The following is a 205351-nucleotide window of genomic DNA, read 5'->3' on the forward strand; positions in this document are numbered from 1 at the left end:
GTGATCCACCTTTCTTGGGTTTGCTATATGTTTTCACATATTACATATAATTTGTAGAATAATATATCATAATATACATTATGCTATAATAACATAAGTGTTTTCAAATGGCCTTATTTGTGCTTGTCAACTTTCAGATTCTGTCAATGTAGTTAATAATATACTACACATGAATTTTATTTTTGCTTAATCTTGCTACGTAGCCCTGGCTAGCCTCAAACTCACAATCCCCCCTGCCTCTGGAGTGCTGGGATTACAGGTGTGCACTATTACACTGAGCTACACATGAAACTTCAAGTTGTTGCCATTTTACAGTGATGCTACCATTGAGTTGTCTTTGCACAGACCTATTGAATAGCAAATTATGGTCATATCTGCATATGCCTGTTATTAACCTATGAAACCACAGTCACCCAGGCCATGAGTGAAGGAGAAGCCTGGGGAGAGGAGGGAGGGGAGGACGCCCTCATTCATGCTGTGCTGCTGCTCGTCACCCCGCACCAGCTCATCATTCTTCAGGGCATGGAGCAAGGCCTGGTCTGTCAGCGATGAAGGCTTTGCCCTATCTGGGTGGAAAGCCTCACCTGTGAGGAAGCATGTTGCACCCCACCACACTTGTGTCACTGGAAACGCAGGCCTGGGTGGGACCTGGGTGGAACGCAGGTTGGTATGTAAATCTACTGTGAGGGTTGGTGAGCAGAGGTCCTGTTCATGTATAATACGTGTGAGGCCCTGGGGTTGGTCTCCACCTCTACAAAGATAAAATCTGGTTTGCTATTTACATGAGTTCATCTAAACGTTTTAGAAAACACTCCTTTTCTACAAGAGTCGAAGCCAGGCACAGAGGCATACACCTGTATTCCAGCTACTTAAGAAGTCAAAAGATCACCTGACCCAGGTTGGACAACATAATGGTCCATGTTTTTTATTTTATTTTATTTTTTTTGCGGTCCGGTTGTGGGGCCTGAACTCTGGGCCTGGGTGCTGTCCCTCAGCTCTTCAGTTCAAGGCTAGAGCTCTACTACTTGAGCCACAGAGCCACTTCCGGCTTTTTTCTTTTTGTTTATATGGTGCTGAGGAAACGAACCCAGGGCCTCAGGCTTGCAAGGCAAGCGCTCTACCACTGAGTCACCTTCCCAGCCCTGATCCATGATATCAAGGTGTCCCAGAAGGACTCAAGTGGGGTGAAGAGTCAGGCCCCCCACCACTCGGAGGGGCCTGGTGCATCCTGAGGCCCTCACTGGTCCCACAGCTCTGGGAAAGTGGAAGACGCAGGAAAGAAGACTCAGTTACTAAGTTGTGCACAAATGCAAAGGGGCTTTGCTCTGTGAGCTCAAGGAGTCATTTGCTGCTTCAGATTCATTATCTGGAGGTGATCAGTCATCGTGGAAGGGCAGGGGGAAAGAATATTTACACAATCCTCAGTGGGGTAGAATTTTTGTCCTTAAAACCATATTGTCTGTTGGCTCATGCCTGGAATCTTTGCTATTCAGCCGCTGAGAACTGAGGATCATGGTTCTAAACTAGTGTGAGCAGGAAAGTCTTATCTCCAATTAACCACCAAAATGCTGGAAATGGAGCTATAGCTCAAGTGGTAGAGTGCCAGCCTTGAGCACAAAAGTTTAGGATAGCACCCAAGCCCTGATTTCAAGCCCCAAGACCAGAGCAAAACAAAACAAAACAACAACAAAACACCAAAAAACCAAAACCATATTGTTGTGCTGGGCATTGGTAGCTCCTGACATATCTGAGGATCATGGTTCAAAGCCAGCCTGGGCAAGAAAATCCAGGAGACTCTTCTCTAGTTAACTACACACACACACACACACACACACACACACACACACACACACACACACACGCCAGGAGACTCTTCTCTAGTTAACTACACACACACACACACACACACACACACACACACACACACACACACACACACACACACACACACACGCACGCACGCACGCCAGCCTGGGCAAGAAAATCCAGGAGACTCTTCTCTAGTTAACTACACACACACACACACACAGTGGTACAGCACCATCTTTAAAAAAAAAAAAAAAAAAAGCTAAGGGACAGCTCCCAGACCCCTGAAGCCAAGCCCCGGTGCTGGTACAAAAATGTTTTTATAATCCTAGCTACTCAGGAAGCAAACTCAGTTTGAAGCCAACCAAGGTAGAAAAGTCCTTGAGACTCTAACTCCAAATAAACCAGCAAAAAGCTGGGTTGGAGGTAGTTGGAGGTATATGTAGCTCAAGTGGTAGAATGCCAGCTGAGTAAACCAAGCAAGCAAGCACAAGCAGGCTCTGAGATCAAACCCTGGTATTGCAAAACAAAAACAAAACCTCAAATCCCTATGACACAGTAATAGCGGTCTGTCTCCTTTGGGGAATAAGTATCCCTTTGAGAAGTGATAGATTCATTAAGCATCAGGAAGTGAGTGAGGGTCTGAATACAAAATCAGAGCCAAAAGTTAGGAGGATGGCTGCAGTCACCTGTAGTGCCTCCTATGACAGGGTCCCAGCAGTTCCCTAGTGTCCCTTCTGAACGCCTAGATAAAACATCTAATGAAAAGATGCTAAGAATCCTTTATTGCTTGTTTACACACAGTGGAACATTCTTATGGTTCTAGCATGGCACGGAGCCACCAGGTTCTGTTGCGTTTGTGTGCAAACGTTCTATGCCATCTGAATGACTCCCAGAATCAGCAAATCTCCCTGCCCACAGGAAAAAGTGTCCCTAATGGTGCTTCTCCCTTTGGCCTCCCCGTCTCTGTTTCCGCCCATCTCTGTTGTTGAGCGGCGGCTGGAGCTGGAGCTTGTTGGTGAGGTATATATGTCTCCAGCCCTGGTCCTTGGCCAGGGCTCTCATGTCAGGCGTGATGGGGAAAGAGGCCGACTGGACTATCTGCTCCCATAACTTGTCCGACATGCACAGCTGTGGGCAGAAAGAGCCAGATGTGATTAGAGCACATGGTGCTTCAGATGTTTTCACTTAACATAGTAGCTAGCAAGTTCCTGCTGCCTACAGGACAGACACTGAAAGATCCCATGTGAAAGACAAAAGTGCCAGACACAGGAGTTTTTTTCTGACTCTTCGTTTAGGAAAGACACAAATACATAAACATCTATAGTCGATCTCATTCAGGATAGGAGAGACCAGCAGGCACAGAAAGTATGGCCACACAGCATGCATTTATCACCCACACAACAGAAGCTGACAACAATCTGTCTCCCCACCACCACCACCCCAGTGCTGGTGGGGACATTGGTAAGTTGTGCCATTTTATTAATCATGAGTTTTGTTTGGTTGATATCTGCAGTGCTGTGGATCAAAGCTAGGATCCTGCATGTGTGGGGTGAATGCTCTACCACTGAGTCACCCCAAGTATCCCTGGTGGAGACTTTCTTCCTGAATCCTGGGCTTGCAAAGTTGACAGCTTCGTTCACTAGGAGCTACTAGGGTAAACTACAGCAAAGGAAGAAAGTAGCCCTGGATTGTACCACTACCACCACCACCACCCAGGTCTAGAATATTCCATCCACAAGTTTTGCCCCAAGTTCTCTACATGTGGGACATGGCAACAAGCACCAGAGAAGAACAAAGGATTCTGTCTTGTCTAGGAACAGGGAAAGGCATGCTTGTGCAAGACGACTTCAGGGAGGTGCTTTCTGGGACTGGGGCCTCTATCAAGGATCACAAAGTTAGAGTTTGCCAAGACCTCTCTAGCCCTAGGCGATTTTGCAGGACAAGATTGGGTCCTCCTGCCATGTTCTAAGCTACAAAAATTCAGCTTCCACTTATCCAGGGTTTCAACTTTTCAGCCAACAACATTAATTATGTCAGCTATTCTTGTTAACCTTCTGCTAGTAAATGCTAGCAAATGGAGAAAGCTGGGGCTGGGGCTGTAGCTCCAGTGGTCAATCTCTTGCCTTAAGTATTGATTACATTTATTTGTTACCTCCAACGTTCGTAAGGTAAGTGGAGGCAAGAATGTGAATATCCACAGGTGCTAGGGTATTTGGTGTCACATGGTGGCAACCCCAGGTAATACAGACAGGTGCTTTTAGAAGGATTCCACATGGGTCAAGGAGGTACAATGTCCTGGCTCCAATTACCTGTGCCAATGGAGGAAGTTAATCACCAGCCTCATTTCCCTTGCATCTCTTCTATTCTGTGGTTGTCACATGTGAAAATCCAGAAGTGGAGAGAGAGTGAAGCACAGTTGGGGACATTAGGTAGCTCACAGTTCTTTTGTACTCGTGGTATCAGGGCCCATTCTGGATCCTTCCTCTGTAGGGACATGCCTAAGTCACCCAGGTAGCTGGCATCTTTTACACGCAGACATAAATAGATCAATAAGCAAGAAGCTCAGAGGCCCCTCCGAGAGTATGAATCGAGATCAGCTAGTTATGGATTAGGGCAGATATCCCTGTTTAGGGGAACAGAGAGAGCCTACTGTACAGACAGAAAGAAAATCAGGTTGACCTATTTTTATCCCTTAAAATTCCTTTTTAGGGGCAATGCTACTACGTGAATATTAGAAGTAAATAGGCCTGATTAAAAAGAAAAACTCCGATTCCACAATGCTGAATCCAATTGCACTCTATTCAGAGAGAGAGATAGAGAGAGATGAGAGAGAGAGAGACAGAGAGACAGAGAGAGACAGAGAGAAGAGGCTGGGAACGTGACTTGGTGGAATGCCACATATACAATATCACATACACAGAAAAAAGCTGAAAGTGGCACTGTAACTCAAGTGGTAGAGTGTTAGCCTTGAGCAAAAGAAGCTCAGGGACAGTGCCCAGAACCTGAGTTCAAGCTCCAGAACTGGCAAGAAAGAAAGGAAAGAAGAAAGAAAGAAAGGAAAGAAGAAAGAAAGAAAGAAGAAGGAAAGAAAGAAAGAAGGAAAGAAAGGAGGGAGGGAGGGAGGGAGGAAAGAAAGGAAAAACAAGAAAGAAGGTAGGGAGGGAGAGTGGAGAGATGGGGGGAAGGGGAGGGGAGGGGTGTTAGGGATTTTAGCCCTGAACCTCTAAAGAAACATGAATTGTGACAAAGAGAGAGAAAGGCCCTGGCTTTTTCTAAAGCCAGGCTAAAACTGCTGTCAAGAAGCAGTATAGGCTGGGTGTTAAGGTGTATGCCTGTCATCCTGGCCCCTGGGAGTCTGAGGAGGAAGAATCATAAATTCAAAGCCAGTTCAGGAAGCATAGGAAGACCTTGTCTCAAAATATTGGGCAAAGGGGAGCTGGGGTTGTGGCTTGAGTGGTATGAGTGTGCAAGGCCCAGAGTTCAAATCCCAATATTGCTGGATCAAAAAGCACCACTATGAGTAGAAGGACTGTGTGGGGCATGTGCAGATGGGGGAAGTAGACAGATTGTAGACATTGAAGGATCCATGTGGTTAATGAGTTACATCAGGAGAATTAGGGAACAAGAATTAAGGATGAGCTTTTTGGCCTGAGCAATATTACTTATGCTGATGATGGGAAATAATGAGACTTGGAGAAGAAAGCATGTGAGTAGCCCATGTATGGGAGAAAATCGAGGTCTGATTTTGATGTGTTAGAAGCTGAGATAGCTGTAATACAGCTAAGTGAACCTATTGGCCACACAATGAGATAAAAAGGAAGGGCAGCAAGGGAGCAATCTGGGCCTAGAAACAGTTAGAAAAGCTTAAACCATGTGGGCCAGATGTAGTAGGAGATGCCTTTAAACAAGCTATCAGAAGGCAAAGGTTAGGAGGATAGCAGTCCCAGGACAGCCTGTGTAAAATACATAAGATTCTATCTCAAAACCCAAGAGAGGCAAATGGACTGAGGTTGTGCTCAAGTATTTGCCAAGCAAGGATGAAGCCCTAAATTAAATTCCTGGTACTGAAGCTAGGTGCCAGTGGTTATGATCCTAACTACTCAGGCTAAGCTCTGAGGATCAAGGTTCAATGACAGCCAGAGCAGACAAATCCAACTAACAAGCAAAGATCTGGAATAAAGGTGTGGCTCATGTGCAGGCTAAAAGCACCAACCTTGAATGAAAAAGCCAAGCAAGAACCCCCAGTTTCAAAAAAATTCCCTGTAAGGAGTAGAGAGGAAATAAAGACCAGTAAGTGCCTCATGCTTGTAATCAAAAGGCTGAAATTGGAGGATTGCAGTTTTTACTAGCCTGGGCAAGGAAGTCCATGAGACTCTTAGCTCCAATTAACCACCAAAAAGCTGAAAGTAGAGATGTGATTCAAGTGGTAGAGTAATAACCTTGAACAAAAAGCTCAGTAACGGGCTCAGGCCGTGAGTTCAAGCCCAGGACCAGTATGTGTGCATGCATGCGTGCGTTCGCGCGCACACATAGAGTCCCTGGAATATATGTACTTAATAAACAGGAAATGGTCATTGAACAGCCTGTTCCTATACTTATTCTATTACAGGACTAGAAAACAAGGCCCTGTAAGCAGTTAGCCCCCACATGGACATTCTGCTGCTATGATCAGGAATCTGGAGAGGTCCGAACAGCCAATAATAGTTCACAGGATGGAAAATTAGAAGTCTATTACACATACAATTACATCATTGAGCCATATATTTGTAGACAAAGACTAATATGACTGATTAATTCATGTTCCCTGAATTAACACCAGAGGAAGTACTTCTCTTTTCCAGTTTGTCATTTAGATGAATTTAAGAACCCAATTGTCTATCCTTAATCTATTCAAGCAGACATTTCTTTAGAACCTAAATTTGCCACACAAGATAATACTGAAAAAGGCAGATTCAGAGAGCCAAGTGGCTCACACCTGTAATCATAGCTCAGATCTCAGGAGGCTCAGATCTGAGGATTATAGTTTGAAGCCTGCCTGGCAGGAAAGCACCTGAGAGACTCATCTCCAATTAACTACCAAAAAAAAAGCCAGAAGTGGAGCTGTGGCTCAAATGGTAGAACGCTAGCCTTAAGCACAAAAAAGCTCAAGGACAATGCCCAGATCCTGAATTCAAACCCAAGATCAACATGGGAAAAAAAAAAAAAAAGAGGAAGATTCAGTTAAAGAATTACAACATCTGCTATAAGGATAGAATGAAATGTGAATGAAACAGCCTACATGTCAGCTGCATTTAAAGCCTTGTAGCAATTGTAATGCTGATCCTCCTTTCAGAGAAGTTTCTAGATCGTAGGCAGCAGACTGAAGACAACTGGACTCACCAGTACAGTCCATTCCAGATGTTTTAGTGAGACCAGCTCTGGCCAGTGCATGCCCTATGGGCTGCAACAGCACTGTCCTTAAGGGGTGAAGCTAAGCTTTCAGAGACCAAGCTGGGTGGCTGGCCTGGTGCCCCATGAAAGCCTGACTGTCCTGCACTCTGGGACCCTGGCTGTCCTTCCACGCTATAACCCCTCCTGTGCACAAGGAATCAAATGTCCTCCTCCAGCTGTCTGAGGGAGAACTGAATGTGTCCACAGCTACCCCTGATGATAGCCATCACAGTACTTCTTCTGGCCAGCCCCAGCCTCTCAGAACCTAAGCGACCCCCATCCCAAAGAGCCAAATGTCCCACTCACCCAACCCCTGCCAGGCCTTTGCTCTGTCCTGCACTGTTCTCACAAGTCTTCACTTCTTCCTGGGGCAGGGGAAGAAAGCCACAAGCCTCAGCTCTACTTCCCCAAGACCCACCCTGGCTTTTGAACAGGAAGGGATTGGCACACTACTTTGCTACCATTAAATTCTGTAGTTCTTGAATAGGAAAAACAAATGAACTACAAAGAGACATGAATAGTGTCATAAAGCAAAGCTGCTTATGATCCTTTCCACATAAACATCAAGGCAACAACCATTACAGATCTGGACCTCCTTCAATATAGCTGCACTCTAACATGAATGTGAATGACCATCTCATTATTAGCACAATATACTTCAGGATATCTATGTGTCTTGTATAACAGAGATGATGGGAGAAAACAAGGTTTGAGGGTCAAGGAAAGAACTTCAAAACAGCTAAAGTCTCAACTAGCATTATGTCCATTTATGACAACACAATTTAGTCTGAAATTGTCTTGTTTCATAAATTGGTCTATAAATTACTCCCATCTAAGATTCCCAAGCCCTGAGGTTCTTTGGCCTGGCAGTTGCAGATTGAAATCACAAGGCATCCATCCAAGTGGGCTCTACCCATTTTGATTCAAATGGCTCATCATGGACCCAGCACCCCCTGGTAGTAGGGTACAAAGTTAACATACAGGAACCATGAGAGGTCCAAAGAACTAGTAGGTGAAACTTCTCCTTTTACAAATGGCGAAACAAGACTCAGAGAAGATAAGTGTTTCATAAGGCTTGTGGTGAGGAGCAACTAGGACTGCAGCTTTCTGGTCATCACTGCTGTGCAAGTGAAGATGAAAACTCAGCCTGGGGGATGGGGACATGGCAGTGGTACTAGTCCAGCAAATAACTGAGTTCAAACCTAGTACTACAGAGGGAGGGAAGGCAAGGAAGGAAAGAAGGAGAAAGGGGTGGGAAGGAGAGAGAAGGAAGGAGGGAAGGAAAGAAGGAGGGAGGAAGGGAAGAAAGGAAAAATGAAAGAAGGAAGGAGGGGAGGAAGGAAGAGGGAAAGAAGAGAGGGAGAGAGAAAGGAAAGAAAAAAGAGAGGGAGGGAGGGTTTGCCATTCAGATTAGCCAAACTCTGAGAGACATTTCCTTGTTTATGCAAAAACTATAACCATCAAGCCTTTCAAATCTTCATTTCCTCATCCCTGGTACCATCCACAGGACTGGGTCAACATGGAGTTAGAGAAAGAAAAGGTGGCCTGGTGACCCTGATTGCTGGTGGCATTGTGCTAAATGGATATCTGTCCTCTACTGAGAGCTAACACTACATGCACTCCAAGGCCAGTCCTGTTCATCCCAGAGACCCACCGAATCAGTGTCTTATATTACCCTATGTGTCCAAGGTACAGAGATTATATGACCAAGGGTGATATGTCTGCCAGCAACTAGAAAATACAATTTTTAAACATTTCTAATCTCATCATTATGAAGGAAATCAATATCCTTTTTCAAAAATACAAACAAAATAGTGCTTTGCCACTTGTGCTATGCCCCAGCCCTAGACTTAGTAAAGTTATTGCAACATACAACCACAATATACTGGGAGCTGACTCTGTGCCAGACATGCTGTTAAACAGTCAGCCTTGAGAGAAAAAGCTAAGTGTAACCTCGAGATCCTGGGGTTAAGTCTCAGTACTGGTAGGCACGTGCACATGTGCATACATGCACTTGTGCACACATATACACAAGAAAAATTCTTTATATCATCCTTACTTTTCCTATTTTATCTAGGATTATAAATCAGAAAGATAAAGCTGATCTGCTGAGAACGAAACTCTGTATAAACCATTTTCAGAAAAGATATTGGAAAAGTGTAAAGTCAAAAAAGTTTTTGTTCAGGGCTGTATTTTGCAGGCTCAGGAGCTCTGGTTTCTAACCACACAAGAGATCTGAGCATTGCAGTTTGAAGCCAGGCTGGCCAGGAAAGTCCATGTTACTCTTCTCTCCAATTAACCACCAAAAAAAAAAAAAAAAGCCAGAAATGGAGCTGTGGTGGAGTGCTAGCCTTGAGCATAAAAGTGTAGGGACAGTGTCGGGTCTTGAATTCAATTCCCAGGGCGCACACACATGCACATATACACACACAAACGCAAGTATAAAAAATGGGCTTGGTTTGAAGAAACTAATGTATAGAAAGTGGGTATAAGGCTGGGAAGGTGGCTTAGTGGTAGAGCGCTTGCTTTGCATGCTTGAGGCCCTGGGTTCAATTCCTCAGTACCACATAAGCAGAAAAAGAAAAAAAAAGCCAGAAGTGGCACTGTGGCTCAAGTGGTAGAGTGCTAGCTAGCCTTGAGCTGAAGAGCTGAGGGACAGCACCCAGGCCCAGAGTTCAGGCCCCACGACCGGGAAGGAAGGAAGGAAGGAAGGAAGGAAGGAAGGAAGGAAGGAAGGAAGGAAGGAAGGAAGGAAGGAAGGAAGGAAGGAAGGAAGGAAGGAAGGAAGGAAGGAAGGAAGGAAGGAAGGAAGGAAGGAAGGAAGGAAGGAAGGAAGGAAGGAAGGAAGGAAGGAAGGAAGGAAAAAAAGAAAGAGAAAGAAAGAGAGAGAGAGTATAGGGGGGAATTAAAGAGTTAAAAATCTGAACTACATGCTCCCTTAATCTAGGAGGATCCAGGAAACAGGCTGTCCTTGATGAAGAAAAAACTCCCTCAGATCAGAAAGAGTTGCCCATGGACATAAATAATCTGGCAATAAACTTGTCCTCAGATTGAAATATAAGCAGTTAAATGAAAGTAATTTGCAGAGGGACATCACAGGTAAATGGAGCTCAGATATAACTTGGCTTGATAATAGGAATGAATGGAAAAACCCATCAACCTGGAGCCGTGTTCCATCTTCTAATAATTCTGTTCCTCAAAGGCACTGAGGGCAGAAATCAGCCACCTAGAGAAACCTGACTTTATTTTATTGACTGATTGGTTATTTATTTTTGCAATGTGTATAGTAGCCATTTTGTTCTCTATAATCAGGAGCACAGAACTTTTTTTCTGCCAAGGGCCATTTGAATAGTTAAAATACACCATTCAAAGGCCACACAAAATTATCAGTACAGGCAGAAGAGGCCAGGCCAGTAAGAAGTTGTAAGAGAGTTTTGAAGGCCCTGTATGGTCCACAGGCTAGACATTCCCCACTGGTGAATGTAAACACATCATCTTGAAAACTTCAACTATACACAATAAAGTTTCCTTTACTTTCTCCTTTCTTTCTTTTCCTTTTTGTTTTAGCCATCACTCTCCATCACTGTCTTCCCTCTCCCCCTGGTCCTTTCAAAGTCCCACAGTTATAATCAACTTCTATATACATGTGTATGCATACATGTGTGTATATTTTTTATATTCATTAAAGAGTTTGATCTAACTTCTGAGATCTGGAGGATCATAGTTCAAACCCAGCCTGGTTAGAAAAGTTTGAAAAACTCTGTCTCCAAAATAACTAGCAAGAAAACAGGGCTGGAAGCAAGGCTCAAGTGGAACTGTACCAGCCAAGCAATCAGGCTGAGTGTATAGAAGGCCCTGAGTAGAGAACTCTGAAGCTGAGCTGTATGACCAGGAAAAGGTTAAGAGGTTGACAGGCCGCCTCATCAGTATTCATAAGGCTGAGAACTGGATCTTGGAAAGGCTGAAACAGATAAAGCAGAATGGATATCTAAGTTATATCTAAGTTGGAGCCAGTTATTAGGGAGCCAGTTATTCAATATGTGCACAGACTCTGTTTCACGTCAATGATTGTTATAACAAAATAGATTGATGTCTTGTTTTCTGCATGTACCTATCTATGGTAACCTTCCCTGTACTAAACTAAATAAATAGGTTTGCTTATGGGAATCCAGTGTTCAAGAGCTGGTTAGCCTTGTCTCTGCTGGTCCCCACATGCTTAACTCTTTCTCTCTGTTCTTTGGCTCCAGTATCCTGTCGTGCTGTGCCGGATTGGGGAGAGCAACACCCCTGAGTTCAAGCTCCAGTACTGTAATTGGCCTACAATTATTTTTGTCTCTAGTTCACTTTTGCTTGCATCTTTGTCTGGTTTAGGGATGAATGGAACACTGGGAGAAGTCTGATTTTAGGAGGAAGTTGTGGAATAGTTTCACATCTGTTCTAAATTCAAGGCAGGATGTTGTGAGCAGATGTAAAACATGGAGGATAGGTAACTATTCAGTGTAAGAAGTGAATATCGCCAGGCGCCAGTGACTTATGCCTGTAATCCTAGCTACTCGGGAGGCTGAGATCTGAGGGTCATGGTTCAAAGCCAACCCAGGCAGGAAAATTTCCATGAGACACTTATCTCCAATTAACCGCCAAAAAGAAGAGGAGGAGGAGGAGGGCTGGGAATGTGACTTAATGGCAGAGGGCTTGCCTAGCATGCATGAAGCCCTGGGTTCTACTCCTCAGTACCACATACAAAGGAAAAGCTGTAAGTGGTGCTGTGGCTCAAGTGGTAGAGTGCTAGCCTTAAGCAAAAGAAGCTCAGGGACAGTGCCTAGGCCCCGAGTTCAAGGCCCAGAATTGGCAAAGAAAGAAAAAAAAAAAAGAAGAGGAAGAGGAGAAAAGGGATGAGGAGGAAGAGGAGAACTAGTAGAAGTGAACATTGCTAGACTGCAGTAATTGCTGGTACTTGTTGAAACCTCCCACTTCCTTTCAGGAGCAAAACCAAGACCTGCCAGCAATTTCTCTTTCTGGTCTATTGTGGAGTTTGAACACAGGGCCTGGGTGCTGTCCCTGAGCTCTTTTGCTCAAGGATAGCAATCTATTACTTTGAGCCACAGTGCCACTTCTGGTTTTTGAGTGGTTAATTGGAAATAAGAGACTCACAGACTTTCCTGCCCAGTTTGGCTTTGAACTTCAATCCTTAGATCTCAGTCTCCTGAGTAGCTAAAATTACAGGTGTGAGCCACCCATACGTATCTATATCTTTTTTATTATTCTGAGAATACACAGGGCAGATTCCATAGACTTAAAAGAACAGACTGTTACCTTTGCAAACCTGTGTGATGTCTGAGAAAGCCTGCCAACATCTTCTAGGTCCAGGTAAGAAATGATACTCAGGAGCAATTTGTCTGAGAGCCGCTCAAGGAAGTCGAATTTACCTCCACACAAATTGGAGACATAGTCCAATATTTTTCCACCAAATATTAAGGCGATTTGGACTGTAAGTCAAAGAAACCAACAAACCAACATGGTTGTTTATCATGCACAGTAACAATGATACTATAATAACCAGTGGGAAGGAAGCTTCAATGCACTTGGTTCCAAGAGTGCTGTGAACTTGCAGTCACTCGTATTGTCACCTAGCTGGTTCTGGAACCAAGGACCGGAAGAGTGTTGCTGCTGCTGTTGTTTTGGTGATGGTAGTGGCACTTGAACTCAGGACCTCCAGCTGTCCCTTGTTTGCGGCTGGTGCTCTACACTTGAGCCACACATCCACTAAAAGCTTTTTGCAGATTATTGGGAGATTGGTCCCTCAGATTTGTTGGCTGTGGCTGGCTTTGAACTAAGACCCTTAGGTCTCAGCCTCCTAAGTAGCTAGGAATACAGATGTGGTCACTGGAGCCTGGCAGGTGTGATGTTTTAGAGATATCTGTCTTCAACTGATGTTGGATACAACTTCAATTACTTGCTTTTTGGTTGCCAATCACTTGAGAGAAAAAGTGTTGACACCAGGCTTTACTGGAAAGCTGAAGGACCAAGAGATGGAGAAGTGGCCTGACAAAACCCATCTGTTCCCACCCCATCCTGGGGGGAGCAGAAAGTTGTTTTTGGAAGGTTGAGGACAGTGATCATCTATAGATAGGTCTGTCCTGGCATAGGCAGCTGGAAGGAAGTTAAAACCTCTGGGTGGAGAATGGCATGCAAATGAGCAGAGGTTGCTGGATGTTGGTGGCTTATGCCTGTAATCCTAGCTACTCAAGAGGCTTAGATCTGAGGATCTCAGTTCAAAGCCAGCCTGAGTAGGAAAGATAATGAGACTCTTATCTCCAATTAACCACCAAAAAGCCAGAAGTAGAGCTGTGACTCAGGTGGTAAAGCACTAGCCTTGAGCACAAAGATCAGGGACAGCACCTAAGGCCTTCCCTGAGTTCAAGTCCCAGGACCAGCACCAAAAAAAAATGGGAGGGAGCATAGTTACTCTGGGTCAAGAAAGCAGAGTACTAACTCACATAGCAAGATTCTTGAATTCCTACATCTGAAACAACAAAGGTTTATATATACTTTGATAGATACCTAGTTATATGCATGCAAGAGTAAAGGCAAGCAAGATGCCAATATCTCAGGCCTGTAATCCTAGCTACTCAAGAGGAAGAGATCTGAGGATTGTGGTTCAAAGACAGCCCAGGAAGGCAAGTCCATGAAATGCTTATCTCCAATTAATCCCAGAAAAAGCTGTAATTGGTGCTGTAGCTCAAGTAATAGAGTGCTAATCTTGAGCAAAAAAAAAAAAAAAGGAGCTCAGAGATAGCCCCTAAGCCCAGAGTTCAAGGCCCAGGACCAGCAAAAACAAAACAAAACAACAACAACAAAAAATCCTTATGCTGATAGAAACGGTACATCAAAGCACAACTGACACACACACACACAGAAATTTTCCATTACAAATCCCCACTGCTAATTTGTTCTATCACATAATCCTAGGTGATAAGAGTGAACACAGGTGTCTGGCTACTTCCTGCTGAATGGCAGGAGGTGGGTGGTACAGAAGGAGACAACAAGGTATAGTAGAAATTAATTTGTTGATTACAAGTTCTCTATCTAGTTTGCCTCCCTGGGCTCTGATTGGAGTGGAATTTTCCCTTTTTTTGTTCCATATCCTTTTCTATGTTCTCTCATATCCTAGCATTGGCTTTCAGCCTGTCTCTCTTCATGAGTCCTATGCAAATAGTTCCTGCTAGGACATAAGGAGCTTTTGCAGTTGGGGCTTAGCAACTGGATGGGAGTCAGTATGATTGAAGAGGAAAAGTGCCTCAAGTCCTGACAAATGTGTCAGTAGCCCAGAAGCACCAGACTCAAGGACATGGAAACCTACACTAACCAGTTTCCCTGGCCCTGCTGCATGTTCCAGCAGCAAAAAAGCCCAAATACAGCTAGGCATATGGGTTCCAGCTACACCAAAGCTGTGGCAGGAAGTTCCTGTGGACTCACAAGTTCCGGGACCAGCCTGGACAACTTAGTGAGACCCTGATAAAGAAAAGAAAGCAGAACCCAAACCGCCAGGGTTTCACCTACTGGACAGGGGATACTGACTCAAGAGGCAGGAAGTAAGTCCCCAGTAGATCCAAGTGCTCACTGCTGTGGTTAACAACAGTATTTGTGGCAAGTACTTTCACATAAATGTACTCATTTGTTTCAATATCCTTGTGAAATAGAGGGGAGGAGTCTACCCTGCCTTCCCAGGGCAGACCTTACAATTGTCCTAATTTCACAAATGAGATTCAGAAACAATGTGACCTAGTGATTCACAGGGAAATACTGACATTGTCAGGAGTAAGTCAAAAAGTTCAACAATTGGGCTGCAATGGCTCATACCTGTAATCCTAGCTACTGTGGAGGCTGAGATCTGAGGATCAAGTTTGAAGCCAGTCAGGGCAGGGAAGTCTGTGAGACCCTTACCTCCAATTAACCGCCAAAAAGCCAGAAGTAGAGCTGTGGCTCAAATGGATCACTAGCCTTGAGCACAAAAGCTCAGGGACAGCACCAGTCCCTGAGTTCAACCCCCCCCTTACGACTCCCCCAACACCTCAACAGCATTCTATTATGTAATGTTATAGGGAACAGCTCTGCTTGTCTGTTTGGTTTTATAGTCTGTGGAGTGATCCCAGGGCCTCACATGCTAGGCAAGTGCTATATCACTGAGCTACATTCCTCTGTCAGATATTAAAAGAAATGAGGCAGCCGGGCACTGGTAGCTCATGCCTATAATCCTAGCTACTCAAGAAGCTGAGATCTGAGGATTGCGGTTCGAAGCCAGCCCAGGCAGGAAAGTCCATGAGACTCTAATCTCCAATAAACCACCAGAAAACCAGAAGTGGTGCTGTGACTCAAGTGGTAGAGTGCTAGCCTTGAGCTGAAGAGCTGAGGGACAGTGCTCAGGCCCAGAGTTCAAGCCCCATGACCAATAAAAATAACAACAAAAAGAAATGAAGCAGGTGAGATGACCCTCCTGTGTCAGCCCCCTGAGTGCACCAGCATGCCTACCACCATGCCCAGCTCAAGGAAACATTTCAAAAATTACATTTACAAGCCAGGTGCTGGTGACTCACACCTATAATCCTAGTTACTCCGGCAGAAAAACATGGAAATGGACTTGTGGCTCAAGTGATTGAGCACCAGCCTTGAGCAAATATACTCAGGGATAGTACACAGGCTCTGGCATACACATGCACATGCACACACACGCGTGCGAGCGCACACACACACACACAATTTACATGTATATGTTGTAACTTCATTATAGAATTCACATGTTGCCAAGCGCTAGTGGCTCACAAATGTAATCCTAGCAAGTACTCAGGAGGCTGAGATCTGAGGATAGAGGTTCAAAGCTAGTCTGGGCAGGAAAGCCCTTGAGACTCTTATCTCCAATTACACACAGAAAAATCCAGAAGTGGTACTGTGGCTCAAGTGGTAGAGTGCTAGAGTTGAGCAAAAGAGCTCAGGGGCAGTGCCAAGGCCCAGAGTTCAAGCCCCAGGGCTGGCAAAGAAGAGAAAAGAAAAGAAAAGAAAAGAAAGAAAGGAAGGAAGGAAGGAAGAAAGAAAGAGAGAAAGAAAAGAAAGAAAGAAGAGAAAGAAAAAAGAAAGAAAGAAAGAAAAGAATTCACATATTAACCTAGAATCTTTAAGATTTTTTTTCCAAAAGAAATTTCAGGATATGTTAACAATGTTTTGTTTTTAAGAATCCAACAATCTGTTATATTTAAGAAACAGAATTATATATCAGTACCTCCAATGATTCCTTTTTCTGATACTTTCTGTCAAAGAAATCTGTCACTGGAGCTCGGGATAACTTGGTAGAGTATTTGGCTAGCATGTAACAAGACCCTAGCTTTCATACAGAGCATCACAAATAAGCCAACAAAAACTATCCTACTTATGAAGGTTTGTTTGTTTTTTGTTTTTGTTTTTTTTTTTTTGCCAGTTCTTGGGGCTCAAACTCAGGGCCTGGGCACTGTCCCTGAGCTTCTTTTGCTCAAGGCTAGCACTCTACCACTTGAGCTACAACATCACTTCTGGCTTTTTCTGTTCATGTAGTACTGAAGAATGGAAGGTCTGCCCTGGGAAGGTGGGGCAGACTCCATCCTCCTCTGGCTAGGTCTCTACCCAGTATCCAGGTAACTGGCACACCTGGAGACAGTCACTCCTTACAGTTCCCTTCTCACCTTGCAGATGGGAATTCTCTAGAAAGTCTTCGTGGGTTTCTTTTGTTTCTCCAGGTTTGGCTGACCGAAACTCACTCCTTAGAGAGATCTTCCACCATCTAAAGATTAACTGGAATTGAAGAGAAGGTGCTAGAAGTTAAAACTGATTCCAATCCTGATGGCTGTGTTGTTTTTTGGTTGTTTTGGGGCAGTGTACTGAGGTTTGAACTCAGGGCTTCATGCTTGCTAGGCAAGCACTTTACTACTAAGTCATACCTCCAGCCCTTTTATGAACTGGTTATTTTGAAATAAGGTCTCATTTTTTGCCCTGAGCTGGTACCTGGACTGTGATCTGCCTATTTTAGGCTTCCTTTCATAGCTGGGATTACAAGTATACATCACCACTCCTAGATTTTTTTCCACTAAAATAGAATCAGACTTTTCTGCCCAGGTTGTGGATCTCAGCCTCCCACATAGCTGTGATGACAGGCATGTGAAAACATGCCCCAGCCACTGGTTGAAAGGAGTCTTGCATGTATGCCTAGGCTGACCTCAAACCAAGATCCTCCTGGTTTCGGCTTCTCAAAAAGTTAATATTATAAACATGAGCCCCCAGGACCTGGCTGCTTTGGGGATTTTGAAAGATGATTGTTGTACACTGTTAGGTTCCCAACATCAGCGATAACTTTGCAATTAGAACTAACATTTGGACATCAATGAACATTTTTCTTAGAGATTGTGTTAAAAAAAATCATACCGTTGCTGGTTGCTGGTGGCTCATACCTGTAATTCTAGCTAGTTGAGGAGACTGAAATCTGAGGATCACCATTTGAAGCGAGCCCATGCAGGAAAGTCTGCGAGACTCTTATCTCCAATAAACTACTCAGAAAAAGCCTAAGTGGCACTGTGGCTCAAATTGTAGAGTGCTAGGCTTAAGCACAGAGAAGCTTGGGTACAGAGCCCAGGCCCTTGAATTTAAGCCCTAGGACTGGCAAAAAAAAATCATAATTTTAAGCTAGGCACTGGTGGCTCACATCTATAATCCTAGCTACTTAGGAGGCTGAGATCTGAGGATCACGGTAAAGCCAGTTCAGGCATGAATCTATGAGATTTGTCTCCACTTCTAGTGGAGTACTAGTCTTGAGCCTAAAAGCTCAGGGACAGCACCAAGGCCCTGAGTTCAAGCCCCAGTACTGGCACAATAATAATAGTAATAATAATAATAATAATAATAATAATTGAAAGAACCTGAAAAAATCTAACAGGTTACCAAGTGGAGTGGCACATGCCTGTAGCACTAGGTGTTTGAAAGGCTGATGCAGGAAGAACTTTGAATCCAGGAGTTCAAAGTCAGGCTAGGCAACATAGCAAGACTCCCAGATAGCTAGCTAGCTAGCTAACTAGCTAGATCAGGTCATTTGATAATATTATATAGTGCCAAATGTTTATCTGTTTTCTTGAAAAATCTCTAAGAATAGAGACACCATCACTTGGGGAGCCAATTCCAAAGTAACTGGTTGGCTCCTGTCCATCCTTTCTGGTCAACAGGCCAGACAAGATGATGGATAACTTTCCCACAGGAAGTGTCAGTTACAGCCACAGAGTCAGGAAAAGGACCATTATGCTTAATTTGATGTATGAAAATGTGTCATACACGGGACATTTCTCAGCAATGGGTCTGCAGAGAATGTGTTTGCCTACTCAGTGAGCTTTCTTTCTTTTTTTAATGAGAGTCACTGCACTAATTTCCTAACATTAATCTGTTCATGAGACCATAGCCCTTGTGACCTAATCTCATCAAAGCCCTCACTCCTCCCACGGCTGCACGGAGGAGTGCCAGGTGACATGCTCACACTGCAGCACCCTTCTCACCTGCAATGCTACCTGGGAACAACATGACAAATAATAACTAAAATGTTGCAGTGATTTTGGGAACCAAAAGACAGGTTCAGATACACAATCAGTGACTACATTTTACAGTATTCTTTCATTTTTAGATAGGATTACAGTGAGATGTAGACACATTCCCAAGCTGGGTGGTGATAGAGTGCTTGCCTAGCATGCATGAAGCCCTGGGTTCGATTCCTCAGTAACACATAAACAGAAAAAGCTGGAAGTGGCTCTGTAGCTCAAGTGGTAGAGTGCTAACCTTGAACCAAAAAAGCTCAGGGACAGTTCCCAGGCCCTGAGTTCAAGCCCCAGGATTGGCAGAAAAAAAAAGACCCAGCCATTACACTCTTCATCTAAAGAGGGTTCTCTTTTTGGTAGAACTTACTTTTTCTCTTTTCTTCCTAACAGACAAAACCTCATATCCATTTGATTCCTGATAAGATTTCCTAAGGGCTTATTTTTTTTTCCTGGTTGTGGGGCCTGAACTCTAGGCCTGGGCACTGTCCCTCAGCACTTCAGCTCAGGGCTAGTGCTCTACCACTTGAGCCACAGCACCACTTCTGGCTTTTTCTGCTTATGTAGTGCTGAGGAATTGAACCCAAGGCCTCATGCAGGCAAGGCAAGCACTCTACCACTGAGCCACCTTCCCAACCCCTCAATTTTTTTTATTGTGAAAATGCCATACAGAGGGGTTACAATTACATGGGCAATCAATTATATATATATATATAACCATGACCTATTTTAATTCTCTTACATGGGTATAAGCTTTCTGCAACAAGGTTGTACCTCTACCTTGTGGCTCCAAGGTGGTGACAGTGCCTCAGTACAGGTGGTCCTAGCATATCAAGATAAGCCCCTATTAGGATTCTGCACTAAGAATCCTGGGTATGTGGAAATAAGAGCCACTGTCATCTCTTCAACCTACCCGAAGCTTAAAATACATTTGTCCTGCTATAAAAGCCACCAATCATGAGTCTTATCCCAAGACCAGATTTTTATAAAACATATATACTGTTGTGCTCATTATGCAACCTAACATAGAGCCCAGGAATGCACACACTATGGTGTGCACCTCCTTGCCTCATTCCCATGGGAGCAGGTGTGGTTTAAACAGATGCACTTGGTGTGACAAAGGCAGGAAGGTAAAGAGTGCACCACACTCCAGGCTTTTGAATAGGATTCATTCAACACTTAGGGACTGTTCTCTTCATTTAGTTGGTGGCAGGAGCCATCCCAGAAACAAGGCCATTTCCTAAAAGCATAGGATCTCAATCCAGAATGGAGTGATATCAAAGTGGCTCTCCATTGGTTGAGACTGGCTTTGGGGGTTGAGGACTGAAGTGAAACATCAACACACACCCCTAGGGCTCATGGGAGTTTTGTTTCTTTAAGGCAAACCTCATCCCCATGGTATATGCTTAAGCTCTGTGCCGACTTCATAGTGATGTCAACTAGCAAGCCTCATGGCCTCCTACTGAAATATATCTAGAAGCCAGGTGGCTCATGCTTGTAATTCTAGCTGCTCAGGAGGCTGAGATCTGAGGAATGCAGTTCAAAGCCAGCCCAGTCAGGAAAGTCCATGAGACTCTTCTCTCCAATTAACCATCAAATAGCCAGAAGTGGAGCTATGGCTTAAATGGTAGAGTTCAAGCCCCAGGACCAGCTTAAAAAATCCAAAATAAAACAAACAAACCCATTTGTGGTCATAGGGCTTGAACTCAGGGCCCGGGGTACTATCCCTGAGCTCTTTTACTCAAGGTTAGTGCTCTACCACTTTGAGCCACAGCACCAGTTCCAATTTTCTGGTGGTTAATTGGAGATCAGGTTCTCATGGACTTTCTGGCCTGGACTGGCTATGAACCATGACCCTCAAATCTCAACCTCCTGAGTAGCTAGGATTTTAGGCGTGAGCCACTGACACATGGTTCATAGTTTTATTTCTGTTCCTTTGAGGTTATTTTTGTTAGTTCTTGTTTTTGCTTGTTATCTGAGATAGTCTCACTGTGTAGATCAGGCTGGCCTTGGATGCATGACCTTCCTGCTTCAGTCCCCTCACCCAATAGTGTGGTTTCTTTCATGCTCACTCCACATGTAATGTTTCTGCTTTCCTATCTTCCTAGCTACAAAATGAACACCTACTTCTGAATGCCAACATTGGCGCCTATCTCACAGTTAAAATAACCATTAAAAGCTTTACTATGTTTATGGAAATTGGGTTTGAACCTATTCATGCCCTAAACAGTTCATTACTCAGCAAGATTTACTTTCTGTGTGTACTGTGTGCCAGTACTAGGGCTTGAAATCCAGGTCTCAAACTCTCTACTTTTTCTGCTCATGGTTGGCACACTATCACTTGAACTGCAGTTCTGCTTCCTGCCTTTTGGTGGTTAACTGGAGACAGAGTTTCTCAGTCTTTGCTATCCTTTGTTGGTTTTGAACCTCAATGATCAGATTTTAGCCTCCTGAGTAGCTAAGATTACAGACATAAGCCACTAGCACCTAGCACTCAGTGTCTGTGATCCTACATCCTCTAAATGGATTAAATGTGTCATCCTCATCAAAATGACAAGAAACTCTAATATTCATTGTTCATAATAAGAGAAGGAATGATGCCAACCCACAAATCATCTGTATTTGGCATGTTAAGTCACTGGGTTTTGTACTGATCACATGATAGAAGTGATTCAGCTGCTTGAAAGGTCACAGTATTTCATTCATCCCACATTTCACAACCAGGTACAAGCAGACAAAAAGCTCCGCCCCTACAGGAGGAGGTTAAAGGGAGATGGACAGTATACAAAACAAGTAAATAGGGTGGGAAGGTGGCTCAGTGGTAGAGCACTTGCCTTGCATGCCTGAGGCCCTGGGTTCGATTCCTCAGCACCATATAAGCAAAAGAAAAAAGCTGGAAGTGGTGCTGTGGCTCAAGTGGTAGAGCACTAGCCTTGAGCTGAAGAACCGAGGGACAGTGCCCAGGCCCAGAGTTCAGGCCCCACAACCGGACCCAAAAAAAAAACAAAAAACAAGTAAATATATTTAACAGTATGACAGATGGTGGCAAATGCTGTGAAGAAAAATAAAGTAGATGTGATAGCACATGCATTTAGGAGGTTAAGGCAGAAAGGTTTTTTGACTTGGAGGCCAGCCTGAGTTACATAATGAGATCCCTATTCAAAACAAAACAAAAATTAGAATAAAACAAAAATGAAGATAAGAAGTGCTGTGCAGGGCTGGGAAGGTGGCTCAGTGGTAGAGTGCTTGCCTTGCATGCATGAAGCCCTGGGTTTGATTCCTCAGCACCACATAAGCAGAAAAAGCCGGAAGTGGCACTGTGGCTCAAGTGGTAGAGCACTAGCCTTGAGCTGAAGAGCTGAGGGACAGTGCCCAGGCCCAGAGTTCAAGTCCCAGGACCAACCAACCAAAAAAAAAAAAAGTACTGTGTAGAAATGAGAATCTTTCCCTTGCTCCCTCCCTCCCACTCTCTCCCTCTCTTTTTTTCTTCCTTCTCTCTCTCTCTCTCTCTCTCTCTCTCTCTCTCTCTCTCTCTCTCTCTCTCTCTCTCTTTCTCTCTCTCTCTGTGTCTCTGTCGTCTCTCTCTCTCTCTCTCTCTCTCTCTCTCTCTCTCTCTCTCTCTCTCTCTTTTGCTGGTCCTCCTGGAGCTTGAACTCAGGGCCTGGGTACTGTCCATGTGCTTTTTTTGCTTAAGATTAGCACTCTACCACTTGACCTGAAACTCTATTTCTGGCTTTTTTGGTAGATAATTGGAGATAAGAGTCTCATAGGCTTTCCTGTTTTGGCTGGCTTTGAACCTCAATCCTCAGATTTCAGCCTCCTGAGTAGCTAGGATTTACAGCTATGAGCTACTAGTGCTTGGCTGAAATTTTCATTTTTAATAGGATTGCAAAGCCAACAAAGTTAAGCAGTTCTATTTTATATATGGACTTCTTTATGTAAACTTCCATCTAATTTTGCTCATTTTTTTTCAGACCCAGTCAGCACCTTCTCTATTCTTTTCTAAAAAAGCACAGTACCCAAAGACCTTGTCTTGGACTACACCATACCTGTTGTCCAACAGGCAATGATTCTTCCTGATCAAACATTTCTTTCTCCCACAATGCGCTGGGTTCTGGTTCAACCAATAAAAAGAGGGCAAAGTCCAGGGATATGAGAGGATCACTGTATTATAAAATCTCCCTTGGAGAAGACTCCCTTGGATTCCTCTTCTAATGAAGAGCTTGCTATTTTCATGGCTTCCTATCATTTTCAAATAAACTTACTCTGTTTTTCTTAAATATCTTCCTGTCTTTTTATTCTTTAAATGAATCAGTACTCCTAGACAGTATCAACATCCTACTATCTGCTGAAAGGACCAAAAATCACGTGTTTTCCACTACCACCTCAGTTCCTGTAATCCCTCCCCAGCCCCCCCACCTCCCCCCCACACTTTCCCCACCCCTGCAAACAGCCCTTAAAAATCCTTGCTTGTCTTGGATACTCTACCACAGATCCATGCCTCCATCCTAGCTTTTTGCTGTCTTTTTTTTTTTTTTGTCACAGTCATGGGGCTTAAACTCTGGGCCTGGGTGCTGTCCCTCAGCTCTTCAACTCAAGGTGAGTGTTCTACCACTTGAGCCACAGCACCATTTCCAGTTTTCTGGTGGTTAACTGGAGATAAGAGTCTCATGGACTTTCCTACCCAAGCTGGCTTTGAACTGTGATCCTCAGATCTCAGCCTCCTGAGTAGTAGGATTATGGGGGTGAGCCACCTGGTGCCCGGCTTTGCTGGTTATTTGGTGTATAAAAAGTCTCAAGACTTTCTGTCTTGGCTAGTTTACAGTGGTGATCTCTTAATTATCTAGGACTGCAGTCATAGGCCTCTGGCATCCAGCCTTCTTTGGAGAATTCTTTTGCCTGTTTGAGAAATGGAAGAAGCCCCCCAGACCTAACAAGAGTGGTCTGGGCTCTTTAGAAGCCAAGTGGTGCTGAAGCAGGATAGATCGGGAAAATGAAGCATGGGACACAGCAGCCAGAAGCTCAGAGACAAACACTGTATTGTGAGCGGTTTTGTTAAAAACACAGAAGCATTATCTCCTTTGCTTTAAGCCTTTCACTCCCTCTGAAGGTGCAATAGTTTAAAAGAAAGAACAAAAAAAAAAGAAGAGAAACTCTCTCCCTCTGACCTTGTTTGCTTGCCCAAAATAATGTACTCTGCACACTAACCAAGGATATCTGAAAGAATGACACTTATCCTGAAAAAGAAAACACACATTTGGGAAAATGACTCCTCCTGGCACAAAACATGTTTAAAGTACTTATCTCAAAGACAGACACCTGTTTGGAAGGGAGCATGTGGCAGAATCCAGCCTTTTTTTGAAAGGATGCCCCAATTTCAATAACCCAAGTTTACTGAGCAGGCCAACCCCCAAATCTCTCCTCCAGTTGATAAACAGTTTAATAGCAAGAATGCCCAAATGTACCAGATGTCAAATCAAAAAAGAGCCCTTGCCAGGTGCCGGTGGCTCACACCTGTAATCCTAGCTACTTAGGAGGCTGAGTTGAGGATCACAGTTCAAAGCCAACCCAGATAAGGAAAGTCTGTGAGACTCTTATCTCCAATAAACCACTAGAAAACCAGAAGTGGCACTGTGGCTCAAGTGGTAGAGCGCTCGCCTTGAGCCGAAGAGCTGAGGGATAGCGCCCAAACCCAGAGTTCAAGCTCCACGACCAACCAAAAAAAAAAAGAAAAAGAGCCCTTATCCCAAGGTGAATTCGAGTGAACCCTAACCTATGTCTTTCATCATAAATACCCATGATATTAAATCACTTGTATGTACGTGTTATCAGATGCGCCCGCATCCCTGTCTGGATTGTATACTATTTCTCTATCTTTGTTTTGTTTTACTAATAAACTTTTTTTTTTGGTCAGTCATGGGACTTGAACTCTGGGCCTGGGCGCTGTCCCTCAGCTCTTCAGCTCAAGGCTAGCACTCTACCCCTTGAGCCACAGTGCCACTTCCAATTCTTTTTTGTTTATGTGTTACTGAGGAATCGAACCCAGGGCCTCATGCATGCAAGGCAAGCACTCTACCACTGAGTTACCTTCCCAGCACCTACTAATAAACTGTTTTGGTCTCTACCTCAATGTGTCCTCAAATTCTTTTTCATGACAACATCAAAACCTTGGTGCTGAAGATCACCTGTCAACCATCTGATCACAGTGAGACACAGGAGCTAATAAAGTTTTTGCTTGTTCCCTAAACATGTCCAATGTAGCTCTGGCAAGAACACAGGTGATATAGCAAAGCCTAAGGCTAGCTTGCTTATGGGGAAAATAATGGGGTTTACAGCATTGGTACCCTAACCCCTGGGATTAGCTAGGCATTGGTGGCTATAGTCCTTAGTTACTCAGGAGGCTGAGAGTTGACGATCTTGGCAAAAAGCCATCCAGGGCAGAAAAGAGACTCTAATCTCCAATTAACCAACAAAACACCAAAAGTGGAAGTGTGGTTCAAGTGGTAGAGTACTACCCCTTAGAGACAGACAAAGCACACAACCTCTGAACTCATGCCCTGGTTCAGGCACCAAAACAACAGCAGCAACAACAAAAACCCTGGGATTGCTTCTTGCTAAGCTGCAGATTATAAAAGAGAAGAGCAAAGAAACCAGTATGAATCCTCTTCAAATACTCTATATTCAATGCACTTTTTCTATAGCTAGCCCGTTGGACTCCCTGGTCTGGTGCCTCTAGGACAAGCAGCCAGGGTATCTTCCAGGTAGAAACTGTCCATATGTTCAATAAAGGGTTGAAGGAAGATCCACAGCCTTTGTCTTGGCTGAATTTTGTCCTCTGATCACTATTTGAATCACTTTCTCCTTCCCAGAAAGCCCTGCAGGCTTACACCCTAAGACAGAAGCTAAGTTGCTCAGCAACCCCCAAAGCAGGGACAATCATCTGACAAGGCCCTAATTACTCCCTCAAACATTCCCTGATCCCCTGGCGCCAGAAGAGCCTGGAAGAAGCAGATCTGTGGTAATGATCAACCAGACCAGTTTGACCAAGACTGTTTGACCAGGCAGAGGGCCCCAACTCACCCGCCACCCCCAACACATACCTCTCTTGGCAAAATCCTGCTTCTCTTGAGCAACGTTTATCATAATAATCAGTAAAACTCTTACCACTCAGATATTCTGCTGGGTTAAAAAATGTTTCCTAGTCTTTCAGTAAAAAACACTTATTAACCTTCAATATAAGGTCAGATGTCCAAAACAATTTGTATCAAACCTTCAAAGGGCCTGTAGTGATGGTCACATCTTCCATTTACTGAATCAGTCAACACATTTATCAAGCAACCAAGTATTGGGTTCCTATGATTTGCAAAGCAATGAACCGCGGAGGGGGTGCGGTGGGTTGTATAAAAAAATGAACAGTTGTTAGCCAGGTACAGGTGCCTCATGACTGTAATCCTTGCTTTTCAAGAGGCTAAGATCTGAGGATCATAGTTTGAAGCCAGCCCTGGTAGCAAAGTCCATGAAACTCTTATTTCTAACTAATCACCAAAAAGCGAGAAGTGGAGGTAGAACCCAAGAAGCAGTGCATTACTTGAACAAAACAGATCAGGAACAGCACCTAAGCCCTGAGCTGGAGCCCCAGAACAGGAACAATAACAAAATGAACAGTTGGAACAGGGAGAGGGAGTATGACGTGGTGTGGGTAAGTGCAACCAAGGCACAGTGTATGTATATATGGACATGTCAAAATGAAAATTATCATGTACAATGAATAGATGCTAATAAAAATGTAAGGAGGGAAAATGAGCAACCAGGCTGGGATATGGCTCAAGTGCCTGCCTAGCAAGCACAAAGTCTAGTTCAAACTCCAGTCTCAAAGGAAAGAGTCCTCTTGTTACCCATTTTCTGCTGAGGTGTATGGGAATCTCAGTTCTTGAGCCCTTTTGAGTAGAGTTAAGAACTGGAATACAGCTCTTAAGTCCATCAGTCCCACTTCCAGGCAAGGTTATGTTTTCTTAGGATAAGGAGGGCCAGGTAGCTTAATAAGTGGTGAGAGACTATTTATGACTTTGGGAGAAAGACACCACTATGTCTCCAAAAAATTGTCTCCCTCCTCCTGCCAGGCTCTTTAGGTCATTCCAATATTGGGCTAATCCTGGAAATTATAAATTGTGAAGGTGGGAGATTTACTGTGAGATGTATTACAAAAAAAAAGGTAAAGAAACTCAGAGTCAGCAGTCAAGAGATGGCTAAGTCTGTCCCAGCCAGCCCAGCTGGTCTAACACCTTGTCCATCGCATAAGCTCACCACCATGATAGAATAATTGGGCATTCTCAGTGCGTGCATGCTGGTGGTTCAGGGGTGCCCGCTCAGGGTTCAGAAAGGGAAGCAAGGAACAACAGTAGGAAATGGCGAAAAGAAAACTTCCTTGGCATAAGGAGTGAGTCATTATTTAACTTTTTTTGCTGGTACTAGGGCTTGAACTCAGGGTCTGGGCACTGTCCCTTAGCTTTTTTTGCTCTACAACTTGAGCCACAGCTCCATTTCCAGCTTTTTGCTGGTTCAGTGGTGACAAGAATCTCACAAACTTTGCTGCCCACACTAGCATCAAACTACGATCCTCAGAGATCTCAAGCCGTTTGAGTAGCTAGGTTTATAGGCATGAGCCACCAGTGCCCCACAGGAGAGGTTAGACTGCTCCAAAAGATCAGTTTGCATTTGTGGAGTAAGAATGTAAATTCACAGAAAACAAATCATGAATTCATAGGGTAACAGGAAAAAGCATCCTTCTGAATCCCAACCTGTATCTCCAAACCTGAACCTGAGCTGGTCCAAGTTCCTGAGGAGGAGAGATGGCAACAAGAAGTGAGATGCCCTTCTGTTCTTTGGATATAGTCACCAAGGTCATAGCTACAGTATCTCCTCCCGGTCCTCTCTGAGCCACATGTCCCCATAGAAGGTACTCTCAGGGGCTGTCTATCCACAGTCTCCTGTAGCACCAGGCTGGCAGCAGGAGGCATCCAGAGTCTCCCAAATCTCCTATTCACCTGACCAGTTGGGGAAGGTATGGGTAACCTCTGGTCAGCTCCTGGACTTTTAACCTATTAGGGAGTCTGCTGATTTAACTTCATGCCCAAACTAACGTGGAAGGAAATGACCCAGTCAGTCACTCCCCAGATTTTAGATGCCAGAGACATCTAAATTTCTCCTCCTTTGCTCTCTGAATCTCTGCCCCTTCTACCAATCTCAAGGTTTGCTTAGTTAGAATATGGAGGTTCCTGGCATAGTCTAGCCAATCTAGTCTGAGCCAAAAAGTCTAAGGTCCTGGGTGCCATTGGCTCACATCTATAATCCTAACTACTCAGGAGGCTGAGATTTGAGGATAGCGGTTCAAAGCTAGCCCGAGCAGAAAAGTCCATGAGACTCTTATCTCCAATTAACCACCAGAGAACTGGAAGTGGTGCTGTGGCTCAAGTGGTAGAGTGTTCACCTTGAGCTGAAGAGCTCAGGGACAACTCTCAGGCCCAGAGTTCAAGCCCCATGACTGACCAAAAAAAAAAAAAAAAGTCTAAGACATCACCCCCTACTCAAGTTTAAGTTTTAAAACTTTATTTACCTGATAAAAATAAGTAATTTTACAAAGAAGTTTAAATTCAACATGTCAGTTTTTGAGCGCAATACATCTTGAAAGTTTGAGCTTTAAAAATTTTAAATTCCTCAATCTCTGTATATCAAAGGTTGTCTGGAAAAACTCCCCTAAGGCTATGCCAGGAATGGAGTGAATTTAAGGAGAAGAAGTAGATAATGGAAAAGAAAGTAAGAAAATTCAAAAATCAAGGACAGGTTCCAAACTAAAGTTTGTCTGTCCTGCAATCTAGCTGTGATAACATGAAACCAAATTTACAATTTTAAATGAAGAAATGACTAACTGGAAGTGGCACTGAAGTGATAGTGCACTAGGTCAAGAGTTAAAGCCCCAGTACTAGCACACACACACACACACACACACACACAAAGCCTAAAATGTTTGTATATTAGATATAATCATTAATTTATGAAATATTCGCTTAAGGAGAAAAAAATGTCTTTCTTGAAGGAAAAAAACTTAAGTGAAGCTTTTATTAAAAACAAGATACAGGCCAGTTGCTGATGACTCATGTCTGCAATACTAGCTATTCAGGAAGCTGAGATCCAAGGATTGTAGTTTGAAGCCAGCCTGGGCAGGAAAGTCAGGGAGACTCTTATCTCCAATTAACCACCAAAAAAAAAGAAAAGAAAGAAAGAAAAACTACCAGGATACATCAGTGACTACAAAGGTAGTGCTTGCTGTAGGCATTATAATAATTTTTACAAGGTTCCATTTTCAGACATAAGTAGTTCAAATATCCCATAGTCCTTTCTGTTTAGGCTAATTTGTAATCGAGTAAAATCATTTATAAGCATTTGACAAGTCATGAAACCGAGATCTTTCCTGATTTCCACTTCTGACTTCTACAGAATTTGGTTCATTTCCACAACTCATATCCCTTCCTCTTTCTCCTGTGATTTTAACTTCTGTGATTTTACTTGTCCCTTTGCTCATCAGCTCCCTCAAGTGGCTAATGGTACCACTGAAACTACATGTGGATATAAAATTTCCTCCAGTTAGTTGCTATCCAGTGTGTCTCTAGGTTTTTTGAGTTTTTGTTATTTGTTTTTACATGTTGTTCAGTGTAACCCATGAAAGTGTAATCTCAAGTTTCTCATCTCTGACAATTTTTCCCCCGATACTGGGGACTGAAGTCATTGAACTCAGGGCCCCCCTCTTTGCTACTGCCTAGCTCCTAATCACTTCTCAACCCAGAACAGCTGGCTCCACACAGCTTCCTGAAAACTGCTTGGCTTGTTAGCAATGATTAAAATTGGAGTTTTAATCTCATGCTCAAACTCCAAGAATTTCATTTGTCAGGTCTGGCTACTTTCCCTCTTGTGAAAAATAAATGTAGGGGCTGGGAATGCGGCTTGCCTAGCATGCATGAAGCCCTGGGTTCGATTCCTTAATACATAAACAGAAAAAGTAGGAAGTGGTGCTGTGGCTCAAATGGTAGAGCACTAGATTTGAGCACAAAGAGGCTCAGGGATGGTGCCCAGGCCCCAAGTTCAAACCCCACAACTGACCAAAAAAAGAAAAAGAAAAGAAAAGAAAAGAAACACAAGGAAGGGCATTGAAAGTAGTTTATTACCAGCAAGCCATGGGAAAACAGCACTTCAGATAACCTTGACAGGTCTTCAGGGTGCAGACATGAGCTTCAGGTTTATAGACAACGAGCTGGGGGCAGTAGGAAAGATGTATGCATGATTGTTAAACAGTCCATGTCAGAGTATGGCTCCTTGATCTTTATTTCAGAGAGTTTGGGGAAGGCCTAGTATCTGTCTTCACAGCTCAAGATAAACAAGTCTACATTGCCTGCTGGGTGGTCTTGTCCTGAGGAGGTTCTTTTGTTCCTTAGGGGAGTTCTGGTTCCTAGTAATAAAAATGTTGTGGATTAGTCCAAATGTTCCCAGATTCCAAGGTGCTGGCAAAGTTACTGCAGAGGGATTGGCTTAGAACAGAGGCAAATACAAGCTTTTCTTCTGCTTTTAGTTATTCTTAGGCCCAAGTAAGTAGCACTTTCTTTTATGGAAAACAGCTTTTAAGCACCTCTTACATAATCTCTTCAACAGTGTGTTGCAGGGGTGTGTGTGTGTGTGTTTGTGTGCATGCACATGTGCATGCCCTAATTGGAGCTTGAACTGGAACTTGAGCGCTCACTTGGCTTTTCTGCTCACAGCTGGCACACACTACCACTTGAGCCATGCCTCCATTTCTGGATCTTTTCTGGTTAACTTGAGATAAGTCTGTCCATCCTCTTTAAAATTTTTCAAAGAGTCTCTTAGATTTTTCTGCTTATATTGGCTCCCAATCTGGATCCTCAGATCTCAGCCTCTTGAGTAGCTAGGATTATAGGTGTGAGCTACCAAGGCCCAGAATGATCTCTTCAATAGTTTTATGGAGAAATAATCATTCTTCAGTAAATATTTAGAAGCTGCACATGATAGTACATTGAGTTCCAGACCAACCTGGGCCATACAGTGAGACCCTGTCTCAAAAAACAAACAAATACAACAAGAATAACATTACCTACCAAATGCCAACCATGTGCCATACACTATTATAGTGACCAAATGTGGTACACAAAATGATTAAAAGCCATTGCCCCAATGGAGCTTACCTTCCACTTAGGAGAAAGACTATATATTTGCTTATTTCTCATTTTTATTTAAGACCTTGCACTTTATTCCTTGTTCAATCAGTCACAAAGACACACTCCAATTTCTAAATACTTCTCTAGTCAACTCCAGTACTTGCCTTAGGTAGGCCAGGACAGAAACACTTACATCACAGGAACTGGTAATGGCAATATATCAGGAGCTTTCCCTTGGAAAGCCAGAGCTAAAGCAATTCCCAGCATAACACTGATTAAGAACCTTAAGTGTCTTCCGTTAGACAACTACAAAGATTTTATGTTCTCTTTACTCCTCTTTTTACATTCCTGGAAGTCTTCCTTCATACAGCTGCTAGTAGATAACTCCTAAATCATCACACAGTGGCTGAGTTCCATACCCAGCACTCAAAGGAAAAAGAAAATCAACATGTGTTTGTCAGTCCGCTGCCTATAAATTAAGAGCCCCCATCCCTCTCAAAGCATTGCCTATACAATGCTCTTGGAGTCTGCCCTTCTTATCAGTCCAGTGGAGTCTTATTGTACCTCCTATTCTGTGTATGTACACTTGGATCTGTCTACCTCTCCTCTGCATCTGCTCAAAGTCTGCCCCTTTTACAGGGACTGCTTGGCTACTTCTCAACCCATTCTTGAGATGGTTAATTGATGGCATTTTGAGCTCTCTTTTCAAGCTGGAGCTGGAGATGTGCCTTTACCATGGGCTTTCTGGACACAAATCTGTCATAGAGTGAGCTATGTACCAAAACTGGTTTACTTCTGGTCACATTCCCAGCTCTTCTGCCTGGGGCTGTGACCTTTACTGCAATCTTGAACTCAGGCACTGTCTCAAGCTTATTTTTGCTCAAGGCTAGCACTCTATCACTTGAGCCACATTCCTACTTCTGACTTTTTCTGTGTATGTGGTACTGAGGAATGGAACCCAGTGCTTCATGCATGCTAGGCAAGTACTCTACCACTAAGCCACATTCCCAGCCCATCCTCCAAATTTCTTCTTCAGAAGTTTGGATGCCAGGGGCCATGAACTTCATCTAATAGACCATAAATGTCCATGGCTTGACTAAGGTTGTTCCTACAATTTTATTTATTTATTTATTTATTTATTTATTTATTTATTTATTTATTTATTTATTTATTTATTTATATTTTTCGTGAACTCAGGGCCTGGACACTGTCCTTGAGCTCTTTTGCTCAAGGCTAGTAGCACTCTACCTCTTTGAGCCACAGCTTTACTTCCATTTTTCTGGTGGTTAACTGGAGATAAGAGTCTCAGAGATTTTCCTGCCCAGGCTAGCAATGAATGAACCATGACCTTCGAATCTCAGCCTCTTGAGTAGCTAGGATTACAGTGTGAGCCACCAACTGGTCCTTAGGATTGAATTTAGGACCTGGGTGCTGCCTCAAAGCTTTTTTGCTTAAGTCTAGTACATTACCACTTGAGCCACAGCTCCACTTTCCAGATTTTTTTTTGGTGGTGGGGGGGTTAGTTTACTAAAAATTTGAGTCTCATGGAGGGTCTGGGAATGTGGCTTAGTGGCAGAGTGCTTGCCTAGCATGTATGAAGCCCTGGGTTCAATTCCTCAGTGCCACATAAACAGAAAAAGCTGGAAGTGGTGCTGTGGCTAAAGTGGTAGAGAGCTACCCTTGAGCATAGAGAGGCTCAAGGACAGTGCCCAGGCCCTGAATTCAGGCTCCAGGATCGGCAAGAGGGGAGGTGGGGGGAGAGAGAGAAAATGAGAAGAAGGAAGGAAGGAGGAAGGAAGAAAGAAAGAAGGAAGAAAGCAAGAAAAAAAAAGAAAAGTCTTATGGATTTTCCTGCATGGCCTGGTTTCAAATCGCAATCTTCAGATTCTAGCCTCCTGAATAGTTAGGATTACAAGTGTGAGCTATCGGCACCCAACCTGCACTCTACCACTTGCGCCACTGAGCCACAGTGGCACTTCTGGCTTTTTCTTTTTATGTGATACTGAGGAATCGAACCCAGGGCTTCATGAATGCTAAGCAAGCACTCTACCACTAAAGCACATTTCCAGCCCTCCTACAATTTTTTTTAAAGAGGAAACATACAAAATCAATCAGAGGAGAATTTGTCATAGAGACTATCTGACACCTGCAAAGCCTAAAATATTTCTTCTCTGGTCCATTAGAGAAAAAGTTCAAACCTCTAGACATTGCTGTTTCTAGAAGAATCTAGGAATTGGTGATAGTATTTTATTACTTAATAACAAACACTGAATTGACCCTACCCAGACACTGGATGCTTCACAGATTTACCACATTTTACTTTCATATCAACCTATAACTGTGAGCATGCTTTTGACTACACTTAACAGAAAGCACTGTCTAACTGGCTGCCAGAAGCTGTCTTCAGGGTCTTTGGTTTTTCTGCTGTCTGCCTTCCCTGATTCTGGCAGTAAGTATAGGTTTCAAGTAAAGAATGATTTCCTACATGGTAACAAGTTGGTTGGCAGTGGTGATTGTGGTTAGCTCAGTTCCCATTAACACAAAAGAAAGAAAACCTCTCCCCACATTTAGAACAGAATAAGGAATTCCTGTCCTATATGACTACTAACTCATTAGACCCGCTCTGCTTTGTGGCTAACTCTTGTCTATTAGGACTCAGCTTGACCTTCCCAAGCTCTTTCCAAACCTAGTCTTAGCAAAAAGGCATTTATGGTGTAACAGGATCTCAGCACTGAAAGGCAAATGAACTGAATTTCTAACAAGTGGATCCTCAGGACATCTGATCTTTGAATTCGATTTTAGTACACAAGATCCTGGAAGTGTTTTCAAGTCCAGCAAATGGCATGCAAGTTAACTATGTGAGTGAATGAGTGATATGATCATTCATATACTATGTACTTATTTCATAGCTGAGAAAACACACACATCTATTTTCTTTGTTGGTTTTCATCATTTTTATTCACTCCATTTTTACGGACACTATCTTGCAAACATTATCAGGGTCTTCCACTTTCCATGAGCAAGGCCATATCCACCTTTTTTTACTTCTGTGTAGTGCACTTAATACCCTACCAGGGCTCTTTCTCTTTTCTGGGAACAGACAATTCAAAGCATTGAATAAAATATCCAGTAGGACTACTAAGGCCTCTACCAAGCTCCAATCTCTCTGGTATATCTACTAGATTTTGTTTTGCTTTTGGCAATACTGAGATTTGAAACTTTGGGCTTCATGCTTGCTAAGCAGATACTCTACAGCTAAGCCACACCATCAGCCCTCTACTAGAGTTTTTTTCAGTGGCCATGTAACCTACTGAACCATAAATAATTACCTTTTTGTGACCATCATAACCTCCAAAACCATCCGTAAGTGTTAGAGGCTCTATTCTTTACTTGCTAAGCCTATATGGAAAACAGCATAGCAAATAAGTGCTTGTAAAATGAATTATTGAATAAATTAATTTGCTGACTTACCTAACACACATAATCAGTAAATGGAAAAAAATCAGATCAAGAAAGGTCAGGAGCTGGGCACTGGTGGCTCACGCCTAGCTACTTAGGAGGCTGAGATCTGAGGATTATGGTTCAAAGCCAGACCAGGCAGGAAACTCTGTCAGACTCTTATCTCCAATAAACCACCAGAAAACTGGAAGTGGCACTGTGGCTCAAGTGGTAGAGTGTTAGCCTTGAGCTGAAGAGGGACAACACTCAGGCCCAGAGTTTAAGCCCCACAACCACAACCCCACCCCCCAAAAAAAGACTTCAAAAGCTCCATATAAACACATATGTATATTTACATTCATTATGTATTTATTTACCTTAAATTTCAAAAAGAAGAAACTAGAGATACTGAGAAATCTTGAGTTGAAGAAAATCTGGACGCTGGTGGCTTAGGCCTATAATCCTAGCTACTCAGAAGGCTGAGATCTGAGGATCATGGTTCAAAGCCAGCTGGGCAGGAAAGTCCATGAGACTCTTTTTTTTTTTTAAGTATTTTTTTTTTTTTTGGGGGGGGGGTCCGGTTGTGGCCTGAACTCTGGGCCTGGGCGCCGTCTCTCAGCTCTTCAGCTCAAGGCTAGCGCTCTACCACTTGAGCCACAGCGTCACTTCTGGCTTTTTTCTTTTTGCTTATGTGGTACTGAGGAATCGAACCCAGGGCCTCAGGCATGCAAGGCAAGCGCTCTACCACTGAGCCACCTTCCCAGCCCCCTCCATGAGACTCTTATCTTCAATAAACCACCAACCACCAGAAAACTGGAAATGGCACTGTGACTCAGAGAGGTAGATCACTATCCTTGAGCAAAAGACAGTGCCCAGGCCCTGAGTTCAAGCCCCATGGCCAACTAAAAAAAAAGAAAAAAGAAAAAGTTGGGTATGGTGTTGCATGTACACCTGTAATCCAGCACTCAGGAGACTAAGTCTGGGCCTCCAAGACTCTATCTTAAAAAATAAAAATAAACAGAGGCTGGGAATGTGGCTTAGTGGTAGAGTGCTTGCCTACCATGCATGAAGCCCTGGGTTCCATTCCTCAGAACTACATAAACAGAAAAAGCTGGAAGTGGCTCTGTGGCTGAAGTGATAGAGTGCTAGCCTTGAACAAAAAGAAGCTCAGGGACAGTGCCGAGGCCCTGAGTTCAAGCCCCAGGACTGCCAAACGTAAATAAATAAATAAATAAAAATTAAAAATGTACAAAGAAATGAGAAATATTTGTTATGAGATTACAACATCCCTTTTCTTTGGGTAAAGACTACTTTCAAAGTGAAATTTTAGAATTTTAATCACATTATGGCAATAAATACACTTAAAATTAAAATTATAATAACTCAGCCACATCTTTGTTTTACAGCAGGCCAGGGCTCAAATGAAGAGCCCAGTAATCACTGCCCGCTGCTTTTCTTCCTTTCTGAAATGCTAAGTGAGAGCAAGTGGTAGGAAAGCCAGTGTGATAAGGAATCCTCCTGCAGTGTGGCCTAAGTGGTCATCAGAGAAAGAGATTAAAATCCACAAAAGGGCTAAGAAACGTTGCAGGCAGGGCTTTGGATTATTGCTGATCAAACTGGAAGGTAATCCTTCAAATGAAAAAGGAATATGACTTATTGTTACAGAATTTTGTTTGTATGTTTGCAATGCTGAGGAATAAACGCATACTGTTACAGAATTTTAAAACTGTTAAATTCTAGAGCAAACAAGTACCCTTGCCTAGTTAAGGTGTCCTACAATTTGACTTCCATTTAATTAATATGGATTGTATAAACACATCTTATTTTTTAATAAAGGTTTTTTTTGCCAGTCCCTGGAGCCACTGTGCTACTTCCAGCTTTTTCACTCTACCACTAAGCCACATTCCCAGTCCCCATAAAGTTATTTTTAATAAAAAGAAATGCATCCGGGCTGGGAAGATGGCTCAGTGGTAGAGCGCTTGCCTTGCATGCTCGAGGCCCTGGGTTCGATTCCTCAGCACCACATAAGCAAAAAGAAAAAAAAAAGCCGGAAGTGGCGCTGTGGCTCAAGAGGTAGAGCGCTAGCCTTGAGCTGAAGAGCTGAGGGACAGCGCCCAGGCCCGGAGTTCAGGCCCCACGACCGGACCCCCCCCCCCAAAAAAAAGAAATGCATCCACTGGGTGTTGGTTGTTCAAGCCTGTCATCCTAGGTACTCAGGAGGCTGAGATCTGAGGATCATGGTTTGAAGTCAGCCCCTGCAAGAAAGTCCATGAAACTGTAATCTCCAATTAACCACTCAAAAACTGGAAGTGGAGATGTGGATCAAAGTGGTAGAGCACTAGCCATGAGCGAAAGAGCTCATGAACACTGCCCAGGCCCTGAGTTCAAGCCCCACAACTGACCAAAAAAAGTGGGGGGAACTGGGAGCTGGGGTTGTATATCTAAAGTGGTACAGTGCTTGCCTGGGAAGCTGGAGGCTTCCTGGAAAAAAGAACAAATATTGACCATAGAATGAGATGGGGAGACAAAGGGCATAGTTTCTTTAGGTGAGGACCTGTGAGATGATAACCATTTTGGTAGTTACACAGATTTCAGGAGCTCTACTTCTTCTTACTCCAGGCAGATCCTAGATACTTGAATTTTTATTCCCTAAGGCTAATAATCATAGAAACTCTAATCTTGGCCACCTTTCTGAATTGGGAGAGTTGCCTCAATGAAATTCTCTGAACTTGAGACTAAAAATATTGCTCAGTGACAGGCTTCTGCTTAGCATAAGCAAAGCTGTGGGTTAGACTTTGTACCAAACCCAAAAACAACCTCCACAAAAACCTCTGACCTACCTAGTCTGATAGTAAACCCTAAGGTTCCTATCCTATACCCTCAAGGAAGGAATGCCATACAGAGAAGCCAAGAATCTGAACTGACAGGCCTTGCTACTGTTAGAATTAGATCATACCCTTTTCATCCAATTATATTTCCACATAGTTTTCCATGTTTCAGTCATGCTTAGGACAGGAAGGACAGGCAGTAGAAAGCCTCTGGATAGGTCCTTGCAGACAGAATGTCCAAAAAGAGAGGCAGGCAAGTACCATACCCCTTTCTCCTAGTTCGACCCCATACATCTCATCAACTGTAGCTTTTGTACAGCCTCATAATAAACTGGTAAGTCCTATGAGCCACTCTAGAAAATCAGTGGAATCGGAGGAATTGGTCATGGGGCCTCTGATTTAAATTGGTGGGGTCAGAAGCATAGATAAGACAACCTAGAGCTTGCAACTTACATGGGTAAGGTGAGAGGCAATCCTAGGAAGCAAACTCTCCACCTCCACATTACCTGTGAGAAAACCCCCCGCATAATGTGTGTCAAGAGTACAAAAAAGTGAATCTGAGCTTGAATTGTTTTTATCTATATCTTCAGAGCCTATCTTTAAAACACCAAAATTTCAATGATGTGAATTTTAATTCTTCTATGTGTATAAATAACTAGCTTGTAGGTTTACTAATGATAGTAATGGATACCAGTGTAATGAAGAAATAAATACTAAGAATCTGAAATGAAAATTATTTTGAAACAGGCTGACTTCAAACCATGATCCTCAGATCTCAGCCTCCTTTATAGCTACATTATAGACAGTAGGCACTGGTGCCCAGCTTGAATCTGTAAATATGCTTAACTGTTTCTTTATCTCAGCCTCCCCGATTTGTAAAAAGTAAAATGAAGGAACTGAAAATGAAAAAACTGAACATGAGACCTTTTAAGGTTAACTGAGTTTTAATTGCTTTATCAATGAAAAGTGGTACAGAATGCTGGCTAGGATATCTCTACCTTGTATGGACAATATAAACAAGGTGAGTCATTTTTCCTGAAGTATAGTATTTTTATTTACTTGACTTTTAGCAGCAATGGCTACATTCTTCCTGAACAGTTTGCTAGCAAAACTTCCCATATTACCATATTTTCTTAGTAATATTAGCTCTTTACAGGGGAATATTTTTAAAAATTAAAAGACTTTAGAGTTTTATAAGAATGATAAAGCTATTTATAAATAGTTCAGATTATTTTAATACAGATAACTTTTTTTAAAAATGGGGAAAAGAGCTAAGTGCTAATATCTCACACCTATAATCCTAGCTACTCAGGGGGCTCAGATCTGAGGATTGCAGTTCAAAGGGAGCCAGGGCAGGAAGCCCATAAGACACTTATCTCCAACTAATCACAGAAAAAGCCAGAAGTAGTGCTGTGACTCAGGTGGTAGAGTGTTATCCTTGAGCTCAGGGACCATGCCCAGGCTCAGAGTTCAAGCCCCAGGATTGGGGAAAAAAAAAAAAACTCACTGGAGATATACTTTAGGAGTATAGATTTTGTATGGTATTCTGAGGCCTGGACTTAAATCCTAAAAATCCTATTTCTAAGCATTAAACTATATTCTTACAGACATTTCCCAAAAATACACACACTTACAGACTGATGGTACATATGCACTATATGTGAGTATATATGCATATATATATATGTTAAACATGAATGGGATAACTCATTTATAGTGTCTTCTTTCATTCTATGTCATAGATATCTACTTATATAATGTTTAAATATAGCATCATGGGCTGGAGGGATACAGTGCTTGCCTAGCAGGCACAAGGCCCTAAGTTCAAATTCCAGTACTACCAAAAATAAAACAACAAAAAACTAGGATGGAGGTATGGCCTAGCAACAGAGCTCCTGCCTAACAAGTATAAGTAACACATATAATTTAACAATTTTCTTTCTTTCTTTCTTTCTTTCTTTCTTTCTTTCTTTCTTTCTTTCTTTCTTTCTTTCTCTCTCTCTCTCTCTCTCTCTCTCTCTCTCTCTCTCTCTTTCTTTGTGTGTGTGTGCATGCATGTGTGCATGCATGCCAGTACTTGGGTTTGAACTCAGGGATATATACTCTTCCTTGGTTTTTCTGCTGAATCTGGTACTCTACCACTTGAGCCACACCTCCACTTATGACTTTTGCTTGTTAACTGGGGATAAGAATCTCACAGATTGGTCTGCTCAGGCTGACTCTGAACCTCTATCCTCAGCCTCCTGAGTAGCTAGGATTAAAGTTGTGATCTACCAAGTTCTCAACTTAATTAGCCAAATTTCTATTGGTGGATATTTAGTTAATTCCCCCCCCCCCCATGGCCAGCTAATATAATGATCTCCTTATTGTAAATACTCTAAAATGAGATGTCAAGATAAATGTGTACATAGTCTACTTTGACAATACTGCCTTTGAGAAGCCTATCAGTCAGGTATTGAACACCACAAAATACCCAACTTCTGTCTTGTGTAAAGCACAGAAGTCCCAACTTCTGTCTTGTGCTTTATACAAGACAGAAGTTTAAGTCTGGTGTCAGTGGCTCATAACTAAAATCCTAGGTACTCAAGAGGCTGAGATCTGAAGATCTCAGATTTGAAGCCAGCCTGGCAGGAAAATCTGCAAGATTTTTCTTTATAATTAACTGGCAAAAAGCTGGAAGTAGAGCTATGCCTCAAGTGGTAGAGCATAGCTTTCAGGCCCTGAGTTCAAGCCCCAGGGCTGCACAAAAAGACAAACAAACAAAAAGCAACAATAGAAACAGCCAAAATCTTAGGAGATCACTGGCCAGGAAACTTGTTCCTCTTCTGTTCCAGTGGTAAAGCAGTTACACAACTTCTCCAGAACTCCTTCAAGTACAGACTGAGCCAATGGTCAACCAGGCCACACATGAGACTTTGAACTGTTTTAACTGTGCAGTCCTTTCGAAGTTGTTGTTCTATTTAACCTGGATCCAGGGTTTGTGCCCTTGGAGACTGCTGAAGATGTGTGCCATGTCATGGAATAAATCTTCTTTCTCTGCTCTTTATCATGTCTATTTATGAGAGTGAGTGGCCTGACCTAACTTCAGACTCCTGGACTTTAATCCTGGGGTCAAAACTCAGTTTCACCATCCTTCCACTGATACCCATTGGCCATAATTGAGTCATGTGACTACACTGAGCTGACAAATATAGTCTTCCTTTTCTTTCTTTCTTCCTTTTTTAATAAATGAAGCCTGTATGTTCAGATCAGAGTTGGTAATCTTTACTGGGAAAATAGATATTGGGGACAATGAATGGTTTCTGCCATAAGACTGTGTCAGAGGCTGGGAATGTGGCTTAGTGGTAGAGTGCTTGCCTAGCATGCAGAAGCCCTGGGTTCGATTCTTCAGTACCACATAAACAGAAAAAGCCAGAAGTGGGGGTGTAGCTCAAGTGGTAGAGTTCTAGCATTGAGCAAAAGCAGCTCAGAGAGTGCACAAGCCTCAGGAAATGCATAACAAAGAATGTGTCAGAGAAGGGTGCTGGTGTCTCATATCTGTAATCCCAGCTAAGAGACTGAGATATAAGGATCTAAGTTCAAAGCCAGCCTTGGCAGGAAGGCCCATGAGACTCTTATCCCCAATTAACCACTACAAAGCCAGAAATGGAGCTATGGCTCAAGAGGTAGAGTGCTAGCCTTGAGCAAAAAAGCTCAGATATAGCACCTAGGCTCCGAGTTCAATCCCCTGGACTGGCAAAAAAAAGAATTTCAGGATTAGAGATTTAGCTCAATTGAAGAGCATTTGCCTGGCAAGTACAAAGCCTGAGTTTGGTTAATTCTCACAGACTCAGGACTAGCTTTGAGTGGTGATCCTCAGATCTCAGCCTCTTGAGAAGCTGGAATTATAGGCATGAGCCATTAGTGCCCAGCATCTATCTGTGTGTGTGTGTGTGTGTGTGTGTGTGTGTGTGTGTGTGTGTGTGTGTGTGTGTGTGTGTGTGTGTGTGTGTGTGTGTGTGTGTAATGGGGTTTCAACTTAGGGCCTGGGTGTTGTCCTTTAGCTTTTTTACTCAAAGCCAATACTCCACCACTTGAGCCACAGCTGCAGTTCTGAATTTTTTCATGATTAACTAGAGATAAAAGTCTCATGGACTTTCCTGCCTGGGCTGGGTTTCAACCAGGAAACTAAGATCTCTGCTTCCTAAGTAGCTAAGATTACAGGTGTGAGCCGCTGGCATCTGGCATTCCTGTGGGCTTCTTGAGTTTAATATCTCGAATATACAAAGAGCTCAAGAAACTAGCTGTCCCCCTCCACTCCCATATCAATAACTCAATAAATGGGCAAAGAAGCTAAATAGAGACTTCCCAGAAGAACCAAGAGTAGCCAATAAACATGAGGAAATGTTCAGCATCCCTACCATAAAGGAAATGCAAACGAACACAACATTGAGATTGCATCTCACTACAGTAAGAGGGACCAGTATCAAGAATACAAACAACAAGAAAAGCAGGCTGACAGTGATGCTGTGAAAGGGGAACTCTGTTACACTGTTTGTGGGGAATGCAAACTAGTGCAATCACTCTGGAAGGTGGTTTGGAGAATCCTCTGAAAACTAAATATGTAAAACTAAATATCCAGCAATACCACTCAAGTATCTACCCAGAATACTACAAGTCAGGATATAGTGAAGATATGTTCACATTCATGTTAATTGCTGCACTATTCGTGATAGCCAGTTTATGGAAAGAACTCGGATGCCCTACAATGGATGAGTGGATCAAGAAAATGTAGTACAGGGCTGGGAATGTGGCCTAGTGGTAGAGTGGTTGCCTAGCATGCATGAAACTCTGGGTTCGATTCCTCAGTACCACATACACAGAAAAAGCCAGAAGTGGTGCTGTGGCTCAAGCAAGCAAAAAAGCAGCTCAGGGACAGTGCCCAGGCCCTGAGTTCAAGCCCCAAGACTGGCAAAAAAAAAAAAAAAGGAGAAGGAGGAAGAGGAGGAGGAGGAAGAAAAGCAAGAGGAGGAGGAAGATGATGAGAGGTGGGGGAAGAAGAGGAGGAGGAGGAAGAGGAGGTGGTACATATACATAATGGATTTTACTCATCTATCAGAAAGAATGATATAAACTGGGCGCTGGTGGTTCATGCCTGTAATCTTAGCTACTCAGGAGGCTGAGATCTGAGGATCATGGTTCAAAGCCAGCCCAAGCAGGAACGTCCATGAGACTCTTATCTCCAATAAATCACCAGAAAACCAGAAGTGGTGCTGTGGCTCAAGTGGTAGAGCTCTAGGCTTGAGCTGAAGAGCTGAGGGATGGCACCCAGGCCCCGAGTTCAAGCCCCATGACCGACCAAAAAAAAAAAAAAAAGAAGAAGAAGAAGAAAAAAGAAAGAAAGAAATAATAATATGTCATTTGCAGGGTAATGGATGGGCATAGAAAGGATTATGTTAAATGAAGTTAACTCAGGTTCAGAAACACAAATGGTGCATGTTTTCTCTCATATTGGAAGTTAGAACTAAAACACAAACAGGATAACATATTCTGAGTCAAATACATATTTACACAAATTGACTAAAGAATGGTTTTCTTAAAGGAGTAGTCTAACACTGTAACAACTAGCCAACAGTCATGGCACCAGCTGGCAGCAGCAGCTGAGTCATTCTTGACTCTCATTACTTGGTCATCACAAAACACTGACTCTCCATGACCAAATTCTGTCAATTTCACTTCCTTCACACCATTTGGCAATCCCTTTATCTTCATCTCCATGGTACCCTCCAGGATCAGGGCAAGATTTCCCAAGAGGCTCTTTGCCTCATGCTTGCACAGAGATAGCTTAGCCTCAACACAACAGCCTACAGCTTCTTTCTGAGAGATGAATGGCAGAGAGATCTTTCTTTTCTCCTCCCATGGCTACAACTTTGGGATGCAGTGGGAGGCCCAGGCAGTGACCCTGGTTTATCTCTTCTCTGCCCCACATTTCAACACATCACCTGCTCTGCCACAACTGCAGTATCACAATTCAGTAACTGCCAAAATGGATCCTTCCTGCCTGGAACTGCTTCTGTTCACAGGCTCTTTCCCTGGGAAACAGCTAGCAATTTTACTTTTGAAAGATTCAGACCCTGCAATAATCTTGAATCTTTCCTGACCCACTTCTTGCTTTGTGCCATTTCTCTTAAAACAGTAGAGCAGAGAGAGAGAGAGGGGGGGGGAAAAACCAAATGATACTATAGAAAACAAGACTAGTATTTGTTAACCTAACAACTACTTAGTGAATTCACACTCTGCTCAGCATTGTGCTATAGCTACATTCACAACCTTATGCCAGCTGAAGAGACCTTAGTATAGGCTCTTACAGCCCTTAGTCTATACAGCTTAACAACAACAAAAAAAAGGCATTCATCATCTCCTTTGCTATAAAATAGATTCTAAGCTACCAGTCTCATTGAGGTGCTAAGAAACAGGGACTGCCTGTGGCTGATATGTGAAAGACATTTTCCTCTGGGCCTTGTCAGCTATTCATATGTTCATTTATTTTTTGCTTTTAGGGCTCCCTGTTGATGATGGCTAGGCTTGAGACTCACTGGGTATTTAAGAAGGAAGTATTTGGGATAATCTTTACTGGTCCCATTATTTTTTAAGCTTTCTCTTCAAACAAAGGTCAGAATCAGGGGCTTTCTGGCAGAGATGAAGGCAGATGTATGAATGGAATGAATAACTAAGAAAAGCTTACAAAGGGGTTTCCCAGTAGTGGAGATGACATTCACAAGAGAAAGAACCTTCTTTCTTTTTTTCAATTTTTATTTTAACAATTATGTTTTACTTTCATTTTATTAATTTTATTTATTTTTTGCTTGTGTAGTACTGAGGAATCAAATCCAGAGCTTCATTCACACTAGGCAAGCACTCTACCACTAAGCCTAAGCCACATTCCATGTGCCACTCCCCCTCCCATCTCTCCTCCCCCCACCCCAAACCTGGGGCTTGGAATTCAGGGCCTGGATATTGTCCCTAAACCTCTTTCTTCTCAAGGCTAGCACTCTGCCACTTGAGCCACTTCTGCCTTTTTCTATTTATATGGTGCTGAGGAATTGAACCCAGGGCTTCATGCATGCTAGGCAAGCACTCTACCACTAAGCCACATTCCTAGCCCAACCTTTTTTTTTTTTTTTTTGAGGTTGTAGACCTTGAATTCAGGGCCTGGGCACTGTCCCTAAGCTTTTTTGCTCAAGGCTAATGTTCTGCCACTTTGTGCCACAGTACTACCGGTTTTCCTTCCCTGACTGCTTCAAACTATGATCCTCAGATCTCAGCTTCCTCAGTAGCTAGGATTACAAGCCACTGGCACTCAGCTTTCCCAGCTTCTTTTATAAGTATACCCAACTGAAAAATGTTCAGGAGAAAGTATGTAGAAAAAAATCTAAGAACACCAAATTTTGCACAGAATAAAAAGAGAGAAACCTAGCATTTAGAGGAGTAATAGTGCATTCCAGGCAAGTCATAAAGGTCTGGGTGTATTTTTCAGGATTACTGGCCCCAAGAAACAGAAGCTCAATTACACATAGTTTAAGAAAGCAATCTTTGGGGTTTTGTAGCTTGGCAAGTCTTTGGTATGGCTGGCCTCAGGCAGGACAGGATCCAGAGGTACAAAATGACAGTATCAGATTATCAGCTCTTTCTCTTTTCCTCCCCTCTGCTGGACTCTTTACTGTAGATTGTAGTAGTGTTTTCCTCATTCAATGGGGAGGGAGTCTGGCAAGATGGAAGCGTGGAGGATGCCCATAGAAAATTCAACTAGCGGGGCTCGGGATAGAGCTCAGTGGCAGAGTGCTTGCCTAGGTATCATCCCTAGTACCATAAAATAACGAAGTAAATATATAAAAATAACAAATAAATTTAAATTGAGGTTGAAAAGTTGCAACAAGCTGAGTGCTGGTAGCTCATGCCTGTAATCCTAGCTACTCAGGAGGCTGAGATCTGAGGAATGTGGTTCAAAGCCAAGTCGGGCAGAAAAGTCCCTGTGAGACTCTGATCTCCAATTAACCATTCAAAAACTGGAAGTGGAGCTATGGCTCAAAGTGATAGAGTACTAGCCTTGAGCAAAAGAGTTCAGGATAGCACCCAGGCCCTGAGTTCAAGCCCTACAACCAACTAAAAATAAAGAAAAAAATCAGTTTGCTTTCAAATATAATCTGTAGCAGAGTATTGAGAAGTTCCCAGTGGAGAGTGAATATGCACACATATATATATGTATGTATATATATATGTGTATATATATATATATATGCGCACACAGATGGTATACCCCATGAGTAAAATGAAATACTAATTATATGCTAAAAAGTCTGAATATATATGTGTTCACCTGATTCTCACTATTCATATTACTTAAGCTCTAGGAAATCTTGTAAATACTTGAATTAGCAAATTGTGCACCACTGTCCTAGGGGAAACAGTTAGATTCCTGAAAGCCTCAGGTTACATTTTCCATTTACAAGTCAGCTTGTTTTATTTGTTTCAATACTGAATATGTATTGTTGAATCACTTACACAGTCAGCATACCTATATCTGAGGTCTGAAGGAAGCTTTATCTAACACATGTATTTTCCCTGAGGCATATCACCACCTGGTTTTACTTAGGAAATATAGTAGTTTAGGACTACCCTGGGGGCCTTGTTAAACAAAATTACCAGCAATAAACACACTGATGTGGCACCAAAAGGACAACTTGTTTTAGAAGCCATGTGGCTCCTAGTTGTGCCTCAGTGAGGAAACATGGACCTTTTCCAGTCTAAAAATAACTAGGAAGCCCTAGATTACGGGTTACCAATACTTTCGGGGAGTAGGTAAGGCTCTGTAATTACAGTTGACTGGATTTCCCCCTCAGGGCACAATGGAGGAGGGCACTAGATGAGGGGACCAGGTGGGAAAAACCACAAGACCTGGGCTTGGTGGGGGAGGGGGTGGACACAAGATAGTGCAGAGGGGAGGAAATGGCACAATCTGTTTCCTGTGCCTGGAACAAGGAAGAGCCAATTCTGATTTGAGGGACAAGATGAATTCCAAAATGAGACTTTGGCACAGTCAAACTACATGTGTTCTCCATACCAAGTTTTCCTCTCTCTTTTTTCCCCTATGTATACAGTTATTAATCTAAATAAGTAATGGATACCATCCACAAAAATCTTTTTCCTTCCAATCAAAACCTCAGTAGAGCCAGGCCTTGGGTGTTATCCTAGGTACTCAGAACACTGAGATATTAGGATCAAGGTTCAAAGTCAGCCAGGCAGGAAAGTTTGTGAGACTTAACTCTATCAAAAAGCTGGAAGTAAAGCTAGGGCTTGCTAGCTTTGAGTGGAAAAAGCTCAGGGACAGTGCCTGGGCCCTGAGTTCAAGCTCCAGTACCAGCACAAAACAAAACAAAGTCCTCATTAGTAGTAGTAATAATACGAAACACAAACAGCATTTACTATACACATCATATTGTTTGAAGTTCTTCATATTTGTGAACGTATTTCTTTCTCAAAGCCTATTTTTCAAAGGGAAGAAGTAGAAGGGGAGGGCAGCCTCTGGCTCAACAACTAGTAAATGCCCATGTTTCACTACTGTGCCATATGGGAGGTGTTGGTTATAGCTGACTTGCAAGCTCTCCTTTATGGCATTTCTGTGGCCCTGCCCTCCCCACCCACACCCGCTTTGTAGCCTTGCCAACATGGGTTGCTATTTTTCAACAAAAAGTAGAAATAATAAACCACATTCAGGGCTGGAGGTGTGGCCAAATGGTAGAACGCCAGGCCTTGAATTCAAACCCCAAATATTGTCAAAAATCCCAAACCAAATCAAAGCCAAAAACTTCACATTCACCTTAATTTTTCTTGATTTTTTTCCAAAAAAGAGAAACATACAACTATTTTAGCTGTCTAAACCAATTTCAAACTGTAGCTTACAACTCCCTACACCATTAAAACTCTCCCCCCACCCCTTGAAAAAAACTGAAGTCTTCATCTTGATTATTTATTTATTTTCAGTACTGGAGCCTCACACATGCCTGGCAAGCACTCTGCCACTGAGTTCCACTCCCAACACACTATGTTCTTCATTATTTTATAGAAAAAAATGTCTTTTGGGGGGGGTTTGAACGATTAGAAATTTATTTTCCTACATTTAAAATAGTAATGTAGGGTTTTTTGCCTTAAGCTACCCACCTGATCTCCTGTTTAAAATGGTAATATCATCTATTGAGTTGGAATGCCTCAGCAACATTTAGAAAACAACTATAAAATTAAAATGGGACTTAAATAGGTGCAAGAGTTTTAATGCAGAATGCAATCTTGTCTGAGCCATCTATACAAATATGTCTTTTGTCCAATATCTTAGTTCCAATTTCATTTTACTTCAATTCTCAAACAATGTTGATTCCTCACTAAATGGACAGATGATCTCTGAGCAAAAGGAGAAGAATTTCACTCAGCAAACACATCCTACTCAGTAGCAGGACTCTAATGTAATAAACATGATCTCATCTAGTTTTTTTGTTTATGTTTCTTTTTGGTGCCAGTACTAGGGCTTGTACTCGGAGCTTTAAGCTGGCTCAGTTTGCTTGCTTAGCTGGTGCTCTACCACTTGCACCATGCTTCTAGCCCTGCCTTTTGGCTGGTAAATCGGGGATAGAGTTTTGTGTACTTGTCTATCTGAATTGGCTTCAAACCTTGATCCTCTAGGTCTCATCCTCCTGAGTAGCTATAGGATTACAGGACTGAGCCACCAGTTCACTGGTTTTATAAGTGGATCTTGGCAGTGGCCCACAGCGGTTAAGTCCTCTACATTCAAGTATCAGTGTGGGCATAGCACTTGGCAAGGCTGCCAGTGTGCTGAGGTTTCAGAATGCCATACATTTCTTTTTCTGTTTTTTAACTTTTTATTTGTAAAATTCACTGTTGTTTTGGAGGTGATATGAAGTGGGGTTACATTTACATGCATCAGGTAATAGGTACATTTCCTTTCACGCAGCGTCATCTGTTCTCTCATGCCACACACTTCTTGGCATCCTTTTTCAAGGCTACTTTGAAGGTTTGATTTTTGGGGGGAGGAGGTAGATAGAGTGGGTCTTGAAATCATGGCCATAGTGACTTATGAACCCTAAACTTTTAACAGCCTTGCCTTGTATACCTTATTTATATTGGAAAAGCAGGACTTTGAGCAGCTTATCCCAAAGCCTCCATTGCTAGGGCTGATTTTCCTAGTGCCCACAAGGCTTAACGGAATAGGACCTAGACCAGTGTTACTAGGTAACAGAAAACCCCCTCAATTTAGTTTGAGGGGGAAAAAAGAAGATCCTACTGGTTTACATAGTAAAGCCCTGCTGGTTGCAAAGCCTCCAATGATGACACAGACCCCTGTTGGCTACTTTCCTGGTTGCATCTGTCAGACAGGTTGTTTCACTTTTTTGTTTGTTTTTGGCACTTGCGGGGCTTCAACTTGGCCTGAGTGCTGTCCCTCAGCTCTTCAGCTCAAGACAAGTGCTCTACCACTTCCAGTGCCGCTTCCAGCTTTCTGGTGGTTTATTGGAGATAAGAGTCTCATGGACTTTCCTGCCCAGGCTGGCTTTGAACCATGATCCTCAGATCTCAGCCTCTTGAGTAGCTAGGATTACAGGCGTGAGTCTCCGTGCCCGGCCGCAGGTTGTTTCTGATGGTGACAAGACAACTACAAGCAGATTCTGATTAACCATTACACCAGTCCAGGGAAAGAGGAAGGGCACCATTCTCAAGAGTTGCATGATGAGCTAGGAGTGGCGATGCACACCTGTAATCACAGTACTTGAGGGGTCAAAGAAGGAGAATCACTAGCTTGAGGATGGCCTGGTGAACTTAGGGAGTTCAAGACAAGCTTGAGCTACTTAGCAAGCTCTTATTTCCAACAACAACAACAACAACAACAAAAACCAAGCACCCCCCAACATACACACATCTATCTATCTATCTATCTATCTATCTATCTCTCTATCTATCTATCTATCTATCTATCTATCTATCTATCTATCTATCTATCTATCTATCTATCTACCTACCTACCTATTTACCTATCTATCTATCTACGGATAGATAGGTATGGCTGGGGAGGGCTTAGCTTGAGTGATAGAGCTATGAAAAAAAGAAAAAGACAAAGGAAATATGCTGAGCATGGTGGCACATACCTCTAATGCTTGTACTAGTGAGGCTGAAACTGGAGGATTTAACTTTCAAAGCCACCTTAGAGGGGGGCCGGGGGGGGAGGCTGGGAAGGGATGGGAAGGGGAAACGAAGGAGGAGGCTACAATGCTTGATAAGAAATGTACTCATTATCTTGCCCATCTAATTGTAACCCCTCTGTACAGTATTTTCACAATAAAAAATAAATAAAAATTTTAAAAAAGCCACTTTAGATTACAAGAAACAAAACAAAGAAACAAAAAGCTTCACCCAAAAACAACAAAAAAGGGAGCCTGGTACATAATTAGCTTGAGTTGGCAGTGGATTCATCTCTGAATGACTAGAGTACTGAGAATGTTGGGTGTGGCGACTTGGACCACGTGGAATGAGGTTTTGGAAGGCCTGATTTTCCTCTGGAAAATCAGGGCACTGTCACCAGAGACAGAAGCTGGGGCAGAAATATCAGCTCCTAACATATGAAATAGACCACAGACTTGACTGTGGCTCAGGATGTTTGGTGGGGAAAAACTCCTTCTGCAGGACCTTGTGGCTGAATACAAACCTTAGTTCCTCTCTCCAGAGGAAACCAAACTTGAGGCCCAGAACTGAGCTTCTGGAAGGGGCCATAAAAGCAAGACACCAAGTTCTTAAGGAGAGGAGGGAGATGGAATTGGCCATTCCTGAGGAGGAATGGCAAGCAGGGCCCAACAAACTTCTGCTGCTCAGGAAAGTAAGATCCTCTAAGTCCTCCCCACATGGCTAGTCCAGGGGCCCCTGAGAGGGGCCACTCTTTATTTCTCATGAAAAAGACCCACCACCAAGGCACCAGGTACCTGAGAGGTAGAACTCAAAGGTCCAAGCCAACATATTTTTGCAAGAAAAGCACAGACAAAACAGAAATGAAAACAGAACAGAAAGACTGAAAGAGAAAAGCCAAAAACCAAAACAAAAAAGCCAGAAAGTGGTAGAGTGGTTTGACCATTAAGTGCTACCGCTGCAGATGCATGGAGAGATTGGGGCTGGACCAGAGTCGCTGGGGTGAAGCTGCTCTCATTGCCTACTCCTCTGATCCTCACTCCTGATTCTATTTCTATGCAGCTTGAAGGGACCTATTTGTCTCTTTTTTTGTGTGTGTGCTCAGGCTTGAACTCAGGGCCTGGCACATGGCAAGTAGAAGCTTTACCAGAATAGCCCAACTTCTGTGCCCGGCCCCTCCCCATCCCTTTTATCCTCTTGAAATAAGATTTTGTTAAGTTGCCTGGCTGGTCTTAAAACTCTTGATTTTCCTGCCTCAGTCTCCTGAGTGCTGGAATTACAGGAATGTATTGCCATACCCTACAAAACTAGGTTGTTTAAAATATATTCAGGGCTGGGAAGATGGCTCGGTGGTAGAGCGCTTGCCTTGCATGCATGAGGCCCTGGGTTCAATTCCTCAAAACCACATAAGCAGAAAAAGCTGGAAGTGGTGCTGTGGCTCAAGTGGTAGAGCACTAGCTTTGAGCTGAAGAGCTGGGAAAGTGCCCAGGCCCAGAGTTCAGGCTCCACAATGGACAAAAACAAAAACAAACAAACAAACAAACAAATGAAAACAACCATTTAGCCAGGTACCTGCGGTTCATGCCTGTAAATCCTAGCTTCTCAGGAGGCTGAGACTTAAGGATCATGATTCTAAACCAGCCCAGGCAGAAAAGTCCAGGAGATTCTTATATCCATTTAAACACCAAACAATCTGGAAGTAGAACTGTGACTCAAGTGGCAGAGCACTAGTCTTGAGCAAAGAAGCTCAGAGACAGTGCTTAGTCCCTGAGTTCAAGCCCCATCATAGGCACACATACACACACAAATCCATTTGCAAGGACCCTACTCAAGATCTCAATCTGAGGATCACAGTTCAAAACCAGCCCAAGCAAGACAGTATGTGAGGTCTTATCATCAATTAATCACCTAAAAGCCAGGAGTGTAGCTGTGGCTCAAGTGGTAGAGTGCAATCTTGAGCCAAAAACTAACGAATAGTACCCAGGCTCTGAGTTCAAGCCCAGGCACTGGGACACACACACACACACACACACACACACACACACACACACACACACACACACACACACACACACACACACACACACACACACACACACACACACACACACACACACACACACACAATGAGAAGAAAATTGTTGAATAAATGAATTGGAATCAAGTTTTTTCGTTTTTAGCAACTTTTTATTTTCTGAACTTCAACAGGTTGTACATGACAATTACAATTTAACATGTCCATCTAAGTGTCCAGTGCTTCAAAATCAGAATGACACCTTCCATCATGAAATCAATCTTTTTTTCAAAAATGATTCTTACTGGATCTGAAGCTACAGCTCTGTGGTAGAGCAATTGTCTAGGAATTCTGAGGCCCTGGGTTGAAGCTCCAGTGCTAGGGTGGGGATGTAGGGAAAGGAAATTCTTATCAATTCCAAAGATTCATAAATGTCAGAAATAAGACTTTTTAGATTGAATTATTTTTCCAAAATATAGCTTGTCTCCTTTTACAAGTACCAAATTTATGACCAAGTCTGTAAACCCTGCATTGGGAGGATGAGGCAAGAAGAAGTTCGAGGACAACCTGAGCATCACAGGGAGACAGATCCTACCTCTCCATTAAAATCTCCAAGCCTACCTCCAAACTTAGATCAGAAGTATTGAAAATTCCTTACAAGTTGACAGTCTAGTTTGATTTTCTTGTCACAAGGTAGTCGATATGTTCTTGTGAACTGTCAGTGTTTTAAGATTTTGTGCTAAACTAGTATGTCTGAGACCTGCGTGATTTTAAGCCTTATTCTCTTCTCCAATTATCTGTAATGTGTATAGACATGCATCCACCAGGGCTGGTTAGAGCTCAGCTTTCCCAAACAATGAGACACTTGTAAGAAACTGCTGTATCCAATAGTGGTGACAGATGCTTTCTTCTGTTGCTTGCTCCTAACACACGCTCATCTATAACTTGGAAAAACAAGTATGTTAAAATGTGGTATTTATACTGGAGGTTGTGTGTACGATGTTTATGTCAGTTAAAAATATTTCCAAAGAGAAAGTTTGAATAAAATCATGGGATGTGCTGAAGGTGTAGCTTAATCATAGAACCCTTGCCTAGCAAGTCCAAGGCCAGACTTCATTCTCCAGCAAAAAGGCTCTGGGAACCTTAAAAGCACATTTAGTTGTAAAACCAAGGAATGATTTGCAAAGTGCTGACTTATCTATTCACATCTAAGTTCTGAGCTTGATCTGCAACATGGCTGCTCCTCTGTGGCTCCCGTATTCAATGGCATGTGCTGCAATAACACAACTTATGGACAGTTAGCTTAGCTTATCAGAATCCTCTGTCCAGACTATTGTTCCCATCTCTCTGTCTTCTTAGCTCACATCTCCTTCTGCTCAGAGATACTGAGGTTTGAACTCAGGGCTTTGCATGTACTAGGCAGGTGCCCTACTCCTTAAGTCATATTCCCAGCCCTTAAAAATTATTGTTCAAATATGTTCTCCCATTTATGCTTTATCTGCAATTTTCTTATTTATGTTTCTCACATAGCAGGAGTGTCTAGCATTAGCCAATGAGCTCAGATTTTTATTGGTTGAAACGAGGGAGTAACTTACTTTTTTTTTTTTTTTTTTTTTGTCTAGGCTGGCCTAGAACCATGATCTTCCAATCTAAATCTGTGCCCCCTGAGGAAAGGAATTTAGGTGTGGGCCACTGTCAGGCTGCAAGATTCTTTTTTTTTTTTTTTGCCAGTCCTGGGGCTTGAACTCTAGGCCTGGGCACTGTTCCTGAGCCTCTTTTGCTCAAAGCTAGCACTCTACCACTTGAGCCACAGCACCATTTCTGACTTTTTACTGTTTTTGTGGGCTTCCATCGGGCTTCATGCATGCTAGGCAAGCACTCTACCACTAAGCCACATTCCCAGCCCCTGGCTGCAAGATTCTTGAAGAAAGCAGCTTTACTTTTGTTCTGTGGTCTGGAACTTGGTAAGAAGCAGACATGTCAGGAAGTTATCTTTTATAGTCTTGCCAAATTTGTAGTCTCAATTTCAAATGTTTTTCTTCCTTCCTTCCTCCTTGTCTCTTTTTTCTTTCCTTTTCTTTTTTGAGATGCAGTCTCTACTTCAAGATCTCAAGTCTGTTCTTGAATTCCTGGACTCGTGATTTTTTTTAAACTTAAAAGCACTATACATATTAGAAATTATTATTATTTTTTGACTTGTGATCTTGTTTCAGCGTCCTGAGTAGCTGGGACTACATACTTGTGCCACTAGGCCCAGCTCAGCCTCAATTTTTTTTTTTTTTGTCAGTCATGGGGCTTGCACTCTGGGCCTGGGCACTGTCCCTCAGCTCTTCAGTTGAAGGCTAGTGTTCTACCACTTGAGCCACAGCGCCACTTCCGGTTTTCTGAGTAGTTTATTGGAGATAAGAGCTCATGGACTTTCCTGCCTGGGTTGGTTTTGAACCACAATCCTCAGATCTCAGCCTCCTGAGTAGCTAGGATTACAGGCATGAGCCACCAGCATCCTGGCTCAGTCTCAATTTTTTTCTTGTCAGTTGAAAGACACTTTTGTGCAATTTTGTGCTTTTATTTTTATGTCCTTTTTTGAAACAGGGTTTGTTGTACAGCCCCAAACTAGTCTCAAATTCACTGTGGTCTCAAACTTGCTGTGTAGCTTAACTCTGGCCTTGAACTCAGTCATATTTTGTTGTTGGTCCTGGTGCTTGAGCTTAGAGCCTGGGAGCTGTTACTGAGCTTTTTCTGCTTAAGGCTAGTGCTCTACTACTTTGAGCCACACCTCCACTTTCCAGTTTTCCGGTGGCTAATTAGAGATAAGAGTATAATGGGCTTTCCCACTCATGCTGGCTTTGAACCCTGATCCTTAGATCTCAGCCTCCTGAACAGCTGGGATTACAGGTGTGAGCCACTGGCATCTGGCTCTTATTTTTAAGTTTTAAATGATTACATAAATCTCACAGTATTGTGGGATGATGCTTAAAAGTCACAAACACATTCTAGCCTTTATGAGGAAACTGTCATTATCATGGTCTATAAAGTTTGTGAATTCTATGAGCTTTGACAATACACCTATTCCACATTAGGTAGTATGTACATTTCTTTCCTTTTGTTTAGTATTATCTGTTCCCTCTTTCCCTCCCTCCCATCGCTGCTCTTGAGTTGCTTAGTTTGTTTTCATCAATGTCCAGTGCAGCTGATTAGCCCCTCTGTTGTATGTTTTCCTGTTTCCCTCTGATTTGGTGTCCTCCTCCAAGCTTCTCTCAGATGTGTGCATATATATACCATATACGTGATCAACACATGGGGGCATTTAGTAATGATATGACAAGATGAGTAGAGGACCTTCATTTTTCGAGTCCTGTTTACTTTGTCTTATCTCCTTGCATTTTAGATTTAACATCCACATATCAGGGAGACCATTTTTGGCTCTCTTATTTTAATACGGGGTTACAGGGATGCTTAGCATACTTGGCTGATATAAATTTTTTAAATGACAAGGCTAGTCTGAGCTATATAGGGAGACTCTGTCTTAAACCCAAACAAAACAACTCCTTTTCCCAAATCCTCAAACAAAACATACACCAAATATGTTTTATGGTAAAATATCAAAAGTCTTCTTCATAAGCCCATGAATAAAACAGAATGTGTAGTACCATCATTCCTTTTTGACATTTTAGTGGATATCTTTGCCACTGTCATATGGCAAGGATTATAAAGACATGATGATTATAAAGCAGTAAGTCTTTATTCATAGACATGAATGTGTCATGAAAAATCTAAAGGAATCCACAGGTAAACTTTTATGACTTTATAAATGACTTAGCAAGATCATAAAGGAAATTTACTAAAAATAAAAATCAGTTGAGGGGTGTGGGGTATAACTCAGTGGTAGAGTGCTGGGTTTTATCCCTAGCACCCCCCACCCCCCATTTGCTCCGCCCAAAATGTGCTTTTCTTTTTTCCTAGCTACAAAGAGACAGAGGACACAATTTTGAGAGACAATAAGTAAAAATTTATAAGTAGAATAAAAATCCTAGAAGTCTAACAAAATGTCAGGTGTCTATAAGAGAATACTAAAGCTGGCTGCCGGTGGCTCACGCCTGTAATCCTAGCTACTCAGGAGGCTGAGATCTGAGGATCACGGTTCAAAGCCAATGCGGGCAGGAAAGTCTGTGAGACTTATCTCCAATAAACCACTAGAAAACCGGAAATGACGTTGGGGCTCAAGCGGTAGAGCGCTCACCTTGAGCTGAAGAGCACAGGGACAGCGCCCAAGCCCAGAGTACAAGCCCCACAACTGACCAAAAAAAAACCCCAAAAAACAAAAACAAACTATAAGAGAATACTGAGGGCTGGGAATGTGGCTTAGTAGTAGAGTGCTTGCTTAGCATGCATGAAGCTCTGGATTTGATTCCTCAGTACCACATTTACTGTTTAGTAAAAGCCGGAAGTGGTATTGTGGCTCAAGTGGTAGAGTGCTAGCCTTGAGCAAAAGCAGCTCAGGGACAGTGCACAGGCCCTGAGTTCAAGCCCCAGGTCTGGCAACAACAACCAAGAAAAGAGGAGGAAAAATGAATATTGAGTATATTAAAGCTACAAGAAAGCATTAAAAAACTATATATCTAAAATTAATTTTTGGGGGGGTAGTACTGAGGTTTGAACTCAGGGCCTTGTGCTTGCTTGGTGCTCTATCACTTGTACCTCCAGTCCTGCTTTTTGCTGGTTATTTTTTTTTTTTGGTTGGTCGTGGGGCTTGAACTCTGGGCCTGGGCACTGTCCCTCAGCTCTTCAGCTCAAAGCGAGCGCTCTACCACTTGAGCTACAGCGCCACTTCCGGTTTTCTGGTGGTTTATTGGAGATAGGAGTCTCACGGTCTCTCTTGCCCAGGCTGGCTTTGAACCATGATCCTCAGATCTCAGCCTCCTGAGTAGCTAGGATTACAGGCGTGAGCCACCAGTGCCCGGCTTTGCTGGTTATTTTGAAGATGGAGTCTAATGGACTTTTCTGCCTGGGCTGGGGTTGAACCATGATCCTCTAGACCTCAGCCTCTGAGTATCTAGGATTATAAGTGTAAGCCACTGGTATCTGGCAAATACCTGAAAATTTCTAAAGGAAGGTTTTGTGTTTTAATATTGGGAACCTAGTATTAATTTTAAATTAGCAAAGGCTAGTGGCTCATGCCTATAATCCTAGCTGTGTAAGAGACTGAGATTCAGAGAATCATGGTTTGAGGTTAGCCTGGGTAGAAAAGTAAAATTCACCACAATTCAAAATTCACTATACATTCATTGTAATCACAGTCACAGGTATAAAAAAATAAAAATAAAATGTGATAAAGTTATTACATAATTGTTTTTTAAACGATGCGAGATTTGATTGGCTTCGTGCTGGTATTTCTTTGTTATTCATTGCTATATGTGAGGCGTACTCTTGTTTTCCACAAAAGTGATTCAGATTCTCAGGTTGCTAAAGAGCCTCAGAATAGAGGCTTCCACAGTCAAGTGTGGAGGACAAGCTCTCTGTTGCAGTCTCTTCTTAGAGATCCATGCACATATTTATTAGCATATATTACCTGTATAATGTATTAAGTTTCACGGCGACATCTTCAGACATGTGTTTGAATTATATTCCCTCCATTACTCTTTCTTATCCTCCTCTTCCCTTTCCATATCCTTAATAGTTCTTTCACAGTAAGATTTAATATCTCCATGAAATTCCAGAGTAAAGAGAAGCAAAAAGTATTGCTTCACCCAAGATTTTTCCAATCTTACTTGGTCATGTCTTGCTGGGAAACACTGACCTGAAGTGCTTTTCACATGTGCTTGGTTCTGGCTCTGTGAGTATCCAGGGTAGAACTGTTCATTTTACAGAGGAAGAAATGGAACATCAGGCAAGTAAAGTCTTACACCAAGGTGGAGTCTTTGATTTAAACTCAATTATTCTACTTGCTTTATTATTTACAGAACTGAGGACTGAATTAAGGGCCTTGCTCTTCCACTGAGCTGAACCCTCAATTCTTCAAACTCAATTATTCTAAAGAAAAAAAAAATCAAGTACTTTTTCCTATATAAAAAACCATTTTATGAAGTGGCACTGTGGCTCAAGTGGTAGAGTGCTCCTGAGCTAAAGAGCTCAGGAACAGCCCCCAGGCTCAGAGTTCAAGTCCTACAATGACCAAACAAACAAACAAAACACAACAAAACCATTTTATGTGAAAGTGTATTTTTGGAGATGGGATAAGTCTTACTGATCTCTTAGACTAGTAACCTTATTTTGTTGATGAGGCACCTGGGGCTCCAGACAAATTAAGTGCTTTGCCGCAGGTCAAGAAGCTTGAACAGCAGCAGGAGGAATGAAAGGACCCATGACTCAGTGACTCCCAATTAAGTGCTCTACTGCCCCACATAATTATGCAGCAAATTTGTGGCAACGTAGAATGAGACCAAATTAACTACCCAGATTGAGTAGGTGCTCACATGCCTGTGCTAAACAGAAGGAAGGGTGGTGGGGGAAGGGCCACCTTTTGTGGATTGGGTTATTATAATATGGCAAACACTGACTGTTGTTGTTTTCAAGAGCTAAACTGCCTTACTTGGATCATGTTATAGTTTTCCTCCTAAGTGCCACATGTCGCTGAAGAGGTAGTTAAGACTTCTGATTAAAAGCGATTTCATAACTCTAATTAGGTACATCCTGGAGTGTCATAAGGGCTGGGAATCATTTTTCTAAAGTGTGTCAGACATAAGGAATAGAATACAGCATTTTGTTATGCTAAGTACCTGGCCAAACCTGTGGAGTAGGGAAGGGCATGTTTACTGCACTTGTTGCTGTCAGGAAGAGCAGGTAAAGATGTGACCTACAGGAAGAAAAAATGGAAACACACCTGCTATGGGATGGAGCAGCACAGAGCACAAGGTTCCTAGGTGCAGCTAAGAAGGTGAAAACTGTGTCTTTTACAAGGGCGGAGGAGAATAAAGATAGCAGAGAGGAGAGAAAGTCAAGAGATAAACAATGAGAGAGGAAAAGAAGTGAACACTATTCTGACTTTTGGACATACAAAGAAGTAGCAGCAGATGTTTCTGTGTGTAAACAACTGGGCTGGGATCAGTGGGCAGAGTGGACCACTTAGGTTAGAAGGCTGCAGACTCCATCAGTGGGGATTGGGGACTGTTCCCTGAGGGAAAAGGAGCCAATAGGCAGAAGTAAAACAGGAATTTACATATCCTTCCTCTCCTTTCCCTTCCCTTATATGTGGCTCTTGGGGCTTTGAACTTCCATGTGAGGTAAGGGTGGGGTGTGTGTTTGTGGGGGGGAAGTAGAGCATAATTTAGGGATTTTAGGGTCCCCTTGGAAAATACACTAGTGTCAAGTGAACTGTACCCCCATAGCTCCCAATATGAGCAATCTAGCATTTACTTAATATGATTTCAATTTCCTTGAGAAATTCTTTTAAGCTTTATTTGTGGCCACATCAAGCTATTAAATGGACCACCTTTGTCTTATTTTTACTCTCCATTTTTTTTGAAAGTGGTAGGAAAAGTTTATTAAGAAACATATACAGTTTCAGTGGGATGAAAGCAGGTCATCTCTGGAGTAAGAATGACTCCACATTTTTTTTCTCACTGAAACTATCTCACATACAATCTGGCAAGAAAGAGCAATCTTCTATTTCCTAAAAATAATTATTACCTATATTAAAAATTATAGACAAGTGTGGTCTCTAGTGCCAGCACTTAAAAGAGTTTGAGGCCAGCCTGTGCTGCATACATTCAGAGACCTTGTCACTTACAACTTTCTCCAAAAGGGAAAAGTACACTTTCTAGACATTACAACTTCCTTAAAAATTTACAAATGATGTTCAGGGACAGTGGTTCATGCCTGTAATCCTAGCTATTTAGGAAGTAGAACTCGAGGATTAGGATTTGAAGCCAGCCTGGGCAGAAAAATCTGTGAAACGCTTGTCTCCAATTAACCCCCCAAAAGCAGAAGTAGGACTATAGCTCAAGTGGTACATAAATTCATGGACAGTCCACAATCTGCACCAAAAAAAAAAAAAATTACAAATGGGATTGGGGAGAATGATGGGAAGAATGACTCTGATAAACATGCATTATACACAGTAATGGACATGTTAAATTGGATTTATTTTGTATAATTATTTGAAGTTAACAAAAAGGAAAAAATACAAGTAATCAGTAATCCATTTGCTCTAAATTTCCAGAATTGAATTGTTTCCCTCCCATAAAACTTACAGTGTTGGTGACCCAGCTATCAATGCTGCCCAGTATTTAATTAGAGGCAGCTTCCAGGAAGCTGAAGTATACACAGTCTGGAAATTTACACTTTTATTTGACAACTTTGCTGCTTTTCTCTGACTATCAAAATAAATGCCTCTTGGGGAGAATTTAGATCCTTCAGAAACATGAATGCAGAAAGGGAAAGCAATTCCAAATTTTGTTGTAAGGGCTAATCTCTGCTTTTTTTTTTTGGGGGGGGGGTCTGGTTGTGGGGCCTGAACTCTGGGCCTGGGCGCTGTCCCTCAGCTCTTCAGCTCAAGGCTAGCGCTCTACCACTTGAGCCACAGCGTCACTTCCAGCTTTTTTCAAACCCAGGGCCTCAGGCATGCAAGGCAAGCGCTCTACCACTGAGCTACCTTCCCAGTCCACTAATCTCTGCTTTTCTAACACTGACTTGAAACAATTTTTACTTTTACTTAAAACAATTTTTCAAAACAATTTATTTAAAACAAGTTTTGTCTTTCTTATTTGGAACTACACTATGTTTAACCCAACAACTTCCTATATTATATCTATCGCATAAACAGACATCCACAATGTTTTTTAATAGATTGCATAATATTCTATGGTATGCATAAAGAGTTTAGCCACTTAATGGAAAAACATTTTTACATTTATTTCTTTAGTGAATACTTTTGCTCAAATATTCTTATGCACATTGGAAAGCATTTCTTGGATATAAAATCCTACAAGTGTATTTGCTGGGTCTAAGGGTGCATACATTAACATTTTTATGAGACTGCATTTAAATTTTAAATCTTCCAAATTGGTCTGCAGTTTGCAATGGCAGAAGTACAATTCTTTGTTGTCTCCCAAGCAGCCTTCCCCAAGCCTAGTTTTCTTTTCTTTGTCAGAAGTCATTGAGATGACAGCTTTCTATCACAGACTGGCATAAGGCTTTAGGGGTTTTCAATTAATACTTTAAAAATACCTGAATCCTTTTTTTGGGGGGGTAGGGGTGGGAGGAATGGGGTAAGCTTTTGACATTTTTTTTCTCCTAAATGAGATTAGCTTCATGGATAGTTTTCTGGAGTTTCTAGTATGATTTAGTAACAAGAGTTGAAAGAAGACTTGTTTCCAATCTTCTTTCATCTTTCATTGGATGGAGCGACAATTATACATTGATGCTCTTGTGATGATCATCTGTGTTATTAGCTGCCAGAAGCCTTATCTGCCAATTCTCATTTCCTCAGCATATGGTTACTGTGTCTAACAGTATTTTTCATGTTAAACCGAAGTTTGCAGCTTTGGTTACCTGAAGCAACACTTCCACTTGGAGATGGCAAAAACCATAATTTCATTTCACTTCTTCTTTCTTCTCTTTTTCTCTCTCCTTCTTTTTTCCTTGGTCCTGGGGATCACACCCACAGGCTCCAGGTGGTAAATATGCTACCACAGTTACTTACTGAGACTAAGAAAATGGAACTTTAAAAGTGAAGTAGTGACAAGTGCCTACTTATAGTATATAATGTAAAAAAAAAGGCTTCTGCCTGACTCAGATTTTAAAGTGTTTATACTATTCATTAACTTGGTAATTGCTTATGAACATCTGAAGAACATCATACAAACCAGGAATTGATAGTGTACCCCATTCAATCCCAGAACCTCCAGAGATTGAGGCAGGAGGATTGTGAGTTCAAGGCCAGCCTGGACTACATAGCAAGACCCTGTCTTAAAAGAAAAAGAAAACAATAAACAAAAGTTAAATCATGTAAAGTTTTATATAAACCAAATCCTAATGATATTCTTCCTACTAGATTATATACTTGACAAGAGGGACTAGGTTTGGGTCACTGATATCAGTTTCTAGAATAGTGCTTAGCATATAAAAAAAGGTGTTCATATATATATATATATATAAATATATATATATATATAAGATAAATGTTATATTCTTCAAAGGCAGGAATCTTCTGTTCGCATATATCAAATTGAGGATTAAAATTAAGATATGAGGGCTGGGAAGGTGGCTCAGTGGTAGAGTACTTGCCTTGCATGTATGAGGCCCTGGATTAGATTCCTCAGCACCACCGGAAGTGGTGCTGTGGCTCAAGTGGTAGAGTGCTAGCCCTGAGCTGAAGAGCGAAGGGACAGCGCCCAGGCCCAGAGTTCAGGCCCCATGACCGGACCCCCCCCCCAAAAAAAAAAATTTAGATATGAGCCAGGTGCCTGTAGCTCACACCTGTAATTGACTCTAGTTACTCAAAGAGGCTGAGATCTGAGGATCATCAAGTGGAAATGTGCCAGTCTTGAGCAAAAAAGCTAAGGGATAGGGCCCAGGAACTGAGTTTAAAAAAAAAATTAAGATAAAATCTTCATTCAGGAAAATCTAAGATTTCATAAGATGTGAAATACCCCTGGTTTATGTAATACTCAAGATTCTTTCTAGCTCTAACATACTATGGAATCTATTAGTTAAAAAAATTAGGGGCTGGGAAGGTGGCTCAGTGGGAGAGTGCTCGCCTTTCATGCATGAGGCCCTGGGAAATTCCTCAGTACCACATAAGCAGAAAAAGCCAGAGCCGGGGCTGGGAAGGTGGCTCAGTGGTAGAGTGCTTGCCTTGCATGCCTGAGGCCCTGGGTTCGATTCCTCAGCACCACATTAAGCAAAAAGAAAAAAGCTGGAAGTGGCGCTGTGGCTCAAGTGGTAGAGCGCTAGCCTTGAGCTGAAGAGCTGAGGGACAGCGCCCAGGCCCAGAGTTCAGGCCCCACGACCGGACCCAAAAAAAAAAAAAAAAAGAAAAAGCCAGAGCCCTAGCTTTAAGCCTTGAGCTGAGGGACAGTGCCTAGGCCCAGAGTTCAGGCCCCAGGACTGACCGGAAAAAAAAAAAAATTAGTATCCATTTTAAGACCCTAATATATGCACTATTAGGGAAGCCAGGTGCTGGTAGTAGTTCATGCCAGAAACCTTACTTATTTAGGAGGTTGAGATCAGAGGACGGTGGTTTGAAGGTAGGCCAAGCAGAAAAAAATTTCAGGGGGTTGGAGGTACTGAGTTTAAGTCCTGGTCTCAGACCAAATTAAAGAACAGAAAAAAAAATATCAAAAGATTCCATCTCCAGATTAAAGCTAAAAGTTGGGCTTGAGGCTTGGTTCAAGTTGTAGTGTCACAAGCTAAGTGAGAGGGAGAGTTCAAGCCCCAGTACTGGCACACAAAAGACAACAACAAAACCCCACAGTGAGAATAAGTGGGTGGATCTTTGATTTACAAAGCAGTGTGCATGTGTTTCTAAGCCTTGGGATCATTACTATGATCAGATTTGAGGGGCTGGGAAGGTAGCTCAGTGGTAGAGCGCTTGCCTTGCATGCATGAGGCCCTGGGTTCGATTCCTCAGCACCACATAAGAAAAAAGAAAAAAGCCAGAAGTGGTGCTGTGGCTCAAGTGGTAGAGCGCTAGCCTTGAGCTGAAGAGCTGAGGGACAGAGCCCAGGCCCAGAGTTCAGGCCCCATGACCCACCCCAAAAAAAAAAAAAAAAAAAGATCAGATTTGAAAATTTAGTAATATTGGTCCAAGCTATATTCTGGAAAGATTAACTTTTATGAAAAACAAACAAGAAAAACAAAATTCCCAACCAATGTGGCATCATCTTGTTAATGGCAAATGTATCTAAAAATGTAAAGAATATTTTAAATGTTATCTGCATAAATAAAAAGGCAAAAGAAATATTTGTGCATAATATTTACATTCTGGACTATGTCAATGGTGGTATTACATGGCTTGCTTTCAAATTCATGTCAAATATATACTTATTTGAATTTAAAGCTAATAACACCAAAAATTCAGTGAAAGACTAAAATTCAGAATCTTTATGAAGAAAGAAGCTGTTTAAATTTGGGGCCTATGTTGGGCAGTATACAATATTTTCTTTGGAACAAAGACAGAAGGGAGAAGAGAGAAATTTACAAGCAACAATTTTCCAGAAAAAAAAAAGATTCTAGTTTTTTAGTACTTATTTATGTCAAGCCATCTCTTACTAGAAGTTTGGTTTCCTATACTGAGACTTAACAGAATTATCTCAAGATAGTTTACTGGAAAGTATATTTTTTAAAAAAAATAAATTTTACTTTAAAATGAGGGAGAATTAATCAGATTTGAGATTAACTCTTGCTGTGGTCCAGGTCTTGGAAAAGATTTTACACAGTCATTGATCTGTTAATAAAAAGAAATTTAAAAAAATTAAATGTACTGGGATAATAAATGTGAAGATTTCCTAAAACAGAGCAGGATAAGGAAAGCACGAGCATAACATGGACTGGAGAATGAAGTCTGAAGAACACCAACAACAGAAGCAGTGTGGAGGTAAAGTAATGCCAGGAGCACTGTTAAGATTAATTTGCTGAGATAAAAATGCACGCAGAGTCAACTTGTTGAGGCTTACATCAGAGGGAGTGTAGCACACTTGTGCTACCAGAAAGAAGGAAAGAAAAGAAAATGTGCAAAAGGACAATTGTAAAGATATATGGAAAGAGTATGGATGGAAAGAGTAAGGAAAAAGGTATAAGGTAAAAATGAGAGAGTATTTTCACAGCCGATGAAAATAGGAAATGACATAGAATTGGAAGAAGCTTTAGTTTATTCATGTCAGAAACTGAGAAATTACTAGTCTCACTGATCTCCAAGCCAATTGAAAAAGCCAATTAATTCTTCTTAAAATGTTAAAAATAGCAACAACAGTAAACAACACATTTGATAATTTAAGAAATCCCAAAGGTCATGATTGAGCTCTTGGCTCACCCTGCCCCAGCCCTGGATTCTATTCCCAATATGGCAAAAATAATAAAACAAAACAACTCCCCCCAAACCCAAACAACCAACCAATCAGCTAAACAATCCTCCCAGTTAAATCTATAAAAATTCCTAAAAACAGAGTTAAAAAAAACTTAAAAGAAAGTGACAGGTTGAAACGCTAGTAGTATTCCTAAAGTTGAGATTTTTAAATAAAGTATAATGTATACATACGACTTCTATATTAAAAGATGCTTGTAGACGTATTGGGGGGAAAATTACCCTTTTGTTGGAAGGTTCTGGAAAAAACTGGTGGGATAAACGATATTCATTCACACACACACACACACACACACACACACACACACACACGCACGCACGGTTGTAAATTTCATTTTACATCCGACCTACGAGAGGAAAAGATGCATGAACAACAGCCTGCACACGGCCAGGAAATCAGAGACCTGGTCCCGGTGGAGGCCCAGCTCGAGGCGATCATTTCACGGGCACAATAAGTCATCCCAAAGCCCACCCTTAATAAGGAAAATAATCCTAAAAATAGGCCAATAGTTACTTTACTCCGGCGATAACCTAATCCTCGGGCTTATTGTTGAGGAGCAGATGTCATTATGGGTGGGGCTGCCGCGCCGAGCAGCTGAAACATTTCGGTACCACCCCTTCCCGCCCCCCCCACCCCTCCCCGCACACTTTCCATGGGGACGCCAAGGCTCCGAAAAGGTAAGGAGAAAGCGCTGCCTCCGTCGGCTCCCGCGGGCGAGCGAGGGTCTGGGGTGTGTCCGCCGCGCCTCCGCCGAGGCCGCCCTTCGGGCCGCTCAGGATCTCCTCAGGATTAAGTTGTGCCCCGGGAAGAGCCCGTCCCCTCTCTCCCCTCCCCTGCGGGGCTCCTCCTCGGGACGCTCGGCCCGAGTCTTTCTTTCCCTCCTTCCGACGCCGAGGGGAGGCGACGCGCCGGCGGGGACGCCCGTTTTTCCGTACGCGCGGAGGGAACGCAGCGGGTAGGAGGCCCGGGAGGCCCGACGGCCTTGTGGGGAGGAGGAGCAGGTTCGCCGGGGGAGGGGGGCTGAGCGGCCCTGGGGAGGGAACGGACCCGGGGCGGGGGGGCGCCGGGCCGAGGTGACCGGGGACCCAAATCTCTCGCTCGGAGCCCGGACGGAGAGCTTCCGGCGGGCCACGGTCGCTTTCGGCCTAGCGCGGCCCGCATCACCGGGCCCGATTGGACGGGAAAGGGAGTTAGGAAATAGGATTAACCGCGGCTCGTACTTGCCTGTGAGCGGGTGACCAACAACTGGTAATAGTCTTTGCTTGGAGCCTGGCCCTGTCCTACAATTTCGAACAGAGTCTCCGGCAGCCAGGACGCCATCTTGGGACGCCACCGCCGTCGCTAAGACAACCAGGAAGGGGCGGGGCTTGGTTGGGGTCAGGGGGCCAAAACCTTAGTTTTTAAGCCGAACCCCGCTTTTGAGATGGCAGATGGTTTCTAACTCGGGATGACCGTTCCCTCCTCAAGGGTCATAAGGGACCCGGGTCCTTGAAATTTCCACATCCAGGCCCCGGGTGACCCGAGGGGGAACTAGTTCCTGCTATCACGGAGGGGAGGGGGTGACCCCGGCGGAGGGATACCAAGCGAAGTCTCACAGTCTCCTTCCTGGTCCCTCGAAGGGATCGGGGAGGAGCTTGGAGGCCGCTGGGAGACTCGAGCCGTGCGCTTGGAAGGGACGGTCGATGTTCCGAGCCTCGCGTAGGCAGGGGGGCCGGCCCCGCGGACGATCCGGGTAGCCGAGTCCGGGGTGGGGGGGGGGAAGTAGTTCCCGGAGGGTGTTGCACGGCGAGAAGGAGGCGGCGCGGGCGGAGGCGCACGCCGGCGCGGTGCTGCGGCTCAGCTGATAATTGAAGGGACCTGAGGAGCCGCCGCCGCCGCCGCCGCTGGGGGGGGTGGGGGGAGCGACTGGAAGTTGCCGCCGCGCCACCGAGTCCGGACCGGAGACTTTGGGGCACAACTAGGTAATTGGGGCGCAATTCCGAACGGCGGGGGCCGGCCGGGGGGGGGGGGAGGGGGCCGTTCGGTGGGATGGGGGGAGGGAGGGGGAGGAGCTGGAACAGAAAGTCCCAGGAAGCCCGCTTGTGTCATCGCCGCGGTTCGGCTCCCGCTCGGCCTGCTCCCGGCGGCGGCGGCGGCGACGCTGGCGGCGTCGCGGAAGGAGCGGCCGGGGGTTGACGGGCGAGGCGCTCGAGGGAGACCGCCGCCTGAGGGACCGGCCGGCGGGAGTGGGGGTCGCCAGGTGCCCCGTCGGACCCCCGCGATGAGGAAGGCCCTTCACGGAATCCGGGTAGGACGGGCGGGTCGGGGGGGGGGAGGCTGACGGGGGCCCGGAAGTGGGCTTTTGAAGCTTGGAGGGCGTCTAGGAAGAGAGAAAGTGGGGGGCCGGAAGTGCAGGTGGGGGAGTGTGAAGACGGCCTGGGTTCCCCGGAAATGGGACTGGGGGGGCCCGGAAACCGGCCGAGAGAGGCTGGGAGCCGGGAACGGCCCGGAAATGGGGACTAGGGAGCCGCTCGAGTGAGCACCGTGGAGGGAGCGAGGGGCTGAGGGAGCGGCCGCCGTAAGGGGCTTGCCCGCCCGCGGGGACGGTTGGGGGCGGCCGGCCCGGGGCGCGGCGCGGGCCCGCGGTGGGAAGTTGAGGCTGAGGGCGGACGAGGCCGGAGGGCGGCCGCGGGCAGAGGCCGGGAAACTTGTCTGGGGGCGGGGAGGAGGTGGAGGAGGAGGAGGGCCCTCTGGAGCCCGAAGGGGGTGGGTGCGCGTTCACCAGGACTTGGGCCAGCGGTCGCCCCAATCGTATTAACATTCAAGGCGACTCCGGCGGTTTATTTATGCGTGGATTATATAAAGCCCCTGAGGACGTTGGGCCGTCAGTTCAAAGCCTTCCTTTCCTGCTCCGTCGTAGCGAGTGGGCCTTTCACGTGAGGAAACAAGTTGGGGGTGGGAGGTGTTCCCAGAAGGAAGGTTGGGAACCCCTCCCCGTCCCCAACTGCCTTCTCGCAAAGAGGGAAGACCCAGAAGGGAGAAAAATTTTAAAAATTAAAAAGACCCGCGGGCCTCGCGCGCGCGTGTGTGCGTGTGTGTGTGCGTGTGTTGGGGATGACTTACAGGTTTGAACTACCGATGGGGGTGACGGAGAACTGCCTCCCCCGGGGTGGCGTGGATAGAACGCGTGGGGGGGGGCTGCTAACTGAGCCCCGAGACCGGCTGGCTTGCGGGGCAGTGCCCCGTACGTTGGGGGAGGGTGGGTGGGCGGGCGGGCTGGGGGGAGGGAATGTTTCCGTGTGGACGCGTGTGCGTGGGGGTGGGGGTTGGTCGGTTGGTAGCGCAGTGACTCTGTTCTGAGTGGCCTTCTAACTGCTGTCCTGCTGTCTCCCTCCCTAGTCGGCGCTCCCGATCCTGCCCGGGCTGCCCATCCACCCGATCTCCAGGCTTTCCTCCGTCTGTAGGCCCTTTAGTGGTGTGCTTAACTTTCTATTCCTCTCCACAGCCTTACTCGTTCGTGTTTTTGTTTTTTTGGTTTTTTTAATAGGTCTGACGAGCTGAGAATGGCTTGTCTAAAAACAAAGCAAAAAATAGGTGGTAGAAAGTTGAAAAGAGCTATTGAGTGGAGTAAGAAACCGAGTAAAGGAACAAAGGTCCTGGTTGTTTAGAAAAAAGGCAAGAGGCCTGTATTTGAGGCCTGGTGTGTGATCTCGTGGAGGGGGGATTTGTTTGAGGAGAGGAGTTATCAGAGGTATAGGAAGTACATTGTAGAGGGCTTTATTAAGACCTATTTTCACATATTTAGCATTCAAATAGGTCTTAACATGGTTAAGTTTTAGAGCAAAGTTTTTTAACTTGTACCTTGCTCTCCATGTTTAGCTTGGGGAAATCTTGAACTGGTGTGGTTTTCTTTCACCTTTGCAAAATTGGGAAGTTTCATTTTACTTCAACTTAAACTTGGAGTTTGTGGGGTTTGTATTTGCTTACCTTTTAAATGTAAACTCATAAGAATTACAGAATCGTAATTAAGATTATCTTAAGTTTCCATCTGCTCCTCAGTTTTACTCAGCTTGAATAGTTTTTAAGCCTGCTCAGCTGACTTCTATTACTTCGCTCAGGCGTTTTGTCCTCATTTTTAAAATTTACTTTGAAATAGTTTGTATACTTGACATTCAGACTTCTAGAAGGTGCTGGAATAAGATTAGCATATTAGAAAAATGGGTGGCAAATAGGTTAGAGTAAAATCAATGCTTTCATCCAGCTATGTAAATTTGAGTAATGGTTACATTGCCATTTTAGCTTTTAAGGTTATTGTAATATCTAGGTAAGATTTTATGATCCTACACAATCCTAACAAAGACAAATCACTGGCTTGAAAATTCATACATTGACAACTAGTAGCTGTGTCACCTTGACTTGAGCACTTAACCTAGCAGGTCTCCATTTTATTCTTAAAATGGATGTGGGTAACTTTTTTTTTTTTTTACCTGTTTTTGAAGCCCAGCAAAAGAATGGCTGTTAAAAAATCAAAGTGCTAGTATAAGATGGTGCTAATTTTAGAAAACTGTATTAGCTATTTTGGGACAGCTTCTCATCAGTAATGGTGGTCTTTATAAAGGGGGTTGACGATTAGATGCATAGCATTTTACAATAGAAATTGTAGGGGAGCTTACTTGGTACTAAATTTTATTAAATTGAAAAAAATTGCATCAAGTGTCAGATACATTTTCACATAATGTCCAACTAGCCAGACTTTGTAACCCTACTTAGAAAAATTTCATACATGCTTTACAATTTTAGTGATTGGTTTTTCTGGCTCTCCTGAAATTGATCACTAGTATTGATTACAATTGAAGAAAGGTTTGATTCTTGGTCTCTACTTTCTTTACAGACTCAAAGGAACTTTTTTTCTTCCCCTTGTAGTTGAATAATTGGGAATGTTTTTGAGCAAATGTGACGCCAGTTGTTCCTTTGTTCCTTGTTTGTAGAGGTAATTTGATGGACCCAAAAACAGGAACTTACTTGTTGCTTCTTATCTTCACTCAAGTTGTTGATTGCCTTTGCAACAACCTGAATTATATGCTTTATACTCTTATAATCACAAGCCCCTACTATGTTCAGAGTTACCTAGTAGATAGGATGTAAAGAACAATTTTCTTCACCTTTCCGCTCATTTCCTTAATCTGCTTTCTACCTTATGATTTTTTTTTCCTCCTTGAATTTCTTAATTACCTGCATATGCTTCATTTTTGGGTTATAGGGCTGTACTTATTGATACTTTGTTTTTGTTTCTCTAGCTGGTGTGTAGGCTTCCTGAGGGCAAGGATTATGTCAAATGGTGGTGTATGTGAAGATGTTTGTCTGGTCTTGTCAAATATTCAACCAGTTTTCTGCTTGGAAGGGTTCAGAAACCTGTGTATTGATTCAGTTTTTATCCCTTTACATCTGTGCCATCAGCATGCCTGGGTAGATACAAATTGTCACCTGTCTTGCAGAATGGGCCATATTTGGGATCCTACTGTCTTCACTTCCTTAGGGCTGGGATTATAGACACATGCCGCTGAACCCAGTTCTGTGCCAAAATATAAATCAAGCTACAGTTTACAGCTCTGACCAAGACTGAAGGGAGTCCAGGCCAGATTGTATAATATCTAGCTGTAGATTGTTCTATGATTTTAGTGCTTGCAGTTCTTGAAATGTGATGCAAGCTTCACATTTTTGTACCAACAGTTCTTTACATTATCTCCTTGTCTGCTAGGTTACGCTTACTGTTAATTGGTGGCAAGTAGATGAATAGTGTCCTGATGCTGGACCAGTCTCTTGATAGTATTTATCTATTTAATTTTATTTATTTTGTGCTAATCATGGGGCTTGGACTTAGCCTGGGTGCTGCCCTCTGAGCTTTTATTCCCTCAAGGCTAGCACCTCCATTTGAGCCACAAGTGCCCCTTCTGCCTTTTTTTTTGGTGGGTCCTGGGGCTTGTAGGGCCTGGGTACTGTCCCTGAGCTTCTTTGTGCTCAAGGCTAGCACTCTACCACTTAAGCCACAGTGCTACTTCCAGTTTTTCTGAGTAGTTTTTATTGGGAGATAAAGTCATGTGCTACTGGTGATGCCTGTGTTTTGAGAACTTAATTTGGCTAATTATGTTTTAAAAAAGAATATAGCTCATTTAAGTCTAGGATCTTTATTGATAATTCAGAATATTGGCAAAAAAAGTTTGCTTTCTAGACTGAAATAAGTCTTTTCAGTAGTTTTTCTCTTAAGACTTAGATTTTAGTTGTTTCTTTGTTTTCTTTCAGTTACATTAGCCAGAAGAAAAAAGAATTTATTGTACAAGCTTATTTAGTTTCTTGTTTATACTTTATTTTAAAAGTGACCTAGAGCAAAGCTTCCTGTGACTTAAACTTCAACAGTACTTTTCTTTTCTTTTTTGGTCAGTTGTAGGGCTTGAACTCTGGGCTTGGGTGTTATCCCTCAGCTCTTCAGCTCAAGGCGAGTGCTCTTTTGCTTGAGCCACAGCTCCATTTCTGGTTTTCTAGAGGTTTATTGGAGATAAGAGTCTCTCGGACTTGTCCGGGCTTGCTTTGAACCCAGGTCCTCAGATCTCAGCCTCCTGGTTAGCTAGGATTACAGGCATGAGCCACCAGCGCCCAGGTCAACAGTGCTTTTCACTAATGAAAACTTACATAATTTAAAGGAAAAAGGCTGGGATTCCAGTCTTAGCTATGCCCTTTCTATTTTTGACCTTGGGCAAATAATTTGGGTGTGGGTGTGGGGGAGGTATTTGGTGGGTCTTGGGGCTTGAACTCAGGGCCTGGGTACTGTCCCTGAGCTATTTTGCTCAAGGCTAGCACTCTATCACTTTGTGCCATAGCTCTACTTCATGCTTTCTGGTGGTTAATTGGAGATGAGTTTTATGGACTTTACTGCCTGGGCTGGCTTTGAATTGTTGTGATCCTTAGATCTCAGCCTCCTGAGCAGCTAGGATTACAGGCATGAGCCACAGGAGCCGGCTCATGTGTGTTTTAAATGAAAAACGTGGACCTAATTTCCATTTATGTAGTATATACTAGGATATTGACCTAGGCAGATGAATTAGAACAGAAGGCCCTTCATCCACTTTACTGTAGCATTGGCTGTTGACTCTTTCAACACCCTCTATTCCATACAAAAGTGTTCTACTTGAAAATAGAGTGTAGTGTTTGTTAGTTGATTTAAGAATCCTTTGGAGAAGGCCACCTCAGCCTCTGGTGAGATGGGATTTAAGGTGTATGTCCCCTGTTTAACTTAATTAAAGCTCTATTGGAAATGCAAATGTGTTTGGTATGATGTGAACTGATTGGTGTTTCCAATTGATTTTATAATATTGTTCATTATTTCAGTTGATAGTTTATTTTTAGACAGGAATGTATTTCTGTAAGTATAGTGTTTATTACCCATGCATTTTGTGTGTTTGCTGATCCTGTGTTCTGGCTAAAGACTAGTTCTATCACTTTGAGCCACAGCTCACTTTTGGCTTTTTTGGGGGGGTGGAGATGGGAGAGGGTTTTGTTAATTGGATATAAGAGTTTAAACTGACTTTCCTGCCTGGTGGGCTTTAAATTTCCGTCCTCAGGTTTCAGCCTCCTAACTAGGATTACTGATGTGAGCCACCAATTAATACCTGGCTCCATCCATCTATTAATTTTTTTTGGGGGGGGTCCGGTCATGGGGCCTGAATTCTAGGCCTGGGCACTGTCCCTCAGCTCTTCAGCTCAAGGCTAGCCCTCTACCACTTGAGTCACAGCACCACTTCCGGCTTTTTTCTTTTTGCTTATATGGTGCTGAGGAATCGAACCCAGGGCCTCAGGCATGCAAGGTAAGTGCTCTGCCACTGAGCCAACTTCCCAGCCCCCCCCATGGATTGATTTTTGAAAACTTGAGGATCTATTAGCCAGTTTTCAAGACTTCAAGTTACAAAATTTCAGTGTGTATTTTAATCAACTTGTTGCTTTTCATAACCAGTTCTATCCTGATTTTAAAACTATCTATTCTACCCATTGGCACCACTCCCAAGTACATAGATGCACTTTGTGCTACCTTCTAAAGATCAGATTAAACCAGGCACCAGTGGCTCACACCTATAATCCTAGTTACTCTGGAGGCTGAGGTCTGAGCATCGAGGTTCAAAGCCATTCGGGGCAGGAAAGCCCATAAGGCTTTTTATTTTTAATAAACTACTCAGAAAAAGCTGAAGTGGTACTGTGGCTTAAGTTGTAAAGCACTAGTCTTGAGCAAAAGAAGTTCAGGGATGGGGCCCAGACCCTGAGTTCAAAAGCCCCAAGACTGGCTAAATAAATAAATAAATAAAAATTAAAAAATCAGATTAGGTAAAAAGTACTCAGGTTGGTAAACTTAACCTGCCCTGGAAACTGAAGTGAATTTTTACTGAGAACCTATCTGAAGTTCACTGTTGGGTTGTAATTTAACCTGGTTTGTGTCCTGAGAGAGCAGGTTCAGAGAGATAGTATGGAGGATATCCCTCTCATAATTCTCAAAAACCAAGCGCTTATAGTTGGCTTGTAAAGAGATAGTATAGGAAAATGCTGTTTTTTATGGCCTCAGTGTTTTGTAGTTGTTTTTTGTGGTTTTTGTATCCTTGTTTTAGTCAGATTGAATTGCTCTGTGTGAAAACACAAAGGAACTTCTCAGCGTTCTTACTCTTGCTTTTTTGTCTACCTGTCTGTATTTCTTAAGAGTTTTAGACTGTTTTGTATAATTAATTGATACCTTAATTAGGGCGTTAGTTTTTAAGAGCTTTTTTAAAAGGGGAGTATAGTCTTATTATGTATCCTAGGCCAATCTCAAACTCTTGTCTCTTACTTTAGCAGCCCCAGTGCTGAATTACAGTTGTAAGCTACTATACCCAACTAGATCTTTTGTCTGTTTACTTGGGTCTGTGTTTCTGTCTGTTTCTGTCTGTTGGTTGTGGGGCTTGGACTCTGGGTCTCAGTGCTCTCCCTCAGCTCTTCAGCTCAAGGCTAGCGCTCTACCACTTGAGCCACAGCACCACTTCTGGTTTTCTGGTGGTTAATTGGAGATAAGAATCTCATAGACTTTCCTGCCTGGGGTGGCTTTTGCACCATGATCCTCAGATCTCAGACTCCTGAGTGGCTAGGATTACAGGCCTGGCTATTATTTTTGGTACTGGTCTTGGGTCTTGAACTCAGAGCCTGGGTAAGATAACTGAGCTGTTTTGTTCAAGGATAGTACTCTACTACTTGAACCACATTTTCACTTCCCCTGTTTTGATTGTCAGTTGGAGATAAGAACCTCACAGACTTTCCTGCCTAGGCTAGCTTTGAACTGTGTGATCCTCAGATCTCAGCCTCCTGAGTAGCCAGGATTACAGGCTTGAGCCTTCCTCTGGTGGTGACAGGTTAATTTTTTTTTTCCATCTAGGTGGCTTTTGCCTGTATCCCAGCTTTTTAGGAGGCTAAGATCTGGATGATTATGATTTGAGGTTAGTGCAAGCAACAGTTCTAGACTCCCTTCTCCAAAATAACCAGCAAAATAGTAAGTAGAGCTGGAGACTTGGCTCCACTGGTAGAGGCTAGACTAGCAAACTCAAGGCCCAGAGTTAAAATTTCAGTTATTGCCCCCACTCACCCCCACCCCCTAGTAAAAGGTGAATTTTGACTGGCATTGAATTCAATTTTTATATTTATTTGGTATAGTATTGTTTTTCTTTTAATGAAATAGAAATTTCCAGTTTGGGGATATAAAAAAAATCTCAGTTTTTTCAGGTGTTGGCTTTAGGGCAATTAATAAAATTGAATAAAGTGATTGAGTATTATTATTATTATTACTATTATTATTTTTGGTCTCAGGGCCCTCATGCTTTCTGCCTCAGCATTTCACTCATAGCTGATGCTCTCATTTGCCTACAATGTTAGCCTTTTGCTGGTTAATTGGAGATGAGAGTCTATTGGATTTGTCTGCCTGATCTGGCTTTGAACTGTGATTCTCAGAACTCAGCCTCCTTAGTTGCTAAAGATTATAGGCATGAGTCATTTGGTATCCAGCAAATTGAGTATTTGGTGAATTGTTTTGTAACTTTTATGTTGCTTTTAGAATTTTATAGTTTTGAGCTATTGTATATATAGTGAGTTTTATTTCTTTTTTGGGGGGGGGGTCCGGTCGTGGGGCCTGAACTCTGGGCCTGGGCGCTGTCCCTCAGCTCTTCAGCTCAAGGCTAGTGCTCTACCACTTGAGCCACAGCACCACTCCAGCTTTTTTCTTTTTGCTTATGTGGTGCTGAGGAATCGAACCCAGGGCCTCAGGCATGCAAGGCAAGCACTCTACCACTGAGCCATCTTCCCAGCCCCAATGAGTTTTATTTCTAAGTGCAGTTACAAAAGTTTAAAAATAAAATAAGCCTTCCATCACGCCCACATTATCACTTTTTTTTGTTGCTCTGGTTCTGGGCCTTGAACTCTGGGCTTGGGTGCTGTCTTGAGCTTTTACGCTCAAGGCTAGCCCTCTACCATTTGAGCCTCAGCTCCACTTCCAGCTTTTTGTAGTTAATTGGAGATAAGAGTCTCTTGGACTACTCTGCCTGGGTTGGCCTTGACTTATGATCCTTAGATCTCAGCCTCCTGAGTAACTTAATTATCAGAATGAACCACCAGTGCTCGGCATTGGCACTTGTTTTAAATCATTGTATGATCTGCTATTTCTCAGTCCTTAATTTTGTGGAAGTATATATCCAAAGCAAATGGTCTCTAAAGAACAAGGTGAAAGAAAACATGTTTAATTGCAGTGACAAGTAAAAGTTTGACACTTGTTGAAAAGCCTGTGTTTTAGCAGAAATTGGGTGGTGGTACGGAAAAATTAATCAGGTATCTCCAATGTAATACTGATCTCTAATGTATCCTGAGCATTTGTATTTTTTCTCAGTATCATTCTCCTTTGGAACCATATGTGGATATGAAGTGTTTATGGTATTTATGTGAGTTTAATCAAGTTAAAATTTTAATAGAATATTTGCTTAATCCTCTAGTTCATGTCATAGTAAACTGGGTCCATTTATTTTGTTTACTCACTTTACCTTCTGTGCTGAGCATTAAGACTTAGAGGGCCTTGGGCATGCTAGGCAAGCAGCGTCTTCCTTTTTACTTCTTGACAGTATTATGGTTTGAATTCAAGACTGCATCCCATGCAAGTGCTCTGTCACTTGGCTCATACTTTTTTGCTTTTGTTACTGAATAGGATTTTGGACTGTCTTGGACTGTTCTTATAGTAAAACTTTATTGTATCACTTTTAGGATTTGAACTTAGCCCCTCCTGAGCCTTTTTGCTCAAGGTTGGCATTGTACCACTTGAGCCACAACTCCACTTCCAGCTTTTTTGTTTTTAATTGGAGATAAGTCTCATGGATTTTTCTCCCTGGGTTTGCTTCAGGTAGTGATTCTCAGATCTCGAGCCTCCTGAGTAGCTAGGATTAGAAGTGTGAGCCACTGGGCTTGACAGTACACCTTTTTGTATGTGTGTTCAAGGCTAGTGCTCTACCACTTGAACCACAGCTCCTCCACTTAAGATTTTTTTTAGGAGTTTTTTTAATTGAAAGTAATATAAAAAAGAGTCTCATGGACTTTTGTATTGGCTGGCTTCAAACCAAGATCTTAGCCTGGAGTAGTTAGGATTACAGGTTTGTAATCACTGATGCCCAGTGGCAACACATTGATTTAATGTTCCCTGGATAGTTGAGTGTGTGTCCCCATGCCCAGCTGTGTATGTGTAGGTTTCAAGGTTTGAACTCAGTGTCATGATCTTGCTCAACTTTCCTGCTTAGCTGGTTCTCAACTATTTAAGCCTGAGTGCCCAAGTTTGTTTTTGCTTTTTTGTTTTTGTTTTTTTTTGGCCGGTCATGAGGCCTGAATTCTGGGCCTGGGCGCTGTCTCTCAGCTCTTCTACTCAAGGATACTGCTCTACCACTTGAGCCACAGCAGCACTTCCAGCTTTTTCTGCCTCATGCATGCAAGGCAAGCACTCTGACACTGCGTCACCTTCCCAGCCCAATGTGCCCACGTTTTTTGGTGAAGGATGGAGGTGGGCAGTCTTGTGAACTCTGCCTGGCAGGTCTCAACCATTCAAATTTTCATCTATCTCCTGAATATCTAGATTTACAGGCTGAGTCACTGTGTCTTTTTTTTTTTTTTTTTTTGAAGGCAGTAGGATTGTGAATTTGCAGGCTGCCCTTGAACTCCTGGACCTTCTTTGTCTCCTGAGTACTGGCAGTCAAATGAGCAAACATGTATAGTTTAAGCAAAAAGTGTCATGTCCATCCCAACAACAACTGAGATCAGGAGGATCACAGTTCAGGGCAAAAAATTCACAAGACTCCATCTCAAGAGAATTTCACTAACATTTTAACAATGCTGAAGAAAATATTCTATAGTCTTAAGGTTTCCATTGTTTGTTCAATTTAAGATTGTGTCCATTTGAAGAAGGCTAGTAGCTGTAGTCCTGTTGACGTGGATATGAGCATCTCTCCAGTTCCTTTCACTGGTACTAGGGATTGAGCCTAGGACTTAAGTTTAAGCCTAGGCTTAAGTACACTGTCAGTGAATTACTCCCTTAATGTTTTAAATGTAATAACTATTTAACTGAGACATTTTTGTATAAGGGTAAAAAGCTTGAGAACCATTAGTTCTTACCTACTTAGGGTGTCAAAGATCCTTTATAATGTATCATTATTGCCATATATATATTTAAGGAAGAGATCCAGTGTTTGATTTATGAAAAGATATTTGTTACTGCAATTTATCTATGGGTAGTTTGTTTTCAGTAAAGTGTTTAAGACACGGCTAGTTCGTACTTCAAATTTAGAAAGTGACAAGTATATGTGGGAAAATTTTGTGTTCCCTAGGATGGAGTAGTATAATAGATAGCATCTCCCCTGTACAGGTGAAAGATGCATCTACATCTATTAGGTGATTTTCATGTCAACTTACCAGAAAATTTGTGCCTAGCCTGTTAAAACATATATGAGGATGAATTTCTTTCATACTGGGGGCTCTGAGAAAAGAACTATGGAAAGCTATATAGTGTCACTGTGGTCACTTCTCAAATGGTAGAGGATAGGATTTGTTTTCTTTTGTATTTTACCTTTAAAGGACATGTTTTCTTTGATCTCACACTGTTAGAATTGAGAGACACAATTTAAATTACAAAGTAACAAAGTATAGTTTGACACATTTAGGTCAGGGGTGATTTGCTTTATATTCATAAACTTGTTCTCATCTGATAAAAATAAATAATCTCCATGGACAAAATAAAACAAATGGCTTAAGAGTGACTTTGAGTCAGGAATCATAGTAACTCAGGAGGCTGAGACAGAAAAGGCAGAAAAGTCTGCAATACTCCATCTCTGATTACATGATAAACTGTTATAGGGGGGCATTACTCAGGTGATAGAGAGCCAGCCATGAGCAGGAAATCCAAGTGAGAGCAATGTCTTACTTCAAGCCCTGCTACTGGGGCCTACACACACCTAAATAATGATTCTTTGCAAATAAAGCATGTTTTCTTTGGTAATAACATTTTAATGTTGCTGGTTCTTTTGTTTGGATCTATAGGGTCTTGTCCTTGTTTTTGGTACAGGCAGGCCTTAAACTCTCAATTCTCATGCCTTGGCACTGAGAGGTATGTGCCATTAGTTCTCTCTCTCTCCTTCCCTCCCTTCCTCCTTTTCTCTTACAAAAGATTTCAAATATAAAAGTGTAATTGTATAATAAGCTTTAGCTTAATGTTAGGCCCAACTAAGCACTATCAACTCATGCCCACACTTTTTCGTTTTCACTCTAGGCTAGTCACAGCTGTACTTCTGGCCTTTTTCTAGTTAATTGGGGCTAAGAATTTCATGGGCTTTCCTGCCTAGGTTGCCTTCGAATCATGATTCTTAGATCTCTGCTTCCTGAGTAGCTTGGATTACATTCCTGAAGCACCAGCACCCAGCCTTTATAAAAAAAATAAATAATGGGGCTGGGAAGGTGGCTCGGTGGTAGAGTGCTTGCCTTGCATGCATGAGGCCCTGGGTTCGATTCCTCAGCACCACATAAGCAAAAAAAGAAAAAAGCCAGAAGTGTCACTGTGGCTCAAGCGGTAGCCTTGTGCTGAAGAGCTGAGGAACAGCGCCCAGGCCCAGAGTTCAGGCCCCACGACTGGACCCCCCCCCAAAATAAATAAGTATATATATATGTATGTAGTTATTTTCAAATAGTTGTACAAAGGGGTTGCAATTTAATATGTACATTTATATTTAGAGCAATACTCAGAGCTGCCCCTTCCATAGTTTTCCTCTTACCTACCCCTTTCCTAGCAGTTTAGTTTCCTGCCTACTGGTTTCCTAGTTCCATTTCATCTATGTACATTTGGGTCTTAACTTTTTAATGTATGACTAGTAACAGTGGAAAAGTCCACATGGACTTTCAGTCTGCCACATAGCCATACTTTTCCCCCCACTTACACATTCTTTGTCATCCCCCATACCAGTTACTTTGAAGCAAGTTTCAGTTGTTAGTACATTCGACTGCTTCAAAAAATGAGCACTCTTTAAAATAGAAGCTAATAATATGGTCACAAAAAATAAATAACCCCTTTTTCATATCTAGGGCTATCTGCCAGATGCTGGTGGTTTACACTTGTTTGTCTACTCAGAAGGTTGAGATCTAAGGATAGTAGATCAAGGCTAACTAGCCCAAGCTGAAAATTCCAAGAGACTCTTCAAATAATCAGCACAAAGTTGGATATGAAAGTGTGGTTCATATGATAGAACATTGTTGTGGGAGGAAGCTGAGAGAATACATCTCTGAGTTCAAGTCCCAGTATCAGTATACACGAACCCACAAATTAAGAAGTATCTACTTAGTATTTCCATTCTCTCAGTGTCTGTGCTTTCCTTATGTTAATTTCTTTTCTTTCCTTTTTTTTTTTTTTTTGCCAGTCCTGGGGCTTGAAATCAGGGCCTGGGCACTGTCCCAGAGCCTCTGCTCAAGGTTAGTACTCTACCACTTGAACCACAGTGCCACTTTTGGCCTTTTCTGTTTGTATGATACGGAGGAATCGAACCCAGGGCTTCTAAGCCTCCTTCATTTCTCCCCTCCCCTCCCCTCCCCTCTTCTCTGTGCTTGATGGTCCCGAGACTTGATTTCAGAGCTAGTATACTACCACTTGAATTACAGTTCACACACACAAAATGGTGGAGTGTTGTTGACCTAAGGTGTTTTTCCAGACTTAAAAAGTTCATATGCAAACACAAATATATCTACCTTCTTACCCTTTTAAGACTCAGCTTAAAATAACCTCTTCAGAATCTGAACCCAAAGTAGCTCTTCCTTTCCTCTTCCCTTTTTCTTACTCCCATCCTGTTTTTCTCCTGTTGGATTCATCATGGTACTTGGCACAATGTGTGAAGTTAAGATTATTTCTCTATCATGGTGGAGGTTGTTGACACCTGTCAAGAAATCTTGAAAAGAAAGGAGTTAGTTCTGCTGTTTATGTCCTTGGATATCACTGCTGTATATTATAGAGCTCTATCACTTTGTTTTTAAGCCCTCCTTAATTAATATGCTATAGAATTGATACAGTGTACTTTATTAACTATTCCCTGACAGAGATGATTTATTTGGACCATCTCCATTTTTGTTATGATACACTGCAGGGAACATTTTAAATACATAATCATGCATGTGTGTAAATATTTACTAGAAAATTCTTAGAAGCAGAGCACTGGTGGCTCACGCCTGTAATCCTCAGGAGGCTGAGATTGTAGTTCAGAGCCAGCCTGGGCAGGAAACTCCATGGGAGTTTTGTCTCCAATTACAGAAAAAGCTGGAAGTGGTTCTGTGGCTCAAGTGGTAGAGCACTAGTCTTTAGCAAAAGGAGCTCAAGGACAGTGCTCAAGCACAAAGTTCAAGAACCAGGACTGGCCAAAAAACAAAAACAAAAACAACAACTTAGAATAGTGTTGAATTCTAAGGATATGAGTAGCAGTTTTTAATTGTGGGGTATGGTAGTCATGTAAAAATTGCAAAGGAGCTGGGCGCTGGTGGCTCATGCCTGTAATCCTAGCTACTCAGGAGGCTGAGATCTAAGGATCACAGTTCAAAGCCAGCCCGGGCAGGAGAGACCGTGAGACTCCTATCTCCAATAAACCACCAGAAAACCGGAAGTGGCGCTGTAGCTCAAGTGGTAGAGCGCTCGCCTTGAGCTGAAGAGCTGAGGGACAGCGAGCACCCAGGCCCAGAGTTCAAGCCCCACGACTGACCCAAAAAAAAAAAATTGCAAAGGAATTAATGTGATAGACAATTATTACAAAAGTCATATAAACCCATACCATCCTTTAACACTTAGCTGATATGGATTATTAAGTTGATTTGATATTTTCTAAGGTGATGTCAGATAGACCACTGATGCCTGGCTGACAACACATGATCTTAAACATTTGACATTGCCTTCTTCCCCTTTTGGCATCAATTATAGTCTGTTTCTTTTTTCCAACCTTTGAGTTAAATTTATTAGCTTTTTTTTTCCTCTGAGCAAACTTAAAAGCATATGCTTGAAGTTGTATTACTATTGATGACAAGTTACTTACTCATTGTTTGGAAAAGGTTGTGTTAGTCTGTGATTACTTCAATAGTCTTTTTTTGGGGGGGGGCAGTGCTAGGGCTTGTACTTCAGGCCTTAAATATGCTAAGCAAGCACATTGTCACTGAGCAATACCACTAGCCCTGCGGGAAAGTTTTTTTTTTTTCTCCAAAAGCAGGCATAGGTGATCTCATCATAGTAGAGCTTACAGCAGGGACAAGAATATGTATCGAGAGTATTTCGAATATACCGCCTCATTTTGTTCTGTATGCTCTAAAGGTCATTTACCAAACATGAACTTGTTTTGTCCATAGGGAACATCTTAGTAAAATCTACAAGGTACTTAGTGTTACATTTTCCCATGAGGGAGGGAGAGGAATTTACAAGTCATTTTTTCCTCTCAGATTTTTTTTCCATCTTTAATGATATTACCGTATCTTTACTAGGAAGAATTTTTTAAACTACTCAGTAAGTGTTAATATAGTTGTAGAAAATTTTTTTGGAGTTGAGTTGTAGAGACTTGCCCTTTGAATTTTATTAAAGGCTTTTTACCCTTTGCCTTGTCTCTTCATTAATGAACCATTGACACCTAGCCTTTACATTATTTTTTTAGGTAGTATCTTGGGGCTTTTTTTGTGCATTTTTTGGGGGAGGGTCCATCATGGGGTTTGAACTCAGGACCTGGACACTGTTCCTCAACTTTTTTGTTTAAGGCTAACTCCCTACCACTTTGAGCCACAGCTCCACTTACTGTTTCAGGTGGTTAATTGGAGTCTTAACTGGGTATTGGATATTTCCTGCCTGGGCTAGTTTCAAACTTTGATTCTCAGATCTCAGCCTCCTGTGTAGTTAGGTGTGAACCAACAGTGCCTGACTCTTGTGGCTTTTTTTTTTTTTTTGTCAGTAGTGGGGCCTGAACTCTGGGCCTGGGCACCTCTTCAGCTCAAGGCTAGTGCTCTACCACTTGAGCCACAGCACCACTTCCGGCCTTTTCTGCTTATGTGGTGTTGAGGAATCAAACCCAGGGCCTCTAGTATGCAAGGCAAGCACTCTACCACTGAGCCACCTTCCCAGCCCCTCTGTGGCTTTTTAAGTTTTAAAAATTAATTTATTTTAGCCGGGCACCAGTGGCTCATGCCTGTAATCCTAAATCAGGAGGCTGAGATAGGAGGATCATAGTTCAAAGCCAGCCCAGGGGCAGGAAAGGCCTGGAGACTCTTACTCCAATAAACCACTCAGAAAACCAGAAGTGGCGCTGTGGCTCTAGTGGTAGAGTTCTAGCCTTGAGCTGAAGAGCTGAGGGACAGTGCTCAGGTCCTGAGTTCAAGCCCCACAACTGACAAAAAGTTTTGCTTTTGCTGGATACTGGCAATCTTCCTACTTCTGGAGTAGCTGCCATACCCAGCTTATTGGTTGAGATGGGGTCTCATTATTTGCTCTGGCTGACCTTGAAACATAATCCTTCTGATTTCTACTCCAGATGGCTGGTGATTATTGGTGTGGGTCTCCTCAGCTGGCCCACATAGTTTTACGGTTTCTTTGATCATTATTCCTTTCCAGTTGGTTATTCATCAGGGGGAATCTGATGACTGCCTTCCTCTTTCAGATTGTTATTTAATTATACTTAATGTACATTGATGCAAGTAGTGGTAGAGTACATGTTTAGCATGCTTGAGGCCGTAGGTTTTATTTCCAGCACCATAAAGAAGAAAAAAAATAAGCTTTTACTAAATGTCAGCTGTCATGTTTAGGCAAGGTTCTTCTATGCATTGTCTTTAATACTTAAACCTTAAAGTAGATAACCTATAATTCAATGGAGAAACTTAGATGAAGATAAGATTTTTTTACTTATTTTTATTTATTTTTGCCAATCCTGGAGCTTGAATTGAGGGCCTGAGTACTGTCTCTGAGTCTGTTTGTGCCCAAAGCTAGTGCTCTACCACTTGAGCCCCAGGTGCCACTTCCAGCCTTTTCTGAGTAGTTTATTAGAGACAAGAGTCTCATAGACTTTACTGCCTAGGCTGCTTTGAACTGTGATCCTCAGTTCTCATCCTCCTGAGTAGTTAGGATTACATGCATGAGCCACAGGCACCCAGCCAAAAAATTGTTTTTGTCTAAATTTTATTTTTTGAATGTAAAGAATTTGTAGATCTTAGTAGGGTTAACTAGCAGATCCAGGATACTGAATACAATTAGGGTGATCTAGAGCAGTAAGCTCCTGTGAGCAAGGATTGTTTTAATCACCTTTCTATCTCAGTTCCTCTCAATTCCTTCCTTATAGTAGAAACTTAAAAGGTTAGGCCTTTTCAATGTAAAGATAGGCTTAATTCTGTGGTAGTCTCCGCTGCCTTGTTTTTTTTTGTTTTTTGTTTTTTGTTTTTTTTTTTGTTTTTTGGTCTTTTGTAGCTTTTTTTTTTTTCCTCCCCAGGGCTGAGGACCGAACCCAGGCGGGCATCCTTCCGCTGGGCTAAACCCCTAGCCACTGGGCTAAACCCCCAGCCCGTAGTCTCATATCTATAATCCTAGCTACTTGGGAGACTGAGATCTGAGGATCATGGTTTAAAGCCCACCCTGGAAGACAAACCTGAGAGATTTGTGTCTCTAATTAAAAAGCTGGGAGTAGAGTACTAGCTTTGAGCACAAAAGCTTAATTAAGGAACAGTACCTAGGCCCCGAGTTCAAGCCCAAGGACTGACACCCATACCTAAACTCACTCTCCTTCCACAGAGTCAAAACTGGATGCATGATTCAAGCTAGAAAGTGCTAACTGTGATGACCTCAGTTGAAGCCTCAGTACCCAGAGGCTAAAACTGAATTCTGTTGAATTTAATTTATACTATTTTTTTGTGTTTAGCTTCTGTACTTTATCCTGAGACCTAGACATTGTTTTGGTTTAGTGTGAATAGTTCAGATCTGTAGTACCTGGTATAATATATGGCTCAGACTCTGCAAGTCCAGATGCCATTACTTAACTGCATATAGGCTTGTGACGTTAACACTACAATTTCTTTATTTGTAAAATAGGAATAATGCAAAGCTTTAGAGAACTCAGTGATATATTTCAATTATGCTATTACAATAAGCAAATGAGTACAAGTGCTATGCAAATTATTAAACTACAAATTCATAATCTGAAATCAAGAACACTACATCCACAGGAAATCATCAGGGAAAGGTCACATTGAACAAATAAGATTCACCATAACTGTTCCAAAAGTTAAAAATTATAGACAGTACAGGGGTTATGTTATTAGCTTACTTTTATGCAAAATATTCACTGTAAAAAAAAAAAACCCTCAGTTTTTCAATCTGTCAATGTGGTATGACATTGAAAATTTGAAGGAAAAAAAAAACTAGTGTGGTGTATACCTATAGTTTCCAAGCTCTAGATGTCAAGATCGGAGGATTGAACATTGTAGCTAGTCTCTGCTTTTGTCAGTGAGATTGATCTTGGTCTTTGTTGTTGTCGTCAGTCCTAGGCCTTGAACTCGGGTCCTGGGCACTGTCCCTGAGCTGCTTTATTTTTTGCCAGTCATGGGGCTTGAACTTGGCCTGGGTACTGTCTCTCAGCTCTTCAGCTCAAGGTGAGCACTCTACCACTTTGAGTCACAGTGCCACTGGTTTTCTGGTGGTTCATTGGAGATAGAGTCTTATGGACATTCTTGCCCAGACTGGCTTTGAACCTCGATTCTCAGATCTCAGCTTCCTAAGTAGTTAGGATTACAGGCATGGGCCACCGGTGCTCTGCTCCTGAGCTTGTGCTTAAAGCTAGTATTCTATCACTTGAGCCACAATGTCACTTCTGGCGTTTTCTGTTTATGTGGTACTGAGGAATCAAACCCAGGGCTTCATGCATGCACTGCAAGCACACTCCTACTAAGCCACATTACCAGCCCATTTTTGCTAGATTCTTGACCACATGAAATTAATATATTCCACTTTATAACACATTACTAAGTCAGTTGCAATGTTAGAAGACAGTGAAGTCTATCAGATTAAATTGTGTGTGTATATTTTCCTCATTTTTGGCACTGTATGTTTTTCCTGTGTTATGTATATCTAATTAGTTTGGTTTTTGTCTTTTTTTTTTTTCTTCAGTGAATGGTAGTGTCTAGAAAGGGTATGTCCCTTCAAGAGAGAGGTGCCAATGTCCAACCGGCCTAATAACAATCCAGGGGGGTCACTGCGACGTTCACAGAGGAACACTGCCGGGGCCCAACCACAAGACGACTCAATAGGAGGAAGGTATGTATTTCATGGTATTTTTAAAAAGGAGATGGAAAAAAAATACTTAAAAAAAAAGAAAAACCTCATTAAGGGTCAAAATTTGAATGTTGATTACAATTGGATGGATTTTCCTCGATAAGCTAAATTTTTCTAAAATTCATAAGAATACTAATAGTGAGCTGGGAAGGTGGCTCAGTGGTAGAGTGCTTGCCTTGCATGCTCGAGGCCCTGGGTTCGATTCCTCAGCACCACATAAGCAAAAAGAAAAAAGCTGGAAGTGGCGCTGTGGCTCATAGTGGTAGAGCGCTAGCCTTGAGCTGAAGAGCTAAGGGACAGTGCCCAGGCCCAGAGTTCAGGCCCCACGACCGGACCCAAAAAAAAAAAAAAAAAAAAAGAATACTAATAGTAAGACTTCTTGAACCAATTAATTCAAAAGTCATTTAAGTGATTCTTAAATCCCTGATTTGTTACACGTACAGTATGTTCAAAAAGTAGTTTTCAATCTTTGACTTTTTTTTGGGGTGTGGGTCCTGGCTTGATCTAGTCAGGGGATGGCACTGTCCCCTGATCTGTTTTGCTCAAGGCTAGCTCTCTGTCACTTGAGCCACAGCTCCATTTTTGCTGGTTAACTGGAGAAGAGTCTCATGGACTTGGCTCCCCCATCAAACTTCAGACAATGATTGTTGGATCTCAGCCTCCTGTGTAGCTGGGATTACAGACATGAGCCAACAGGTGGCTAGTCATTGACTTTTATCAACAACCTAATGTAGATTTGTTAGCATATGGTGTGTAATTGTTTATTTATTTTTTTATTTTCCTTCTCATGCTATAACATTTTTTTTTCCCTGCCTGTTCTGGGGCTTGAATTCAGGACCTGGGTACTGTTCCTAAGCTGCTTTTGCTCAAGGATAGTGTTCTACCACTTGAGTCACAGCACCACTTCCGGCTTTTTCTGTTTATGTGGTGCTGAGCAATCAAACCCAGGGCTTCATGAATGCTAGGCAAGCACTCTACCATGGAGCCATCTTCTCAGCCTCTCTAACACATCTTTAAACCATTTTGTGTTTCTTTTTCTTAGTAATTTTACTGAAATGAAGCCTCATTTGTATTGCTTTTGTTTTTTGTTTTTTTCCTCTTCATTGTTTTAGACTGTACATGGATGCTGTCTGAATTGTGAGGGAAGGGAGCCTTGACTTTGTTAACACTAATGATCTTAACCATTTTCTTATTTTTTTTCTGGATAGTCCTGAGGCTTGACCTCAGGGCCTGGGCATTGTCCCTGAGCTTCTTTTGCTCAAGGCTAGCACTCTACCACTTGAGCCACAGTGCCACTCTGGCTTTTTCTGTGTATGTTGTACTGAAGAATTGAACCCCAGGCTTCATGCATGGTAGGCAAGCACTGTACCACCAAGCCACATTCCCAACCCCTTACTATTTTCTTTGTTTTTTTTTTTTTTTTTGTGTGTGTGTGTGTGTGTGTGTGTGTGTGTGTGTGTGTGTGCTGGTACTGGGGTTTGAACTCCAGGCCTTATATTCTCACTTGGCTCTATTCTTTCAGGGCTGGTGCTCTACCACTTGAGCCATAGCTCCCCCAGCTTTTTTGTAGTTCATTGGAAATAAGAATGTCACAGTTTTTTTTCTGCCTGTGTTGGCTTGGAACTCAGCCTCCTAAGTAGTTAGAATTAGGCATGAGCCACCAGCAACTGGCTGATACTGTTCTTTTTGGGGGTCAGTTGTGGGCCTTGAACTAGGCCTAGGTGCTGTCCCTGAGCTCTTTCGCTCAAGGCTAGTACTCTACCACCTTGAGCCATAGTTCCACTTCCAGTTTTTGATTGATTAATTGGAAATAAGAGTCTCACAGTGACTTTGAAGCACAATCCTCAGATCTCAGCCTCCTGAGTAGCTAGAATTACAGGTGTGAGCCACCAGTATCTGGCACTTACTTTTTGAATAGCATTACCAAGTTACAATTCCACAATCCCCTTAATGTGGTTCATTGACATTGCCGTATTTCTGGCTCAGTCTTTTTTAACTGAATGTATATTTCTGTATCTGTTAATGTATGTACTTAGGAGTAATAAAACTTGTACCTTTAGTGTAAATATAATCTAATGAATTGACATTTTGGGCTATGCTATCAGTGTTTTGTTTCTAAAATTTAGGGAGATATTTTGACATTGTTACCTTTTTTAAAATTAGTGTGGTGTACAATTAAAAAAGATATTTACTGTTTATTGTATCATGTATTTTAAAAAATGAGCTGATATAATGGTGCATTTCTGTAATCCCATTACTTGGGTGATGGAGTTTGAGGCTGGCCTTGGTAATATAGTAAGACCATGTCCCATAAAACCCCTCATGAAGCTATGAAAAGTGTTTCCCCCTTCACCACCACAAAAGTCTTCGCCAAAAAGAGGACCTTTTTACTTACCCAAGGGGGTTACAATTTTACTTGTCCAGCTATGTATAGTGCTTCTTGATTAGTCACCTCTTCCATCGTTCTCCTTCATCCTAGTTGTTTCCCCTACATCCTCATTTCTCTCTCTCTCACACACACACACATACACAGAGTGTTTTAGTTGTATTTGTTCTTTTGTTCCTTTTTTCGTCCTCATTAAGCGCCCTCACCCCCACTACAGTCTCATTTTAGCTTCCTGATATCCTTTTTATTAGAACCATATATATCATTCCTGACATTAAAAATTGTTTGAAATACGACTTTTAAAGTTTGTTTAACTTTTATGGCAATATGGTTTAATAGTAATTATGAATATACATTTCCCCCCAAAACTTTATATGAGCAGGCATAATTATGGTCAGGACCAAAAAAATTACATATTTAATGGGGTGCTGGTGGCTCATGCCTGTTCTAGCTTATTCAGGAGGCTGAGTTATGATGATCATAGTTTGAAGCCAGCCCTGACAGGAAAGTTCGTGATTCTCTTAACTCCAGTTGATTACAGAAAAAGCTGGAAGTGGCATTGTGGCTTAAGTGGTAGATTGCTAATCTTGAGCAAAAAGGAGCTCAGGGACAGTGCCCAAACCCAGAGTTTGAACCCCATGACTGGCAAAAAAATAAAAAAATAAAAAAATTGCAACTTGAAAAACAAACCCTATTGGTTTAAGAATGAAAATTAGAAGATTGTCTTAAGTTTACCTTCTTTCTTACCTTGATTTTTTTTTTCCTCTGCCAATATAATCTCAGGGTAAGAAAGAAATTTCGAAGGTTTTCTCATCAAATTCCAGACTGATTTCTGAAATTACAGTTTATGCTATAGCAGCAATGATCTAATCTTATTTTTTCTAGTGATTTTCTTTTTTGGAATGAGGAGACGGGGATTATTTAGGAGAGAGCAATTCTTATTTTCATTCTCTTCATATGGCTCTTGTTGCTCAAATTTTTTAAGTAAAATGTTTGTTGCTGTGTAGCTCTTGCTAACTAGAACCAATGGGCTTGAATTTGTAAAGGTATTCATAGAAATACAGTGATTGTAAACGGTACTAGAGGAGTGTTTTACATTTAAAAAATAGTACAAATTCTTTTACTTGAGATTTATTAAGAACGATACCTCTTCTTTTACAAATGTGGAAGGTAGTCAATTTGATAAAACCAAAATAATCAGAACTTCATTTCAGACTTCTTGACTATACCAAGCTCTTGTGTGTATGATGAAGGACTTAGAGAATATTTATTCAGTTAAACATTTATGCAGTAGATTTCCCTCCTGTGTAATTCTTGGGACAAAAAATACTATGGTTTCTTCTAAACCTGCATCAAGCTGCAACCTCTGTGGTAATCTTCCAGTAACTATTCTCAAATCTAGGTCATTTGTTTCTCAAATCAAGGTCATTTGTCTCCCCCACCTTTTTTTTTTTTTTGCCAGTCCTAAGGCTTGCACTCAGGGTCTGTGTACTGTCCCTGAGCTCCTTTTTGCTCAAGGCTACCACTCTACCATTTGAGCCACAGTGCCACTTTGGGCTTTTTCTGGTGGTTAATTGGAGATGGGTCTCATGGCCTTACCTGCTTGGGTTGGCCTTGAACCATGATCCTCAGATCTCAGCCTCCTGAGTAGCTAGGACTAAAGGTGAAAGACACTGGTGCCCTGCACCTTTTTTTTTTTTTTAAGATAGGGTCACCCAGGCTGGCCTTGATCTCTTGAGTGCTGGAATTACTAGCATGTACCCATCACACCTAACTTGATTACTTACATTTTTAAAAATAATCATTTACATTTGTTCCTAAAATAATAAAGTAAAATCTTTGGAATATTCAAGAAGATTAAAATATACACCAAAGCACTATTCCTCAACTGTCCAAAATTGAACTAAACATCTTATTCCTCTTCTGTTTCTCTCTTTCCCTTTCCTCTGAGTTTTTGGATGCTAGCTGATCTGTTCCTCTCTTTTCTGTTCTCTTTTTCTTCTTTAGGAAAGCACTCCCTTCCACTGCTTCTCTGTTGGCTTGCTCTCAGGGATACTTCTAGCCTTTTCTACTTCTAGCACAGGTATTTGTAGGCTACTCCTTCCCTCTTGGCCATGCAGTAGCATTTTCATTATTCTATGTACTTTATCTGTTTTTCTCAAATGATGGTGGTGGGACTCAGTTGAGTTTTATAGCAACTCTTATTTTTAGGATTGCTTTTGTACTGTTTACAGCATTGTTATTACAAAAGCAGTTCATATGGACAATAGAAAATTTGGAAGCTTCAGGGAGCTGGGAAGGTAGCTCAGTGGTAGAGCGCTTGCCTTGCATGCATGAGGCCCTGGGTTCGATTCCCCAGCACCACATAAGCAAAAAGAAAAAAAGCCAGAAGTGGCGCTGTGGCTTAAGTGGTAGAGTGCTAGCCTTGAGCTGAAGAGCTGAGGGACAGCACGCAGGCCCAGAGTTCAGGCCCCACGACCGGACCCAAAAAAAAAAAAAAATTTGGAAGCTTCAGAAAAATTAAAGGAAGTGACATAATTTTAATCCTACTGCTCAAACAACCAACCATGCTTCATTATTTTATTTCATGCTCCTAGCAGTCTTTCTTGTATGAGTGCTTCTAACCTGAAAATAGTAGAAGTTAGTGTAATTCAGTATAGTTAGTTACCAGTTGTCTCTAGATAACAATTTTTGGAATTCTATAGTTTTTCCCTGAGGAAATTTTAAATGTGAGAGCTCATGATTCAGATTTGGGCTTCTAGTTTTCCTCACATTTTTTTGGGGGGTGGGTGGGTGGGTCCGGTTGTGGGACCTGAACTCTGGGCCTGGGCACTCCCTCAGCTCTTCAGCTCAAGGCTAGCGCTCTACCACTTGAGCCACAGCGCCACTTGCGGCTTTTTTCTTTTTGCTTATGTGGTGCTGAGGAATCGAACCCAGGGCCTCATGCATGCAAGGCAAGCACTCTACCACTGAGCCACCTTCCCAGCCCTCCTCACAATTTTTTTACTATAAAAAATAAGTCCATGCCTACCTATTAGACTTGAGCAAGATTCAGATTTTATCAAGTTAAGTCTGAAAATAGATTTGTAGGCTCTAAGGTTATAAAAGTTTTTGATGATTGGTCAGATTAATACTTAATATTTTTTGAGGACCAATGCCCATTTCTTCAAATCCCATCTTAAAAAAAACTTTACAGAGTTAATGTTTGGCTAAAATGAATATTTCTTTGATTATTGAAAATCTTGCCACACCTTTCCCAATTAGTGTGTGTGTGTGTGTGTGTGTGTGTGTGTGTGTGTGTGTGTGTGTGTGTGTGTGTGTGTGTGTGTATGTTTGTGTGTGAACGTACGCACACGCGTGTGCCAGTGCTGGGGCTTGAACTCAGCAGGGCCTAAGTACCATCTTGATCTTTTGTTTAATGATAGTGCTCTACTATTTGAGCCACAACTCCACTTTCAGCTTTTTGGTGGTTAATTGCAGATAAGAATCTCACAGACCTTCCTGCCTGGGCTAGTTGTGAATCATGATCCTCAGATCTTAGCCTCCTGAATAGGATTACTGGTGTGAGCCACTGGGACCCAACAATATTGTACATGTTTAGGGTTTTTGTTTGTTTTTTTGCCTTTTTTTTTCTTGCTTTAATTAGATGTGAAATTGAGAATTTACATCTTAAACGTATTAGGAAGCTATAAGATGTTGTGAGCTCACCTACAGAATTTCAAATCCTTTACTGAGGTAACCATCTATAGTAAGAATGCCTTTCTAGAAAGGTTCAGTGTGATTTTAAAAAGAATATATAAATGCTTTCTGTTGCAAATGGAAGGCTGTTTTCTTGTGATGTGGAAAGCAAATCGGGAAGGTTCCTTTTTAGAATATTTAAAGGAAAATGTCATAAATTTTCTTCTATAACATCTTAGTCCTTAAGGTATTTTGATCTCCATATAATTAGGGACAGATAAAGAGTGGGTAGGGGGCTGGGAAGGTGGCTCAGTAGTAGGTAGAGTGCTTGCCTTGCATGTGTGAGGCCCTAGGTTCAATTCTTCAGCATCACATAAGCAGAAAAAGCCTGTAGTGGTGCTGTGGCTCAAGTGGTAGAGTGCTAGCCTTGAGCTGAAGAGCTGAGAGACAGTGCCCAGGCCCAGAGTTCAGGCCCCACGACTGACCAGGGGAAAAAAAAATGGGTAGGAAAATTGTAAGTAGATTCAGGCATTTTACTTTGACCACTGAGCCTCAAGCCTATGCTTATTTGCAGATTTAGTTAGTCCAGTATTTCAACTCAGCTTTACGTTTCCCTCCTAGGAATTATGTATGGTCAGCATCCTTTATATCTTATATACTTAAAATTGGAACAAGAGATTAAAATTGGAACAAGGCATTTAAGCTTTAGGTTATATATGTGTTTAATACAGATTTAAATATGGAGCGCATTAGCAAAAGTTTGTTTTCTGGTTATCTTAAGTTTTACTCAGGCATTTATAAGAGTTCTTGTAGTTAAGAGATACTAAGTATTGCATTAATCACCACCAGTTACCTCAATATTTTTTTTCTATCACCCAATACTTTGTCAGGTGTGGAGAATGATATTAAGTTGGGTGTAAGTTTCCAATATGTTTTTTTTTGGGAGGGTGGATGGGGAAGGGTCGGTTGTAGGGCTTGAACTCTGGGTCTAGGTGCTGTCCCTGAGCTCTTCAGCTCAAGGCTAGTGCTCTACCACTTGAGCCACAGTGCCACTTGGAGTTTTCTGGTGGTTTATTGGTGATAAAGAGTCTCATGGGCTTTCCTGCCCCAGCTGCCTTTGAATTGTGATCCTCAGATCTCAGCCTCCTGAGTAGCTAGATTTACAAGTGTGAGGCCACCCGTGCCCGACAATTTCCAACATTTTTAGGAATATCTTTTTTCATGGTTGTGATGCTGTTCAATCATACTGCCTTTTCTTTCTACAATAACGAAAATGTTATAGTTTAGCTGTCCATGTTTAGTATACTCAGATCATTGGACACATAAATTTGTTGCTTTTTCCTTAATGTTTCTGGCACTGTTAATTTTTCACTGTTAAATCATTAAGGACAAAACCATAATCTTTCCACAGGGACAATAGAAATTATACTTATCTGGCTGTAGCCTGTCCTCTCATCCTTGTTTTCAATTGGCTCTCTATGTTTAAAGCAATTTATATCATTTTCCAGATGCCATACAAGTTCTAACGTTCCCTCTATATGCTTCCCTGATCATATTTCAAATGCTATTTTTCGTAGTTTTAAAAAGTTCTTCTTGGCTAGGTGTAGATTCAGTGTGTCTGTAAAGTCTATATTCTTGTTGGGAACTTCAGTAGACCTCCTGAAAGATCTTTTGTAGAATACCACATCGTTTTGTAAGACTTTGACCTCTTTTAGGAGAGACTATGTTTCTATACTTTGTCATAAATTGCATGTAGTCAGAAGTGAACTGAATATTTGATCCAGTGTATGTAATGTAATTTATAATATATATAATGAAGATGTTTACATTCTGCATATTCATTATAACCAAAGTCTGAGTATGATGTAAATGTCCCATTAGCATCTTAAGAGAAATTAGAAAAGGTATAAATCATTGTCTACATACTATTTAGAAATGTCAATGTCATATACTAGCATTTAAAAAATATAGATATTGATGACCAAATATCACTTAAGGAGGTAAATGCCTGGCTTCAGTGATGGGATTTGTCAGAGCTTCTGGGTATTTGCATCTATATTTGAGTTTACTGACTGTGACAACTATGATAGACTTAAATGCTGTAATAATTGTTGTAGACTTTGAAAATATTGCATGAATGATAGAGAACTGAAAAAAATCAAAATCTTTTATTCACATGCATTTTTGGAAAATTTATTATTTTTATTTTTTATTCCGGTCGTGGGGCCTGAACTCTGGGCCTGGGCACTGTCCCTCAACTCTTCAGCTCTAGGCTAGCACTCTACCACTTGAGCCACAGCGCCACTTGCGGCTTTTTTCTTTTTGCTTATGTGGTGCTGAGGAATCGAACCCAGGGCCTCATGCATGCAAGGCAAGCACTCTACCACTGAGCCACCTTCCCAGCCCGCATTTTTGGAAAATTTAATACAAACTATCTAAAACATAAGCTAAGAAATTACAAGTACATTTTTCCATCTATGTCACTGTTTCATGTCCACATGTTTTCATAAGATGATGGCTCACATATTACTTCTAAACCTATTTTAAATACTTTGGTCAAGGGACAGTTTTGTCTTATTTTCCTGAGAATTGAATCCATGGCTTTGCAGTTGCTAGGCAAGTGCTGTGTCACTTAACCACATACTGATTGTTCTATATATTGTCTGAAATCTGCTTTTAGTTCACACTTACAAAATCCTAATGACACCACTATTCCTAGGCATGTGTTCTTTGGGATAGTGCTGCTGTTGAGAAATTGTTTTATTCTAAATTACGGGACTAGTATTATCATAAATTAAACATAGAGATGTGGCCAGAAAAATGAAACATTTTTTTCATTCTATTGTGAAAAGAGTAATGGTACATTTTATAGGAAGCAGTGAATTTTCAGAAGTGATTGAAAATGAGTTTTTCATGGTGATTACTGAAAATAAATGGCTTATTTAAATCATGTATTTTTCAATGTTTTAAAGAAAAGGTTAATTTTTAGAAGATAAAACTATAATTGCTTTTGTAAAACAAAATATATGTTGTGTATTGCTTGTATACTCAGACATTCCTGGAGATGAAATTAAGTCATCAGTCCAATCTATGTGTGCATGGGCGTGTGTGCTTTACATATGACAATCTCTGTGTGATCCAGACTGTCCTTAAACTTGAGATCTTTCTGCCTCACTTTCCTGAGTGATGGAATCACATTGTTAATGTACAATTACACTTAGCACAATGTAAGCATTTTTAAGCCTATAACATAAGGAATTGAACAGCTACTTGTTATTAGTACTTACATAAATTTTTCTTGACATTAAAGAATGTTTTCCTTTATAAAATGTTTTAAGTCTTGGGGATTTTTTTTTTGAGGGGATTAGGGTTTGAGCTCCTGATTTTGGTAGGCTGGCATTCTGCCACTTGAGTTTGGCTTCCGCTTTCTGTTTTGGTGGGGGAAGTCAAACACAGAATTTTTTCACATGCTAAGCAAGTGCTTTTATACTGATACCCATCTCTTCTAGAGGTAACTTGATTTCACTTTGGTAGTTATCTAAGAGTAAAGTCAAGATTACATCCATAAAAGTCAACAAGAGATGCTGGGCGCTGGTGGCTCACGCCTGTAATCCTAGCTACTCAGGAGGCTGAGATCTGAGGATCTCTGCTCAAAGCCAGCCCGGGCAGGAGAGACCGTGAGACTCCTATCTCCAGTAAACCACCAGGAAACCGGAAGTGGCGCTGTAGCTCAAGTGGTAGAGCGCTCGCCTTGAGCTGAAGAGCTGAGGGACAGCGCCCAGGCCCAGAGTTCAAGCCCCACAACCGACCAGAAAAAAAAAAAAGTCAACAAGAGGTACTAGTTCTTGATAATACTGAAATCACATAACCCAGAGTTGGTGATAGTCTGCTTTAATTGGAACCATATTCTTAGTAACTACAGAAATGATGTATGTATTATGTAGAAGTAGTTTGTATTTGATCATAGATGGTTTTCTCAACAATGCGCATAGATGAACTAAAAAGAGTGATTTGTAATGAGGACCTTAATAAAATCCTGCAAATCTTACAGAAATGATTTAAACAAATCATTTAGTCTAGAGACTCAGAATATTTATACTATCAAAAACAAGAATCTCAAAGCTGTTTGCTCCTGTTTCTGTTTAAAAAAAAAAAAACAAAAACCAGGGCTGGGAAGGTGGCTCAGTGGTAGAGCGCTTGCCTTGCATGCCTGAGGCCCTGGGTTCGATTCCTCAGCACCACATAAGCAAAAAAAAAAAAAGCCAGAAGTGGTGCTGTGGCTCAAGTGGTAGAGCGCTAGCCTTGAGCTGAAAAGCTGAGGGACAGTGCCCAGGCCCAGAGTTCAGGCCAAAAAACAACAAAAACAAACAAACAAACAAAAAACAAACGTACCTGAGAATTGTATTGTTTAATTTCTTTGAAGCTTGTCTGAAAATGTCTTTAAATTTTTACAAGAAGTACAAAAATAAGTCTTAAAAAGATTGACTAGGGGCTGGGAAGGTGGCTTAGTGGTACAGTGCTTGCCTTGCATGCATGAGGCCCTGGGTTCAATTCCTCAGCAGCACCACATAAGCAGAAAAAAGCTGGAAGTGGCGCTGTGGCTCAAGTGGTAGAGCACTAGCCTTGAGCTGAAGAGCTGAAGGACAGGGCCCAGGCCCAGAGTTCAGGCCCATTACTGACAAAACAAAACAAAAGGGCTGGGAAGGTGGCTCCGTGGTAGAGCACTTGCCTTGCATGCTCGAGGCCTTGGGTTCGATTCCTCAGCACCACATAAGCAAAAAGAAAAAAGCCGGAAGTGGCGCTGTGGCTCAAGTGGTAGAGTGCTAGCCTTGAGCTGAAGAGCTGAGGGACAGCGCCCAGGCCCAGAGATCAGGCCCCACTACCAGATCCCCCCCCCAAAAAAAAACAAAACAAAACAAAAAAGATTGACTAATAATTGCTGTGTTAGTTGAGGTTTTAATCTTATTTATTATAATGCTTGAGGTCAGATCCAAGTTCTTGAGCATACTATGTAGGTGTTTCTTAGATTATTTTTAACCAAAGAATACCCCAGCTGGAGATAAATTTTATATTAAAACATTTTTTTTAGAACTTTCTATGTAAAACAAGTTTAGTCGTGTGTGTGTGTGTGTGTGTGTGTGTGTGTGTGTGTGTGTGTGTGTGTGAGAGAGAGAGAGAGAGAGAGAGAGAGAGAGAGAATGAGAGAGAATGAGAGAGAATGAGAGAGAATGAGTGTGTGCGCCAGTGTGTCAGTATCTTTCCTGGCTGGACTTGAACTCAGGGCCTGAGCGCTGTCCCCGAGCTGGGTGTGTGTGTGTGGGGGGTGTAGGGCTTGAACTCTGGGCCTGGGCACTGTTCCTGAGCTCTTTAGCTCAAGGCTAGTGCTCTACCACTTGAGCCATACGGACTTTCCTGCCCTGCCTGTTGCCTGTCTTTGAACTGTGATCCTCAGATCTTCATCTCCTGAATTTGCTTCTGTTTTTTAAAATGAAGATTAGAGTTGTAAGAAATTAACTGCCCAATCTGGCTTTAGACTGTGATCTTCACCTTAGCCTTCTTACTGGCTGGAATTACAGATGTGAGCCACTGGTGCCCAGTTCTGTCTAGCCTTATTTCCATCATTAGCTATTACTATTTTGGGTAGATATTTAGTTTTATTTTGTTTTGTTTTTGATGGTGGTTGTTTTCAGGAACCTATGTTGTAGAAGCTTCTATTTTTCTGTCTTCATTCATGCTACACTCCTTCTAGTGCTGATCAGTTAGGAATTTTACTGTGAGATTCACAAGTTTCTTTTAAAGTAGGTACAAATTTTTACTAGTTCTCAGTAAGTGAGGGAGTTGTCAAAATAACCTACCTGGGGGCATCCTAGGTTCCTCCCTTAGTCTGAACACTGTGATACTAATTGGTTATTTTGTGCTGTAGGCCATTTTATTATTGTTGTTACAGTTATGTAGTTCTACAAAGAGATTGCAATTCCATGTCAGCTTGTGGGTAATGCTTCTTGACTGGTGGTATCCTTTCCATCCTTACCCTCAAGTTATGTAGTTCAACTTTTAAATAATTTACAGTGAATATAGTGACTGCATTTCACACCTTTCCTTCATTCCTGGGCCCCTCTTTGTTCTCTCCAAGTATGTTTTCACTTCCTGGTATTCATTTTGATAAACAGTACATTAATCGTGCAGAGGAATTACACCTTTGGACTTTTCCTCTATCGGTATACCACTGTGTTTTCTATTTTATGGAGGTTTGTTTGGCAGTATTCTGAGCATAAATTAATTTGTAAGTGGATATAATAAAATAGAACTGTATTTTGAGAGATCCCTATGTTGTCACTTCGTAGTACCATCTGGTTATCTATTCCTTGACATAAGTTGGAGTTGGAAAACTATAGCCCATGGGCTGAACCTGTTTTTCAATATAAAATGGCTGTGCACATATAGTCACATATTTGCTTTTGTGATGTAGTATTGCTTACAAAGCTAAACATTGTGACCGACTTCTTTGCTAAACAGGTAGCAGGATCTATACAAGAATAAATACAGTTTAAAACTATTTGTCAATCTCAATGATCTTATACTTTAAATAATTTTAGCTTTTGTCAATATGAGCATTGTTGGATTTAAGTCAGTTTTGTGAGCTCTTATTTTCTGAGATGGTTAAAATACTGTTTACTTTTTTTTGTGACCTGGTAGGAAAGCTTATCTACTAAATTTCCCCCACTCCTATGGGCCAGTCCTAGGGCTAGAACTCTTGGGTTTAGATGCTGTCCCCAAGCCTCTTTGTGCTTAAGGCTAGCACTCTACTACTTGAGCCACAGTATGACTTCGCTAAGAGTCTCAAAGACTTTCCTGCCTGTGCTGGTTTTGAGCAGGTCTCAGCCTCTTGAGTAGCTAGGATTATAGGAGTGAGCCACCACTGCCCCAGCCTGCTAAGTTCTTTTACTTCATTGAAGGTGTTAGTAAGGTCATGATAAATTTATGAGTAGGTTTAAGTAAATATAAATTACTGTTCAGTTCCTAGATAGTTGTAGTCGTCGTTGTAGGACCATTAGACTGATCAATTTCTGATGATAATTTTTTTTTATAATTTATTAGGAATAGGAACATTATTTTAAAAAGATTTGCCCCCTAAACTTACTTTGACAGTACTAGGTTTTGAACTTAGGGCCCCTCATTTGCCAATGATTGCTCCCATTGAGTGGTCCACCACTTTATGGGTAGAACTCTTATTTTAACTGTGGTACTCTACTACTTTATGCCTTCATCCTAGCCTTTTATTGGTTAAACTGTGATCCTCCATGTTTAGCCTTCAGAATAGTCATATGAGCTACACTCCCCCCCCCCCCCCCCCAGCTGAGTAGTTGTTTTAAATATTGTTGTTCACCAAGTTGCCTAGCTTTGGGATAGATAACTCTTCAACATAATTTTTTAAAACTGAAAATAAGAACAGAAAAAGACATGACATAATTTATAAATACTTCTCAATGGGCTCTTAAATGAAAACAATACTATAACTTAACAGAGGTTAGGCTTGATGCTGAGGCTCACCCAGTGGTTCACACCTGTTATCCCAGCTATCCAGGAGGATTAGGTCTGAGAATTATTCTTCAAAGCTAGCTCAAGGAACTTCTACAAAAACTTCCAATTAGCAAAAAAAAAAACAAGCAGGGGTGTGGCTCATGTGTCAAAGTGCCAGTCATGAGCAAAAAAGCTAAGGTAGAGTACAAGGTCTTAAATTCAAGTTCCAGTCACAAAGTATTTTTTTTTTTTAAATGATGCTGTATAAACCATGGGACCTCTTGTGGTGTATGCTAAGTGCATAAAATATTTCAACTGAATGATTCCCCTAGTTAAGAACTTTTTAAAAAGTAAATGTCTTTGGAATTAAGTTTAGTACTATATTCTCATATTCTGAAGATGAATTTCTGTTATGAACTATCCTGTTTCCTTTTATTATTGTATCATAATACCAGCCTTTATATATATTAAAACATGCTTCTATGTATAGCATATAGCCATTGCTTGAGGCTAAAATCAATGTGTCACTTGAAAACACAATTTCTTCATACCTTTCAAACTAGCATCTAGTAAATGGTGGCATAAAACATTTATTTATTGTAAATATAATGTAGTGAATGAGGGGAGTCTTTCAAATGTGTTTGGGACTTTTTGCAATAATTTTCTAAGTATGTTGGATTTGTTCTGTTAATTAGCATTTTTAATTCTAAGCGAATTAGCTATTTTGATTTCATAAAGGTTTCTTAGTACTTCTGATGTTCTGTGTAAAATCATTTTGATAATTGGTTCATCTGCCTTTTGCATTTTATGTACTGACCTGGATTTTAATGTACAAATTGGAAACTATTGTGATGTGAATCATGAATTACCTTTTCTATAAACTTAATTGCAATTACAATCTCACTGCCTATTTAAAATACTGTAATTGTAAGTTTAAATGATAAATAAAAATTGCACAAATATGTGGAGTATTTGATGTTTTGATATATGTACACATTGTGTAATGTTTAAATCTGGTTAACACACCTGATTTCCTTATGGGAAACTCAAAATTGGTAGGATTTTAGAATATACAATAAACTATTATCTAGTCATCCCACTGTGCAGTAGCACACTCTATTTAAAAGTATCTGTAGATTATTTTTTATAAAGATGTATGGTATTTTAATGTTTGGGAAATTCATTATTCCTTAAGTAAACATAATTTCATGCAATTAGGACAACTGTTAAGAAATCTTTACCATTGTCTATAGAGGGAATTGCTGTTTTTTAGAGCTGATATATTTTGTAGATTGTTCGATAGAATAATAATTTTATGAGTACTTAGAGGAAGAGTAGGCTAGTAATGACAAATTGAGAGCACTTTTTAAAATGTAAAATTATTTCATTTTCAGTATTTTATTTGCATCTCAGTGTCCTGATAGATTTCTGTTTTGATTTTCTGCTGACAGGTCACATTTAGGGCAGGCAAAACATAAGGGATATAGCCCTCCTGAGAGTAGAAAATCTAATTCTAAGGCACCCAAAGTGCAGTCTAATACTACTTCTGAACTGTCAAGGGGACACCTTTCTAAAAGGTAAATTTTCACATTGCTTATACATTTTCAAGGCAGACTTAGTTGCATTCCAATCATTGCTTAATATTAAAGCTTTCAAGATTATCTTAGTGCTACGTTTTCATTTTCCGAAGTATACTTTTTATGATTAATACTTTTATCATTTTTTTTCAGTGATAATCAGTGCAACATGTCCTAGACTATGTATGTTTACTTGAGGTTCTCTATACTTAAAAACTGTTATAGGCATCTAAAAATGCTGTCCTTTAGTTTTTATTTTCAGAGCCATGGTTCAGAGCAATGGTTCTTAAGTTCCGATTGGTATGTGTTTTTAAAAAGGAATATCACTGAAGATTTCATAGTGTTAACAAAGATAGATTTTAAGATGATCTTTTGGGAAGTGTATTTGTTAATGTTTATTTCCTAGCTTTGGCAAAGCAATTGTCTTTGTGAATAGAGCAGCAATATTCTAGGATTTTTGTTGTTGTTGGTGGTGGTTGGTTGGTTGGTTGTAGGGCTGGAACTTGGGCTTGAGCTCCATTGCTCAAGGCTAGCGCTCTATCACTTTGACCAGCTCCACTTCCGGTTTTCTGGTGGTTAATTGGAGATAAGAATCAAAGACTCAGTGTCATGGACTTTCCTCCCCAGGCTGGCTCAGATCTCAGATCTCAGCCTCCTAAATAGGCTAGGATTACAGGTGTGAGCTACCAGCAGGTGGCTCTATAGTTTCCACTGGTCTGAACCACTAAGAATTCCTTGTAATTTTAATTATTAAAATTTATGATTAGAAGTGTTAGTAATTTTGGGGCAACAGAGTACCCTCAGATTCCAATCAAATATTTACTTCTCAAAACACTTTTCCTTTGAAATTTAATCCATTTAGAATTTCTGTTTGGTTTCCTGGTTTTTTTGTTTGTTTGTGTTTTGGGTGGTGGTCAGGTTTGAACCCAGCCTCATACTAGGCACTCTCTTGCCACATGAGCCACTCACCAGTTTTTTAAATAATAGACTTACTGGGAATATGCCCCCCTCCTTCCCTTTTTTAAAGTCCTATTCCCAGGCATTTAAGAAATGAGTATTACATGACATTTACTCAATGATAGGCTGCTGCTAACTCTTTTCTTATCTAACCTCTTAGAAGCTGCAGTTCATCATCTGCTGTCATAGTTCCACAACCAGAGGATCCAGACAGAGCCAATACTTCAGGAAGGCAAAAAACGGGGCAGGTGCCTAAGAAAGACAATTCTCGAGGAGTGAAACGCAGTGCTAGTCCAGACTACAACAGGACCAATTCTCCTAGCTCTGCGAAAAAACCCAAAGCACTTCAGCATATTGAGTCTCCCTCAGAAACAAATAAGCCACATAGTAAGTCAAAGAAGAGACATTTAGACCAGGAACAACAACTGAAATCTGCACAATCACCATCAACAAGCAAGGCTCACACCAGAAAGAGTGGGGCCTCTGGTAGTTCACGGAGTCAGAAAAGAAAGAGGACAGAGAGTTCTTGTCTAAAGAGTGGCTCTGGGTTCGAATCAACTGGTGCCGAAGAGAGATCTGCAAAACCTACCAAGCTGGCTTCAAAATCTGCCACCTCAGCCAAAGCTGGGTGTAGCACCATCACTGATTCTTCCTCTGCTGCCTCAACTTCCTCATCATCTTCTGCTGTAGCCTCAGCCTCTTCCACCATACCTCCAGGTGCCAGGGTGAAGCAAGGAAAAGACCAGAGCAAGGCCAGACGTTCCCGTTCAGCATCCAGTCCTAGTCCCAGAAGAAGTAGCAGGGAAAAGGAACAGAGTAAAACTGGTGGCTCTTCAAAATTTGATTGGGCTGCTCGTTTCAGCCCTAAAGTTAGCCTTCCTAAAACAAAACTGTCTCTTCCAGGGTCTTCTAAGTCAGAGACATCAAAACCTGGACCTTCTGGATTACAGGCCAAGTTAGCAAGTAAGTTTCTCAAATGACCTTTTTCTTGAAAGAAAATCTTTGTTGTTCAGATTGGTGCTTTCTAGTTTTGTTTTTTTTATCTGAGCCAGTTAGAGATTCATTATTGTATCTGTGTGTAACAATAACCGAATAGACTCTGTATTTAGCTTTTGGTAGGGTTTTGTGGGGGTGGGGGTGGGGGGATGGTTATAGGGCATAAACTTGGGCCTGTGTGCTGTCCCTCTTTTGCTCGAGACTAGGGAACTATCACTTTGAGCCACAGCTCTACTTCCCATTTTTGAGTAATTAATTGGAGATAAGAGTCTTATAGGGACTTTTCTGCTGAGCCTGGCTTCAAACTGAGATCTTAGATCTTAGCCTCAGGGCCCAGCAAATATTTTCCTTTGTGGGGGTCAGTTATGGGGCTTGAACTCAGGGCCTAGCCCCAACTGTTTCACTCAATGTTAGCACTCTACTTCTTTGACCCACAGCCCCACTCTGTATTTAGTTGTATGGAGAGACATAAGGGATTGTGTGTGCATGCGTGCGTGTGTTTGCATGCGCGTGCGCCCGTGCCTGTGCGCTGGTCCTAGGGCTTGAACTCAGGTCATGGACTGTTCCAAGCTTTTGTTCTCAAGGCTAGTGCTCTACCCACTACCACTTCGAGCCACAGTGCCATTTTTGGCTTTTAGTAGTGAGTTGGGGTTAAGAGTCTCAAGGGCTTTCCTGCCTGATCACAGATCAGATCACAGCTTCCTGAGTAGGATTAGCACTGACACTCAGCTTTTTTTTTTTAATTGAAAAAAATCCAAAAAGAAATAAAATATTTTGAAAAAGCATTTAGCTTTTAAAAAATTAATAAGCATTTACTATTTAATCATGGAAGTTTTTTGTTTGCCAACCCTTCTCTTCCCTTCCCATGAATGGTTTAAAGCTGGCCTCAAATTCTTGATTTTCATGCTTCAGCCTCCTCAGTGGTGAGATTACAGACTTGTACCACCATGCCTGGCTCAATAAATTTTTGATCATAATTATCCCTTTTGAGTCCTCTTACAAGATTATAGTTTTACAGATGTACATTTTGATGAGAATAGAACATTTTCTTGTTATTGGAAGATTTTACATAGTGTCTACTAGTATTCTAATTTAGTTCATAATGAATCAGCCTAACCTAATAATGAATCAAAATGGCTAGCTCTGTTTAGCATACTTAGTAGTATAATTACTTTTGTTTGTTAAGTATTATTAACCCCTGACAGGAATATTGAAAAGTAATATTAAATATCTGTGGGGTTTGTGTGTGCTTGGGTTTTTCTTTTTCTTTTTTCTGGTGGTCCTAGGGTTTAAACTCAGGACCTGGTACTTGCTGGACAGTAGTAGCTCAATCACTGAGCAATAGGCCCTTCCCTATATTATATTAAATGTGTACCATAAGGTGATTGTGAATGTATACATCTTTTAGCTTGTAGAACTTTGTTCTATTTGGTACATTAAACAAGAACTACTCCTCTAAAGTCTTAAGTCTTCAGCTCAAGGCTAGCGCTCTACCACTTGAGCCACAGCGCCACTTCCTGCTTTTTTCTTTTTGCTTATGTGGTGCTGAGGAATCAAACCCAGGGCCTCAGGCATACAAGGCAAGTGCTCTACCACTGAGCCACCTTCCCAGTCCCAGGTAATGAATTTTCTTGATTGGTATATTGACATGAAAAGGAAATGGGCCAGGTTAAAAAAGGACTACAAGCTATATGTTAGTGGCTCAGGCCTGTAATCTTTAACTGCTGAGGATGAGATCCACAGGATCATAGTTTGAAGCTAACTAGGGAGAAAAGTCAGAATCCATCTCCAAAATAGTAAAAAGCAAGTCTGGAGGTATGGTTTAAGTTCTAGAGTGCTAGCTGAGCCAAGGGGAAGACCCCTGAGTTTAACAGGTTCTGTGGGGTAGAGGAAGAAGCAGACCCTATTAATTGTCTTTTTATCCTGCCAAGGTTTCTTGACAGTTGGAACTGCTTGTACCAGCTCTTGCACCTTCTCCTCCTCCCCACCTTTTTTTTTCTTTTTTCTTTTTGGCAAGTCCTGGGGCTTAAACTCAGGACCTGGGTCCTGTTCCTGAGCTTCTTTTTGCTCAAGGCTAGCACTCTACCACTTGAGTCACAATGCTACTTCCAGCCTTTTCTATTTATATGGTACTGAGGAATTCAACCCAGGTAGAGTGTTCACCACCTAGTCCCTTCCTGTTTTTTTTTTTTTTTTTTGTTGTTGTTGTTGTTGTTGTTCGTCTTGGTGCTTGAACTCTGGGCCTGGGTGCTGTCCTTGAGCTTTTTTGCTCAAGGCTAGCGCACTGTACCACTTGAGCCAATTGGAGATGAGTCCCATAGACTTTCTTGCCCAGGCTGGCTTTTGAACCATGATCCTCAGATCTCAGCCTCCTGAGTAGCTAGGATTACAGGTGTGAGCCACCGGCATCCAGCTTCTTTTTTTTTTTTTTTTTTTTTTTTTTACAGTCCTGGGGCTTGAACTCAGGGCCAGGGTACTGTTCCTGAGCTTCTTTTGCTCAAAGCTAGCACTCTACCACTTGAGCCACAGCACCATTTCCAGCTTTTTTTGTTTATGTGGTACTGAGGAATCGAACGCAGGGCTTAATACATGCTAGGCAAGCACTCTGGCACAAAACCACATTCCTAGCCCTCCTTTTTTTTTTAAAGTGAAGTAAAAACCTATGTATTTCCATGTGAGTGTGCCCACTTACTAGCTATGTTATCTGTTAGTGCATTGGAGTGAGTTTACATTAAATTCTTGGAATTCATTCACTAGAACAGCTTTCTGTCTGTTACCACAGCAGAGAGATAACAGATAGTATTTGATGTCATGACTTGACTCATCTCAGAGATCAGCTATTTACATAAACTGGCTTTTAAAAGTAAAATTCCTTTCCAATGGCTAATTGATGGGATTTCCTTGGTAGGGAGTGACTTCCAGAGTTCTACCAATGTTACAGAACCATGAACATTTTATTAAATGTGCTCTACATCTGGTCACAAAATGGATTGATTGGATATGTATTTCTTGAATGACCCACTTTCAGGATTCAGATATGCTAATCAATTGGCAATAAGATTCTTCAGGTAAAGATTGGTTAGTAGAAGAAGAGTGCGATAGTAAAGGAAATTATTCTTTGGTTTAATATTCAAGGAGATACGAGGTGTGTGTTAGTATACAGAAAGCTCTTGGGAGGTATACAGTAACCTCTGCTTAATCTAGTGGATTAATTTATTTGGCCAACTGTTAAAAGTAGTGTCCCATAGGCTAGTGGCCTACTTTGGAAAGTGATATGACATGTTTAGTCAGGACACTTAAGCAGAAAGACCTTTTCTAGTTTGCTGCTTCAGCAGCTGTTCCATACCCAGTGAACAGGTTCCTCATGAGGAAGTAGTGTGGTAAGAGAGTGAGTGAAACAACTACTTTAATGATAGACTTCCTGTAGGATTGTTGTTACCAACTGCAAGTCATCAAAAAGACTCCAACAGAAGTCTTTGTGTCATTTGGTCTTGAAAGGAGAGTGTTACCTGATAATTGGTCTAATGTATATTAGGTAATTATTATAGTACCAATGTGCTGTTTAACTTAGTAACAGACTTTTTTTCCCCCTATTATATTTGGTATAAATTTAAAACTATGAATGTAGCATTATGACTGGGAAGGTTTCTGGGCACTGTCTCTTGAGCTTCTTTTTATTTTTAATTTTTATTTATTTATTTTTGTTGGTCTCGGGCTTTGGGTGCTGTCCCTGCACTGTTCAGCTCAAGGCAAGTGCTCTACAGCTTGATCCACAGCGCCACTTCCGGTTTTCTAGTGGTTTATTGGAGATAAGAGTCTCACAGACTTTCCTGCCCGGGCTGGCTTTGAACTGAGGTCCTCAGATCTCAGCCTCTGGAGTAGCTAGGATTACAGGCTTGAGCCACCGGTGCTTGGCTTCTTGCACTTCATGCTAGCAATCTACTACTTGAGCCACAGCTCCACTTCGGCTTTTTCTTTTGTGGTTGTTACTTTATTGAAGCTGAGTATTAGGGACTTTTCTGTCTAGGATGGCTTCAAACTGTGATCTTCAGATCTCAGCCTCCTGAGTTGCTAGGCTTGTAACATCCAGCTTAAAGGTTTTTTTTTTTTTTTTTTTGGTCATCGGACTTGGACTTGAACTCTGGGTGTGGGTGTTGTCCCTGAGCCACAGCACCACTTCAGTTTTCTGTTGGTTAATTGGAGATAAGAATGTCAGGGACTTTCCTTCCCCGGGTGGCTTTGAACCATGCATGATCCTCAGATCTTAGCCTCCTGAGTAGCTAGGATTATAGGTGTGAGCCACTGGCTCCCTGCTAAAGGTAAACATTTAAAAGAAGTTGTAGTAATTTTAGTGTTGAATACCGGGTGATAACATACAGAAATTTTTTTTTTTTTGGGTCCGGTCATGGGGCCTGAACTCTGGGCCTGGGCACTGTCCCTCAGCTCTTCAGCTCAAGGCTAGCGCTCTACCACTTGAGTCACAGCGCCACTTCCGGCTTTTTATTTATGTGGTGCTGAGGAATCGAACCCAGGGCCTTGAGCATGCAAGGCAAGTGCTCTACCACTGAGCCACCTTCCCAGCCCCCAGAAAAAATATTTTTTGATCAAAATCTGAGTAATTAGAATTATTTGTAGAACTATCTTAAGATATTCTAGTTTGTGTCCATTTTAGCTCTAAATTTATTCTTGTCATTTAAAGTGGACATCATGAGCATTAATGACACAGCAGTAGTAGTTACCATCTTCATCTTGAGTTTCACATGCCTGGTGATTTGCACATATGAGCTTCTGGCCATTATTTGAACTAGAAAAGAACCTGGCAGATGCTAAATCTGGGGAGGTGATTCCGTTTGGATTATGACTCTTTACATGGTAGTTTGCATCTTAGCATTGAGGGAGAGAGGAAATAAAAATGAATTGAGCAGATAAGAGGAATTTAGTTTGCCAACTGTTTTCACTTACTTGCCTCTTGTAGGGTCATCCCTATTGGGTTTTGTTTTTTTTTTCCAAGCCTTATGAAGTGTTGGGCAGAAAACTTAAAAGGAAATGGCTTGGATATAATGAGGCATTTTGGTTTCAGTATGTATCCATTTTTAAAAACCACTGATAGTGAATATTCTTTATTTTCCAAACTTAAAAAATTGCACAAGTGGCGCTGTGGATCAAGTGGTAGAGCACTCGCCTTGAGCTGAAGAGCTCAAGGACAAGGCCCAGGCCCAGAATTCAAGCCCCACAATCAACAAAACAAACTAAAAAATTGCACAAGTTGAGGCTTACGCTTGTAATCCTAGCTACTCAGGAAGCTAAGATTGAAGGATCACCGTTGGAAGCCAACCTGGTCAGGGAAGTCTGCAGAGATTCTTATCTCCAAAAAACCAAAGTCAGAAGTAAAGCTGTAGCTCAAATTGTAGTGTTCTAATCTTGAAAAAAAAGTTCAGAGACAGTGTCTAGGCTCTTGAGTTCAAGCTCCAGGGTCAGTACCCCAAAAAAAGTTGTACAAAGAATGAATATCTTTGAAGCTTTAGAAAATTAATTGGAGTACACTGCAGTTATAATTGTGCAGTTTGGAAGGCAGATTAGGAGGATTGTGGTTTGAGTCCAGACCAGGTCAGGTATATAGATGAGATCCTTTCCCATCAATGGGTTGACACAGTGGCTTGTGCATGCCATCCTAGATTAGTGGGTGGCTGAAGATCCAGGGAGGATTGTGGTTCTGGGCCAACCTGAGTAGAAAAGTCTGATGAACTCCATCCCAGCGGAAGAAGCTAACTGTTGTGGTTGGTGCATGCCTGTTATCCCAGTTTTGCTGGAAAGCCTAAAATAGATGGATTGTAGTCTTAAGTGCACACCTGATTGGAAGCAAAGCCCTAGCTAAAAAACAACCAGTGTAAAAAAGGACTAGTGGCATAGCCTACATTTAGGAATGCCTGCCTAGCAATCACAAACCCTGAGTTTAAACCCCAGTACAGGGGAAAGAGGAAAGGAGTCAATTATAAATGACAGTGTTAGGTTTTGTGTAACTTAAGTCAAAATAAGAACCTACCCAAATCACATTTTATTGAATTTATATGTTAAAAAGTGAAAGTTTTATATTCTTGCCTGTATTCTTTCTTTCTGTATTATTTCTTTTTCTTTCTTTATTTATTTTTTTGGTTGGTCATGGGGGGCCTGGGTGCTGTCCCTGAGTTCTTCAGCTCAAGGTGAGTGCTCTACCACTTGAGCCACAGGGCCACTTACGGTTTTCTGATGGTTTACTGGAGATGAGTTTCAGGGACTTTCTGCTCAGGCTGGCTTTGAACCGCTATCCATAGAGCTCAGCCTCCTTAGTATCTAGGATTACAGCTCTGATTCTACAATGTTAGTTACTTAAACAGGAAGGAAAATATAGAAAATACTAAAAATGTACCAAGAAAAATACAATGATTTTTTTTTTCTGTAATATTGTGGGTTGGATTCAGGGCCTTGTCCATGTCACAATTTTATGACACTTTATCCCAAAGGCTTCCTCTTTTCTTGATGTCTCTTTCCCAATTTTCTACTTGCCCAACTGGTACCCTACCATTTGAGGTATACTTTCAGCCTGTTTTTTTGTTTGTTTGTTTGTTTATTGGTTGGTTGGTTATTTTCCTACCTGACTTGGCTTCAAAAATGATGATCCTCTAGAGTAGATAGAATTAAACACATTGTTAGCCACCCCGTTACCTGACTTTTTTGTTTTTGTTTTAATCCTGTTTTTGACTTCTGGATGCATTTATTTCTTGACTATTTTGGTTTCTTTGCTTACATAGTCCTTTTGTCACATGATTTGGGATAAATGTGGAGGAGTATTGAGTGTTTTAAATAAGCAACTTTTCTAAGGTGAGACTGAAAGTATAATTTCTGTGCTTAGTGATCTGATTTGTTTTGTTCTGACACTTCATCTGTCATTTTAGATTAAACTCCTGCCTCAAAGTAAAGGCTTATCAAAATTCTGAGCCCTGAGCTGAAAGAATGTTAGGAGGGAAGTGGGGTATATGTGTTCCATGTTCTATTGACATTTCATCCTCGTGGTTACCTGTATATTTTTGGTATAATACAGCTATTTGTAACTGAGTACTTAATCAGTAATTTCAGTATACTTTGTAAGGACTAATGGCCCTTTTGTTGTTGTTGTTGTTGTTGTTGATGTTGATGTTGTTTTTTGGCCCTGTGTTTTTCTGGATCCATTCACAAACAGTTGAACATTTGTACAAGTGGGAGGGGGTCCTGGGAATATGATTGTTTCAGCAGCAGCCTGTAAATTAATCCTCAGTTGGTTTTTTTTGGGTCTGGTTGTGGGGCCTGAACTCTGTGCTTGGACTCTGTCCCTTAGTTCTTCAGCTCAAGGCTAGCGCTCTACCGTAGACTTGAGCCACAGCTCCACTTCTGGCTTTTTTCTTTTTGCTTATGTGGTGCCAGGGAATCGAACCCAGGGCCTCATGCATGCAAGGCAAGTGCTCTACCACTGAGCCACCTTCCCAGCCCTTAATCCTCAGTTTTAACTCCAAAGTTGCCCCAGAAATACTTAATAATATTAGTTCCTGAGCTTTTTGGGGTCATCAAAGCTTTATCTAGTTGGTACTTACCTCAGTTTTCTATTTTCAGCTTTCTAGTTTTAGTAGCTTTTGTCTTTCACTTTGTAAAACTGTTGTAATTGTAGTCTTTCCATGCTTCCATCTTTGTAGATTTATTTTTCAAATTCTTGTAATGCCTTTGTGCATGTGTGTGTGTGCGCGCGCATATGTGCCACATATGCACACAATTTATAAACAGTTTTTACATTGTGTTCTATGAGTGTGTATAATACTGGGGCTTGAACTTGACCTGGGAGCTGTCCCTTAGTATGTTAGCTCAAAGCTGGCATTCTACCATTTGAGGCACAGTTATACTAAGGACTTTTGGGTGGTTAATTGGAGATGAGAATCTCTTTATTTTGTCTGCTTGGCTTGCTTCAAACTGATACTCAGACCTCAGCCTCTCAAAAAGTACCTAGGATTATAGGTCTAAGTCACTGGTCTTGGCTTGTAATGCTATTTTAGTAAAGTTCTTGAGGGAACAAAAGAACAAGCATGTGTTGTATTCCAGATGTTTATTTTTATATCCATGTACTCTTATATGCAACAATAGACATTGCTTTTCAAATACTTCATTTGTGACTATGCTTCACAGTGATAGAATGAGATAGTATATATGGAAAGAAACAAAAGTGCTTTATCTCCCACAGACTTTTCCTGCCCAGACTTGTCAGTTACATGAGTTGTGTTTATGATGCTGGAGCTTGAATCTAGAACCATCCAGCACACAACTAAACAGATGTTCTGTCACCGAGTTACCCTTGGACCAACACCCTATAAAATACCATTTTTAGTGGCTACAGTACTGTAGCCCATTCCCTACTGATAGGCATTAACATTGCTCTTGTAGATTAAAAAAAAATATAGAGGGGGCTGGGAAGGTGGCTCAGTGGTAGAGTGCTTGCCTTGCATGCCTGAGGCCCTGGGTTCGATTCCTCAGCACCACATAAGCAAAAAGAAAAAAAAAAAAACAGAAGTGGTGCTGTGGCTCAAGTGGTAGAGCGCTAGCCTTGAGCTGAAGAGCTAAGGGACAGCGCCCAGGCCCAGAGTTCAGGCCCCACAACTGGACCCCCCCCAAAAAATATATATAGATAACACATTCTATATTTTTGTTCATTGGTGGTGTTCTTTTGAAATATTAAAGTTAGAAATTTCCCACAAAAATAGGAGTTTACATTCTTACCAGCCATGTAAAAATGTCCATTTGTTTGCATCTCATTAATAACTCTGTTCCTGTTGTTTTTATTACTGTACTGCTTGAGCATTTTTATTGGAGATTTAGCTCCTTTTTAGTTTCTTTCTTTTCTTTTTCTTTTTTTTTTTTGCCAGTCTTGGGGCTTGAACTCAAGGCCTGGGCATCCTTGAGCCTCTTTGTTCTCAAAGCTAGCACTCTTCCACTTGAGCCACTTTGCCTCTTTGGCTTTTTCTGAGTAGTTTATTGGAGATAAGAGTCTCACAGACTTTCCTGCCTGGGATAGCTTCAAACTGCAATCCTCAGATCTCAGCCTCCTGAGTAGCTAGGATTACAGGTATGAAGCACCAGCACCTGGCTGGTTTCTCTGTTATTATAAAAATACTTATATCAGTATTTCTATACATTTTCAGTACTCTTTATTTTTTGACTCAAGGCTGGCACTCTACCACTTGAGCCACCCACCATTTCTTGTTACTATTTAGAGGTAAGAGTCCAATTTGTCTGACCAGGCTGTATTCAGATCACCGTCTTCAGATCTCAGCCTCCTTAGCAGCTACAATTATAGGCACAAACCCCTGGTTTGTGCATCTCATTCTTGAGGTAAACTTTCCAAAAACATGAAACAGTTTTAGAAGATCAGATCCTCTCCTCTCCTTACCCCTCCTCTCCTCTCCTCTCCCCTCCCCTCCCCTCCCCTCTCCTCTCCTCTCCTCTCCTCTCCTCTCCTCTCCTCCCCTCTCCTCCCCTCTCCTCTCCTCTCCTCTCCTCTCCTTTTCTTTTCTTCCCTTCCTGTCCCGTCTCCTGGGGATCGAGCCCAGGACCACTGAGCTACATCCCAGCCCCAGATCCTTTCCTATTATCAAAGTACAGGTCAATGTGTTGTGTAAAAGACCATATACTAAATATTTTAGACTTTACTGACTGGCCAAAGTTACATTCTTCTGTTGAAGCTCTCTCTGGTGGCTCATGCCTATCATTATAGCTGCTCATGAAGCTAAGATCTGAGGATCACTATTTGAAGCCATCCTGGGCAGGAAAGTCTTATTTGACTATACCTTCAATTAACCATCAAAAGCTGTAAGTGAGGTATGGCTCAAATGGTAGAGTGACAGCCTTAAGCAAAAAAGCTAAAGGAGTGTGTCCAGGCTTGGCTTGCACACATTCACACACACAAAAACTGTTCAGTTGTATAAAACCATTGTCAGCTGGATTTGGCCCACAAACTGCATTTCATTGTTACCTATTCTGGACAAAAATGAATACCGTAGTGACTTACAATCAGATTTTTTTTGGGATATAGGTGCTATTTATCCAACCAAACTTAAATGGAAAGGGAGGAAAGGAAAATGAAGCTGGCTTTTGAAGCCAAGAGCTTGTCTAATTTCAGGATGGATGGATCTAAGCGTTCACATGGAGGTACTCATGGAGGGTAATGGATGTAATCATCAGGCTTGGGTTGAGTCATGAGATCAGATGAAGATCCCTATCAGTCTAAAACCTTGTGCCCTATGTCACCTCCTCCCATTCTAAAGCACCAGTGACACTGTCTGTTTATTATGTCAATCTATTAAAAAGACTCTGTTTTCCTTGTACCATACACCTATTCTTGAAGGGAGTCACTATGGTGAAGAGGATGGTGGTTGAATGTTAATTGGAGAGGTTTGGAATACTTCGGTCAGTCATGAGTTCCACTCACAAGTAGATGGTCTTTTTTTTTTGTTTTTAATAAAAAAGGTTTTTTTTTCCAGTTCAAAATGACTGATCAACTTGACTAATAATCATTATAATGTTCAACATTTCCTATTTTTGGCATTTTCTAATAAAAATTTGAGAATGGCTATCCAGTGTTAGACAGAGATGATCTAATACTACACATTTTCAGTTTTTTTTTTTCTGGTCATGTGGCCTGAACTCAGGGTCTGGGTGCTGTCCCTCAGCTCTTCAGCTCCAGGCTAGCGCTCTACCACTTGAGCCACAGCGCCACTTCCGGCTTTTTCTGCTTATGTGGTGCTGAGGAATCGAACCCAGGGCCTCATGCATGCAAGGCAAGCACTCTACCACTGAGCTACCTTCCCAGCCCCTACACATTTTCAATTTTATCTTACAATTTTAAAATTATTTCTCTACTCACAAAGTCATAAATAAGAGTTACCATTCATTATATAAAAACTGACGTCTCATAAAATGGTCCTGTTGATTTGGAAGGAAGGACATATATCCAATATTGTCTATCATATCATAATTGTATTGCAGAGTGGGGAGGAAAATTGTTTTGTTTCGGTCACTTGTGGGGCTTGAACTCAGGGCCTGGGTGCTGTCTCTGAGCTCTTTTGCCTAAGGGTAGTGCTCTACCTCTGTGAGCCACAGTGCCACTTCCAGCTTTCTTGTGGCTAATTGGAGATAAGAGTCTCATGGACTTTCCTGCTTGGGCTGGCTTTTAAGCATGATCCTTAGATCTCAGCCTCCTGAGTAGCTAGGATTGCAGGCGGGAGCCACGGGCACCCAGCTGACAGGCCTGCTCAAGGCTAATATACTACCACTTGAGCCATAGTGCCACTTCTGGCTTTTATCTGTGTATTTGGTACTGAGGATTTTATGTGTGTTAGGCAAGCACTCTACTACTAAGCCACATTATATTGCCAGCCTTGATCTGTGTAATTTTTAGTTGTAGGTCGTGGGGCCTGAACTCTGGGCCTGGGTGCTGTCCCTCAGCTCTTCAGCTCATGGCTAGCGCTCTACCACTTGAGCCACAGCGCTACTTCTGGCTTTTTTTCTTTTTGCTTATGTGGTGCTGAGGAATCGAACCCAGGGCTTTATGCATGCAAGGCAAGTGCTCTACACTGAGCCACCTTCCCAGCCCTTGTAGGATCTTTTAGTTATAAGATCTTTTGTATTTCTGTTTCATAGAGTAGTATATTCTCTTTATTTGGTCATCTGTCTTCTATAGTTTAGCTGCTTTTCTGTCAGTGTAGCATCTAAAACCCATTTTTTTTCTTTCTTTTTGTTGTTGTTGTTGTTAGTACTGGGGCTTGAACTCAGGGTCTGGGCACTGTTCTGAGCTTGTTTTGCTCAAGGCTAGTACTATACCACTAAGCCACATTCCCAGCCCTTCCAGTGTTTTTTAATAATTGGAACTGTTTGTACCAGCTCTTACACCTTCTTCCTTCCCTTTTTTCCTTGCTTTTCTTTTTTTCTTTTTTCTTTTTTTCTTGGCCAGTCCTGGGGCTTGAACTCAGGGCCTGGGCACTGTCACTGAGCTTCTTTTGCTCCAGGCTAGTGCTCTACCACTTGAGCCATAACACCACTTCGTATTTTCTATGTGGTACTAAGAAATTGAACCCAGGGCTTCATGCATGGTAGGCAAGCACTCTACCACTAAGCCACATTCCCAGCCCCAAGACTTTTTTTTTTTAATGTGTAATTCTAGTTCTCTGTGTATGTGTGCACACTTTGATCATTATTTCATTCTTCTTACTACTTTGGACTTGTTCTAGTTTCTTGAAGTTAAACTTTTTATTGTTTATATCTGCTTCATTTGTGGTGCTGAGGATGGAATTTAGGGTTTTATGTACTCAAGGCAAGTGTTCAACCACTAAGCTATATATCTCTTCTTTTTTTGTTTTTCATGTAGACTTTTGTTGCTGTAAACTTCCTTAGAATTACCTTCACTGCAAACCATAAGTTTTTATTTCCATTTTTATTTGTCTCAAGCTGTGTTTCAATTTTGTTATGTTTTGACGGCACATGTTCAGAAGAATATTGCTTAATTTACCCTGCTTTTGTTTTTGGTGTATTTGAGGCTTGTCTCAAACTCTTCAGTCTTCCTGCTGTGGCCTCCTAAGTATAAGATACTAGGAGTGTGCCACCACACCCGGCAATTTTAGTTTTCCAGATTTCATGCCTTTATAGTCAGAGTTATTATAGTCAGATATTATAGTCAGAGATAGGATAGGATTTTAGTTTTAAATAGGTGAATACAAAACTTGTTTTGTGGCCTAATATGTAATTTGTTCTGGAGTGTTTTCAATGAGAAGACTGGAATCTGCTTCTGTTGACTGCATTTTCTTTATCTGTCCGTTAATGTCCATTAGACAAGTCTTTATTGTTTTTTTTGTCAGTCCTGGGGCTTCAACTTAGGGCGTGGGCACTGTCCCTGAGCTGCTTTTGCACAAGGCTAGCACAATACCGCTAAGCCACATTCCCAGCCCCTCTCAGTATTGTCATTGTCTCAATAACAATGTCTCAATGACAATACTGGGAATTGAAAAGACAAATCTTGATGAAATGTTACGTTTTGAAATTTGCTCTACTATCATTCTGTACTTGTCTTCAGATCTGTTAGCACTTTGGGTTACTCACTGTATATTTAAATTACTATTACATGCTTGGCCAATTGAACTTTTTTGAAAAAAAAATTTACTGTTATAAAGTACAAAGATATACAGAGGAAATGAAACCTTTTTATCACTGCATAATGATTGTCTATTTTTACAGTGGTCAACATAATGTCTTTTTCTGAAATAAGCATTGCCAACCTCTTTTGTTTCCATTTATGTGTAGTTTGTGTCTATTTATATATAGTGATCACATGAAAGAACTTCATAAAGTGAAAATGCTATATCTTATGATGCTTGTTAAGTGGGTGAAAACATTTGTCAGACTTATTGAACATCATATAAATTGTATTTATATGTTGAAGTCTAAGGATATGAATAGTAGAAGTGTAAAAAGTTGGATTGAAAGTATATGCCATCATTGCCAGGTGTGATGTTACTTAAGTTTGGAGATGTGGGTTTTCTTTCAAGAGCAGCCCAGGCAAAAATGTAGTGAGACCTGTGCCTATGCCAATGGTTTAGGCATGTAATTCTAATTACTCAAGAGATTGAGATATGAAGAATCACAGCTTGAAGTCATCCTAGGCAGAAAAGTCCCAGAGACTTCAGTTAAGCAGCAAAAAAACCCCCAACAAACTAGAAGCCGGGCGCTGGTGGCTCACACCTGTAATCCTAGCTACTGAGGAAGCTGAGATCTGAGGATTATGGTTCAAAGCCAGCCCAGGCAGAAAAGTCAGTGAGACTCTTATCTCCACTAAACCACTAGAAAACCAGAAGTGGTGCTGTGGCTCAAGCGGTAGAGCATCTGCCTTGAGCTGAAGAGCTGAGGGATAGCCCCCAAGCCCTGAGTTCAAGCCCCATGACCGACAAAAAAAACGAAGACAAAAACAAAAAGCAAACTAGAAACATGGCTCTTTAGTGGTAGGGTAGCAGCCATGAACATGTAAGCCAAGCAATATAGTGTGAGGCACCTATGGATAGTGGCACATGTATATGATCCCAGCTGTTAGAGCTATAGGAGTGGGATAATTGTGGTTGAGGCCTACTGTTAGAAACAATCTGAAATGTAAAGCAAAAATGGTGGAGACATGGCTCAAATGCTAGAACACCTGCCTAGCTAAGGTAAGTCCCTAACTTCAGTGCCTGAGTTTAACCATTGAATTGCAAAAAACAGAAAAGCATACCTCAAAATACATTCTTTTGCATATTTTAATTATTATTACATGGATTAAAATATGTGTATTCTGGTCATTACTATATGTATAAAGATACTTTAGAATTAGTGCACTAAAGTGGCATTATTGACAAAAACGAGGGTTTTTGAAGTGATTTATAATGAATGGTGTTTTGATGGATGGGAACCTGCCCCTCCCCCCAAATACATTTTTTAAGTTATTTAGTCTTATGTGTGAGAGAAAATTAGTGTAACATTTTCTGAAAGATTACTTTTATAAGTACATCAAGTATATAAAACAGTATGAACACATTGTGCTAGTTCTATTGAACTGTGCACATTTTCTGTCTCTCAGGTGACCAGTGTGTGTGTGGAAGGGCAAAGATGGAATAGAATAGGACATCAGGTATAAATGTGTGATCACAATAATTCTGGTAAAATTAGGTTGAAAATCAACCTGAAAAAAAATTAAGACACTCCTAGTTTGATGCTTTTCAATGGAGTCAGCACTTTTGAGACCAAATTTATTTTTGGCAATAGATCCACAAGGTTTACATTGGATTTCTAAATGATAATGCCTGTCTGATTGTAGATTTTGTTTTGTTTTGTTTTGTTTTGTTTTTTGTTGGTCGTGGGGCCTGAACTCTGGGCCTGGGCGCTGTCCTTCAGCTCTTCAGCTCAAGGCTAGCGCTCCACCACTTGAGCCACAGCGCCACTTCCGGCTCTTTCTACTTATGTGGTGCTGAGAAATCGAACCCAGGGCCTCATGCATGCGAGGCAAGCACTCTACCACTGAGCCACTTCCCAGCCCCTGATTGTAGATTTTTGAACTTGGAGAATAACTTGGATTTCCCTCAGTACCTTTTTTTTTTTTTTTTTTTTTTTTTGGTGCGTTATGGTATTAATGATCATCCCAAGTTGAATGAACTAGAAGAGTCTTAAAAACTCAAGAATTTAGTAATGCTTTTTACCACTATTCTCCCAGACCTTTATTAGTACTTTTGACAAAGTGGGACCAATAAAGATACCTTTAAAAAATTAATAGTAAAGAATTACATTTATGGAAAAACACAGTAGATCTAAAGTGTGTAGTTGATCTCTGGAAAAGTTCGTTTCCACTTAAGATAGTGCCATACTTGATTTCAAAGACTTCACCAGAAGTTCTTGTTGAATAATAAGATTCCCATCCAGTATGCCAATTGTGTTCTAATACTGTATAGAATGGGTTGTGAATGAATGATTGTTATCATGACTTCTCTGTTGTTGATAAAATAATAATACATAGTTGCTATATTGTTTTAAACTCTATTAAGATGCTGAAGGCATTAGATGACTCCAAGAGAAACATGTGAACTGTGTTTGACTGCTCGATTATAATCACTCAACTTGAGATAGTCATTAATACTGTAACACAAAAAAAAAAAAGCTGCTGAGGCAAATGTAAGTTATTCAAAAGTCTCCAAATACAAAAATGTCACATTCGTGTGACATTTAGCTAAAGTATATAAATTTTTTACCCATAGGGTGGCATAAATTATTTTTGTTTTCTTGATACCTTTGGTGGTCAGCTTAACTGTAATAAGACAAAGTGTAAAATTGTACTTTGTTTATTTTGGGGGAGGGGATTTGTCTTGGGGCTTGAACTCAGGGCCTGAGCACTGTTCCTGAGCTTTTTCATGCTCTACTGTGAGCTTTTTCATGCCCTACCGTTTTGTGCTGTAGCGTCACTTCTGGTTCTCTGGTCACAGACTTTGCTGCTCAGGTTTTGAACTGTAATCCTCAGATCTCAGCCTCCTGAGGGTTACAGGCAATCTAGAAATCTCTTGACTTTGGTAATCTAGTGGAGAAGAGATAGAAACCTAAGTTTCCATGAGTAGGTAAGTAAAAAACTATGGAAATACATTTAGCAATACTGTTGGAGAGGCAAGAAGATGTTTTGTGAACTTTTTAAATCAAATGGGTTATTGAAAAAATTTTATGAATTGTAAGTCATGATGTTATTTTTTATAAAATTTGACTTTCATAATTCTCACAAATAGGTTTAAGAAAATCTACCAAGAAGCGCAGTGAGTCACCACCTGCTGAGCTCCCCAGTTTGAGGAGGAGCACACGCCAAAAGACCACGGGCTCCTGTGCTAGTACCAGGTACGTTTCAGCTTATGTTTTACTTTTTTTTTTCTTGAAATTGTTTTAGAGATGATATTCAGCAGGGTTACCTTTACATATGTTGAGTGATAAGTGCCTTTTTTTCCTTTTTCTTAGTATGGGCTGTTCCCTACTTCTTCTCTCTTTTCCTCCCTCCCTATCTTCACCCATTGTTGCTTGGTTCATCTTCCTCAATGTCCAGTGCAGCTGATGGTTCCCGCTGCTGCACTTTTTCACTCACTCTCCACTTTTTAATATTCTGCTTGTGTGCACATTTTTGTAAGTTTTTGTGTGTGTGTGACATTGTCACACTATGTAGCCCAAGTTGTTCTCAAGCTCATTGTCCTTTTGCCTCAGCTTCCTGAGTGCTGGTATTACAAGTGTGTACTACCATACTTGGCCTGATAGTGATTTGAGTAAATACATCTAAGATCACTAGTGTATTTTTGTGAATTCTTCTTGTCCCCCAGTATTTAGTTAGGTTTTTACTAAGTTGGCATCGTGTTATTTATTATTTATCCTCATCTACCCTAAGGCTTGAACTGAGAGTCTTGTGCTTGCCAGTCAAGTTCTTTAATATTTGAGCCATGACATTCCTTCAGCTCACTTAGTTATTATTTTATTTTTGACGACACTGTCATTCTCTACTTTTTCCTCTTTTACTACACCATTTTCTAGAGTTATTGCTAGGAAGTATTTGGATATTTGATTGTTTGCAGAGTTCTAATTTGCCAAATTCATCTCTAATGAGCATCTTTACATTGTTTTAAAGGTAGCTAAATTTCCCAGTGGTGTGATTAATGAATCAAAAGGGATGCCTGCTTGAGTGGCTTTCATATTGCCTAATTAGTTTCTGAACGTGTTGGCATATGTTACTAAGTTTAATGGCTAAGGGAAGAAAACACAGTTAATTTTCTTTATAACACACGTCCAGAAAAACTGTGGGCAATGTGTGTTCTCTTACATCTCCAATTTTTATTTCTCTCAGTTGCTGTGGAACTCATTTTCAGAATGTCCCCTACCTTTGGTATGTGGTAAAGGGTATGATTCATATACTTTGATTGAATGGTTGAAAGTCTTAGGTTTAACAGAAGTCTTTCTATTACAATTTCCTCTCAGAATTTCAGGCTTGAACAGTTTGCTAAGTGTATTTATTCTGTTAATTATCCAAAAGCCAAATGTGAATTCTCCCTCTTTTATAAGTGTAAGATTTCTTTTTTATTCTTTTTTTTAAAATTAGCCTATATTAGTTATATGGAAGAGAATTTCATTGATACATTTCCACACATTTTTATAGTGTGTTCCAATCAATCTCACCCTTTCTGTTGCCTCTTTTACTGTCTCTTTCCTCCATCTCCCTATATGTAGTTTGCTTGTTTCTTCTGCTAAGTACAAGTGATAGGATAATCTTTTTTTTTTCCCCCCTGTTCTAACTTGGGTAAAAGGCTTTAGTACATTTGGTTTTTCAAGGTAAACTGTTCTTTCTGTTTTCAGCAGTGACACAATAATGACCTAAAGAAAGACCATGCATTAGTCATAAGAAATGTATCCTTGCTCCATTATAAATCCTTGTTTTTCTTTTTTCTTTTCTTTTTTCTTTTTTTGGTGCTGGAGATTGAACCTAGAACTTTATGCATACTAATCTGTGCTCTACCACTGAATATCCTCAGCTCCTACACTTACTTTCCAGTTATTCAGATTATTTATGATATCTAGACTAGTATTCCTTTTTTTTTTTTTTTTTTCTTCAAGCAGAAAAGAGTTTATTGGGAGAGCAAACTGCGGCTCCACACAAGATAGAGGGGTGTGGAAACAGAGAGGAAGGAAGAAGAGAAAAAGAGAGAGGGACTCGTCGAGCCAGATTACATAGGGAAAAGAGGGAGGCAGGACCAGAGTGGATGCAGAATTCCTTTTTGTTTTGTTTCTTAGCAATCCTTTGGTAAGGATTTCTGAAAATTACTTATTCAGAGATGTAGTCTGAATTTTGAATCTTATGAAAGGTGTATAGACTGATACAAAAACTTAATTCACTATGGTTGCAATTAACTTTAAGCTGTAAGCAAAGCCAGGTAAATATATAGTGTTACAATTCTTTCATTTTCTTTGATCCTTCAACACATGACCACTTAATACATGTAAAACTACTTCTAGCACACACGGCCATTCTATGCACAGCTATCTAGTTCTCAGCTGGAGTGATGTGCTCTTCATCAGAAATCTTCATGAGAGGGAAACAAAAAACAAAAAACTTGATGGAATTATTTGAGCATTAAATTCAAGTTGTATTTAACACTTGGATGTCAGCATCCCTGTGTGTCTAATATTCAACCTTGTGTCCAAGTGAGATGTTGGGGCAGTTAGAACCTTCCTAATTTGTAATTTGGTAAAATTGAGATTTGAGTAAGCTCTTAACTTGTGAATGATTTAACCAACTCTGTTGAGGGAGCATTCTTCACTATTTATGAAAGCATAAGTAAGACCTTCATTTATATGTCCATTATGACTGCTTGCTTTTTTATCCTTCATGAAGGAACAACTAATTTTGTTGTAGTTTTTTTTAAAAACTAGTCATAAACTTCTTTTTTTTGCCAGACTTGGGGCTTGAATTTAGGTCCTGGGGTTTGAACTCAAGGCCTGGGCAATGTCATTGAGCTTCTTTTGCTCCAGGCTAGCACTCTACTACTTGAACCATATCACCACTTCTAGACTTTTCTGTGTATGTGGTACTGAGGAATTGAACCCAGGTCTTCATGCATAGTAGGCAAGCATTCTACCACTAAGACACATTCTCATCCCTAATCATGAACTATTTTATTAGGCTAGGTGCTGGTGGCTCATACCTTTGATCCTAGTTACTCAGGAGGCTGAGATCTGAGGATCATGGTTCAAAACTAGTGGGACAGGAAAGTCCATGAGACTCCATCTCCAAAAACTGGAAGTGGAGTTGAGGCTCAAAGTGGTAGGGTGCTAGTCTTGTGATAAAGAGCTCAGGGATATTGTGTAGGCCCTGAGTTCAAGCCCCACAATCAAAAAAAGAAAAAATCGCATTTTTTTTTATTATCTGTTTGCAATTCTTAAAGTATTTTGGAAAACTTTTTAAACACTTTCAGGTTACAACAGGACATCTTTTTCTGCCTGATTTGCTTACCAGTTATTAAAATTATCACCAATGAAATGTAATTTGCTTCATGAAAACTGGTTATTCTGTTTACCATATTTTATTGTGTCTTTATCCTGAATAAAAGTCTTTCTAAATGTTGTCTGTATATGAAAATTAAGTCATTCCTTTTTTTTTTAAGTGTCAGTCCTGGGGCTGAAACTCAGGGTATTGTTGCTGCCCCTGAGTTGTTGCTCAAGGTTAGCATTCTACCTCTTGAGCCACAACTAGTATTGTTTTGACACTTCTTGTTAGTGTTCACTTAGAGGTCTACCCTTACACATTCTGATTAAATAAATGTTCATTTCAAGTGAAATGTTTATTTTTATCAGAGCATTACATAGTAGCTCAAAATCATATTCAAAACTATCTTTCTCTGTCTCCCAACTTTTTTTTTAATTGATCTTATTTCATTAGACCTCAAAGTTGAAGTCAAGACTAACTTCCACTTCTTTCTTGTCCTCTGGCATCCAACCATTTGTCAGATCACAGCTCCACTTCTGGTGCATTTGTCTATGTGTTTTAATTGGCAATAAAGAGTTTTATGGACTGGGTTTTATGGACTGGGTTTTACTGCCTGGGTTGGCTTTTGAACCATGATCCTCAGATCTCAGCACCAGCTAGTCGTTAATTCTTTATTTCATACATCTGTGTTATTATTCATTGTTAAGATAGTTGGTTTGGAATAGTTCAGTTATTCTTGGACATGGAAAATGAGCGTGGTTGTCCTGATTTTCTTCTCCAATTGTCAGTGTCTGTATATTGCAAGCTTGTGTGTGTGTGTGTCTGTGTCTGTCTGTGTCTACACACACTTTTTTTCCCTCCGTCCTCCCCCTCTCTATTTCCTTCCTTCCTTCCTTCCTTTCTTTTTCTTTCTTCCTTTCTTCCTCTTTCTTCCTTTCTTCCTCTCTTTCTTTCTTCCTTCCTTCCTTCCTTTCTTTCTTTCTTTCTTTCTTTCTTTCTTTCTTTCTTTCTTTCTTTCTTTCTTTCTTTCTTTCTTTCTTTCTTTCTTTCTTTCTTTCTTTCTTTCTTTCTTTCTTTCTTTCTTTCTTTCCCTCCCTCCCTTCCTTCCTTCATTGTCCTGAGGCTTCTACTTAAAGTCTGGACACTGTCCTTGAACTTTTTTGCTCAAGGCTAGCACTCTGCAACTTGAGCCATAGTTCCATGGCTTTTTGGTGGTTAATTGGAGATGACAGTTTGGACTTTTCTGCCTGAGCTGGTTTTGAACCACAATCATCAGATTTCAGTCTCCTAAGTAGCTAGGATAACAGGCATGAGCCATTGGAGCTTGGCTATTGATCCATGAGACCTCAAAGTCATAGTCATTTTTAGCATGCAGATGGGGCTCTATTTTAGTTAGCTGAATATTTCTAATCAAGAGGAGTTATTTTTCTCCTTTGTTGTTTTAAGATAATTTGTTAGAATGACAACCAATATCTTCCAGAAACACAAAAGTATGTGTTGTGAATACACTATAACTTGGAAGAATTTTACATATACAAAGTCTTAGTTGTTAAGCAGAGAGATTTTCTACAACAATTTTTATTTAAAAAGGAGAAGAAACTGGCTTTGTGCTCTATGAATTTGAGCTTTGTGTTGTCTATACATTGCTCCTAGTGCCTTGGTAAGCCTGTCTGTGATGACATTTTTCTGTTGCAGTCGGCGAGGCTCTGGCCTGGGCAAGAGAGGAGCAGCTGAGGCTCGTCGGCAGGAGAAAATGGCAGACCCTGAAAGCAATCAGGAGACAGTGAATTCTTCAGCTGCCAGAACAGATGAAGCTCCCCAAGGAGCTGCAGGTAGATTGATACTTCTTAGCCCTAAAATGCATTTCTATGTCTATGATGAGGTGTTGGGATCAAAAATAATCTAGGTGTTAACCACCAAATAAGTTTTTGTTTGGTTTTGTCTTACCTTACTTGTTTAGTATTTGAGTATATTCATTTTTCTTTATTTTAAATTCTGACCTTATAGAAAAGGGTAAATTCCTTTTGATTTAATCTTTTTCATACTGACACGTGCATACAGTAGTTGCCAGTTAATTCTTTGAATTAAGTTCGTAATGAAAGGTAAGGATAAGGTGTGAATTATTGCACAAGCATGAATTTTAATTGTTTTCAAAGTTCTAAAGTAGTATTTGGTTCATCTAAGCTATTTTCATAATACTGTTTACATTTTTATGGATATCTTATATTCTTGCTAGTTTAGAGTAACAGAATTGATAGAGATTTCCTCCCTTCAGCTTTAAATACGTATGCAATACCATTGCCAAAACAGTTACTGTGAAACAAAACTTTATTTAAACTGTAGCTAGTGAGATTGAAAACATACTTTAAAGTTGATTTTCTTTTTAATAATAGATACAAAAGTTTAAATTAAAACTTTTACAATTATTATGGACATAAGTATGAGTCCCTTAAATCAGGATTACTGTACATGAGTCTAGATGGTGGCAAATTTAACTGAACAAAGCAATTTTATATACTTTGATTTAGTAGTAGAATATGTGCTATAGTTTTTCTTAACAGTTGTGATTGGTCATCTCATAGATTGCCAGAAAGGTTCTGGAGCTCACTGCTGTTCTTACCATACTGTCCAGCTTAGCATTGGTCCTTGTTTTTGTTAATTTTTTTAAGGATCTCTACTCTTTTCCAGTTCATATGATAAGTTGTATGTTCAATTTAAAGCAACTTTTTTTAGTATATATATTTTTTTATTGTAAAGATACCGTAGAGAGGTTACAGTTACGTGAGTAAGATAATAAGTACATTTCTTATGGAGCATTGTTACCTCCTCCTTTTTTTTCCCCTACCATCCCTTCCCTCCCCACCTCCCCAACACCTCCTTTCCTTAACTCCTCCCCTCCACCCCCAAGTTGTAAAGTTCATTTTTAGCATAGTCTTGTTACAGTGGGTCAGCCTATATCCTTATTTCAGCATTTTGTTATTTCCCTTCCCTTCCCCAAATTAGAAAAATGTATATACAAGATGCAGGGCACCAGAATCAAATACAGTGAAAACGGATTGTACCACGGGGGAAGAACATACAAAAGAAACAAAAAAAAATCACACACTATATTATAAATACATTAGAAACAACAGCAAGAAAGATAAAACCTTAGAGCAGCTTTTCTGTTGGGAGAGAACTTTGCAGTCCCATTCTGTTTTTTTCCTAGAATAATTTCATTGAATATTAATTGGTAAATACTTAAAAGAATATAGGCCATTTTGTGTGAAATTCACCAAAGCCTGTGTGTCATGACCCACATTCTATTCTTTCCAGTCTTGTACATTATTTCTCAGTCTATTAATTTCAAGACTGAATGTGGAAGAAAGACAGTTCCCAAATGGGTGACAGAAAGGTTTTGCTGAATGTTTTACAGTAGACTCTGGAGCAATTAACAGTGGCTGACATATACTTTACTGCAAATACAGTATTTAACACTTGACACATAATTCTCATTTTAACATTCAAAACCTGTTAGGGTAAGGGTTTTGTTGCCATTTTAAAAATAGGAATTAACAGAGACACAATTGGTTAAACTTGCCCAGGTTTCTAAGCTAGAATGGATTTGTGACATTTAAATCTAGGTCTTAGTACAAATTTATAATACCTATGTTTTCTTAGGGTTATAAGGGTATTTAATTCATATAAATATAATTGGGAATGTTTAATTCATGTGGAGATAATTGGAAGCTAGAATTGAGGGTATGGAAGCAAGAATTTTTTATCTCAAGCAAATAAAATTCAAGGGAATTAGTCTAGTCAGATTGCTTTCCTAAACACAATATAATATAGGTATTTTCCTAGTTTATATGTTGTGACTGGTAATTAAAAATATGTGTGACTGCCAGGTACAGGCTCACTCCTGTAATCCTAGCTACTCCAGAGGCTGAGATCAAAGCCAGCCCGGGCAGGAAAGTCTGTGAGTCTCTTATCTCAATTTAACTACCAGAAAAACCGGAAGTGGTGCTGTGGCTCAAGTGGTAGAGTGCTCGCCTTGTGCTGAAGAAGTGAGGGACAGTGTCCAGACCCAGAGTTCAAGCCCCATGACTGGGGGGAGGGCGGGGGGGGGGGAATACATGTGACTTATTAGTATTAGATAAACACAAAATTTAGTATATTTGTAGGGCACATGGCTTGTTAGGTATAGGAATTCCTCTATTTTGCTTATTTATGGAGTTTTAAGTTCTTCAGAATAATATGTTTTAGTTTATTTGTAAATTAAGAAATGTCTAAATTAATGTAGGGCATAGAGCTTAGACTTGTGGAAGTGACTTTGACCACCATGTTGAGTAATCCTATTCTTTGAGCTTCTATAGTTGGTAGAATACTCCCTTCAAAATAGTGAAATGTTAAGAAAAAAATAGATGTTGATCTGACAATTTTAGATTGAAAATCTCTATAATTTCCCAAGAAATAATTGAGATCAGATAATAGAAAGCAACCTTGTTTTATAAACTCTTCTGTACTTTCCTTTGTTTAGTACCATAATGACCATATTACCTGATAATGAAACCCATAGTAAAGTATAATTACTCTAGTAAGGTATATATTCTAGTAACCATGCTGTTGACATTAGTTCAAAGTTTTGTGACATGTTGAGGAGGGAGGGGAAGAGGAAAAGATAGGGAAGGCAAGAAATCTTCTATTGCCTCCTGTGCTTTGCATCTAAAAGCTTTTTAACAATTTCTTGATAGTTAAAATCTCATTCTATAAACTTCATAGCATTTTATCTTTTATGTAAAAGGTTGTAATGCTTGAAGTATAAAAACTTGGTGCTCTTATAGTAAAACTTTCATCTTCTGATTTAAACACTTTTATCCATTGTAAACATTGTTCATAGCACTGTGGTAATATGTTAACACTAGATTAGAGAATTGGAGACATACTAGCTTTAGAAAAAGTGATACTGCTGAAAATCTGGCTTTGAATTTTATTGCCCACAATCCTATTTTTATATTTGACTGTAAACAAAAGGTGGTGTATGTGATGGAGGAAGTTTATAGCCTTAACTAAGATTGACTGGGAGTTGGCGCCTATTGATTGATATTTTCTTTTCTATAGGAGTTTACAGACAGCCCCTTCTCTTACAATTAAGTCAGGCCAAGGCTAGACTAATTTGGGTTGTCTTTAGTTTTGTAAAACATATCAAACGACCACAGACAAAACTCACTTGCCTTTAAAGTGCTAGTCATAGGATCCCTTTGCCTCTACTAACTGGTTTCTGTCAGAATTGGCTAACTACCCCCACTGTAAAACAGTTGCACTGATTCTGTAGCTCCATAAAACTTGAGAGAACAAAACTTTCGAATATGTTCTATAAATTTTACATATTGGTTAATGCCTTTTTTTGGCATTATAATTTGTGGAATTTATTACAGTGCTACACTAACCTTTCATGATGATAGCTCTGTAGTATACTTTAAAGTAAATCTAATTTTTAAACATTTAAAATGTATTAAATACAGTTTTAGTATTTAAATTTTTTTTTATTATGAAGGTTATATACAGACAGGTAAAGAGTACTTTTATTTTTGGACTTCATCCCTTTGCTCTCTCCCAGTAGTTTTATTTATTTATTTGCTTATCTATTTGTTGGTTGGTTGGTTGGTTCGTTATGGGGCTTGAACTCAGGACTCTGGACACTGTTCCTGAGCTTTTTTGCTCAAAGCTAGTGCTCTACCACTTTGAGCCACAGCACCACTTCTGGTTTTCTGGTGGTTAATTGGAGATAAGAGTCTTGGGGACTTTCCTGCCCAGGCTGGCTTTGAACCACGATCCTCAGATCTCAGCCTCCTGAGTAGCTATGATTACAGATGTGAGCCACCAATACCTGTACAACGGTATGATTTTTTTTTGTTGTTGTTCTTGTTTATTTGCTTGCTTTTTAATGTGTGAATACCAGAGTGCTTTTTCTTTCTTTTTTTTTTTTTTAAGAGTGCTTTTTATTTATGTTTTTGTCGATGGTGAGGCTTGAACTCAGAGCCTGGGTGCTGTCCTGAGCTCTTTTGCTCAAGGCTAGCACTTCTACCACTTTGAGCCACAGCTCTACTTCCAGTTTTTTGGGTGGTTGTTTGGAGATGAGTATCATAGGCTGACTTTGAACTGCAATCCTCATCTCAGAATGGGATTAAAGTTCTTAGCCATCAGTACCTGGTCAGAGTGCTTTTTAAAAGCCAAACATTTCATATACTAAAACTTTGTGTTTGCTTTCCATATACCTGGAAGAGCCACTTTAACACGCTCAGTCATAATCCATATCTAATAAAAGTATTTGTTTACAGGGTTTCTGTATACTGTGAAGAAATTACACTAATTTATTAAAAAGGACTTCTGACAAGTATGTCTAAAATGCTGATATCATACGTACTTTTAAAGAATACAATGGGGGCTGGGAAGTTGGCTCAGTGGTACAGTGCTTGCCTCGTATGTATGAGGCCCTGGGTTTGATTCCTCAGCACCGCATAAGCAGAAAAAAGCCAGAAGTGGCACTGTGGCTCAAGTGGTAGAGCGCTAGCCTTAAGCTGAAGAGCTGAGGGACAGTGCCCAGGCCCAGAGTTCAGGCCCCAAGACCGACAAATAATAATAATAATAATAATAATAATAAAGAGTACAATCGGGGAAGTGGCACTGTAGCTCAAAGTGGTAGAGCACTAGCCTTGAGTGAAAGAGCTCAGGAATAGTTTCCCCCTGGGCCTGAGTTCAAGTCCCGTGACTGACCAAAAAAGAAAAGAAAAAAAACGTACAATAGGTTTGGAGGCATGGCTCAGTTGATAGAGTGCTAGCCAATGAGCAAAAATGACCACAGGTTCCAGTCCTAGTCTCAGACCTAAGAAGAAGAAGAGTATACTGAGTAAAGTCAGACTATCTTAAATTCAAACTTTGGGTCCCTTATCAGTAATCTAGTTTGGGAAAGAAAACTCAGTTACAAAGCCTTAGTTTCTTGTGTGTGTGAGTTCTTAAAATTTTTTTAGTTGTGAGGGAATATGTAGGTGATTGCTGCATATAGAACACATTTAATAAATGCTGCCTATAAGTAGCATCATATAGTGTATTGGTTTGTCGTTTTCTTCAGTAGCAGCAGTGAGTGCGGGTGGCTAAACCTGGATAACCCTTTAATATCAGTATTTTTGGGTAACCTTTAGCTCTTAAAACATTTTCTTAACAATTCCTATAAAAGGCCAGATAATGTTTTAGGCTTCATATGGTCTCTGTTGCAATTAATTCAATTTGTGATGATAGCGTGAAAGCAGCCTTAGACAGTATATAAATATATAAGCACAACTACATTGTAATAAGTTTGTACTTAAAAAGCCAAGACTAGATTTGGCCTTTGGGCCATAGTTTGCTAATCTTTGTTTAATCTGTAAACTTAAAAAAACCCACTGAAATTTAAAATATTCAATGGAAAAATAGGAATAAAAATTCAGAGTTGGTGGCTGGTGCATTGGCATATTTTACTTAAGAAAAGCTCTGTTTGTTTATTTTTAAATGTTCTGAGACAGGGGTCTCTACGTAGCCCAGCCTGGCCTTCAACTCAAGATCCTCCTGTTTCATTTTCCCAAGTGCTGGGATTATAGGTGTGGGCCACCACAGCCATCTCAGAAAAGCTTTAAATTTACATAGTACTCATGAGCCTTCTAAAAAAGTCTTTCTGACTATCTGTCTGGTATTCTGCTATCTGTCTAGTAAACCGTGTTTTAGAAATTGTGAATCATGTGGTTATAGGTACATCAGTCCTATCTGTTTAAATCAATACACCAAGAGTAAAGAATACACTTAAAAGTACAGCATGCTACTAGTTTTGCAGTAGTTTTTGTTGTTTTTGTTTTCTTTGTTTTTTGTTTGTTTTTTCCTGGTTAGATCCATATCTTGATGACCTTACACTAGTTTTGGTTTTGGTTTGGGTTCATTCAGATCAGCATTTTGTGTGGTTAATGTCCCTCTGAGCCTTCTTTTTTTCCCTCTGGATCTTTAGTTCTTCATCCTACGCTAGTTTGGACATTAAGTTTTCTCTTTCAGAGCAATGCTTTCAAGTCATCTGTTCATTGTAATTTTTATCTTCAGTATTTTGTTCCAAAAATAAGAATATATAATCTGTGTGTACTTTTGAAATTAGAGGAAACAGATAAAAGTGATTTTAGCAGTATTGCTTTCATTGACTTTTGGTTCAGGAGTCCAGGACAAGACTTAATTCACTTTTTCAAAGGGTTTGAGGAGTTTGTCAAAAGCCATGTATGAATGAAATGCAAAGGTTGTATTTTTTTTATACTTGTTTAATACTAAGGTAGTTCAGCGTTGCTTTTGTTTTAAACACTGCAGAATGAAGTTTAGAACAGCAGCTGTGAGTGTGCGGTATGAAGACAAGTTTAATTGCCTTTATTTTTACGTCTGTAAAATGTTGGTTTTTCTTTTTTTAAGATAAGCCAGACATAATGAATTTAAATGCTCCTCTCCTAACCCTCACCCTCCCTTCCCCAAAAGCCTCTAGTTCTGTTGCAGGGGCTGTTGGCATGACTACCTCTGGGGAGAGTGAATCGGATGATTCTGAGATGGGACGATTACAAGGTAAAGACAGTCTGAAAGAAATGATTACTACAGGCTGCCAGCTACTCCTGTTCTCTTTTGAAATTAATTCTGTTTTGTTCTTTTGAACATCTTGCAGTGCCTGCACTTCTAAAAAGGCTGCTTAGTGGTGATATGATGCTTGAGTTCAGAATATGAGCTATCTGCATCTTCATTTTTACTGTTAATTTGATTAGAAAGCCTTAGATAATTTTATACTATTAAAATTTTCTTAGCTGGGCATTGGTGGTTGACTCCTGTAATCCTAGCTACTCAGGAAACTGAGATCTGAGGAATCAAGGTTTGAAGCCAGCCTGGGCAGTATTGTCCTTGAGGCTCCATCTCCAATTTACCAAAAAAGCTGGGCTGGAGGCGTGACTCAGGTGGTAGAGCATTCGCTAGAGCAAGCCCAAGCAAGAGCACAAGGCACTGAGTTCAAGTTCCAGAACCAGCCTCCCAAAAATCTTTATCATGGTTACAAACATATCTGGTTTTAACAATAAATTACAAAACAACCTTGAAAAAGGAGTAGCTTAAAATGTTGTTCTTTGGTACCTAATAACATGAATGCATTTAGTAAGGTAGGTTTTTTTTTTTTCCTCCAATGTTCTTTGTCTTTTTGGTCACCTATTTTAAAATGAAAGGTATAGTATATATATATATATGTAAACTTCAGATTTTTTTATTATTGGCAGAGCCTTTACAAAAAGCAATCTTAAATTTTGTATAAACTTTTTATTTAATAGGTGGATATGTATTTCTGTCTCAAATTATAGATTTATAATAGATCCTCAGTGTAAGGCTTATGAGATCTTATAAGTAAATTTCAAATAATTTTTTAGTTCTTAAGAGACATGACAACTGTCTTTAACTAGAACTCTTATGAACTCAAGAGTTTTTCTTTTTGAACCTAAAAAATACGATTTTCGTAGTGTTTTTGGAGAGTCTTAACCAATATGTCACTGGGAAACAATGTCAGGAAAAAGTGGACAATATACCTACCTACATTGGGTTTTTCTTGAAAAAGTTAACAGTTCCTGCTGGCACTGGATTTTAAGTTTTTCATAAAACTTAAGATGCTTGAAGTATAGGCATCTATATACTTGAATGTATGCTACATTAATAAATGCAAGTGGTCTTGGAAGTTAAATATAGTTTCTCTTGAAATTTAGAATGAAAAGTAACATTGGCTAACTCAATTATGTGAGATGAATCAGTTCCTTGACATTTTAAGAAATGATCAGTTGCATTAAATAAACTCAACTACTCCCCCTGCCCTTCTTTTTTTCTTTAGCTCTGTTAGAGGCCAGGGGTCTTCCTCCTCACCTGTTTGGTCCTCTTGGTCCTCGGATGTCACAACTTTTCCATAGAACAATTGGAAGCGGAGCTAGTAAGTGAATATTTAAAGTTTTCCCCCTTGAAGCCTCTTAATTAGTTAAGTGCTATTCTTAATGTTTACTTATTGATGGATAAGTATTAGGGCATTTTCATGAACTTTCGGTCTTTTTTTAAAACTAGGATTTGTGTATGTTTCACCTTACATTCAGCATCTGTAAATTTTCTTTTGTACTTTTATTTTTGATTAATGAACTGGGATTTTAAAAAACTAGCATTTGTAGTAATGTTATGTTTTGTTTGAACTAAAGAACAGTAAGTTATTTACTGGCAATTATCTGGTTGCATGGGCTCATAGATTCAGAACTTGAGTTTTTATGGTATAACAAAGTTTACTCTATAAAGCAGTCAGTCTTATATGAGCCTGAGGACAATTTCTAGTCACTGAATTAATTATCAAATTAGTGTGTTTTAACACAGGGATTTTATATGATTGATATAACAATCACAATTGTAACTAAAAGTCCTTTACAGTTGATTTCTAACAGGTAATCATTTACATTAGCTTCCTAAAAACTTAAATTTATTCTGTATAATTTTTTTGTGCTGGTACTGGGCTTTGAACTCAGGAGCTGGGGTACAGTCCCTTAGGCTTTTTTGCTCAAGGCTAGCTCTGCTGCTGGAACCATAGCTCTACTTCTGGCCTTTTTTTTTTTATGGTTAATTTTGGAGATAGAGTCTCACAGGCTTTTCTGCGTAGGCTGGCTTTAAACTGCAATCCTCAGATCTCAGCTCTCCTGAGTAACCAACAGTGCAGGCCTGAACCTGTAATTCTAATACTTGGCAAGGAAATAAAAGAAATAGCTGGTATTTTGTTTTGTTTGTGCTGCCCTGATAGATCTTAGATAACATGCAAAAATCAGCTTTTTTTTTTTTTTCCCTCTTTTTTTGGTGGTACAGGAGATTGAACCTAGTGTCTCATGCTTTTACTACTTGAGCTATGCTTCCAGTTGCCCCTATTCTTTCTCTTTATTTTTATTAAGTGAATGATGGTCATTTTTTCCTTCATCCTCCCTACTTCTTCCCCCTCAAGTCAGATCACTTTTCAATTTATTTTTCTTGAGAAAATGTCTTATCATGTAGCCTGAAGGCTTGTCTTAAACTTTGTATCCTCCTACCACTCCTACCTGTGTGTTGCGATTACAGGTGTGTTCCTGGCTTCTTACAAACTCTTGAATTGGATATTTAGTGCCATTCACTAGATATTGGGATTATACTCAATTACAAATAGAATAAGTAAGAGTTGTAGACTTTTCATATAAGATGATAGCAACGAACAGTTATTCTATACTAAAAATTTAGATTTAGTTGTCAGTACAAGGAAAAGGAAACAAAGTAGAATAACGGTTGTAGGTTGAAGGAAGGAGATGGGTAGACTGGTTAGAGAAACCTTATCTTGAGATCTTAGGAGTTTTATAGAGTTGAAAGTGAGGTTAAGAAACCAGCCATGCATAGGTCCGCATGAAAGAACAAGTGGCACGCCAGAGATGGGAATAAATTTGTGTTTGAGAAACTTCATGAGAAAGTGAAAGGAAAATGGTAGAAGATGAAACTGAAGAGATGCAGGGATTTATCAGAATAGGAGGCTTTGGCAATTCAGCCATAAGTATAGGAAATCAGGAGCTATCCCAGCTTAGAAAGGGAGAATGAGGGCTGGGAAGGTGGCAGCCGTAGAGTACTTGGCCTCACATGCATGAGGCCCTGGGTTCGATTCCTCAGCACCACATACACAGAAAAAGCTGGAAGTGGCACTGTGGCTCAAGTGGAAGAACACTTGTTTTGAGCTAAAGAGCTAAGGGACAGTGCCCACGCCCAGAGTTCAAGCCCCACAACTGACTCCCCCCCCCCAAAAAAAAAGGGAGAATGAGATTGATTATGAAAAAGATAGGATAAAGTTGCATTACTAACAGTATAATAACCCCTACAACCTGCTGACTGTCATTAATCCATAGGGGTTGGCATCTCATTTATATTCTTATCCATTCTCCTTACTCCAAGTGTTTTAAGGTCTCTTTATAGAGGTAGTCTCCCATAGACTGGCTTGCAACTTCTGGTGACTCTCGTGTGTGTGTGTGTGTGTGTGTGTGTGTGTGTGTGTGTGTGTGTGTGTGTGTGTGTGTGTGTGTGTGTGTGTGTGTGTGTGTGTGTGTGTGTGTGTAACTTCTGGTGACTCCTGGGTGTGTGTGTGTAACTTCTGGTGACTCTCCTGGGTGTGTGTGTGTGTGTGTAACTTCTGGTGACTCTCCTGGGTGTGTGTGTGTGTGTGTGTGTAACTTCTGGTGACTCTCCTGGGGTGTGTGTGTGTGTGTGTGTATGTAACTTCTGGTGACTCTCCTGGGTGTGTGTGTGTATGTAACTTCTGGTGACTCTCCTGGGTGGATGTGTGTGTGTGTGTGTGTGTAACTTCTGGTGACTCTCCTGGAGTGTGTGTGTGTGTGTAACTTCTGGTGACTCTCCTGGAGTGTGTGTGTGTGTGTAACTTCTGGTGACTCTCCTGGGGTGTGTGTGTGTGCAACTTCTGGTGACTCTCCTGGTGTGTGTGTGTCTCCTGGTTGTGTGTGTGTATGTGTACACCCCTCTCCCCCGCAACCTGTCCTAGGCACTGTCCCAGGGCTCCTTTTTGCTCAAGGCTTGTGCTTACTACTTGTGCCAGTGCCACTTCTGGCTATTTATGTGGTTAACTGAGGTGAGAGTCTCATGGAGTTTCTTGCCCAGGCTGGCTTCAAACTGCAATCCTCAGATCAGAGCCTCCTGAGTGCTAGGATTACAGGCGCGAGCCACTGGCACCCAGTGACCCCTCCTACTTTAACCTCTGAGTACAGGGATTCCAGGTGTGCACCACCACTTCCAACTCGTTTGTTTTTAAGATACCATTTCATCTGCATATATTTGAATTTATAAGTATAAAAATGAAGAGAATGTTTCCTGGTATTAAGTTCAGAGCTCATATATTCCCATGCTTTTTAAATCTTCTAAAATTTTGTTTTTCTTCAGTCTGGACCACATATGATTTTTACATGAGTGTATTTCTTGAGTTCATTTCCAAGACAAATCTGAATTTACTAATTTTACCTCTTTATGTATTTCTAGGAAAAAGACTGGAAGGTAAAACCATTATAGGGCCTATTAACATTAAAACACTCTAAATCCATATTTAAATCTTGGACTAGAGAAGAGTATAAAACTCCTTACACCTGCAATATCCCAGGTTCAACAATATCCATTTCATGTCTAATATTTAGACATTTTTATCTGTATCACACCTTCCTTTATTGCTTTGAAATAAATCCCAGATAAATGCTTTCACTTGTAAACCTTTCATCCTGATGCTCAAGATTCTTACGCTGTACACACACACACACACACACACACACACACACACACACACACACACACACACACACACACACACACACACACACACACACACACACACACACACACACACACACACACACACACACACACACACACACACACACACACACACCACAGACTAGTAATTGTAGTGGGCTTTTAAAAATTTTGATTTGATTTTGTTGTTTTTTTCCCCCCCTAGTGAAGAAAGGCAATTCAAAAATACTGGGTTTTTGTTTTTTTGTTTTTGTTTTAAGAGTAGCAAGCTGGGTTCTAGTTGCTCACTTACTATAATCGTAGCTATTAAGCCAGGGATCAAGGTTTGAGGTTTGAAGACATTTTGGGCAAAAAGTCCATGTCTAAAATAACCAACAAAAACCCTGGCTGGAGGGTGTGACTTACAAGTAGTAGAGCAAAGGCCAAACAACTCTAAAGTCCTGAGTTCACAAACTGGTAGGGGAGGTGGTGATTGAAGTTTCAGTAAACAAACTTGAAACTCAGTGTCAAGATAACAAGGGTTACAAAATGGTAGCACTTAGGACAAATAATTTCATATATGAGAAGTCATATTACTTTGGAGAAGAGTTGACAAAGGATATTTTATCCTCTCCCCCCCCCCCCCCCCATTATTTGTCAGTTTTCACAAAAGGACTTGATTTTAGGTTTTATCTTTTGGTGGGGATGAATCATTGCAAGTAGTGGGCTCTCATAGGGGCTTTAGATATTTTAATGATTTTCATTGATGTATACATTGTTCCATTATTGGATGCTGGACTCTCGTTTTGAGATTAGCTTCTGAACCTTGCTGACTTGACTTTTGATAGTTTTTGATAGCCTCCTTGCTTTTTGGTGTGATATAACTAAACTCAGCAGTCTTAAATTCTCTTCTACTGTAAATGTACATCTTGTCACAGTTACTATCTGATATGATACCAAAGTCTAGTCATTGTCATTTCTGCTACATTATTCACTATTAAATCCTTTTAATGAGTAAAAAAAAGTTATCTTCTAAAAAATTTATATTGATAATGCCAGTTCACATATTTCACTGATACTATCTCCTTTCTCCAATGCTAGAAGCTTTATTTCCAGTGGTAGTAACGTAGTAACTCATTTGCTTTGTCTTGTATTTTGATTCCAGCTTTCTAAAAAATTCCAACTTAATTAAAAGTGTTACTATTTTTTTAATAGCCTTTTAAAATAGATGGCCTGTCCTGTTATTTTTTTCCTTAAATTCTATTATTAAGTAGTTATACAAAGAGGTTACAATTTCATGTGTCAGGTTATGAGTATAAGAGGGCCGGTGAAGATTCCTTCTGTAAAAGTGTCATATCACTGCATTCTGTGGCTATACATTTGGGTTATTTATTTTTTTCTCTCATTCTAGTTCTACCCATTATTTCTAGAAACACTCTAAAAAAAAGTGTGTGTGTGTGTACGTGAGTATGTAAGTGGTTGTATAAAAAAAATAAGATGTGTATACACACACACATGCACACACACACTTAAATGGCTGAACAAAGGGGTTTTAATTCCAGAAGTCAGGTTATGAGTGTAATGTATCTTGAACAGTGTCACCTGTACATTTTTCCTTCATCTTTCTCCATTTCTTTCCTACTGTAAAGTTTTTTTTAGTTCAGTGTTTACAAAGTGTATATTATATATAAAAACTGTATTTGCTCACTCTTCTATATTTGTAGTCAAGTATTCTAATTTTCTATCAGCCTCTTGTATATCATCTTTTAAACATCCTTTATATGTATGTTCTTTAGTCTCTCTTTTTTTTTTTTTTTTTTTTGGTTGGTCATGGAGCTTGAACTTTGGGCCTGGGCACTGTCCATCAGCTTTTCAGCTCAAGGCTAGCACTCTACCACTTGAGCTGCATTGCCACTTCCAGTTTTCTGGTGGTTAATTGGAGATAAGAGTCTCATGGACTTTTCGCTCGGGCTGGCTTTGAACCGCTATCCTCAAATCTCAGCCTCCTGAGTAGCTAGGATTACATGCGTGAGCCACCAACACCAGGCTGTTCTTTACTCTGTATCCTTGGTTTATTATTGCCTACTTTAATTATTTTTCATATCTTAAACTGCAAAGTAATCTTTAAAAATTGTTTAACTTTTACCACCTTTTATGTTGTTTTATTAAATTCCACCTTTTTGTAGTTCTATTAGATTTATATAATTAATAACATACTGTTTTATGTTTGCTCATTTATTTGTCTGTTCCATTATTCTTAATTGTGGGAACCCTTACAGGAAGGTTTGATGGTGTGCTTGACCTATGAATAATACCAGTGGGAATCCCTAGCTGTGTGATGTTAAATCTTATGTGTGAGTAAAGGCATAGGATTATGAGTGTTTAACATCTTACTTACATTAATTTTTTGACATAGTCTCTGCATGTACTTAGGAAGGAAAATCCTGGATCCCTTGTTGAAACTGCTTAAATCAGGTCAGGCAGCAAGTTATCTCTAATTAACGACTAGAAAAACCAGAAGTGGAGTTGTGGCTCAGAAGTGGTAAGAGTTCTAACCTTGAGCACAAAGAGCCTCAGGGATAGCACCAGGCCCTGAGTTCAAGTTCCATGACCAATCAAAAAACATGAATTGCTTAAGTGTTTCCTGATTTTTTTTCTTTTTCTGTCATCTACCTCTTGGAATGTCTCCTTATGTTTATTTTTCTATAACTCCCTTAAACTTTGCCTGGACTAACTCAAACTTAAAAAATGGAGACATTATCTTCAGTTTAAGCTCATTTCTTGCTCCTGATGGTAATTAGAATACTATTTTATAAACAGTATTTTCATATACTCCTGGAAATCTGCTGGTGACAGTCTTTTAAATAATTGTATATAGGGATTTCATTCAATTCAGTGTGTCAGTTTATTGGTACAATAAATCTTGATCAGTGTCTCCCCTTACATTATTATATCTTTGATTGTTCACTCCATCTAGCCTGTGTTTGTGATTCTGAGAACTTTATCTTGTTGCTCACTTTAAACACTTCCTACTGACAAGTTTTCAGTTGTTTTATTCTTCAATTCTAGATATTTCTTTGTAGTTTGCATTCTACTGATAATCCTTTGGTCCTTAATTCTTTGCTTATACTTTTAAAATTATTTTTAATTGTGCAAATGTTTATACATTTAATGTGCTAATCAGTTGTGCAATTTATATTCTAATTCTGTAAGAGTTGGTCTGTTTCTGTGATTTTTTTTATTATCAAAATCAAGCTGTTTTTCTTTTGTTTGTTTTTTGTTTCATTACATGGGCAAACCTTTTATATAAAAGTACTGAAGAGGTTTCGCATGCCAGTGGTGTTTTCTTCTTTTTCTCTATGTAAACATAAAGATTCAGTAATAGATTAGTTTATCTTTAGCCATGACTTGGAGCATACCTGACCAGAGTTGGAATTTTGTTGATTCATTTCATCCCTGGCTCAACCTTGACTTTCTGTCTGGTTCTCTCAAAATTTAGGTTGATAACAAGTTGGCAAATCTCTATCCTTATCCTTGAGTAATGAAGCAGATTAAAACGTGTGACAGACATCTAGTGTATGGGTACTACCTCTGTGCATATTTGAAGCAGCCCTTGCCTTTAACCTGTGACTACAGGATACTTTATTCTGTTTATTATAGAGTTTTATGCAAACCAGGCATGGTGGCTCACACCTGTAATTGTAACAATTCTGAAGGCTGAGATCAAAAGGATCATGGTTTGAAGCTTGTCTGTTAAAAGTTTACAAGACCCTATCACAACCAATCATCACCCCAACTACATGGAAAATGTAAATAGGAGGATCACCAACCAGGACAAGAAACTAAAGCTCCATTAGAAAAATAAAATAATAAAGGGCCTGGACATCTGGCTCAAACCCCTGAGATCAAACCATAGTACTGCAAAAAAGGAAAAAAAAAATTGCCCAGTTTCAGAACAGAGCAAATATCTGGTGACCACTTAAGTTCTATTAGTTTCTGTGACAGAAGTCAAAACTTAGTGGCCAAATCTGGCTGTCTCCATAGGTACATACATAATTTCACTTAAATGAAAGTAGTCTGTAAACTAAGAATGACTGTTAAATTTTTTAAGTGGATGAAAAGATGTTAAGAGTGGTATTTTGTAACAAAAACTAAATAAAGGTCAGATTTTAGTGTCCATAAAATTGCATTAGATTATAGTTTGCTCATATTGTCTATGGCTGCTTTTGCTTCCAGTATCATAGTTGATTAGCTGCAGTTAAAAGGCCAGATAACTTACAAAATTTCGAATAATTACTAATTTGTTTTTAATAGAAAATGGTTGCCTGTCAGTTCTAATTGGCAGTGGTGTTTCTTAAAGTTTGGTCTGTGGCTCTTGAGATCTTTATATAGAAACTCTAAGATAAAAATAACAATAGCAAGCCAGGTACTGGTGGCTCAAGCCTGTAATCCTAGCTACTCAGGAGGTTGAGATCTGAGGATCGTGGTTCAAAGCATGATAAGGCAGGAAAGTCTGTGAGACTTTTATTTCCAGTGAACTTCCAGAAAACTGGAAGTGGAGCTGTGACTTAAAATGGTAGAGTGCTAGTAACCTTGAGCAAAAGAGCTCAAGGACTGCACCCAGGTCCTGAGTTCAAGTTTCACAACTGAAAAAAAAGTAGTTACTGAGGGGTTGCTGGTGAAACTGCTGATACAAGAATCAAAGCAAGGGCTCCAAATTTTTAACTAATGGTCATTGAATTCAGTTCTATATTGAATATATTGATTTAGCTTTTCTTCTAGTAAAATAATTCCAGTTTAGCTAAATAAGGCATGCCTTTTTACTTTTTGTCAAAATGGGGAGTGCATTTTTATACACTTTTCTCAAGTAACATACCACCATATATGGAAAATAGAAGTGTGTATTCAGCTGTCCCTCCTTCCCTCCCTTCTTTCTTCCTTGCCTTCCTTGCCTTCCTTGCCTTCCTTGCCTGCCTGCCTGCCTTGCCTTCCTGCCTGCCTGCCTGCCTGCCTGCCTGCCTGCCTGCCTGCCTGCCTTTCTTTCTTTTCTTTCTTTCTTTCTTTCTTTCTTTCTTTCTTTCTTTCTTTCTTTCTTTCTTTCTTTCTTTCTTTCTTTCTTTCTTTCTTTCTTTCTTTCTTTCTTTCTTTCTTTCTTTCTTTCTTTCTTTCTTTCTTTCTTTCTTTCTTTCTTTCTTTCTTTCTGATTGATCCCAGGGCCCTTTACATGTTAGACAAGTAATTTAAGCTACATAGACAGCCTTTCCAAAATGGCTTTTATTACACCTATCATTAAATTGCTTTATCAACATATTAATTTATTTTTTCTTTGAAAATAGGGTCTCTTTTTCCCAAGAATAAATTTATGTGTATTAATATGTAATGAATAAATTGAGTTGATATTTTCTATTTTAATTTCAAACATTTAAAAATATCAGTAGATTTAACCCATGTAATAAAAAATGATTTGGGGTTCCTCATGAATTTTTTTTTTCCTTTCCAGTGCTGGGGATTGAATCCAGGGTCTCGCACATGCTAGGCAAGTGCTGTACCACTGATCTACACCCCTACCCTGCCATTAATTTTTACAAGTATAAAAAAAGGTTCTAAATGTAACATGTACTGATCAAAGACATGGATTTCTTCACATATCAGGGGATACTGTATATTACTATGATTTTGGCTTTTTCTTATTTTCAATTGGCAGAAATTCTTTTTAGGATGTTCCAGAGTATTGGTTATGATCTTTATCTTGTTAGAGAGATTCATATACTTGGAATTGCCAAGCTTAATGTTTATTAGTAGTCCTTTGCTGGCATATATTTTTTCTTTTTAGGTGATTGTTCTTTTAAGATGTGGTATGGACATTTTAATCCTTTTAAGATAAATTTAAAGACAAATTTTGTTTATTTTTAGCTCTTACTAGTTACTCTCCCTCTTAATATTTCTGCATTGTTTAAATATAAGAATGATGTCATTGGTCTAAAATTGATATAACTTAAGTTTATAATTTAAATCTGGTATTTGATTTGTTTTTGTTTTTGTTTTTGGTCCGGTCCTGGGGCCTGAACTCTGGGCCTGGGCACTGTCCCTCAGCTCTTCAGCTCAAGGCTAGCGCTCTACCTCTTGAGCCACAGCGCCATTTCTGGCTTTTTTCTTTTTGCTTATGTGGTGCTGAGGAATCGAACCCAGGGCCTCAGGCATGCAAGGCAAGCGCTCTACCACTGAGCCACCTTCCCAGCCCCTAAATCTGGTATTTGAGTTGAATGTGATTTGTACTGTTTTGGAAGGGTCTTTTAATTACTCTAAAGGATAAATAGCTCACTGTGTGGCTCAAGTGGTAGGGAGTCTACCTAGAAAGCAAAAGGCCCTGAGTTCAAAACTTATACTGCCAAAGATGTTTGTTTAATGTTCCAATAGAAAAGGCAGCAATAATTATGGAATTCATTAATTATGATCTTCTCTAATTGAATACAAGATTTCCAAGTTTTATCATGTTTCCTATGTAAGAGTAGCCCCTTAAAAAGATCAATGAAGCTTAATTACAGTGAAAAACTTTGCTTTTCATATCAATAATACATTGGCTGAAATTGCTTCCAAACATATCAACTATTATGCATTTTAATACTTAATACTATTGAATTAGACCAACTGGATATACAAAAAATAATTTGAAAAGAGAAAGAGCTTGAAAGTGACATCTTATACAGATTTGATGAATATTGTTGACAGTGAAAAATGAAAACATCTGTAGACTTCATTTATTTGTTGAGAGTGCTGAGGATTGAATTCAGGGTCTTATACATTCTAGGCAAGTGCTCTGAGTTTATATCAGTAGCCCTACACTTTTGGGGTTTTTTTTGTGCTTTCTTCAGCTTAATGACAACGTCTCTGTAGAAGTGATCAGTGTTTTCTTGTTGTATAATGGAACTGAGTCTTTAGAAAACAGTCACCTGTCTACAGGAAATGAAAAGAGATTTAAAAGCTGTTTACTGTTTTTACAGAACACTTCATTATTTTCACCTGTTTTGTTAGGTGCATTGATTGTTCATTTGTCCCTACTTCTTTCTCCTTTTCTAGTACTTGGATCCCATTTATTTTGATGTATATATTTAGTGAAAAATAACATTTCCTTTGAAATTGTTTAATAGGTTTGTTCTTATAGAAAGTTCTTTTATTCCTTATGTACATTCATTAAAAGTAGGTATTTCCATATTAGTCTTATGGGTAATTTTTGGTTTTGCTGTGAAAAATCAATCAGGTTCTCAACTGAAATGGTTTAGATATATACTGAGATGAGGTTAAGACAGAGCTGATTCAACTACTCTGCTTTTGCTTTGAATATGTCACTAGCATGCCTTGACTAGCATAGACCTACTCTTTGAGTTCTATCTTATACCAAGCAATATTTTTAAAAAATACTGATTTTTTTTTATTCTGAAGGTTCAAAGGCCCAGCAGCTTCTGCAAGGACTACAAGCCAGTGATGAAAGTCAGCAGCTTCAAGCAGTCATTGAAATGTGTCAGCTATTAGTCATGGGAAATGAGGAGACGCTAGGAGGTTTTCCGGTCAAGAGTGTTGTTCCAGCTTTGGTAAGTATATAATTTTCCTGTCATTTTTCTTTTTTTATGTTGTCCAAGGGCTAGAACTCAGGGCTTGAGTTCTGTTCCTGAGCATTTTTGCTCATGGCTAATAATCTTGAGCACAGCTAATATTCTTAAGTCTGGTGCTTAATTGGAGATAAGGGTTTCATGGACTTTGTTTGCCTCCTGGCTAGCTAGAATTACAGGCATGAGCCACTAGTGGTGGACATTATTGTTGTTCTTTGAAGGCTGTTGAATTATATTAGATGTATGAATATTTTTATGAATTTTCAAACACGTTAGAATTAAAAGGTGAATATATACCTAGTATTGTCATTTCATTTATATCAAAGCATGATGTAAAAAAATTAGTAAGAACTAAGAGAATTAAAATGAGTGTTTGGCTTGGTGTCTTTATTTTATCCTTATAGATACTGTAACTGCTATTGATTGTAACTGCTAGTAATATTTTCTTGTAGTGCTAGATATTTCTAAACATTTTCTATTGTGTAATTTGGTATTTAGTTCTATCAAGATGCCTTTAGAGATGATTTTGATAATGCAGGGGCTAGAACCCAATGGCTCGTTTCTAGGCAAGAACTCTTAGCACATCAGCTACATCCCCCGCTGGAGTTAATAAATTTTATATATTTTTATGTATATCACTTGAATTTTGATACTTAACAATTTTAAATTCTAAGTTGTTCAGCCTATTAGTACTACTCTGATTCTCTTAGCATGTAAAATGTTTAAGCTGTATCTGTTAACCAACACCCTTTTCAGGCAGTAGTCTCAAGAAATTCACGTTGAGTTATGTTTATATTTGTGAAAGGTTTCATGTTTGGCACATATGTGTGGGAAAAGTAGTCATATAGTCATACCCATATACCATGTGGTCAATTCCAGTTTTAAAGGCTTTATTTTAAGAGAGAAACCAATTTTTTAAATGACCTTTCAACACAATTTTATGTTGATACTTTGGATATGTAAGATCTATTGACATAATAAATTTAAATTTCTGAGGTGAAAACAAAAGTTGCCATTACTAAATGTATTTTTAAATAGTGACTTGATAATTTTCTAACATTATTAAATAAATTAGGTATAATTTAAGATTAAAATTTAAGTCTGGATTAAATGCTAATATATCATTACATTTAGAATGTATTTGTCTTAGAAATTAAATATTGTCTGTTTTGTATGCCAAATAAAGAAATTTTTATTCATACATGAGATGTTATTCAATCATATCTGGTAATGGAGAGTTGATTTTTGAGAAGAGAGCCCAGCAGAAAGACTTAAAAACAAATATGAGACACAATCATTATGTTGTCTGTTCTTTTTGGATTGCTTGTCTCTCTCAGGGGTTGATCAAGCATTTCTTCTTACCTTTCTGCCACTTGGATCTCTAGATAATGAAAGCCAGTTCTCAAATCTTACCAGTTCTGTTCTAGTAAAATGCTTGTATGTAGCTTTCTGAATTAGTCTTTGTATTTTGCCTGTGTTAATATCCATTCTCAGATTGTTGATACGATCAATAGCTTGCATCCACAATCTGAATTAAATTTTGCTTTCATTGCTTTTTGTTTACTAAAAAGCAATGTTGTCAAAATGCTGTTTTTATTAGATTACTAAAGGTAGTTGGAAATGTTGGCACATAATTTGCTTACTTGATTTTTGTTCATTAAATTGAAGTAGAAAAAATTTGTATAGTCAAATGAAGATTTTGGGGCGGGGGGTAAATGGATCTATTTTGGTCCTTTCCGAATCTGGTCTTAGAAGATGCATTAAAGCTAGGTGCTGATGCTAACACCTGAAATCCTAGTTACTCAGAGGGCTGAGATTTGAGAATTACAGTTTGAAGCCTTTCTGGGCAGTAAGGTCCATGAGACTCTTAGGTTAAACAGCAAAAAGCTAAAGTAGAACTTTGGCTTAGATGTGGTAGAGTTCTATCGTTGAGTTAAAAGGGTAAAAGACAGCAACCAGGCCCTGAATTCAAACCCTAGTTCCAACTAACTCACACACCTGCACATATGTACATTCCTCCTGCCCACCCCCATCCCAAAATAGGGTTCATTCAGTCTTGTAATTTGGGAACCTAACCAATTTTTTGCTAGTGTGACAACTTTGAAATTTAGACTAAACGTTTTAAGTGGGTATGTAGCTAATTAACACACCTGAGTGCTGCTTATTCCTGAGGTGGAGTTTGTGTGTGTTTTCTGTTTAAAACGAAGATGGTCTTTGTGGACTTCTGGACTTCAGACCTGAGAAAAGAAGTATTAGAATAGCTGATATGTTACTATAGTCAGACATTTACCTGGAAGTTGCTTAAAAGTTTAAATTCAGTGCATCTAAGTTTTTCTGTGAATTAAATAATGATGAATATTATCTTTCCCTAAGGAGGAAATTCATTTGCTTCAATAGGGCAATTAGTATATGCTGCTAGCAGTTTTGCATTCACTCACTTGAAAAATAATGGCTGAAATCTACCTAACGCCTTTTCTACAAGAAAAGGTATTAAGTTGGTATTTAGATTAATCTATTCATATATTGAAATTTTATATTAAGCTGGCTTTTATTTAATGAATAATTATTTTTTGATGTTATTGATGTTCACATTACTAGGTGCTTTGCAGCTTAGTTAAATGGTGTTTATAGGTTAGAGGGTGTTGTCCATATGTTTGTTAATTGTGGTCCTATACCTGTACTGACAGTTGTTAATTAAGCAATTAATAATGTATTTCTGGTCCTATAAATTTATATGTTGAATATTTGCTGGCACTTGTAAGTCCTCAGTGATAACACTAATTGGGATTCTCAGTGGAAGTTAGGACTACCAAAATGTCTGGTTGTAAGCATTGTGATGGGTTTCGTTTTGACTTAGGTTTATAAGGTGATTAATAATCTAGCAATACATAGAGCTAAGTAAGAGCTACTGCATACAATGAATGCCAGTCTAAGTATAAAAATCATTTCTTTTGTATGTAGGTTTTTATCTTAATTTTATTTTTGTGTGGTACACAAATCTTACCTAATATTATCCAATATCTCAGTTTAAGTGGAAAAATAATTATAGAACTTTTCATTCAAAGTGTATAGCCTCTAATACTTTGTTATGTTTTTAACAGATAACATTACTGCAAATGGAGCATAATTTTGATATTGTAAGTATACACTATATTTCAAAACACTGAAATTTTAGTTTTGAGCTTTTATTGAGAAAAAATATCTTTGTTTCCTAGATGAACCATGCCTGCCGAGCTTTAACATACATGATGGAAGCACTTCCTCGATCATCTGCTGTTGTAGTAGATGCTATTCCAGTCTTTTTAGAAAAGGTAGACTTGCTTTTGTCCAGTTCTTTAGAAATACATGTCTTGGATCAAGATTTGAACTTACTGATACCAGTTGTGATTGATACCAGTTGTGATTATCTTAACTGGGGCATATTTTCAGCTCACAATTCCTGAAGGGCATATTTTGCATTCATCAGACCAGTAGTTTAAAGTTGAAGCTAATAAATCCCTTATGAAATCTGTATTTTTGTACGATATTAACATTTCAGAGAACAACTTAAACACTTGGTTTAAAATGTAATTTCTAGAAATATTAGTGATGTTGACAGCTATTAATACTTTTTGACTGCCGGCTGAAAAAGTTGAAACAAAGTACCTTGACCAAGATTGTAAAATTGAATCAGTGGCCAAAGGAAAATGTAAAACATAGTTTGTGGTAAATGTGGCTTTGGTCTTTTTGTGGACCTTTTTTCTTTTTGGTATACTGTTGTAAAACTTTCTTTGTTTATTTTGTTGGTTGTGGGGCTTGAACTCTGGGCTTGGGCGCTGTCCTTGAGCTGTTCAGCTCAAGGCAAGCGCTCTACCACTTGAACCACAGCGCCACTTCCAGTTTTCTAGTGTTTTATTGGAGATAAGAGTCTCATGGACTTTCCTCCCCATTCTGGCTTTGAACCGCTGTCCTCAGATCTCAGCCTCCTGAGTAGCTAGGATTACAGGCGTGAGCCACCAGCACCCCACAACTTAGTTTATTTGATGAATGTGAAATAGAAGATTTAAAACCAAATTGATTTTTTTCTTTTGGTGGTACTATATTAAACTCAGCACCATTGTTCAGGCAGGTGTTTACTACTCAGGCCATACCCCTAGCCTTTTTTTTTTTTTTTTTGGGGTCCGGTTGTGGGGCCTGAACTCTGGGCCTGGGCACCTGTCCCTCAGCTCTTCAGCTCAAGGCTAGCGCTCTACCACTTGAGCCACAGCACCACTTCCGGCTTTTTTCTTATGTGGTGCTGAGGAATCGAACCCAGGGCCTCAGGCACGCAAGGCAAGTGCTCTACCACTGAGCCACCTTCCCAGCCCGAGCCTTTTTTTTTTTTAAAGCTATAGATCTTACTAACTTTGCCTGGAGTATGACCTCAGACTCTAAATTCTGCCTCTCCTCTTGCCTCTGCAACCAGGTAGCTGAAATTAACAGTCTTGTGCCTCTATGTCTAAAACAAATCATCTATCTACGCACCAGTAGCATACTTTTAATTCTAGCTACTGAGGCAGCTGAGGTCTGCAACATCCCACCTAGACTTACCTAGCCAGAAAGCTGGAATGGAGGCATTACGGAAGTGGTAGAGTCCCAGCTGTGAGTGAGACAGCTGACTGAGTGTAAGAGGCTAAATTCAAGATAAAGTACTAGCTCCCCCTCCTCCCAAAAAAGAAAGAAAAGAACTCCTCTATTAAATCTTCATATAAAAGATAAAGCACTTGAACTTATATCTTAACCTTCAGTCACCTATTTATATGTTCCTAGCTGCAAGTTATTCAGTGCATTGATGTGGCAGAGCAGGCCTTAACTGCCTTGGAGATGTTGTCACGGAGACACAGTAAAGCTATTCTACAGGCAGTAAGTATTGTTATTGTAGGATTATATTTCATTTACTGTCAGATTTCAGATTCTTTTTATTGTAATCTCCCTAGGATTCACATGTCAACAAAGTGATGTGCTAGACATGTTACTTGTTCGTTTGTTTGTTTCCTCAAGGCTAGCACTCTACCAATATTAGCATAGCTTCACTTCCAGCTTTTTTGATATTTGGACATAAGAATCTCACAGACTTTCCTATGCATGCTAGTTTTGAACTGTGATCCTCTGATTGCAGTCTCCTGAGTAGGCTAGTATTTACTGGCATAATGGTACCTGGCTTTGTTTTGCTTTTTTTGTGTGTATGCTGGTACTTGGGCTTGAACCTTACGGCCTCTCTTGCTCAGGTTTTTTATTCCTGCTGGCAATCTACCAGTTGCGCCATACTTACAGTCCTGGTCTTTGCTACTTTCCTGGAAATAAGCTTCTTTTCAAGTTTATCCTCTGAAGCTGGCTTCCTATCTCAGCCTCCTGAGATTTACTAAGATTACAGTCATGAGCCACTAGCACTGCACTGCAGCTTTGATTTATATTGTTGATAAAGTATTTTCCATCACCTTAATATAAGGTTTCCTGTATTTCAGGGTGGTTTAGCAGACTGTTTGCTATATCTTGAATTCTTCAGCATAAATGCCCAAAGAAATGCATTAGCAATTGCAGCCAATTGTTGCCAGAGTATCACACCAGATGAATTTCATTTTGTGGCAGATTCCCTTCCATTGCTTACTCAAAGGCTGACACATCAGGTAAAGTATGAAGCTATTTTATATTGTAAGAAAAAAGTTTATTGGGAAGTGGCGCTGTGGCTCAAGTGGTAGAGCACTTGCCTTGAGCTGAAGAGCTGAGGGACAGCGTCCACACCCAGAGTTCAAGCCCCACGACCGAAAAAAATAATTTATTGTGGTAATTTCAGCTAGTGTCTCCTAGTGTCCTAAATCTAATAGGAGATATATAAATAAAACTGGGGTATTATCTGATCATACCATATTAAGTTATTTTAAAATACTGTCTTAGGTATTAAAAATTTGGATTTGACCAAATGAACAGTAATTTACATACTTGGAATCTTTAGTTATTTTAACATAAAGGATAAATTTGTTACCAGAGCATGAGTTTTTACTTTGTGATTTGATCAGAATCCCCTTTTGGAATGCTTATTCTTCCTTGAAGACTTGTTACCTTACCTTTACCCAGGCTGGCTTTGGTTCGTGATCTTCAGATTTCAGTTTCCGGAGTAGCTAGTATTATAGGCTTGAGACACCAGCACCTGACATTAAGTTAATTTTATACCAAATCTTTAAAAAAATTTTTTGTGGTACTGTTTCAGATTATTTGTGTAGTGGTACATATTTTGATATTAATGCCACCAGCCTTTGGATCCCAAAATTTGTGGCTATTCATGTCCCTGTCCACCTGTCTGATTCACATACTTAACTACTTCTACTTTTTAAATACGAAAATATTTAAACATTTCTATTTGGAATATTGAATTTATTAACATACATTAGTTTACAAGGGTTAGTTTCATTGTGATATTTCCACACATGTACAAATATATATATGGAATATTTTTAAGGGAAAGCAGAATTTTTTTTAGTATAATTTAAGTATTCTTAAGTATAACTTGCTTAATATTCCTTTTTTCTTTTTATTTGCCTTTTATTAGGGAGTTAATGGAGAAGGAAGTTTGCTTCCAGTATGATTCTCTTTGCCTTGAAATCTGTTACTTGACTGTATTATATCTAGATTCAATTTTATTTTCAAAGCTCATATCTACTAATTGAGGTTGTGTTAAAGAATTTGCAGTTAAGAAGAACATAATTGTGATATTTGCTAGTAGAATTGCTTTATATTTAATAAGTTTCCTTTTTCTTGAAATACAGGACAAAAAGTCAGTTGAAAGCACTTGCCTTTGTTTTGCACGTCTAGTAGACAACTTTCAACATGAGGAGGTAAGTGTTTTATCTATATTTTACAAAAGCTGTTGAATTGCTAAATCACAACATAACTATTTCTTTTTCTTGTATTCATGAAGAACTTGCTACAGCAGGTTGCCTCCAAAGATCTGCTTACAAATGTTCAACAACTGTTAGTAGTGACTCCACCCATCTTAAGTTCTGGGATGTTTATAATGGTTGTTCGGATGTTTTCTCTGATGTGTTCCAACTGTCCAACATTAGCTGTTCAACTAATGAAGCAAAGTAAGTGCTATTTTACTGTTGTATTTTAAGCAGGAAAAGTGACTTACTCTTGAGGAATAAGTCAACATAAGCAAGTAGAAATCTGCATGTTCTCGGGTAAAAAAGAAAAATGTTAGATTAGGTATGTAGCCATGTAGCTCTGTGGTAGAGGCTTACCTAACATACATGAAGTCCTGTTTGTGAACCCAACCACTGGGGGAAAAAATTCAAGTGTAATGTATTTGTGTTGGAACAGTATATTAATATTTCTAATATTCAGTTATTTATGCAATTCTATGGCTCATGACTCAGGATGGTTGATTTCCATATAGTGTTATGTAATGATTCTCATTACAGTCACTAACAGATACTATAATTCTTACAGTCACTAACAGATACTATAATTCTTTCTGGAATCTGGTCAATTTCTAGAACCTTTGCTGCCTTCACAAAGGTTGAAATTATATATACTTACAAATGTCTCTGATACTTGCATTCCAATTGCATTTGATCATTTCACATATGAAATTAGGACTATAAATTTTGTAAATTGAGGTCAGATGATGGTAGAACTTCAGAAAAGATCTCTGTTTTATTTCTAGTAGGGGTATTAATCAATTATTTGAGACAGTTGTAATTACGATTAATTTTATACCTTTGGTTCTAAAATTTAAAGAGGTCGTAAAGTTACCACTGTACCTTTTCAGGAGAAATAAAAATTTGTAATCACTTTGTAAATTTGTATACCTTGTGCATATGTATAATTTTAGAAATACACATATACCATAAGCAGCAAGAGTGAGAGCTTCAGTCTTCAGGTTTCAGCATTAGAATGCCTAAACCTGTGGAGACTAGGAGCTCCCTCCACTCATAGTGTCAATGCATCTGAATTGTTTCATGAAGATCACTTTGGAAATTGATGCCCTTGGGGAATGGAAATATGTATAGAATATTGTAAAAATGTTCCTATTAGGTTGACATGTAACCATTGTCATGTAAACCTGGAAAGTTCCAGATGCTTTCAAGGGATGCATTGTCCAGTTGTCCCTACATTTTCATTGTGTCTGAATGGAAGACAAGTACAGAAATATATTGGAATGGCAGCATGTGGAATGTGCTTTTGTATGAAAGTATTGTGCTCCTTAAGGAAAGTAATGAAAGATTCTTATGCTCTAATGGGTGAGATGGAAATGATCATGATTTTTCTTTTTGTTTTGGTTTTGGTTTTGGTTGGTACTGAGGTTGATACTCATCCTCATGTTCACTGGCCCAGTCCCTACCACTTGAGTCATACCTCCAATCCTGCTTTTTTTTGCTGGCTATTTTGCATGTATACCTGTGTGCTGGTCCTAGGACTTGAACTCAAGGCCTGGGTATTGTCCCTAAGCATTTTTGCTCAAGGCTACCACTCTACCAATTGAAACACAGCTTTACTTCCATCTTTTTTTTTGGTAGTTATTGGAGATGAGAGCCTCACAGACTTTCTTGCACCACCTCTCTTCAATCATGATTTTCAGATCTTATCCTCCTGAGTTGTTAGGATTTACAGGTGTGAGCCATAGATACCCAGCTCTCCTTAGGTTTTTATTACTACTAATTTGGATATTTTACTTTAATTTCCATATTATGTTGTCTTACAAGAGAATAATTTTATTAACTTAATTCTAGGGAATTATTTCCTCTTGAATTAGGCACTACAAACTAGCTTAATGGGCTTTTGGGTTTTTTGTTGTTGACTTTACAGACATTGCAGAAACGCTTCACTTCCTCCTCTGTGGTGCCTCCAATGGAAGTTGTCAGGAGCAGATTGATCTTGTTCCACGAAGTCCTCAAGAGCTATATGAACTGACATCTTTGATTTGGTAAAAATAGTAACTGTTTTGAGATCACTTTGGAGATTTAATATTTAATGGCCAGAACTTATTAAAAGCATTACACTTTTGTTTTCAGTGAACTTATGCCATGTTTACCAAAAGAAGGCATTTTTGCGGTTGATACCATGTTGAAGAAAGGAAATGCACAAAACACAGATGGTGCAATCTGGCAGTGGCGTGATGATCGGGGCCTCTGGCATCCTTACAATAGGATTGACAGCCGGATCATTGAGGTAGTAGTTTCATTGTACCACTTAAATATGTTTATTTGGATGGAGAGCTAGTACAGGCAGGGATGGAATGGGGAGGTGGATGTGTGTATTTCAGTGTGCTCATTTTTTAAATTAACTCAAGATTTTCTCATTTTGTCTCCTGAGAACAAGGTTCTCATTTCTGTTCAGGTCAGAAAACATGATGTTCTAGTCCTGCTTCTGCTGCTAACTACCTGATTGACTTAGAGCAAGTAATTTAAGTTCTTTGTTCTATGGTTTCCTCATTCCCGAAAGGAAACTAGAGGAATTTGGCTGTCTTCTTCTAAAACATATCAATCTTATTTAATCTTAGTTGAAAAGAATCTCCCAAAAAGCAGTTATATACATATTAGTAAGAGTAAAAGCATGAAGTCAAATAACAGCCGTGCACGGGTGAATGATAAATTTCAATTTATAAATAGGTTTGATTATAATTTATTTAAATATAATTATTATTAAGGTACGATACAGAGGGATTACTATTTTATAAGTTAGGTAATGAGTTCAGTTCTTTTGGACAATGTTACCCCTTCCTTTCCTTTGCCCTCGTTTCCTCTATAATTTATTTTTTAATGGGATACGTCTTTTTTTATTTTTTGTTGTTTTGTTGTTATAAAGGTGATGTACAGAGGGATTACTGTCTCATAAGTCAGGTAATGAGTACATTTCTTTTTAAGCAATGTCACCACTTCCCTTACCCAGTTTTTCCTTTGCATCCCCACCTACAAGTTATATAGTTCATCTTCCACATAGTATCTACTGAGTACCACTGCTGCATTTTTTTCACCTTTTGTCCCTCCATTTCTGTGTCCCTCCCCGCCAAAGACAGATAAACATAAAAGGGGGGGAGCCCAAGGGAAAACAAAAAAAAGCAAAAAGCAAAAACAGACAGTGCCGTCTTCACCCACAACAGTGATAAATCCTTAATACCAAATGAAAACCATTTGTAGAAACATAGATTAATCTTTTGGGAATGTGATAAAATAAGAGAAAAGGTCAGTTAAACAAAATGAACAACTATTCACCCTAAACTTAAGAGAGTGTGGAGTTACTTGGGATCCTATACCTTATTTGCTATTGTTTTCAATGCATAAAATACCTATAAATTACAAATGTATTTTCTAATTTCATCCTTTGGTAATATCTTTGAAACAATGTTGTATATATTAATTATTCATAGTAGCTTCTTTTCCACATTTTTCATTTTTATATTCCTTGGATGTTTTAATTTTCTTAGAACATCAGACCTTATATTACCATTCTTTTTTTCTTTTTTACCTCACCCTCCCCTGTTTTTGTTTTGTTTGTTCTTTTTTTTTTTTTTTTTTTTTTTTTTGTGCCAATCCTGGGGCTTGAACTCAGGGCCTGGGCACTGTCCCTGAGTTTTTGTGCTAGCAGTCTACCACTTGAACAAACCCACAGTTCTACTTCTGGTTCCTGCCCAGGCTGTCTTCAAACTGTGATCCTCAGGTCTCAATCTCCTGAGTAGCTAGGATTACAGGCAAGAGCCACCAATGCCCAGTCATTCTTTAATAAAGCTGTAAAAAAATATTTTTAAGCTAATGACTTTATTATAAAATTCGGGTTCTTATGAGGACGTCTTAATTTCAGGACCACCTTGCTTTTATGAGGAAGTTAGCTTTTCATATGCATTTTTTATTCTATGATATATATATTTACATATGTTTATGGCCTGTTATGTTTATTCTAGTTATTTATGTTTATTTTTTTGTTTTATTTATCACTTATTTTATTGACTATTAGGACACATACAACATTTATTACATTGATGACATTGTCATAGGACAATGACACCCTACCTGAGATCTAGGACTTTCACAGAGAAGGAAAACATGTGTGATAATTGGCTTCTTACTCCACGATGACCTTTTTGGCTATGCTGGAATTTGAACTCACAGCCTAGAAGGCCCAATTTATGAATGGGTCGGCGTGGGTTAGTACACCTGACTCTGGCAGTGGAAGCTTCCAGGTGGTTCCTAGGACCAGAGATCAAGCCCCAGCGGTGGCCAAAATAGAAATAGATGGATATGCAGCTTGTAGTATACAAATACTTATTTTTAGAGAGGGCGAGAGATGTCTAGGTTATTATATTATATATACTATGTAACTCCCAGTTCTTAGGTATTTCATTATGCCCCCAGGAAGTTAACTCTTGACTAGTCTTTTGTTCATTGTTAGCCTTAGTATATTAAGTATAGATCATACCTGCTAACGGTCTTAATCTCCAACTCTACTTGATTTTCTTGTTTGTTTGTGATTTTCCAGGTAATTCTTTACTGTTAGCTTATGCTTTGTATTTCCTGAGAGATTTACATTCAGCTTAGGAGTTTCAGTGCAAATTGGCCTGTGCAATAAAAATGAATATTCTCTAGCAAGCATAACACCCTGAGTTCTATTTTCAGTTACCTCTCCCTTCCCTCCCCAAAATTATTTTGTGACCTTTTCTTTTAAACAAAGCACTCTCTTATTAGGTAGCTAGCTTGGAACTTATAGTCCTTCTGCCTGGGCTCCTGAGAGCTATAATTCTTAGGCATGCCCCACCATACCTGCCATAACTCCATGACTTCTCTAGGTTCTGAAATCCGGCAGTGTGATGTCTGCTTTTACACCTTGATGATTAGTCTTAGTTTAGTTGTGTTCCATGTAATTAGAATAACATTTAAATATCTTTGTCTAGGTAAAGGCAGTTTTACCTATCATTTTGTTTATAGGAATATCTTTGTCAATACTAGGAATATGTCATGTAAATAATGTCTCTAAGCATTAAAATACTTAAGAAGACTATGGCTAACAGTTTTTTTTTTCCTCTCAGCAATGTCTTTAAAAGTGCCTTAAATAAGATAAATGGTGTCTTCATGACAGTTAATGCTACGTGACTGGGTATTTCCTAAGAATTTTACTTGTATTTTTTTCTAAGGGTGCCTGGTAGGGTCTGAGGTATATAATCTTTGTTTAGGTGAAAATTGTTTCTTGAATTACTGAGTTTTTACATAGAGTATTTAGGATAGAATGTGTAGAGGGTCCCCAGCGTGTCTTAAGGTAATGAATTTCTCCCATGTTTATATTCAAGGTTTCTCTCTCTTTGCTCTCAGGCAGCCCATCAGGTCGGTGAGGATGAGATAAGCTTGTCCACTCTGGGACGAGTTTATACTATTGATTTTAATTCTATGCAGCAAATCAATGAGGACACGGGGACAGCACGTGCCATTCAGAGAAAACCTAACCCCTTAGCCAATACTAACACTAGTAAGTATCTTTTGAGTTAAATAGAACTCTACTATTGTAATATTTTTATTTTCATTATCATAATTGGTTCATTGCATATGCTTAGGAAGTTGAAGTAATTGCATAACACTAATTTGTGTTTTTCAAATTATTTGCATTAATTCATATATGATGTGTCCCTGCCAAGATATAGTGCTTAAAGTGATGTCCAGTTAGAACTGGCAGTGTAGGTGATGATTTATTTATATGTCCTTGCTCTATTTTGTATCCATCCACTAGATTAGTTCTTTCCAACTATTTTCTTCAACTTACTTGTATTTTTGATGGTATTAGAGTTTGAACATAGGGCTTCACACTTTCTCTACCATTTTACCATACCTTATCCCTGCTTTTGACTGGTTATTTTGGACATAGGGTAATGGACTTTTCTGCCTGGGTTGGCCTTGAACTGTATTCTTTCTAAGGGACCAGATAGATAAGTAATACAGCTTTGAAGTTTGTTTTGTTTTGTTTTGTTTGTGATCATGGGGCCTAAACTCTGGGCCTCAGCTGTCCCTGAGCTCTTCAGCTCTAAGGCTAGTGCTCTACCACTTAAGTCACAGTACCACTTCCGGCTTTTTTTTTTCTTCTGCTTATGTGGTGCTGAGGAATCGAACCCAGGACCTCACGCATGCAAGGCAAGCACTCTAACACTGAACCACTTTCCCGGCCCCAGCTTTGTGAATCTTATATTTCTTTGTCTCATGATCATTGAAGTTTGCATCTGCATACACCATGTAAACAAACGTACAAGACTACATTTGCAATTTATTTAGAAAATCAAGTAGTAGAGTAGATTGAGTTTATATACTTTGATATTGCTAACTCTGATATAGATGTCATCAGTTACCATTCAGTACACATACACACTTGAGCAGAGTTTAGCCTACCTTTTAGAGATACTGTCCACTTACTGAAATCTGCCTGCTTCTGTTTGTTCATTCCATCTTATATCTCAGGTTTAAGCAACACAGTAGCTCTTTTTGCTTTAGTTATTTTCATAAGGGTCTTGTGTTCCCACCTTCCCCACTTTACTATGTGGAGGCCTCTGTGTGTCTGCAATTAAAGGCATATGCCATTACTTGTTCTTTGGAATAGGTATTTTTAACTTGCTTGATTCGTTATTTCGTATTATTCCTACTATTTCTGCCTCCCACAGAGCTGGGATTATAGGCATGAACCCCTGTGTTTGGCTGAAACTGTGTGCGCGTGCGTGCGTGTGTGTGTGTGATGGGACCTGAACTCTGGGCCTGGGCACTGTCCCTCAGCTCTTCAGCTCAAGGCTAGTGTTCTACCACTTGAGCCACAGTGCCACTTGGGGCATTTTCTGCTTATGCAGTGCTGATGAGTGGAACTCAGTCCTCATACATGCAAGGCAAGCAGTCTACCACTGAGCTACCTTCCCAGCCCTCTGCTTGTTTCTTAACAGTATTTTTGTTAATCTTGAAATTTGCCTAGTATATATAAGTAAAATGAAGAGGGTATAGTCAGCACAGTGATACCTTGTTATTTCAGCTGACCAGAGTATATCTAGTAGTTTTCTGTGGCTAAATTTTGTCTTAATGTTTGTCCTTCGTTTATAGAGTAGCTATTATAGATTTAGTAGTATTTGGAATAATTTTATTGACCTGGTTACTTTATTTTTAATTGTTTCTGAAGTCTGTTACTTTGGTATTGAACTTTTTTTTTTTTTTAAGGTGGATATTCAGAGTTAAAGAAGGATGATGCTCGAGCACAGCTTATGAAAGAGGATCCGGAACTGGCTAAGTCTTTTATCAAGACATTGTTTGGTGTTCTTTATGAAGTATATAGTTCCTCAGCAGGACCTGCGGTCAGACATAAGTGCCTTAGAGCAATTCTTAGGATAATTTATTTTGCGGATGCCGAGCTTCTGAAGGATGTTCTAAAAAATCATGCTGTTTCAAGGTATGTTGATGAAAACACTAAAAGCACTTTACAAGTTAAAAGTTTCTTAAGTTATTTATTGAAAGTAGTATGGCCAAAAATAATGACCAAATTTAGTCCAAGTTTTAAATACAAATCCTTTCTTTTTTTAGTCACATTGCATCCATGCTATCAAGCCAAGACCTGAAGATAGTAGTTGGAGCACTTCAGATGGCAGAAATCTTAATGCAGAAGTTACCTGATATTTTTAGTGTTTACTTCAGAAGAGAAGGTAATGTTATTCATGAAAATAAGTTAATGTTCACTTACTCCAGATACTACTTCAATACAAAAAATTTTAATCAGAATGAAAACTGTTTTCTTTTCAGTACAAGATATTTACATGCCATAATAGCTTGTGATTTTTTATAAAATGTGTGTAAATACATAATTGTTTGAGATTCACATGTCAACCAGTAAATAAATACTAGTCAGTGACATTTCCATATGCCCTCAATTCCAGAAGCAATCATACTTTTAAAATATAGCTAATTTATGTTCATCTAGAAAGATTTCCTCAGAAATGCTACTTTGTTTCCCTCACATATTTTTATAACATATATGTAAAGATTGGTATGAGTTCTGTCCTCCTAATTCGACTCCAGCAATACTGTAAAATACTTATAAAAGACAGCAACACTGTCTTTTATAAGCATGTGAGTTTTTATTGTAATTTCTTGAAAAAAATGTATCCTCTTAGTCAAGGTGCTAATGTGGTCTGGCATAAAATTATAATAAACAGTATGTATAGAATAAATTGTGACTGCTGAAAGATATGATGGAAAGTAGATTCTTCACCAGATCAATTTGAGTATATGCACATTCACTCATATAAATTCATATTGTTGACACACACACTTAGATATGTACCCTGCCACTATCCTAGTCCAGATAGGAACACCCTGTATCACAGGTTACAGTTTTGCTCTATTTATTCACCTTCAATAGTGCTTGTTAGTAGCTGTCAGTATGACAGTATGTGATTTTGTCTCCTTTAGTCCTTGATGTTAACTGGTAATATTAGGTCTTTTCCCCTATGCTGGCTGTCACCAGGTACACTGGATTTCTGAAATTCATTCTTACTTATATAATGGATATTTTGAACTTTAGGTTTTTATATGATCTATTTCTGAAGATTATAATATATTCAAATTTTCTTATATTTTTCTAGCTTTGTCGTCTATACTTCCATCCTTATTTGGTAGCTTTTTTTCAAGCAGTTCTCTTCATATCAGTGTTTTAACATTCAGGGATTTTATAATGGTGGGTAGGTAGTTTTGCCTCTTGATTAAAATTGACTCCTTTTCATCCTTGTAATTATAAAGGTGTAATGCATCAAGTAAAACATTTAGCAGAGTCAGAGTCTTTGTTGACGAGTCCACCAAAGGCATGTACGAATGGGTCAGGATCCTTGGGGTCTACCACGTCCGTGAGCAGTGGGACAGCCACAGCCGCCACCAATGCTGCAGCTGATCTGGGCTCACCTAGCTTGCAGCACAGCAGAGATGATTCTTTGGACCTGAGTCCTCAAGGGTGAGTCAAAGTTCTTGTGTTCTTTGTATTTAGCTTTGCTTTGGTACCCAAGACTCGTATAGACCAATGTTGTTAAACTGAAGAAATGTGGGAAAGAGAAAGTCAGTATTGTGGATTGAATTCAGGCCCTTTGCATATTCTAGGGAAGTGCTTCTACCTCTGCACTGTTATTGCCCAGTCCTTTGTCTTTTTTGTTAGGTGTTCAATGAAAATGGAAAAGATAATTTTGGAAACCTATGTTCAGTCTTGTTTTGACACTATAACTTTTTTTTTTTTTTTTTTTTTTTGGTCCAGTCGTGGGGCCTGAACTCTGGGCCTGAGCGCTGTCCCTCAGCTCTTCAGCTCAAGGCTGACACTATAACTTTTGATACCTGAGAGAACTAAGGCCCAGAGACATTAGTGATTTACACAGTGTTACACAGCTACTATTTCACCCCAAGTTTCTGTTTCCATAATTGTGATTGTGTATTCAACTACTATAAATAGGTCTTTGATATATTAAAATTTTAAAGTTTGCCAAGCTCCTCTGGCTTTCACTTGCAATCCCAGCTTTTCACAAGGCTAAGAGGTAGAGGATGGTGGCTTGAGTCCAACCAGAGCAGAAAAGTCTGCTAGACTCCATCTCCATACTAACTAGCAAAAACCACCTGGAGATGTGGTTCAAGTGACCGAGCTTAATCTGAGCAAGTAAAGGACCCTAAATTCAACCCCCCCCCCCCCAGTACTAACTCCTAAGTCCTCATTGGAAACAACACAGAAACCTAATTTTCCATTTACCTTTTACTGTTAAGTGGACACATATACCTTTTTCTTAACTAAGAATTTTTCCTTAAGGAAAAATCTCTACTTCCACCTGCTAGCTTTTTAATCTTTGTTATACTGAACTACTAAGAATGCTGTAAACCCCTGCTGTGTGCTAGTGCCTGATAACCTATAATCCTATTTATTTGGGAGACAAAGAATGTGAGGATTGTGGTTCAATACTAGCAAGGGCAGAAAAGCTTGTGAGATTCCTTCTGAACCAATATCTGGTCATAATGGTATGCCCCTGTTGTCCATCCCAAGCTACATGGGAGGCTGAGATGTAAAGATAGAGGTTCTGGGCCAGCCCCAGCAGAGAAAGTGAGGCTTCATCTACAATGAGGAAAGCTGGATGTGTTGATGGATACCTGTGATCCCAGAAGCTATGGGATGCACAGGCACACTTGAGTATCCTGTCCAAAAATAACTAGCAAAAAACGGGGCTAGAGGCATGGCTCAAGTGATAGAGCCCCAGGTGTGAGGCCCTGTGTTCAGTTGCAGTACTCTTTTTTAAAAAATTGAAAAGACAGGGGCTGGGAAGGTGGCTCAGTGGTAGAGCGTTTGCCTTGCATGCCAGAGGCCCTGAGTTCGATTCCTTAGCACCACATAAGCAAAAAGAAAAAAAGCCGGAGGTGGCACTATGGCTCAAGTGGTAGAGCGCTAACCTTGAGCTGAAGAGCTGAGGAACAGTGCCCAGGCCCAGAGTTCAGACCCCCCCCCAAAAAAAAAATGGTATTTGGTAAAAAATTGAAAAGACAGTTTTGTTTGTTTAAATTTTGTTGTTAATGAAGCATATTACTTTTAAGTATTTGTTAGAAGCTTGAGCATTGTGATATGAATGCAATGTGATAAACTAAATTTAGTTCTAAAGTTTAGAATATAAGAATAATACTGCATGCTCTCTTTTTGATCTTGATAAAAAAATATATACTAGTATTGAGTAAGTAGAATTCACAAAGTAAATTCAGTAAACTTTAATCTTGGAAAGGGGCTTGCTTAAGAAGATTGCTTTTTCAGTGCCACCTGGTAGCAGTTTGCCATCCTAGCCTTAATATGATTTTGGCAGTTCTGTGACTTGTGGCAAACAAAGAGAGACTTCTGGTGTGGTGATTTTCTTTTAGGAAAACCTTGTCTTTAGGTATTATCTATCACTACCAAGACAGGGCCTGAGGAATGGGGCCTGGAGAATATTTATGTCTTTGACCTTTCCAGTTCTGAGCTTGTACTTGCCTGCCCTGCCTCTCCTTCCTTCCTTCTCATAGCCACTTTTGCATGCTGGTTGCTACAGTAACCCTGGTTGATTGCAGGGTTTTGCTGTTTGATGCCATCGTGGTGCCCACAGTGTAAGGTCCTTAGAATTTCAGGATATCATGAAAAAGAGCTCAGATACCACATTTCTGAGCCATTTTAAATTAAGGAGCTGGAGTTGATTAACAGTTGATGATACCAAAGGAAGAGGGAAGTACCTTTCTCCAATATTTTCAGTCTTAAGTGGTTCCACATTCCAAGTGAAAAGTTCTAAGTAATTTTATTTTTGAAATAGAAATTTTTCAAGTATATTAAAATTTATCTTTTGGAAGTCCATGTATCCTGTTTCATAGAAACGTCAAGTGTTAGAAACTTTTTTTTCCCAATTTTGAGTACTGAACTAACTGAACCTGATATTTTTTTTGTTCATCTTAAATACTTTTATTTTCATAAGAATCTACTGCTGTTTCAAGTTTTTAGTAGTGCTGAATCAGTGGTCTTAGCCAAGTGTGTTATTGCAATCTAGTGTTAACAACAAAGGCTAGGGCTGGGAAGTTGGCTCAGTGGTAGAGCGCTTGCCTTGTATGCATGAGGCCCTGGGTTCAATTCCTCAGCACCACATAAGCAAAAAGAAAAAAGCCGGAAGTGGCACTGTGGCTCAAGTGGTAGAGCACTGCCTTGAGCTGAAGAGCTGAAGGACAGCACTCAGGCTCAGAGTTCAGGCCCCATGACCGGACCAAAAAAAAAAGAACAAAGGCTATAGTCAGGTAGAGCGTAGCCACAGGCAGGGGAATCGAGTATGAGGCCAGCCTTTATACGTCTCTCTCTCTCTCTCTCTCTCTCTCTCTCTCTCTAACACACAAACACATCCATCCATATATGATAGATATATATGAATAAGTGCTATAGACAGCTCATTAATACTTATACAGAATAGGTTTACTAGTAATTAGATTCATGTGTATGTGTAAAAGTCATCTAAACTGTTTATAAATGCATTAATTTGTGATGTTACTGCCATGAAATAATTTTTTGTAGGTTATTACAGTCCGTATTTTGATTGTTTAAATATTAGGTGCCATGTGTATTTTCTTACCATTTAAGTTAGGGAAGAAAGATAGCACTAGATGGAACATATTGTTTCTAGTTGGTGATAACCTAGTTCTTACTGTCTTGATTATTTGTACTGTATGTTTTTTGTACATTTAATGTATTGTATCTTTTACTAAAGATGAATACATAGATCAGTCAGATTCTGTTTGGTAATCATATCCTTTGTACATGTCTAGAGTGTGACTGGCACAGATGTAGCATTAAGTAAAGGTGAAGAACAACATCATGTTACATAATTTTTTATAACTTACTATATCTGCTATTTTTGGCTTTTCTCAATGGTAATTGCTAATGTCATTTTTTCATGGGATAGTCGATTAAGTGATGTTCTAAAGAGAAAACGACTGCCAAAACGAGGGCCACGAAGGCCAAAGTACTCACCTCCAAGAGATGATGACAAAGTAGACAATCAAGGTATGTTCTTAGATGAAACTTGGGCACATGGTGGGGAAGATGGTAGCATAAGTTGTCAGAGGAAGTGTTCTTAACTCTTGCAGCTAAAGTTATTTTAAATTTAATATTCTCTCTCTCTCCTCCTCTCCCCCTGTCTCCCTCTTCCCCCTGTCTCCCTCTTTTTCTCCCCTCTCTTCCCCTACCTCCCTCTCTTTTCTTTTTCTCTTTTTCTCTCTTTCTCAGGGCCTGGATGCTGTCCCTGAGTTCTTGCGCTCAAGGCTAGCACTCTACCACTTTCAGCCACTTGTGGTTTTCTTAGGGTTAATTGGAACTAATAGTATCAGAGACTTTCCTGCCTGGGCTGGCTTCAAACTGTTATCCTTCAATCTCAGCCTCCTGAGTAGCTGTGATTATAGACGTGAGCCACCAGTGGCTGATTTTCATTTCTTTATTGCTTGCTTGCTTTTTTTTTTTTTTTTAAATCAGTACTAAGCCATTTCATCTGTAGTAAGCCAATTTAACTACAGTTCTTTTTTCTTTTAACAGCTAAAAGCCCCACCACCACTCAGTCACCTAAATCTTCCTTCCTGGCCAGCTTGAATCCAAAAACATGGGGAAGGTTAAGCGCACAGTCCAATAGCAACAACATTGAGCCAGCACGAACTGCAGGAGTTAGTGGTCTTGCCAGGGCTGCCTCAAAGGACACTCTATCCAATAACAGGTAAAGTTGGGTGAAAGGAGGAGGTGAAGAATTCTCTATTGCTTCTATTTGAATCAGAAAATCTTAACATTATTTAGCATATTTATTATAAAGTAGTGATACATGAAAATAGAACTTCACAGAAATGGCATAGCTCAAGATTCTTAATTCATGACTCCTTTGTCCTAAGTTCCAGTTTTATATTCTGATATAAAAACATCATTGAAGCTATAATACATGTTCAAAACCAAATTTTGTTCTCTGTGGAACCTTTCAATTGTATTCCAGACAAAGAGAAGTTATCATTTTCTCTGTTTTAGTGGAGAGGACTTTTTGGTTGTTGTTTGTTTGCTTTTAAGTAAGAACCTAGAACTCTTATCAGCCATAAACTCCTTTATACCAACTATGGATTTAAAAGCATTGAAAAGAAAACCTTGGTGTGTGTGTGTGTGGGGGTGGAACTCTGTAAGATACAACTATAGATTATCATCTTCCCAAATTAAAAAAAAGGGACTGGGAAGGTGGCTCAGTGGTAGAGTGCTTGCCTTGCATGCATGAGGCCCTGGGTTCAATTCCTCAGCACCACATAAGCAGAAAAGGCTAGAAGTGGTTCTGTGGCTCAAGTGGTAGAGCACTAGCCTTGAGTTGAAGAGCTTAGGGACAGTGCCCAGGCCCAGAGTTCAGGCCCCACAACTGACCTACTACCACCACCACCACCACCACCAAAAAAAAAATTATGATTCAGATGCCACTGGGAAAATAATTTGTTTGACTGAGTTGATGGCTGTATTTCTGAAGTTTGGCAGAAACTTTCAATGTTTGTAATTGAATCATCCAGGTCTTATTTGTCAGAGCATATTGTGTACCTAAAGAGGTACATATTTCTGGTCTATAACTTCAGCTATCCAAGGACATTACAAATAATATTTGAACTTTAATAAATCAGGTGAAATTGAATTTGGGTGTGAATACTAAGATTTTTCATTATAGGATTGTCCATAATTAGAACATCTTGTTTACTGTCCATGTAATGGCCCAAATGATTTGGTACATTGTAGCCCATTTTCAAAGTGACCTTTGAATTTATTGTTCTACAAACATAGGCTAGAAAGAATTTTCTTTTGATCAAAAGTTGAATTTTTTTCTCTGTACACAAAATAAGACTTTAATATCTCTTTTTCTTTCTTGAAGAGAAAAAATTAAAGGTTGGATTAAGGAGCAGGCACATAAATTTGTAGAGCGCTATTTTAGTTCTGAGAATATGGATGGAAGCAATCCTGCACTGAATGTCCTTCAGAGACTTTGTGCTGCAACTGAACAACTCAACCTCCAGGTATGGTGTCTACTGCATCTTTCTTGCCCTTTTCAGTCTCTGAAAATGTTTTCTAGCTTTCTCTGGGTTTAGCTAACCTAGATAACTTTTTTCTTTTTGACTGTCATAGTTCATCATTTTATTAAATGTACTAGAAATCTCATCTTTGACTTTTTTCCTTCTCATCCCATTACTTGATAAATATGCATAGATTTCAGAAATGTCCCTTGAGCACATCTCTCTTCAAAGTTCTTTTCAGGTACAGATAAGAGTTGGTGGGCCTCTCTACCTCTTGTATATATACTCAGGGTCACATGGTAGTTAGTGGCAGGAGATTTATCATCCTTTTATATTCATCTAAACTATCATGGTATTTTTATTTATGTATTTTTGATGTTGCTTTGTAATTCTGGCTTATTTTTCCCAAGGAAGTGTCCAGTTCATTAGATTTAAATGTATTAACTTAAAAGCTGCACCTTATGTTTCTGTTGGATCTTTTCATTCTGACATTAGAATCCAGTATTATTTTAAAAAGTGTTAGTTTGAATATTTTTCATCATGAAATATTTATAATTCTCTATATAAGAGCCTTTGTACTAAGAATATACCTGTTCCTTATCTACCTTTTTATAAAAAGGTTCAGAATATATTTAATTCCTTTTGGGGAAATATAAATTATACATTTTATTATTGTTTAAATCAATATAGAAATCCTATTCCTGTTTATTTCAGGTGGATGGTGGAGCTGAGTGCCTTGTAGAAATCCGTAGCATAGTCTCAGAATCAGATGTTTCATCATTTGAAATCCAGCATAGTGGATTTGTGAAGCAGCTGTTGCTTTATTTGACATCTAAAAGTGAAAAGGATGCCGTAAGCAGAGAGATCAGATTAAAGCGATTTCTTCATGTATTTTTTTCTTCTCCTGTAAGTTATCTAATAATGCTTATATTTCTTATCTAACAATCTTGTGTAATAATTTGTAGTATGTGTTGATCAAGATACTGTGTATTGCTTATCCACATTTTGTGCATAAAGCACTGTCCTAATAGTTTTCAAGAGTACTTTATTGCCATTGATAGTAAGTATTTCAAGCCAATATCAAAGATCAACTCCCCTTCCTTCATCCTCAGTGGTAAGAACAAGAGCATAACTACTCTGATTTAACTCATATTTTCTCATTTGACTGTTTTAGAGCTAGCCAGGAAGTTTCTCTTTGGATTAAGAATTACTCTCCTGTCAATTAGCAAATCTATGTAACCCTGTTCATGATAGATTCAAAGGCATTTTTGAGCACTGCTTATAGTCTACTTCTACACTTGCAGGGGTATCTAAAACAGTTGCTAATCTATTGGAGATTTAATATATGTGTTACAATGTTGGAATATAGTTTTATACCATGCTTGAGATTATGGTTAAATGTATAGTCTCTTATCTGAAACTCCTGGGGGAACTGTGGACATGGTGTAAAAGCACCATCCTAGAATGTCCACATCTCCCCTTCCTCGCCCCCCCCAAACAACTGGTATGGTTTATCCCCTGAGGATGAATGGCTTTCCAGAGTTCTGTAGTGCAATACATTAATAATCTATAATTTATTTGGAAACTTTGTCCCAACCAAGACTGGTCATTAAGGATAAAAATGAAGAGATGAATACTGTAAAACTGCTTTCTCAATTTTTTTGTCAAGATGTGTTTCATTTTTTAAAAGGCTTGCTTAACCTGCCTAACCTGTCGATATACTTATAACTTAGCTTCCAGGAGAAGAGCCTATTGGACGAGTAGAACCAATGGGTAATGCACCTTTATTGGCATTAGTTCACAAGATGAACAACTGCCTGAGCCAAATGGAACAGTTTCCAGTCAAAGTGCATGATTTCCCCAGTGGAAATGGGACAGGAGGAAGGTAAGGACCACTGCCTGGGTACACCGTTGCCCCTGGAATTTAGTATTTACTTATATTAAGATAAAGTAAAAAGAAGCAAGAGGTCTGGCAAAGTCTTTGTCTGAAAAAAAACATTACTTAAGATCATACCACATGTCTTAAACATGAGGTTTTAAAGTATGTAAACAGTGATACTTGAGAACTATAATAATAAACCTAGTTAATTTTCCTTTTTTAAAAAAATTAAACTAATATCCTTTACCATTTTTCCCAAAAAAATTGTGGGTATGGCAATAAAATTTTTGTATTCTCTAATATGTGATACTGGCTTTGACCTTGTATTTAAGAGTTCATTTTGAAGATTCAATATAAACTTCTGCTTGTTCTATAATATGATTTTTAAAGACCAATGGAACATTATAGAAATAATTATTTAACTTTATTTTGGGGTATGGAAGTATTCTTGCAATTAGAAGTCTAGAAAGTGATACTTTGTTTTAAAATCCAAATGCATGTGCACATTTAATTTTAAAGCACCAAAAAATTTGGTTGAATGAAAGCAGCATCTGTTTTTAAATACATAAAACTATCATGGCATAGACTTTGAAATTACATATTTTTAGGTGTTGGTGGTGTTGGGGATGTTGGTTGGCTTTGGTTTTGGGTATTTGGGAATGAACTACTACTTAAGCCACATCGTAGTCCTTTGTTTTGCTTAGGGCAGCCTCATATCCTTTATCCTCCTGCCTCTCTGCCTTCTAAGTAACTGGAATTTCAGATTTGTATCATCACACCTGACTTGCTTTGATCATTATATAAGCCTCGAATAATGTATGCCATAAACGCACTTTTTCCAGTACTCTTAAGAAAACCGTGGAACTTTTCAGTTTTATCTTTATGTATACAAAATGTATTTAATACATGTAATGGCATGTTTCTTTCCATACCCCTGTTTACATGCTTTATGTACACTAGGTAACCAACTTTAAGCTCTTTAAAGACTTGTTTAAAGAACAGAGTTTATATAGGAAAAACAGAGCTTATAGAAAAAAAAATCGATTAAATGTCTTTACCAGGAACCAACTGGTGTAATTAAACTGCTTTATTCAAAATGTAGCGAAGTTCTGGGCAAGATTGCTTAAGCCTATAAACCTAGCTACTTAGCAAGTGGAGAGCCAAGGATGCTGGTGCAGAAAGAAGGCAAGATTCTAGTATGTGCCTGTTACCAGCTGCAGGGAAGCTCAATTGCTAGGCATAGTGTTCATGCCTATGGTGTCCAGTGACACAGGCACAAGTAGGAAGATTACAGTGTAGTCCAGCTTGGGTAATAAGTGAGACCTGACACAGAAAATAGCCAGTGCATAGAAAGGCTGGAGGCTGAGACCATGAGTTCATTTCCTAGTGCCATTATATATTTTTTAAGTATGTAGCAAACTAGATTTGAAAGTTATTTTATAGCTGAAATATTTGAAAACAGAAAAGAGAGCGTGTGTGTGTGTGGCCCTGATTCTGGGGTTTGAACTCAGAGCCCAGGCACCATCTCTCAGTTTGCTTTGCTCAGGGCTTTTTTGCTTCCGGCTTTCTTGGTAATTAAAGATAAGAGTCTCACTGACTTTCCTGCCCTGGCTGGCTTTAAACTGTGATCCTCATATCTCAGCCTCCTGAGTAGCTAGGATTGCAAGCTTGAGCCACCACCGCTTGGCAGGGTTTTTGTTTCTAAATTTAATTTTGTAAGAAAGGATAAAATACTAAAGAAGTGTATTTAAGTTGTTGAAGAAATCTTATTTCAAAGAATTGCCTAAATGGGACAATTCATGAATACCAGAATTCATGGTATTCTCCTCACATGGTTCCATGATGGATTAAAAGGTAAAGTATTGATTTCATGTGCATGACTCCACACTCACATTTTAGTTCTCATTCTTAACTGTATTAAGTAACTTGAGTTACTAGCACTATCGTTTATATGACACAAGAGTTTAGCTTTGTGTCTTAGAAAATTGAAGTGTATTTTCTTCCTTTTTATCAATTGTGACAATAGACTAACCTTTTTTCGCAAATTATCTTGAGCTTTTCTCTCAACAGAGGATCACAGGCTTTAAAATTTTTCAACACACATCAGTTAAAATGCCAATTACAAAGACATCCTGATTGTGCAAATGTGAAACAGTGGAAGGGTGGACCTGTCAAGATCGACCCATTGGCGTTGGTACAAGCTATTGAGAGATACCTTGTAGTTAGAGGTACTTTGCATATATACCTTTTCAATGAAAGTAATATTGAAAAATGCATGGGCTAGTACCCTGTTTAATTTTTTCTGATAAAACCTACACAGTAGGAACTTATTTTCCTGCCACTAATGTATTGGCATTGTTGGACTCTCCTATAAGTTAACTGGTTATTTGAGTGATGAACTAATTTGCCATGTTGGAATTTCAGTAGAAAGAACACTCTGTGTTTGAGAATTTTCTTTGGTCTTTCTTTTCCGTGGATCAATATGTAACTTTTTTTAAAAAAAAAGTAAAATACCAGGTTAACCATTTATCCAATTGCAAGACATTTATTTGTGTGTATATTTAGGGTATGGAAGAGTAAGAGAAGATGATGAAGACAGTGATGATGATGGATCAGATGAGGAAATAGACGAATCTCTGGTAAGATAAAATGCTGATCATTTTTGTAAAGTATGTTAGTCAATATATTACATACATATACGTATATATATGTAATATATACGTACATCCCTAATGCAAAAATCCAAAATATCCTAAATTCTATAAGCAGAAAATTCCACACTTGGCCTTTTGAGGTAGCATTAAAAAGCAAGAGTACTAAAAATACTGTATAAAGTTTACTTTAAAGGCTTATGTGTATGAAGGTGCATATGAAACATAAATTGAATTTTATGTTTAAACTTGGTCCCTTTTAAATTGCCTCATGTATAAGTATGCAAATATTCTTTTTTGGTGCCAATCCTGGGACTTGAACTTAGGCCTAGGCACTGTCCTAGAGATTTTTTCCTCAAGTACAGTGTTCTACCACTTCAGCCACAGCTCTACTGGGTTTTTTGCTAATAATTAAAGACTTTGGTGTCTGGCTTCTAACTGATCTTCAGACATCAGCCTCCTAAGTAACTAGGATTATGGGCATGAGCCACAAGCACCCAGTGGAGGGGCAGAGGAGATCTGAAATACTGGTCCCAAAGCATACCAGATGAAAGTTACTTGTCATGCATAGGGTTTGGTAACTATCTGTGGTTTCAGACATTGTACTGTGACCAGCAGGTGATATTGAACTATATAAACACCAATGTCAGTAGCTAAAATAGATTTTGCTTGCTTTTTTAGGCTGCTCAGTTTTTAAATTCAGGAAATGTGAGACACAGACTACAGTTTTATATTGGAGAACATTTGCTACCATACAATATGACTGTGTATCAGGCAGTACGACAGTTCAGTGTACAGGCTGAAGATGAAAGAGAATCCACAGATGATGAAAGCAATCCTCTAGGGAGAGCTGGGATTTGGACAAAGACTCATACCATATGGCAAGTTTGAAAATCCTCCCTCCTATTCCTATTCCCATTCCTGTTGCTAGTTCTATTGCAAAACAGGAGTTCTACCATCTACCTACCTAAGCCACTTTGCCAGCCCTGGTGTTTTGTGAACTTTGAAAATGTGTTATAGAATTCATACTAAAGTTATGATTGGTATTTGTAAGAAGAAAGGGAGCTCTTAAAATATTTCATATATATTGTGTGTGTGTGTGTGTGTGTGTGTGTGTGTGTGTGTGTGTGTGTGTGTGTGTGTGTGTGTGTGTGTGTGTGTGTGTGTGTGTGTGTGTGTGTGTGTGTGTGTGTGTATCTGCTTCCTCAAATTCTAGGAAAACATATGATGGACAGTAATAAATAATAATTTACATCTGCCTTTTTAATGCATTTTAGTCCCTAATTAAAACATTTCTCCATTAAATGTTTCAGTAGGTAATCAGAAGTTTGGCATTCTAGGTCCTTAAAGGCATTTGGCTATAGATTCCTGCATTTCCTGTTCATTTCTCTATTTATAAAGGTAGTCACTCTTCCGAAGCCATTCTTTATAACATTTTCCTCCTGTGATGCTGTAGCTAGGTTGTGCAGTCTTTTATAGGAAGGTGTGTCATTGGTAATTCTCAGAATTCAAAGTAAGGATAGAGAGGGTAGTTTTTTGGGTTATTCTGGTAACTGCATGTTCAGTCTGTGATGTGGACTTTTGCCTTTGTATAATAAATTACACGTGTGTGTGTGTGTGTGTGTGTGTGTGTGTACGTGTACATACAGCATGATGAAATCAAAAACGTTTTGAAAAGTGAGAGGAAAGGGAATATGGGGGAGGGCGTGAATTTGTTCACATTATACTCTACATGTATGAAAATGCAACAGTGAAACAAATAATACATTTTGTTTGTATACTATCTGGTCACCTTAGGTACAAACCTGTAAGAGAGGATGAAGAAAGTAATAAAGATTGTGTTGGTGGTAAAAGAGGAAGAGCCCAAACAGCGCCAACAAAAACGTCCCCCAGAAATGCAAAAAAGCATGATGAGTTATGGCATGGTAAGATGATGATTGAAGGGAAGTAGATTGCTATGCTCAAGGTTTTTTGTTTGTTTTGTTTTTTAGGGGGGGGGTCTGATCATGGGGCCTGAACTCTGGACCTGAGCACTGTCCCTCAGCTCTTCAGCTCAAGGCTAGCGCTCTACCACTTGAGCCAGAGCATCACTTCTAGCTTTTTTCTTTTTGCTTATGTGGTGCTGAGGAATCGAACCCAGGGCCTCATGCATCAAGGCAAGCACTCTACCACTGAGCCACCTTCTCAACCCAGAGCTCAAGGTTTTTAAGTTATTTAAATCTTGTAAACAAGTCTTTGACTATAACTTAGAAAACCTGTAGCAAACTATAAAATTTACACAATTAAATTTGTAAAGAGGGTTGAGGAAACTGCTTACTCTCAGGTTTTAAGAATTTGTTTGTTTTGTTGGTTGTGGGGCTTGAACTCTGGGCCTGGCAAGTGCTCTACTCTAAGGCTTGAGCCACAGCACCACTTCAGGTTTTCTGGTGGTAATTGGAGATAGGAATCTCAGGGACTTCACTTGCCCCGGGCTATCTTTGAACTTTGAACCTCAGATCTCAGCCTTCTGAGTAGCTAGGATTACGAGGAGTAGCTGAGTAGCTAGGAGGACGAATGCCCAGCTCATGTTTTTATGAAGAATGAAACATTTCAATAGTAGAGACTTCTGGTCATTTGCAACCTGGCTGGTCCTTCATTTTTATTGTTAGTCACTATAATTATAATTTATCAGCTGCAGAAGGAATTAAAAAGTGATTATAGATAATATAAAAACTATAGAGTGCAGAGGCTGGGAAGGTGGCTCAGTGGTAGTGCAGGCCTGAGGCCCTGGGTTCCATTCCTCAGCAGCATATAAAAAAGAAAAAAGCCGGAAGTGGCGCTGTGGCTCAAGTGGTAGAGCGCTAGCCTTGAGCCGAAGAGCTGAGGGACAGTGCCCAGGCCCAGAGTTTAGGCCCCACAACCAGACCCAAAAAAAACAAACAAACTATAGAGTGCAATTACATTTCCTTCTTTATTTACATTTCCTTTTCCCCAATCTCAATACAGCAGGAAAAACTCTAGGAGTTGGGTTGTTGTTATATTAATGGGGCCCCTCCCATCACAGTGCCTTCCATGCACTGCTTTCCTCTGTTTCACAGAAATAAGATCATTGCAGCAAATTTGCTTTTTGTAAAACTAAGTTTTATGTAAAAGCTTCCCCCTGCCCTGCCCTTGCCCCTCCCCTTTTCTTCCCATCCTAGGAGCTTGAATTCATAACCTGGGCACTGTCTCTGAGCTTTCTATAAAAGCTTAAGGCTAGCACTTTACCACTTCAGCCACACCTCCACTTCTGGCTTTTTAGTGGTTAATTAGAGATGTGTCTCATAGACTTCACCTGCTCAAGCTGGCTATATATGAAAAATACAGGAAGTTTCTTTAACAGGCCACTTAAATGATTAACTTTATTCTGTTCTTGACTGTTTTAGTACTACTTGTTTGTGATATAAGTGAAAGATGTGAACTGTGCACTGGAGGCTTGTAATTAGGAGGCTGAGATCTGAAGTAGTTTGAAGCCAGCCAGCACAGGAAACTCGTGAGAGTCTTGTATCCAATTAACCAAAAAGGTAGAAGTATAGCTGTGTGGCTCAAATGGTGGTAGAACATCAGCATTGTGCAAAAAGGGTAAGGGACAGTATCCAGGCCCTGAGTTCAAGCCCCAGTACCAGTGCAGGCATATATACCCAGAGGTAAAAGAGTGTACTGGTTTTTGTTTGATTTTTTTTTTGGTTGTGGCACTTAAACCTCGGGGCCTGGGCACTGTTCCTGAGCTCTATTGCTCAAGGCTACTGCTCTTTGAGCCACAGCACCACTTGCGGTTTTATGGTGGCTAATTGGAGAAAGGAATCTCACTGGTTTGCCAAGCACCTGTGGCTCAAGCCTGTAATCCTAGCTACTCAGGAGGCTGAGATCTGAGGATCACAGTTCAAAGCCAAAGCTAACCGGGACAGAGAAGGCCTTTGAGACTCTTATCTCCAGTTAAACACCAGAAAACTGGAAGTAGGGCTGTGGCTCAAGTGATAGAGCGCTCCCCTTGAGCTGAAGAGCCCCACGACAAAAAAAGAATCTTGCAGTCTTTCTTGTTCTTGGTGGTTTTGAAACTGGAGTCCTCAGATCTTAACCTCCTAAGTTGGTAGGATTACAAGTATGAGCCACCAATGCAGGGCAAACGTCTGTTTTTTTGCTTATATTTGGGTATGAGGAGAAAATGAAACTTTTATAATCTTGGATTTTCTCATGTACAAGATAAAAAAGAAACCATCTGTTGATATGCTACCAATAAGAAGTAAATATAATTGCTGGTTTAGGAATAAGATGACTGGCTCTACTGGCTTAGCTATTATAGCTTTGATAAGAATTTAAAATGTAATCTTCTGTTTTCTAGATGGAGTGTGCCCATCAGTATCAAATCCTTTAGAAGTTTACCTTATTCCCACGCCACCTGAAAATATCACCTTTGAAGACCCATCATTAGATGTGATCCTCCTTTTAAGAGTTTTACATGCTGTCAGTCGATACTGGTATTACTTGTATGATGTGAGTAATGTCTACTTCTGAAATTCATGTGGTCTGTTCATGAAAAATTATATCATAGTTTAAGTTTCTATTTACTGATTGATGAATCTTGTCTTGCATGCAAAATGAAAACAGTGATTCATGTAAATTCAGGGATCCTAGCCCAGTGATATACTATGTATTTAATCTGTGGAAACTTCTCTGCTCCTTCTTTTTTTCATGGCAAAAATTCTTACATTATTCTTGTGCAGATTTATTTGTAGAACATTGTCCAGCTATAACCCTATTATTTAAGCTGCAGATGGAAGTTGAGCATAAATTTATCATAGTTAAGATTATTCACGTACATTTAAAAATCTAAATGTTTCTTTAGGGTACAAATTAACCAAATTTGTATTTATTGAAGTTAAGATGAAGTAAAAAGCTGAGTGAAAATTGGTATTTCCTGTGATATTTAATCTATATAGATAAGTGAAAAAAAAACTGGCCTTACATGAAACAAGCTGGCACATCAATAAGTAGCTGAGGCAATATCATTGGCTTGTGGAGGTTGCTAGTTTCAACCATTTATTACAAGAGTTGTTTGGGTTGGGACACAACAATGAGGACATATATAATGGGTGTTGGAGACAAAAAGGTGAATTCTTGGCACTCTGCATATAGTTGAGGGTAAAGGAAAAGAGTATGAATATAATCTTGTTTACTGTTCTTGTTTTTAACATTTTACAGAATGCAATGTGCAAGGAGATTATTCCAACTAGTGAATTTAATAACAGTAAATTGACAGCAAAAGCAAACAGGCAGCTTCAAGATCCTTTAGTAATCATGACAGGAAACATCCCAACATGGCTTACTGAGCTAGGAAAAACCTGGTAAGACAATTACTTTCATGGCTTTGTGAATGTTGGTTTTAATACTTCTTACAGAAGTATCCTTATTATGCCTGATCAGCTGTTATGTTCAGTCACAACTCAATACAGCTTTAGCATACAAACAGATTAGTTGTGGTGAGGCTGGTACTAGTTTTTCCTGTTGTATATGTCTTTCTATTTCTACATGACATGGGATGGGGAATCAAATCATAAAATTGAATTACAAAAGGCTGTTTTTCTCAGAGCCTTTTGTACCAGAGCCTCTAGATTTTCACTGAGCACTGGTCAGGTAAGATAATTTTTACATTTCATTTATTAATTACAATGAAAGTTGGAAATTTGATATTTTTCTTTGCATAAATTATATCATTACAAGGCTGCTGCCATTGTTAATAGAATAAATAGAAAGCATTCAGTGGTAGGAAGTACTTTTGACAGAAGTGTATGTCAGAAATCTACTAAAACCTGAATAAAGAGGCAGTAAGACCTTGTATCATAGGGCTGTAAGGCTGCTTCTTTGAAAAGCAGAAGCTGCCTTTTAGGAGTTTTTGAGTGGCTTCAAATGCTAAACTCTAGGAGGAAAATTGAGAAGAAACAAACTAGTTCTTGGGTATATGCAGTATGGGGTTTTAGCAACCATATGAGGCTATGGAGTTACACTTTCTAAAAGCTTTGGAATAGATTAAAGATTGAGTAGACTATAAATTTAAGTGTAAGGCTTTGGAGATTAAAATTTAGATTTTATGTGGAAGTACTTAAGTTTTATTAGTTGGCAATTAGAAATTTTAAGTGCTGTGGTATATGATTGTGTTTCTAGTAATATATTTTGATTTTTTTTTCTTAAATGGCTTCTGATTCTTATCCAGATAACAAATTAATATTGCATCTTTTTGCAGCCCATTTTTCTTTCCTTTTGATACCCGGCAAATGCTTTTTTATGTAACTGCATTTGATCGAGACCGGGCAATGCAAAGATTACTTGATACCAACCCAGAAATCAACCAGTCTGATTCTCAAGATAGCAGAGTTGCACCTAGATTGGATAGAAAAAAAGTAAGTTTCTTCCAAAAATATCTAAACTGAGCTTTTCAAATTAATGGAAAAACTACAGATGGTCTGTGCCTAATTATGCCTGTCGGTTTTAGAGCTGTAAGTCACCACTGTATTTTGTCTCTTTTTATCACTTCTGTGTTAATTCTACTTTTCCATTAATCTGTTGAAACTGGTCTATGATTCTTCTTTAATCCTTTATTAAGAGGCCACTAGTTCCTGAAATAGTTTCCAGTTTTTTTAGTTACTGTAACTCTTATGATAAGAATGTTGATTCTTCATGCAATAGTAGGCTTAACCAGATCCACTTCTCTCCCTTAACATATTTTTCCCATTAGAAAAGTCTGAAACAGAATCCTGAATATATTTTGAGTCTCTATCCCAGGAAGCTCCAGTGTTGCTGACTTCATCTTCTGTGCTTCTAATCTTGGCTCCACAGTTTGGCTGTGAAACACAAGGCCCGTATGATTCATATGTGACACCAATCTACAGTTCTGACCTGTACTTTCACTGATGACTTTTCTGTTCCATCTCTCTCTCTCTCTCTTTTTTTTTTTTTTTACTAAGGATTTAAGCTTCTCTGTTTTTACCTCCAACTTCTTGTAGGAACCTCTTGTAATTAGAAGGGAATTGATTGTCATGAAAACAAGACGAAAAAGCAAATGCTATACTTAAAAAGTAATTGTGCTATTTCTATCTCTATATGTCCCGTGAAGATTCCATAAAGCAGTGTTACCATGCTTTAGAAATGGTAGCGATGTGTTATCTTCACGAATCTCATTAAGGCACATCTTCAGCAGTACTTGTAGGAGCCTTGTAGCTGAGAGCCTCTAGATTTCCAGCTCAGCTATCTCACTTATCATCAAACCTATTTCACCATATCTGATGTATAAATTTGCCCAGGGAAATTTCATGAAGGTGGTCCTTGATAATGTTGATGTTTGATAGAATTAAAGAGATCTTTTTCCTTTGGAACCTTAATTTTCTAACCATGCCATGGGTTCGAGATAAATTAGTAATTAGACTTGAGTCTAGCTCTTCATCATGTATGCAAGGATGCTGTTGATGTTTGCAGCAATGCAGCTACTAATAACATCTGAGGTTAAACTGATCAAATTGCTTAATTGATTATATTGTCCTTAACAGAATGCCACCAATTTATTAAAGTGAATGTAGGTAGAGGAGTTGACTCACATCTCTACTTTCTTTGTAGCGTACTGTGAACAGAGAGGAGTTGTTGAAGCAAGCCGAATCTGTAATGCAGGACCTTGGCAGTTCACGGGCCATGTTAGAAATCCAGTATGAAAATGAGGTGAGCTTATTAGGTCCAGTGGTTTTTAGCTTGACTTTTCTCTGGATAAAATGTCATTTAGGTTCCTTGTCTCTATGAAATTCTGAAAGCCATTTGGGAAATAATAGCTTAAAAACTAAGGTTTGATCTGTTTTTCTGTTAGTGATTTATTCAAGACTGGAGATCTACCTCTTGAGCCACAGATCCACTTTTAGCTTCTTGGTAGTTAACTGGAGACTTTCCTGTCTCCGCTGCCTTCAAGCCATCAAGACCTAGCTCCATTTTTCTTTTCTTCCAATGCTAAGTATCAGTCCCAGGGACCTTATGCATGGTAGGCAAGTAAGTGCTCCACACTGAACTACATTCCAGACTTGAATATATTTCAATTTTATAAGCTGTTAAAAGTTCACATTTCCTCCCATTTGAAGTATGTATATCCATATGTCCGTCTGTCCAGTTGTTTCACATACTTATGCACACTTTTTTGTTTTGATCAGTTGTGAGGCTTGAACTCAGTGCTTGGGCATCGTACCTGAGACTTTTTTGTTCAAGTCTAGTGCTCTGCCACTTTCAGCCACAGCTTCACTTGTGGTTTTGGGGTGGTTATTGAAGATAAGAGACTTTCCTGCCTGCGCTACCATAATCCTCACACCTCAATCTCCTGAGGTTTATAGGTGTGAGCCAACAGCATCTGGCCACACACTCTTAATTTTAGTTTTCCTAGTAAATTTGCAGTCGTGTCTGATTTTCATTTGCATTTCTCTTATGGCTAATTATATAGATTACATTTGCATTTATATATCTCTGGAAAATTCTCCAAATTTTGGCATATTTTTCACATTTTGTTTTATTATGGAATTAGAGTCTGGAAGTGACACTGTGGCTCAAATGGTAGAGTGCTCGCCTTGAGCTCAAGAGCGCATGCAGAACGCCCAAGCCCAGAGAGTTCAAACCCCACAACCGACCAAAAAAAAAAAAAAAATTATGGAATTAAGAGTCTGACTTTTGTGGATTCAAATGATTCATAAATAATTTTATTACTGTCAGTTACGAAATATCTTTCCATTGTATTGTAGAACTTTTTTTTACATTAGGCTTCTTTACAAATCTGAAAGATTATTGAAGTAATCAAGAAAGCTGCTCCAATAACTGATTGTTTCCACCGTTAATATGCATTCAGTTTACATGATGAACCTGGGTCAAGAACTTGTAAATTTTTATGAAATTAGTTCATTATTTTTCTTTTCTGCTTTTACACTTTGACAGCTTCAAAGATTTATCTCCTGTGGTTTTTTGTTTTCACTCTTAGCCTGTGATCCATTTAGTATCAGTACAGACTGGGGTTTAAACTCAGGGTTTCAAACGTGCTACATGACTGCTATACTGTACTCCACAGCTTAAGCTTTTGCTCTGGTTATTTTTGAATTAGGGTCTTTGCAGGCTCTGGTTTATGTCATGGGTCATCCCTCCTATTTGTGCTTCCTACCACAACTGGGATGTCAAAGCATGTACTCCCACATCTAGCTTTTTCTGTTGAGATTTTGGGGTCTCATGAACTTTTTTGCCTGTCCTGGCACTGCACTTAGCCTTTTCTCAGCCTCATGAATAGCAGCATAAGCATGAACCATGACCCTAAGGTTTTAGTTAAGATGTGGGGTCTTAAGAACTTTTTGCTTGGACTGGCTTCAACCCATGATGTCCTGTTTTCTACTTCCTCAGTGAGGTAGGATTATAGCCATGAGTGGGGTAGGGGTTCAGTTTCTTTGTGTATGTTGCCAGTGCTGGGGCTTGTACTCAGGGCTAGGGCACTGTCCCTGTGCTTCTTTTGCTCAAGGCTAGCACTCTACCCCTTGAGCCACAGCCACTTCCAGCTTTTTCTGTGTATGTGGTACTGAGGAATCGAACCCAGGGCTTTATGTATGCTAGGCAAGCACTCTACCACTAAGCCACCTTCCCAACTTCTCCCTCCCCACCCCCCCTTTTTTTTTGAGAGGAGTCTTTTGTGTTTTTTTGGTGGGGGTGAGGATTGTTTTTGTTCATTCTGTTAATTCCTTCATCCTTTTGGTTTGAAACACTGTCTCCATGTAGTTCAGACTGGCACTGAACTTGCCATACTCCTAGGATCATACACCTATATCAAGACCCAAGTCTTTTCTTTCTTCTCCCTTCTTTCTTCTCTTCCTCCTCTTCTCTCTTCCTTCCTTCTTCTTCTTCCTTCTTCTTCCTCCTTTCTTCCTCCTTCCTCCTCCTCCCTTCTCCTTTCTCCTTCCCCCTTTCCTTCTTCTTCCCTCTTCCCTCTTCTTTCCCCTTCTTTTTTAAACACAGGCAGTAATGTTCCCCTCAGCACTTTTATTTGGTGTCAGATACTATGACTCTTCAGCTTACTTTCTAGATTTCTCCATTTGATCCTATTATCAGAATTCTATACCATGTTACTTACTATAGTTTTATTATAAATGTTAATTAGATAGCATGAGTCGTCCAATTTTTTTCTTCAGAGTTCTTTAATACTTCCATGTGAATTTTAGAATCCGCCTATCAGTGTAAAGTTTAATAGGAATTTGGTTAGGATTTTGTTGAATTGTGCTCAGTTTGGAGAGAATTGACATTTTTCAATAAAATAAAATAGTGTAGTTGTCTACTTTAGGGCTTTGATTTTTCTGTGTTGTTTCATATTTTATGTCTAGAAGTCTTTCTTGCATATGTTAGGTTAAATTTTCCCTAGAATATATAAATGTTTCATGGTGTTGAAAGTGGTACTGTTTCTTCCATTTTCAGTTTGTTGCTGGTTTATGGACAGTTTTTTACAATATCTTGATTTTTGTGACAATCATAAACTTAATCTAGTTATATTTTAATAGATGACTTAGGATTCTTGTAGCTTGAGAAACTTTTCTGTAAAGAACTAGATACTAAATATTTCAAACTTGGGGGTCACGTAGCCTCTCACAATTACTATAACCTGCCTTTATTAGGTGTGGTGTGATCATAGACATAAATGAGTATGGCCATGTCCCGATGAAACTTGATAGTAATTAAATTTGAAGTCCATGCCATTTTCAACATTTTCAAGGTACTAGTCAAGATGTTTTTTTCAACTGTTTAAAAATATAACGGTTATTCTTGGTTTACAGACATTATAAAAGAAGACATAAGGCTGGAAGTATAATTTACTCAATGTTAGCTAGCTGATCTTCATCATCTGTGAATCCTGTCATCTGGGAATTAAAATGTTTTACTTTCTAGTCTTTGTCTTCTTTTGAGATGCTTTTCAACAGGCAGGACAATATTCCAAAAGATTAAAGGAACAATTTTCTGTACATTTTAGTTTCAAAATACAAAGACAAAACTTAGGAGAATCTGACTTCTATGAAAATCTTCTTACATGGACTTAAACTTAACAGACCTTCCACTTCATTGCCCTCTCCTCATTTTTTTTTAAGATGTGTGTTTTTCTTTGTTTTGCCATTGTTTTTTTCCCCAATGAGGAGTATTGAACCCCGGATCTCTGACTAGACAAATGCTTTATCACCGAGCTATATCCCCAGCTACCTTTCTATTTTCTTTCTTTTTTTTTCCTTTTTTTTTTTGGTCGGACATGGGCCTTGAACTCTGGGTCTGAGCACTGTCCCTCAGCTGTTCAGCTCAAGGCTAGTGCTCTACCACTTGAGCTACAGTGCCACTTCCAGTTTTCTGGTGGTTTATTGGAGATAAGAGTTTCATGGACTTTTCTGTCCAGGCTGGCTTTGAACCACAATCCTCATCTCAGCCTCCTGAGTAGATAGGATTACAGCGTGAGTCACCGGCGCCCGGCTACCTTTCTATTTTCTTATGTATAAAATGTGGGTGATAATAGTCTAACCCAAACCTGTAGCTGAGTTCGTTTATGTGATGAGTTAAAACAATATTTGGCTTAGAGTAATAGATGGTAAATTTAGAAATTTAATTTACAGTATTATCTGTTGCTATCCCAGTAGCCTTAATCATGACTTTAAGCATTTTTCCTTCTTGTTAAACTTTAGAAAGTATACAGTCACCAAAATTAAAATTTAAAGGTGTTGTGTACTGAGAATTATGCTGCATGCTAGTGATCCAGAGTCTAGCAGAATTCCCAGTGTTGTAGAAGACACAGGCAAGGCAAGGGCACAGAATGGCAAGTGAGTGGTATTGTTTAACTAGTGAGTGAAGCTTTTGGGCAAGGAGTCTTGTCTCTGACATGTCCGGTAAAGGTGAAGAAGTGAGCTCTTGACTTGAGACCTTAGTGGAAGTGAAGGGAGGTTTAAGGAACCATCTTCCAGTAGGCTCAAAGAGTCAGGCTTTGGTGTCAAGGAACAGAAGTGAGTACTGTTCGGGGAATGTTGGAAAGGAAGCAGATGCCAAATTGGATTGAGATCCTTGCCCATTGGAGTAAACTTGGACTTTTGGAATCTACTTGGCTCCTTGGCTGTTGCTAATAGGATGTAGTTATTAAGTGTATACTTGATTTCTTCTTCATAAGACTGCAAAACCTGGCTGGTATAGTGGCTCATACTTGTCCCAGCTATGCAGGAGGCAGAGAGTATCACAGTTCAAGTCTGGGCTGGAAATAAAATTTAGCAAGACTTCATCTCAGCAAATAAGCCCGATATAGTGGTATGTACCTTAAGTCCATAGGTAGAATTTCTATTCAGGCCAGTCCTAGGTGTGTCCAACAAGTTTTAGAGCTCCTGGCTAACAAGTACAAGGCCTGGAGTTCAAACCCTGGTATGAAGGTAGAGACCTGAGTGCTCTTACCTACTTGGTTGACTTAACTTTGTTTAAATATGCTTCTACTTTATTTCAGCATTTTTCTTTCTGGGAATAAATTTTCCTCTCATCCTTTAGGGTTCAAATCAAATTGCATCTTAAATGAACTGTAAACTAGCTCAGAAAGGCTTCTCACTGACCCTTCTGAGGGGCATTGTCTAACTGCTAGTGCAGAAATCAACTTCTTTGGTGGGTTTTACCCATTGACTCTGAAAAAGATTCCAAGATCTATCATTATTGGGGGAAGAGAAGGTTCCCAAAACTTGGAAGTATTGGCTGTATGGTGCATAGGGCTTCATTCAGGGTGTGAATCAAGTTAAGCTGTACAAATCAGGCCCAGCCAATTGCCTTCATGAACACTTCCTAACTAGTTTAAAATGTCTGATGAGAAATGGCACTTACCTTGAATTGGGATAAATTGATATAGTAAAGCAGGGAGCAATTCACCTAGTCTTTAAACTGTAAAGTTAGCCAAATCCTGGGGATTGAGGCCACAGTGACCCAGCCTCCTTGACATGATGGAAGAAGTTTAGGAGCATGTACTGTGGAGCCTGTGGTTTTTAACCTACTGGCTGTGTAAAGGTCAGAAAAGTTGGCCTTGTCTACATCTCATCTATGGGTATAATTGTTTCCACCTCATAGTGTTAGGATGACCAACAAAATAAAATCTGTCAAACACTTAGAGTAGTACCTGTCATAGAGAAAGTTCTACTGTGGAGGTGTTAGCTTCGAGGGAAAAAGACTTGGTGTTAAGACAAATTCCCCATATTTTGTTTTTGTTTTGTTTCCAGAAAATAATGCTTTTCCTTTGAGAACAGAAATGAAACAAAATAGCTTATCTTTTTATTTTTTTTTAATTTTATTTTATTTGAGAACATACTGTACAGAGGGGCTACAATTACATGGGCAGGATAATGCATACATTTCTTACCAAGCATTGTAGCTTATCTTTTTAATGGAGTGTCTATGAAAGAAGAAAGCTCCTATAAAGACTCAAAGGAAATACCTTTAAACACCTAAAATCGGTTTTATTTTTAGAAACAACAGTATATTTTTGTGCCAAAACTAGGACTTGCACTCAGGGCCTTGTGCTCTTGCCTATCTTTTTCACTCACAACTGGCAGAAATAAACAATATCTGAATGTAGGAAATACTTGTCAGTGCTTTCTTATCCTGGGGTAATTTTATGTTAAGGGAAGAAAATTAACTTGTTTTAAGCACCATCTAGTGGATACTAAACATTACTACAACTTTGTCTTTTTTATCTTCCTCTTGTCTAGGATAATAAAATATATGTAAAGTTCCTATCATTATAGAGCTTTTCTTTTAGTTTAGAAAGACACATACACATGTTAGCAAAACACACAAATACTAGACAAGCATTGTAAGAGGTTAAAGAAGATAGAGCATGAAGACAAAGGCAAGCAGATAGGGTAATCAAAGACAACATTTAAGCATAAGGGCGAGTCATTGCTGTTTGGAAGAATAGCTCTAGCAGCATAACGTGAGAATGAAGGTGATTAGAGCTAAGTAAATGAAGATGGAGAAGGTCAGCGAAACTGGGTGGAAAGAGGAGGCATCACAGAATGCCAGGTTATGGTAAGAACTTAAGCTTGGCTTGCTCCTATCCCCCTGTACCCCTGTCATTTTCCTATAGTTTGTATTGTGGGGAGAACTGAAGAGAAGCGCCAATATTTGCTACTCATTGTGAGGTTTGATGCCATTTACTGTTGTAAAATTCTAACAAAGATATGGGAGCTAATGCAGTAGGATGGGAGTGATGTCAACAGGTCCAAGCCAACATTGTCTTGAATATCTGATAGACTGTCTCAGCTTTTAGGGCTAGTGTAGGTCATTTTTTACAATAACTATAATAATGGTAACATAGTGCCCTAAGTAGCCCTGGAAGACTGAACAGTGATATGAAGTTTTTATTAGCTGTCTTGATTAGAACATAAAAGAATGATGAGGCTGTGAATGCTACCCTGGTTGTTTTCATATCATATGTCATGGACTAGCTGTTTTACTCAAAGGGCTTCTAGTTTTGTTCCACAAAAAATTTTAGTAGGGGCTGGGAAGGTGGCTCAGTGGTAAAGCACTTGGCTTACATGCCTGAGGCCCTGGGTTCGATTCCTCAGCACCACAAAAGCAAAAAGAAAAAAGCTGGAAGTGGCGTGTGGTCAAGTGGTAGAGTGCTAGCCTTGAGCTGAAGAGCTGAGGGACAGTGCCCAGGCCCAGAGTTCAGGCCCCACGACCGGACCCCAAAAAAATTTTTTTTTTAGTAAATACCTCTGTTGCCTCCTGGTAAACACTTGCTATTAGTTTTCACATTGTTAATACAAGAGCAGGTAAAATGTACCATGATTTAATAGAATTTGGGAGTCATTCTGTTTTTGTTCCTTTTTAGGTTGGTACAGGTCTTGGGCCTACACTGGAGTTTTATGCACTTGTATCTCAGGAACTACAGAGAGCTGACTTGGGTCTCTGGAGAGGTGAAGAAGTAACTCTTAGCAATCCAAAAGGTAATTTGAGTTTGTGGGTCACTGAATTTGTGCTATTCAAGATCAGATAATGGGCCCTTACATTAATGCTCATTATAATTAATTTCTGTTATAGGACCATGTTCTTTAAGCCTTTTTTTTTTAACCTGTTTATTAAATCGGATAAGACCTTGCAGCTCTAGAGGACTTCTGTTCTCCAGTTTTAGCAATGTTAAATTTCTTACATGTTCTAAGTTACCAGGTTTTGTTCTTGTTTTGTTTTTTGTTTTTGGAAATATCATCTGAAGTTTGGTGAATTGCTCATTTTACAGGAAGCCAAGAAGGGACCAAGTATATTCAAAACCTCCAGGGCCTGTTTGCGCTTCCTTTTGGTAGGACAGCTAAGCCAGCTCATATCGCAAAGGTTAAGATGAAGTTTCGCTTCTTAGGAAAATTAATGGCTAAGGCTATCATGGATTTCAGATTGGTAAGTTTAGGATTGTTTGCTTTTCTACAATTTTGGTGTACAATGTTCTGTGAAAGTACCAGTTCCCTGCACTCAATGCTGTATATTAGAGCACTCTTCTCAATCTTAAAGGTGCATATGAATCACTTAGGAATTTAAAAATGCCAGTTCTGATGCAGAAAGATAGAAGTGAGGCTGTCCTACTTCCAAAACAGAATTTTCATAGCCGCTTCCAGCTGTTGACCCAGTCCTTCAGTAACCAGAGTCTAAAGAAGCGAGCATTGTTAAGGGTTGCTTTAATTACAATTTTGAAAGTATTACACATTACATTTTTAATTCAGTAGCAAAGCTATAATCATATGTAGCTCTACCTCATTAAATTTCTATTAGAATGCTCTTGTGAAAATAACCCAAGTAATCAGTGTTTGTGGAGGTTTGAATATTTCTGGACTTTTCTTATTTCCTCTTCTCACATTTTCTTAGATAATTTATCTGTATACATAAGACATTTTCATCTGCTGTCAAATTTACAAGCTTTTATTTTTAACAGAAAAATGGACTATTGTCAATTATTTTAGAAGTTAAATTTTCTAAATTTTAAATACAGTAAGTTCTCCATTTTAACTTGTTTCAGAATATTTAATAATTCAGACTACAGTGGAATTAAATTGCATCTGCTTTAGTTCAAATAGAGTTAAATCTCTTTATGGACCTCTTAGTGTTTTTCAGGGACTCTCTTATAAAGTGTATTGTGAAGAATATATGTCTGTCATTAAGGAAAAGTTCTTTTCTGTGTTTATGTTTAATTCATTACTATTTTCAATTTGTTACCATAATTAGGGCTCCAAATTAAGACTCTATTTCATGTAAAAGGAGTAATGATTTGTAAATAAATATCTTTGGGGGATTAATTTGGCCTTTTCAAATGACTCTTTTTGAGTATCCATCAGAGATTTGAGGTAATCTAGAAGCTCATTGTGTGTGACTGCATTTTGCATGTTGCCATTCAGGTGGACCTTCCCCTTGGCTTACCCTTTTATAAGTGGATGCTACGGCAAGAAACTTCACTGACATCACATGATTTATTTGACATCGACCCTGTTGTAGCCAGATCAGTATATCACCTGGAAGACATTGTCAGACAGAAGAAAAGACTGGAACAAGATAAATCTCAGGTAGGCCTACAAGAGATGATCAGTGGACCAGTTCAATTTTGTAGAATGATGAAGCTTGTTAGATGGCTTATATTAAATGTAGTTAAAATTTTATACTATTATTTTGTTTTAAGAAATTGTTCAATATTTCTATTATACTGAACAGGTGCTGGACTTAGCTTCCAAAGTAGTTAGGATTATAAGCTGAAAATAAAAGAATGGCTGTTGGAGACCAGCCCACAGTTTTGAGACTCATTTTCATCCTGTAACTTTGTGAGAGATCAAGATTGGTAGGATCACAGTTGCAAGCCAGTCTTAAGCAGAAAAGTCTTAGAGAGACTCAAAACCTGGGCCTATTGGCATGTGCCTGTTATTCCCAAATACAATGAGAAGCCTAAACTTCAGGCACACACTCACAGGAAACCAGAACATATTTCAAAAATAATCAGCACAAAATGGCTGGGAGGCATGGTCCAGCAGAACACTTGCTTAGCAAGCAGCAGGCCAAGTTCAATCCCTTATACTGCCCTCCCACACAGAAACATACAGTGTCCCATGTATGATTTCCCAATGGACAAGATCATCTATTAATAACATCAAGCAGTGAATAAACAGTTTCTAAGTTACATTTGATTGAAACCGTAAATATGACCTCTTGTTTATCCAATTTTTCATGGACAGATGCTTAATCCTATTAAATTCCTTTAGCATGTATTTGAACCATTGAAACTATATTCTTGGGACAATTTATTTTCAGAAAATATGGCTTAATTTAGAAATAGCACATATTTTGTAATCTTGAGCTTTATATTATTATATAAACTTGAGTTATAACTTAAAAAGTTACATTAGCAATAGCTCAATTGGGTTCGATCTAAATGTAATAGAAACACTTATTTCTAGAGTGGCACATTTGGCAATAGCTCTGTTTGTGCAGATAACAGAGTGGTTATGTAACGCCATCTGAATTAGAGTAAGAGTAGCAAATTGAGATATTCTGCTTGAGGTAATTTTTTCACATTTCTTCATGAGACAAAAAGGAGTTTAGAGAGCTGGATAGGTTTTTAGAGTATTTTTTAATGTTAGGTAGAAGATTATCTGTAAGGGGCTTATCTTACATATTGATAATTATTACCTAGTGTTTTGATTTGTTTTGGTGCCAGACCTGGGACTTGGACTCAGGACTTGGGCACTGTCCCTTAACTTTTTGCCTCAAGGCTAGCACTATACCGGTTAAGCAATGGCTCCACTTAAGGCCTTTTGCTGGTAAGTTGGAGATAGGAGTCTTACAGACTCTCTTGCCTGGGATGGTTTCAAACCATGATCTTCAGATCTTAGCCTCTTGAGTAGCTAGGATTACAGGTGTGAACCACTGGCACTCGGAGCTTAACTAATAGTTATTAACTGAAAATATAGTTAAGAGAAATTAATATTTAGAGTCTAAACCCCCTCCCCCCCTTTTTTTTTTTTTACAAGATCTGTTAGGTTGTTTTAGAATTGCTTAGGCTTAAACTTTACAACTTTTTAAAATAATTTTTATTGAAATTAAGTGATTACATAAATTATACAGTATTGTGGGATAGTGATACTTAAAGTCAAAAATACATTTTAACCTTCACGAGGCACATTGTAAACTTTACAACTTTTTAAGCTTAAACTTCCTACAGTCCAGTAAAGAATAGTCTGTTAAGTTACAGGAAGGAAAAAGGAAGTAAAACTTCAGCACTGTTTAAAGTACTTTACAAGTAATAAACTATGCGACAACTTTGTAAATTTCTAGATATTTATGACTGTACTGATTTTACAGATGAGAAATTGAAGGCACATAGGTTATGCAACCTGTCTGAGGTCACATGTAACAACATGGACAATTGAATTCAAACTCTGGCTGTATGTTCTTGGAGCCTAAATTTCTCCACATTCTACAAGCTCTGTTAGTTATCCTTGTCTCAAACATAGTATGTTACCACAGCTTTTTCACAAGTTCCCTTTTGATATTTGTTATTCTGTTCTTTTTCTTAGATCAGTTTAAATGTATAAAATGCATAGCACATATTACACTATAGAAGTTGGTTTAACTGTGCTGAATGGCTCAGACCATGAAAACTATAGCATTCTGAAGTAACCTATCCTGTTACTTTATAAAATATACAGACATGGGACAAGTTGTCCTGGCTCAGAGTCTACCTGAAAGTGAAAATTCTCAAAATAGCCAGCCAATGGCAGCTCACACCTGTAATCTTAGTTACTCAGGAGACTGAGATCTAAGGATGGTGTTTGGAAGCCAGCCTAGGCAGGCAAGTTTCAAGTAAACAATCCAAAAAAGCTGGAAAATAGAGTTGTGGCCTAAGTGGTAGAACACTAGCCTAAGTTCAGTGACATTGCCCAGGCCCTGAATTCATCTTCCAGGACCAGTATTTAATATATATATTAATATTTATACTTATATATTAGAACATATATGGCAAATAAGCTAAATGTTCAGCCTTTATGGTAATGCATTAGGTCTAAACTAAAATTCCTTTTGAATATATCCAGTATGTTTTAATAGATTATAGATTTCTAAATAACAAAAAGACTTGCTAGGTGCTATCTCTTTGCTTTTTTGCTCAAGGCCAGGACTCTACCATTTGAGCCACACCTCTACGTCCAGGTTTTTTGGTTGTTAATTGGAGATACCAGTTTCACAGACTGTCTTTTCTACCCAGGCTAGCTTTGATCCCCAATCTTCATACCCCCCAGCCTCCTGCAATTGCTAGCATTAACAAGCATGAGCCATCAATGGCTGGCCTATACTTTAATGTAAACAAAATTAGTATATATAGGCCATGATGAAATCTGAGACTTTTTAGGGGATACCTCAGAATAGTACAAAGGGATTGTGTTGATGATTTTTTTTTAAGACAGTTTTTTTATTAATTACTAATTCTCTTTAGCTGTACAGAGGAGTTGGCCATTTAACAACATAGTTTATGAATACAAAATACAATGTGTCTTGATCAGTGTCATCCCTTTCTTTCCTTTTGGGGGGGGGGGTCCGGTTGTGGGGCCTGAACTCTGGGCCTGGGAGCTGTCCCTCAGCTCTTCAGCTCAAGGCTAGCACTCTACCACTTGAGCCACATCGCCACTTCCGGCTTTTTTCTTTTTGCTTATGTGGTGCTGAGGGATTGAACCCAGGGCCTCAGGCATGCAAGGCAAGCGCTCTACCACTGAGCCACCTTCCCAGCCCCTGTTGTGATGATTTCATAGATGCCTAAGGCGCACCTTGAACAAGATCACCCCCTCTATTATGTCTTAGCATTACTTACACATATTTTATTACGGTATTTCCATAATATTTCAGTCATCTCAATTCCTCTATCCTTTCCTCCACTCCCCTCTCTACGTATTTCAATTATCTCAATTTTTCTGTCTTCCTTTCCTCCATTCCCCTCTTTCTAAAATGATTTCAACAAGTTTCATTGTTCCCTTTTAATACATGCAATCTGCTTCAACCATATTTATTCTTTCATCCTCCCTTTGTGTCTTAGGCATTTTTAAAGTGAGTAGTAAAGACTGCATTTAACATTGATTATCAGGATGTGACTCAGGTTTTCTTAGGATTCCTTGGAAGCTTTTTTCTACCATAGCATTTCTGTATGATTACAAATTGCTTATGCCTCAGACAGGTGAAGTAGTAGTTTAATACAGCATTTCTTGGATTCCTTAGATGAGATTTGCAGGGGGAATAGTTAGTTAACATGACTAGACAGTACATTGTCTATCTTTATACAGTTTGCTGTCTTACTCAGTTTTTTGTTTATATCTAGTGTAGAATGAATGAAACGTTGGCTTCTGGAGCTCACCTGCTTCGGGTTAACCTTTATGCAAACCATTGTGTACTTTTTGTGAAGTTTGACCCAAATATGCCCAAAGTAACAACTTGTCAGTGTGGAAGATGCTTCCTTTAGTTGTTTTCTCACAGTAATAGATTCTGTGGCACTTGTGATCATTTTTTATTCACGCATAGAGTTTGACCAAAAGTAAATAAATACATGAGTGAACAAGTTAGCAATGGAACTCAACAAGTGTACTAGGATTCTTTTGTAAACTTTAAAAGTATGAGTGTAAATTCTTCTGCCTAACACCTTTCTTTTCCTTTCTGAAAGACCAAAGAGAGTCTACAGTATGCATTGGAAACACTTACTATGAATGGCTGCTCAGTTGAAGATCTAGGATTGGATTTCACGCTGCCAGGGTTTCCCAACATTGAACTAAAGAAAGGAGGGAAAGATATACCAGTCACTATCCATAATTTAGAAGAGTACCTAAGAGTATGTAACCATATGGCTTTGTGTGGGGGTCAGGTGGGCTGTGGTGATAAGGGATTTTGCCTATTGTTGTATCCTGTGCAAAAGAGAGGAAAGAGATTTCACTGGTACAGTGGAATACAGGCCAGGGTCATTTGACTTGAGCCCTTCCACACTCTTTACCACTCAATATTGCTTTTTAAGTTTGTCTTTAGAAATAAACTAGCTGTTTGTTGATTATCTTGGATAACCTGTACTCAAACTTGAATACAACATAATAACAGCTTATTTTCCTACTTTAAGAAAAAAGATCACCAGGCACTGGTGGCTCGCACCTGTATTCATGGCTAACTCAAGAGGCAGAAATCTTGAGGGTCATGGTTCAAAACCAGCCCAGGCAGGAAAGTTTGTGAAACTCTTTATCTCCAGTTAACTGGCAAAAAGCTGGAAGTAGAACTGGGGCTTAAGTTCAAAAGTACTGGTCTTGAGCAGTAAAGCTAAGGGCAAAAGCACCTGAATTTAAACCCCAGTGTGGACACACTCACAGGAATTGCTTTCTTTTGCCTTTTGGTTTCAGGTGCCTACATGTCTAGGCATTGCCTATTTATAAGAGGTACACACTGCAGAATACTTGTGTTCTCAGGACTTAACAGTTGCTAATTGTGAATCTTTATACATTAATTATACTTTATTATTTCGAGAAAATCTCTTATTGGGTAAGGTAGTGTTGATCCTATAGTAGAGAAGTTTTATACACGTGAAGTTTTAAAACACACCAAATACAGATGCAACATCTTTTAATTTTTTTTTTTTTTTACTGATGACCAGATTACATATTAAACACCTGACCTTTTACATTTTTTACAGGAAATAAACAATAACATATGTTTGTTGTGATTTTTTTGTTGTTGTTTTGTTTGGGGTTTTTTTTGCTTGTGCTGGGGCTTGAACTCGGCCTGGTTTCTGTCCCTGAGCTGCTTTTGCTTAAGGCTAGCACTCTACCTCTTGATCCACAGTGCCACTTCTGACTTTTTCTGAGTAGTTTTTTACAGATGATGTGGCTTAGTGGTAGAGTGCTTGCCTAGCATGCATGAGACCCTGGGTTCAATTCCTCAGTACCACATTAAAAAAACAGTGAAATTTTTAAAAATTAAAAAAGAGTCTTATGGACTTTCCTGTTTGGGCTGTCTTCAAACCATGATCCTCGGATCTGTTTACTAAGGAGCTTGGATTACAGGTGTGAGCCACTGGTGCCCAGCTTGTTACTTTTTAACGTGATCCAGAAAGTTATTTTGCTATATATTAAATAATTAAAAAAAAGGGGGGGGAGAAAAAAAATTGAAATCTTGTTTCAGTTTTTAAAAATAATTTTCTTTTTGCAGCTGGTTATATTCTGGGCACTCAATGAAGGTGTTTCTAGGCAATTTGATTCATTTCGAGATGGATTTGAATCCGTTTTCCCACTCAGTCATCTTCAGTACTTCTACCCAGAGGAGGTAAGTCATTTCTTATAATTTCTAATTCTTTACCTGTAATTATCTTAATGGAATATTTTAGTGTTATGTAACCAAAGACCTCATTGTTCCAAAACCATAGAGTTTTGAGAGCAAGGAGGGGAATTTCAAGCAAGACTAGGAAATTTCCTGAGCAAGAAACAGTATTAAACTAGGCATCTCCTCCATGTGATAGAGTAAAACATAGCATCATCTGTTGACTGAGACCCACCCCCACCCCGCCCAGCCCCATACTGCTCCATGAGGAATGGGATAACCAGAGCTGCTTATGCTTTTTTAATGAAACATTTTGTGACCCAGGTTAGTCTTTAAAGTTTTAAGGAAGTATAAATTGGTTGTTGATAGATGCATCTAAGAATGGAAAAAGATATGTGTGGGTTTTTGTTTTTGTTTTTGTCACCATTTATACTGAGTGGTTTAAGTCATCTTTTGTCTTTTTTTAAACTTCACCAATATCAAATGGCCCATAAATGTGTTAAATTCCTCTTATGGGAAGCTTTTTTATTTTACTTTTTCATACTATTTTTAGAGTATTACATTATTGCCGGAGTCTAGAAATTTTGAATGACTTAGCATTTTAAGCTTGATTTATTTAGTTAGTTAGTTAGTAGTGGGGCCTGGACTCTAGGCCTAGGTGCTGTCTCTCAGCTCTTCAGCTCAAGGCTAACACCTTACCACTTGAACCACAGTGCCACTTATGGCTTTTTCTGCTTATGTGGTTCTGAGGAATAGATCCCAGGGCCTCATGCATGCAAGGCAAGCGCTCTACCACTGAGCCACCTTCCCAGCCCCACTTGATTATTTTTTATCCACTTTGATTTACTGCTTATTTAGGCATGTACTGTACTTGGTACCTGTAGGCACTTTGTGGTACTGAAATTGAAAGTAGCAAGTGTGGCTTATAGGTCTGAGTCCCAGTTTTCATCGTGACCAGGACTTCATGCATGACCTTATCCAAGTTACTGTATTTGATATGATAATGACTGATCTATAAAACTTGGATAGGATAGCAATTTTATTACATAAGGTAGCAACAATGAAACAGAAAGTTAGGTGCCTCATAATCATGCACATAGTAGTAGGTACTAAACTTCATTTTCCACAAATTGGATTTTCTTTATACATGTAGCCTTTTATAATAGATAATCAGGGGAAAAATGGCTAAATTTAAAACTGCTGTTGGGTTTTTCTAAGGACAGAACAGAAAGCCATTTGTCTCACTTTGTATAACTGGCTGGCTGCCCTTGAAATCTTCCTGCTGCAGTTTCGTGAATGCTGGGATTGTAGTTGTAAGCCACCATGTCCAGTAATATTTCCAATATTCATCCTGTAATGTCTAGGTTGGTCTTCATGCAAACAACCATGTGGTATAGACCTACCTCAACCCCTCTTTTTTTTTTTTTTTTTTGGCCAGTCCTGGGGCTTGAACTCAGGACCTGGGCACTGTCTCAGCTGCTTTTGTTCAAGGTTAGCACTCTTGAGTCACAGCGCCACTTCAGCATTTTCTGTGTATGTGGTACTGAGGAATCAAAACCCAGGGTTTTATGCATGCTAGGCAAGCATTCTACTACTAAGCCCCTACCTGTCTTTATAAAATAAGACCTGCTCATTTGCTTAACTTTCTTGTCCACTTACCTTTCCCACTCAGTTTTACAATTTTGGGCTTCTATAATTGTATATACCATTTGTACACTTTCGGTTGTGGTACCTGTACTCTGGGCCTGGGCGCTGTCCCTCAGCTCAAGGCTTGCACTCTACCACTAGAGCCACAATGCCACGTCCATTTTTTTCTGCTTATGTGGTGCTGAGGAATCGAACCCAGGGCCTCATGCATGTGAGGCAAGCACTCTACCACTGAACCACCTTCCCAGCCCTGTGTATACACTTTTTTAAAGCCAGGATTCATAAAGTCTCCATGATTGGAGGTAGATTTGCAATTCAAAGCCTCTAAAATAATGAGAAGGGTTAAAATAAAATCCGATTCAAGGTCTGTATCAGACTCTTAGGATTTGAGGTTAAAGACTTTTCTGAATATAGTCCCTGCAAATGTTAATGCACATTTAAATAGAAAATAAGGACTCTAATATGTTAGACAGAATCCCTAACTGCAGGTTTGGGTACTGAAAGATACTGTTAACTTGGTACAAGTATGCCTTTATTTTCACATAGATGTACAGATAATTTATTTTTGGTAATTCTTTATCCTTTATCTCAAAGCTGGATCAGCTCCTCTGTGGCAGTAAAGCAGACACTTGGGATGCGAAGACGTTGATGGAGTGCTGCAGGCCTGATCATGGCTACACTCATGACAGGTAACCACTGGCCTTTAGAGGGTGCATGTGTTTAAACAATGAAAGTTTATTTGTGGAGGAGGGCACCAATGGCTTAGACAGGCTAAGATCTGAGGATCACAGTATAAAGCCAGCCCAGGCAGGAAAGTCCATGAGAGTCCTTACCTCCATTTAACCACCAAAAAGCCAGAAGTGGAGCTTAAATAGTAGAAGCTAGTCTTGAGTACAAAAACTCGACAACACCTGAGCCTTTAGTTCAAGCCCTGTGACTGCGTATGCACACGTGCACTCACCGGGATGCGTGGGTGTGCACACACACGGACATACACAATTTATGGGGGGGCTATTGTTAAATTTATCTGCTAAAAGAGGCTTGTAGACCTTTTACTTTGTTTCTTTTAAAACTTTAAAGATCCAAAGGTTTTTAAATATTTCTGTAAGGTGAAACAGGTTTAATTTTACTTATCCACTGAGTACACAGAGATTTCAGCTGTAACAGAAGAAAAGCAATTTTATTTTATGGCACATTAGTTGTAATGGGGGTTCACATGTAACCATATTTAAAACTGATAATATAGTTATTAACAGTTTCAAGTCAGAGTTGATTAAAGGTTGTACCTTATACAGTGAAATAATTTTGCTTTATTTCTTTTTGCTATAGTCGGGCGGTGAAGTTCTTGTTTGAAATTCTCAGTAGTTTTGATAATGAGCAGCAGAGGTTATTTCTCCAGTTTGTGACTGGTAGCCCACGATTGCCTGTTGGAGGTGGGTACAGTTTTGATGCTTAGTATTTGTTATCTCTCTCTCTCTCTCTCTCTCTCTCTCTCTCTCTCTCTCTCTCTCTGTGTGTGTGTGTGTGTGTGTGTGTGTGTGTGTGTGTGTGTGTGTGTGTGTGTGTGTGTGTGTGTGTGTGTGTGTGTGTGTGTGTGTGTGTGTGTGTGTGTGTGTGTGTGTGTGTGTGTGTGTGTGTGTGTGTGTGTGTGTGTGTGTGTGTGTCAGAGACAGAGAGACAAAGAGAGAAACTTCCTAACAGTGTAGATGCTTTTTTGACTTAGAGTTCCTCTTAATTATTCTAATGTTTCTTAAGCTTTCAGTTTAGTAGTACAAGTAAGACCATAACTGGAAGGAAAACTTGAGATAGTCTTAAATTTACCAAAATAGAATTACTAATGCTCATATAATGCTGCTTCAAATTTATTGTTTGTACATTTTACTTGACTTAGATGATCAGCTCCTTTGTTGCAATAAGAATCCAGGGATTCTGCTGGGCGCTGGTGGCTCACGCCTGTAATCCTAGCTACTCAGGAGGCTGAGATCTGAGGATCGTGGTTCAAAGCCAGCCCGGGCAGGAGAGACCGTGAGACTCCTATCTCCAATAAACCACCAGAAAACCGGAAGTGGCGCTGTAGCTCAAGTGGTAGAGCGCTCGCCTTGAGCTGAAGAGCTGAGGGACAGTGCCCAGGCCCAGAGTTCAAGCCCCACGGCCGACAAAAAAAAAAAAAAAAAAAAAAAAAGAATCCAGGGATTCTAAAAATTCAATTCTAAAAATTAAGTTAAAATAGTATGCTTCTACAAAACCAGGAGACAGAACTGTTGCCTCTGTTATGTCATGAATTTTTTAAATGGTTGCAAAAGCAGGTTTCATACAGTAAATGTGTTACAAGTATAATTGCCAAGCAAGAAAAAAATCCTAGTGTATGTGCATGCTTATGTTAATATTTTAACATCAAAGCAGTATAATATTTTCTGAGAAACATTTTTTAATTTGCCAAGTTTCTTGAGCTTTGTTATTTTTTCCTCATTAGGATTTCGGAGTCTGAATCCACCTTTGACTATTGTCCGGAAGACATTTGAATCAACAGAAAACCCAGATGATTTCTTACCTTCTGTAATGACTTGTGTGAACTATCTTAAGTTGCCGGACTACTCAAGCATTGAAATAATGCGTGACAAACTGTTGATAGCAGCGAGAGAAGGGCAGCAGTCATTCCATCTTTCCTGATCACAACAAGAAATCAGTGTCTGCCTGTTACAGCAAAAGAAAAACAAATCATGATTTCTTTTCTAAATGTATCACCTGGGTCAAGGAAACATGTTACGCCTTCTTGTTGTAGGAAAAAAAGACTTGCAGATTATAAAAGAGATACTTGGTTGATATTCATTAATGGCCCCATGGACTTAAAGTGATCAGGCCCTAAAATGTTGTTGTGATGAGGTTTCTTTAGCAAGTTCTTGTTTAAATTATCATTTATTTGATGAGTGAAGTTTTTAACTTGCTTTGCTGTGTGAAATTTAAAAGGGATGTTTTTCCAGGCTGAACAATAAATGTCGCTGTGCAGTTTAATTCTGGGCTGTGTGTATCCATCTAGCTAAGTCTGCAGTTTTGTTTTCTCCAAAGACAGCTCGTGTACATAAAGTACAGAAATTAAAGCTCACATGTATTTGACAACTGTAGTTCAGTAGATGGGCTCTATGCTTTTCACTTTCTTCTAACTCTCTCCCTGACTCTGACTCTGACTCATTATTGTCTGTGCAGTTCATGGGGTTTTGTGTTGTTTTGTGTGTGTGAGTGTGTGTGTGTTTGTGTGTGTGTGTGTGTGTGTACACAACAACACTCAGTTGTGATGTTTTCATTAGTGTGGGCTTTTCTGTTGTCCCATGTTCCCAGATTAAGATATAATTTAAAATTCATTGAATTGAAAATATTGTCAATATAATTTAGCCTTTGTAACTAAGTAGAGTTTTCTTATAGTTTAGTTTTAATATAGTTAATAGTTTATTACTGGCTTTTTGCCAGGTGACATACTAGGACTGTTTACATGGTGATTCCAACAGCAACAGCCTCTGGAATGGAGGCTGGAAAGCTCATTAATTTGTTTTGTGTAGATTTCAAAAGTCTATGGCTTGAGCTGGCCAGTATTTATTCTACAGTCAGAGCATTTAAAATTGATGTAAAGTGTTTTTGTTGTTGTTACTGTTTTTTAAGCAGTTTTCATTCTCTGTTGGAGTAAGCATTTTTTTTTTTCTTGGTGTTTTTGTGTTAAGTCTCTGTTTTCTGTCTTTTTTTTTTTTCATTCTCATCTTCTCCTCCCAGTGTTCACTTGAGACAAACAGTTCAACTTGGGTCTCCACAGATAAAGCACCTGTAAACAATGCTGTCCCTTTGTTTTATGTGCTGATTTCTCAAATCTGCAATAATCTTATCAGGTTAATGTTTTTACCTGAAAATAAATAAAGTTTACTTCACCTTTTTGTTTATAGTTCTGTGCTGTACACATAACATACAACTGTGTAGATGACTAGTTATTGTAAGTTAATCACGTGTTCATGATTTAGGGTCATGGCTGATTTTGCTATTTAAACAATTTGTCATAGCAACTTGAACATAAAATGTGGAAAGAAAGTGGGAGGAGATTCCTTTCTTCCTAAGGCTCAAAATTAAGCCTGTTGCATAAATTTGAATTTTCTAGTATTTCATCTCCTGGAAAATGAGAGATGAGCCAATTTGTCATTCATTGAACTTTGAGAAATCAAAGTCTTACTTAATTGACATAGAAGTCCTTTTCTCTGTCCCATCAACCAGAAGAAATGACCTCGCTATTTTATTTTGGTTATTGTCATTTTATACTCCAAGGCCTTATATGGGAACATTCTCTGCTGTGTTTACTCGGACTATAACCCAGTGAGTGCGAAGGACTTGCTGGAGGAAATAGGAGCAGGAAGCTCCTCTCCCCGTGCTTGCAGAGCAGCTCTGCTCTGAAGTCCAAGAAGGAGCTGCGTTTTCAGCTAGAGGAGTGGAACTGCTTAGGTGAAATTTGTGGCGGAACTTTTCTGTTTTCACTTTCGGTATCTTTTCACAAACAAAAGTACAAAGGCTTTTGTGTGACAACAGAATTTTATTCTCAACCCCCCCTCCCCCGAGTTCTGTTACAATGTCATCTGTATAAACAAATATTTCATATTAAAAGTAACTATTTTACCCATGTTGTGGCACTGGCAGATTTGACCTTATTGATTCCACCATGTAATGAGTACATAGGAGGATTTTCACTCAAACTCAAGTGGGTAGAGTAAGTAATGTTTAAAAGCTTTTACTTTTCAATTTAGTTCTTCAATACATGGGACTTTTGGATGATAATTATAGTTCACTCTGTCCTTGGCATACGGGGAAAAGTTCGTATTTCCTTTGCGGTTACTCCAGTTATGCCTTAAATTTGTCTCACAGATGTTATCTACAAGCACTATTTTCTTAGTGTATGTTCAACACAAGACAGTTGGGTACTGAGATTTTATTGCCCTTTAATTGCTAAGATGGAAGTTTTAGTGCTAACACTATTAGGCAATTTATATCTGTTGTATGCAAAGAACATGCTAGTTGCTGCCCTTAGGGGAGGAAGAGGGTAAGCTCTCTCTTGCCTCAGAAGTCGACTATAAATTCCTAGGTAGTGTAGTTGGGAGCAGATGCCCTGGCCCTGCTGGGCTCAACCCAGCAGAAACCTAACACAACCACTTGAATCAGATGCAGATTCCTCTTCCTGTGTGTTCGCTCTGGTTCCCTGTGTTGGCGATCAGAAGTTTGTTCCATGTTGGAAGAAGTGAGATGCTGCTGGAAGTTCATTCTTGTGTCTGGCACTCGTGTGCTACTTGTGTAGCGCAGAAAGTGGTACAGCTTGTGTAAGTTGCCTGCTTCTGGTCCAGCGTGATTTCCTTCAAGGCATCTTGAGCATGAAGGACAAAGGGATAAATAAAGCACCATCTTTTATATTCAAGAAATAGCATCAAACTTCAATTTCTGCAATAAGGATTATTATGGGCAAATTGTGAGTTTTTGATCTTCCATTTTGTATTGATGTTGGACTCTTGAATTCTGTAAGTAGGTATGAGCTCAGTGAGTTGGAATGTCACCACTATTCCAAAGAAAAACTGGTTAAAGACATTTGCTGGAAGAACACCTCAAAGGGCATTCCCTAAGCCAAATCCCTTTGGAGGAATTCTGGATGCAATTAAATCTCCATTAGCAAAAACGACCATCTTTTAATTTATCTTGGGCGTTGTTTCTGGTTCCATTTTGTTTGCCCTTTCGTAAAGAGAACATTGCTTTAAAATTCTCATGATTATCTAATTCCCTGAGAAATGGTTTGTCTGAGTCTTAAAGTCTGACACTGCAGAAGCTGGCACACACAGTAAATGATAGCCTAAGAAGAAATTGCTGAAAGTCCTTGGTGTTACCTTAAAGAAAAAAATAGACCAAGAGAAAACAATTGGCTATTTTCTGAGAACGTCTTCGACAAGAAAAAGTTCTTGGAGATTTGTTCTACATAAAGGTATTCTTTGATAATGAAAGAGATGGTTTTATTTTTTCTATAAACCTCATTACCAAACCTATAACCAATTGCCGATCTCCTGTGTAAAACATTTTTTTTCTTTGAAACTGATTTATATGAACTGTTGGAATAATGGAACCTCAAACTAAAAATGTGTATGTAACATTGCATAAATGCACTGACTTCTTTCTGACTATATTTTTAATAAACAACATTATCCTTCATGGTCAGTTTTATTAAATTATGCACAATTAGTGTTCTTCAGAGAAGTATTTGCTTCTATGGGTGGGTTTTGGAAAGCATATTTTGGTAATTAATATTAATCTTAAACATTTTGAAGGCATTCCCATTAAAAGACACAAAGAAATGTCCCTGATCCTTACTCATGGAGAGAGATTTGCCCTTGGGGTTCAGTGGAGAATTATGGCTGCAACACTGTGAAGCCACTATGCCTGATTTTTTTGGCTAGCTGTTCTGCCTTTGACAGATGTTGTTATCAGTCTGTTTCTGAAACAATTAGGAAAGCAAAAGAGATGGATTCCTTTAAAGAGGGATGGGAACTCTTTGGGTAGATGTCATTCTATGAGTTGATGTTCTCCCTCTCCCCATCTGCTTCCTCTCCCACTGCAGGTGAGAAGGACTGAGCTCTGGAGGAAATGCTGTCCTTCCTGGTCAGGAATCTTCAGGGACCCCTAGATACAAATTTGATTCTCAAAAATCTCTGGGACTTAAGGCAACCTTGATAGACACCCAAGATGCTTGTATTCAAGTGCCCCAAATACGTACATTGGCTAGCAGGAGTAAGTACATGAATTCACGTCCTTTATGTGGCACATCAAAATGCTCAGTGGGGATACTTAAGGAATTTGCACTATAACCAAGAAGATTATAGCAAGGAATATTGGAGCGGAAAACACCCCTCCAGAATGAAACACCAATGTTCCACGGGCAGCTGCTGGTTGTTGAAATGATTCCCTGTGAAGTTAGTGGCCTAAACAACACTCTGGTCCCACTCTCTTGACAATGAAGGAGTCTGGGCTTTTGTCATGACTTTTTTTTTTTTTTTTTTTTTTAATGGTGATAGAGTTTCTTAGAAAAGAAATAGAGAAAGAGCATGTGGCATAGCCATGCTCCAAAGAGACAGCCCTTCAGCCCAGCCCATCTTGTGCCATCTTCCAAGGTTTGTTTATCTTCCATTCCCAAAGTGTTGCTGAGAACAGAACACAGCTCTTGGAATCCAGGCAGAATCCCTGATGTCATTACAATGCCCAGGCCTGTGTAATGGGCTTTTGGAAAACGTTAAGTGAGGCCAGGTACTGGTGGCTTGGGAGGCAGAGATTGGGAGGATCTGGATTTCAGGCCGCCTGGGTTGGGGGGGGAGAGGGGGAAGGAGGCAGGCAGAATGCAGACTGATGCCGTGTCCCAAACTAGAAATGGGAATAAATCAAAACTTTATAGAAGTTAGAAGCTGGTACAGGAGATGGGTAAGGAAAGGAAGTTACTTTTAGTCAAAAGAGACCCAACTTTGCTTTTCTCCATTCCTCTCACACAGGTGTTGTATCAAGAAGACAGCTTGTTACTCTGAGGTAGGCTGCCACTTGTTAGCAGTTCCAAGTTTAAAGTTCTAGGAGAAATTTACAGTCAGAAGGCATCATCGTGATGATTGCTTGCTCCAGTTTAAAAGCAGCCTTAAAAGTAATCAGTGGAGCCGGGCGCCAGTGGCTCATACCTAAAAAAGTAGCTACTGGGGCTGGGAAGGTGGCTCAGTGGTAGAGTGCTTGCCTTGCATGCATGAGGCCCTGGGTGTGATTCCTCAGCACCACATAAGCAGAAAAGGCTGAAAGTGGGCACTGTGGCTCAAGTGGTAGAGTGCTAGCCTTGAGCTGAAGAGCTGAGGGGCAGCGCCCAGGCCCAGAGTTCAGGCCCCATGACCAGACCCCCCAAAAAAAATTTTTTTAAATACTAGCTACTGGGGAGGTTGAGATCTGGGGCTTATGATTCAAAGTCAGCCGAGGCAGGAAAGACTGTGAGACTCTTATCTCCATTGAACTACCACAAAGCCAGAAGTGGAGCTGTGTTTCAAGTGGTAGAGTACTAGCTTTAAGCAAAAAAGCTCAGGCCCTGAGTTCAAGCCCCAGGACTGGCATACACACACACACACACAGTTCAAGCCCCAGGACTGGCATGCACACACACACACACACACACACACACACGTAACCGGTAGAGAAGTTCAATAACACACACACACACACACACACACACACGTAACCGGTAGAGAAGTTCAATATCTCTCCTGAGGATTTTGAGTAAATATTTAAGCTTAGGGTTTCCAACATTCTAGAGCTAAGCCAAAATAAATTATTCTCTAAGAGTTACAGACTAATGGACTGGGCAAAATAGGTCCCCCTACCCACCCTGAGTGGACAACAGTAGAGTATCATGTTGTGATTATTTCATCTACTGTCTATTTGCTTTTGTTTTATTGTTGCTTTGGGACCAGGCTGCCCTGAACCCCTGTGTCCTGCAACCTCTGCCTCCCGAGTGCTGGGGTTATAATGGGCACCACATGCTCTTGTCTTTCTTTTGAACAGCATTCCTGGTAGATGGAGAATATGAAATCTGTTTTCTTCTCAAAACATTAAGTGGTGGAAAACACCTAGAAGTAAAAGGACAAGATTTGTGGAGCTGGGAAGGTGGCTTAGTAATAGAGTGCTTGCCTAGCACGCATGAAGCCCTGGGTTCTATTCCTCAGGACCACATACACAGAAAAGGCCAGAAGTGGCTCTGTGGCTGAAGTGGTAGAGTGTTAGCCTTGAGCAAAAGAAGCTCGGGGACAGTGCCCAGGCCCTGAGTTCAAGCCCCAGGACTGGCAAAAAAAAAAAAAAAAAAGACAAATTTGTGATCTTCCTCTTTAATCTTCCCTGACCATCATACCCCCAGGAGAGCTGCGGGGACGACAGGGTATTTCTGTAAGTCACTGAGTAAATGTGGCATTTGTCATACAGTGAATAGGGAGAGAAACGGAGGGTTGTCTGGTCTTGGTCTGACATTCTTTCCTCTTTACACAGAGATTTTCATGTGACACTCGTGGCAAATTAAATGTGCTGCAGATATTTTCATGTGTGCAGTCAGACCTTCTCCTTTACCATCCACAAGAGGGGCCACGCTCTCACATTGCTTTGTTTGTTCCTCGGCTTTGGTGCCTGGCATGACGCCTAGCCTAGCACAACACTCAAATAGTCACGGAGCAAATGATGACTTCTGGATTATTTTGTTGTTTCCTCTCCATTGGTCAGGCTATTTATATAATGTGAGCTTTTCTACTTAAAAATCTAGAAAGAAGGCAAGAAGGAAACAACTATGGGTGCAGTTATGTGCTCAGTTGTGTGGACTTGTAAAGATACAGGGGAGAAGCTGGGTGCCAGTGGCTCACGCCTGTAATCCTAGCTACTCAGGAAGCTGAGATTGGAGGATTGCTGTTCAAAACCAGCCTGGGCAGGAAAGTCCATGAGACTCTTTTTATTTTATTTTATTTTATTATTTTATTTTTTGGGGGGTCCGGTTGTGGGGCCTGAACTCTGGGTCTGGGCGCTGTCCCTCAGCTCTTCAGCTCAAGGCTAGCGCTCTACCACTTGAGCCACAGCGCCACTTCCGGCTTTTTTCTTTTTGCTTATGTGGTGCTGAGGAATCGAACCCAGGGCCTCAGGCATGCAAGGCAAGCGCTCTACCACTGAGCCACCTTCCCAGCCCACCATGAGACTCTTATCTCCAGTTAACCACCAGAAAACTGGAAGTGGCGCTGTGGCTCAAGTGGTAGAGCACAAGGCTTGAGCCAAAGAGCTGAGAGACAGCACCCAGGCTCAGAGTTCAAGCCCAACAACAACAACAACAATAACAACAACAACAAAAGATACAAGGGAGACCTTGGAGCAATGGATTAAAGCCCTTCCTCTTCATACTGCCACCCCCATCCTCGCAGATGATGCTTCATTCTTTGCCTAAATGTTCCATTGATATGGTCCTTTTGTTTTTGTGAAATAGTACATTTGGGCCAGTGTGGAATAAAGAAATCAGTTTGTTCCAGAAGAAAGCTTACATTCATGGCAAAGTAAGATGTCCTAGGAGTTAGGAGGCAAATAAGTGCTGGTCAAAGAAATGTTTTTTTAAAAAAGGCATTGGAATTAAAATAATGAATGGAAAAAAAAGACCTCAATATTTCTAGATATGTTACAGGGGAAACAAAAAAAATCAGTTTGGAAGACAATTTTTTCTATGTTTCAAAATTGTGAGTAGAGATCTTATATATGTCAGAAGAGAAGAAACTAATGTGTTGGAGTTCAAATACTTTTACAGACTCTATTTCTAGTTTTATTTGTTACTTTTTAGTAATTTTTTAAAATTTTAACTCCAAGCAGGGAGGGCATAGTGTGCCTATAATCCCAGCTATACCGAAGGCAGAGGGAGGGGAATTGTGGTCAGAGGCCAGCTCAGGCAAAAATAGAAGATCCTATCTGAAAACAAACTAAAGAATAGAAAAGTCTGGGAGTGGGGCTGGGAAGGTGGCTCAGTGGTAGAGTGCTTGCCTTGCATGCATGAGGCCCTGGGTGTGATTCCTCAGCACCACATAAGCAGAAAAGGCTGGAAGTAGGCACTGTGGCTCAAGTGGTAGAGCACTAGCCTTGAGCTGAAGAGCTGAGGGACAGCGCCCAGGCTCAGAGTTCAGGCCCCATGACCCACAAAAAAGAAAAGTGTGAGTATGACTTCGTGGTCCAGTGCTTTTGTAGCAAGCATGAAATACATAATTATTTTGAGTTGAGCTTCTGACCAATAAAAGGATTTGACATATTGTGCTACATTGCCTTCCCAATAACACTGTGTAGTGTGGTACTGGGAGCAGGATGGACTGTGTGCTCTTCCTAAGATTGTCTCTCATTGAAACAACAGTTCCACTCCTCCCCCCCCTCTTTGTTAGGATTGAATCCAGGGCCTTACAGTGTATCCTTGCTAAGTACTCTACCTATGAGCTACATCCCCAGCCCACACACACTTCTTCCTAAATTTGAGACTTAAGACAAATTAACCTTTCACATTTTCCTTTTATGAATTCTCACTTGTAAAAAAAGGAATAGTAATAATGTTTCCCCTTAGAGTGGTGAGAATTCATGAAAATAACATTTGTGGAACACATGCTTTGGTATTTCTTCTTTTCAAGTGTTATTTAGTTACAGATATCTCTATGCAACTTTAGCTCTTATTGTTAATGCTTGTTTTGGTCCAAGGACATAGTTCTCTCATGATATGTACACACACCTTGCTGAGTGGGAAAAAAAGCTGACAAGTAGAATTACATGCTCTTTCAGCTTAATAGGAGGACTAGCAGGCAATTGACAGTTTTTCTCAGTAATGAAGAAAGCTGCCTGGATGACCAGAAATAATTGATCTTTCTTTCCTTTCTTTTCCTTTCCTTTTGACATCAAAGCTAGAAAATAAGGAGGTTTGGTATTTTTCCTAAAGAAAAAAAATAGCTTCACGTATGCATTTGAGAAAATTTGAGAAAATGAAAAAAAAATGTTTTGAGTTAGATTTGTTTTTTTCTATTCAGAAGAAGCAGAAGTCAAGGCACATGTCCAGCTCCTCCACAGGGCCCCGTGTGACCCAAAGGTGTCGGTTTCAGCCCTTGCCCATGATGATCTCTTACCATCCACTGTCTACGTTCAGCCAACAGCAAGTGATAGAAGAGCATTGTGATCTGTGATCAGCCTCCTGTTAAAAGGATCTTGAACTTGGCGGTGAACTGTGAGCAGATGCAGGTGGTGCCTGGGGAGATAATGACACAAGATATATATCACTTCCACTGCCTGTGGGAGATGCTTAATATTTTAAAAGCCCATTTAAATATTCAGAGACCTTTCTGTGCATACAGGTGATAAAATGTTCTTTGGATCACTCAACGGCTTTTTTTGGGGTTTTTTTGGTAAGTCTTTTGGTTAATGGTTTGGTTACCCTTGGAGTTTTAGCTTGGTGTCATTAGCTGGTCAGCTGGATCGTATTCCTTTTTTGGGTAAGTACTTTCAGAAACATATTTCTATGATCGCTTAGAATAGCAGGTGTCGCTGTGTTAGTCCAGTGGCTTAAAAAGGC

General features: G+C 39.8%; 2 protein-coding genes and 1 long non-coding RNA gene across 30 annotated transcripts; 2 read left to right on the plus strand and 1 right to left on the minus strand.

The window, feature by feature from the left end:
• Positions 1–2569: 2569 nt before the first annotated feature.
• On the minus strand, positions 2570–66335 carry Fbxo36 (F-box protein 36). 2 transcript variants are annotated; one of them, XM_070015415.1, is made up of 5 exons: positions 66231–66335; positions 65860–65976; positions 16950–17058; positions 12553–12725; positions 2570–2937 (listed from the first exon to the last, which is right to left on the minus strand). In XM_070015415.1, exons 2-5 carry the CDS (start codon positions 65953–65955, stop codon positions 2740–2742), a joined length of 576 nt encoding a protein of 191 aa, XP_069871516.1. In that variant the 5' UTR covers positions 65956–65976; positions 66231–66335; the 3' UTR covers positions 2570–2739. The 2 variants fall into 2 exon arrangements, with proteins under 2 accessions (XP_069871516.1, XP_069871523.1); XM_070015422.1 differs by lacking the exon at positions 66231–66335 and adding an exon at positions 4119–4174 and having other exon boundaries at positions 2857–2937; positions 65860–66223.
• On the plus strand, positions 65277–196227 carry Trip12 (thyroid hormone receptor interactor 12). Of its 27 annotated transcripts, XM_070015305.1 has the most exons (44): positions 66467–66596; positions 85343–85489; positions 100544–100669; positions 101787–102442; positions 102530–102589; positions 118957–119062; positions 123879–124015; positions 130704–130787; positions 132079–132174; positions 141013–141048; positions 142953–143101; positions 146221–146256; positions 146335–146430; positions 147908–148000; positions 148603–148764; positions 149902–149970; positions 150054–150219; positions 151943–152060; positions 152149–152308; positions 155437–155590; positions 157306–157534; positions 157666–157784; positions 158878–159085; positions 162561–162661; positions 163187–163361; positions 164532–164673; positions 165385–165576; positions 166404–166555; positions 168605–168777; positions 169115–169188; positions 169882–170081; positions 170998–171125; positions 173561–173712; positions 174421–174563; positions 175460–175616; positions 176827–176925; positions 184097–184211; positions 184502–184656; positions 185646–185810; positions 189938–190102; positions 191461–191574; positions 193810–193904; positions 194545–194648; positions 195689–196227. In XM_070015305.1, the coding sequence occupies exons 2-44, from the start codon at positions 85392–85394 to the stop codon at positions 195883–195885; spliced, it is 6156 nt and encodes a 2051-aa protein (XP_069871406.1). In that variant the 5' UTR covers positions 66467–66596; positions 85343–85391; the 3' UTR covers positions 195886–196227. The 27 variants fall into 27 exon arrangements, with proteins under 27 accessions (XP_069871372.1, XP_069871389.1, XP_069871391.1 ...); XM_070015271.1 differs by lacking the exon at positions 66467–66596 and adding an exon at positions 65277–65312 and having other exon boundaries at positions 101787–102589; XM_070015288.1 differs by lacking the exon at positions 66467–66596 and adding an exon at positions 65566–65590 and having other exon boundaries at positions 101787–102589.
• A 4247-nt stretch (positions 196228–200474) lies between these two features.
• Positions 200475–205096, plus strand: LOC138827927 (uncharacterized). The gene is made up of 3 exons (XR_011372201.1): positions 200475–200520; positions 200760–200793; positions 204813–205096. It is a non-coding gene; the product is annotated as an uncharacterized lncRNA (long non-coding RNA).
• The last annotated feature ends 255 nt before the right edge of the window (positions 205097–205351 follow it).

The sequence above is a fragment of the Dipodomys merriami genome, unplaced genomic scaffold, assembly GCF_024711535.1.
Source record: "Dipodomys merriami isolate MVZ:Mamm:240054 unplaced genomic scaffold, mDipMer1.0.p SCAF_1, whole genome shotgun sequence".
NCBI lineage: Eukaryota > Metazoa > Chordata > Mammalia > Rodentia > Heteromyidae > Dipodomys > Dipodomys merriami.

Bases quoted from the DNA above. Each gene is read 5' to 3' on its own strand.
- Fbxo36 (XM_070015415.1), bottom strand. From the start codon at position 65,955: ATGGCGTCCTGGCTGCCGGAGACTCTGTTCGAAATTGTAGGACAGGGC. The intron at 17,059-65,859 runs GCAAGTACGAGC...CTTCAATTCCAG, and splicing joins TGTTGGTCACCCGCTCACAG to TTAATCTTTAGATGGTGGAA. The intron at 2,938-12,552 runs GTAACAGTCTGT...TTCTGCCCACAG, and splicing joins CATCACACAGGTTTGCAAAG to CTGTGCATGTCGGACAAGTT.
- Trip12 (XM_070015271.1), top strand. From the start codon at position 85,392: ATGTCCAACCGGCCTAATAACAATCCAGGGGGGTCACTGCGACGTTCA. The intron at 132,175-141,012 runs GTAAGTGAATAT...TTTCCTTTCCAG, and splicing joins AACAATTGGAAGCGGAGCTA to TGCTGGGGATTGAATCCAGG. The intron at 141,049-142,952 runs GCAAGTGCTGTA...TTTATTCTGAAG, and splicing joins CAGGGTCTCGCACATGCTAG to GTTCAAAGGCCCAGCAGCTT.